A 288,358-nucleotide genomic window follows, 5' to 3' on the forward strand; every position below is an offset into this window, starting at 1 on the left:
CAAAACTGCCACCCTATCCCGTAGTTTCTAAAATGGGGTCACTTTTTTGGAGTTTCTACTCTAGGGGTGCATCAGGGGGGCTTCAAATGGGACATGGTGTAAAAAAAAACTGTCCAGCAAAATCTGCCTTCCAAAAACCGTATGGCGTTCCTTTCCTTCTGCGCCCTGCCGTGTGCCCGTACAGCAGTTTACGACCACATATGGGGTGTTTCTGTAAACTACAGAATCAGGGCCATAAATAATGAGTTTTGTTTGGCTGTTAACCCTTGCTTTGTAACTGGAAAAAAAATATTAAAATGGAAAATCTGCCAAAAAAGTGAAATTTTGAAATTGTATCTCTATTTTCCATTAAATCTTGTGCAACACCTAAAGGGTTAACAAAGTTTGTAAAATCAGTTTTGAATACCTTGAGGGGTGTAGTTTCTTAGATGGGGTCACTTTTATGGAGTTTCTACTCCAGGGGTGCATCAGGGGGGCTTCAAATGGGACATGGTGCCAAAAAAACAGTCCAGCAAAATCAGCCCTCCAAAAACCAAACGGCGCACCTTTCACTCTACGCCCCGCTGTGTGCCCGTACAGTAGTTTACGGCCACATATGGGGTGTTTCTGTAAACAGCAGAGTCAGGGCAATAAAGATACAGTCTTGTTTGGCTGTTAACCCTTGCTTTGTTAGTGGAAAAAATGGGTTAAAATGGAAAATTAGGCAATAAAATGAAATTCTCAAATTTCATCGCCATTTGCCAATAACTCCTGTGCAACACCTAAAGGGTTAACGATGTATGTAAAATCAGTTTTGAATAGCTTGAGGGGTGTAGTTTCTTAGATGGGGTCACTTTTAGGGAGTTTCTCCTCTAGGGGTGCATCAGGGGGCTTCAAATGGGACATGGTGTAAATAAACCAGTCCATAAAAATCAGCCCTCCAAAAACCATACGGCGCACCTTTCACTCTACGCCCCCGCTATGTGGCCGTACAGTAGTTTACGGCCACATATTGGGTGTTTCTGTAAACGGCAGAGTCAGGGCAATAAAGATACAGTCTTGTTTGGCTGTTAACCCTTGATTTGTTAGTGGAAAAAATGGGTTAAAATGAAAAATTAGACAAAAAAATGAAATTCTCAAATTTCCTCCCCATTTGCCAATAACTCTTGTGCAACACCTAAAGGGTTAACAACGTATGCAAAATCAGTTTTGAATACCTTGAGGGGTGTAGTTTCTTAGATGGGGTCATTTTTGGGTGGTTTCTATAATGTAAGCCTCGCAAAGTGACTTGAGACCTGAACTGGTCCCTAAAAATTGAGTTTTTGTAAATTTCTGAAAAATTTAAAGATTTGCTTCTAAACTTCTAAGCTTTATAACATCCCCAAAAAATAAAATATCATTCCCAAATCAATTCTAACAAGAAGTAGACATATGGGGAATGTAAAGTCATCACAATTTTTTGGGGTATTACTATGTATTACAGAAGTAGAGAAACTGAAACTTTGAAATTTGCAAATTTTTCCTGATTTTTTGTTAAATTAGGTATTTTTTGGTGCAAAAAAAATAATTTTTTTGACTTCATTTTACCAGTGTCATGAAGTACAATATGTGACGAAAAAACTATCTCAGAACGGCCTGGATAAGTCAAAGCGTTTTAAAGTTATCAGCACTTAAAGGGACTCTGGTCAGATCTTCAAAAAATGGCCTGGTCCTAAGGTGTAAAAAGGCTGTGTCCTTAAGGGGTTAAGGACTGGTATAGGTGTGCTATCGATAGGTGTGATATATCCTGGGCGATGAGCAGGAGCCAGGGCACTCCACCACTTCCAATTTAGTGCAAATGGGGGCCTTCATGCGCCAGTGTTTTAAGAGGAACCCCCTTATAAAAATCATAAAGGGCAAGGACCAGTTCTGGGTGGCAACATACTTAGACCCCCGGTACAAACACAAAATGGCGGACATTTTACCAGCATCACAGAGGACTGGCAAAATGCAGCATTTCCAGGCCTTGCTGCGAGAGATGCTGAATTCTGCTGTTGCGAGTGCTGGCAGAGGAATTTTCACCCACAGCAAAACTGTTTCGGGTACCAATCCTACCGCGCCTGCAAGAAGAGGGCGGTTTGAAGATGTGTTGGTCACTTCGGATATGAGATTATTCTTGCAGTCAACCCATCGACAGCCGCCCTCCGGATCCAGCCTCAGGGAACTCCTAGACTAGGGGTGGCCAACCTTACGAACACAAAGAGCCAGAAAAAAAAACTTATGACTACCAGGAGTCACAAGCTATACATCGCGCGGTTGTGATTATTTTGTTCTGTTACGGCGTTCACCGCATAGGAAATATTTTTTTATATTTTAATAGTTCACACTTTTTCGGGCATGGCGATATGTAATATGTTTATTTTTTTATTGTTTGTAAATTCTATATGTACAATTGGGAAAGGGAGCGATTTAAACTTTTAGTATTTCAGTGTTTTTTTTTACTTGTTTTTTTTTAATTTACTATTAGCCCCCTTAGGGGCTAGAATCCTTGTCGTATTCACCCTAATAGAGCTCTATTAGGGTGAATAGGATTCACACTCTCCCTGCTGCCCTGTGCATAGTACACACAGCAGCAGGGAGTGTACCATGGCAGCCAGGGCTTCAGTAGCGTCCTGGCTGCCATGGTAACAGATCAGATCCCCAGGATAACACTGCTGGAGCTCCAATCGGAACTGCCACCAATGAAGAGGGGGGAGGGGACCCTGTGGCCACTGCCACCATTGATACTAATACTTGGGGGGGGGACACTGCGCCACCAATGGTTAGAATTTACAATACTGGGGGGGGGCGCACTGCGCCACCAATGAATGTAATTAACACATTAATTCAAGTATAAGAGGCAGCGGGTGCCGGCGGCGGTATCACATACCCGGCACCCGGACTCAATAACAGGACATACGATCCGTCGAACTGCGGCAATTAACCCCTCAGGTGCGGCACCTGAGGGGTTAATTTCCACGGTTCGGCGGATCGCATGTCCTGTTATTGAGGCCAGGTGCCGGGTATGTAATACCGCTGCCTCCTATACTTGAATTAATTACATTCATTGGTGGTGCAGTGGCCACAGCCGCTCCCCTTCTCCTCCCTGCTATCTCCCCATTGGTGGCAGCAGCAGCCGCGTCACAGTGGAGAGGGAGGGACTACCTCCTTCTCCACTGTGCTAGTGAAGAGAACATGGTAGGCGCTGAGAGCGGCGCATGCCATTTTTTCTATTAGGCTGCGCAGCTGCTTCCCATCTCCACCGCAAGAGCCGCACTTGAAGCGGCAAAGAGCCCCTGGCCTAGACCGATATGTGTCTGACTACAATGGGTTAACGGCCGATGTGGACGCTCTAAAAAGCGACGAACCCCTGGACTGCTGGGTGTGCAGGCTTGACCTGTGGCCAGAGCTGGCACAATTTGCCATGGAACTCTTGACTTGCCCCTCGTTGAGTGTCCTGTCCGAAAGGACATTCAACCCAGCAGGGGAAATCGTGACCGATAAGCGCACTCGCCTAGCTCACGACAGTGTGGACTACCTCACATTTCTAAAAATCAATGAGGCATGGATCTTGGAGGAATTCAACACCTGTGATGACCACGTGTAATTGAATTTCCTCATGCCAGCCCACACATATCCGCCACCACACAGAACAAAGAATGGTCCTTGTCTTATGTATTTACAGCGGCATAAAAGGCCTTTTCTGTCAGGTGAATGCCTAATTTTTGGGGCCTGTACTGGCCTACAGTAAAATTTTTATCCAGTGACCGCCTAATGTACCTCCAGCCACATAATCACAAGTTCTTTTCTGTCAGGTGAATGCCCAAATTTTGGGGCCTGTACTGGCCTACAGTAAAATTTGTATCCAGCGACCGCCTAATGTACCTCCAGCCACATCATCACAAGTTCTTTTCTGTCAGGTGAATGCCTAATTTTTGGGGCCTGTACTGGCCTACAGTAAAATTTTTAGCCAGTGACCGCCTAATGTACCTCCAGCCACATAATCACAAGTTCTTTTCTATCAGGTGAATGCCTAATTTTTGGGGCCTGTACTCCCGTGGTCTAAAATAAAAGATTTCTAGGCTCCAGCAGGGCACATTTTTGAGAGTTTCCCTTTAAGACACATAAAAATGGCCCCTGATTAAAATACATATTTTTTGTGGCCATTTTTGCCAATGATCCCCCTCTGGTATGTCACTGTCCATGTTGTGGGACTATTTGTGCACTTCTAGTAAGTATTTGGTGGCTGAAAATATGACCTAAATGTTTTTCAGGTTTGCCTGCCATTAAAGTCAAAGGGGCCCACTGCGAACGCGCGGTTCGCGAACATTTGATTGCGAACGTGCACCGTCCCGGCCGATGTTCATCCATCACTAGTTGCATATCCCCTTTGTTGAAGGGCACTTCCGTCAGAAAGGTGGATTTAGCAAGAAAATCAGTATTCCTAGAAAACAATATTTTGCTGTGGCCCCGGTTTATAATTTTTAAAGATTCTCTAGGTAATGGTACAGTGCCAAGTGATTGGCGCAAGGCAAATGTGGTGACCATGTTCAAAAAAGGATCTAGGTCCTCCACAGGTAATGATAGACTAGTTAGTTTAACTTCGGTTGTAGGAAAAATGTTTGAAGGACTCTTAGGGACCATATACAGGAGTATGTGACTGTGAATAATATTATAAGTGATAACCAACACGGGTTTACCAAGGACAGAAGTTGTCAGATGTTTAATAGGTAAAGTATAGATTGAAAACTGTGAATGGAGCTGAGCTGTGATACCGAGCATAGCCACTATATAATATACAGGGCTGTGCTTGGTGAGCTAAGAGAAGACCCCGGCACTACTGCCTTCTTAAATAGTTGATCGGCGGGGGTCCAAGGTGTTGGGTGCCCACCAATCAGATGCTGATGACCTATCCAGAGGACAAATTACCTATTAGGCCTCTCTCACACAGGAGTCGTGTGTGAGGGCCGGATAGGATGCGGGTGCGTCGTGGGAAAATCGTGCGATTTTGCCTTTGAGTGGGGTGAGTATTGTATGCGATTGCATTGCGTTATAATTTTTTTTTCCACGTGAGTGCAATGCATTTTGCACGCGCGTGAGAAAAAACTGAATGTGGTACCCAGACCCAAACCCGGACTTCTTCACTGAAGTTTGGGTTAGGCATTCTGTAGATTAGATAGGGAAAAAAAATAGCATCTTCATACAGAATGCTAAGTAAATTAGGTATGGAGGAGTTAAAAAAATAAATAAAAAATTCACCTCATCCACTTGTTCGCGCTGCCCGGCTCGTCTTCTTTCTTTTTCTTTGATGACCTGGGAGAAAAGGACCTTTGGTGACGTCACTGCGCTCATCACAAGGTCCATCACATGGTCCATCCCCTGGAAGACGAGCCGGGCAGCGCGAACAAGTGGATGAGGTGAGTTTATTTTAATTTTATTTTTTTAATTTTATTTTTTAACCCCTCCATACCTAATTTACTTATGTTATAAGGGAAAATATAAAAATCTACAAAATACCTAACCCTAACCCAAACCCGAACTTCAGTGAAGAAGTCCGGGTTTGGGTCTGGGTACCACATTCAGTTTGTCATAAGGGAAAAAAATAAAGATCGGGTCCCCATCCCGATCGTCACCTAGCAACCATGCGTGAAAATCGCACCGCATCCGCAGTTGCTTGCGGATGCTTGCGATTTTCACGCAGCCCCATTCACTTCTATGGGGCCTGCTTTGCGTGAAAAACAATATAGAGCATGCTGCGATTTTCACGTAACTCACAAGTGATGCGTGAAAATCACCGCTCATGTACACAGCCCCATAGAAATGAATGGGTCTGGATTTAGTGCGTTCACCTCACGCATTGCACCCGCGCAGAAAACTCACCCGTGTGAAAGGGGCCTTAGGGTATCCTGTGACAGGGATTTCCATACTGACCCTGCTATAACAGTAAAGATAACTCTATGATCCTCTAGATGTACAGGATTCCCCTTGTCATAGTTACAAGTCTAAGTCTAAAAAGATAATTAGGCAGATCGCTGAACTGATTGATTACATTCCCTGCAAGCAGTCTTTTTTTTCAAACTGGATAACCCCAAGTTTCATAACCGGTCTTGCTGAAGCAATCCTTCTTTTCCTTTAATTACTTTTCTCGTCTTCCTCTGCACCCCATCTAGGTCAGCTATGATCTTATAAGGTTCCTAAAAGTGTAAAAATGTTCCATGTGCAGGTACTGATTTTTTATAAAGGCAAAACTGTTTTTCTTGTCATGTGCATCTGTGCTCCTTTAGAAGCATCTGATGATTATAATTGCTTTGGCAGCAGCTGTCTGGTATGGGTTGCTAACATTATGTTTACTGTCTAACAATGTCTCTTTTAGTGTCAATTTCAACCAATGTTTTACTATTTAATACATGTTTTTCTCTATGCCCAAGTGCATAACCTTACATGAATCCACATTAAATTTCAGTTGCCACATCTCTGCTCAGGTCTTCAGCTTTCCAAATCCCTCTATAATAATAATGTATTATCCTCTTCTGTGCTTCCCTCACGTAGCTTAGTTTCTTCTGCAAATTATACAAGGTCATTAATAAGCTTATAGAAAGGCAGAGGGTGCAATACTGGTATCCCACAAGTGACTGACTGTGATCTGCCTAACCCAATTACACACATTTTATACCAGTCCAAGTATTCTCATTGTACACTGCTCAAAAAAAAATTAAGGGAACACAAAAATAACACATCCTAGATCTGAGTTAATTAAATATTCTTCTGAAATACTTTGTTCCTTACATAGTTGAATGTGCTGACAACAAAATCACACAAAAATTTAAAACTGGAAATCAAATTTTTCAACCCATGGAGGTCTGGATTTGGAGTCACACTCAAAATGAAAGTGGAAAAACACACTACAGGCTGATCCAACTTTGATGTAATGTCCTTAAAACAAGTCAAAATGACTTAGCAGGTTCTGCTGGGGTGGTATTTTGTGCTGCGCTGTGGTATTTGGTTCTGCTGCGGTGGTATTTTGTGCTGCGCTGTGGTATTTGGTTCTGCTGGGGTGGTATTTTGTGCTGCCCTGTGGTATTTGGTTCGGCTGGGGTGGTATTTTGTGCTGCACTGTGGTATTTGGTTTGGCTGGGGTGGTATTTTGTGCTGCCCTGTGGTATTTGGTTCGGCTGGGGTGGTATTTTGTGTTGCACTGTGGTATTTGGTTCGGCTGGGATGGTATTTTGTGCTGCACTGTGGTACAGTATTGCTGGCCCTGCCTACTTGTGTTGACCGCCTTCTATTGTCAGTTTGGACCTGCCTACAACATGAGGCCTCTTTTAGGTGTTATTCCAGGGCCATTTTAAGCTTCCAATCCGCCCCTGATAGTGACACCAAACTAGGGGAAAGCCGCTCTTACTTTAAGGAAACCACCAATAATAACATCCTACATGCTCTTCGTGATTTTTAATTCACACAATAGGAAGCGTCCCCGTGACAAAATTAAGAGCCAAACGCATCTTCCCAAGAGAATGAAGCTGCACAATTACCCCACAGATGCTAAACAGGGCCGAAAAATTGCAGATGGTAAAAATGAATTTTTTAATACAAGTACAACATTCTTCCACACCTCATCAGAGAAACAGAAGTACTACAGGTGGTTTTCTCTACGCCATTTTCTCCACAAAAGGGAATCTATCACCATGTACCTGCAAATAAATCCAACTGACTGTAGATGTGAAACTGAATCCAAAGCACTTTGCCCTATCTTGATTGGTGGGTGCAATTCCGTGATATTATTTTTATTTTATTTTATGCAAATCACAGACATTTAACCCCTCAGATACCGTGACCACAGCATCTAAAGCGGCTTTCCTCTGGAATGCTGTGCATCTAGGGCCTGAACGTCTACCCCGTGCAGCGATTGGGGGTGTCATTGGTGGTATGTAAAAGCCCTGGTCTTTGTAAAGAAACCAGGGCTTTTATAGTTGTTGTTCCTATGGAGCCCTGGAGGTGCAGGCTTCGTAAGAACATAGCAAATCAGCTTTTAATTGCAATGTATTGGAGAATGGTAACTTAAAAAAGTTTTTAAAAGATTTTAAATAAGTTTAAAAAAAAATTTTAAATATAAAAATTCTAATCAACCACCTTTTCCCGCAATTATAAATAATTGTATAATAAAAATAAATAAGCAATAAAAAATTAGCATCAAAAGAAATGCAGCATCCCAAAACGCCCAAACTATTAAAATATAAACATATTTAAGTATGGTGAACACCATAACGGGGGGAAAAAATAAAAATGGCTGGTTCACCATTTTGTGACACTTCACCTCCCAAAAAAATTGAATAAAAAGTAATGAAAAAGTCATGCACACTCCAAAATGGTATCAATAAAAACTACAGATTGCCCCACAAAAAATGATCCTCCAACCAGCTCTGTAGACATAACAATAAAAAAAAAAGTTATGGGGGTCAGAATATGGTGATGAAAAGAAAAACATTTAAAAAAAAAAAAGGTTTTTAAAAAAAAATTCAGTATTAAAACAAAAGAAAAAAATTATATAAATGTGTATAACTGTAATCAGACTGACACAGAGAATGAAGGTAACTGGTCAGATTTACCCCATGGGGATCGCTGTAAAAAGAAAACCCATAAAACTATTTTGGAATTGCATTTTTTTTTTACATATTTATAATTTACATACACAGTACATATATACACATTACTTTTGTAGAAAATAGAGATGTGTGCATTGACAGTGTTGACATATAAATGAGAGTTGAGCTCTGTTTCGAAGTTGACAATTACAGGCCATCACTGACATTTATAGCACTGTTACAGGCCTTTAACAATTTTCTTTCTGCTACTTTCTATCGCCTTGCAAGTAAAACAAGACTTTCACAGTCTGCTTGTATTTGTGGCTGAGCAAAAGGTTAAATTAGGTTCACAGGAAAAGAATGATTACTTATTTATAGGTTTCATTTACTTATTTATTTGAGTAAGGAGGAAAATACAATTACTGTGTTTACTTTCCATTTCAATGGTGCATAACTATATTTCAAGTCATTGTTTTAGACATGTAATCACATCTGAAACTATTTCTGAGATCTTGAAATGATCATTAGCTTGGCACTAATGTAATCTGCAGTAAGTGATTGCCTGAAACAAAAAGATCTTCATAATAAACACTGGAGTGCCATTAAAGTCTATCCACCTGAAGGTTCTCTGCAGCTTACATTGACTCTGATATACTGAGGTTATTACCGCCTTACACTGTTTGCAGAGCACAATGACCTAGATTTATTAAAGGTCTGTTCATTTTAGCACTGTTTTCTTTTATTTATTTTACTAGAAGTAAAAGGAAGGACTAAATGTCTTCCCTTTTTTTAAAGGGAACCTGTCATCAACTTTATGCTACCCATACTAACGGCAGCATAAAGTAGAGAGAGGTGAGTTGATTTCAGCGGTCCATCATTTATAAGTTAAAAGTAAGTGGTTGCCGAGCACCAGCGTCACAATCATTGCAGACTGGGCCTGGAAAAGTCCCGGCCACCTGAGAAGAGTCATGGATATTCATGAATCCCTGCTCTCCCTGCCCACCTGCTGATGACTTCTACCTAGTTTTCGCCCTTTCTCTCTAGGAGAGAACTGCCAATCATCAGCAGATGGGGGGAGAGCAGGAGATTAGGAATAACCAGGACTCTTCTCAAGTAAATTTGGACTCTTTTCAAGGCTAGGGCTGCAATGATTATGATGCTGTTTCTCAGCAACCACTTACTTTTAGCTCATGAGAGACACACCGCTGAGATCAGCATTTCTGTCACTAACTTATGCTGCCCTCAGTGAGGTCAGCATAAAGTTGATGACAGGTTCCCTTTAAGTACGGTAATTACGATTGTATTCTCTAGAAAAATAAAATTAATTGGTACTTTTTCTTGAAAGTCTGGAGCATTCTTTTGAGAAAAAATACCTATTTATTTAACAGCAAATTATTTTCCATGGATAATTATTTTCTACTTAGGCACACAACTAGCACATGATGATGACTGTACAACACTGTTGGTCAAAGTCCATGCTAAACTAAAAAAATAAAAAAACTAGATGTGCACCTCACAAAAAAAAGAAAAAAATATCCATAATAAGAAAAACATATCTACTTTCTTCCAAAAATAGTGCCACAACTCTGCATAGGTTGTGTCTGGTATTGCAGGCCATGCCACCATAGCTCTTCTTGGCACCGCCCACTGGGCGCCAACGCAAGTATAACATGTACACAACACATAATTATATAAATATATATACAGTACAGACCAAAAGTTTGGACACACCTTCTCATTCAAAGAGTTTTCTTTATTTTCATGACTATGAAGGCATCAAAACTATGAATTAACACATGTGGAATTATATACATAACAAACAAGTGTGAAACAACTGAAAATATGTCATATTCTAGGTTCTTCAAAGTAGCCACCTTTTGCTTTGATTACTGCTTTGCATACTCTTGGCATTCTCTTGATGAGCTTCAAGAGGTAGTCCCCTGAAATGGTCTTCCAACAGTCTTGAAGGAGTTCCCAGAGATGCTTAGCACTTGTTGGCCCTTTTGCTTTCACTCTGCGGTCCAGCTCACCCCAAACCATCTCGATTGGGTTCAGATCCGGTGACTGCGGAGGCCAGGTCATCTGGCGCAGCACCCCATCACTCTTCTTCATGGTCAAATAGCCCTTACTTTCAAAGTTTTCCCAATTTTTCAGCTGACTGACTGACCTTCATTTCTTAAAGTAATGATGGCCACTCGTTTTTCTTTACTTAGCTGCTTTTTTCTTGCCATAATACCAATTCTAACAGTCTATTCAGTAGGACTATCAGCTGTGTATCCACCTGACTTCTCCTCAACGCAACTGATGGTCCCAACCCCATTTATAAGGCAAGAAATCCCACTTATTAAACCTGACAGGGCACACCTTTGAAGTGAAAACCATTTCAGGTGACTACCTCTTGAAGCTCATCAAGAGAATGCCAAGAGTGTGCAAAGCAGTAATCAAAGCAAAAGGTGGCTACTTTGAAGAACCTAGAATATGACATATTTTCAGTTGTTTCACACTTTTTTGTTATGTATATAATTCCACATGTGTTAATTCATAGTTTTGATGCCTTCAGTGTGAATCTACAATTTTCATAGTCATGAAAATAAAGAAAACTCTTTGAATGAGAAGGTGTGTCCAAACTTTTGGTCTGTACTGTAGATACAGGTTGAAACTCGAAAAATTTGAATATCGTGCAAAAGTCCATTTATTTCAGTAATGCAAATTAAAAGGAATTGCATTAATGCAGCTTAAAATTAGAATTTTGTGAAAAGGTTCAATATTCTAGGCTCAAAGTGTCACACTCTAGTCAGCTAATTAATCCAAGGCTTGAAATATCTCGCTTTGCATGTAATGAGTCTCATATGTTAGTTTCACCTTTTAAGTTGCATTAATGAAATAAATGAACTTTGCACAATATTCTAATTTTTCGAGTTTCACCTGTATATTAGGAAAAAACCGCAGCACATCCAAGTGGTGAAAAATGTGTGGTCCTTTATTCACCCATGCAATGTTTCAGTCAGCTTACTGGGACCGTTCTCAAGCAACATATACAAAGTCACATTGCATATTTATAGAGTACTAAAACATTTACATAAAAAATTACAAAATCAAAAAATCCATGACTGCATATCTAATCCATCCATAATACATGTATAAAATCGTTGTCCCCTAGTGTAATGTGTCATGATCTATATAAGATTAACTTCCACCATACATCCTATAATTTAAAAAAACTGCATAATTCATAATAGGTAATCCTGATTAATTTCTCTTCAGTTGTGCAAAATAGTGCAAACCTGGAGGGGATGGGGAAGAGAAGGGGAGGAAAGAAAAAAAACATTCACCTGTGGGACGCTCAGCATGGAAATCAGCCGGCATGCTTGCTCTGCGTGTGGGGCGGCATACTGCGCATGTCAGTACGTCTTCATCACATGACAACTCACATGATCGGATCCAGGAACACCTAGCCCATTCAGGGAAATAGATGTAGCATAGTAAATGTAAACTATAAAAGTGTATTGGCAATATCCAAAAGACAACAGAGCTGTGGAGCAGGGGAAGTGCTGCCTTCCGGCGCACTCACCCCTGTTCGGTATCGCAGTGAACCACAGGGAGGGTAGCATTTTGCGACCCCCATTGTATATCGTCACCCAACGATACAATTTTTAGTGTCTATTAAGAAGCAGCACATATATATATGTTTAAGTCTACAGGGTAGGCCATTTATATGGATACACCTTAATAAAATGGGAATGGTTGGTGATATTAACTTCCTGTTTGTGGCACATTAGTATATGTGAGGGGGGAAACTTTTCAAGATGGGTGGTGACAATGGTGGCCATTTTGAAGTCGGCCATTTTGAATCCAACTTTTGTTTTTTCAATAGGAAGAGGGTAATTTGACACATCAAACTTATTGGGAATTTCACAAGAAAAACAATGGTGTGCTTGGTTTTAACATAACTTTATTCTTTCATGAGTTATTTACAAGTTTCTCACCACTTGCAAAATGTGTTCAATGTGCTGCCCATTGTGTTGGATTGTCAATGCAACCCTCTTCTCCCACTCTTCACACACTGATAGCAACACCGCAGGAGAAATGCTAGCACAGGCTTCCAGTATCCATAGTTTCAGGTGCTGCACATCTCGTATCTGTCACGGCTGTATGTGAGCAACAAGAGCATACACAGTAAATAGAGCTACTGACCGGACCCAAACTAGGGAGGATAAAGGGTGACCCCTGTCAGACCCTCAAAGCTCTCCCTATGCTGCTAAAGCACATGCCCGGATCCAAATGGTGGAACGAGGCATGCCCGCGTACCTAAGACTGATGACCACTGTAACCCCTACAATAGTGGAAGGGGCACGGCCACCGGTGCCCTGCTCAGCATATGGAGGGAACCGTGGTCGCCTCAGATCCAGTCAGAAAATAAACAGATACACTACAATGTCTGCCCACTTAGCTGAAGGAGCTGCAGCCGCAGAGAAGACGGATCCAAAGACAGCTGGCAATATCCGGAGTACTTGCTGCAGCAGAACACAGGTCCAGTTAAATGATAGCTTACAAGTGAAGATACTCAAGCAAGAGCTACAACTCAAATAATAATCCACACTCTACAAAGGAGGAGGGGTGATTTAAAGGCAGGGAAATCAAACGCAGGAGGAACAGCTGGGAGGAAGGAAACAGAAAGTAAAAACCTCATCACAGGGGTGGAGAAACAGAGCTGTGAGAACGTCTCAAAGCTCTGGTAGTGACAGTACCCCCCCCTCTACGGGTGGACTCCGGACACCCAGGACCCACCTTCTCAGGATGAGCCCTATGAAATGCCCTGATGAGGCGAGTGGCTTTAATGTCCGACACCGGAACCCACATCCTCTCCTCAGAACCATAACCCTTCCAATGAACGAGGTACTGAAGAGAACCGCGGACAATGCGAGAGTCCACAATTCTGGAAACCTCAAACTCCAGATTGCCATCAACCAAAATCGGAGGAGGAGGCAAAGAGGAGGGTACCGTGGGCTGGACATATGGTTTTAAGAGAGATCTGTGAAATACATTATGTATCTTCCAAACCCGTGGAAGATCAAGACGGAAGGCAACAGGATTGATGACTGACAAGATTTTATAAGGCCCAATAAACTTGAGACCCAATTTCCAGGAGGGAACCTTCAGTTTAATATTTCTTGTAGACACCCACACCAGATCCTGGCGACGGTTGTTCAGAGCAAACTCAGCAAGAGGGAGAAATGAACACCAATCCTCCTGGTTCTCTGCCACAAAACAGCGCAAATATGTCTCCAGATTCTGATTGAGGCGCTCAGTCTGACCATTCGACTGCGGGTGAAAAGCAGAAGAGAAGGACAGCCGAACCCCCAGGCGAGAACAGAAAGCCTTCCAGAACCTGGACACAAACTGCGTGCCTCTATCGGAAACAATATCAGAGGGAATGCCATGCAATTTAACAATATGGTCGACAAAAGCTTGCGCCAACGTTTTAGCATTGGGTAAACCAGGGAAAGGTACGAAATGAGCCATCTTGCTAAAACGGTCCACCACCACCAGGATCACCGACTTCCCTGAGGAACGAGGAAGATCCATGATAAAGTCCATGGACAGGTGTGTCCAAGGACGGGAAGGTATGGGTAACGGGAGAAGGGAACCTGAAGGCCGTGAACGAGGGACCTTAGCGCGAGCGCACGTCTCACAAGCAGCCACAAAACCCTCCACCGACTTACGAAGAGCCGGCCACCAAAATCTCCGAGCAATGAGATCTACCGTGGCTCTACTCCCGGGGTGACCAGCAAGAACAGTATCATGATGCTCCTTGAAGAGTTTGTGACGTAGCTCAGGAGGCACAAACAACTTCCCAGAAGGACAACGGGCAGGTGCCTCAGTCTGGGCAGCCTGGACCTCGGCCTCCAAATCAGAATATAGAGCAGAAACAACTACCCCCTCCGCCAAAATGGGACCCGGGTCCTCAGAGTTTCCTCCTCCCGGAAAACAGCGAGAGAGAGCATCAGCCTTCACATTTTTGATCCCAGGGCGGAATGTAACAACAAAATTGAATCTGGAGAAGAACAGAGACCATCTGGCCTGTCTCGGATTCATACGCCTGGCCGACTCCAAGTATGCCAGATTCTTATGGTCGGTAAAAACGGTGATAGGGTGCCTGGCCCCCTCCAACCAATGGCGCCATTCCTCGAAAGCCAACTTGATGGCCAACAACTCCCTATCTCTCACATCATAGTTTTTCTCTGCCGGGAGAGTTTTTTTGAGAAAAAGGCACAGGGTCGCCATTTGGCAGGAGAAGGGCCCTGGGACAAAACCGCACCCACACCCACACCCACCTCGGAAGCATCCACCTCAACAATAAAAGGTAAGGAAACATCGGGATGCACCAAGACGGGAGCAGACGCAAAACTCTCTTTAATCTTAGAAAAAGCTGCAAGCGCCTCCTCCGACCAAGAGGAAAAATCCGCCCCCTTTTTTGTCATGTCAGTGAGGGGTTTGACAACAGAGGAATAATTCAAAATGAACTTTCTGTAATAGTTCGCAAAACCCAGAAAGCGCATCAATGCCTTCTGATTCTCAGGAAGCTCCCACTCAAGTACAGCACGGACCTTCTCCGGATCCATGCGAAAACCAGAAGCAGAGAGGAGAAAACCCAGAAATTGAATCTCCGGTACCATAAAAAGACATTTCTCCAGCTTGGCGTACAATTTATTTTCCCGCAGAATCTGCAGAACCTGAAAAAGATGATCCTGATGGGTCTGAACATCAGGGGAAAAAATCAAAATATCATCAAGATACACCAATACAAATTTCCCCATTAAATGGTAGAAAATACTATTAACAAAATTCTGAAAGACGGCCGGAGCATTCATCAGGCCGAAAGGCATAACGAGATTCTCGAAATGCCCGTTAGGGGTATTAAAGGCCGTTTTCCATTCATCCCCCTCTCTGACCCTGACCAGGTTGTACGCGCCTCTCAAATCCAATTTGGAAAAAACCTTGGCCCCAACAATTTGGTTGAAGAGGTCCGGGATCAGAGGAAGGGGATAGGGATCGCGAATCGTGATACGGTTCAGCTCCCTAAAATCTAGGCAAGGTCTCAGAGAGCCATCTTTTTTTTTAACAAAAAAAACAAAACGCGGCAAAGGTGATTTTGAGGGACGAATATGCCCCTTATTGAGACTCTCGGAGATATAGGTTCGCATTGCGATTCTTTCCGGTTGTGAGAGATTGTAGAGGCGTGCTTTTGGCAGCTTGGCGCCTGGAATGAGGTTAATGGGACAGTCAAACTCCCGGTGAGGAGGTAGCTCCTGAACACCGCTCTCGGAAAACACGTCCGAGAAATCAGAGAGAAATGATGGCACAGTTTTAGTAGACACCTCTGCAAAAGTCGCTGTGAGACAATTCTCTCTACAAAAGTCACTCCACTCATTTATTTGCCTTCCTTGCCAATCAATAGTGGGGTTATGTCTAGTGAGCCAGGGTAACCCCAAAACTAGAGGAGAAGGCAATCCGTTAAGGACAAAACAAGATATATCCTCCACATGAGTGTCACCTACAGCTAGCCGGATATTGTGAACAATGCCCTTCAGAGATCTCTGTGAGAGTGGAGCAGAGTCAATAGCAAAAACAGGTATATTCTTTTCTAATGTGCAAACCTGAAAACCATGCATGGCTACAAATTGAGTGTCAATAAGATTGACGGCCGCTCCACTATCGACAAAAATCTCACAAGAAATGACTTTGCTCTCTAGCGCCACCCTGGCAGACAGGAGAACACGGGAACTGCAGGTCAGAGGAAAAGCATCAATTCCTACATCAACTTTGCCTAAAGTAGCAGATGAAGCAGAATTTGATGATTTACCTTTTGAGGTTTTTCTCTTATTATCGCTCTTAGTACAGTTCAAGAATCTCCTAGACGGACAAACATTTGCCAAATGACCTATGCCCCCACAACAAAAACACACCATACTCTGAGGACTAAATCCTCTTTTATCAGGGGCAAGTCGACCTAGCTGCATGGGCTCCTCCTCAGAGGGGAGCGAGACAGGATGAGGCCCCTGCACACTGAATGAGTCCGCACCACTGCACCTAGACTGACAATGGCTGGACAGAGAGGTCTCGTTTCTTTCTCTTAGACGCCTGTCAAGGCGTACCGCCAATGACATGGCAGACTCTAAGGACGTTGGTCTCTCATGGAAAGCAAACGCATCTTTCAATCTCTCTGAGAGACCATGACAGAACTGACTCCGGAGTGCAGCATCATTCCAACCTGAATCAGCTGCCCATCTCCGAAATTCAGAACAATAAAGCTCCGCAGACAGTTTGTTCTGCCATAAAAAACGTAAGTTAGATTCGGCCAGAGCAACACGATCCGGGTCATCATATATCTGCCCCAGGGCCACAAAAAATCTTTCCACGGATCGAAGGGAGGGATCCCCTGATGGCAGCGAAAAAGCCCAAGTCTTTGCATTACCCCTTAGCAGGGAGATGACAATCCTCACCCTCTGCTCCTCATTACCAGAGGAGTGGGGACACAAGCAAAAATGGAGTTTGCATGCCTCTCTGAAGCGAACAAAATTCTCACTGCCCCCGGAGAACGTTTCCGGAAGTGAGACCTTTGGCTCGCAACAGACTCCATGGGCCGGAGCAGAGCCCAATGCTTGAAGCTGAGTCATAGATTGACGGAGATCCGCTACCTCCAAAGAAAGACCCTGCATGCGGTCAACCAGGCCAGAAAGCGGATCCATGTCAAAAATGACGGTTTTGGTGGATTATAATGTCACGGCTGTATGTGAGCAACAAGAGCATACACAGTAAATAGAGCTACTGACCGGACCCAAACTAGGGAGGATAAATGGTGACCCCTGTCAGACCCTCAAAGCTCTCCCTATGCTGCTAAAGCACATGCCCGGATCCAAATGGTGGAACGAGGCATGCCCGCGTACCTAAGACTGATGACCACTGTAACCCCTACAATAGTGGAAGGGGCACGGCCACCGGTGCCCTGCTCAGTATATGGAGGGAACCGTGGTCACCTCAGATCCAGTCAGAAAATAAACAGATACACTACAATGTCTGCACACTTAGCTGAAGGAGCTGCAGCAGCAGAGAAGACGGATCCAAAGACAGCTGGCAATATCCGGAGTACTTGCTGCAGCAGAACACAGGTCCAGTGAAATGATAGCTTACAAGTGAAGATACTCAAGCAAGAGCTACAACTCAAATGAGAAATATAATCCACACTCTACAAAGGAGGAGGGGTGATTTAAAGGCAGGGAAATCAAACGCAGGAGGAACAGCTGGGAGGAAGGAAACAGAAACTAAAAACCTCATCACAGGGGTGGAGAAACAGAGCTGTGAGAACGTCTCAAAGCTCTGGCAGTGACAGTATCATCTGAAGGCAATCGTCTATGCTGTGAAGATACGAGATGTGCAGCACCTGAAACTTCGGATACTGGAAGCCTGTGCTAGTATTTCTCCTGCGGTGTTGCTATCAGTGTGTGAAGAGTGGGAGAAGAGGGTTGCATTGACAATCCAACACAATGGGCAGCACATTGAACACATTTTGCAAGTGGTCAGAAACTTGTAAATAACTCATGAAAAAATAAAGTTACGTTAAAACCAAACACACCATTGTTTTTCTTGTGAAATTCCTAATAAGTTTGATGTGTCAAATGACCCTCTTCCTATTGAAAAAACAAAAGTTGGATTCAAAATGTCCGACTTCAAAATGGCCGCCATGGTCACCACCCATCTTGAAAAGTTTCCCCCCTCACATATACTAATGTGCCACAAACAGGAAGTTAATATCACCAACCATTCCCATTTTATTAAGGTGTATCCATAGAAATGGCCCACCCTGTATAGTATCTCAAGGAGAGAATAAAAAAAAGATGCGGCATTGGCCGCACCGTGTAAACAGTATTATAGACTAAGTTGCTCCGTAGTTATAATAGTTTTCTCCACATTAAGGTGTTAGGAATTACATGTCCACGGTCTGCCACAATCAATAGAGAAAGTAATTCATCCCGAGCTTCACAAGGCAAAACCTCATCCCCCCATCCAGGCGATCTAAAAAAATAGAGAAAAAAGTTAATAAAAAATCTTAACTCAGAGGCTGTACATAACAGAAAAAAGATCTGCGACAAACATATATATGGACAAATTATATAAACAACCAAGGCCTATAATCCACATTTAATCCCTTCGGTTTCAATGTTTGAAGTTTGAATATCCACTCAGATTCACGTTTTTTTTAGCAATTGCCTCCTGTACGAGGGACATGATCAATTATCATAAATTTCAAGTCACATTCATTATGTCCCTTCTCCGCAAAATGTTTGGATACTGGTAAATCTTTACGCTGTTTTCTAATTGAATAGCGATGCTGATTCATACATGTTTTAAAATCACAAGTTGTCTCCCCTATAGCTTGCAGGGACACCACAAAGCATAGACAACATAAGAAGAATCACATGTCAAATAAAATGTAATTTTATGTACAGTACGCATAATAGGATGTATAAACTCCATCCTTTTCACCATGTGACTACAGTTGACACAGTAAAGGCAAGGATAGCTGTCTAGTTTTTTGGGGGCCAAAAGTTGTTGTTGAGCACTTTTACCATACTTTTACTAGTTCTTTACCAGTCTGTCTTTCAAATTACGTGCCCTCCTATAGGACATAAGTAGTCTATTTTTAAACTCCCCAATATCTTTATGTCCACTGGCTAGAATGGGCTAGTGTTTGTTAATGATCTTGCTAATATGTGTGCTTGCCTCACTGTATGTAGAAACAAAGGGTATTCTAGAAGTATTGTCTTTATCAGCTTTGTGCAAAAGTTGATGTCTGTCCCTCTGGTGTATACCTTATATATCACCCACACGCCGAGCAAGCATGCCGGCTGATTTCCATGCTGAGCGTCCCACAGGTGAATGTTTTTTTTCCTTTCCTCCCCTTCTCCATGTTTGCACTATTTTGCACTATTTTGCACAACTGAAGAGTAATTAATCAGGATAACCTATTATAAATTATGCTGTTTTTATTATATAGGATGTATGGTGGAAGTTAATCTTATATAGATCATGACACATTACACTAGGGGACAACGATTTTATACATGTATGATGGATGGCCCCAGTAAGCGGACTGAAACGTTGCATGGGTGAATAAAGTACCACACATTTTTCACCACTTGGATGTGTTGTGGTTATTCCTATTTTATGTTTATTACTGCGGTCAAGTTTGTACTGCTGGCACTCCTTCCTTGAACTGAGAAATAAGGTGTGCTGCCCTGATTTTTGGTCTTTTTGGAGATATACCGTATACACTGAACAAAAAATATAAATGCAACACTTTCGGTTTTTCTCCCATTTTGTATGAGCTGAACTCAAAGATCTGAAACATTTTCTACATACACAAAAGACCCATTACTCTCAAATATTGTTCACAAATCTGTCTAAATCTGTGTTAGTGAGCACTTCTCCTTTGCCGAGATAATCCATCCCACCTCAGAGGTGTGGCATATCAAGGTGCTGATTACACAGCAAGAATATTGCACAGGTGTGCCTTAGACTGCCCACAATAAAAGGCCACTCTGAAATGTGCACAGTTTTGCCTTACTGGGGTGGGGGGGGGGGGTGTTCAGAAAACCAGTCAGTATCTGGTGTGGCCACCATTTGCCTCACCCATTGCAACACATCTCCGTCGCATAGAGTTGATCAGGTTGTTGATTTTGACCTGTGGAATGTTGGTCCACTCCTTTTCAATAGCTGTGCTAAGTTGCAGAATATTGGCAGGAACTGGAACACGCTGTCGTATACGCCGATCCAGAGCATCCCGAACATGCTCAATGGGTGACATGTCCGGTGAGTATACTGGCCATGCAAGAACTGGGATGTTTTCAGCTTCCAGGAATTGTGTACAGTTCCTTGCAATATGGGGCCGTGCATTATCATGCTGCATCATGAGGTGATGGTCGTGGGTGAATGGCACAACAATGGGCCTCAGGATCTCGTCACAGTATCTCTGTGCATTCAAAATGCCATCAATAAAATATGCCTGCCCATACCATTACCCCACCGCCACCATGGGCCACTCGATCCACAACGTTGATGTCAGCAAACCGCTCACCCACACGAAGCCACACGCACTGTCTGCCATCTGCCCTGAACAGTGAAAACCGGGACTTATCCGTGAATAGAAAGCCTCTCCAACGTGCCAAACGACATTGAATGTGAGCATTTGCCCACTCAAGTCGGTTACGATGAACTGCAGTCAGGTCCAGACCCCGATGAGGACGACGAGCATGCAGATGAGCTTCCCTGAGACGGTTTCTGACAGTTTGAGCATAAATTCTTTAGTTATGCAAACCTATTGTTGCTGCAGCTGTCTCAGACGATCAAGGAGGTGAACATGCTGAATGTGGAGGTCTGGGCTGGTGTGGTTACACGTGGTCTGCGGTTGTGAGGCCGGTTGGATGTACTGCCAAATTTTCAGAAACTCCTTTGGAGATGGCTTATGGTAGAAAAATCAACATTCATTGCATTGGCAACAGCTCTGGTAGACATTCCTGCAGTCAGCATGCCAATTGCACGCTCCCTCAAATGTTGCGACATCTGTGGCATTGTGCTGTGTGATCAAACTGCACATTTTAGAGTGGTCTTTTATTGTGGGCAGTCTAAGGCACACTTGTGCAATATTCATGCTGTCTAATACCTTGATATGCCACACCTGTGAGGTGGGGTGGATTATCTCGGCAAAGGAGAAGTGCTCACTAACACAGATTTAGACAGATTTGTGAACAATATTTAGGAGTAAGGGGTCTTTTGTGTATGTAAAAAATGTTTCAGATCTTTGAGTTCAGCTCATGCAAAATGGGAGCAAAATCGAAAGTGTTGCGTTTATATTTTTGTTCAGTGTATATATATATACTGTATATATATATGTATGTATATATATATATATATATATATATATATATATATATATATACAATGCTGCCCATAATTATTCATACCCCTGGCAAATTTTGACTTAAAGTTACTTTTATTCAACCAGCAAGTAATTTTTTGACGGGAAATGACATAGGTGTCTTCCAAAAGATAATAAGACGATGTACAAGAGGCATTATTGTGGGAAAAAAAAAACATTTCTCAGCTTTTATTTACATTTGAGCAAAAAATACAAGATGTTCCGCACTGTGGAAAATCTTAGAGGATGTGGTCGGAAGCCAAAAGTGACACCTGTGCTGGCCAGAAGGATAGTTAAAGAGGTGAAAAAGAATCCAAGGATCACCACCAATGCCATCCTGGTGAATCTGGGCTCTGCTGGTGGCAATGTCTCAAGGCAGACAATCCAATGGACACTGCACACTGCTGGGTTCCACTTCTCCAGATAAGGCACACAAAAGCTCGCTTGGCCTTTGCAAAAGCTCATCTGGACAAAGAAAAAGACTTCTGGTCTTCTGTGTTATGGTCAGATGAAACAAAAATGGAATTGTTTGGTCACAAAGATGTTTCCTTCATTTGGCGTAAAAAAGGAGAAGCCTTCAACCCAAAGAACACCATCCCCACTGTCATACATGGTGGTGGGAACCTAATGCTTTGGGGGTGTTTTTCAGCCAATGGACCAGGGAACCTAATCACAGTAAACAGCACCATGAAAAAAGAGCAATACATGAGGATTCTCAACGACAACATCAGGCAGTCTGCAGAGAAACTTGGCCTTGGGCACCAGTGGACATTTTAGCATGAAAATGACCCAAAACACACAGCAGAAGTGGTGAAGAAATGGTTAGCAGACAACAACATTAACGTTTTGGAGTGGCCCAGCCAGAGTCCAGACTTGAATTCAATTGAGAATCTGTGGAGGGAGCTAAAGATCAGGGTGATGGCAAGAAGACCCTCCAACCTGAAAGATTTGGAGCTCATTGCTAAAGATGAATGGGCAAAAATACCTGTGGAGACATGCAAAAAGCTGGTCTGCAATTATAGGAAGCGTTTGATTGCTGTAGTAGCCAATAAAGGCTTTTCTATTGATTATTGAGAAGGGTATGAATAATTTTGGACTGGACAATGTTTTTTTTCCACAATAATGCCTCTTGTACATCGTCTTATTATCTTTTGGGAGACACCTATGTCATTTCCCGTCAAAAAATTACTTGCTGGTTGAATAAAATTAACTTTAAATTTTGCCAGGGGTATGAATAATTATGGGCAGCACTGTATATATAATCATATACATATAGATACATATATAAAAAAAATACAAACTCTAATAAACTATTGAGCAGACTCTCAGATAACTAATCAATCCATTTAAAGAAATCGGTAACCATTAGTAAAGGATATGACTGCAGTCCATGTGCTGCCAAATGGATGAAATATAGTTCACCCTTCTGTTGCCGTTGCTGTATAAAATAGGTTAAATCTCTCTCTTATAGAAGAAAATGGAATTATGCATTTTCCTCTATGAAATTGGACAATTTGGAATAGCGGACTTATAATGACAGACCAGCATGAAGGTAAAAATTATAAATCAAAAGGCTCTCTGTAGGGAAGAAGGGAGAGAAAATAGAACTCTGTAAGCATAGTCATATTGACTTAGTTTCCAATGCAACTCACCAACAGAACAGAATCACAATACACGAGCACCATTTGGCCTTTGTCATGTTCTCTGGTACAGAACACCCACTGTGAGATAAATAAGAGCCCTGCATATGAACTTTTCTATGGTGTGATCGAGACGAGAGGCATTTCAATTTTTTCAGCAACTACTATAGTTGATTGAACAAAAGTATTTAATGAAAGCCAGAAGTAATTATATGAACAGCAGGAGTATCATACACAGCATTTCTGCATTGTATCACTAAAATCTGTGTCCTTTCTAGGGTGATATTAGATGAAATTTTACATAAAAAGCAACACAGACACCAAAAGAAGTCCTGGTACTTGTTTGTCCAACAGTCTTTTTGCCTTCCTCTGGATCAACTTGCAGGATAACAGGTTGAACTACACTCACCTAAAGAATTATTAGGAACACCATACTATTAGGAACAAGGTGTTGGACCCCCTTTTGCCTTCAGAACTGCCTTAATTCTATGTGGCATTGATTCAACAAGGTGCTGATAGCATTCTTTAGAAATGTTGGCCCATATTGATAGGATAGCATCTTGCAGTTGATGGAGATTTGATGGATGCACATTAAGGGCACGAAGCTCCCGTTCCACCACATCCCAAAGATGCTCTATTGGGTTAAGATCTGGTGACTGTGGGGGCCATTTTAGTACAGTGAACTCATTGTCATGTTCAAGAAACCAATTTGAAATGATTCGAGCTTTGTGACATGGTGCATTATCCTTCTGGAATTAACCATCAGAGGATGGATACATGTTCTCACTCTGTTTACGCCAAATTCAGACTCTACCATTTGAATGTCTCAACAGAAATCGAGACTCATCAGACCAGGCAACATTTTTCCAGTCTTCAACAGTCCAATTTTGGTGAGCTCGTGCAAATTGTAGCCTCTTTTTCCTATTTGTAGTGGAGATGAGTGGTACCCAGTGGGGTCTTCTGCTGTTGTAGCCCATCCGCCTCAAGGTTGTGCATGTTGTGGCTTCACAAATGCTTTGCTGCATACCTCGGTTGTAACGAGTGGTTATTTCAGTCAACTTTGCTCTTCTATCAGCTTGAATCAGTCGGCCCATTCTCCTCTGACCTCTAGCATCCACAAGGCATTTTCGCCCACAGGACTGCCGCATACTGGATGTTTTTCCCTTTTCACACCATTCTTTGTAAACCCTAGAAATGGTTGTGCATGAAAATCCCAGTAACTGAGCAGATTGTGAAATACTCAGACCGGCCTGTCTGGCACCAACAACCATGCCACGCTCAAAATTGCTTAAATCACCTTTCTTTCCCATTCTGACATTCAGTTTGGAGTTCAGGAGATTGTCTTGACCAGGACCACACCCCTACATGCATTGAAGCAACTGCCATGTGATTGGTTGACTAGATAATTGCATTAATGAGAAATAGAACAGGTGTTCCTAATAATTCTTTAGGTGAGTGTAGATGGACAGATGTCTTTTTTTGGCCTTAAAAACTATGTTGCTATGTTGCTAAATATAATTGTCCTACAACTGTTACCTTCGTATCCTACAACACTTTGTCAGGTTGCCCCCTTTGACCTAACCCAAACTCTTGAAAGGCTAGAGCCAGTTTATGTCATCTTTAATTGTATCCAAATACAGATATGGTTGCATTAAAGTGGTAACATGCTCTCGGGGACACCACTATAGAGTAAATTGCTGCAGTGGAATGGATATCATCACTTCTGGTCCACCAGGAACCAGAAGAAGTGGGGATGAGACTCTTGGTGTTGAAACGGATCTTTGAGCAAATGAGTGGGTGTTTTTCTTTACTACTGTTTCCTGGTGCTCATTTTTAGGGGGGTGGTCAAACAACCCCCTTTAAGGCTACTTCACATCTGCGCTTTTCACACCTGCACTGTGGTATTTGGTTCTCCTGGGGCAGTATATTGGGCTGCATTGTGATATCTTGTTCTACCGGGGCAGTATATTGGGCTGCATTGTGATATCTTGTTCTACCGGGGCAGTATTTTGTGCTGCACTGTGGTATCTGGTTCTGCTGGGGCAGTATTTTGTGCTGCACTGTGGTATCTGGTTCTACTAGGGCAGTATATTGTGCTGCACTGTGGTATCTGGTTCTGCTGGGGCAGTATATTGTGCTGCAATGTTGTATCTGGTTCTACTGGGGCAGTATATTGTGCTGCACTGTGGTATTTGGTTCTACTAGGGCAGTATATTGTGCTGCACTGGGGTATTTGGTTCTACTGTGGCAGTATATTGTGCTGCACTGTGGTATCTGGTTCTGCTGGGGCAGTATTTTGTGCTGCACTGTGGTATCTGGTTCTACTAGGGCAGTATATTGTGCTGCACTGTGGTATCTGGTTCTACTAGGCCAGTATATTGTGCTGCACTGTGGTATCTGGTTCTGCTGGGGCAGTATATTGTGCTGCAATGTTGTATCTGGTTCTGATGGGGCAGTATATTGTGCTGCACTCTGATATTTGGTTCTACTGGGGCAGTATATTGTGCTGCACTGTTTATCTGGTTCTGCTGTGGCAGTATATTATGCTGCACTGTGGTATATTGTTCTACTGGGGCAGTATATTGTGCTGCACTGTGGTATCTGGTTCTGCTGGGGCAGTATATTGTGCTGCACTGTGTATCTGGTTCTACTGGGGCGGTATATTGTGCTGCACTGTGGTATATTGTTCTACTGGGGCAGTATATTGTGCTGCACTGTGGTATCTGGTTCTGCTGGGGCAGTATATTGTGCTGCACTGTGGTATTTGGTTCTACTGGGGCGGTATATTGTGCTGCACTGTTTATCTGGTTCTACTAGGGCAGTATATTGTGCTGCACTAGGGTATTTGGTTCTACTGGGGCAGTATATTGTGCTGCACTGTGGTATCTGGTTCTGCTGGGGCAGTATTTTGTGCTGCACTGTGGTATCTGGTTCTGCTGGGGCAGTATATTGTGCTCCACTGTGGTATCTGGTTCTGCTGGGGCAGTATATTGTGCTGCAATGTTGTATCTGGTTCTACTGGGGCAGTATATTGTGCTGCACTGTGGTATTTGGTTCTACTTGGGCAGTATATTGTGCTGCACTGGGGTATTTGGTTCTACTGGGGCAGTATATTGTGCTGCACTGTGGTATCTGGTTCTGCTGGGGCAGTATTTTGTGCTGCACTGTGGTATCTGGTTCTACTAGGGCAGTATATTGTGCTGCACTGTGGTATCTGGTTCTACTAGGCCAGTATATTGTGCTGCACTGTGGTATCTGGTTCTGCTGGGGCAGTATATTGTGCTGCAATGTTGTATCTGGTTCTGATGGGGCAGTATATTGTGCTGCACTGTGATATTTGGTTCTACTGGGGCAGTATATTGTGCTGCACTGTTTATCTGGTTCTGCTGTGGCAGTATATTATGCTGCACTGTGGTATATTGTTCTACTGGGGCAGTATATTGTGCTGCACTGTGGTATCTGGTTCTGCTGGGGCAGTATATTGTGCTGCACTGTGTATCTGGTTCTACTGGGGCGGTATATTGTGCTGCACTGTGGTATATTGTTCTACTGGGGCAGTATATTGTGCTGCACTGTGGTATCTGGTTCTGCTGGGGCAGTATATTGTGCTGCACTGTGGTATTTGATTCTACTGGGGCGGTATATTGTGCTGCACTGTTTATCTGGTTCTACTAGGGCAGTATATTGTGCTGCACTGGGGTATTTGGTTCTACTGGGGCAGTATATTGTGCTGCACTGTGGTATCTGGTTCTGCTGGGGTGGTATATTGTGCTGCATTGTTTATGTGGTTCTGCTGGGGCGGTATATTGTGCTGCACTGTGGTATCTGGTTCTGCTGTGGCAGTATATTGTGCTGCACTGTGGTATTTGGTTCTGCTGGGGTGGTATGTTGTGCTGCACTGTGGTATTTGGTTCTGCTGGGGTGGTATGTTGTGCTGCACTGTGGTATTTGGTTCTGCTGGGGCGGTATATTGTGCTGCACTGTGGTATCTGGTTCTGCTGGGGTGGTATATTGTGCTACACTGTGGTATCTGGTTCTGCTGGGGTGGTATATTGTGCTGCACTGTGGTATCTGGTTCTGCTGGGGTGGTATGTTGTGCTGCACTGTGGTATTTGGTTCTGCTGGGGCGGTATATTGTGCTGCACTGTGGTATCTGGTTCTGCTGGGGTGGTATATTGTGCTACACTGTGGTATCTGGTTCTGCTGGGGTGGTATATTGTGCTGCACTGTGGTATCTGGTTCTGCTGGGGTGGTATGTTGTGCTGCACTGTGGTATTTGGTTCTGCTGGGGTGGTATGTTGTGCTGCACTACAGTATTGCTGACCCCACCTACTTCTGTTGTTCCACCTTCTGTCAATATGGACCCGTCTACATGAGTGTTTCCCAACCAGTGTGCCTCCAGCTGTTGCAAAACTACACCTCCCAGCTGGAGGCACACTGGTTGGGAAACACTGGTCTACATCATGAGGCCATTTTAAGTATTTTTTTTTTTCCAGGGCCACTTTCAGTCCGCCCATGATCATCGCAGTTCACACTATGCAGAAAAACTGGTTTGCGCGCACAGGTCCACACAGTTTATTCCCTTGTTTCTAATCAAGCAGCAAACAGCTTTTCCTAAGGCTGGGTTCACACTTGAGCGCATTTTATATGCGCGTTTAACGCGCGTTTTTGTCGCGCGTTTTTATGCGCGTTCTTTGCAATAGTAAACGCGCGTTTGACGCGCGTTTGTGTGATTGACTGCAGTGTCCTATGGCCACAAACGCGAGTCAAAACGCCCCAAAGAAGCTCAAGAACTTGTTTGAGCGTAGGGCGTTTTTCAGCGCGTTCAAACGCGCTGTAAAACGCTCAAGTGAGAACCAGGGCCATAGGGAAGCATTGGTTTTCATGTGTTGAGCGTTTTACAGCGTGTTTGAACGCGCTGTAAAACGCTCAAGTGTGAACCCAGCCTAAAGGCTCACACCACATGCTGCAATTTTCATTTCTTTGATAGAAAATAGTAGTATATTGTGCTTTAACCAATCATAAGATTCACTTCCCAGATGTCACTCTTACATAATCCCAGCAGCACGCTTTTATACTGAAAATATATTCTTTTCTTCCAAAACTATATAGACTTCAGAGTCGAACACATTCTACAAGAAGTACCTCTAATATCAAACAGAAAAAAAGCTGAAAAAAGAAAATTGCAGAAAAAATATATAAATACATAAAAGACCATACAGACCCATTACTATTCACTGTAAATGTGAAGTTTCATCAGGGGCTGCTTACCATGCATTATTCACATATGAGCATCTGGTCAGGGAGTCCTATAAGTGAGCCAAACCAGGATCAGAGCCTACACACAGATAAGGTATAATGGACAGACTTGCATCTGTTGCCCGTTTTTTGACCCGCATCAGATCCCGAGTCCCGACCCACAATCACTGATGCAAAACACTGACCAAACACTGACTGTGTGAATAAGGTCTAACAGCTAGGTGTCAAACTGTCACAACACATCACCTCCCATACCTGATACACAAGCGGTGAATGTGAACAGTGTCAGCAATCCCAGTTCACCACTTTCTAGATCTAACAGCTAAGCGATAAGTGTCAATATGCAATTCTATACATGCGCTCACTATTCTTCACTTATACGGCTAAACAGTCTGAATGAATAGAGTTTGTACCCAAATTGGGAAGCAAAGCTATTAAAACTATCCCACAATATACTATATTAACCAACCTTTTCTAGTTAACACCTTGTGAAAATCGATTTTTTTCCATTAAAAAAAAAAAAACCGACTTCATTTCAAAGTTAACATTTAACCCATTCGGGGGTCAACTTTTTTTTAGATGATACATCAAAAAACCTTCCTATTTTTTTTAATTTATTGCTTATATTTTCACACCTCCACCATTTTCTCACAATCTGAATTCCCCAAACCCAAAATTTCATACCACATGGATTACTATGGTGAACATCTTTAGAATGAACCAGCACACTTTGCTTGTCTTTCCCTAATCTAATATTTCTACAGTGTTCTCTTAATCTATAAGGGGGGTAAACTTTGTGCACTCCATTTGCAGCACATAGAACGCTGATGTACCTTTTACACTTGGTTATTGTTTTTTTATGTACTGGATAATTGTGAGAGAAAGGGAAAGATTGTCCAGGGAGTAAAGCAGATTGTGGCTAAAGCCAAATTGAGTACTATACTGAGTAAGGGAAAGAACTAGGCCAGAGATATGGAGGAGTTCCCAATAATGGGGTAGCCTCAGAGGTGTTTGTCTTTGATGAAAGACTTGATAAAATTATAGCGGTTGCAGCAGGCTCTATCTAGCGTTGGGTCTAGTCAGGGTTGTGATAAGTACCAGTTCTGCAGGACTAGGGAGACGCTGCAGCATACGTCTTTGGGGGACTGAGGTTCTGCCTATTTGATTCAGCTACTATAAACTTGTTACTTAGGAGCAGAAAGAGTGAGGGGAGTCCTTTGTAGTTCAAGACCTGGAGCTCAGTGAACATCAACCACTTGATATAACGTCAGTGGGAGGTGACAGGAGCCAAAATTTCACTGAAATCCTACATGCAGCTGTATCCTTTAACCCCTTAAGGACACAGCCTTACTTCACCTTAAGGACCAGGCCATTTTTTGAAAATCTGACCAGTGTCACTTTAAGTGGTGATAACTTTAAAACGCTTCGACTTATCCAAGCCATTCTGAGAATGTTTTTTCGTCACATATTGTACTTGACACTGGTAAAATGAAGTCCAAAAAATTATTTTTTTGCACCAAAAAAAAAACTAATTTACCAAAAATTAGGAAAAATTTGCAAATTTCAAAGTTTCAGTTTCTCTACTTCTGTAATACATAGTAATACCCCGAAAAATTGTGATGACTTTACATTCCCCATATGTCTACTTCATGTTTTAATTATTTTGGGAATGATATTTTATTTTTTGGGGATGTTACAATTTTTAGGACCAGTTCAGGTCTGAAGTCACTTTGCGAGGCTTACATAATAGAAACCACCCAAAAATGACCCCATTCTATAAACTACACCCCTCAAGGTATTCAAAACTGATTTTACAAACGTCGTTAACCCTTTAGGTGTTGCACAAGAGTTAGTGGCAAATGGGGATGAAATTTGAGAATTTCATTTTTTTGCCAAATTTTCAATTTTAACCCATTTTTTCCACTAACAAAGCAAGGGTTAACAGCCAAACAAGACTGTATCTTTATTGCCCTGACTCTGCCGTTTACAGAAACACCCGATATGTGGCCGTAAACTACTGTACGGCCACACAGCGGAGCGTAGAGTGAAATGTGCGCCGTTTGGTTTTTGGAAGGCAGATTTTGCTGGACTGGTTTTTTGACACCATGTCCCATTTGAAGCCCCCCTGATGCACCCCTAGAGTACAAACTCCATAAAAGTGACCCCATCTAAGAAACTACACTCCTTAAGGTATTCAAAACTGATTTTACAAACTTTGTTAACCCTTTAGGTGTTGCACAAGATTTAATGGAAAATAGAGATACAATTTCAAAATTTCACTTTTTTGGCAGATTTTCCATTTTAATATTTTTTTTCCAGTTACAAAGCAAGGGTTAACAGCCAAACAAAACTCAATATTTATGGCCCTGATTCTGTAGTTTACAGAAACACCCCATATGTGGTCGTAAACCGCTGTACGGGCACACGGCAGGGCCCAGAAGGAAAGGAATGCCGAACGGTTTTTGGAAGGCAGATTTTGCTGGACTGGTTTTTTGACACCATGTCCCATTTGAAGCCCCCCTGATGCACCCCTAGAGTAGAAACTCCAAAAAAGTGACCCCATTTTAGAAACTACGGGATAGGGTGGCAGTTTTGTTGGTACTAGTTTAGGGTACATATGATTTTTGGTTGCTCTATATTACACTTTTTGTGCGGCAAGGTAACAAGAAATAGCTTTTTTGGCACTTTTTTTTAAGTTTTTTTACAACATTCATCTGACAGGTTAGATCATGTGGTAATTTTATAGAGCAGGTTGCCACGGACACGGCGATACCTAATATGTATAAAAAAAAAATTATTTATGTAAGTTTTACAGAATGATTTCATTTTTAAAACAAAAAAAAGTTTTAGTGTTTCCATAGTCTAAGAGCCATAGTTTTTTCAGTTTTTGGGCGATTATCTTAAGTAGGGTCTCATTTTTTGCGGGATGAGATGATGGTTTGATTGGCACTATTTTGGGGTGCATATGATTTTTTGATCGCTTGCTATTACACTTTTTGTGACGTAAGATGACAAAAAATTGCTTTTTTTACACCGTTTTTATTTTAATTTTTTTACGGTGGTCACCTGAGGGGTTCGGTCATGTGATATTTTTATAGAGCCGGTCGATACGGACACGTCGATACCTAATATGTATACCTCTTTTTTATTTATGTATTTTATGTATAATGATTTCATTTTTCAAACAACAAAAATCATGTTTTAGTGTTTCCATAGTCTAAGAGCCATAGTTTTTTCATTTTTTGGGCGATCAACTTGGGTAGGGTATGATTTTTGCGGGATGAGATGACGGTTTGATTGTTATAATTTTGGCGTACATGCAACGTTTTTGATCACTTTTATTACCTTTTATGGGAAGTAAGGTGGGCAAAATTTCAATTTCATCATAGTTTTTTATTTTTTTATTTTTATGGCGTTCACCGTTCAGGTAAAGTAACATGACCGTTTTATAGATCAGGTCGTTACAGACGCGGCGATACCAAACATGTGTAGGGAATTTTCTTTTTTTCATTTTTAATCAGTGATAAATGTGTTTTTTGATTTTTACTTTTTTTTTTACTTTTTTTCACTTTTTTGACCCAGACCCACTTGGTTCTTGAAGATCCAGTAGGTCTGATGTCTGTACACTTTGTCTGAACAGATCTATGCCTTTAGCACAGATCTGTTCAGCACCATGGACAGCAGGATGCCTGAGACGGCGTCCTGTTGCCATGGGAACCTTCCCCGTCTGCTCAGTAGTGGCCAGAACTGCGCAGACGGGGAATGGTAAGGAGGGGGGTTGTCTGGGGGCTCTCTCCCTCTCCATCGGGGGGCTGCAAAGGCACAGCAGCCCCCCGATGGGAGAGGGAGGGAGCTCCCTGAGCTGTTAACCTTTTCTATACAGCGGTCCGTACGGACCGCGGTGTCAGCAATGTGCTGACACCCTGGTATACCCACTAGCCACCAACGATTATTCAAGGGGAGGCGATCGCGATCCCGCCTGGCGCACCGCCCCCACCGCCCGCAACACCCTCCCTGCACCTTCCACCCGGATAAAATCATTCAGGGGTGCAGGGGGGGGGGGTGAAACATATATATTTCAGGAATACTAAAGTCTCTGATCAGAAACTGCAGAAAGCGCAACAAACTGCAGGTCTGAATTGACCTGCGGTTTGTTGCGATCGCCGACATGGAGGGGATCACGGGACTTCCCCCGCGCATTTAGCCGAGGTGCCTGCTCAATGATTTGAGCAGGCACCTTGTTCCGATCACAGCCGGCCGGGCGGCAGTGATCGGAACAACACATGACGTACCGGTACGTCATGTGTCCTTAAGGACTCGGGAAACATGCCGTACCGATACGTCATGTGTCCTTAAGGGGTTAATGGACATGTCTCTTCTTGGTTAAACTGTCACACTGCAAACTTCAGCGCAATTACATAGTAACATAGTAACAGCAGTTCAGCCTGTTATCCTGCAAATTGATCCTGAGGAAGGCAAAAAAAAAAACGCTGCGAGGTGGAAGCCAATTTTCCTCATTTTAGTAGAAAATAAATTCCTGCCCGACTCCAATCAAGCAATCAGATAACTCGCTGGATCAACGACCCCTCTGTAGGTACTATAACCTGGAATATTATTACACTCCAGAAATACATCCAGGCCCCTCTTGAATTCCTTTATTGTACTCACCATCACCACCTCCTCAGGCAGAGAGTTCCATAGTCTCACTGCTCTTACCGTAAAGAATCCTCTTCTATGTTTGTGTACAACCTTTCCTCCAGACGCAGAGGATGTTCCCTTGTCACAGTTACAGTCCTGGGGATAAATAGATGATGGGATAGATCTCTGTACTGACCCCTGATCTATTTATACATAGTTATTACATCTCTCCTCAGTCATCTTTTTTCTAAAGTGAATAACTCTAATTTTGAAAAATCTTTCAGGGTACTGTAGTCCATCCATTCCAGTTATTACTTTAGTTGCCCTCCTCTGAACCCTCTCCAGCTCTGCTATGTCTGCCTTGTTCACAGGAGCCCAGAACTGTACACAGTACTCCATGTGTGGTCTGACTAGTGATTTGTAAAGTGGCAGGACTATGTTCTCATCACGGTTGCCTCTTTTAATGCAACCCATTATCTTTATTGAAATAAATGAGAGGCAGAAACCATGCAACAAACCATGCGGTCGCTGGTGAAATTTGGCACGTTATCATATGAAAAACATGTATCACCTGTGTACAAGAAAGGTGATAAGCGTATGGTCGTTCAGGGCCTTGCAGTGACTTGGTCCTTGAAGTCTATGAAGACAAAGAAGTGCAAATGAAATAAATACCCTGAACCACTTTATGTAACAAAATCACAAGGCTAAAAAAGTTCTCACCACTATTACTGTATATGTGTAGATGCGGAGTAATTTAAATGTCAGGTAGTTTCTTCATTCTAAGCGGTATAGAAGGTAGTATACAGTTCTAGTGCTTTGTGCAGGTGGTCATTGTTCTTGTGTATCCCTCCATTGGTACACAATGAGAATTGTTTGGCGAGCTCTAGCTGGACTTCTTCCTCCTCTGCTTTTCCAAACGCCCCAGGTTCAACAGTCTCCAGTCCTTGGTTCTGCCCTAAGCTGCCCTGGGGATCAAGGATAGAGACCACTTACACAGCAGCTTTGCATAAAATGTAACACATTTAACCCCTTCCCGACCTTTGACGTACTAGTACGTCATGGGAACCACTAAGTTCCCGCAGTTTGACGTAATAGTACGTCATAGTGATCGCCTCAGGCTGGGTCTCGTAGGCAACCTGTTAGTGTATGACTCAGTGTCATACACTAACAGGCAATACATTACAATACAGATGTATTGTAATGCATTGCAGAGGGGATCAGATCCCCAAAAGTGAATGTCATAAATAAAGTAAAGTAAAAAAAGTAAAAAAAAAAGTGTTTTTAATAAAATTAATAAAGTAATAAAATTAATAAAGTAAAAAAGAAAACAAAACCCACACATATTAGGTATCGCCGCGTCCGTAATGACCGGCTCTATAAATATATCACATGATCCACCCTGTCCGATAAACACCATAAAAAGAAAAAAAATTAAAACACTGTAAAAAAAAGCAATTTTTGTCACTTTACATCACAAAAAGTGCAACACCAAGTGATCAAAAAGGCGTATGCCCCCCAAAATGGTATCAATAAAACCGTCACCTCATCCCGCAAAAAATGAGCCCCTACCTAAGACAATCACCCAAAAAATAAAAAAAACTATAGCTCTCAGAACATGGAGACACTAAAACTGCATGTTATGTACCCCAAAATAGTACCAATAAAACTGGCACCTTATCCTGTAGTTTCCAAAATGTGGTCACTTTTTTGAGTTTCTACTGTAGGGGTGCATCAGGGGGGCTTCAAATCGGACATGGCATCTAAAAACCAGTTCAGCTAAATTTGCCTTCCAAAAACCATATGGCATTCCTTTCCTTCTGCGCCCTGCCGTGTGCCCGTACAGCAGTTTACGATCACATGTGGGGTGTTTCTGTAAACCGCAGAATCAGGGTAATAAATATTGAGTTTTATTTGGCTGTTAACCCTTGCTTTGCTACTGGAAAAAATGGTTTAAAATGTAAAATCTGCCAAAAAAGTTAAATTCTGAAATTTCATCTCCATTTTCCATCAATTCTTGTGGAACACCTAAAGGGTTAACAAAGTTTGTAAAATCAGTTTTGTATACCTTGAGAGGTGTAGTTTCTAAAATGGGGTCATTTTTGGGTGGTTTCTATTATGTAAGCCTCATAAAGTGACTTCAGACCTGAACTGGTCCTTAAAAAGTGGGTTTTGGAAATTTTCCAAAAAATTTCAAGATTTGCTTCCAAACATCCCCAAAAAATAAAATGTCATTTTCAAAATGATCCAAACATGAAGTAGACATATGGGGAATGTAAAGTAATTACTATTTTTGAAGGTATTACTATCTATTATAAAAGTAGAGAAATTAAAATTTTTAAATTTTAAAATTTTTCACAATTTTTGGTAAATTTTGTATTTTTTTATGAATAAAAATGATTTTTTTAACTTATTTTTACCACTGTCATGAAGTACGATCTCAAAATGGCCTGTATAAAAACAATCTCAGAATGGCTTGTATAAGTAAAAGCGTTTTAAAGTTATCACCACATAAAGTGACACATGTCAGATTTGCAAAAAATGGCCTGGGCAGGAAGGTGAAAACAGGCCCGGGGTTGAAGGGGTTAAATGGGCCTACTCATTGGCATCTTCCAAGTTTCTGCAGAGAAAAGGCAAAGACGCCACCTCTGCTAATGAAGTAAAGCTTGAACTCAGGGCTCTCAGAACACAGGGTTTGTTTTACTCACACGATAAAAGTAAAATACAGCATAAAATCATGCAGGCTCTTCCAGATACAAAGCTGCTCTACTTGCCCATCCCAGCTTTCGCTTCCTGCTTCATCAGTGGCATCACTAGTTTTGGTCACCAAGATCTTGCCACTCACTGTACAGGCACAGTGTACATTGTTATGCACACAGTTACTCATACAGCTTTTCAAAAGTTCCATAGAGTCAGTCTCAAAAAGTGAGTTGTAGACATTTTTTTATCAATTGTTATCTCTCCCTATTCCAGAACATGGAACCTAATATGCATCTAACATACACACTATAGAGTTCTTTTCTCTGGGAAACAAAGCTGGGAAACAAGTGACTGGGGGGAGGGGCAGAATTATTTTTGTTTCGTTAAAGGGAGTCTGTCACCAACCTGACCGGTTTTAAACCAATCACATAGTTCAGTGGGACACAAAGACATGACACAGATGGTACCTTTGTTTTGTTTTTCAGATCATCCAAATCACCCAAAAAGTAGTTTTTATGATATGCTAATGAGCCGTCGCAAGTGCCCAGGGGCGGAGAGTTTGCTGAAGGTGCCCAAGTTCCCCCGCCTCACTCGCGCCTAACTCTGCCCCTCAGTAAGCTCAGGCCAGCCCTGTGGCTCTGTGACATCATATTTCCCTATAGGCCATTCGTGCATCGCAGAGGCACAGAGATATGCAGTGCGCATGCGCCGATTTTATGCAAGTAACTGGCGCATGCGCACTGCATATCTCTGTGCCTCTTCCCACTGTGGGCAGAACACTGCGCATGCCCGGGCCCGGCAGCGATGCGCGAACGGCCTATAGGGATATATGATGTCACAGAGCCACAGGGCTGGCCGAAATTTACTGAGGGGCGGAGTTAGGCGCGAGTGAGGCGGGGGAACTTGGGCACTTTCAGCAAACTCTCCGCCCCTGGGCACTTGCGACGGCTCATTAGCATATCATAAAAACTTTTTGGGTGATTTGGATGATCGGAAAAACAAAACAAAGGTAACATCTGTGTCATGTCTTTGTGCCCCACTAAACAATGTGATCAGTTTAAAAACGGTCAGGTTGGTGACAGACTCCCTTTTAGGGACAAAACATTTCTGATGGAAGTATTTATAAAGTCTATTGCAGTAACCTAACCGAGATAGAAGTGAATGGCCTAATATATTGGTTGTCTCATAGTTGAAGAAGGGTTGAATGGAAGAATGTTTTCACTTACAGTTGGCTGGAGATGATAACAAGGTTGGATATGATATTTTATTTAGAGTCATATGTTATCTTTTTTTAAATTTGATCAACTTTACTATTGTTAGCCTATTTTTTTTAAATCCTGGACAACACCATTAATGGGGTGTTATCAATAGAGATTATTATTTCATGTGTGGGTTCAGATTGTATGGAAAGAAATGATTTAGACGTGGTCATTGCTAAATGTCTTTGCTTGAAACATTTTGGCATACTGCAACATACGAAACAGAGAAATAAAGACCGGTTGTCAAATTTCATATGATCATAGAAATAATATGAGAACATAGTCCAACCACTTTACAAATCACTAGTCAGACCACACATGGAGTACTGTGTACAGTTCTGGGCTCCTGTGAACAAGGCAGACATAGCAGAGCTGGAGAGGGTTCAGAGGAGGGCAACTGAAGTAATAACTGGAATGGGGGGACTACAGTACCCTGAAAGATTATCAAAATTAGGGTGATTCACTTTAGGAAAAAAAGACGACTGAGGGGAGATCTAATAACTATGTATAAATATATCAGGGGGCAGTACAGAGATCTCTCCCATCATCTATTTATCCCCAGGACTGTGACTGTGACGAGGGAACATCCTCTGCGTCTGGAGGAAAGAAGGTTTGTACACAAACATAGAAGAGGATTCTTTACGGTAAGAGCAGGGAGACTATGGAACTCTCTGCCGGAGGAGGTGGTGATGGTGAGTTTGCTAAAAGAGTTCAAGAGGGGCTTGGATGTATTTCTGGAGCATAATAATATTACAGGCTATAGCTACTAGAGAGGAGTTGTTGATCCAGTGAGTTATACGATTGCCTGATTGGAGTCGGGAAGGAATTTCTTTCCTACTAAAATGATGAAAATTGGCTTCCACCTCACAGGGGTTCTTTTTTTTTTTTTTTGCCTTCCTCTGGATCAATTTGCAGGATAACAGGCCGAACTGGATGGACAGATGTATTTTTTCAGACTTACAAACTATGTTACTATGTTACTAATGTAGATTTATTACATTGATTTCTAGCCTGACTGTAGCGCCCTATCACTTCTAAACTTTCTTCAGTACTCATTTGGTGTCATATGTATTGTACGGACATGATGGTAATGCCAGGCCCTCTGTCTTAAGTAAAGCTGGCACCTCTAATGGTGATAGCTGTGCAAATTTCATGCTTAATGTATACCTACCATCATACCATTTCATGGTTCCATGCAAATGATTTCTATAGAGAGCCATTAAACTGCAGGTGCATGTTAGTGTTTCGCTTAGTGGTTGACTGAGCACATGCCTTATTATTTCTGCCACTGGGTCTCATTTAGACACACATCCAGGCAATAACTAAATAAGAAAAGAGATTTCTTTAATGTGTTGAAAGAAATTGTAGGTACTAATACGGACGCCCAGGTTCCTTTGTTTTCCCAGCTGTGTCTTTCTATCAGGATGATTCATTACAAGTCCAATCAATGGGTTTCTGTTTGGAAAGCGAGGCTGACATCATGCAATTAGGAAGCACCCTGTGTCTATGTTTGAAACATTAAGAGGTCAGTAAGTGAATGCACATTATCCTCAAGTGCTCAGAGCAGCAAGCCGTTGTTTCTGTGGATGTGAACTACAACCTATAGCCTGGAACTAATCCTTTTTGACCTTATCTCATCTGTGGTCCTCGGTGGGTAGCCTATATCTGCATGTAAAGGATAAGAACGGTACTCATTTCCGACCTGATGTTGCTAAGCAACACATCAGTGCTACCATGTCACAACAGTATCTGCTTTATCCTTAGAAGGCGGGTTTTACTTTTGAATTATGTAAAGTTAGTTCTGCCATTGATTTTCCAGTTCATCCTTATTGATTGAGGCTTTTGCCATTATCTTGCCAGGAAATAAACAGTTACAATATTTATAACACAGAGTAGACTCTCTGTAACTGAGAACATTAGGAGCAATCATTAGTTCTTTCATGGATTGTGATGGTTTAGTTACTGTATCACTGACATATTGTAGAGATCATTAGCGAGTATAGAGAGAGCTTCATAGAGCTATTGGCTGTATTTTCTAAATTAGCTGGTAACATTTTTAATTTCTTGTTTCTCTGTATTCTTGAAAATATGCTCTGCAGAGCTCCTGCCTGCGCCCCCTCGATACGCTCTTCCAGAAGACTTGCATACCACATCGATACAGAGTCTAGTGGAGCAAGTGGGCATAGCCAGAAGTTCTCCATAGCACATAGCTGCTCCTGCCTTTAGCAGCTGGCAAGTGAACTTCAGATGTTTATTTCACATGAAAATTACATGTTATTTAGAATACTTTTTAATAAAGTTTTTCTAAAATTTAGGTACACTTTAAAGGTCTGTTTCTGTGTGGTCTTGGAGCTTCCATTTGACTCTTCTCTACATGATTTAAGATTTAATCTTTTAGTGAAACACGCTGACGGAATTAGTACATTTTCTATATCATTTAAGAGAGACTGTAAATGCCAAAGGCTTGTTTTCTATTTCAACACCACTGAATTGATCATTAACTTTTTCAAAGAACAGCAGTTGAATTTAATGGCGCCCTCTAGCATCGACACAGGTACTTGACTGTGTTAATATTGCTCTGTATGTAGTTGTAAATTGCATTTAGCTAAGCTAGTATTATATGAATTAATTACTATGTCAATATACATAGAATCTCGAATTAGAACAATAAAAAGTATCTTTTGAATCCAATAAAGGAGTTGTTTGAATTAAAAACAAGAAATACAGTATCAAACCTGCACTTGTTCCCATAGATCCACAATAAGTAATTTATACCAACAAAGGTTATATCAACTTTTATCACTTTTTTATTCATTTCATCAAGGCCAAGGTCTAGCGTGGCAGAATTTCCTGTCTATATTATGATCACTATACTTGTACCTACTCAATTCTACTGAACTGGACTTAGATTATCAAAGGTTGGGAGCATATGTTGTTCTAGAACCTGAATATATTTTTCTGCATTGATGGTGCCTTTCCAGACATGCAAGCTGCCCATGCCACACGCACTCATGCAACCCCATACCATCAGAGATGCAGGCTTCTGAACTGAGCGTTGATAACAACTTGGGTTGTCCTTGTCCTCTTTGGTCTGGATGACATGGCGTCCCAGATTTCCAAAAAGAACTTCGAATCGTGACTCGTCTGACCACAGAACAGTCTTCCATTTTGCCACACTCCATTTTAAATGATCCCTGGCCCAGTGAAAACACCTGAGCTTGTGGATCTTGCTTAGAAATGGCTTCTTCTTTGCACTGTAGAGTTTCAGCTGGCAACGGTGGATGGCACGGCGGATTGTGTTCACTGACAATGGTTTCTGGAAGTATTCCTGAGCCCATTCTGTGATTTCCTTTACAGTAGCATTCCTGTTTGTGGTGCAGTGTCGTTTAAGGGCCCGGAGATCACGGGCATCCAGTATGGTTTTACGGCCTTGACCCTTACGCACAGAGATTGTTCCAGATTCTCTGAATCTTCGGATGATGTTATGCACAGTTGATGATGATAGATGCAAAGTCTTTGCAATTTTTCACTGGGTAACACCTTTCTGATATCGCTCCACTATCTTTCTGCGCAACATTGTGGGAATTGGTGATCCTCTACCCATCTTGGCTTCTGAGAGACACTGCCACTCTGAGAAGCTCTTTTTATACCCAATCATGTTGCCAATTGACCTAATTAGTGGTAATTGGTCTTCCAGCTCTTCGTTATGCTTAAATTTACTTTTTCCAGCCTCTTATTGCTACTTGTCCCAACTTTTTGGGGATTAGTTGACACCGTGAAAATTGGAATCAACGTATTTTTCCTTTAAAATGATACATTTACTCGGATTAAACGTTTGATCTGTCATCTACGTTCTATTACAAATAAAATATTGACATTTGCCATCTCCACATCATTGCATTCAGTTTTTATTCACAATTTGTTTAGTGTCCCAACTTTTTTGGAATCCGGTTTGTAGATAGTAGACAGATATAAGATAGATAGACAGATAGATATAGATAAGATAGATAGATAATGAAAGATAGATAGATAGACAATAGATAAATGATAGCTAGATGACAGATAGATAATTGATAGGTAATAGATAGATAGGTAGAAAAATGGGCAGGAAATTGGTCTTGTAATGTTGGTCTTGGAATGTTGATTAGTTTCAGACTTTGCAAAAAGTTGCAATTTTACTTCATTAGGGGGTTGGTGTAAAATAACTGGAGCAGCATTTCCAGACAAGTGTTAGGTTTAAAGATGCCTCAAATTTAACAATGTGCGAGCGACATTTGATAGATTTGGCGCAAAATGTGCTAATGCAGAATCAAGCAAAACTGACCACAGATATTACCTTCATGATACATTCCCCCATAGACTGTACCCTCAATAAAAAAAAAATATATAAATATGCATATTCATAGAAGTAACATGTTTTCTTCTTTTGCAGGATTATCTACATAACAGCATGGGATTTTGCAGTCAAAGTAAGAAACTTTTTCCTTATTCATATTTCATAGCATATGTTGTGATCAGGTAGGCAGCAGATGTTCTGAGTTTGATATGAATCCATTTGTTGTATTTATAATGCGTCTTACTACAAAGTGACTGCAAATACTGGCGCATTTGTAATATGCTATTACATCTGAAAGAAAAATCACGTGAAATCTGGTCCACAGAAGATAAGGAGAGGCAGCTCACAAACATGTTGCCAAAATGTAGTGAAAAATGTAATCCATAAGATCCAGTGATGCAACATTTTGGCTTGACATTAGCCTTTATCAAGCATGCCTGACAAAGGCTTATGTCAAACTGAAACATTGCATCACTAGATCTTACCGATTAAAAATGTCACTGCATTCTGGCAACATAGTTGTGAGCTGCCTCTCATATCTGATGACTATAATACTTTTAAAATCACCATATAGATTTATAATATAGAAAGCCATCAAAATATGAAAATACCCATTAAAAAAGCACCCTAGCCATGTAGAAAAAACTTGTAAAAACACAGGTGGTAGTTGCACTAAAAATATTTATTGCACAAATTTATTGCAAGCATGTGCAAGAAAAGTGTGAGATATACAGAAAAGTGGCCAGCAGTGGGCACTGCTTCATTACTAACATACATAGTCACACTGCTACAGTGTTCCACGACTTTTGGGTGAAACACGTCGGATTCAGCAATTTATCTTCAAGCATTACAGAATGTGAGCTCACCCTTTTTAGGATGGAAAGTTCAAAAAGGGAACACAAGCAAGACAATAAACTATGTTACCTGGCCTCCCAAGTCCTGATGAGGAAAGCATATGATTACTGAACCAAGCTGGAAAACTAATTTTTTCCAGGTTGTTTAACCTAACTATTTTGAACTGAAAGTGAATTCCTTATAGAAGTGGGTAAAACAAAGCCCATAGCCCAAGCCCATATCCTTTACATTGTGATGCTAATGGTATGGCCAACCACTTTAGACCCCAACACTAGAGATGTCCCGAACTATTCGCCGGCGAACATAGCTTGTTCGCATTCGCCGCAGCGAATCATCATTGAACAAACTTTGACCCTGTACCTCACAGTCAGCAGACACATTCCAGCCAATCAGCAGCATACCCTCCCTCCCAGATCCTCCCACCTCCTGTCAAAAAGCAAGGACAGCATCCATCTTAGATTCATTCTGAAGCTGCAGTGTCACAAATTTGACTAAGTTGTACAGGCTATATTAATCGCATTGCGAATTCAACTTAGAGCTGGGTTCCTAATGGTTGTATTGCTAGAATATAACGAAGATTGAGAATATAGTGCCATATTCGTTATATTCGTCAATTCTAGCAATACAACCATTAGGAGCTCAGATCTAAGTTGTAATCGCAATGCGATTAATACAGGTTATATTAATTGCATTGCGAATTCAACTTAGAGCTGGGTTCCTAATGGTTGTATTGCTAGAATATAACGAAGATTGAGAATATAGTGCTATATTCGTTATATTCGTCAATTCTAGCAATACAACCATTAGGAACTCAGATCTAAGTTGTAATCGCAATGCGATTAATGCAGGTTATATTAATTGCATTGCGAATTCAACTTAGAGCTGGGTTCCTAATGGGTGTATTGCTAGAATATAACGAAGATTGAGAATATAGTGCTATATTCGTTATATTCGTCAATTCTAGCAATACAACCATTAGGAGCTCAGATCTAAGTTGTAATCGCAATGCGATTAATACAGGTTATATTAATTGCATTGCGAATTCAACTTAGAGCTGGGTTCCTAATGGTTGTATTGCTAGAATATAACGAAGATTGAGAATATAGTGCTATATTCGTTATATTCGTCAATTCTAGCAATACAACCATTAGGAACTCAGATCTAAGTTGTAATTGCAATGTGATTAATGCAGGTTATATTAATTGCATTGCGAATTCAACTTAGAGCTGGGTTCTTAATGGTTGTATTGCTAGAATATAACGAAGATTGAGAATATAGTGCTATATTCGTTATATTCGTCAATTCTAGCAATACAACCATTAGGAACTCAGATCTAAGTTGTAATCGCAATGCGATTAATACAGGTTATATTAATTGCATTGCGAATTCAACTTAGAGCTGGGTTCCTAATGGTTGTATTGCTAGAATATAACGAAGATTGAGAATATAGTGCTATATTCTTTATATTCGTCAATTCTAGCAATACAACCATTAGGAACTCAGATCTAAGTTGTAATCGCAATGCGATTAATACAGGTTATATTAATCGTATTGCGAATTCAACTTAGAGCTGGGTTCCTAATGGTTGTATTGCTAGAATATAACGAAGATTGAGAATATAGTGCTATATTCGTTATATTCGTCAATTCTAGCAATACAACCATTAGGAACTCAGATCTAAGTTGTAATCGCAATGCGATTAATGCAGGTTATATTAATTGCATTGCGAATTCAACTTAGAGCTGGGTTCCTAATGGGTGTATTGCTAGAATATAACGAAGATTGAGAATATAGTGCTATATTCGTTATATTCGTCAATTCTAGCAATACAACCATTAGGAGCTCAGATCTAAGTTGTAATCGCAATGCGATTAATACAGGTTATATTAATTGCATTGCGAATTCAACTTAGAGCTGGGTTCCTAATGGTTGTATTGCTAGAATATAACGAAGATTGAGAATATAGTGCTATATTCGTTATATTCGTCAATTCTAGCAATACAACCATTAGGAACTCAGATCTAAGTTGTAATCGCAATGCGATTAATACAGGTTATATTAATTGCATTGCGAATTCAACTTAGAGCTGGGTTCCTAATGGTTGTATTGCTAGAATATAACGAAGATTGAGAATATAGTGCTATATTCGTTATATTCGTCAATTCTAGCAATACAACCATTAGGAACTTAGCTCTAAGTTGAATTCGCAATGCGATTAATGCAGGTTATATTAATCGCATTGCGAATTCAACTTACCACACTCTGCGTCAACTACGTAATTTTCCATGGGAGTTTTCCCATGGATCCCCCTCCGGCATGCCACAGTCCAGGTGTTAGTCCCCTTGAAACAACTTTTCCATCACTATTGTGACCCGAAAGAGTCCCTGTGGGTTTTCAAAATTCACCTGTCTATTAAAGTCTATGGCGGTTCGCCCGGTTCACCCGTTCACGAACATTTGCGGAAGTTTGCGTTCGCCGTTCGCATGGTTGTTGGTGCCAGACGGGCCGGTCTGAGTATTTCACAATCTGCTCAGTTACTGGGATTTTCACGCACAACCATTTCTAGGGTTTACAAAGAATGGTGTGAAAAGGGAAAAGCATCCAGTATGCGGCAGTCCTGTGGGCAAAAATGCCTTGTGGATGCTAGAGGTCAGAGGAGAATGGGCCGACTGATTCAAGCTGATAGAAGAGAAACGTTGACTGAAATAACCACTCGTTACAACCGAGGTATGCAGCAAAGGATTTGTGAAGCCACAACACGCACAACCTTGAGGCGGATGGGCTACAACAGCAGAAGACCCCACCGGGTACCACTCATCTCCACTACAAATAGGAAAAAGAGGCTACAATTTGCACAAACTCACCAAAATTGGACTGTTGAAGACTGGAAAAATGTTGCCTGGTCTGATGAGTCTCGATTTCTGTTGAGACATTCAAATGGTAGAGTCCGAATTTGGCGTGAACAGAATGAGAACATGTATCAATCATGCCTTGTTACCACTGTGCAGGCTAGTGGTGGTGGTGTAATGGTGTGGGGGATGTTTTCTGGGCACAATTTAGGACCCTTAGTGCCAATTGGGCATCGTTTAAATGCCACGGGCTACCTGAGCATTGTTTCTGACCATGTCCATCCCTTCATGACCACCATGTACCCATCCTCTGATGGCTACTTCCAGCAGGATAATGCACCATGTCACAAAGCTCGAATCATTTCAAATTGGTTTCTTGAACATGACAATAAGTTCACTGTACTAAAATGGCCCCCACAGTCACCAGATCTCAACCCAATAGAGCATCTTTGGGATGTGGTGGAACGGGAGCTTCGTGCCCTGGATGTGCATCCCTCAAATCTCCATCAACTGCAAGATGCTATCCTATCAATATGGGCCAACATTTCTAAAGAATGCTATCAGCACCTTGTTGAATCAATGCCACGTAGAATTAAGGCAGTTCTGAAGGCAAAAGGGGGTCCAACACCGTATTAGTATGGTGTTCTTAATAATTCTTTAGGTGAGTGTATATATTAGCTTTCTAAGAATAGAAAACCTATTTTTGCAACATGGTAAGGCTATAGTACGTAGTGTATACAATCAAGAGGTGTTCCAAAAGCAGTTCTTCAAGGATTCAGCCCCACTCCTGGCGCTTCAACATGCTCATTTGCTTAAGAATAAAATGCAGATAGCTCTGGAGACGTGTAATATACAGACAAAAGAAAGGTAAAATTTTTATTAATATGATCAACCCTACCAGACAGTATGCCTGGTTTAATAGGGTTGATCATGCTGACAGAGGCTCCTTAAGTGGTCTGTTTATTATGAGCAGTACAACATATATTGCTGAACTTAGATTACAAGTAGGTATAAGAAAGTGAAGGTAAAATCATTCAGCAAATACTATAGTGTTTAATGCAAGTCATAACTGGTAAACTGGTGCCATCAATTGAGAACATCTAGGTGTAACAAAGTAGTATAGACAACAGAACACAGTTTGCAAGAAAATCCTCCAGGTTTATTCAACGCATGTAAAAGGTTTCGGCTCTACACTGATCCTTTCCCAAGTCTCAGTACTGGACTAAAATGCTGCATTAACACATGTGGTAAATAAACCAGGAGGATTTTCTTGCAAATGGATGTTTTTGTGCTGTTGCCTATACTACATGTTTGGATTGTGATTCTAGGAGGGTCCTATCTTGGTTGGTAATGTGCATAACAGTCCTTAAATATAGCTTTGGTGCATTTATGTGGACTTTGAAAAATCTAGGTGCGCTTACATTAGTAAACGTGGGCCCATATATTATAATGAGCCAATCAGTAGTTTCAACCCTTAAAAAGTGGTGATAGAGGTGAATATGTAAAAGCTGTTTAAGGATACCTCAGTAAATGTGCACGCTTATTGCATTATCGAGGAAAAGTTTTAATGTCCTTGACATGAGCCATGGAGGTGGTCTCTTCATGTGCAGCGTTCCTGGTGTTCTACACTGAAGGCTCCCCAACCCCTCCACTCTGCTCTGAGTGACATCCCAATTCTGGAGCAAGGGAATAACACTACCTGTAAGTGTAGCGCATATGCATAGTCACTGCTCTGGTAGCGGAAGTAGAGCCTCAGCGCTTGTGCGGCTACTCGGAGCAGGGGTGCAGGCGCAAGTTTGTCAGGGAGCTTCTTCAGCAGCAGGGACAACCCCTCACAGGTGAAGAACTGTTGTTGATGAAACAAATCAAGAATCAATTTGCTCATGTCTAATTATTATGTCTATGACCCAGCAAAGAATGAAGAAATCTTGATGTTCCGAATTAAGCCAGATATCATTAACCATGTCCGTGCACTTAGTGGTAGAGCAGGCAACAGTGGCACAAAACTGAAAGTGGATTTAACATGAATTATTGCCAAATTGCCAAAAAAACACCATTGTAAAACCTTGATAATTTGCATTAATTCATTGTACGGTTCTTTTCACACAGAAAATACCTGTATGTGCACAGCCCGCCAATACACATGGTTTGAGTAGCAAAAGAGGTTTCTAAAGTAACTTTGGTAACTTTGTAAACAGTAATAAAGAATGGGGAGAATGAGCTATAATTCCCTCGGTTCAAGTCACAGTGTACTTTGTGTGGATATTAAAAAGTGAAGAGAGATATAAGAGCACCATCCATAAGACATTCACATTTTAAGGCCAATTTAAAGTTTGTTTATGTGTAACGTAAAAAAGGGGATTTAGCTGTAAATATAAAAGCCTTTTATGCTGTGTTGATATAATGACTAATTTAGAATTCAGCCTGTTGTAAAACCGGATTTATAACTGGGGCAGTAATTTCATGTACTTGAACATTAAAATGCAGTGTGGACTACATGCTGATTCATTTGGTTTCATAAAAGGCATAGATTTTTGGATTTGATTGAAAACAAAATAAAATAACCAAATAAAGTTTATCAAGTTGCATCAAATAACAGCAAAATTATTCTTCACGGCTCTTTACCTCTTTGAAAAATAAGAAAAGCGTGTTAAGCAAGAGCCATTTTATATATTACAGAATCAATATGATGCTTTTTTTTCTGGATAAAGAAAAGCGAACCATCCAAAATGTAACATATTCTCACATGGTATAGTGGGGTTTAACAACCACCAAACAGATAAACAGATAAAATTCAAACAGATTGACACATTTATCCTTTTATTGTGTGATTTTTACACTTTTTTTTGTAAGTAAAAGGGCAGAGGTTTACTGCTAGCCAGTACGCAAATGTGTCCTCAACACACTATAGGACACTGATCTCATTGGGCCCCATAGTGAAAGTTATAGGGCCCCCTCTGCCGCACCCAGTTTCTTAGTTCGCGTTTGTCAAACACTCCTAGGTAATGCAGATCCCTGATGAAATTTTAATAAAAATAAAATAAAAAAGTTGCCTCCCACTTTATCCGATGTGCAGCCACTGCTTCATAAATAATGCTACTTTCACACTGGCGTTTTGGTTCCGGTTTGTGATATCTGTTCAGGGATCTCACAAGCGGTCCAAAATGGATCAGTTTTGCCCTTAATGCATTCTGAATGGATAAGGATCCACTCAGAATGCCTCAGTTTGCCTCCGTTTGGCTCCATTCCGCCTCCATTCCGCTTTGGAGGCGGACACCAAAATGCTGTGTCCGTCTGCCGAAACTGAGCCAAACGCATCCGTCCTGACACACAATGTAAGTCAATGGGGACGGATCCGTTTTCACTGACACAATATGGCACAATAGAAAACGGATCCCTACCCCATTGACTTTCAATGGTGTTCAAGACGGATCCGTTTTGGCTATGTTAAAGATAATACAAACGGATCCGTTCTGAACGGATGTATGCGGTTGTATTATCTGAACGGATGCGTTTGTGCAGATCCATGACAGATCCGCAACAAACGCGAGTGTGAAAGTAGCCTAAGGCATTCATTCTGAATAGCATACTTCTCAATGTATTGAGATAGCTGGCTTAAATATATTGCATTGGTAAATCTCCCCATACAGCTCCATGTCTGCTGCTTCCCTCAGTGTATTATAAAATTGTCTGGCTGAAGCCACCACTAGGGGGAGCTCATTGCATAGGAATTTAGACAGTTGCTATTAACTGCAATGGAACCTGTAAAAATCTCTCTGCACTGAGCTCCCTCCAGTGGTGGCTGCTTGGAAATGCAGTGTTTGCATCTTGGAAACAGAAGAAGCAATTTAGCCCCAGAACCCTTGGGCCCCATGGCAATCGTGTGGTCTTCCTACATGGAAAGTGCGACATTGCCGCACCTTCCATGTAATAGCAAAACAAGGGCAACTACCCCACATGTTGGTAATCATTGTAATGAGCCAATGAACGTTTGTTTAATCTCTATTTATACCTAAATCAATTTTCGAACATTTTCAATTTTCTCCTTTTGTTTATACTAACTATTCTTTCCTTATATCTTTTTTAAAGAGCATGATGATTTGAAGCTCAGAAGTCCAATGCATTGTGCAGCACAAATATCGTAAGTGTTATTTCTTTCTTTTTTTTCTTTTCTTTACATTTAGGGGTTTTACCTGAATGATAAGTTAGCACCTATTCACAGGACTGTTGATAAGTGTCTGTTTGGCGGGGTTCTGGCTGCTGGATTTTCCACAGTTTACAAGAATGGAATGGAGGTACTCCTGTGCTCTGCTCTCTCCCTGACCGCCCCTACATTCAAACGGTTGACACAGGACCCCCATTTTCATGATGGGTGGGGTCCGGCCATTGCACCACCACCAATCACTTATCACCTTTCCTGTGAATAGCTCATACTGTATGTTGTCATGCTGGGCCAACCCTTACATATGTAATAGGATATTATAGGAAGCATATAAGCAAGTAAAAAGTTGATCTATATCCCTCTATGTGTATCTGTTGATGATAATACAGTGATTTTTACATATATATATTTGTAAATTGGAATGTATAAACTCAAAATATTTGGTAATTTGTATGTCAGAATATTTATAGAAACACTGCATCTTCCTCATCACAACTTGGTGTTAGGCACGTCTTCAAAATGGGTCCGCATCCGTTACACAATTTTGCGTAACAGGTGCGGACCCATTCATTTTCAATGGGGCCGTAATGTGCTGTTTGCATCCACATTTGCGTTCCGCAAAAAAATAGAACATGTCCAAAAGGCATTTTCTATGAGAGTGCCAGCGATGTGCTGTGCAAAATGTGGAACGCACATTGCCGGTGTCCGTGTTTTGTGGATCTGCAAAACACATACCGACGTGTGAATAGACCCTAAGCTGTACATTCTGGACACAGCAGGGTTAAAAATAACATGCAATGTAAGTATAGATATTTTTGGACTTGTTGACCTCATTAGTGGTTCATTAACACATCTTGTTCATGTTGTGGTTTTTGGCATAATTTTCCAAAATTTTTAGAATACTGCTACGACATAAACCTTAAAGGATTTGTCTAAAGTGATGGTGAATCATCCAGATAGGTCATCAATGTCTGAATGACTAGTCTTTGACACACCACCCACCCTCACAATCAGCTGTAGGTCAGTAGCTCCTACACTGGAACTCAACATCAGAACTACACAGCTCCATCCATTGTGCAGTAGACCTACAGTGGAACAGCTGATTGGGGGGTGTGCAGGGTGTGGGACTCCTGCAGATCACAAAGTGATGGCCTAACATGAGGGTAGGCCATCACTTGTGAAGGGTTGAACAACTCCTTTAAAGGGGTTGTCCGAGATAATTACACATTTCTCCTGTGCCATAGAATACTTTAAAATAAAAAAATCATTATATATTATATATATTATACTCTTTCTCTAACTCCATTCTCTGTGCTGCCAGTTTGGTCCTCCTCCCTGAGATTGTTTACAGGCTGCGGTGATAATGTGCAGGTATACAGAACATGACTTCTTCAGCCAATCACCATCCTCACAGGTGATCACAGTGGTCCTCACAGTGGTCTTCACAGTGGTCTTCACTGAGGACAGTAATTGGCTGCAGTGGTCAAATGCCATATATCTGGAGGTCACTGCTGCATTCCTTGAGCAAACAGTGGGAGCAGGACTGGACTGGTGGACCAGAGAATTATGCCAGAGAAAGAAGTGATTTAATTTTAAAGCATTGGCATGGAGCCAATATATAATTATCTTGGAAAACCAATTTAATGGGTTGTGCCAAGTTTAGAAGTTATAAATAACTGATCACTGGGGGTCCAACCACTGGGGCCCTACCTTTCCTAAAAACAGGGATCTCGTTCCCTCGATGTGATGGAGCAGAAGGTTGGGCATGTGCCGTGCCACTCCATTTATTCTGTATGTGATTGCTGGAGTAACTATATACAATTGATGGCTGGCACTCTACTTGAATATATTTTTCTTCGGTGCTCAGTGATGGAGATTATCTCCGCAATAATATTATAAATTAATTCACGGCACTCAAATTGATGCAAATAAAGTTGAAGGTTTTTATTTGAAATGCCACCAGTGGTTATCAGTTTAATTTGGCCAACGTTTCGGTCCTCCCGGACCTTGTTCACGGCCTGTTAATTACAATAACACTAAATAAATATATGACAAAACATTAAATGAAACAGTATTAATAAACAAAATTAATAAACAGAACCACATAGAGGCAAGTATACAAGTATATATATATATATATATATATATATACACAATATTTCTGTCTGCATACAAATGTAAGGATACATATTCTGATCATGGAATAGTCACCATAAGAATAACTATAGATGTAGAAAAGCGTTGGGGTTTCATAAAAAATGATTTAAAAAAATTAAAAGATATAAAAATATGATCGAAATATATAGCCAGACTATGACCACAGTACACAGGTAGGGAAATGACCAGGCGTCCAGTAGCAGACACATGATGTCTAGATCCTTAAAAAACCTTAGGAAACAATGCGTATAAAGGCCACAGTGGGTTGGACAAACAGAGAGCCAGTGAATGTATTCATGTATCATCCTCCATGCCATGTGTCCATTGACTCAAATTCTGTTTAACTATAGAACATTTCAATATTAAGGAGTCCAGGCAGTAGAGCATTGTAGCACATACATGAAATCGAATACATTCAATGAAACGTGTAATCCCCAATATGGTGTACATACCTCAGAGTAGTCCTGACCAAAGGAGAAGTGGCGTTGTGCTAAGTGAAATGTCTGGTATACAGTCAGGTCCATAAATATTAGGACATCGACACAATTCTAACATTTTTGGCTCTAAACACCACCATAATGGATTTGAAATAAAACGAACAAGATGTGAAATAATGGATGTGGGTATACATAGTCCTCTTAAAACTGTGCCATGAAGAGATTGGCATACGGGGGGCCACATTTGCCCCCATCGCCGTACCCTTCTTCTGAATATAATAATGGTCCCCAAACATAAAAAAGTTTTTTTGTAGAACAAACTGCAATAGTCCATTGCAAAAAGCCTGTTGAACATTGGAAAGAGTAGTAGTCGCAAGCAATGCGCGCACTGCCTGTACACCCCCATCATGAGAGATGGAGGTGTACAGGCTGTTCACATCCAAAGTGACCAGAAGTGCATCAGGGGGAATTGTACCCAAAGAAAGAATGGTCTCTAAAAAATGTGATGTATCTGACAAGTAAGATTTTGTTTTACGTACTAGTGGTGTGAGTATTTTTTCTAGGTAAATAGATAATGGTGCCAGTAGTGAGTCTGTCGACGCCACTATCGGGCGTCCAGGTGGTTGTTGAAGATTCTTATGTATTTTAGGCAATACATATATGACCGGCATGATTGGGTGATCATTGTGTAAAAATGTATATGTTGCTTTGTCAATTGTGCCCGTCACTAAATGATGGTCAAGGAATAGCTCTATCTCTTTTTGTATGCCAAAAGTCGGATTATTATATGTAAGTTCATAAGTATCCGTGTCAGCCAGTTGTCTCTTGATTTCTTGTCTATAGTAAGATGTATCCATTACTACTATGGCTCCTCCCTTGTCGTCAGGTTTAATTGTAATTGTCTTGTCACATCTAAGTGACTGTAGTGCAAGGGATTCAACATTTGGGAGATTTGAGTGAGAAGGATATCGGCCCCTCTTAAAGGAGTCGATATTCGTCTGAATCTCCTTGTCGACCAAATTGATAAAGGCCTCGACCGCATGAGATGATTTGGGGGGCATGAAATTACTTTTATTTCTCAAGCCTAAATGGGCTATAGATAACGGATTAATTGTTTGGGGTAACTCAGACTCATTGACACAACCTGCATTCATAAAGTGTGCTTTTAAACGCAAAGATCTATAAAACCTATTCAGGTCCTGCATAAACGAAAAATATTGAAAGGAGTCTCTTGGACAAAATGAAAGTCCTTTTGACAAGACACTATGTTCTGCTGGTGACAGAGTCCTTGACGAAATATTAATGACTAAACTTGTACCTGGGACCTGGTCTGGATCATGGAAGGTTCTGGTATGTCGGGAGTTTCGTCCCCTCTGTATCCTTGAGGTCGTCTTCTGGTCCTGTTGCCCCGACGGGGGAAAAAACGGTATTGTCTGCGACGTGAGGACCTGTCGCTCCCAGAGGAGGAAGATGCATAGTCCCCAAATGGTTGATAGCCATGTGATTCAGATTCTTGCCATTGCCATTGCTGGAGTAAGGCGCACACCTATTTCTGGCGGTCCCATAGAGCCCATAGAGAAGGATATAAGTGGCAGGGTGCATGTTCAACTTGCTGCTTCATCAGATCAGGGGAACAGGACTATTATTCTCGGTAACAGTGGGGGTCCCAACTGTTGGACCCACAGCATTCTGTTATTTATTCCCTGTCCTGTGGGTAGGGGGATCATTTCTAAACTTGGCTCAACCCCATTAAATATGTTGTTTAAACTCTCTTTCCAGAGTGCCCAACTTAGAGGGAACACTTGTGCCAGAGGCACAGCATACAGCATAGTGTGTGCAGCCATCAAGATATGTAAATGAATAGTGCTGTGTTGCTGTAGGTGTGTATGAATATCTCGGAAATACTTCCTTAGGGCTCTTTCACACTTGCGTTATTGTCTTCCGGCATAGAGTTCCGTCGTCGGGGCTCTATGCCGGAAGAATCCTGATCAGGATTATCCTAATGCATTCTGAATGGAGAGAAATCCGTTCAGGATGCATCAGGATGTCTTCAGTTCCGGTACGGAACGTTTGTTGGCCGGAGAAAATACCGCAGCATGCTGCGCTTTTTGCTCCGGCCAAAAATCCGGAACACTTGCCGCAAGGCCGGATCCGGAATTAATGCCCATTGGAAAGCATTGATCCGGATCCGGCCTTAAGCTAAACGTCGTTTCGGCGCATTGCCAGAGCCGACATTTAGCTTTTTCTGAATGGTTACCATGGCTGCCGGGACGCTAAAGTCCTGGCAGCCATGGTAAGTGTAGTGGGGAGCGGGGGAGCAGTGTACTTACCGTCCGTGCGGCTCCCCGGGCGCTCCAGAGTGACGTCAGGGCGCCCCAAGCGCATGGATCACGTGATCGCATGGATCACGTCATCCATGCGCATGGGGCGCTCTGACGTCATTCTGGAGCGCCCGGGGAGCCGCACGGACTGTAAGTATACCGCTCCCCCGCTCCCCGCTCCTACTATGGCAACCAGGACTTTAATAGCGTCCTGGGTGCCATAGTAACACTGAAAGCATTTGGAAGACGGCTCCGTCTTCAAATGCTTTCAGTACACTTGCGTTTTTCCGGATCCGGCAGGCACCCCCGGCAACGGAAGTGCATGCCGGATCCCAACAACGCAAGTGTGAAAGAGGCCTTAGGTATTCATTTGCCTAAAACTTTATTCTTTGTGCCTAAGAGTAATCTTGGGGTTCTTAAAGATGCAATCTAAACGACTTCTGGAAGCATTTTTTTTAAATTGCATATTTATTATGACAAGACAGACATTATTACTGCTTTGGGTTAAAGGGGTTATCCGACTCTTTGTAACTGATGACCTATCTTCTGGATAGGTCATCAATATCTGATAAGTGGAGTTCAGACACCCGGGGCCCCCGTCAATTGTCTGTTTGAGAGGCTCCTGTGAGTACTGTGGCCTTCTCACTGCTTACCCTAAGCCAGAGACATCACAACTATCAGTCAGGTGGCTTAGGTGGACCGCAGCCCCATTCACTTCATCATCAGTTACAAAGAGTTAGATAACCCCTTTACTGGACCAAGTCCTGTCAGTAATTGTTTTATATGCTTTCATCCAATTAGTTAAAGGGCTTATTCAATCCTATAAAATGCCCCCTTTATGCCGGGCCCCTCACATTGGGGAGCAGCCAATGGCAGACGGGGACGAGCCTCCTTAGCATCACCCGCGATGCCATTGGCTGCTTCCTTACCCCCCCGATACCGGATGTTTTCATACAGTGCTCGTAGCTTTGACATCTACAATAAACTAGTGTTACTGTGTTTTATTTGCAAAAATATATGTAACAGTTGTCCTGCTTTTCTGATGATTTTGTCAAAGAGATAATAAGGCCTTGGCGAATTTTTCTGAGTTATCAGAAAACCAGTCAGCAAGATTATTTCCTAGAACATTGTACTTTACTGCCACAGTGCTTAAGAAGTGTCATATAATTGAGGCTTCAAACAGAGAAAAGTTTGGAAGCATGAACTGCAAGGAAGGGTTGTGTTGCCATCTGGAGGAAGAAGTTCAGAGAACGAAGACAGGCTACTTTCATATATGCGTTTTTGCATTCTGGTTTTGAGATCCAGCAGAGGATCTCAAAACCAGGCCAAAGCGGTTCCGTTTTGTCCCCATGCCTTCTGAATGGAAAGAGATCCATTCAGGATGCATCAGGATGCCTTCCTTTCACTCAGCATTCCGTTTTGTGACCGGACATGGACTCCTTCATAGTGTCATAGACTGGATAGAATTTCTAATTAGTTTTTCTTTTGAATTGTTTTGGAGTAAATTACATTTGCTGACAATATATCTTCATTTAGTTTAACAAATCAGGGTACTTTCTAAGTACCGTTTTTTCTACATTCAACTTTTGACTTTTTCCAGTCCATCATTGATATCAACAAGTTTGCACAGTTATTAACTATTGAGACATTTTGAAATCTGCAAAAAGGATGGTTAACATAATCCTAATGATAATGGAGAGACTGGTTTGTGTGGGGCCATAGTCAGATTTTTCTATTTTAAATTTTTTACAACAAAGTTCTGTTCTTTTTGGTACTGATCATGTTACAAAAGGTTGGAGTAGTTGGTTGTGGAAAAAAGAAGATAGACAGAAGATCTCTGAACTTATCTGGAGTTTGGGTCCTCTTTATATTTACCATACAAATATAATTTTGTAACCAGTAATATTAATACTATATTTACTACTACTGTGAACTTATACCCCATATGTACACCCAGTGTGAGGTCATTTGTTTCATAATTGGTCCATTTGTTCTTTTAATATCATGTGTTCATCCAGCTATGAGTAAGAGCGCTAACGACTGAAACACATAAGCAGATGTTAGCATAGACTCTCTTAACATCATTCATTAGTAATGGATTTACTTTTGTAAGAAGATAGTGCTAAACCCTTTTTTATATATTCATGTGGACGTTGTCCTAAAGCCAGCAGGACATTCTTTGCACCGTAAGATGTGGCATCTGAGATGAATCCGGTGGCCAGGATACAATGATCCCTTTTTCTGAGTTTGTGGATGTAAATACTGTACATCTGCAAACTCAAAGTTTACTCTGTATAGATGTCGGAAGCAATAACATAATTTCATTTGCCAGGAATGTAATATTATTGAACGAAAGGTATGTGGACAGAACTGTTGACTTTCTATGACGTGTTTGCAATGTAGTTTCCCTTTAAAATCATTTTAAATGTAAAAACATAAGTAAGTGGATAACGTATTTGAAATAAAAATACTGTAAATGTTTTTTCAAGAAACATAGAAACATAGAATGTGTCGGCAGATAAGAACCATTTGGCCCATCTAGTCTGCCCAATATACTGAATACTATGAATAGCCCCTGGCCCTATCTTATATGAAGGATGGCCTTATGCCTATCCCATGCATGCTTAAACTCCTTCACTGTATTTGCAGCTACCACTTCTGCAGGAAGGCTATTCCATGCATCCACTACTCTCTCAGTAAAGTAATACTTCCTGATATTACTTTTAAACCTTTGCCCCTCTAATTTAAAACTATGTCCTCTTGTAGCAGTTTTTCTTCTTTTAAATATTCTCTCCTCTTTTACCTTGTTGATTCCCTTTATGTATTTAAAAGTTTCTATCATATCCCCTCTGTCTCGTCTTTCTTCCAAGCTATACATGTTAAGGTCCTTTAATCTTTCCTGGTAAGTTTTATCCTGCAATCTATGTACCAGTTTAGTAGCTCTTCTCTGAACTCTCTCCAAACTATCAATATCCTTCTGGAGATATGGTCTCCAGTACTGAGCACAATTGTCACGGCCTATGGTGTACGCTGTGACACTGTTGCCACACTTGCGGTTGCCCGCGGCAACGTGTTGCTGTTAGAGCATGCGGTGGCAGTGTCTCGGCCTTCTGGGTGATTGCCGTGACATGGTTCCCACGCATGCTGTTGCCGGTGGTAACGTGTGGCTTAGTTTGCTTGTGTGTGCACTTCCCCTTTAAGTGGCTTTCTTACTCTGTCTGGCGTTGGAAGGGTTAACTCCCTTCCTAGTGTTTTGTGAACACTGGGTTTATGTGTTTGTGGGTGTGGCTGCTTGGGCTATTTAGTCTCTGCTGGAAGCCTGTAGCTGAGTGTTCCTCCAGGCTTGGTGTGAACCGTCACTTGTGTTTGCGTCTCTCCTCGTCCATTCCTCAGTGGTTCAGGTGCTTGTGTTGTGTGCTGGATGCATTCCTTTTGTACTGGCTGTGTGCTGGTTGGGGATGCATGCCGGCAGCGACCTGCTGTGAACCGTGTCTGAGGTGGACGCAGTGTTCAGTGCAGTTTCTCTGGGCTGTTTGGTGGCTGGTGCCCTGGTTCCGGGGGCTGGCAGCAGTCTTTTTGAGACTTGCTTGCACTGACGCTGATCCTGTCCCGTCCCCACCCTGTTGTTTTTTGGGTGTTCTGTTTAGTTCCCCTTTTTTTTTTTTTTGGGGGGGGGGGGGGCTTTGAGGGGTGGGAGTGTCACGGCCTATGGTGTACGCTGTGACACTGTTGCCACACTTGCGGTTGCGGTGGCAGTGTCTCGGCCTTCTGGGTAATTTCGCGTGACATGGTTGCCACGCATGCTGTTGCCGGTGGTAACGTGTGGCTTAGTTTGCTTGTGTGTGCACTTCCCCTTTAAGTGGCTTTCTTACTCTGTCTGGCGTTGGAAGGGTTAACTCCCTTCCTAGTGTTTTGTGAACACTGGGTTTATGTGTTTGTGGGTGTGGCTGCTTGGGCTATTTCGCCTCTGCTGGAAGCCTGTAGCTGAGTGTTCCTCCAGGCTTGGTGTGAACCGTCACTTGTGTTTGCGTCTCTCCTCGTCCATTCCTCAGTGGTTCAGGTGCTTGTGTTGTGTGCTGGATGCATTCCTTTTGTACTGGCTGTGTGCTGGATGCATGCCGGCAGCGACCTGCTGTGAACCGTGTCTGAGGTGGACGCAGTGTTCAGTGCAGTTTCTCTGGGCTGTTTGGTGGCTGGTGCCCTGGTTCCGGGGGCTGGCAGCAGTCTTTTTGAGACTTGCTTGCACTGACGCTGATCCTGTCCCCCCCCCCCCCCCTGTTGTTTTTTGGGTGTTCTGTTTAGTTCCCCTTTTTATTTTTTTTTGGGGGGGGGGCTTTGAGGGGTGGGAGTGTCACGGCCTATGGTGTACGCTGTGACACTGTTGCCACACTTGCGGTTGCGGTGGCAGTGTCTCGGCCTTCTGGGTAATTTCGCGTGACATGGTTGCCACGCAGGCTGTTGCCGGTGGTAATGTGTGGCTTAGTTTGCTTGTGTGTGCACTTCCCCTTTAAGTGGCTTTCTTACTCTGTCTGGCGTTGGAAGGGTTAACTCCCTTCCTAGTGTTTTGTGAACACTGGGTTTATGTGTTTGTGGTTGTGGCTGCTTGGGCTATTTAGTCTCTGCTGGAAGCCTGTAGCTGAGTGTTCCTCCAGGCTTGGTGTGAACCGTCACTTGTGTTTGCGTCTCTCCTCGTCCATTCCTCAGTGGTTCAGGTGCTTGTGTTGTGTGCTGGATGCATTCCTTTGGTGTACTGGCTGTGTGCTGGTTGGGGATGCATGCCGGCAGCGACCTGCTGTGAACCGTGTCTGAGGTGGACGCAGTGTTCAGTGCAGTTTCTCTGGGCTGTTTGGTGGCTGGTGCCCTGGTTTCCTGTGTGTTGCTCCAGGGGCTGGCGGCAGTCTTAGAGAGACATCCTTGCTCTGACGCTGGATCTTCTTGCTTCCCCTTGTCGGTTTCCCTGCTTCTAGGCCTTTAGAGACTCCTGTTCCTCCGTGTTGTGGATGAACAGGTCATCTCTTCCCTGCTCCTTGGTGTGGGATTACCAGGGCGACTTAGGGTCTCTAGGAATCCTGAGTATGAGTCGTCCTACCATCGGGGTCCGCTCATACGGTGAGGAGTCAGGGAGAGGATTAGGGAAGCTGTAAGAGGTGACCTGCTCCCTTATTACTCCTTTTGGCATGGCTAATTCCCTTTTTCCCTTTGACATCGCACGGTGGGGGGTTTCCCCCACTCCCCGCCGTGACAACAATACTCCAAATGAGGTCTCACTAGTGCTCTGTAGAGCGGCATGAGCACCTCCCTCTTTCTACTGGTAATGCCTCTCCCTATACACCAAAGCATTTTTTTGCATTTATCAACATTAAATTTTAGTTGCCAGATTTTTTACCATTCCTCTAATTTTCCTAAATCCTTTTCCATTTGGGGTATTCCTCCAAAAACATCAACCCTGTTACAAATCTTTGTGTCATCAGCAAAAAGACACACCTTACCATCGAGGCCTTCTGAAATTTCGCTGATAAAGATATTAAGCAATATGGGTCCCAGAACAGATCCTTGAGGTACCCCATTGGGATTTTAGATGTTCCACAATCCTCTCCTTAAGTATGGTTTCCATTAATTTCCCCACTATTGATGTCAGGCTTACTGGCCTATAGTTGCCCGATTCCTCCCTACTACCTTTCTTGTGAATGGGCACAACATTTGCTAATTTCCAATCTTCTGGGACGACTCCTGTTGCCAGTAATTGGTTAAATAAATCTGTTAATGGTTTTGCTAGTTCGCCGCTGAGCTCTTTGAATAGCTTTGGGTGTAGCCCATCAGGCCCCTGTGACTTATTTGTATTAATTCTAGACAGCTGACTTAGAACCTCTTCCTCTGTAAAGACACATGCATCAAAAGATTCATTAGTCTTCTTTCCTAACTGAGGTCCTTTTCCTTCATTTTCCTTTTTAAACAGGAAGTATTCATTGAGGCAGTCAGCTAGTTCTTTATCTTCTTCCATATACCTTCCTTCTTTTGTTTTTAATTTGTTAATTCCTTGTTTTAGTTTGCTTTTTTCATTTATGTATCTGAAGAATGTCTTATCGCCTTTTTTCACTGACTGAGCTAATTTCTCTTCTGCCTGTGCTTTAGAAGCTCTTATAACTTGTTTGTCCTCTCTCTGCCTAATCTTATAAATTTGCCTGTCATCCTCGGTTTTTTATTTTTTATAATTACTAAATGCTATTCTTTTGTTTTTAATGATTTTGGCCACTTCTGCTGAGTACCACAGTGGTCTCTTCCTTTTTTTGCTTTTACTGACAAGCCTAATGCAATTTTCTGTTGCCTTCAATAGTGCAACTTTTAAGTAGTCCCATTTCTCCTGGACTCCATTAAAACTGTTCCAATCTGATAGCGACTCGTATACCACTAATCTAATTTTAGAAAAGTCAGTTTTTCTTAAATCTAAAACTTTTTTTTTGTGGTGTGACTCAGTCACTGTACTTATAGTAAACCACACTGACTGATGATGACTAGATCCCAAGCTTTCCCCTACAGTAATATCAGATACCAAATTCTCATTTGTGAATACTAAATCTAAAATGGCCTCCTTCCGGGTTGGCTCCTCAACTACTTGCTGTAGAGATAATCCCAGTAGGGAATTTAGAATATCTATACTCCTGGCAGAACTAGCTATTTTGGTTTTCCAGTTTACATCAGGAAGATTAAAGTCTCCCATAATGATAACTTCCCCCTTCAATGTCACCAAGACCACCAAGACTGAAAGTGTCTGATTTTATTTATATATGTCATTGAAAAAGAAAAAGAAATCACATGCGCTTTAATTTACATGAAGCCAGAAGTTACCTTGTATTTCAACTCAGAAGAATGGTAGAAATTCATTATTCCCCCTACGCAGTTTTTTGGTGGATTTCCGTTTTTTTTTTCTGGTCACCATTAGCATTTTAGGCAGCTCTCTCCAATTTTATGAAAAGGGGGCATGGCAGGGTTGGTGTGTAGGTGGTGCCATTGGCTCCAGGTCATTCATCATTATTTACGGCAGATTTTTTGCTGGTAACTATGGGTGCTTGCTTAGCTCTAGTTACATGGAGCAATAATTTGTGCTGTATGTGCTTAAAAGTTACAAAGTTTCATGTATTCACATGTACAATTAATTTATGCAAATACATACGCTTTGTTCTTCATTTTTGCTGCAGACCTCCATAACGAAAATATTTTCGTTATGAAAAAAGTTATCAGCAGGGGTTTAGAAGTGGTGTGAGCTAATGTCTGACACGTTAATTCCACACTATCTGGCTGATGGTAGACAAATGATCTCTTGTACATGCATCAGTTTACTTTAACACTTGGATAAACCACTCTATGAATCAGACAAGAATTCAGTCAAAGGTCTTATTCAATCGTTCTGAGCCAAAGAGATTTCTAAAATAACCTAAATAAATATGCGCAGTGTTCTGAAAGATTTTTTCCTTCCTCCTGACCAATTTTGTTCCTGATTTGTGGGTCATTTATTTAGCAAAAAAATGTACATGTAGGATTTTATTTAGCATGACCGATCTTATTTCTACAAATTACGTATGAATAAATTAAGGCCTCAGAGCTTATTTCCTTTCTCCGTATGCTCAGCTGCTTAATGTGATCATTCCATATTCCATATGTTTTGCTGGGAATTATAACAATTCCTTTTATTATTTGTACCTCTTACCAACTAATTAAACCCTTTATTTTATAATCAAGAGCTTTTGTTAGTTTGCACTTAGCAATTTGTATAACTTAAAGGGTCAAGTTACATAGTTTCATTCTGCTCCGTGCTTTTAGGCTAACATTGCAATTGAAGCATGGTTCCTGTCATGTACAAATAAAGTATGTCCCCTGCATTTCAGTCTGCCTCCCAACTCTCTGCATGTGCTTTCTAAAAGACAAACTGTTGCCCATAGCAGCCAATCACAGCGCAACTTTCATTTTACAACAGAGTTTTTTTCAATACTGTAGACTTTTGTTTACCAGCCTGCAAAACTACAACTCCTTTCATCAGAGGCATAGCTAAAGGTTCATTGGCCCTGGTGCAAGAGTTCAGCTTGGGCCCCCCTTCCCTCAGTGCTTTGTGGCCAGGGACCGGGAAGCACATAGCCTGAGGCAAAAATTGAAACATCACCCCCCTATTCCAAATTCTTGACCTAACCCCTTCTCTCCAGCCGGAGTTGTAACTTGACCAGCATGCACTTTCTACAATACCGGTGTCTTCTTATGTGGCCTAAGGATCTTTAGGCCCCCTCAGGCTCCTGGGCCTAGTAGCGATTGCTACCTCTGCACCCCCTATAGCTACGCCCCTGCCTATCATGCTCCGATGGCTGCAGGCTATTGGAGCATGATGGAGGTTATAGTTTTGCAACAGCTGGACAGCCACCGGTTGGTAAACATAGGTCTACACTATTGTAAAGAGTACTGTAGTAACATGAAAGCTGTACTGTGATTGGTTTGTATGGGCAACAAACAGTTTGTCTTTTCGACAGCACATGCAGGGAGATGAGAAGCAGACTGAAAAGTAGGGGAGATATAAGATTCAACAGACTGTATGCAAACGGCCACCCCCAAAACAGGTGCAAAGATGTTTCCTCCATGAATGGGCACCTGGGGCAGTAGTGGGTTTTCCAAAGTTTGAAGGCATTACTAAAGTATTAGGGTGGCTATACAGTACAGACCAAAAGTTTGGACACACCTTCTCATTCAAAGAGTTTTCTTTATTTTCATGACTATGAAGGCATCAAAACTATGAATTAACACATGTGGAATTATATACATAACAAACAAGTGTGAAACAACTGAAAATATGTCATATTCTAGGTTCTTCAAAGTAGCCACCTTTTGCTTTGATTACTGCTTTGCACACTCTTGGCATTCTCTTGATGAGCTTCAAGAGGTAGTCCCCTGAAATGGTCTTCCAACAGTCTCGAAGGAGTTCCCAGAGATGCTTAGCACTTGTTGGCCCTTTTGCCTTCACTCTGCGGTCCAGCTCACCCTAAACCATCTCGATTGGGTTCAGGTCCGGTGACTGTGGAGGCCAGGTCATCTGGGGCAGCACCCCATCACTCTCCTTCATGGTCAAATAGCCCTTACTTTCAAAGTTTTCCCAATTTTTCAGCTGACTGACTGACCTTCATTTCTTAAAGTATTGATGACCACTCGTTTTTCTTTACTTAGCTGCTTTTTTCTTGCCATAATACAAATTCTAACAGTCTATTCAGTAGAACTATCAGCTGTGTATCCACCTGACTTCTCCTCAACGCAACTGATGGTCCCAACCCCATTTATAAGGCAACAAATCCCACTTATTAAACCTGACAGGGCACACCTGTGAAGTGAAAACCATTTCAGGGGACTACCTCTTGAAGCTCATCAAGAGAATGCCAAGAGTGTGCAAAGCAGTAATCAAAGCAAAAGGTGGCTACTTTGAAGAACCTATAATATGACATATTTTCACTTGTTTCACACTTGTTTGTTATGTATATAATTCCACATGTGTTAATTCATAGTTTTGATGCCTTCAGTGTGAATCTACAATTTTCATAGTCATGAAAATAAAGAAAACTCTTTGAATGAGAAGGTGTGTCCAAACTTTTGGTCTGTACTGTATATATACAGTCAGGTCCATAAATATTGGGACATCGACAAAATTCTACCATTTTTGCCTCTATACACCACCACAATGGATTTGAAATGAAACAAACAAGATGTGCTTTAACTGCAGACTGTCAGCTTTAATTTGAGGGTATTTGCATCCAAATCAGGTGAACAGTGTAGGAATTACAACAGTTTGCATATGTGCCTCCCACTTGTTAAGGGACCAAAAGTAATGGGACATAATAATAATCATAATTCAAACTTTCACTTTTTAAGACTTAGTTGCAAATCTTTTGCAGTCAATTATAGCCTGAAGTCTGGAACGCATAGACATCATCAGACGCTGGGTTTCATCCCTGGTGATGCTCTGCCAGGCCTTTACTGCAACTGTCTTCAGTTCTTGCTTGTTCTTGGGGCATTTTCCCTTCAGTTTTGTCTTCAGCAAGTGAAATGCATGCTCAATCGGATTCAGGTCAGGTGATTGACTTGGCCATCGCATAACATTCCACTTCTTTCCCTTAAAAAACTCTTTGGTTGCTTTTGCCGTATGCTTTGGGTCATTGTCCATCTGCACTGTGAAGCGCTGTCCAATGAGTTCTGAAGCATTTGGCTGAATATGAGCAGATAATATTGCCCAAACACTTCAGAATTCATCCTGCTGCTTTTGTCAGCAGTCACATCATCAATAAATACAAGAGAACCAGTTCCACTGGCAGCCATACATGCCCACGCCATGACACTACCACCACCATGCTTCACTGATGAGGTGGTATGCTTAGGATCATGAGCATAAGTTAGATGGAGTGGCTCACTGCTGATTGCGGTTGGTACGGTGCTGCAAACTCAAATTGAGGACACACTGCCTCAATCAATAGAGTAAATAATGAATTGTGGTATAAGCGAGCACTCACTCTATGGCATTAATTGAATATATTTATTATTAATAGTATCCTCCAATATTCATAAAATCATACATATAAAATCCAATGTCACATAAAATCCAATACACTATAAAATTCCTAAAATTTGGTCGGCCGACCGTAGATGTGCAAAGGACCACAATACGGGTAGATGGCAATAGCAGCAATAGATGGCAATAGCAGCAATCAATGGCAGTAGATAACAGTAGCAATGGATGTTTCAATAGCAACGTGCAATTACAACCTCAGTGCCTGATGGTGACAAAAATAGGTGCTAGATAAACAATCAGTTAATATAAGAATTGGTTGTTGAACCAAACTTGGTGCAAGTGACTTAGTGTCCCAAGAAAAAATCCTGCAGTGAATTTAACACTTCAAAATATATATAATGTTTCTTAAAAAAAGGAAAAATTGTGTCAAAGTGAGACACCTGGTAATTGATTGTACGTTGGTGAATGCTTAAATGTTTCTTTCTATATCTATTAGCGGTTGCTGTATAGGTTGGATCATCCCAGTCGGTATATCATCCACAGTGAATTATTCACATATACCACTATGCAGATAGTCTATATCTTCCTGTTTAAAAGTCCGCTTATGTAAGAAGTCTGTAGTGTCAGCCAAGCAATCGTCTATATATATATTGCAAATGGCCCTCAATGGTTTAGGAGAGATGGCTTTTAACTCCTATTAAGCTTGTTTGAAGATCCTATACCTGTAGGAGTCCAGGTGGTGGGCTGGGGACGCCACTACGCCCTTACAGTTCGCGTTGTCCGATGATCTCACCAAATCTCGCGATGTTGTAAACGAGACTTTCGTCCGGTGAGCGCAATCACTTGGATGGTGAGTCGATTCAGTTTTTGAATATTTCCATTTTTCAGATCATACGAATTTCCAATCTAGCATGGCCATGCAAAGCTTATTTCGATGGAGGTTTTATCAGAGTGTCCGATATACCATATGCGTTTCGGGGTGATTCCACATCCCTTCCTCAGTGGTCATATCCGGCACTCCCAACCTCCTCCTTTTTAAATGTTTTTGAGGTCCTCCATAAGCTGTGGTGATGTAATCCAGGATTGGATTTTAATCAGCAATTTTCGCTACAATGCGATTTTAATGCGGTTTTGTTGCGATTTTTTTTGCTGTGGATGCGTTTTTTCGTGTTACCGATCCTACTCACTGCGGCCTAACACTGTATGTAATAAAAACTTAATCCGATGTTTTGGATATCATAAAATCGATATAGCATGAAAATATTTTTACATGGCATAAAATTGATCTTTCATTAAAATAAAATCCAAATAAGTATTCAACAATATAAAATGCATACATAAAAAAATGTCAATTATAATGAAACTTCTCAGTATATAGAATTCTTTCAATAATTTTAGATTATGGGATTGGTCGGGGTAGGTAGTTCCTTTCCTTCTCCATACTCTTCTCTTCCCATCACTCTGGTAAAAGTTGATCTTGGTCTCATCTGTCCATAAGATGTTGTTCCAGAACTGTGAAGGCTTTTTTAGATGTCGTTTGGCAAAATCTAATCTGGCCTTCCTGTTTTTGAGGCTCACCAATGGTTTACATCTTGTGGTGAACCCTCTGTATTCACTCTGGTGAAGTCTTCTCTTGATTGTTGACTTTGACACATATACACCTACCTCCTGGAGAGTGTTCTTTATCTGGCCAACTGTTGTTAAGGGTGTTTTCTTCACCAGGGAAATAATTATTCGGCCATCCACCACAGTTGTTTTCCGTGGTCTTCCGGGTCTTTTGTTGTTGCTGAGCTCACCGGTGCATTCCTTCTTTTTAAGAATGGTCCAAACAGTTGTTTTGGCCGCGCCTAATGTTTTTGCTATCTCTCTGATGGGTTTGTTGTGTTTTTTCAGCCTAATGATGGCTTGCTTCACTGATAGTGACAGCGCTTTGGATGTCATCTTGAGAGGTGACAGCAATAGATTCCAAATGCAAATAGCACACTTGAAATGAACTCTGGACCTTTTATCTGCTCATTGTAATTGGGATAATGAGGGAATAACACACACCTGGCCATGGAACAGCTGAGAAGCCAAATGTCCCATTACTTTTGGTCCCTTAACAAGTGGGAGGCACATATGCAAACTGTTGTAATTCCTACACCGTTCACCTGATTTGGATGTAAATACCCTCAAATTAAAGCTGACAGTCTGCAGTTAAAGCACATCTTGTTTGTTTCATTTCAAATCCATTGTGGTGGTTGTATAGAGCCAAAAATGTTACAATTGTGTCGATGTCCCAATATTTATGGACCTGACTGTGTTTGTATATATATATATATATATATATCTATCACAGAGGAGCAGGCGACACCACCTTCTGGAATAAAAGTGGAACACTAGAAATATTCTATTGAAAAATTTATTATGAGATGTCACACATAAAAATAGGCAATATATACAATACTCAATAAAATACACTGGATAAAATAAATACTTAAAAGAATGTCACAAATGAATAACCAGACTGTAATACAGTCTCCTGGAATAAAGTCTCCTGAGATAGACTATGGCAGAGAACAATAGCAATCCACCTGTCAGTGTTTGTCAAAATGGGACTGTCTCCATGAGACTCTTACCACTCAGTAGTACCGATGCTGTAGGTATGTGGTCTACTTGCACAGAGCGGTGAAAAGGTGTAGTCGCCAAGGCACTTGACTTTGAACGCTGAACGCTGGGTAGATTGAAAAAGCGCACAGCTTAGAAGACGTGCTCAGAGTGAATAATCACACAGCGGTGGAGGATACAGTCACCGGAGCGCAGGACGCTGGACGCTGGGTAAATTACCAGTGCTCAACTCGGAGGGCTTGCTTTCGATCAGGTGATCCTATGTAAATGAATCAGATGTTCCGATCTCTGCCATAGTCTATCTCAGGAGACTTTATTCCAGGAGACTGTATTACAGTCTGGTTATTCATTTGTGACATTATTTTAAGTATTTATTTTATCCAGTGTATTTTATTGAGTATTGTATATATTGGCCATTTTTATGTGTGACATCTCATAATAAATTTTTCAATTGAATATTTCTAGTGTTCCACTTTTATTCCAGAAGGTGGTGTCGCCTGCTCCTCTGTGTTATATATATTTTATTTCTTAATTGGGTGAGTGACCCAATCAGCAGTGAACCCACCGCTATCCGTTTATCTGAAGTGTTGAGCCTCCCTACTTTGTCAGTTTTTGTATATATATATATATATATATATATATATATATATATATATATATACATATATATTGTGACACAGTGAGAGGTTTGGTCTTGGAAAAAAGGTATTTTCCTCCCAGCATGTGCTGCTGTGCTGATTTACAGCCAGGTGAGGTCAAATAACGGACCTGATTTTAAATGCCGGTCTGGGTTTTGGCAGCACCTGGCTTCCTTAAATAGGCAGCTGGGCTCAGAAGCCAGGTATTGGGATCTGGGAGCCTTGTGTCTGGATGAAGGCTTGCTACCTGTTTGGCGTTAAAACAGGTTGATGCTACTATCGGCAAGGAATCTTTGAGGCAGAATTGCCGCATGGTGTGAATTACCACCAGCACCGCAAGGTGACTTTTTGTTTGAATATGACAGCTTGTTTTGTCACTTGCCTAAAGTGTGAATAAAACACTGAACTGTTTGATCCAAAGAACTTGCCTCTATACTGCGTCCACTAATCATGTCTACCAGAGCGAGTCCCCTCAATTGGTGGAGGATGCGGGCAAGAGAAGTGAGGCTGGCGTGAATGCCGATATTTTTGGGTTCTGCATTTTTCAGGCACGTTTATATGTCGTACATTAAACCATCTGTATTACAACCGGTGCCCCACAACAAAATGGAGGCTGTTGTGAAGGGCCCTCATGGAGGCTAATATGCAGCAGCGAGAGACAAACCTGCAGCAATGCAAGGCTAATAAGCAACAGCAGAAGACTAACCAGTTGCTGCTACAACACGTGATGGCTTTGCAGACAGCAGGAGCAACCCTGAGCATCCACAATGCGCTAGTGGTGGGACCGCGCTGCTCCTCATTTAAAGGGAACGTTATCCTCTGATACAGTTATCCACGTTGTCAGACCCATGATGTCGACACTTCCAGCGTTCACTTGGAACAAACCACTATGGGTTCCTCTGCAGAGTGTCAAGAATCACACAATAGTGAGGTACCTTCGATGCATTAAAAATCCAAGATTTTATTATACTCACAAGCATTTAAAAATTGCTAGCATATCTTAAAATCAACTTTTCAACACATGTCCTACAGTACCAGGTATTAATATTGTAATCTCAGAACTGGTGAAAGGTCCTCTTTGAAGGGGTTGTGCCTAGTTTTTTACAGGTTAAGGGATAAATAGCTGATACACTGGGATTCCTACCAATCATAAGGATGAGTGTCCCGTTCCCCCGTTCTGATAGAGCGGCAGGTCGTGCATGATTTCTGCCGTTTCATTCATTCTATATGGGAGCACCGGAGATAACTGAGTACAAAGCTTCCAGTGGTCGAACCCCCAGTGATCAGCTAGTTATCTCCTATCCTGTGCTTGGCACAAATCCTTTAGCTGTGGGGGCAAGGAGAAATAAATAACTCCAGAGTGAGGATGTGACACCCAAGAGATTTGCCTGCTCTTCCAGGAGTGTCCTCTTTTTATAGAAATCTCTTGGACATTCTGGAATACTAGGCAAGTATGTGTTTCATTAATGCCTGTATTTCAGAGATGCAGCAGAATAATCTGCATACATCCTAGCTACCTGAGCATAATGCCTGACAGTGTCTTCTTGGAAACATTACAGAGCAAAGCAAATTGGGTTTGGTTAGAAAACCCAGCAGGAAACCAATGAAAACAGGATGTTCTGTAGGGATAATCTGGGCAAATAAAAACAAAATTATTATGGAACTGTAGAACCCCTTTTAGGCCAGTCAAAAAAATGTAATTAATAGTATTACAAAAGCATTAATTTAATTTGTACATTTAGCCACTGAATTCCTTGGCCACACATGAGTTAATTTAACATAACATAGTAACATAGTACATAAGGCCGAAAAAGGACATTTGTCCATCCAGTTCGGCCTGTTATCCTGCAAGTTGATCCAGAGGAAGGCAAAAAAAAACTGTGAGGTAGAAGCCAATTTTCCCCACTTTAGGGGAATAAAAAATTCCTTCCCAACTCCAATCAGGCAATCAGAATAACTCCCTGGATAAACGACCCCTCTCTAGTAGTTATAGCCTGTAATATTATTACACTCCAGAAATACATCCAGGCCCCTCTTGAATTCCTTTATTGTACTAACCATCACCACCTCCTCAGGTAGAGAGTTCCATAGTCTCACTGCTCTTACCGTAAAGAATCCTTTTCTATGTTTGTGTACAAACCTTCTTTCCTCCAGACGCAGAGGGTGTCCCCTCGTCACAGTCACAGTCCTGGGGATAAATAGATGATGGAATAGATCTCTGTACTGACCCCTGATATATTTATACATATTAATTAGATCTCCCCTCAGTCGTCTTTTTTCTAAAGTGAATAACCTTAATTTTGATAATCTTTCAGGGTACTGTAGTTGCCCCATTCCAGTTATTACTTTAGTTGCCCTCCTCTGGACCCTCTCGAGCTCTGCTATGTCTGCCTTGTTTACAGGAGCCCAGAACTGTACACAGTACTCCATGTGTGGTCTGACTAGCGATTTGTAAAGTGGTAGGACTATGTTCTTATCACGGGCATCTATGCCCCTTCTGATGCAACCCATTATCTTATTGGCCTTGGCAGCAGCTGCCTGACACTGGTTTTTGCAGCTTAGTTTGCTGTTTATAGATCCTTTTCCATGTCAGTGTTACCGAGTGTTTTATCATTTAGTATGTACGGGTGACTTGCATTATTCCATCCCATGTGCATAACTTTACATTTGACAGTGTTAAACCTCATCTGCCACTTATCTGCCCAAGCCTCCAATTTATCCAGATCCCTCTGTAGTAGTATACTGTCCTCTTCAGTGTAAATTACTTTACACAGTTTAGTGTCATCTGCAAAAATTGATACTTTACTATGCAAGCCTTCTACGAGATCATTAATAAATATATTGAAGAGAATAGGGCCCAATACTGACCCCTGAGGTACTCCACTAGTGACAGTGACCCAATCTGAGTGTGTACCGTTAATAACCACCCTCTGTTTTCTATCATTGAGACAGTTACTTACCCACATACAGATGTTTTCTCCCAATCCGAGCATTCTCATTTTATATACTAACCTTTTATGTGGTACAGTGTCAAATGCTTTGGAGAAGTCCAGATATACGACATCCATTGATTCGCCGCTGTCAAGTCTAGAACTTACCTCCTTATGCACTCATTACAATAACCGTGCAGTTTTCATCCTAACCAGTATTCGCAAAAATAACTGACTACAGCATGTAGGAGCCCTTTCTCCTTCTATGCCTATTAGTTTGGGAAAGGTGTGCTTTAATCTTCTACAAGGCTAACCTGGCTGGTGTTAAAACATTTAGCATACAGCAGGAAGTGGGATATTTTTTTAAGATTCTGTGCATTCTTTAATTATTGCATTAAAATGTTGAATGGCAAGTGTTCCTGTTTACTTACAGACAATGGAATCTAGAAAGCTGTTTGTAAAATTAATTAAGCCTTTCTCGTTCTACAGTACTTAAATGCTGTTTGATCTGTAATATCCTGCTCAGAAGCCACTTTAGGTCTTGGATTTGTTTCCTCAGGTAATTATAATTTGTCAAACACCAACAAGGATTGTGCTGCGAGTTTGAAAAAATCTACTAATTGGTCTAACTCCGATATCCTATAGTTTTAATAGAATGAAGCTAACAGTCTGACACTGGTACTAACATAATTACTGGTTACTTCTTACGATTCTTTGCACAAACCTAAAAGTCTTTTTTTCAACAGTCTGTAATACGTTCTGCTTTGTCATTTATAGAACGTTAGAAGATGACCTGAAGCTAAGCAGTGATGAAGATGACTGTATTCAGGTAACTTTATTCACCTCAATGTGACAATCAATGTTCACATAACCGTATCTGTATACAGTGGGTATATATATATATATTTATAAGAAAAAGTCGCTGCACTCCAAAATGAGATCAAAATGGTCAAGTGTGTATTGCTCTATGTCTAGTGTTTATTGCTCCATGTCATGGAGCAATAAACACTTTACCATTTGTTATCTCAGTCTGGAGTGCTCTAGCTAATTTTTTATTTTATTTAAGTGGACCTTTCTATCTGGAATTTTGTTACAGGCACCTGGCTGCTTTTTCTATTGAAATTGTTGCTGTCTTGAACTTTTGTATATATTTACTTCCCAATAATCTGATTCTGTAGGATTACTTTTCTCTGTAGCAGCCATGTTGCTATACTTCAGCTTTAAACTGGCCATATACATTAGGTGTACAATGGCCAAATCCCTAGAGTCATCTAATGTGTATGGGGGCCCCCTAAATTTACCCTGATGGCAGCCAAACTGCTACAAAAGTTATCTGGCAGTGGCTTTCTCCCCTCTCCCATCTCAGAAGACATACATACCAAACTGAACTGAGTGTGTGTTGGTATGGGGAGGTCGGGAGAAATAGCTGTTGGCCAAACATATATCTAATGTCTATGGACATCATTACTTAAAGGGGTTGTCCCACGGAAAATATTCTACAATTTTCAAACCAGTTCTTGGATCTTAATACTTTTATAATTGCATGTAATTTAACATTTTGTATAGCCACTGAGTTATTCTATATAATGTATTTGTATAGTACCACTTGCTCTTTGTTCTTTTTCTTATTTCTTTGTCCTGCTCACTGTGAAGGCCTCATATGCTCAGTTTCATCCTTCAACTGCCTCCTGAGCTGTGATAGGGAGAGCATGGACACACCTCCTGAGCTGTGATAGGACGAACATGGACACACCTCCTGAGCTGTGATAGGGAGAGCATGGACACACCTCCTGGGCTGTGATAGGGAGAGCATGGACACCTCCTGAGCTGTGATAGGGAGAGCATGGACACACCTCCTGAGCTGTGATAGGGAGAGCATGGACACACCTCCTTAGATGCAGCAGAAAAGACACTCCCATTGAGCTGCCAGCTTGATATAAATCTAGCAGATAAATGAATGGGGAGATGTCTAGACCCATGTGAGGTACAGGGCTGGTTCTAGCTTTGTTACAAAAATATTGGCATGTACTATATGATATCTGACTTTCATTTTTTACATTATTCATGGGATAAACCCTTTAATGATCTGGTCTTGAGTTATGGGATTTCATCACCTAACCTTTATGCCACAGAGAATACAGTTTGGAATTTGTACTAGGCTTTGTCATCATAATTGAGGCAGTAAGAATTATTTAATTTTCCGTAGCATTGCTACATTATTGTTACAAATTATCTACTGGTGGTCCTATTGTATAATGATAAAAGGGTTGTCTTAGACTCTGTTCCCCCAACATGCCAGTAGGCCTCCATGCATCCAGCATAGTTTGATAAGACCTGCTGTATAGGAGAGTATGATCTACATCTTCCTGTAGATGGACACAGTAAAATAATGTATACCGAATGCTATTCTTTTTGTAACAGTAGGAGTCAGTGGCTTGCATGCACCAATATATACCTACAATACCTATATAATGGAACATGACAGAGGTGTACGTCAGTGAATACTCCCGACATATATTTTATATGTGAACATAGTCTTATTATGACAACACTAAGGGTGGGTTCACACTAGTGTTAGGGATTCCGTTATGGCTTTCCATTATAACATGGTTATAACGGAAAATAACGGAATGCCCAGACAGAATGCAAAACGGAAACCTTTAAAAGGCATTCCGTTTGCTTTCCGTCCTAATAGAAGTCTATGGGAAAGCATAAAGGATCCATCTGGGTCCCATTATGCAAGACGGAAAACAAAGTCCTGTCGACAGGACTTTGTTTTTCCATCTTGCATAACGGGACCCAGACGGATCCGTTTTGATTCCCATAGATTTCTATTAGGACGGAAAGCAAACCGAATGCATTTTAAAGGCTTCCGTTTTGCATTCCGTCATAATACAAGTCTATGGGCAGAAGAACGGATCCGTCCTTCGGTTTTATGTATTCCGTTATTTTTTGTTATAACCATGTTATAACGGAAAGCCATAACGGAATCCCTAACGCTAGTGTGAACCCACCCTTATATACTGGTTCCCCTTCCAGGATTTCCACCTTTTGGGAGACTGATTATTCCCTTCTCCCTCATTCGCACTCCAGAAACGAAGAGACTATGCTTGCATATGGCTCTCTGCATTGTAGTTCATGTGAGCTGCTGAAACAGCAAAGTGTTTCACTACTCACATAAGATAAGACTATAATTAAAATAGCTGCATGCATGGCCACTTCTCCACCTCATCTTCTCTTTCTGGAGTGACACAGAGGAGTCAGGAGATCCCCATTCCCAATATGGGGATCCCAAAGATGGCCACTTAGTACACCATTATTACTTACCCATCCATTCATCCCTCTTATGATATGGAATACAGGTTCTTCTGAGAAAATTAGCATATTGTGATAAAGTTCATTATTTTCTGTAATGTACTGATAAACATTAGACTTTCATATATTTTAGATTCATTGCACACAACTGAAGTAGTTCAAGCCTTTTCTTGTTTTAATATTGATGATTTTGGCATACAGCTCATGAAAACCCAAAATTCCTATCTAAAAAAATTAGCATATCGTGAAAAGGTTCTCTAAACGAGCTATTAACCTAATCATCTGAATCAACTAATTAACTCTAAACACCTGCAAAAGATTCCTGAGGCTTTTAAAAACTCCCAGCCTGGTTCATTACTCAAAACCGCAATCATGGGTAAGACTGCCGACCTGACTGCTGTCCAGAAGGCCATCATTGACACCCTCAAGCAAGAGGGTAAGACACAGAAAGAAATTTCTGAACGAATAGGCTGTTTCCAGAGTGCTGTATCAAGACACCTCAGTGGGAAGTCTGTGGGAAGGAAAAAGTGTGGCAGAAAACGCTGCACAACGAGAAGAGGTGACCGGACCCTGAGGAAGATTGTGGAGAAGGACCAATTCCAGACCTTGGGGGACCTGCGGAAGCAGTGGACTGAGTCTGGAGTAGAAACATCCAGAGCCACCGTGTACAGGCGTGTGCAGGAAATGGGTTACAGGTGCCGCATTCCCCAGGTCAAGCCACTTTTGAACCAGAAACAGCGGCAGAAGCGCCTGACCTGGGCTACAGAGAAGCAGCACTGGACTTTTGCTCAGTGGTCCAAAGTACTTTTTTCGGATGAAAGCAAATTTTGCATGTCATTCGGAAATCAAGGTGCCAGAGTCTGGAGGAAGACTGGGGAGAGGGAAATGCCAAAATGCCTGAAGTCCAGTGTCAAGTACCCACAGTCAGTGATGGTCTGGGGTGCCATGTCAGCTGCTGGTGTTGGTCCACTGTGTTTTATCAAGGGCAGGGTCAATGCAGCTAGCTATCAGGAGATTTTGGAGCACTTCATGCTTCCATCTGCTGAAAAGCTTTATGGAGATGAAGATTTCATTTTTCAGCACGACCTGGCACCTGCTCACAGTGCCAAAACCACTGGTAAATGGTTTACTGACCATGGTATTACTGTGCTCAATTGGCCTGCCAACTCTCCTGACCTGAACCCCATAGAGAATCTGTGGGATATTGGGAAGAGAAAGTTGAGAGACGCAAGACCCAACACTCTGGATAAGCTTAAGGCCGCTATCGAAGCATCCTGGGCCTCCATAACACCTCAGCAGTGCCACAGGCTGATTGCCTCCATGCCACGCCGCATTGAAGCAGTCATTTCTGCAAAAGGATTCCCGACCAAGTATTGAGTGCATAACTGAACTTAATTATTTGAAGGTTGACTTTTTTTGTATTAAAAACACTTTTCTTTTATTGGTCGGATGAAATATGCTAATTTTTTTAGATAGGAATTTTGGGTTTTCATGAGCTGTATGCCAAAATCATCAATATTAAAACAAGAAAAGGCTTGAACTACTTCAGTTGTGTGTAATGAATCTAAAATATATGAAAGTCTAATGTTTATCAGTACATTACAGAAAATAATGAACTTTATCACAATATGCTAATTTTCTGAGAAGAACCTGTATACCTGTGAGCAGACATGGACAAGCATGTCTGTGAACAGATGGTTGAGGCCTGCACAGAATAGGCCACAGATTCTGCACCCCTGCATTAGAACCACAATATCTGGTGACTGTGAGAGATCCTCTTCATGTGCCTAGCTATATCAATGTGCCTGGAGGTGTTTATCGATTACTGATTGGGTGATCACCAATGAGATTTTAATTTGGTTGTACCCTAGTTTTTTCTAACATTGGGGATAAATAAGAACAATGGGTAGCAATTAGATCTGTAATTTACAGCTGAAAATAATGATGTAAAATGCACTAGATAATCAGTGCCATTTTCAGAAACTATGTACCATATATGCTGCACATAGATACAATGGCGCAGATTTAAAAAAATTCTGTCTGTGCACCAAAAAATGTGTCCATACGCCAAAGAATACTGTCTAGTTTACATCGCCTATAAGTTGTATTATAATTTTGGCACATTTTTGGTGTATGGAGCAGCATTTAGGCCATACCCCTTTTCCTGCAAAGCCACACCCATGTGAAGCCACGTCCCCCATCGGATGAGGCGTCAAATACTTATAAAACAGTGTAAAACGGTTAGTAAATGTGATGCAGCACCTGCATGCCAGTCTTTTCATTAGCAAACCTGCCCTAGTATGTACACTCTGAGCACTCCACATAAACACATTTTTACCAAACACTGTGCATATTAAACTATCCAGTATGCATTTTCATAGGGCATCTGTCAGCAAATTTGTACCGAAGAGACTGGCTGACCTTGGTCCCATGTTCATATGTGCCCGCATTGCTGCCAAAAATAATGTTTTAATGTATACGAGCAATTGGGGCTTTGCCCTTACACCTAGTACACCTAGAGGCTCTGCTCTCTCTGCAACTGCAACACCCTCTGCCCTTTCATTGACAGGACCAGGCAGTGAAAATTTCATCACGCCTCCTAGAGGGTCATTTGCTTATAGAAATTCATTTTCTCAGCAATGTGATCACATATGAACATGGGACCAACACAGATGCCTTCAGCTCCCAAGCGCACATGTAACAGGTCAACCAGTTTAATAGGTACAAATCTTTTGACAGATTCATTCATGTAAGGTGTCATAGCAAAAGACATATATGTATAGAACTATAAGTAGCCATATATTATAGATTTCCTCTACTTAATGTACTTGCTCCATGCTATATAGTACAATATATCAGTGTAATGGTCACATTACACATTCCATATCGCTGTATGGAGACAGTGTCTGAACGAATCAACTTCAGATTTCTGATCCGAAGCTCGATTCGCTCAACACTAGTCACATCCTATAGCCTAAATTGAGAGCTTGTTATCCTCAGTAGCTAATTTCAATTATCAAACATCAAACAGAATGTACATTTCTAGAAAACTTTCTTCCTGGCAAATCTTTCACCCACATTGAAAAAGGAGTGGGCATATAACTGGCAATTAGAAACTAGAAGAAGCACAAAGAAAGCTCAAGCAACATACAACATTAATACCAGTGAAAGTGGCAACGCCATGCAGTTTTTTATGCCCGAGGCTATATTTTGTCATCACCGCTCTTTAAGAGTGTCCCTTGGGATGTGAGGACAGATTTGTCGCCTTGATTGTTCTGTGCTTTACAGGAGGTTATATCACATTCTGTTTCAACGTGTGCAATAGCTTTGTCTTTTTTTTATAAGGTCATTGAACTCTGCCATAAGTACAATATGAAAAACAGGTTGACCTTTCAGAATGCTCATTTTTCATAGGGCTGCATTTTAGCAAAATCCCTATTATTCATTCTTCCATAAATCACCTAGGACTATTGCAGGATAAGTATTAGTCAGAGGGAAATAGAAAAAAAGAGCATCTGATTAAGTCATAGTCCATTTAGAAGACAGGAGAAGATTCCTGGCCATCTCAGCTCTGTTCACATCTCCGTTCGGCCAGATCCGGCACTCTTTTCCGTCTGGAATTCACTTGTTCACTGATCCAACGAGGATCCGGACGCTTTCCAGTGACATGCCAGCTTTCAGCAAGACAAAAACAGTTGCATGCAATGGGTTTTTGTCCAGCCATGACGGAAAATGGCTGGATCCCTGAACGGACACATGTACTGGAGATATGAACATAACCAGTATGAGACTTTACATAAAAATTATTTTAAGTAACATATTCCCTTTAAAAGAAATGTAATCTTTTAGGGTTCTGCAAGCTCTGCTATTCCTGTACAAACAATAGACACCCTGGTAGAGCCCAATAGATCCCATTTTAATTCAACCGGTCTGTAGGGTGCTGCTGCTATCAGCTGTACAACAGATCCAGCAGAACATTGTGGCATTTGTTAGAAAGTGAAGCCAGAATGCAGATGTGAATGGAGCCTTAGATGGATTTTCCAGGTCCCATTAGGTCCTGCAAAAGTGGCTTAATTACACAGAACACATGCGTAGGAGAAAGCTTATAATATACTTAGCGTTCTGAAATTGGCCTCCTGAGAACCTGGTCACATGACACTCACCTCCCGCCAATGCCAGGTTTCCTGCCTGGGCTATGGATAGGGCAACACTTCTATTGTGGATGGGGCCAGGACACTTCCTCTCTGTGGCACATATACAGATGAGGTAGATTCAGGTGTATGTGCATTGTACCAGTTTTATCCATCTCACTTGTATCTCTGGTGGTTAGGGAATGTGTCTGCCTTATGAAACCTCCTTGTATTGTGATTTGCCTGAATACGATAAATGACTGCAGTCAGTGAAGCACAGGTGAAGCCCTGTGCAAACAAATGGAAGCACAATCTAATATGCTGTTTTGAATATGCTACAACATGAGATTTTTTATTTTTTTCCTCCTGGCTTCAGTTACCTTGTTTGGAATGATGTGAAAATTTATAGCCAGGACAGTCAATCTGTATTCTGTTTGCCAAGACTGAATAAATAGTCCTTTGTGCTTGGATGTTATGAGTAGAGCATGTTCATCTGTATGGTCTGAACACAAGATCCACAGGGATTCATAAAAGTCAAAGCACTGGTATGTGCTGCTGAGAACTGCGGGATAAATGTATAAATTCAAGCTGGAAAGGAAATTGCACAGCAGTGTCAAGTAGCGAGCACCAACATGAGACATCACCCTTGCAAATGAGCAGTCATCAGTAATGAAATATTATTCCACTCTGTAATATTTCAACATAAAGAGGGGGGAAAAAGCTGCCTTAAGATCATTTATCAGCTAGACTCTATGTAATTGCAGTAATGCTAGATCAGGGTAACCCTAAAAGAAGGCTACAATCTATCCGGTATATAATTGTACACTCATCTGCAGCTGTGGATAATATGTATTTACCTTGTATATGATTTGTATTCGCTCAGCTATGATGGGATAAATGTATAAATTCAAGCTGGAAAAGAAATTGCACAGCAGTGTTATGTATAGGATAAAGCACTCATTACCAGTGATTTTGTATAATCAGCCATATTATGGCATGACTTCTGTCAACACAAAAAGATGGACAGATAAAGAAATATTTTACACTTACACACCTCACAGGGATCCAGAGATCTGCCCATTCATTGCTGCAATTGTTCTGCTAGGTCTATTTTAAGCTGGCAGCTCAGGGGCTGCAATTCCTCAGGGGTGTGTCCTTTCTGCTGCGGCAGTTGAAGGCTGGAACCGAGCATGTAGGTCGACCTCAGTGAGCTGGACAGAGAATGTAGAAAGAGAGTAAACAACGGGTGGCACTATACAGATAGATTTTAGTGAATAACTCAGTGGCTGTAATATATTTTTAATTACATTCAATTACAAAAATATTCAGATCCAGGTGCTGGATTGAAAAATGTAGAATATATTTCGTGGGACAATCCCTATGAGCCACAATATTAAATGGTTCCGTGATGACCATTGTAAGTTGAAACTATTGTAACTTGAGACTATGACTCTATGAAAAACTACTAAGAATTGGTTCTGAAGCCACCAAAATGTCATAGCAAAATAACACAAAATGAAGATTAAGGGCTCATGCACACGAACATATTTTCTTTCTGTGTCTGTTACGTTTTTTTTGCGGACCGTATGTGGAACCATTCATTTCAATGGGTCCGCAAAATGATAGAACATGTCCTATTATTGTCCGCATTAAGGATAGGACTGTTCTATTAGGTACCAGCTGTTCCGTTCCGCAAAATACGGAATGCACATGGACATCATACATATTTTTTGCGGATCAGTTTTTTACGGACTGCAAAATACATATGGTCGTGTGCATGAGCCCTAAGCCTCATGTACACGACCATGTCTAAATTGCAGTCTACAAACCATGGATCTGCAAAATACAGACACCTTCAATGTGCAATCTGTATTTCTCTCACTCCCATCACTAGAAATAACTATTCTTGTCCATTCTTGTGTGGAATTTTATGGACATACAGATGTGGACAGCACACTGATGCCATGTGTGCGCTATCTATTTTTTTGTGGACTCATAGAAACGAATCGGTCAGTTTGCAATCCGCAAAAAATGTGAATCGTAAACAGATGTAAAATGTGGTCGTGTGCATTAGGCCTAAAGACCATTAAACATTAAGCTAATACATATAAAGTGAGCTCTTACATATAAAAGTAATAAATAGGGTCCTGTAAGTACACAGGGTGCCAGAAAAATGCAATGTAGCCACATTCACCTGGCTTCCAAGGGAGCATCTCATCCTGTCATTGGAATATAGCGTACCGGACATGAAGTACTGTACTGTAGAGAGGCGCTACTAGCCAACCAATCAGTGCATGCCCCTTATTTATACCAGTGTTTTACCAGTGTCCATGCTGGTTGGCTGGATCTTGTCAACCAATCACTCATGTTGCAGGAAAGACCATTATATGTTGAAAATAATGTAGCCATTGTAACTTGAGGGACAACTTGTATATTACATGTGCATTTCATCTCAGACATTCATAGCATACCCACAAAATATGCCATACATGTCTGACTGATGCAGCTCCTACCTCTTGACCGACACCTACAGTTGCAAGAAAAAGTATGTGAACCCTTTGGAATGATATGGATTTCTGCACAAATTGGTCATAAAATGTGATCTGATCTTCATCTAAGTCACAACAATAGACAATCACAGTCTGCCTAAACTAATAACACACACAGAATTAAATGTTACCATGTTTTTATTGAACACACCATGTAAACATTCACAGTGTAGGTGGAAAAAGTATGTGAACCCTTGGATTTAAAGGGAGCCTGTCACCGGGATTTTGTGTATAGAGCTGAGAGAGATGGGCTGCTAGCAACCCATGTCCTCAGCTCTATACACAAAATCCCGGTGACAGGTTCCCTTTAATAGCTGGTTGAGCCTCCTTTGGCAGCAATAACTTCAACCAAACGTTTCCTGTAGTTGCAGATCAGATGTGCACAACGGTCAGGAGTAATTCTTGACCATTGCTCTTTACAGAACTGTTTCAGTTCAGCAATATTCTTGGGATGTCTGGTGTGAATCGCTTTCTTGAGGTCATGCCACAGCATCTCAATTAGGTTGAGGTCAGGACTCTGACTGGGCCACTCCAGAAGGCGTATTTTCTTCTGTTTAAGCCATTCTGTTGTTGATTTACTTCTATGCTTTGGGTCGTTGTCCTGTTGCAACACCCATCTTCTGTTGAGCTTCAGCTGGTGGACAGATGGCCTTAAGTTCTCCTGCAAAATTGTCTTGATAAACTTGGGAATTCATTTTTTCTTCAATGATAGCAATCCGTCAAGGCCCTGACACAGCAAAGCAGCCCCAAACCATGATGCCCCCACCACCATACTTCACAGTTGGGATGAGGTTTTGATGTTGGTGTGCTGTGCCTCTTTTTCTCCACACATAGTGTTGTGTGTTTCTTTCAAACAACTCAACTTTGGTTTCATCTGTCCACAGAATATTTTGCCAGTACTGCTGTGGAACATCCAGGTGCTCTTGTGCAAATTGTAAACTTGCAGCAATGTTTTTTTGGACAGCAGTGGCTTCCTCTGTGGTATCCTCCCATGAAATCCATTCTTGTTTAGTGTTTTACATATGGTAGATTCGCTAACAGGGATGTTAGCATATGCCAGAGACTTTTGTAAGTCTTTAGCTGACACTCTAGGATTCTTCTTCACCTTATTGAGCAGTCTGTGCTGTGCTCTTGCAGTCATCTTTACAGGACGGCCACTCCTAGGGAGAGTAGCAGCAGTGCTGAACTTTCTCCATTTATAGACAATTTATCTTACCGTAAACTGATGAACAGCAAGGCTTTTGGAGATACTTTTATAACCCTTTCCAGCTTTATGCAAGTCAACAATTCTTAATCGTAGGTCTTCTAAGAGCTCTTTTGTGCGAGGCATCATTCACATCAGGCAATTCTTCTTGTGAAAAGCAAACCCAGAACTGGTGTGTGTTTTTTATAGGGCAGGGCAGCTGTAACCAACACCTCCAATCTCATCTCATTGATTGGACTCCAGTTGGCTGACACCTCACTCCAATTAGCGCTTGGAGATGTCATTAGTCTAGGGGTTCACATACTTTTTCCACCTGCACTGTGAATGTTAACATGCTGTGTTCAATAAAAACATGGTAACATTTAATTCTTTGTGTGTTATTAGTTTAGGCAGACTGTGATTGTCTATTGTTGTGATTTAGATGAAGATCAGATCACATTTTATGACCAATTTGTGCAGAAATCCATATCATTTCAAAGGGTTCACATACTTTTTCTTGCAACTGTATCTCTGAATACAGGCTGTGCAAGGTGGGCAGGTTTACAGATACAGCTGAGCGTACTGTGTGTTGCTGTTTCCATACCTCCAAGAGAAAAAAGTTACACTTCCGGCCAGTTCATGTGGAGTTTTTTGGCCCTTATTTTGGAGCGTATCAGCCTCAAAATCTCCAAAAATTTCTCAAAACAGCCACCCATTCATTTCAATGGGAAGCAGCACTTCCACGTGAAAGAAGAAACTTGTAAAAAAAGAAGCAGCATGCCCTATCTTGAGGTAGAATCCTCACTGAATCTCCCATTGTTTGTGTCCACGTGGTTTTATGCGCAAAAACCGAGAGCTTAAGATGCAGTTTGTACTAAAGTTAAAGGGAGTCTGTCACCAGATTGTGACCTTATAGACCGCTTACATAGCGCTCTAGTATAGCAGTCTATGATTCTAATGGTACCTTTGATGTTTTCTTGTGAAGTTCCCCCAAGGCAAAAACTGACTTTTATTCATATGTAAATTAGGGCTCGCAAAGTGCCAAGGGCGGCGTTCACCTCGTTGGTGCCCAGGCTGTTCTGCCACTTTTCGTCATATCCCCGCCCCAGCCTCTTCCTCTGCCCGCCCCGCTCTTCCTTTGCGTCCTCCTTCTCTGCAGCGAGATCCCGCGCCTGCACTATCCATTGCTTGGCCGGGGCATGCGCACTGCGATGCCCATTGTGGGCACGACATCGCAGTAGCTACTGCGCATGCGCCGGCCAACGGCGAGAAACAGCGGCGAGGAGGCGGTCCAGAGACACCCACAATGAGCATCGCAGTGCGCATGCCCCGGGCACTTGCGAGCCCTAATTTACATATGAATTAAAGTCCGATTTTGCCTTGGGGGAACTTCACAAGAAAACATCAAAGGTACCATTAGAATCATAGACTGCTATGCTAGAGCGCTATGTAAGCGGTCTATAAGGTCACAATCTGGTGACAGACTCCCTTTAACACCAAAAAAACACAAAAAAAATGCTGAAAAAAACACACACATGGATTTGGTGCTGAATTTTGTAAGCAAATTTTCAAAATCCGTCATGTGAGCATACCCTTAAAGTAACAGCTCAGCTGTTTAACATAAACCCGTCCACATGTCGCAGTGTGGATATGGCAGCTGGCCAAGCGGGGTGAAGGAGGATGGGTAGGTAGTACCAAAGATAGAAATGTTTTTGTTTTTTTAATGGCTGTTACAATCCTGGGAATTAATGTATGACTAACAGAGTGACTTCTAAAATGTGAAAGACCACTGCTGCAAATAACACAGAACACTCTGTCCTGATGATAACTGTGCAGCATTTATTGGTATACCAGAAATAGATATAATAACTGTTGGCACAGGATCTGTTTTTCCAGGCTGCCACATACAGCTGACAGCTCTCAAGCTCTACTACAAATGCTTATATGTGACTTCCCTCCATATTGTGTTTTACTTTTTATTCCAGTTTCACTACTCATCAGTACCAACTATCAGAATGGCCCCTAAAATGCAGCCTGCCCCTGAGTATTAATAGTATTATACCTTGTTAGAGCTCTTTCACATTCCCGTGTTCGTTTGACATCCATGGAATATCTGTCCATGTTATAACATATCTGTGAAGAATCAGTGTTTGGTCCGTGTGTCCTTTTTTTGCCCTCCATGTGTCATCCTTATTCCATGGACACTGATAGGCTGAAAATTAATTTCCAGAGCATCTCCTACCAATGGTCAGTGAAAAACCACTGACAGAACATAAAAGAATGCCATCCGTGTTGTGTCAGTGGTTTTTCATGGACCCATAGACTTCAATGGACGTGTTTGGTCCTCATCATGGACCAAAGTATTGCATCTGCCCGTGGTTTTTCCACTGACCCACAGTAAGTGGAAAACACCTGATGTGTGAACAAACACATTAAAATCCATAGATACATCTGCTGTCCATGGAAAATGCAGATAGCACATGTCCATGAAAAACGGAAATGTGAATGAGGCCTTATCTGCACAAAAAGTCTTGTATTTTCATAAGATCTGCAGGTAAATCCCTCAATGCCTGGCTTGTCTCAGTCATGTAGCAGTCTTTGAATGAGCAGTACAGTGTATTATAGAAGCGATCGAAATATTGCCTGTCAAAGTCCAATTGTTGGGACTAATACATTTTAAAAATAAATGTTAAATACCGTTTCAGTTAAAAAAAAGTTAAAAAATACACCTTTTTCCATTAAAAAATTGCTTTTCATTGAAATAAAGTTGTAAAAATAAAGTCCCCTCCACATTTTTGGTATCGCCATGTCCGTAATGACCCACACTATACAATTATCGCATAATTTATCCCACACAGTGAACGCTGTAAAACGGAAAAAAACAATGCCAGAATAACTTTTTTTGCTTATTCACCACAAAAAAGTGTTATATACACCAATATTATACCAAATATACAAGTCATCCCACAAATATCAAGCCCTTATGCAGCTCTGTAGAAATAAAAAAAAAATAATAATGAGTCTTCGGATGCAGTGATGCAAAAACATTTCTTTTTTTATTTTTTTAAAAAAAGGGTCTTTATTGTGCAAAAGTAGTTAAATGCTAAAATATGTATTTCATATCGCTGTAATCGTACTGACCCGGAGAGTAAAGTTATCTTAATTACAAAATTTACAACATAAAAATACTATGGCGTATTGATGTTTATTTCCCATCAACTGAGTTAATAAAAGTTAATCAATGAGTTATGTGTACCCCAAAATTGTGTCATTAAAAGATACAACTTGGCCCACAAAAAACAAACTCTCTTACGGTTACATTGATGGAAATATATAAAAAAATGATAGCTATATAAATGCGATGAAAAAATTTTGCTTGGTCATTAAGACCCAAAACAGGCTGGTCACTAAGGGTCGCTAAGGGTTAAAGCTCATATCCAGTATTTTGGTTTAAGAATTTCCAATTTTCATGGCACTAGCTAGCTACATTATATATCTATATAAAGATAGATAGATAGATAGATAGATAGATAGATAGATAGACAATATATAAAAAAAACAAGGGCAGCACAGCAAAAAAGAAGCAGTTTGGCTGGGTGCCAGTGGCTGTGGGGGCGATCCACCCACCTTACTTACATAAAATGATAAATTCCACGGCACATCCAAAAAAAATTTCGTTTTATTTACCAGAGATACAGCATATCTCTGGTGAATAAAACTCAGTTTTTTTGGGATGTGATGTGGAATTTATCATTTTAGATAGATAGACAGAGAGATATGAGATAGATAGATAGATAGATAAATATGAGATAGATATGAGATAGATAGATATGAGATAGATAGATACATAGATAGATAGATAGATAGATAGATAGATAGATAGATAGATAGATACATAGACAGATAGATGGTCATGAGGTTGGTCAGTTGCTGGACAGAACTGCTCAGATTCTTTTTTTCCTGTGCCTATTTATTTCCTAGATCAAAATGTACAATCTGTTCTAGTGTTTGAATAGGAACCACATGATGAAGTTGCTGCTTTCTTTTAGAACATGAAGTAAATTTTTCTGCTCTGTTTTTTCTCAGCCAGCAACCCAGGGACAAGCCATCGGACTCCAAAATGACAGGTATCTTTTATCATTTTTATAAACCATAAATTGCTTCATGAAGCATAGAAACTGGTTTATAGTAGACTATAAGTCACAGTCAAATTGTGTGCACAGAGTGCCTTACTGACTGAAATGTTATTGGTCAGACCAAAAAGGAGCTTTCAGCCAGTTCAGGGAACTAGTTTATGCCTTCTCAGGCTGGGATTTATTGAACTGAATGTTAATAGTGGCAACCTATTTGTCATGCTTTGCTCAGGTTATGTGCGGAGGTCTGCCAGGTTAGCAGTTTTTTGTTTTTGTTTTGGAGTTGAGCTGTATCTGCCTCCCTTCAGGTGCTCTGGGTGGGGTCGTTTGTAGGAGTTTAAATCACGCCTCTTCCCAGTGTCCTGTGCGGGTTATAGCTTCTATCTTGCTCTGTTGAAGGAAGGAAGGATTTGCCATTTCTGCTCTTTGACAAGATAAGTTGGTTTTGGTTTTCTTTTGTGTGTTCTGTCTAGGCTGTTAGGGAGACGCCTGCCTCCTCCAGGTCCTGAGGAAGCAGGCTGTCTCTTTTCCCCTGTCACCATCTTAGGGATTTTAGGGACGGGGGCACGTTTATTCCCACTTTCAGGGTCTGAACATGGGCACAGTAGTCTAGGGAGAGCTGGTAGGGATTTGTAAGGAGGTGACCTTTATCCCCAGCTTCTGGCCAAGACACCTGTTTGTGGTTTTCTGTGGTATCTTGTATCCAGTCCAGCATGACACTATTACTGTTATTTTGAATATGTATGTGCTCTAGTGGATGAACTGTATATTTTAGTGATTTCACCCTCTCTGCTTTGGCTCATTGCAGGGATTATTTCCACTACTATATCCATATACCCTAATAGAGCATACTGACAGTTTCCTTTTACTTATAGCAAGCAGACATTTTTAAGGGAACCTGACACCATGGATATGCAGAGCATCCTGCAGGGGGCATGTTATAGGCAGGAGGAACTGAGCAGATTGATATATAAAGTAGTTTTATTGGAAAATATTCTGCATAACTTGTATTGTATTCATTTAAAGTGTACCTACACCATTAAACATTTTTATAAAACTGTCACAAATACATTAATTGATTTTATTGTTTTACTAGCAAAACAGGCTCCTGAAGTTTGGGCTTTTCTGAAGTTATTGTCACTGAAGCGCATACAGAGTCCGTACACTGCAGCTATATATGTTGTGTATGGATTCTGATATCTACAATATGTGTTGTAGTGAGCACAGTACTGACAGGAACACACACAGCTGCTCCTGCTTGTGACCCGGCAATGATGCCAGTTTTGGGGTTTCAGACAACCCCTGTAAAGTTCATTCAGGAAAAGATTAAGCAAAGTTGTTTCATTACCCATTCAGGGGAAGTACATAATCAATATACCACCACCAACACAGTTGGGATAGTATACAGATGTGTAAATGGTTGTCTCCTCCACATGGTTCATAAAGATTTTGGCATAAGTCAGGGCCCTGTTAAAGAGGACCTTTCACCTGTATAAACGATGTTAACTGAGTATGCTGGCATATAGAGCGGCGCCCGGGGATCTCACTGCACTTACTATTATCCCCGGGCGCCGCTCCGTTCTCCTGTTATAAGCTCCGGTACCTTTGCTTCTTAAGTTACAGCGCACAGCTCACAGCCTGGGAGGTTTTTTTCTCCCAGGCTGTGAGCTGTGGGCTGCGATTGGCCAGCGCTGCAGCCTAGGAGAAGGAGACGCCCACAGGACAAGAGAAGACCCGCCTACTATAACTTAAGAAGCAAAGGTACCGGAGCTTATAACGGGAGAACGGAGCGGCGCCCGGGGATAATAGTAAGTGCAGTGAGATCCCCGGGCGCCGCTCTATATGCCAGCATACTCAGTTAACATCGTTTATACAGGTGAAAGGTCCTCTTTAAACCCCATAGTGGTCATGCAGTGTTGCACACAGACTATATCCCTGAACACAAAGTAATTTTCATAAAGAACTATTTCCAGAAGCTGTAAAATAAAATTTGGCAACCTACAGTGTAACCAGTATTTTGCAAAGCAGTTTTCAGGGCTACAAGATCATTCTGATGTGAGATCGAGTTATATAGACTAACTACATAGTGGGATGCCAACATGGTTGTTCCTGGAATCTCAAGTCTTTGTAGATAGATGCAAAAATCTGTAGTGTCTTTAAAGGGCTTGTCTGGTTGTTTAACATTGATGACCTATCCTCAGGATACGTAATCAATATCTGGTCGTGTGGTCCAAGCCAGTGAGCTGCTTGAAGAGGCCACAGTACTACAGTGAGGTCTGTGGCCGATTCCTAGGCCAGTAATGTCACATTCATTGGTCATGTAGCATACCGAGCATTTGGAAAGTCTTCTAGCCCTTTGACTTTTTTCACATTTTGTTATGTTGAGGACTTGTACTAAAATTACCCCATAATGACAAAGTGAAAAAAGAATGTTTGAAATCTATGCTCACCACGCAACAAAAAAAAAACTTTTCATCTGCTACTGGGCAAAAACCATTTGTCCTATACTAAATCAAGTGTGTGGATTACAAATCCAAAGTCAGAATTGTTGTAATACGTCACAAAATTTTGCTGTGCATAAGTATGCCTAAATGAATTAAGCACTTGGAAAGCATTTAATAAATTTGAACAGAACGAGTTTTACTCCAACAATTACCTGATCTACATCAAAGTTTGCGTAGTAAACAGTGTATGAAAATGTAATGGAATAACAAAATTTCAAAAAGTCTCGTTTTTCAGTTTAAAAGTCTTACTTGAGCAAGGCCCAGTACTGTTAAAAGTGCTTCAGGCATCTGCTTTTGCGTTTGTGAATGGTCATATTTTCCCATTGCACAAACCAGCTGTAGTCCCCCATCATGTTGTGATTAGAGATGGCCCGAACTATCCGACGGCGAACAGTTCCCGGCGAACATAGCTTGTTCGCGTTCGCCTCTGCCGGGCGAACACATGCGATGTTCGGTCCGCCCCCTATACATCATCATTGAGCAAACTTTGACCCTGTACCTCACAGTCAGCAGACACATTCCAGCCAATCAGCAGCATACCCTCCCTCCCAGACCCTCCCACCTCCTGCACAGCATCCATTTTAGATTCATTCTGAAGCTGCAGTCTTAGTGAGAGGAGGGAGACTGTAACTGCTGCTGATTTAATTGGGAAATCGATAGCTAGGCTAGTGAATTCAGTGTCCACTCCAGTCCTGAAAGACTCATCTGATCTCTGCTGTAAGGACAGCGTCCTGACAGCACCCCAAAAAGCCCTTTTTAGGGCTGCAACATTAGTCTGCTTTTTTTTTTTCCTTTATATACATATTGCAGTTGCCTGGCCTGCCTGTGTGTGAGGAGCTGCAGGCCCACAGACTGTAGTGTGCCCACTGCCAGTGCTCACCCCTGTCATTCCGTGTGGCACAGGACTTTGCTTAAAAAAAGGCACTTAATTTTTACACTTTAATCTAAGGTTAGTTGCCTGCCAGTGTGTGTCAGGCTGACTTCCACTGACTGTAGTGTGCCCACTGCCAGTGCCCACCACTCATACCGGCTGGCACAGGACTTTGCATAAAAAAGGCATTTAATTTTTACACTTTAGTGTAATTTCAGCTGCTTGCCTGCTGCTAGTGTGTGTCAGGCCGACTTCAACTGACTGTAGTGTGCCCACTGCCAGTGCCCACCCCTGTCATCCCGTGTGGCACAGGACTTTGCTTAAAAAAAAGGCACTTCATTTTTACACTTTAATCTAAGGTTAGTTGCCTGCCAGTGTGTGTCAGGCTGACTTCCACTGACTGTAGTGTGCCCACTGCCAGTGCCCACCACTCATACCGGCTGGCACAGGACTTTGCATAAAAAAGGCATTTAATTTTTACACTTTAGTGTAATTTCAGCTGCTTGCCTGCTGCTAGTGTGTGTCAGGCCGACTTCAACTGACTGTAGTGTGCCCACTGCCAGTGCCCACCCCTGTAATCCCGTGTGGCACAGGACTTTGCTTAAAAAAAAGGCACTTCATTTTTACACTTTAATCTAAGGTTAGTTGCCTGCCAGTGTGTGTCAGGCCGACTTCAACTGACTGTAGTGTGCCCACTGCCAGTGCCCACCCCTGTCATCCCGAGTGGCACAGGACTTTGCTTAAAAAATAGGCACTTAATTTTTACACTTTAATCTAAGGTTAGTTGCCTGCCAGTGTGTGTCAGGCTGACTTCCACTGACTGTAGTGTGCCCACTGCCAGTGCCCACCACTCATACCGGCTGGCACAGGACTTTGCATAAAAAAGGCATTTAATTTTTACACTTTAGTGTAATTTCAGCTGCTTGCCTGCTGCTAGTGTGTGTCAGGCCGACTTCAACTGACTGTAGTGTGCCCACTGCCAGTGCCCACCCCTGTCATCCCGTGTGGCACAGGACTTTGCTTAAAAAAAAGGCACTTCATTTTTACACTTTAATCTAAGGTTAGTTGCCTGCCAGTGTGTGTCAGGCCGACTTCAACTGACTGTAGTGTGCCCACTGCCAGTGCCCACCCCTGTCATCCCGAGTGGCACAGGACTTTGCTTAAAAAATAGGCACTTAATTTTTACACTTTAATCTAAGGTTAGTTGCCTGCCAGTGTGTGTCAGGCTGACTTCCACTGACTGTAGTGTGCCCACTGCCAGTGCCCACCACTCATACCGGCTGGCACAGGACTTTGCTTAAAAAAGGCATTTAATTTTTACACTTTAATGTAATTTCAGCTGCTTGCCTGCTGCTAGTGTGTGTCAGGCCGACTTCAACTGACTGTAGTGTGCCCACTGCCAGTGCCCACCCCTGTCATACCGAGTGGCACAGGACTTTGCTTAAAAAATAGGCACTTAATTTTTACACTTTAATCTAAGGTTAGTTGCCTGCCAGTGTGTGTCAGGCTGACTTCCACTGACTGTAGTGTGCCCACTGCCAGTGCCCACCACTCATACCGGCTGGCACAGGACTTTGCATAAAAAAGGCATTTAATTTTTACACTTTAGTGTAATTTCAGCTGCTTGCCTGCTGCTAGTGTGTGTCAGGCCGACTTCAACTGACTGTAGTGTGCCCACTGCCAGTGCCAACCACTGATACCGGGTGGCACAGTAGCTTGCCGATAAATAAGGCATTTAATTTTTAGACAGTAGTCTAAATTCAGTTGCTTGCCTGCTGCCAGTGTGTGTCAGGCCCGCTTCCACTGACTGTAGTGTGCCCACTGCCAGTGCCAACCACTGATACCGGGTGGCACAGTAGCTTGCCGATAAATAAGGCATTTAATTTTTACACTTTAGTGTAATTTCAGTTGCTTGCCTGCTGCCAGTGTGTGTCAGGCCCGCTTCTACTGACTGTAGTGTGCCCACTGCCAGTGCCAACCACTGATACCATCTCCCCGTTCGAAAAATCTATTCAATAAATGGCACCCAGATTGGGGACGTTAGAGGGATTAAACTGATGAGAATAGTACTACAGAAAATACCACTCATATCGGGTGTGACAGTAAATTGCACGGCGCAGACGCAGTCACCGTGGATAAAAACAAAGGGGAGGGAGCCAGCGTTTTTTTAACCATCTCCCCGTTCGAAAAATCAATTCAATTGACCTTTCGGGGACCCTTGGTGTTGTACGTGGCTGGGTGGAGGAAGAAACCTTCAATGACATCACCGGGACGTGGCTAGCTTGGTATCCAACCTTGTGCAAATGGGGAGTTTGCGGTTGTGCAAATGAACTGTTTGCGGTGCATTAAAAGGGGAGTTTGGTCTGTCAATGTCTGTGATGCGGGCGTAACCCTTACACTACCTGATCGATACAACATCATACCTGATCGTATACACACACTGGATGTTTTAAAGCACGTTATTCCAAACAATTTAGGAATGTTAGTTGATTTATGCCCTTTATGGATTAAAACCCGACTCTGCGTCCACTACGTAATTTTCCATGGGAGTTTTGCCATAGATCCCCCTCCGGCATGCCACAGTCCAGGTGTTAGACCCCTTGAAACAACTTTCTCATCACTATTGTGGCCAGAAAGAGTCCCTGTGGGTTTTAAAATTCGCCTGTCTATTGAAGTCTATGGCGGTTCGCCCGGTTCGCCAGTTCGCGAACATTTGCGGAAGTTCTCGTTCGCTGTTCGCGAACTGAAAATTTTATGTTCGCGACATCACTAGTTGTGATTCCAGCGGCCTTGATACCTGTTCTTCATTGTAGAAATATCTTTATGGAACCGCTGTTCATGTTCGTCACTTACGTGTCCCAAATTGGGTGGGAAAAAGTCAAGATGGGAATGTAACAAATGCACTTTCAATGACATTCAGCAGCCAAGTTGTTCATATGCTGTAAGCATGTTGTCTACTAATTCAGCATAATTTGCAGCTCGTCTGTTCCCAAGGAAGTTCTGCACTACTAGCACAAATGCATCCCAAGCTGCAAGACACACTCGCTTTGTCAGATTCTTGCACTGATCATAAGTAGTGTATGTGCCGCATATGCAGCAGAAATCATCTGGATCGTTAACACATTTGCATTTATCCATCTTAAGTTTCAAAACTGATAGCACTATAACAGATCACTTTATCAAAATCTGTCCAGCTTGCCTTATATACTTACTGCTGACATCAGCCTGAGTGCGTCCAAACAGGTCTGGACATGTCCATTGGAATATCTCCAATATAATGCATTAATATTATAACTGAATAGGCTTTGCATGTATAACTTAACCCTTTAAGGACCTCCGCGTACATGTACGGCGAAAGTCCCGTCCCCAAGCATGGCGCCCGCTTGCACGTGCAGCGGGCGCCATAGCTGCCGGGTTTCTGCTATTTTGAATAGCAGAGACCTGCGGCACATGTATGCGATCAGCCATAAGGCCACTAGGTGGCAGCATTGTATTGGTATAGTGCAAATTAAGTGTTCAATGGTGTCTATATAGACATCAATAGGCAATCTAATGATTGGTAGTTATTGTCACTAGTGTTGATCGAGCATTCTCGGCTGAACACCAGTTCGGCTCGAGCATCTCGATGCTTGGCACATGGCGGTATTCGGACGAATACCGCATGTGCCCGAGCGCAGTGCTCAAGTCTCCTCCCCGCACGTTTGTTGGCTGCTACGCAGCCAATAAACTAGCGGGTAAGTGCTGCCCTTCACTGTAATGCCGTAGCCATGTTGGTTACTGGCATTACAGTGATTGGCTAGCCGGAACAAGTCATCGGGTGCTATATAGCACCCAATGACACGTGTTCGGCTCAGTGTTAGTCAGGGAGAGCTGTGCTGAAGAAGGGAAAATAGTGTAGGGAGTGAATTTTTTTTATTTTGTTTAAATTAAAAAACTAAAAAAAATAGTCCTTTTATGGACTATTGTGTGTGGCACCAATATCTATTTTTAGCGCATCCTACGCTAAATAGCGTGTAAAAGTTAGCCTGCTGCAGACAGTGACATTATCTGCACTACATCTCCTGTGTAACGTGTGCACATCCAAAAAATATCAGTGACATCCAGTGTACTTTTTCCGTATACGGTGTCCGCTGCGGACTTTGACATTACCTGGTGTACATCCCCTATGTAGCGTTTCCACATCCCAAATACCTGTAACATTCCCTGTAATTTTTTATTATCAGCTGATGACAGCATTGACATTATCTGCGGTATGCTGTATTTTTCGCCCTATAACACGCACTTTTTCCCCAAAAAAAGTGGGGGGGGGGATAGCAGTGCGTTTTATGGGGCAAATGCTGCATTTTTCCGAATTTTCAATGATACGCCGCGCGGGTGTATATAGCTGAGAGGGAGGAGGAGCTGGGAGCCGGCATCTGCTTTTATAATGACAGCGCGGCCCGTGCAGTGACTGTATACACAGGCCCCGCTCACTGTATATAATCTTATCTATAATTGTAGGCATTGTTAATATATAAAAGTTCAAGGTATCAGTGCCTGTATACTGTACTTACAAGCGCTCGTAGCAGAGAGGAGGGAGGAGGCAGGCCGGAGGACGGGCGCTGGCAGCGTGAGTCACCACGTCACTAAGACACTGCGCTTGTGCCGCCCACTTTATGAATGAAGCAGCGGCGTGGGCGCATGACGTATTGACTCACGCTGCCAGCGCCCGTCCTCCCGGCCTGCCTCTTCCCTCCTCTCTGCTACGAGCGCTTGTAAGTAATACAGGCGCTGATTACCCTGAACTTTTATATATTAACAATGCCTACAATTATAGATAAGATTATATACAGTCGTGGCCAAAAGTTTTGAGAATTACATAAATATTGGAAATTGGAAAAGTTGCTGCTTAAGTTTTTATAATAGCAATTTGCATATACTCCAGAATGTTATGAAGAGTGATCAGATGAATTGCATAGTCCTTCTTTGCCATGAAAATTAACTTAATCCCAAAAAAAACTTTCCACTGCATTTCATTGCTGTCATTAAAGGACCTGCTGAGATCATTTCAGTAATCGTCTTGTTAACTCAGGTGAGAATGTTGACGAGCACAAGGCTGGAGATCATTATGTCAGGCTGATTGGGTAAAATGGCAGACTTGAAATGTTAAAAGGAGGGTGATGCTTGAAATCATTGTTCTTCCATTATTAACCATCGTGACCTGCAAGGAAACGCGTGCAGCCATCATTGCGTTGCATAAAAATGGCTTCACAGGCAAGGATATTGTGGCTACTAAGATTGCACCTCAATCAACAATTTATAGGATCATCAAGAACTTCAAGGAAAGAGGTTCAATTCTTGTTAAGAAGGCTTCAGAGCATCCAAGAAAGTCCAGCAAGCGCCAGGATCGTCTCCTAAAGAGGATTCAGCTGCGGGATCGGAGTGCCACCAGTGCAGAGCTTGCTCAGGAATGGCAGCAGGCAGGTGTGAGCGCATCTGCACGCACAGTGAGGCGAAGACTTTTTGAAGATGGCCTGGTGTCAAGAAGGGCAGCAAAGAAGCCACTTCTCTCCAAAAAAAACATCAGGGACAGATTGATCTTCTGCAGAAAGTATGGGGAATGGACTGCTGAGGACTGGGGCAAAGTCATATTCTCCGATGAAGCCTCTTTCAGATTGTTTGGGACATCTGGAAAAAGGCTTGTCCGGAGAAGAAAAGGTGAGCGCTACCATCAGTCCTGTGTCATGCCAACAGTAAAGCATCCTGAGACCATTCATGTGTGAGGTTGCTTCTCATCCAAGGGAGTGGGCTCACTCACAATTTTGCCCAAAAACACAGCCATGAATAAAGAATGATACCAAAACACCCTCCAACAGCAACTTCTTCCAACAATCCAACAACAGTTTGGTGAAGAACAATGCATTTTCCAGCATGATGGAGCACCGTGCCATAAGGCAAAAGTGATAACTAAGTGGCTCGGGGACCAAAACGTTGACATTTTGAGTCCATGGCCTGGAAACTCCCCAGATCTTAATCCCATTGAGAACTTGTGGTCAATCCTCAAGAGGTGGGTGGACAAACAAAAACCCACTAATTCTGACAAACTCCAAGAAGTGATTATGAAAGAATGGGTTGCTATCAGTCAGGAATTGGCCCAGAAGTTGACTGAGAGCATGCCCAGTCGAATTGCAGGGGTCCTGAAAAAGAAGGGCCAACACTGCAAATACTGAATCTTGTGAAGTGCGTGTAATTATATTTCACTACATCACAGAAACAACTGGAACAAAGATCTAAAAGCAGTTTAGCAGCAAACTTTGTGAAAACTAATATTTGTGTCATTCTCAAAACTTTTGGCCACGACTGTACAGTGAGCGGGGCCAGTGTAGTAGAATACAGTCCACAGATCCCCCCCCCATAACAGTGTCATCCACAGATGCCCATAATAGTGCTATCCAGAGACCCCAATAAGAGCCATCCAGAGATCCCCATAACAGTGTCACCCACAGATCCCCCATAACAGTGTCACCCACAGATCCCCCATAACAGTGTCACCCACAGATCCCCCATAACAGTGTCACCCACAGATCCCCCATAACAGTGTCACCCACAGATCCCCCATAACAGTGTCACCCACAGATCCCCCATAACAGTGTCCTCAACAGATCCCCCATAATAGTGTCATCCACAGACCCCCATTAGTTCGAAACCAGCCAAAAGCACACATTTTGGTTCAATTTTCCTCCTCAAAAACCTAGGTGCGTCTTATGGGCCGGTGCGTCTTATAGGGCGAAAAATACGGTATATCCTGTGTGATGTTTCCACATCCCAAATTCCTGTGACATTCTCTATCATTTTATACTAGCCGCTGCTGACATCAGCGACATTATCTGCGGTATTTCTCCTATGTAACGTTCCACATCCCAAATACCTGTGACATTCCCTGTAATTTTATATTAGCCGCTGCTGACATTAGCTACATTAACTGCAGTATTTCTCCTGTGTAGCGTTTCCACATCCCAAATGCCTGTGACATTCCCTGTAATTTTATATTAGCCGCTGCTGAGATTAGCGACATTATTTGCGGTATTTCTCCTGTGTAACCTTTCCACATCCCAAATACCTGTGACATTCCCTGTAATTTTTTATTAGTCGCTGCTGACATCAGCGACATTATCTGTGGTATATCCCCTGTGTGACGTTTCCACATCCCAAATGCCTTTTTAAATTTTTTTGAGCATACACTTACAAATCCTATGCTACTGTACGTGTGACATACTTTCAAGCATATATAACATTTAATATGAAGAAGGCGAGCAGTAAGGTACAGGGAAGTGGCCGTGATGCTGATGGTGCACACTGAGGCCGTGGCCCCGGGCGCATTGAAACTGTGCCAGCTGCCAGAGCACAAGAAAAACAATCATCCACGATACCTAGCTTCATGTCCCAGTTTGCAGGTTGGCGCAGGACAACGCTCTCGAAGTCAGACCAGTCGACCAGGTGGTCGGTTGGATTGCAGCAGGTAATGCTTCCAGTCAGTTAAGCACCACCTTGTCTTCCACCAAGTCCAGTCTCAGTAGCCAAGAGTCTGGTCAACCCTTATCCTCCTTCCTCCCACCATGAAGAGTCTTGCCAAACAAGTGATCCCACACTCGGATATTCCGAGGAGCTCTTTTCAGCGCCATTCCTTCATTTGGGCCTCTACTCAAGCCCACTTGAAGAGGACATGAGATCTTGTGCCCTGATTCCCAAACTCTTGAGCATCCACAGTCAGAAGAAGATGACGGTGGGGAACAGCAATTAGTGTTTCACGAGGTGGATGATGATGATGAGACACAGTTGCCAATAAGTCAACGGCAATTAGTGTCTCAAGAGGTTGATGATGAGAAGGAGACACAGTTGTCAATAACTAAGGTTGTTGTTAGGTCAACAAGTCAGGAAGATGAGCAGAGTGAGGAAGTGGAAGAGGAGGTGGTGGACGAGGAAGTCACTGATCCAACCTGGGAAGGTGGCAAGCTGAGCGAGGACAGCAGTACAGAGGGGGAGGGATCCGCAGCAACAGGCTGGAAGAGGCAGTGGGGTGGCAAAAGGGAGAAGGCAGGCCACACCAAACAGGCCTGCAACTGTTCCCTGGAGCACACCATTGCCGAAATGTCCCTTGTCAAGGGGTAGGTGTTCCGCAGTCTGGCGTTTTTTTGAGGAAAGTGCAGACGATAAAAGAACTGTAATCTGCAACCTGTGCCATACAAAAAAAGCAGGGGCGTGAACACTAGCAACCTCACCACCACCAGCATGATCCGCCACATGGCATCAAAGCACCCTAATAGGTGGGCCGAATGCCTAGGTCCACAATCTGTGTCTGTGGGTCACACCACTGCCTCCTCTTCCCCTGTGTTACGTGCTGGCCAATACCCTGTCGAAGGCACAGGCCTGGATGCCTCCCGCCCTGCACCTTGACCTTCGCAAGCACCATCAGCGATCACATCCACTTTTGTGTCCCAGCACAGCATACAAATGTCCTTACCCCAGGCATCTGTACGCAAGCGCAAATACCCAGCCACCCACCCACAGACCATAGCACTAAATGCGCAACTTTCCAAATTACTAGCCCTGGAAATGTTGCCATTTAGGCTTGTGGACACTGAGGCCTTCCACAGCCTAATGTCGGCGGCCGTCCCTCTTTACACAGTCCTCAGCCACCACTATTTTTCATGGTGTGCCATGCCCGCCTTACACCAGCATGTGTCCCGTAACATCACCCATGCCCTGACCAACGCAGTTACTAGGAAAGCCCACTTAACCACTGACACATGGACAAGTGCTTTCGGCCAGGAACGCTACATTTACCTGACGGCACACTGGGTGAATGTTGTGGAGGCTGGGAGCGGGTCGTACCCTGGGATGGCACAGGTGCTACCGACGCCAAGGATTGCGGGCCCTAATTCCATCAGGGTTTCCGCCACCACCTACATTAGTGGCTGCAACCCCCACTTCTCCTCCTCCACTTCCACCTCATAATTATCCTCTTGCAGCACCAGTCAGCCATCAGTCGGTAGCTGGAAGCAGTGTAGCACTGCAGTGGGGAAGCGTCAACAGGCCGTGCTTAAGCTGATCTCCTTAGGTGACAAACAGCACACCGCTGCAGATCTGTGGCAGGGGATAATAGACCAGACTGAGCTGTGGCTCTCGCCACTCAACCTAGAACCTGGCATGGTTGTGTCTGATAATGGCCATAACTTGGTGGTGGCTTTGGAGCTCAGCAAGCTCACACACATCCCATGCCTAGCCCACGTCTTCAACTTAGTGGTCCAGCGGTTTCTCAAAACCTACCCCAATTTGCCTGAGCTACTGGTGAAGGTGCGCCGCATTTGTGCCCATTTCCGCAAGTCATTGACAGCTTCCGCCGGTCTGTCAACGCTGCAGCAGCACTTACAATTGCCAGCTCAACTCGACGTTGCACATGTTGGCCAGGCTTTGTGAGCAGCAGAGGGCAATAGTGGAATACCAGCTGAAACATGGTCGTCGCCTTTCCAGTCAGCTTCTGCTCTTCACAAGCGAGGAGTGGGCATGGATGTCTGACCTCTGTGAGGTTTTTAAAAACTTTGAGGAATCAACACAGATGGTGAGCGGTGATAACGCTATTATCAGCGTCACCATCCCACTTCTGTGTCTACTGAAACGCTCACAAGGAAGGCGGACACTTTGCATGTGGAAGAGGTGGAAATGGGGGAAGACAGTACACAGGGTGATAGCCAGACTACCCTCAGTTCATCTTCTCAGTGCGAATTGGATGATGAGGAGGAGGAGCAGGAGACGGTTGCCTCCGCTACAGAGGGTAGTACCCATAGCAGGTTTATTCCATCTGTTCAGCGTGGGTGGGCAGAAGAGGAGGAAGAGGATGAGGAGATTGAGAGCCAACCTCCTGATGACAACAGTGAAGTCTTGCCTGTTGATACTCTGGTACACATGGCTGACTTTATGTTAGGCTGCCTTTCCCATGACATACGCGTTTTACGCATTTTGTGCAACACTGATTACTGGTTGTTCACCCTTCCCGACCCCCGCTACAAAGAGAACTTCTCATCTCTCATTCCTGTGGTGGAGAGGATGAGCAAAATGGTGCAATACCAGAAGGTCCTTGTGTAAAAATTGCTCCAAAAATTTCTAGCTGACAACGCTGGCGGCAGAATACGTAGTTCCTTGGGCAACCAAGGAGGGGAGACGAGGGGAACACAAAGCAGTTCCAACAGAGGTAGGGCAACACTCTTCAAAGCCTGGGACAGTTTCATGACACCCCGCCAGCACCCTCACCCTGATGCGTGGCCTAATGTCGCAAGAAGGGAAAAAGTTTGGAAGATGGTGAAGGAGTACGTAGAAGACCGTGTCAGCATCCTTAATGATCCCTCTGTGCCTTACAACTACTGGGTGTCCAAGCTGGACACTTGGAACGAACTGGCGCTCTACGTGTCACGGCCTATGGTGTGCGCTGTGACACTGTTGCTACACTTGCGGTTGCCCGCGGCAACGTGTTGCTGTGTGTGCATGCGGTGGCAGTGTCTCGGCCTTCTGGGTGATTGCCGGGACATGGTTGCCACGCATGCTGTTGCCGGTGGTAACATGTGGATTGGTATGCTTGTGTGTGCACTTCCCCTTTAAGTGGCTTCCTTCCCTTGTCTGGTGTTGGAAGGGTTAACTCCCTTCCTAGTGTTTTGTTAACACTGGGTTTATGTTTGTGTGGGTGTGGCTGCTTGGGCTATTTAGCCTCTGCTGGATGCCTGAAGCTAAGGGGTACTCCAGCCATGGTGTATGCTGGAGCTATCCTCCTGGTCTTCATATTCCATCTGTCCAGTGAGGGCCACCCTTGTGGTCATAGATTTTAGATGTTCTTATGGTGTCTCACATTTATTGCAGCTATGGGTGTCCTGGGTTCCTGTGTGGTATGTGCTGTGTCCTTTTAATGTTGGTGTGGACACCAGCACTTGTGCACGGGTTCCAGTCAGTGTGTCTGTGGCAGGTAAGTGTGTTACTGGTTTCATTTACCTGCCATCTCCTTATAGCTGTATGTGTTCCCCTCTCCTTGCAGCCTGGCCTCAGATAGAGACTCCTGTTCCTCCATGACTGGGATGAACAGGTTGTCTCTCCCCTGCTCCTAAGTGAGGGATTACCAGGGCGACTTAGGGTTTCTAGGAATCCTGAGTATGAGTCGTCCTACCATCGGGGTCCGCTCATACAGTGAGGAGTCAGGGAGAGGATTAGGGACGCGGTAGGAGGTGACCTGCTCCCTTATTACTCCTTTTGGCCAGGCTGATCCCCTTCACCCTCTGACACTGCACGGTGGGGGGTTTCCCCCACTCCCCGCCGTGACACTACGCCTTGGAGTTGCTGGCCTGCCCTGCCGCCAGCATTTTGTCAGAGCGGGTATTTAGTGCTGCTGGGGGCATAATAACTGATAAGCACATCTGCCTGTCAACTGAAAATGCTCTTATAAAAATGAACAAGGCCTAGATTGCCCCTGACTTCTCTACTCCACCAGAGGAAAGCGGCTGAACATAAAGGCACTTTAAATGTGTTTTTTATAATGTTCCGAATACACTGTATTCCCATGCACCCCTTCCACCACAAAAAAGGGTATATTGTACAATATTCCTTTTCTCGTCCTCCTTTTCCATCATATCAACATGCTTATTAGTCTGCCCTCACTCCTAATTTTGTAGAGGGTCAGCTCACCTGCAGGCCCTCACCTACAATCTTTTAGAGGGCCAGCTCACCTGCAGGCCCTCGCATGTAATGTTTTAGAGGGTCAGCTCAACAGCAGGCCCTCACCTACAATCTTTTAGAAGGTCAGCTCACCTGCAGGCCCACGCATATAATGTTTTTGAGGGTCAGCTCACCTGCAGGCCCTCGCATATAATGTTTCACAGGGTCAGCTCACCAGCAGGCCCTTACCTACAGTCTTTTAGAGGGTCAGCTCACCAGCAGGCCCTTGCATATAATGTTTTTGAGGGTCAGCTCACCAGCAGGCCCTCAACCATAATGTTTTACAGGGTCAGCTCACCAGCAGGGCCTCACCTACAATCTTTTAGAGGGTAAGCTCACCAGCATTAATGTTTTTGAGTGTCAGCTCACCAGCAGGCCCTCAACCATAATGTTTTACAGGGTCAGCTCAGCAGCAGACCCTCGCCCATAATTTTTTCAATGGTTAGCTAAGCAGCAGGCACTCGCCCCTAATTTTTTCAATGGTCAGCTCAGCAGCAGGCACTCGCCCATAACTTTTTCGATGCTCAGATCAGCAGCAGGCACTCGCCTCTAATGTTTTAGATGGTCAGCTCAGCAGCAGGCCCTCGCCTGTAATGTTTTAGAGGGTCACCATCAGGCCCTTGCTCCTAATGTTTTTGAGGGTCACCAGCAGGCCATCAATCATAATTTTTCAAGAGTGTATGATGCCTTCCTTTATGTGTAATAAATGGTGCATTGCAGTGCCGGTTCCTTGGAATTTTTGGAAGCCCTTTCACTTAGTGCATAGGCTTTATGAGTGTAGGAGTCCCACTACCTCAACAATTGTACCATAATGTGAATGAGGCCCTCCATTATGTGATATACAGGTTGTATCGGAGTGCCTCTTCCTTGTAATTTTTGGCAGAACTTGCACTTTATATACAAGTAAATATACAGGAAAGAATGTTTCCTAACAATTTTTCCTCTAAAATCGATTTTGTGTGTATTATTGTCAGTCTGTAAAAGTGGCGTACTATTCGGACAACATCGTTTCCAGCAGTGACCTGGGAGTCCAAGAGGCATCCAGACATCCTCCGCATGCTGTTCCTGAACCATTTCAGTGGTGTTTCCATCAATTTCTGACCTTTTCCTGTGAACCAGACACCCTCCCCTCTCCCGAGCATCCCGAGGTGTTCGACCTGAGCACCCGAACACCCGAGAACTTTGGTGCTCGATCAACACTAATTGTCACCCAAGGTGACTTAACCCCTTAAGGACTCAGCCCTATTTCACCTTAAGGACTTGGCCATTTTTTGCAAATCTGACCAGTGTCACTTTAAGTGCTGATAACTTTAAAACGCTTTGACTTATCCAGGCCATTCTGAGATTGTTTTTTCGTCACATACTTCATGACACTGGTAAAATGAAGTAAAAAAAAATCATTTTTATTTATAAAAAAATACCAAATTTACCAAAAATATGTAAAAAAAATTGCAAATTTCCAAGTTTCAATTTCTCTACTTCTTTAATACATAGTAATGCCTCCAAAAATAGTTATTACTTTACATTCCCCATATGTCTACTTCATGTTTGGATCATTTTGGGAATGATATTTTATTTTTTGGGGATGTTACAAGGCTTAGAAGTTTAGAAGCAAATCTTTTTCAGAAATTTTCAAAAACCTAATTTTTAGGGACCAGTTCAGGTCTGAAGTCACTTTGCGAGGCTTACATAATAGAAACCACCTAAAAATTACCCGATTCTATAAACTACACCCTCAAGCTATTCAAAACTGATTTTTACAAACTTTGTTAACCCTTTAAGCGTTCCACAAGAATTAATGGAAAATAGAGATACAATTAAAAAATTTCACTTTTTTGGCAGATTTTCCATTTTAATAATTTTTTTCCAGTTACAAAGCAAGGGTTAACAGACAAACCAAACTCAATATTTATGGCCCTGATTCTGTAGTTTACAGAAACACCCCATATGTGGTCGTAAACCGCTGTACGGGCCCACGGCAGGGCGCAGAAGGAAAGGAATGCCATATGGTTTTTGGAAGGCAGGTTTTGCTGGACTGTTTTTTTTTACACCATGTCCCATTTGAAGCCCCCTGATGCAACCCTAGAGTAGAAACTCCATAAAAGTGACCCCATCTAAGAAACTACACCCCTCAAGGTATTCAAAACTGATTTTACAAACGTCGTTAACCCTTTAGGTGTTCCACAAGAATTAATGGAAAATAGAGATACAATTAAAAAATTTCACTTTTTTGGCAGATTTTCTATTTTAATAATTTTTTTCCAGTTACAAAGCAAGGGTTAACAGCCAAACCAAACTCAATATTTATGGCCCTGATTCTGTAGTTTACAGAAACACCCCATATGTGGTCGTAAACCGCTGTACGGGCCCACGGCAGTGCGCAGAAGGAAAGGAATGCCATACGGTTTTTGGAAGGCAGGTTTTGCTGGACTGTTTTTTTTTACACCATGTCCCATTTGAAGCCCCCTGATGCACCCCTAGAGTAGAAACTCCATAAAAGTGACCCCATCTAAGAAACTACACCCCTCAAGGTATTCAAAACAGATTTTACAAACGTCGTTAACCCTTTAGGTGTTCCACAAGAGTTATTGGCAAATGGAGATGAAATTTCAGAATTTCAATTTTTTGGCAAATTTTCCATTTTAATCCATTTTTCCCAGAAACAAAGCAAGGGTTAACAGCCAAGCAAAACTCAATATTTATGGCCCTGATTCTGTAGTTTACAGAAACACCCCATATGTGGTCGTAAACAGCTGTACGGGCACACAGCAGGGCGCAGAAGGAAAGGAATGCCATACGGTTTTTGGAAGGCAGATTTTGCTGGACTGGTTATTTTGACACCATGTCCCATTTGAAGCCCCCCTGATGCACTCCTAGAGTAGAAACTCCAAAAAAGTGGCCCCATTTTAGAAACTACGGGATAGGGTGGCAGTATTGTTGGTACTAGTTTAGGGTACATATGATTTTTGGTTGCTCTATATTTTTGCACCGTTTTTATTTTTTGTTATTTACAACATTCATCTGACAGGTTAGATCATGTGATATTTTTATAGACCAGGTTGTCACGGATGCGGCGATACCTAATATGTATACTTTTTTTTTATTTATGTGAGTTTTACACAATGATTTCATTTTTGAAACAAAAAAAAAATCATGTTTTAGTGTCTCCATATTCTGAGCGCCATAGTTTTTTCAGTTTTTGGGCGATTATCTTAGTTAGGGTCTCATTTTTTGCAGGATGAGATGATGGTTTTATTGGCACTATTTTGGGGTGTATATGACTTTTTGATCGCTTGCTATTACACTTTTTGTGATGTAAGGTGACAAAAAAATGGTTTATTTAGCACAGTTTTTATTTCTTATTTTTTACGGTGTTCATCTGAGAGGTTAGGTCATGTGATATTTTATAGAGCCAGTCAATACGAACTCGGCGATACCAAATATGTATACTTTTTTTTATTTATGTAAGTTTTACACAATAACAGCTTTTTTCAAACAAAAAAAATGATGTTTTAGTGTCTCCATATTCTGAGCCATATTTTTTTTAATTTTTTGTGCAATTGTCTCAGGTAGGGGCTCATTTTTTGCAGGATGAGGTGACGGTTAGATTGGTACTATTTTGGTGGGCAAACGCCTTTTTGATCGCTTGCTGTTGTACTTTTTGTGATGTAAGGTGACAAAAAAATGGTTTATTTAGCACAGTTTTTATTTTTTATTTTTTACGGTGTTCATCTGAGGGGTTAGGTCATGTGATATATTTATATATTTTTTTAACTTTATTTGAGGAAAATGGCGTTTTTGTTTATTTTAACTTGAAACTTTCATTTTTTGGGGGGGAAAACTTTATTTTTTCAACTTTTTTTTTCACTTTATTTTTTGTCCCACTTTGGGACATGAACTTTGGGGGTTATATTCCTTTACAATGCATTCCAATACTTCTGTATTGGAATGCATTGGCTGTATGAGTAATACAGTGTGTATTACTCATACAGCTTCCGGGGCCTGTGAGATCCAGGGGGCCTGGATCTCACAGGCTCTTCACCGGAGGCCAGCGCGATCCCTTCCTTAGACATCGCGCTGCCTTCCATGCCATCGGGTCCCCCCTACAGCTGCATGGGGACCCGATGGCACCGCCCGATCGCCACCGCAACCGCAGGTAAAGCCGCAAACCGCAGGTCTGAATTGACCTGCGGTTTGCGGCGATCGCCGATACGGGGGGGGGTCACATGACCCCCCCCCCCGGCGTTGTGACAGGATGCCCGCTGAATGATTTCAGCGGGCATCCTGTCCTGATTAACCCCCGTCGCGCTGCAATCGCGGTTTAAACCCATGACGTACCGATACGTCATGGGTCCTTAAGGACTCGGGAAACATGCCGTAAAGGTACGTCATGCGTCCCTAAGGGGTTAAAAAAAGGAAAAAATTAAGTAAAAAAAAGTTTTTGCAAATATAAAAATAAAATAGAAAAACTAAGTTTAGATAACCACCCTTTCCTTAAAATAAAAATAAACATCATGGGCATCGCCGCGTGCAAAACTGCCCATACTATTGAAATATAACAATATTAATGGCATACGGTAAATGGCGTAACGGGGGAAAAAAAAAAACAGCCAATTTGCCATTTTTTGTCACTTCAACTACCCAATAATTTTTTAATAAAAAGTAATCAAAAAGTCGCACACACTTCAAATTGGTATCACTGAAAAGAACAGATCGTCCCACAAAAACAGTTCACACAGCCCTGTACACATGACTACAAAAAGGTTAAAGAGGTCATAATATAGTTATTAAAAAAAAGAATGTTTTCCTCAAAAGTTTTCATTTTTTTCAGTATTAAAACGCAAGAAAAATTATGTGGTATCGTTGTAACCGTACTGACCTGGAGAATGAAGATAACAGGTAAATTTTACCGCATAGTGTACAGTGTACAAAAATAAAAAATAAAAAACTTTATCAGAATTGCGTTTTTTCCCAATTCTACCCCATTAAAAAAATTTCCCCCGCTTCTTACTACATGGTATGCAACCGTAAATGGTGCCAATAAAAAGTACAACTTGTCCTGCAAAAAATTAGCCCTATAAGGCTATGTGAATGGAAAAATAAAAAAGTTAGGACTATGGGAAGGCGGGGAGTGAAAAACGAAAACTCAAAAATGAAAAATCCCAGGGTCCTTAAGGGGTTAAAATCTAGAAGCAAATTCCGAGTTCATATTTAGAATCAGCGCGCTTATTTTAGTATAAATCACATGTTTTTCTTTCAGTAGCAAAATTATTGTTGCGCGGTGTGAAAAGAAAAAACAAAAATTTTGCATTGACATAAGTATTCAGACTCTTTACTCAGAACTTAGTTGAGGTACCTTAGACAGTGATTACAGCCTCCAGCTTCTTGGGCATGATGCCACAAGGTTCGCACATTTGGACTAGGGGATTTTCTGCCATTCTTCTCTGCAGATCCTCTCAAGTTCTGTCAGGTTGGATGGGGACCATCGGTGGGCAGCCATTTTCAGATCTTTTCATGGATGTTCGATTGGGTTCAAGTCAAGGCTTTGGCCACTCAAGGACATTCACAGAGTTGTCTCTAAGCCACTCCTGCATTGTCTAGCTATGTGGTTAGGGTTATTATCCTGTTGGAAGGTAAACCTTCGGCCCAGTATGAGGCCCAGAGCACTGTGGATCAGGTTTTAATGAAGAATATCTCTGTACTTTGCTCTATTAAGCTTTCTTTCAACTATGACAAGTCTGCCTGTCCCAGCCACTGAAAAATCCCCCAGCATGATGCTGTCACCAACATGCAGTGGGCAGTGCCTGGTTTCCTCAGAGCATGTTTCTTAACCTGTGTGGAGATGCTCTGTCCCAGATTTTGGACTAATATTTTACTTGTTATCACTGTTAAAATGCTACCCTCTGGATTGTAAAACACATGTTGCACACTTGAATTGCTATTCTCCCCCCCACCCAAAAAAAAAAATACCCTTGGACTGTGTGAAGATGCTTTGTCCCAAATATTGTTCTTAAAAGTAGCTGCTTTTGAGGTTCTGCAGCAGTTGCAGCTGTGCTATAAGGCAGTAACTGCAGCTAAAAGGCACTGCCAGGCAAACCCAGTTACTTCTTTCTCCCTAGCTGAAAGCGTTCCCTGCCTTTCCCTATTCTACACAATTCTTCTTCTTTCTAGCCTTTCCCTAAACTGTCACTGACACTAGAAAAGAAGCTTTATTGTGACTGTACTCTGTACCTAAAATAGTTTTATTTTTTTATATTAAAAAAGGCAGCTAATTAAATAGAATAGTAAAAGTAGGAACAAGGTATTCTTGGGGTCAGTTGTTGTGGTGAAACCTTCTGTATTGCTAATCAGGATGTCTAGAGAAGTTGTCACGGGTGAAGTTTGCAGATAGCTGGAACTTATGAATAAACGAGCGACTGGTTTGATCCCAAACTAAGGAGCTTATAGGTGAGCCCTATAAAACCCTAAGAGCTCTCCCTGACTGCTATGCACATGCAAGGGTCTTGATGGTAGACAATTGCATGCCCACGTACCTAAGTCTGTGTGACACCTGAAAACCCTATAATAGTGAGGGGACACGACCACCGGCTCCCTGCACTTAATACCGACGGACTCAGGGTCACCTAGAATCGAGCCAGCAAGGAAACACAATAAAGTAAAGGACTTATCTGAGCAAACAGCAGAAGCAGCCTCCAGCAGCGAACACTTCATCCAAGGAGTAGCTAAACCGCAAAGTGAGGCAGTATGGGAGGGAATATAAAGGAAGACGATTAGTCTAAATAAGTGACACCTGGCAGAAGGAAAGGAGATGAGAAAGTGAATCCAAAACAAAGAACATCATACAAGAGATAGAGAAGAACGTCTGCCAGACCTTCTCACAGAACTGGCGGTGACAGTACCCCTCCCTCTACGGGTGGACTCCGGACACTCAGAGCCCACCTTCTCAGGATGAGACCTATGGAAAGCCCTGATGAGACGAGTGGCCTTAATGTCCGCCACTGGGACCCACATCCTCTCCTCAGGACCATAACCCTCCCAATGAACGAGGTACTGAAAAGAACCGTGGATAAAGCGAGAATCCACAATCCTAGAGACCTGAAATTCAAGATTACCATCAACAGCAATCGGAGGAGGAGGCAAAGAGGAGGGTACAGTGGGTTGGACATAAGGTTTTAATAGGGACTTGTGAAAAACATTATGGATCTTCCAAGTCTGAGGAAGATCAAGACGGAAGGCAACGGGATTGATGACGGACAAGATCTTGTAAGGCCCAATAAACTTAGGACCCAACTTCCAGGAGGGAACCTTCAGTTTGATATTCTTTGTAGACAACCACACCAGATCACCCACATTCAGGTCCGGACCAGGCACACGTCTCCTAACCGCCACACGCTTATATCTCTCACTCATCCTCTTCAGATTACCCTGAATCTTTTGCCAAATAAATGACAAAGACGAAGAAAATCTCTCCTCATCAGGTAAACCAGAAGACCCCTCTCCAGAGAATGTCCCAAACTGCGGATGAAACCCATATGCACCAAAAAATGGTGACTTATCAGAGGACTCCTGGCGACGGTTATTTAAAGCAAACTCAGCAAGGGACAAAAAAGAATACCAATCCTCCTGATTCTCCGCCACAAAACAGCGCAGATATGTCTCCAGATTCTGATTGACGCGTTCGGTCTGACCATTCGACTGCAGGTGAAAAGCAGAAGAGAACGACAACCGAACCCCCAAGCGAGAACAGAAGGCCTTCCAGAATCTGGAAACAAATTGTGTACCCCTATCATAAACGATGTCTGAAGGAATGCCATGCAATTTAACAATATGATCAACAAACGCTTGCGCCAGCGTCTTAGCATTGGGTAACCCAGGAAAGGGAATGAAATGTGCCATTTTGCTAAAATGGTCCACTACCACCAGAATCACAGTCTTCCCCAAGGAACGAGGCAGGTCCATAATGAAGTCCATGGACAGATGCGTCCAAGGACGGGAAGGAATGAGTAACGGGAGGAGAGAACCCGATGGCCGTGAATGAGGGACCTTGGCACGAGCGCAGGTCTCGCAGGCTGCCACAAAACCCTCAACCGTCTTACGAAGAGCCGGCCACCAGAATCTCCGAGCAATGAGATCCACTGTGGCTCTACTCCCCGGGTGCCCAGCAAGGACAGTATCGTGGTACTCCTTAAAAACCTTGTGTCGTAAAGCGAGAGGCACAAACAACCTCCCAGGAGGACAAAGATCAGGAGCCTCTGCCTGGGCTGCCTGAACCTCTGCCTCCAAATCAGGATAAAGAGCAGAGACGACCACCCCTTCAGTCAAAATGGGACCCGGGTCTTCAAAGTTCCCCCCTCCCGGAAAACAACGTGACAGGGCATCCGCCTTCACATTTTTAACCCCATTAAACCTAGAAAAGAACAAAGACCATCTGGCCTGTCTCAGGTTCAGACGCTTGGCCGATTCCAAGTAGGCAAGATTCTTATGGTCGGTAAACACAGTAATAGGGTGTCTGGCTCCCTCTAACCAATGGCGCCATTCCTCAAAAGCTAATTTGATGGCCAACAACTCCCTATCTCCCACATCGTAATTTCTCTCTGCAGAGGATAGTTTCCTTGAGAAAAAGGCACACGGTCGCCATTTGGCAGGAGAGGGACCCTGAGATAAGACCGCACCCACACCCACTTCAGAAGTATCCACCTCAACAATAAAAGGTAGAGAGACATCAGGTTGTACCAAAATGGGAGTGGAAGCAAAACTCTCTTTAATACTAGAAAAGGCTTTAAGCGCATCTACCGACCACAAGGAAAAATCCACCCCCTTTATAGTCATATCAGTGAGTGGCTTAACAACAGAGGAATAATTCAAAATGAACTTTCTAATAATTGGCAAAACCCAAAAACCGCATCAGCGCCTTCTTATTCTCAGGAAGCTCCCAATCAAGCACAGCGCGGACCTTCTCAGGGTCCATCCGAAAACCAGAAGCGGATAGAAGAAAACCAAGAAATTGAATCTCCGGAACCGCAAACACACATTTTTCCAGTTTAGCGTACAATTTATTCTCCCGCAGAATCAGCAAGACCTGACATAGGTGGTCCCGATGAGTCTTGAAATCAGGAGAAAAAATCAAAATGTCATCTAGATACACCAGTACAAATTTCCCCATTAAATGATAAAAAATGCTGTTCACAAAATGTTGGAAGACGGCCGGAGCATTCATCAAACCAAAGGGCATAACCAAATTCTCGAAATGACCCTCAGGGGTATTGAGGGCCGTCTTACATTTGTCCCCTTCCCTGACCCTGACTAGGTTGTATGCCCCTCTTAAATCCAACTTAGAAAAAACTTTAGCCCCAACAATCTGGTTAAACAGGTCCGGGATCAGAGGAAGCGGATATGGGTCACGAATCGTGATACGGTTCAGCTCCCTGAAATCCAGACAAGGTCTTAAAGAAGCATCTTTTTTCTTAACAAAAAAAAACCCAGCAGCAACAGGTGACTTCGAGGGTCGGATGTGTCCCTTTCTCAGGCTCTCAGAGATATAAGTACGCATAGCGACCCTTTCAGCTTGGGAGAGATTGTATAGTCGTGATTTTGGCAGCTTGGCGCCTGGGATGAGATTAATAGGGCAGTCGTACTCCCGGTGAGGGGGCTACTCCTGGACACCAGTCTCGGAAAACACATCCGAAAATTCAGAGAGAAAAGATGGCACAGTCTTGGTAGAAACCTCTGAAAGAGATGCCGTGAAGCAATTCTCTCTGCAAAACTGACTCCAACCATTTATTTGCCTTGCTTGCCAATCAATGGTGGGGTTATGTTTAGTGAGCCAGGGTTGCCCCAACACTAGAGGAGTAGGTAATCCGCTTAAGACGAAACATGACATATCCTCAACATGAGCGTCACCCACAGTCAAACGGATATTGTGAACTATGCCCTTTAACGATCTTTGAGAAAGTGGAGCGGAATCGATAGCAAAAACAGGTATATCCTTTTCCAAAGTGCATACCTGGAAACCATGCAGTGTTGCAAATAGATTATCAATGAGATTGACAGCTGCTCCACTATCTACAAAAATCTCACAAACAATGTTCTTGCTGTCTAGCGCCACCCTGGCAGGTAGGATAAAACGGGAACTACAAGCAAACGGCAAACCTTCAATTTCCTCATCAACACCTTACCAATAGTAGCAAATAGAAAGGTTTTAGAGGTTTTTTTTGTTTTGTTTTCATTACCCTCAGAAAACTTCATGAATCTCCTAGAGGGGCAAACATTAGCTAAATGATTTATACCCCCACAACAGAAACAAACCCTCCTCTGAGAGCTGAATCCTCTACTATCAGAGGCAAGCAAACCCAGCTGCATGGCCTCCTCCTCAGAGGGCATTTAGACAGACTGAGACCCTTGCGCACTGAATGAGACAGCCCCACTGTCCTTGGGCTGAATATGACAGGAAAGAGTAGTCTCCTCTCTCTCTCTAAGACGCCTGTCAATACGAACAGCTAGAGACATGGCTGACTCTAACGACGCTGGTCTCTCATGAAAAGTGAATGCATCTTTCAATCTTTCCGAAAGACCATGGCAAAATTTACTTCGGAGTGCAGCATCATTCCAACCAGTATCAGCTGCCCATCTCCGAAATTCAGAACAATATATCTCTGCGGAGTGTTTACCCTGGCATAAAAAACGCAGTTTAGATTCAGCCAGAGCAATACGATCCGGGTCATCATATATCTGCTCCAGGGCTACAAAATATTCATCCACCGATCGGAGGGGCCGTGCCCCCACCGGCAGTGAAAAGGCCCAAGACTGAGCGTTATCCCTGAGCAGCGAGATGATGAACCCCACCCTCTGCTCCTCATCACCAGAGGAATGGGGAAGTAGGCGAAAATGGAGTTTGCAAGCCTCTCTAAAGCGAACAAAATTCTCACTACCCCCGGAGAACGTATCAGGAAGCGAGATCTTAGGCTCGGAACAAACTCTATGAACGCTAGCAGAACCGGTCACCTGAAACTGAGACACAGTTTTACGGAGATCTGCTACCTCCAGTAAAAGACCTTGCATGCGGTCAATCAAGGCTGAAACCGGATCGATGCTTAACACGGTTATTGCGGTTTATAATGTCACAGGTGAAGTTTGCAGATAGCTGGAACTTATTAATAAACGAGCGACTGGCTTGATCCCAAACTAAGGAGCTTATAGGTGAGCCCTATAAAACCCTAAGAGCTCTCCCTGACTGCTATGCACATGCAAGGGTCTCGATGGTAGACAATTGCATGCCCACGTACCTAAGTCTGTGTGACACCTGAAAACCCTATAATAGTGAGGGGACACGACCACCGGCTCCCTGCACTTAATACGGACAGAGTCAGGGTCACCTAGAATCGAGCCAGCAAGGAAACACAATAAAGTAAAGGACTTATCTGAGCAAACAGCAGAAGCAGCCTCCAGCAGTGAACACTTCATCCAGGAAGTAGTATAAACCGCAAAGTGAGGCAGTATGGGAGGGAATATAAAGGAAGACGATTAGTCTAAATAAGTGACACCTGGCAGAAGGAAAGGAGATGAGAAAGTGAAACCAAAACAAAGAACATCATACAAGAGGTAGAGAAGAACGTCTGCCAGACCTTCTCACAGAACTGGCGGTGACAGAAGTGTCTACAGTATCTTATATTTCTAAGGCACCCTGAGGGCAGATGGTCTCTCCCATTCAGTTACGAATAGTAGATTTGATAACTACTGGTCGGGGCGTCTCTAGTCATGTGTTTCATCACAATGTGCAAATGACGGGGAGATGTTGTCATAACATGCAAGTTGTGGGAAAATATGGCACGTTAACAATAGTCTCATTATTCTTAACCTTGGCAAGCTTCTTTTTCAGTCCTACCATGACTAACAAAGCAGTAAACAGCAACAACGACACACAATGGAATTTCTACCAAAATGTCTAACACAACTAAATAACAGAGTTATCAACAGTAATGTAATGCAAATGATTCAAAATATAAAATATACACAATTATTGATATACTCTCCAGCCACACATTTTCCCCTCCTGCCCGGCTCGCCAAATATGTAAGAACTTATTATATATAAATATATACTATATATAATACACCCTCTTACTGGGTCTGATTAGAAGGTTGGGTGCAATAAATGAGACATAAGAGTGAGCGTATAAAAAAAAGGTATATTGTATAGTGTGAAAAATTTAAATTATAGTTATTATTATTGATGAGTATATATGGAGTTATAGGTGAATAAAAAGAAATAAATATTACATAGACAGAGATTTATACACACAACAATAATTACAGTTTCAATCCTTGTCTCTCCTCTGCCCTTCCTCCATATGCCCCATGCATCAGTGTTTTATACCTTAAAAACTATCAACCGCTGTCATTGTTAACACCCCATATCGGTTATCCAGGTGGCTTCCCCTTATACAGAATCTTGTTCAATCAGTTATTTTAGCATTTTATGACACTTTGCCCTTATTGACACATTTTGGGTGCCTTTTGTTCACTACCAATCAGCATATGTAAGAGATACAGCATACTCCAGAACTTTTATCTGTGAGAATCAAGACAAAAGGAGCTAGATACATACTAATGAAGTATATACACCATTCAGACATATAGTCACCTGCCTGTCTCACACAAATAAATCCCTCATAATATATACAATATAATGCATATACACTGACGAGCAGAAGGGTAAAAAGGGTAACAATATTTTGAACGTTTAACTTTCAGGCTCTATATCATACCATCCACTGCAGCTTCAAATGTAAGACTACCATCATTTTATAGACAATCATCTTGGCTATCTCTTACATAAACTATTTAGCATATTCAGATTCTTGTCATATAACAGCATTGTTACTGTTTAAAGATTCTAAATTTTAATTTAATTTTAATTTTTATTATTTCGTTATTATTTTGTAAATCCACCTTTGCCTTTCAACACTACCTTCTGGGCATGATCTCGTTCAGATTCAAGCATGTCTCGACCAAAATCTGTTCCCGGGTATCTTCTACATGTTGCCAATACTTTTCGACTCACTTGTGTGCGAATACAGCTTTGTCTTCAACTCTACTCACAAGTGTTCGATTAGGTTGAGGTTTGGGGACTGTGGAGGTCAATCCAGCACCTCTACTTCATTGTCATTAAACCATTTCTTCTCCAATCTCGACGTATGCTTTGGGTTGTTGTCCTGCTGGAACACTATGTCATCCTTTTCATACCCATAGTACTCAAATGTACAAAGAAACTTGTCTTGTAGAATACCCACATATAGCTCAGCATTGAGACCACCATCGATCTTGGTCAAGTATCCAATGCCTTTGGCTGCGAAATGACCCCATATTATCAGGCTTCCTCCACCGAACTTGACAGTTCTTTTTCCCTTGGTTCTGCCAGATCCATTTGCACCCATCAGAGCCCAGTCTATTGATTTCCTTCTCATTGCTCCAAATTACCCGTTTCAAATCTTCTACTGTCCACTGTTCGTACTTTTTTTGCAAACTCGAGCCAATGCTTCTTATGATGATATTGAAATCGAGGCTTCTTCACCTGTGTAATGTGCATCGCACGGATGTCTGTTATCTCACTATTACGAAGCATATGAGCCACCTGCACTGCCATGCTTGTCATGCCAGAACTGTTAGACATTGCGATGAGCTGACTTGTTGAATCCAATATTTTGCCTGAACATCCACCTCTTGGCTTTGTAATGGATGGACAGACTTCATTTCCTATTCTTACATCTGTCATGGCACTCACATGATGCAGTTTGGCAATTTTCTTGGCCGAGATACCGCTATGGATAGGCTAGATGATTCTGTTTTTCTTTTTTTAGGAAATCTTCTTCATGGTGGCTCCTGGATTCAAACCAGTGACCTTTCACTTGGGAATAAACCTAATAACACACTGAGCTATTAGGGAATGTGAGAACAGGTTATAATTTGTAGTATACAAGAAGAAAAAGATTGTTCCACCACCAGGAGCAAAACAATAACAATGCAGTTACATGACAAGAATCTGCATAACTAATCATAAGCTAAATAGTTGCAAGTCCAATTTATGTATGAGATAGCCAAATAATTGTCTATAAAATTATGGTAGTCTCACGTTCGAAGCTGTAGTGGATGGTGAGATATGGAGCCTGAAAGTCACAAGTTTAAAACATTGTTACCCTTTTGCTCGTAAGTGTTTCTAAAACCTGTATACCTTTATCGACCCCAATCTCCCTGCTGTAGCAAGCTAACTTCCATATCACATATGCTCGATCACAAGTAGCTACAGTATGTGATATTGGTGTCTGTTACAGCTAACTAGAATCTTTCTTATTGGCACTGAAACTTCATCAGGAGAGGTAGTAGCAGGATACCGAAGTTAGCTTTCTACAGCAGGGAAATTGTGGTTGATCCTGCTGATCCTACTTTTGCATTAACCCCTCAAGTACAAGAGTACTTTAGCCCAGCTTTCCCATTGCATATGGGCTTCATTGTTCCTGCTGTAGCGGTACTTTGGTTGTTCACTCCAGCAGGGAGCATAGGGCTAAGGCAGGACTTTATTCACAACTGTCTCATTTGCTGTTGGGTTCTAACAGTATCCTGGTGTTAACCCTCTGCTCGACAGTACAGTTCCATCATTGTTCAGGGGCCGGTATGCCCTGCTGGAACAAAGTGCCACAGTGTCGTTTAATGGATCGATGATTATTTTATGAGCCAGATCCTAAGTAAATCTGACCTATGGATACACTGTGATTGGTTCATCCTGGACCCATTGCACTTTCCACTGTACAGGATGTCTAAGGGGTAATCTGGGTCCACCAGAAGGACATCCCCCAAGCATCTTTCCATACAGGGTTTCCTTTTTCACAGGGTTGCTCAATTTTTCCCACACTGGGATATCTTCTCCCTACTTTTGCTATTAAATTTAATTAGCTGCCGTTTTTATTTATAAGATTATAGGTTATGTTTAACACTGCACATCTCTATATCACCATGCACCAAAAAGATACCATCACACAAATACAGGTCTAGAACTCATGTCTAGCCTACTTGTTATTAGCAAATAATATAAATATTAATCTATGTCTAGCCTACTTGTGATTAGCAAATAATATAAATATTAATTACCTGTCTCATGATTTTTTCCATGCGTTTTACAGGGGAATAGCTCAGGCTCAAAAAGACAAAGGTGTGATAATATCTGTGTGATAATATGTTCCTGTACATGTTATAGAGCATAATAGGTATAACACACTAGGACCATAGCACCATAAGCTAAGAAATAACATTAAACAGAAAGCAAACCCCCCTTCCCAATTAAAACCCTAATTTATGGTCAAAAAGTCCATAAGCAAAGGTAAGGATCAAAAAGCCTTCTCATAACTCTCCCTGAGATATGACTGTTATACTAGAAACTGTCTATAGAAGGTACACATATTAGGAACAAATAGTGTATATGCAAGATATACATTTTATGCACTAATATTGTACATCAACATGCATCAAGAGGATACCATCATACAAATACAGGTCTAGAACTCATATCTAGCCTGCTTGTTATCAGTAATTAATATAAATATTAATTACCTGTCTCATGACTCTTTTCTTGAGGTTTACAGAGGAATAGTTCACACTGGGCATCAGACACCAGAAAAATGACAAAGGTGTGATAACATGTGTGTAATGATATTGTAACGGATCTCCTGGCACCCCGACTGGGTACCTCCGTTGATGGATGCTCCTAGTGCTTCCCGAGGGCTCCAAGCACTCCACTTGACACCGCAAGCACTGCCGACCACACGAACCGCCGCAGCTTTTTTGGGATCTCGCCGTCTTCTACCCACCCTGGACTTACGACAAAGGTTCCAGTGGGTGACCCTCTCTTCCTTCAGGAAGAAAAATAGATTCAGGAGCAACACAACATACGGCTTGTGTAGAAAAGTAGTGGAAATCATGCAACAGCTGGGCAGGAGATCACAGATCCAACGCGATCCACAAGTATACGGTAAAAATGGAAGGCCACAGCAGCATGTCCAGCAATTTCTTCTTTATTGTCTAAAACTTCACAGCATAGTGTAAAAACAATGGCAACGTTTCGGCTAAGTATAGCCTTTGTCAAGCATATGTTACAAATGAAAAACCAACATATAAATCTAAAAAACGAGTAACTCCCACAATCATAGTAATCCAATCGACAGTTAGATCGATTGACACACCTACATAAAATCTAATCACAATGAGGCTGTATCAAACTATCCAGCTGATTCAAATGGGTATATACCAGTATAGCACATTCACCTGTATGAAGTAATCGAGGGTAGACATCGGCATGGTGTCTGGCGTCCCAATGTTGAAGTTGCGCATGTCCATAAACCTCATCAGACAGTGGCCGGCTCACGTCGTTCAGCCGCGACCACATGTGACGTGACTGGATGACGCGCAGCAAAGGAGGCAGTGTGGCTACCAATAGAGTGCGTCCGCACCACCGACGTCACTAATTGGCGTGCAGGACATGTGATCGGAGAAACATCCAATACACAATCACATAGCCGGGATGTACTATATCGCGTCATGTTACTATACTAGAATTCCACCATGCCGATGTGTAGCCAGGATCCTCCAATAAGTGATCTCAATCAAATCACATTAAAATAAGTCTAGATGTAGAGCAAATTGTACTGTAATCATTGTGAAAAGTCATCATGTTATAGATCACCATATGTGAATGGGCAAATATATAGGTGTGTAGCAACTATCGTACAATTACTTAAAGTGGTCTGTTCAAGTTATTGTGATGAATCATAAAAGCATATGTTACATAACAGATGAGAGCCTAGCTGATTCCTGCCACATTGAACTCAAAATTGAGTCCAAAGGGCTGTAGGGACCTCAGCGTATAAATCCATTTGAGCTCTTTTTTTCTCAGTATTGCGTCCTTATCTCCCCCTCTACGTAAGAAACCCACACTGTCTATCACCCTAAAGCGTAGTTGGTTCACAGAGTGTCCAGCCTCGACAAAATGTTTAGCAACAGGCTTATCCATGTTTTTCTTGCGAATAGTGCTATAACGTTTAATTAATACGTTCACGGACTTCCATAGTAGTCTCTCCTACATAGGTGAGGCTACAGGGGCACTGGATGGCATATATTACGTCACGTGATCTACAGGTGTAATAACCATTTATTTTGTATTTTTTACCACTATAAGGATGAAAAAAGTGGTCCCCTTTAAGGACATTGCCACAATTACAGCAAGACAAACATGGATAAGTGCCATTCTTGCGTGAAGCAAGCAATTTTTGTACAGTCTTAGATTGGTCACCAACATCGGTTATTACCAATCTATCTTGTAGGCTAGGGTTCCTCCTGTATGCCATCATCGGGGGGGACTTAAATTCTTCTATCTCTGGCAACCCCCTTTGGAGTAATTGCCATTCCTTTCTGAGGACATGAGCGATATCACCGCTATCCCGGCCGAAGATGGAGACAAAAGGAACCCTAGCCACGGATCTAGCTTTTGTAGATTTCTGAAGTGCAGAGTCTCTATCAATCAACTTCACTTTGTGTTTAGTCCTATTAAGTAAGGTCTTCGGGTAGCCACGTTCAACAAAACGTTTACACATGGCATCCACTCTCTGTGTACACAAATGGTCATCAGAGACAATTCTTCTGACCCTTAATAGTTGACTCCAAGGAATGGAGTCAAAGATTTTATGTGGGTGATAGCTATCATGCATAAGAAGGGTATTTCTGTCAGTGGGTTTCTGATAGAGGTCCGTAGCAATTTGACCCTCCATCACATAAACCCGTACATCCAGGAACTGCAACTCACTAGTTGAAGATGTAACTGTGAATTGTAATCCTGGTACACCCGCATTCAAATGTGAGTGGAACTCATCCAACTCATTCGTTGTACCAGTCCAGATCATAAAGATGTCGTCGATGTAGCGCCACCAACATAGGACCCTCCCATAAATTGGGAATGATACACCAGCCTGTTCTCCACCTCGGCCATGAAGATGTTAGCATAAGTTGGGGCCACATTGGACCCCATGGCCACACCCCGCTGTTGCTGATAGAAGGTGTCCCCAAAGAGGAAATAACTCCACCTCAGGACCACCTCCAAGAGGCGGAGGACAAACTGGCACACCCCCGGGGAGAGTCCCATGTCGGCCAGGGCCACATCGACGACACCAAGACCATATGTATGATCAATGGATGTGTACAAGGACACGACATCAAAGCTGACCAATAAAAATTGGGCAGGCAGTTGTAACTCATGTAGCTTAGATAAAAAGTGTCCAGTCCAGTACTTGACATAGGATGGGGCGGAGGTCGCCCGGATCTGCAATAATCTGTCGAGAAAGATAGACAATGGATTGAAAACCGAGTCCCTACCGGAAACGATCGGTCGGCCCGGTGGGTCATTTAACCTCTTATGTATTTTGGGGAGTACGATCCTTCAGAGAGCGATGCAGGAACAAGCTCTTACAAGAGCTAGGGATTATACTCTGGAGAGTATAATGATTATAGCAATCCCCAGAGTGTAGTTCTCCAATTCCCCAAACATGAGCCCAGACTTCATGAAAGTTAGAACAGGACACTTTAATGAGGCTACATGCCAGCCTTTTATGCAGGTCTTCCAGCAAGGGACACTCCCCATGGGGACCTTGTGGAAGACTGAGACAGTTTTTACAAAAACCAATCACATGCAGTTACAGGCAGAAAACACACACATGTGATACAATTAATGAACACAATGGGATAACGTAATCACTCACAGGCAGAAAATACCCACCTGTGATACAATTAACCAACACAATGGGATAACTTAATCACTCACAGGCAGAAACTACCTATTTTTCCCTTAGTAGAATAATGAGCCAGGGGGGGCTAGCCCTCAGGCCTCTCCAGCAGCCCCAGTGATGGTTCAGTCCATCACAAATATGTTTCTGGCACATGCTATAGATACTAATATGTATAACACACTTTGGCCATAGCAACTTAAGAAAAAAAATCTAAAGGAAATAAACCCCCTCTTCCCCAAATCAAAAAGACTATAAGCAAAGTAAGGTGCAAAAAGGCTGATCATAACTCTCCCTGGGATATGGCTGTTATAGTAGAAACTGTCTATAGAAGATATACATATGTAATATGCGCTGATATATATCATGGTATATGTATATTATCATGCGTCAGGAAGATGCCGTCACACAAATACAGGTCTATAACTAGGTCTAGTCTGCTTGTTTTCTCATGATTCTTTTCTTGAGGTTTACAGGGGAATAGGTCACGTTGGAAGAACACACTGGGCATAACTTGCGTTTTTCTTTTCCTGTCATAGAGTTCCGTCCTAGAGGCTCTATACCGGAAAAGAACTGATCAGTTTTATCCCCATGCATCCTGAATGGAGAGCTGTTTTCAGTTCAGTCTTTTTGACTGATCAGACAAAAGATAAAACCGCAGCATGCTACGGTTTTATCTCCGGACAAAAAAACGGAAGACTTGCCTGAATGCTGGATCCGGCATTTTTTTCCATAGGAATGTATTAGTGCCGGATCCGGCATTCAAAATACCGGAATGCCGGATCCGTCCTTCCGGTCTGTGCATGCGCAAAAAAAAAGCTGAAAAAAATAAATGCCGGATCCGTTTTGCCAGATGACACCGGAAAGACGGATCCGGCATTTCAATGCATTTTTCTGACTGATCAGGCATTTTTCTGACTGATCGGTATCCTGATCAGTCTTACAAATGCCATCAGTTTGCCGGACGGCGACAGAACTGCTTGCCGGATCACTCTGCCGCAAGTGTGAAAGTAGCCTAACGTGTCTAATGCTATGTTCCTGGTACAGGCTCCTCCAGAGCTAAATTTCAAGTGTCATAGCAAAGGGGCTAAATACTTATGTCCATGCGAAATTTTAGTTTTTCCCTTTTTTAATCAATTTGCAAACTTTTCTAAAACTCACTTTTCACTTTCTCATTATGTTGGTCTAAAGTACAGGTTGATGGGAGAAAACTTGATTTTTATTTTATTTTAGCACAAGGCTGCAACCTAAAATATAAAAAAAAAGTGAAAGAAGTCTTTCTGAACACACTGTATTTGCAGCTTAATCCAATTCAAGAGAAACAGGCTTTGGCTGCAATACCAAGCACAGTCGCTATATAATGTATGGTGCTGTGCTTGGTAAGCTGTGAGGAAACTGCAGCACTCATTCGAACACTGTGGTCTCTTCAGACAGCTGGGTGTCGAGTCTCATACCTCGCTTATCAGATATTGATCACCTATCCTAAGGATAGATCATCAGTATTGAAAACCCCTTAAATGTAATAGATTGAGATGGAGACAAATCCCTTCAAGAGTTTTCCAAGAAAGTGGCAACTGGAGAGAAATATAGAGTCACTACCTGATACAATCGGTTGGCCAGATGGTTGATTCAATCTCTGGATCTTTGGCACACAGTATATAAATATTGTATTGGGTTGTTTGAAGATAAGGTACTTCAAAAGATCCAAATCCACAATGTATTTATGATTTGCCTCACTTAAAGGCAATTTTTTATTGTTGAATTGTACTAATTTTTAGCTAAAAATCATTTTCTAAATCGGTCTTTATTACAAATGTGGAACCCTTTTTTCTGTACTGGACTGAGATGCTCGAATAAAGGAATCTGAATTTTCTCTCAGCTCCGTCAGCCAGCTTATATGAGGGCTCCTTATCTCTGCTCTCTGACATTATAAACACTCATTATAGCTCAGTTCTTATCTTACTATTAAGAATGTGACTTAAATAAGTGTTTATGACCTGAGTAAATTAGAGATAAGGATTATTAGATAAACGGCACAAAGTGAAAGTAAAAAGTACGATTTACACAGCTTGAGAAACGGTTAACTCTTTGTAACAGAACGGCTCAATATTTTTAATAAAGACCAATTAAAAAAATTATTTTTAGCCTAAAATGAGTAAAATGCAATCACTAAAAAAATATCATCCGAAGGTGCATATAGACTCTAATGTATTCTTTAGGCGGTCTTAAATTTGCGATCAGAGGGCATGGGCTCGTAAATCACTGGTGTAAAGGAAAACTGGCTTAGGAATTAAGGATATTTTATTTCTTCTTTAGTCTTACTAGGATTGTTACAGTCCATTCCCTGTCAAACCATATATCTGTTTTGTGACAAGTGCAATATATGTGGTAATTACAGGATTGTTTAAATTGCCATTTCTTTTGTAAACCCTAGTCATTGCATTGTAACTGCACACAGTTGGTGACTGTCAAATCATCTCTAACTGGTTATTAAGAAAAATGCTTTTTCAGTCTTAGAGATCTAAAACATGTTGGGGCTCTATTTCCAAATCAAACCACTAAACTTTAGTAACTTGGCAATATGATAACCCTTATTCAATGTGTTCAACAATATAAGGCAATACTTATAACAAGATTATGGGTCATATCCTATGCTGGCATGGATATCTCGTGCATGGTGGCCCAATTGCAAGGTTGCCCCATTGCCTTCGGTGTTCTCTTGTATTTACAGCCGTCTGATAATCTGTAAATCATAGAGACTGTTCATATCAGATTTTTGCCCAATGTTTAATATATATATATATATATTTATTTATTTTTAAAAAAGATGCAAAAGCATAGCACACTTCCTGGCAAAATAGCCAAACGTCAATTGTGCTGGCTAAATGCCTGGGTCAGACTCAGAGCATCTCCAAACTTTCAGCTACTGTGGGTGTTCCTCATAGAGGGATGAAAGAAGGACAACCTGCGCTGCATATGCCCCGAAATGTAATTGAGAATACAAAACCAGGCAAGATTTTGGTGCAACTTCCTAGCATTGTCAATTAACAGTCAGAGGGAGGGCTGGCCAGAGAAAGGAACGGAGCTTGTGTGCAACAAGAATAAAGGCACAGCCCTTGTTACACTTTTGGCCTGATTTGCATATAAAAAAAAAAATGGATCATGAACGCAAGGATCCAGGTGAACAATACCTAATGGGGATTATGCTTTGTTTCTTAGGGAGGTCACTGGTACAGACTCCCTTGAAGTTTAAACCCCAGCCTGCTGTACCTGTGGGAGAAAAACATACTCACCTGCTTCCCAATGCTCCACTCCTTCTCCATGGCTCCCTTTACTGGTCTTCTGGTCTCCAACTGTAAAATTCCAGATGAACAGGGTCAGGTGCACCACTGCATACAATGATTGTTCTCAACAGTGATGCATCCGCAAGCAGCACATCACTGCTGGTTTACCTGCCCTTGGCGACATGTCAACATTGAAGCCAGTCATTAGCTGCAGCATCCTGTCATCCAGAAGTTTACAGACAGGAACCAGAAGACCAGTGAAGGGAATGGGACATAGTGTTGGGGAGGAGGTCAGTATGTAATTGTTTGGTTAAAATACTGGTGCATGGGGGCTGTTTGGTTTTCAAATCCCCCACTATAATTTTTGAAGATGATCCTCTTCCAAATGTATTATCTGTGTCTATTGGTCAGTGTGGAGAGTGGCTACAAAGTGTCTCTTTGTCTTTAAATCAGATAAATAATTTTTATTGTGAAGGAGTTGAGTGGTTAAAGCAGCTTAGCACATTTATTTGCCTATTTACGTATCACTTAGTCTTTTGCATAGCAGTCTTTTACCAACAGTTTTATTTTACAGAATATTATATTTATGGCAAATACAACATTGTTTATTTTAATCTCCAACTATAGCAAGATATACGTACAAACTGATAAATCTAGAAAATGTAGAATAATTCCAAGTTGTGATCTTAATGAATATAAAGTATAGCCTTAACATTAACTTGTATACCTGTACAATAATATCACATAAAAAGTTGTAATTCCAAGATTTTTATATATCCAATTACTTTGAGTAAGCCATGCATAGCGAAACTATTGACATACTGAGCAATTTTGCTGATGGTAAACTGCTCAAGCCTATGTCAGCAGAACCCTGGTGTAACACAGTTCCTACAATTCATCATGTACTATAATGATCCAAATTGCACAGAAAGTGCACACAGCATTTATTTGTCTGGCCAATGAATGCTACATTATTTATAAAAATAAAATTCAGCATTTGAGGAATTTGATAAAATGACACTTCAAGCATTTTATTTCAAGTACTTATATGGGTTACAGGTAAACTGGCTAAGCAATTACATGAGTATTAATATGTTATAATAAAAGTCTTTTACCTGAAGAGTTAAAGAAAAATAAGGAGAAAAGCGTTTGTATTTTATGAGGATCAATATTCATCTGGAATATGTGCTTCTATGCATTAAAATAGGTTGTTTTATTTGGACTACACAAAATACAGTGGGTTGGACCCTCACCTATCAGACATTGGGGGCATAGCCTAGCAATATGCCCCCAATGTCTGAGGTGAGACAACCCCTTTAATATAATGCAAGATAAAAACAACACAAGTACAGTAAACACAAAATGCAGCTTAGAAATTATCATTCCATTTATTGAAAATTAAAGATTTATTCAAAACTCAAGAATCTCACATATGTTAAAAAAGGATTTGCCCCCTAAACCTAATAACTGGTTGTCTCATCCTTGGCAGTAACAACTGCAGTTAAACATTTGTGGTAACTTGTGATGAGTCTTTCACATTCCTGTTGTTCAATTTTGGCCCACTCTTCTTTGCAGAATTGTTTTAATTTTGCCACATTGGAGGGTTTTCGAGCATGAAATGTCCATTTAAGGTCTTGCTACAGCATTTCAATAGGATTCAAGTCAGGACTTTTAAAAAAATGTTTTTATTTCTTTATTGTTTTCTAAACCAAGTATATAAAATTCCATATCATACAATTTGAGAACAGAAAATAGTTATACACAAATTAATGCAATTAACCCTTTTTAATTCCCCCCCCCCCCTTAATTCACTGCTGCGGGGTCCGACTGTACCTTAATTACTACTTTAGTTTCAGTTTCCAGTACTACCAATGACCGGGTTTTTGGAGCAAAAAGCCTACCCTTTCTAATGTCGCTCTGATTTTCTTGCTATTCTTCTATAGTGACTTTTAAAATTACCTTTATTAATCAACGTGCGGGTATAGGTATGTATATACCAACAGACAATGCTACGGTTCAAAAGAATTATATATAAGTTACTTTTGACTGGGGAGTAGCAACCCCTCAACATTCATTAGTGACACACAGATAGTCTAGATACTTGGTAGTTCGAGGAATAAAGACGTGTACTGCGGTAGGGCAGGGCAGACAGTTGCTTACCCTAAATGCCCTAACGTCTGCTCAGCCCAGGGTCGCCCCCTGATGGTGGGAGTTCCCTGTCCCCGAACCTAGGGCTAACGAATCCCTAGATTGACCCTATCCAGGGAAAAAGTATTAGATACGCAAAACCAGTTAAAAAAGGCCCATAATGCCGCAAGTGGAAGGTGTTCCAAGGATAAGAAATAACCACCTGTGCACTCGGGGCATACACTGGGATTAATATAGATATGAGGAGAGAAGAGGGGGGATTCAATTATAGGATAACACCCAATCCTCTCACAATAACAATACGTACGTTTTCATATGCCCATCCTAATACATAAACCTCGACGCGTTTCACCTGAAACGAGGCAGGTTCATCAGGAGGTAGATAGGTACTTGGACATAGTCCAGGGATGGTACAAACAAAACCTGAGACTAAAAATATGATAGTATAAGTGGGTCTATACTTAGCTATAGATGCTTGGTGGTAGAAATTACAGCCCAGGAGACTCCATAGTGAAGGGTTGTCAGAGGAGGACACGCCTGCCCCCAGGTATCTTGTGATGGGGGCTTACCTTGCCACCTGGTAGCCATTGAGCTTCTACTTCCCCGTCTTTCTGAAGCATCTATAGCTAAGTATAGACCCACTTATACTATCATATTTTTAGTCTCAGGTTTTGTTTGTACCATCCCTGGACTATGTCCAAGTACCTATCTACCTCCTGATGAACCTGCCTCGTTTCAGGTGAAACGCGTCGAGGTTTATGTATTAGGATGGGCATATGAAAACGTACGTATTGTTATTGTGAGAGGATTGGGTGTTATCCTATAATTGAATCCCCCCTCTTCTCTCCTCATATCTATATTAATCCCAGTGTATGCCCCGAGTGCACAGGTGGTTATTTCTTATCCTTGGAACACCTTCCACTTGCGGCATTATGGGCCTTTTTTAACTGGTTTTGCGTATCTAATACTTTTTCCCTGGATAGGGTCAATCTAGGGATTCGTTAGCCCTAGGTTCGGGGACAGGGAACTCCCACCATCAGGGGGCGACCCTGGGCTGAGCAGACGTTAGGGCATTTAGGGTAAGCAACTGTCTGCCCTGCCCTACCGCAGTACACGTCTTTATTCCTCGAACTACCAAGTATCTAGACTATCTGTGTGTCACTAATGAATGTTGAGGGGTTGCTACTCCCCAGTCAAAAGTAACTTATATATAATTCTTTTGAACCGTAGCATTGTCTGTTGGTATATACATACCTATACCCGCACGTTGATTAATAAAGGTAATTTTAAAAGTCACTAAATTAATAAATGAATATGTTACAAACCTAAGTGATAAGGAATCTTCTAAATAATCCAATTGATTGGTAATTTTTATTCTTCTATAGGCATCAATAGTGTCCATCCGGGCCCTCCACTCGGGGAAGTGAGGGCTTTTTTTTGTGCCCCAGCATTTAACAATCAAGGCCTTTGCGGCCATAAAACCCTCCAGAAAAACTCGTATCTGATAGGGCGTTAAATCAGTAGGGGAGAAGAGACCTAATATTGCCTGCATAAAGCGTTAGTTCAATTTGATCTTATATCTTCTATGTAGTTCCTCATAGATACTGGTCCAAAAACCACTTACTTCTGGACAATTCCATAATAAGTGACTTAGATCAGCATTTTCTGCCGAACACTTCCAACACCTGTCCCTTTTTTCCTTATATATTTTGGCGAGGAAGGCGGTGGAGTCGTATAGGCAATGTACAATCTTGAACTGAATCAATCTGTATTTCTGGGAAATCTATACTTTTTTTATATTTTGATATACTATATCCCAATCCAAGATGCTCCCATCGCCCAGTTCAGCTTCCCAGCCTCCCTCGCTTTTGAATGTTGTTATTTCCCTTAGACAGTCCCGAAGTCTGTGATATATTTGAGAAAGTGTAAGTTGTGTATCCTTAAATTTAAAAACAATATTCCAAAAAGGAATTTGCCCTAATAGTCAAGAGGCTTTTATCCTGAGTGCTCATAAATGCGTGACTAATTTGTGCATATCTGTATCTATCTAAAAAGGTGACAGTTGTGCCTTTTATTAATTCATCTAAAGGGATGATATTACCGTGTCATATTATATGGGTTAAGCGGTTAATACCATGTGAATTCTAGTATTTATTATCTACAATTGACATAAATTCTTTTAAATTATGATTGTGCCAAAGTGGAGTAAAGTGAGTGGGGCAGGATTCAAGTCAGGACTTTGACACGGCCAGTCCAACAACTTAAGTTTCTTTTGAACCATTCATAGGTGGTCTTACTTATGTGCTTCAGATCATTTTCCTTAAACGATCCCAACTGAACCTGAACTTTAGGTCGCAACCTGACAGGTGGATATTCTCCCTCAAGATTTTCTCATACAGAGCAGAATTCATGGTTCTATCAATTAAGAAAAGTTGTCATGCAGAGGCAAAGCAACCCCAGGGCAACACAATACCACCACCATGTTTACCTGTTGGTATGTTGTTCATATGGAGGATTGCAGTGTTAGCTTTACACAGATGTAACAGTTCCACCTTTGACTCATCAGTCTATAGAATATTATTGGGGGTCTTCTGCATGTTTTTTGGAAAGTTTGACAGATGCATATCTCAACATTAACTAAGTTTTCTCTGTTTGTGGATAATGGCTCTCACTGTGGTTTGCTGGTGTCCCAGAGTCTTATCAACAATTTGGTAACCCTATCCGGACTGGTAAATTTCAGTGACTTTGTTTGGCATCTGTATTTCAATCCCGTGGCATGATGTGCTGTATTTTGAGACCTTCTACTCTGTTTCACATTGTCACAGGTTTCAGTTTATGTGATGATTAGATTCAACAGGTCTATCAGTAATTGGTATGGCTAATGAAGTTGATCCTAAATGTTAAATGAATTTAGTTAACTGGTTGATTAAGTGGACATATACTTTTTTCCATATGGCTAGGTAGGGCTGAACAACATTTATCCTTTAATAAAGGAAATCAGCATTTAAAACAGCATTTTTTTGTTTACAAAGAAATAAAAATGTAAAGAAATGTCTAGTTCACTCAGTTCCCCTCCATTGTTGATAAAAAGGAAGACAAAACAACCTCCTGAAGACAATTTTCCTTTCCTTAGGTGAATGAAATCCTCCTTAACCTCAAATATGGCAATCAGAATAGATTCCTGTATCAACAATCCATCTTCAGTTATCTGGTAGCCATAATTTTTAATACAGGGTGGGTCAGGAAAAAGTAAGCCGCCTACAGTAATAGTATGACAAGATGAACGAGCAAGTGAATTGTTTCGTTTTAATCACCCACAAGTCACAAAAGATGCTGACAGTGGTCCCCATGCATCTTTGGGCATAAAGGTTATGTTGGCTGGTACTGCTTGCAGATCTTCAGCAGTGATGCTGCATACCGTGTTTGTGATGTTTTCCTTGTGTTCATCCAGGGGATGTGGATTGTTAGTGTACACCTTCTGTTTTAAATTTCCCCACAGATAAAAATCGCATGTGGAAAAGTCTGGGGAACGTGGTGGCCATAACCTCCTGCTCACAGTTTGCTCCTCTGTAAGCAGTTCATGAACTGATGCCAGTGAGTTCTGTGAGGTGCGGCATATTGCCTCATCTTGTTGGAAAAAGCAGGACATTTTTTCTTCTGGTGTCAGTTGGTTGAAAGATGTCCCGGTAAATTGCAGTATTCACAGTTGATTTGAAGAAAATTGGACCCACTATTCGTGCTCCTGACACTGCGCACCAAACGTGAAGTGGTGATTCGTGAGTTAAATGGGGATTGTCAGTGAGCCAGTACCTCTTAATCTGGGAATTTATGTGATCTGATAAATGAAACCAAGCTTCGTCCATCATGAAGTACAGCAATGGGTCCAAATGTTTACCTTTGTCAGACTCTTTCAGTTCCTGCACACACATTATTTAGTACAGTTTCAGGTTCAGAGATTTCAGTGCTCGCTGACACGTCGTTCACCCACTTGCTGAGACAGTCTTGGAGTTGATTTTTGGAGGTACTTGCAATCCGATGGAGGCCTCGGTTTCTTCATGTTTGCAAGAGAGCCAGTTTGAGGCCATTTCTGACCAGACTCTTCTTAAAATGTATCCAGGTCCCTTTTAAACTTCTTTTAAATAGTTTTCAACTAGTTAAAAATCATATTGTGTGGCTGAGAGTTATGTAGTGTTACTTTTCTTACAGTAACAAACCACTATGACTAAATAGAAACCTTCTTTCTTTTAAACATAAATGTCTATACGGACATGCTCATTCCTTGTTACTTACTACTGTGCTACTTCAATAGAAAACACACCCCATTAATCGATATATATTTAAAGGGGTTCTGCGGTTTGTTTTAACTGATGATCTATCCGACACCCGGGACCCCCGCCGATCAGCTGTTTGAGAAGGCAGCGGCGCTGCCTAGACTGGGCCATTCAAGTGAACAGAGCTTAGCCGTGCCCAGGCCAGTTGATACTAGTCGTGACGTCAATGGGCCAGCGGTAAACAGTGAGAAGATCGCGGCGCTGCTGGAGCGCCACTGCCTTCCCAAACAGCTGATCGGCGGGGGTCCCGGGTGTCGGACCCCCGCCGATCAGATGCTGATGATCTATCCAGAGGATAGATCATCAGTTAAAACAAACTGTAGAACTCCTTTAACAGGGTTTTCCAGGATAACAATATTGATGGGATCCTTATGCATGCAGGTGAATAAGAAATGTACATCCATGCCACACCAGATTTAACTGCCACATGCAAGTTATACAAAACATGATGTTTTACCCACAGTCAAAAATTATGTTTTAACCGTTTTAAAGGGATCTGGACCTTGCTGCTCTGATCCCCAGATTGTATGTACAGAACTATGTAACTATGCTTTGGGTCAGTACAGGGTAACAGAGAAAATGCAGAGGCCCAGCAGAATCCAAATACTGAGTCAATATTTCATTGCTTGCTAAATTGCTTGCATGACTATAAATAAGGCCGCTGAAAACTGGCCATTACCAACCCAGTGATCTGGATCCCGTTAAGGATCTTTAAGGTATTTGATGGATTATTTAGGGATTTAGTATGTAGGGGAATGAAACTGTTTTTTCAGCATCTGAGGGAGCAGGAAGAGATGGCGCTTCCAGATTTGTATAGTTACTACTTGGCCATTCAGGCAAAATATTTGTCATCAGTGACCAAAAATCTGCCTCACATGCTTTGGAGGTTTATGGGATCGATACTATCAGATATTATGTATTCCAGATCTTGGAGATATGTATCTTCTCTTTGGTGCTAATGAATGGAAAGCCATTACTCAACATAATTCCAGAAGGTATAGCACACCCTGAGGAAAATATGGCGGATTAAGGATAGTTTTCCTGTTACACCACTCTGGAGGAATGTACGGTACATTTTAAAGAGCTTAATAAAACAGGGGGTATACATACTGGGAAAGTAAATGTATATTGAATATTAGCCACTTAATGGAAAGGAAACTGATAGTTAATCTGAAGAACGTAAGACATGACTTGGGTCAGGGAATTTCTTCCTTTCTACACAACTGTCTCATGCACATAATGGGAAATTCCACGTGTTATAGATCTGATTATGAGAACTTTAAATGTAAAGGGACTGACATCTATATTATATCATTTTATTCTCAGACAGACATTAAAAAACTCTCCTATGAAATATTTGAGGTATGGGAAAGAAGGGTTGGACCAGTTAATGCTAGACATTTACTTGAATGTTTGTTTTATTCAAGTTAATGGGAGAGGAAGCTGCTAAATTCACTGTACCATTACTACAATGTAGACTATGTGCAGGTAAACATTGAGGAAAATGCAGTTCTCACACTAACAGTCTCTTCAAACAACTGATTAGCTGGGGCTCCTAGAGTTTGAACCCTGACAATCTGATATTGATGAGCTATGTGGAGGATAGGTCATAAGTAGGGATGAGCGAATCGACTTCGGATGAAACATCCGAAGTCAATTTGCATAAAATTTTGTTAGAATACTGTAGGGAGCAAGCGCTCCGTAGAGTATTAGAATGTATTGGCTCAGATGAGCCGAAGTTATTACTTCGCGAAGTCTCTCGAGACTTCGGGTAATAATTTTAGAAATTAATTTCTACTGTAAAAATAATTTTACCGAACTCAGCTTCGGTTCCAAGTATTCTAACGAAGTTTTATGTGATTCGCTCATCCCTAGTGATAAGTATCATAAAACCAGTGTATTCCTTTAAACCCTATAACAGAGATCTGTGCCTACAGAGCATTCTTTCATTCTGACTGATGGAGCTTGGGACTGCCTTCTATGATCCATATGCTCTAACATGGCATATTAATAGGGTTGCCTCTATGAGCAAACACTTCAAGAATATATCGCATTGCAAACAGAAATAGTACAGAATATTTTACAGATCATTCTTCTATTTGCAATGTCTGCTAAAGCCAAAGACTAATATAATTAATTAAATCCTTCATTTGGCTTTTGGATGTTATTCTGGAACATTCAGTCATGTCTTGGCACTGAAGCATAGCACATATTATGTAGGATAGACGAGACAGGGGCACCAAAAATAGCTCCTGCAAATGAAAATAATCTTCTATAACCATGTAGAGTTTGTCGCCCAAGTGCTTAACTGCTGAGGGAATCTTTTTTAATATCATGTTGTTGCAGCTTTTATGGGGGGTCTTGACACTTGTCTCACGGTTTCTTTTCTCTTTAATGGCAAATGAGCTTATTTTAACTGTAGGCGATACAGGAAGACAGTCTATAAAGCTACACTGAAAGCAGAGTAGTGAGATATCAGTCACCTATTATCGCTCTCAGGCTGATGCGTTTTTTTTTCTCCTCATCAGTCCTGCATCCTATCAGTAAGTGAAAGTCATGAATGTTTTATGTTCATGAACCTCGCAGAGAGCTCAAAGGGAAGTTCTCAGAAATTTTTCCATTGTTCTCTTCTACTACAGAGCTTGCAAGGAATTACAATGAGAATATCTTCTAGGCTAGGATAGGCAAAATGAAATTTGAACAGTCTGCGTATTGACTGTTTTATACTGATCTTCTTGAAAAGAACTGTCTAGTGATTATTTTCCTTTTTAAAATAAAGTTAGAAAAACTATTTTTTATTGCTATTAAATCATTTTGACTCTGTTTTATGCTGGATGGACTGATCAGCATGAAACAAGATACAATTTAAAGGGGTTGTGTATGATATCGATGGCCTATCGAGTTCATCAATATCAGGTCAGTGGGGTCAGACTCCCGGCACCCGCACCAATCTGATATTGATGACATATCCTAAGAAAAGATCATCAATATTATGGCACTGCACAACCCCTTTAAATGTATCACAAGACACTAGTAGGATGTCGGTGATAGCATTTAGTGCTTAATTCCAGATTTGGGGGGTAGTATCTTTCCTTGGGCAGAGCGTCTTAATCGGTGTGAGGAGACTTATAGGCCATACGTGCTCCTAGCAATGTATGGCCTATAATCTAGCAATTCTGGGAAGAAAGAGATGCAAATGAGCTCTTAACAAGCTCTGCCTCTAATGCCACCAGATGTAAGGCAGCTATCCTATAAGTCATTGTTGGACCCTTTAAATAGGCCTTGAGACATGACTCGGATATTAACCCCTTAGTGACCACCAATACGCTTTTTTAAGGCCCAACTAATGGGCCTTAGGCTGGACTGATGCCCTGTTTAAGGCGGCCCCTTCTAAGAGCTGCACAGGTCCCCTGTGCAGCGGAGAGCAGGGGCTCTGCCCTCACATGAGAGCCACGCTCCCGGTCTAACAGCCTGGACTGGCAGGAGTGACAATCCGGGCTGCTTAACCCCTAACATGCTCGCGGCATGTATGTGGTGACAGAAGGAGCATTTAAATAAAAAATATCTGTAAAAATAAAATCTCCCCCATTTTTTGTATTGCCGCATCCGTAACAACCCCCACTCAACAAATATCATGTAAATTATCCCCTACGGTAAAAAAAGCAAAAAAAAAAAAATGGCAGAATTGTTAATAACAAGCGATCAAAAAGAGTAATTTATCCCAAAATGGTACCAATGAAAACTACAAGTCGGCCCGCAAAAATCAAGCCCTCATACAACTCCATAGAAATAAAAATAAAAAGTTATAGGTCTTGGGAAGAGGAGGTGCAAAAAGATTATTTCCTGTTAAAAAATGGGGTTTATTGCACAAAAGTAGTAAAACGTTAAAAAAAACCAATATGTACTTGTTATCGCTGTAATTGTTCTGACCCAGAGAATAAAGATATTATGTTATTTATACGTAAAAATGAAGGCCGTAAAATTTATAGCGTAAAAACTCAGTGGCAGTGTTGTTTTTTCCCATGTCCCTCCCAGAAAGAGTCAATAAAAGTTCATCAGAAAGTTATGTGTACCCCAAAATTATACCATTAAAAACTACAACTTGTCCTATAAAAAACAAGCCCTAATACAGCAATATACAGTAGATGGAAAAATTAAAAAGATATAGTTCTTGGAAGGTGAAAATGAAAAAAGGAAGAAAAATGCCTGGTCACTATGGGGTTAAAAAAGCCATCACCTCATCTGCAGACAGCAGTTTTGGGGTGATTGTCCCTCATCAGTGTAGAGCAGAAAGTACGGGCTTAACTGGATGAGAGGCCTAAGTCAGAATTGGGGGGGTATTATCTCTCCTTGGGGAGAGAGCACCTTAATCAGACTAAATGGATTAAGGTGCTCTCTCCCCAATTAGAGATAATTCATGTATTTTCCCTGACCTCACCCCTCTTGCCAGACCATTAATTTGCTGGATCTATAAATGTTGAAACCTCCTTGTTCATCAAATATAGTTCCTCTACAGACAGACATCTGTACAATTGTGGTGCCCTGATGAGCCATCGGGACTACTTTTACAAAGTTGGGACTATATTTTACTGTGTATTTTGGTCCCCTGATAAACCATTGGGAATACTTTTACAAAGTTGGGACTATATTTTACCATGTATTTAGAACTATCGGTCAGCACTGTGGCTCAGTGGTTGCTGCACGCTGTGTTTTTTGTCTGGTCTCCTCTCGGCATGTTTGCCATGCTGCGGCTAGATTGCTGGCCGGTCCCCATTATAGTGAAAGGGGTCAGGCGGACTTCCGGCAGCACACATTATGGATACAGCCTGCCTGAAAAGTTTTATGCCAGTGTGAAACTGGCCTTAAACTAGTGTTATATAGTTCAGTGGCACAACATGAAGGCCCTGCCAGTAAAAGTATGGCCACACAGTCAGGTTTCTGCATGCAGTTTTGGAAGCCACAATCAGGAGTGGATCATGAAAGGAGAGAAAGTATAAAGAACACATATGACTTCTCCTCTTTTTTTTTTTATTCATTCCTGGTTTTGGCTTCCAAATATGCATGCACAAACCTGACTGTGTGGCCATACCCTAAAGCAGGGATGGTCAACCTGCGGCTCTCCAGCTGTATGCCCTGCTGTAGGCTGATAGCTGTAGGCTGTCTGGGCATTCTGGAATTGTAGTTTTGCAACGGCTGGAGGGCCACAGGTTGGGCATCCCTGTCCTAAAGCATCAGTGACAGCGCTTTTGGTGGAATTCCTCTGGGTAAATGTTGTATGTTCACTTTGAGCAGGCTTATACAGAGAGATCACTTTTGTGTTTTGACTAGTAATTTATCATATACTGTGCAGAATTTGTATCTTCTTTTACTTATATGCATTTCCAGCTTTCTTCCACCCTCCATAAAATTGGCCTAAAAGGGGAGGTCTCTGTACATTTGCTAAAATAAGAAAAGAAGCCATACTTACTCCTTTTCTCACTTGCTGCTTCCAGTGCTGGGCCCTGCCGCTGACATCATCTGTACATGTGCTAAAATAACAAAACAATCAGTACAAAGCCATTTTTTCACCTGCCACTGACATCATCTTCCTGGCTGCTGCAGTGATGTTCCATGCACACAGGTCTCCGTGCAGCCAGTCACTAGCCTCAGCCCTATATAGGATATGACTACTGAGGCCACTGATTGGCTGCAGCTGTGACCTGTGTGTATGGGATGTCACTGTGGCAGCCAGGAAAACAAACAGTGGCAGGGAACAGCCCTTAAAGGGGTTGTCTGGGTTCAGATCTGAACATGGACATACCCATAATTTCACCCAGGCAGCACCCCTGATGTTAACATCGGAGCATCTCATGCTTCGATGCGCTCCCTTGCCCTGCGCTAGATCATGCAGGGCAAGGGCTCTTTTGTTTACAATAACACACTGCCAGGCGGAAGCTTCTGCCCGGCAGCGTGTTCGGTGACGTCACTGGCTCTGATGGGCGTGCTTTAGCGCTGCCCTAGCTGTTTTACATCCTAGGGCAGCACTAAAGCCCGCCCATCAGTCATAATGTCACCGGGCTTCCTGGCAGCCCCATGGAGAGCCCGGTACGTCACCGGAACTCCGGAAAATGCCTTTGTCCTGCGCAATTTAGCACGGGGCGAAGGAGAGCATCGGAGTGTGAACTGCTCCGATGCTCAAGTGAGGGGGCTGCCTGGTTGAAAATGGAGGTATGTCCAGGTTCAGCTCTGAACCCGGACAACCCCTTTAAAGAAGCAAGGGAAAAAAATGGTGCATATCAATTCTTTTGAAAGGGGCTGGCTGAGTTTTTGTTCAATTTGGACAGCCCCTTTACTGTATGAGACAGGATGTCAACAAAATCAGAGTATAGTGCTGCAAATATGTTGGCTGGTGCTGTATAATTAACAGAAATAACTACAAAAATAAAATATTTATTTGGTCTAGATTTTATTACATACAGAATTTTTGCGTTTATTGCCACTTTAAAAGTGTATCCTGTTAAATTTTGCTGTAATCCTACACATGGGTTTCCTGTCAAATTCCACACAATCTATAATGTATAGTGTTAAATGTTTGCTTAGAGTTCTTGTGATGAATTCCAAGCATTTATATAGGCCCTGCTTTACACAAGTGGTATTCAGATACAGAATACTTTTACTGAAAGACATTCAGGAGCAGAGAACTGAAAATTATCAGATTTTTCTCTTTTTTTTTTAATAAATAGGAGTTTTGTAAAGAGCACAAAATTCACATGATGATCACAATACTGTTCCAATTATGTCTCTATATCAATTCTTTGTTTAAGAGAGTCAATAGATGGGCATGATCGCTGGATCCTTGTTTACTCTTTGAAACTGTGACATCATGTTCATTCCTTGTTAGACCGATTAACCTCTACTATAGATGGAGGTAAACGCCACAGAAAGTGAATTATTTATATAGTAATCAAATATAACAATCATTCTACGACATTGATTCAACCAATGTTGTTAACTGACCACCTTTCAACCTTACAGACAATGGCCCAGATTTACAAATCCAATAGGTGGCGCAAATTTAGACCCACTGTCTAGGCCTGCACCAGATGTATCACAGAGGATCAGGCTGGATGATAAATGTGGTGCAGGGATAGACACTTTTTTATGACTCTATATGAACTTTTGGTTGCCTTAAGGAGAAAAATACTATGCTCACCACCTTAGCTCCACCGTAATAATGGGGAGATCAGCAGACAAGATATGCAGCCGGTCTAAATTAAAAAAATGATTTATTGTATATTAATTTGGAAAAACTACACAGTACAGATGTGTATATATATATATATATATATATATATATATATATATATAGAAAAGAAAAGAAGCAGCACTCAAAGAATAGATGCGGGTGCAAGAAGTCCTCCTTATAAGACCTGTGACCAAGGTCCAAATTGTAAACATACAGCAAAAACGAAGGCAGCACTCCAAGTTGTGAAAGAAAGTGGAAGGTTTATTCACCCAACCAGCAGCAACGTTTCAGCTCTCTCTATGGAGCCTTTGTCCAGCTGGACAAAGGCTCCATAGAGAGAGCTGAAACGTTGCTGCTGGTTGGGTGAATAAACCTTCCACTTTCTTTCACAACTTGGAGTGCTGCCTTCGTTTTTGCTGTATATATATATATATATATATATATATATATATATACACTCACCTAAAGAATTATTAGGAACACCATACTAATACGGTGTTGGACCCCCTGAACTGCCTTAATTCTACGTGACATTGATTCAACAAGGTGCTGATAGCATTCTTTAGAAATGTTGGCCCATATTGATAGGATAGCATCTTCCAGTTGATGGAGATTTGAGGGATGCACATCCAGGGCACGAAGCTCCCGTTCCACCACATCCCAAAGATGCTCTATTGGGTTGAGATCTGGTGACTGTGAGGGCCATTTTAGTACAGCGAACTCATTGTCATGTTCAAGAAACCAATTTGAAATGATTCGAGCTTTGTGACATGGTGCATTATCCTGCTGGAAGTAGCCATCAGAGGATCGATACATGTTCTCATTCTGTTTACGCCAAATTCGGACTCTACCATTTGAATGTCTCAACAGAAATCGAGACTCATCAGACCAGGCAACATTTTTCCAGTCTTCAACAGTCCAATTTTGGTGAGCTCGTGCAAATTGTAGCCTCTTTTTCCTATTTGTAGTGGAGATGAGTGGTACCCGGTGGGGTCTTCTGCTATTGTAGCCCATCCGCCTCAAGGTTGTGCGTGTTGTGGCTTCACAAATGCTTTGCTGCATACCTCGGTTGTAACGAGTGGTTATTTCAGTCAACGTTGCTCTTCTATCAGCTTGAATCAGTCGGCCCATTCTCCTCTGACCTCTAGCATCCACAAGGCATTTTTGCCCACAGGACTGCCGCATACTAGATGTTTTTCCCTTTTCACACCATTCTTTTTAAACCTTAGAAATGGTTGTGCGTGAAAATCCCAGTAACTGAGCAGATTGTGAAATACTCAGACCGGCCCGTCTTGCACCAACAACCATGCCACGCTCAAAATTGCTTAAATCACCTTTTTTTCCCATTCTGACATTCAGTTTGGAGTTCAGGAGATTGTCTTAACCAGGACCACACCCCTAAATGCATTGAAGCAACTGCCATGTGATTGGTTGACTAGATAATTGCATTAATGAGAAATAGAACAGGTGTTCCTAATAATTCTTTAGGTGAGTGTATATATATATATATATTGTGAGAAGGTGGACACTGCTGGAAGGTGTGTATATCCCACTCAGATACCTTAGCTGGGTGGGATAGCTAAAATCTGGTATGCAATAGTCTCAGCAGCATGTAGGTTGCTGAGACAAGGTTGTTTTTGGTATATTCTGGGCTGGATTTTAGTTGGATTGGCAGATAGGACTGGAAGTGGGATCAGACAATCCACACCCTTCCAGGACGGGTGTTCCCTTGGTCCAGAGAGGATCACTGGTGAGGTCTGCGATAATCAGACTGGGATAAAGCACCTCCCACTGTGTCACTTAGGGACGGAGAGTGTTATCTTGGAACAGAGACCTGCAGAGGTTCTGAGTGGTCTCAGCCGGGTAGGCTGAGGGGCCACGAGACTAAGTGACAGCCCGAAGTTTGGGGGACACAGTGACGCCTGCGGAACAAGGGTCACAAGGTCAGAGTCAGGAGGACTGCTAAGCCTAAGTTCCCCAGACATATTGATCTTGCTACAGCCTGGAGGCTGTTGTACAATTGGCTGAGGAAGCTGAACCTGATACTGTGTCTGAACAGAAAAAGAGATATATCCAGCTCACCCGTAGTTGTCCTGTGATAGGTGCACGGAATGACCCAAGTAAGTCCTTATATATGCTCATAAAAAAACAGAGATCCGGTCTTTATTTCACCAAAGTAACATAAACATGTCCAGTGGCACCTTTTCCCACTCACACACGTGTGTGTTACTTTGGTGAAATAAAGACCGGACTGAAAAGATCTACACTGGTGCTGGATCTCAGTTTTTTCACTGTGTCTGAACAGTCCTGTATAGGTGAGTCAGGGAATGTGTTTGTATTAGCAAGAGCCAAGTCGGGCAAGTGTTTATTTTGTATTGTTTTGTTTGTGAAGACTGCCAAATAAATGCACCGTTTGGACATTAAATCCGTTGTCCGGAAGGAATTTTGTGATGGTGATCCCCTGTAAGAAAGACGATCTCTTACAATATATATACAGTATATATACATGGTTTTTTTTTTGGTTTTTTTTTATAGTTATTTTTACAAATTCAATGAACAGTACATAAATGCACCCCAGGTCTTTGATCTCACCTAATTATTGTGAAAATCATAGGTTACTTTTAAATTGCCGTGATTCCATCTCACTATCTGTCGTGAACAAGGAGGCATAGACAAGTGGGCTGTAGCCCTGACTTTTATGGATTTTTGAATAAAGCTTATGGATTTTATAAAGCATTAGACCTCTTTTTATATCAGTTGTCTTACTTTGAGACAGAAGTTTATGTGCAAATTTGACACAAAACAGCACATCTTAGGCTGTGCCCCTTTTCTTCAAAGCTCAGCCTCCTTTCTGATAAGGCTGACCCCCTTTTTCAAGTAAGTCAGAAAAAAGTGTAGAAACCCTAGTTAAATATATTATTACATATTTTTCCTTAAAGAAGAAATATTACCTTATGTAACATTTTTATTACTAGTCATACAGTATTTACGGTATATACCATTATGGTAGAATATGCTATTGGCACCTTAGTTTGTCACATTTTCCAAAGTTATCAATTATTCTTAGTATTTTTCAGCTATCAGTCAAAACAATTATGAAATAATTTCATCTTCTTTAAGATCAATGGTTTGTCTATTAAAATGATTTGGAGTGACATTCATACAAGCAGTATAAATCCTGCCAGCTTTTGGTGCCATGTAGACCTCTTTGAAAGCTTTCCAGATAGTCACAAAGTCGTAAAGTTTTATAGTTTAATAGATGAAACCATAAACTATTGAAATTAAAAGACTTTGGGGAAGCTGTTTCGGTGTCCTCCAACATCACAGGAGCAGTCTCCTTACGGTAATTTAATACATCAGTTTTACACATTGTACACAATTCCCCATGATACATCCTCATTAAAACTGATTAAAGTCAATGTCTTACCAGCAAATAGTTGAGTCAGCTATTGTAAGATAAAACAAGACACCGTCCTTCATGCCTCAGCAATAGCATCTATTTCTAAGAAATTGGCAAAATATATTGACTATTAGGTGAGGATATGCGGTACCGAAATACTGAGAAGTTGTCTTCAACAAGATTTTGATCAATAGAGATAATTAGTGTCGTAATTAGTGTTGGGCGAGCATGCTCTGCCAAACACCATTTTGAGTCGAGCATTGAGATGCTTTGCACATCGCAGTGTTCGGCCGAGTCTCCTCCCCGCACGTTTGTTGGCTGCTATGCAGCCAATAAACGTGCATAGCAGTATTGGCATTCACTGTAATGCCGTAGCCATGTTTGCTACTGAACAATAGAGAATTTGGGAGAGCTTAAAATATAACTTTTACTGTTAATTTATATAAAATATATAGCGCCACAAACAGATGCTTGAAATATGGCTAGAATGTATGGAACAGTCTTACCATTCAGACGCCCCCTGATAGGGATCAGCCTAGCGTGGTGGAAATAATACCGCGTCTGGGCCGAGGGTTAGATGTGGTCGTAGGTAATTCCAAAATGTAGACTGGTGCAGGGAACCGTTGTCCCTAGTGAGCCCTGATGGGGAAGGGGGCAATGCTACTGTTCCCCTGCCTATCTACACAGAGTTCCTACCCCGCAAGGGGCGGCCCTGTCCGGATACCTTACCCTAGATAAGGCGGGTATCCCTAAAAAATGCCCTAAAGGATGGTTCCCAACGTGTTACGTTTCAAGTGATAAATCATCAGGGGAAGAGATCCAAAAATGTGCAAAAGTAATCCTTAGATCAGTGGATCAATAGGATTGGAAGAAAAGGAAATTGATGGTCCTAAAGGAAGGAGGACCCCACAGATTCTTTAAAGAGGGGTGCCTCTGGGGCAGCTGATCTGATGTTATGATAACATCAGATCAGCTGCCCCAGAGGCGCCCCTCTTTAAAGAATCTGTGGGGTCCTCCTTCCCTTCCCTCCTTCGCCTTATCTAGGGTAAGGTATCCGGACAGGGCCGCCCCTTGCGGGGTAGGAACTCTGTGTAGATAGGCAGGGGAACAGTAGCATTGCCCCCTTCCCCATCAGGGCTCACTAGGGACAACGGTTCCCTGCACCAGTCTACATTTTGGAATTACCTACGACCACATCTAACCCTCGGCCCAGACGCGGTATTATTTCCACCACGCTAGGCTGATCCCTATCAGGGGGCGTCTGAATGGTAAGACTGTTCCATACATTCTAGCCATATTTCAAGCATCTGTTTGTGGCGCTATATATTTTATATAAATTAACAGTAAAAGTTATATTTTAAGCTCTCCCAAATTCTCTATTGTTCTTTAAATTGTTAGTGGGAGCGCCAATATTCTTAAATCCTAACTACCCTATATATAATTTTTCATGTTTGCTACTGGCATTACAGTGATTGGCTGGCCGGAACGCGGCATCGGGTGCTATATAGCACCCGATGACACGTGGTTCGGCTCAGTCTAAAGTCAGGGCTAGTGATGGCCTTGCGGTTCGCCTGGCGATCATTACGCGGCGAACTTTGCTCGTTTGCAATTCCTGAACATGCAAACATATGGCGATATTCGCGCCCGTCATATTCTTTTACGTTGTGAAGAACTTTGACCCATGACACATCCATCAGGTGACACATGTATGACACATCCATACAGGACAGCCAATTGAAAAGTTTCAGCCCATGGACATACCACCTACCTTATAAATAGAACTGATCTGGCCGCCATTTTACATTCAGTCTTTTGTCAGTGTAGGGAAAGGTTGCTGTGTGGAGAAGGGACAGACTGTTAGGGACAAAAACGCTATCAAATAGGTCCACAAAAGTCCTTTTAAGGACTGGGTATAGCTGTACTATTGATAGGTGTGCAGCTACACAGAGTGACAAACGCAATTAGAAAAAATAATTATAACTGGTGTGATATACCAGTAGCCCCCCCAAAAAAACTGATTGAAGCGGGGTGTTATATACCAATAATATACTTTATAGTGCATTTGGGTACTGCAGCATTTGTTTGCGGTTTTGCTGCGGCCTGCGTTCCCTTTGCTACACACAGTGACAAACGGTATTGTAAAAAATAATTATAACTGGTGTGTGCATGCAAGTACGCGAAAATTATATTGCCGATATTTCGCATTGAAAAAAATAATGAATGGAGATCGCAAATTCGAATAATACATCTGGTATGCCACTGTCCATGTTGTGGGACTATTTGTGCACTTCTAGTAATTATTTCTTGGCTGCAAATATGAGCTGAAGGTTTTTCAGGTTCGCCTGCCATTAAAATTAATGGGACCCGTCACGAACTTGCGGTTCGCGAACATTTGGTTGCGTTTGCAACCGTCCCGGCAGATGTTCATCCATCACTAGTCAGGGCGAGCTGCAGCAGAAGGGACAGATAGTGTAGGGACAGAATTTTTTTTTTTTTTTTAGGCAGGGTTTAGTGTTGAATGGTGTTAGAGACCCAAAAGTCCTTTTGAGGACTATTGTTTTATCTGGCTGCAATATATATTATTAGCGCAACCTGTGCTAAATTGCGTGCAATTGTTTGGCCGCTGCTGACAGTGACACAACCTATGCTACATCTGTTGTGTTACATTTGCGCATTCTAAATATCTGTGACATTCAGCGCAATTGATTGGCCACTGATGACAGCGACATTACCTGCGCTACATCTCCTGTATAACGTTTGCGTATCCTAAATATGTGACATTCAGCGTGATTTTTTTCGCCGCTGGTGACAGCGACATTACCTGCGCTACATCTCCTGTATAACGTATGCGCATCCTAAATATCTGTGACATTCAGTGTAATTTATTTGCGCATACACTTACAAAACCTGCGCTACTGTACGTGTGACATACTTGCAAGCATATATACAATTTAATATGCAAGTAAGGGATGGGGAAGTGGCTGTGCTGCTGATGGTGCAAGCAGAGGCCATGGCCCTGGGCGCGGTGAAACTGTGCCTGCTGCCAGAGCACAAGAAACACACTCATCCACAATACCTAGCTTCATGTCCCAGTTTGCAGGGCGGCGCAGGACACCCCTCTCGAAGTCTGACCAGTGCGACCAGGTGGTCAGTTGGATTGCAGCAGATAATGATTCCATTCGGTTAAGCACCACCCTGTCTTCCACAAAGTCCAGTCTCAGTAGCCAAGAGTCTGGTCAACAGAATACTCACCCTGACCCTCCTTCCTCCCACCATGGAGAGTCTTGGCAAACAAGTGATCCCACACTGGGATATTCCGAGGAGCTCTTTTCAGCACCATTCCTTGATTTGGGACTCTCGCCAAGCTCGCTTGAAGAGGGACATGATGAGATCTTGTGCACTGATTCCCAAACTCTTGAGCATCCACAGTCACAAGAAGATGACAGTGGGGAATGGCAATTAGTGTTTCACGAGGTGGATGATGCGTTTTTGGCAGACCGCGCATATTTCAGGTGACCACTCCAGATTCAGAGTTTCCACTCTTGCACGTATAGGTAAATCATTAGTATTCACAGGAATCCCTTTTTCTCCACTGACTCCTATGGAATACCAATAACACACTGATAGTGAAGTACTGCTATTGTCGAACGCAAGCACACCTGAAGTTATACTTACAAGCGCACAGCAGTATTCAGACACTTCAAAAGACACTATAGGAGCAACTCCATCTAGGTCCTCCTTCCCGATGTTGATCCTATAAGGGGTTCGTTACAATAGTGAGGTACCGTCTCCAATTTGTATAAAACAGGTATTTATTATACTCACAATTCCATAAAAAATATAAGCATTTCTCAAGTAAAAGCAGCAGCCTAATGCACACCCAGGGCCCACTCATCCCACTTCTGTGTCTACTGAAACACTCACTGCTCACAATGAAGGCGGACACTTTGCATGTGGAAGAGGTGGAAATGGGGGAAGACAGTACACAGGGTGATAGCCAGACTACCCTCAGTTCGTCTTCTCAGTGCAAATTGGATGATGATGAGGAGGTGGAGGAGGAGGAGGAGCAGGTTGCCTCTGCTATTGAGGGTAGTACCCATAGCTGGTTTATTCCATCTGTTCAGCGTGGATGGGCAAAGAGGAGGATGAGGATGAAGAGATTGAGAGTCATCCTCCTGATGAGGACAGCGAAGTCTTCTCTGTTGGGACTCTGGCACACATGGCTGACTTTGTTATTCTGCATTTCCCTTGACCCTCGCGTTATACGCATTTTGGCCAACACCAATTACTAGTTGTTCACCCTTCTCGACCCCCGCTACAAAGAGAACTTCTCATCTCTCATTCCTGTGGTGGAGAGGACAAGCAAAATGGTGCAATACCAGAAGGTCCTTGTGGAAGAATTGCTCCAAAAATTTCCAGCTGACAACGCTGGTGGCAGAGTACGTAGTTCCTTGGGTAACCGAGGAGGGGAGATGAGGGGAACACACAGCAATTCCAACAGAGGCAGGGCAACACTCTCCAAGGCCTGGGACAGTTTCATGACACCCCGCCAGCACCCTCACTCTGATGCGCGGCCTAGTGTCACAAGGAGGGAAAAGTTTTGGAAGATGGTGAAGGTGTACGTAGCAGACCGTATCAGTGTCCTCAATGATCCCTCTGTGCCTTACAACTATTGGGTGTCCAAGCTGGACACGTGGCACAAACTGGCGCTCAACGCCTTGGAGGTGCTGGCCTGCCCTGCGGCCAGCGTTTTGTCAGAGCGGGTATTTAGTGCTGATGGAGGCATAATAACTGATAAGCTCATCCACCTGTCGATTTAATGCTCTGGTTCTCCCATTGACTTCCATTGTGCTCTAGTGCTCTGTAGAGCACCTGAGCATCCCAAAGTGTTCTACTCGAGCACCCGAGCACTTTGGTGCTCGATCAACACTAGTCGTAACTATTGATATAAGGTGTTTTTCTTTCTTTTTTTACAAGATCTTGATTTATAGAGATGTAATTATAAATATTTTCTCCCGTCCATACTTGGTGAAAAATAAGCAGAGTCCGTCAGCGCTCTAAGTCATATAAAGACTTTCACGTGCGTAAGAAGAAACTGAAGCCTCTACCCACAGCACGGAGTTTCCAATGCACATCTGCAGTTGAGTGCGGTATAGCGCAGGTACTAGATTTGGAGAAGACTGTGGATGAAGCAGGAGGTGTCATCCATGTCAGGCTGTCAGACCTTACTCAGCTGAATGCCATGGTATCGTTTCACATGTGACAGCAATAAGAAAGCAATGCACCAAAAGTTTCTATGAAGTTGAAGCGTAAAAAAACATGTTGTGATTGTATTGGAAAACATTTGGTTCCTAAGGCTACTTTCACACTTGCGGTAGTGTGATCCGGCAAGCAGTTCCGTCGTCGGAACTGCCTGCCGGATCCGCCGATCTAGATGTGACTGAAAGCATTTGTGAGACGCATCCGGGTGCGGATCCCTCTCATAGATGTATTGCAAGAACGGATCCGTCTCTCCGCTTGTCATGCAGATCCGTCTTGTATCTTTTTTCGCATGCGCAGACCGGAAGGACGGATCCGGCATTCCGATCTTTTGAATGCCGGATCCGGCACTAATACATTCCTATGGGGAAAAATGCTGGATACGGCACTCAGGCAAGTCTTCCGTTTTTTTCGCCGGAGATAAAACCGTAGCATGCTACTGTTTTATCTTTTGCCTGATCAGTCAAAATGACTGAACTGAAGACATCCTGATGCATCCTGAACGGATTACTCTCCATTCAGAATGCATGGGGATATGCCTGATCAGTTCTTTTCCGGTATAGAGCCCCTGTGACGGAACTCTATGCCGGAAAAAAAAAAGGTGTGAAAGTACCCTTAGTTTGTAAGTTTTTCTTTTTTTCAATTCTTGAAATCACAAGCTATAGTCTAGCAGCTTTTTTCCTTTCTATTTCTCCTCTTTGGCACTATTAGTGGTGACGTTCAGAAATGCAGTAACACTGTCTCAGCAGTCTCCATCAAAGGGTCAAGCAGCTCGAGTGAAACTGACACCAGCTCCGAATCAGACTCTGAGAGTGAGAGTAGTTCCAGCGAAAGTGAGAGCAGCAAGCCATCTGCATGTACCAGCCCTGAGGTAGGTCATTCTTCAGAAACATGTGAGTAGTCTTTGCACAGCCTTTCACTGAGAATGCTTCAACCCCCAAGTGCAATGTAGCCTGTAAGTTTACATAGTGATAGCTGGTATCCTGCATGCGTGAGGATCCTGTTCCTGACGTTTGGTGGCGATGAGGTTTAGAGCTGCAGTCTCACATAACAGATTACTTTAGCTGGAGAGGAATAGAGCGTATCAATAAGATAAATGAATACACAAACATTAGTAGTAGTAGTAGTAGAAATAATACCCAACACTGATTTAGTAGTACAATAAAATGTATGATTTGAATATTTATTATAGATACTGAAGTCCTTCAATGGAAATTAATGCCGGATCCGGCTTTCCGGCAAGTGTTCAGGATTTATGGCCGGAGAGAAAACTGCAGCATGCTGCGCTATTTTCTCTGGCCAAAAAACGTAAGAGGGACTGAACTGATGCATCCTGAACGGAATGCTCTCCATTCAGAATGCTTTAGGATAAAACTGATCAGTCTTTTTCTGGTATTGAGCTCCTGTGATGGAACTCAACACCGGAAAAGAAAAACGCTAGTGTGAAAAGTACCCTTAGACGATTTGGTTAATAACTTGTTTGTAACATAGTTAGCAGCTGGGTAGATGGGAAATCTACAACATGTTGGTTGTATGAGCTACATTGCTGAGATTCCTATCTATATTTAATATGAGATTCCTATGTCTATTAAATCATTATTATCAGAGTGTTAATGGAAACCTTCCTGTGATATTCTCATGTATTCTTGCAATACACTTACTACTGACTAAAAAGGATTGCAGAAGTTATAATAATCAAAACTGGATAACCAACAACATGTGATGATGTAACATTTTAAAAATCGTCCCTTAAAGGTAACCTTTCACCATGAAAATTCAAAGTCATTTACAGGCAGCATGTGACAGAGCAGGAGGAGCTGAGCAGATCGATATATAGTTTTATAGGAGAAGATTCAGTAAAACTTGTAATTTACTCATATATACCTGTGCTCATTCTGGGCTTTGAAGTCCAGGAGGAGGTCCTATCAGTGATTGACAGCCTTCCCTCTATGACTGTGTATACAGAAATAGCTGTCAATCACTCATAGGACCGCCTCCTGGACTTCAAAGCCCAGAATGAGCACAGGTATATATGAGTAACTTACAGGCTTGATTGAATCTTTTCCCATTAAACTGTATATCAGTCTACTCAGCTCCTCCTGCTCTATGCCATACCGCCTGCAGCTCAGACATCATGTTCAATGTGGCAGGTTCCCTTTAAATTCTGATCTGGAGAGTCCTGCTGCAGAGTGGGGGCTGGGATTGGATGTTTATGCATGCTTGTTCATACAGACGGGACTACGGACAGGATGCGAGCAGAACATGGATAAGTTCCAGGAGTAGAGTAGCCTGCTTTCTATAAACAATCCTCATCAGCGGCCCCTGAGATGAGACATATTTTTAAGGCTTCTTTCACACTAGCGTTTGTTTACAGATCTGTCATGGATCTGCAAAAACGCTTCAGTTACAATAAAACAACCGCATGTATCCGTCATGAACAGATCCGGTTGTATTATGTCTTCTATAGCCATGACAGATACGTCATACCAACATAGAATGTGTCGGCAGATGAGAACCATTTGGCCCATCTAGTCTGCCCAATATAAACACCATTGAAAGTCAATAGGGGATGGAGCCGTTTTCTATTGTGTCAGAGAAAACGGATCCGTCCCCATTGACTTACACTATGTGTCAGGACGGATCCGTTTTACTCCGCACAACATTGTGGACAGAAAAACGCTGCTTGCAGCGTTATCCTGTCCGCGATGGGAGCGCAACCAAATGGAACGGAATGCATTTTGGTGCATTCCGTTTTGTTCAGTTCAGTTTTGTCCCCATTGACAATCAATGGGGACAAAACAAAAGGGTTTTTATCCGCTATTGAGATCCTACGACTAATCTCAATAGCGAAATTGAAAACGCTAATGTGAAAGTAGTCTAACAAAGACTGCTACTTTTTTATTCTGTGTATACTTTACAATCTACAAGTACTGTATGTCCTTTCATTTTCTTAGTTATTAGTTTCATTCCATGTGATTTTGAGCACAGCAGGATAAATCACAATGTGAAATAACTCATATAAAAAGGTGGGAACCATAGTCTATATATTTTAAGATATTTTCCAGATAAATATATATTTATTTAAAAAAAATCTGATTAAAAATGCAGCCATTTGTACTCAATATATTTTTCTTTACCTTTATTCCAGAAATCATTGTGAGATTGGTTACAATTACAATTTATATAATGCTTTAATCTATGAATATTTGACACAGGGAAATAATGTTTTCATGTGCTACACTTCCCAATACCATACAACATGGTTTTAAATAAAGTGTTTACATTTTTTAACAAAGCACTAGGTTTTGTGAGCTTAGAGCTGCTTTCTCCATTATGATGAATGTTTAGAGAGGTTCAGATTCTCTCTGTGGATATAAAGGTAGATTATTAGGCTCTTCATTGCCATCACTTGACTTTAAACATTTTTCTTACAGACTCAGCACACAACTGCAAACAAATGGCAGCTGGATAAGTGGTTGAACAAGGTCAATCCAAACAAGAATACCATTCTCAATCAGTCATCAAACCTAAATCATGGAGGAGTAAATCAAGGTGAACAGGGCTGTGAGAAGGTATCTCAGGCTGATCAGGCATGTCCAAGTCACAGAGATGACAGGAGACCAGTCAGAGAAGACCGGAGTGTTAAAGCACTGCGCACTGTTATAGGAAACAGAGGTGTGAAGCTTCGACCACCGCCACCTGTTGCACGTGCTGCTACAGTTGTGGTTGGCGTTCCCACTGAAAACACATCTGGAAGGACACCAGCAGTGTGCAGAAAGCTTACAAGGAGGATAGAGAGGACATCTAGTGGTGATAATCTGAACTGCCACAAGCTAGATGATCATACTCTCAGCCAAGGAATTCTTGGGAGTGAAATATCGGAACAAACTAAGTTGACTTGTTATAGCAGAGAATTGCATAGAAAAGAATCTAGAGCAACTCTGCTTGATCACAAAAGTAGGCGAACTCAAATTACTAGATCTGTCCCTAAATTCAAAAGGGACATTGGCCTCTCATTGCAACTTTCTGAACACAGCACAGAAACAGAACCAGACATACCTCCTTTTTGTAAAAATAACTCTGCTTTTACATCAGAAGGAAATCCCAGGAATAATGAGTGTGGACGTACTAATATAAACCAAGGTAGTCCTTATAGCACACAACATTTTATTAGTAGGAGGACTACAAGTGACATTGCCCCTGAGCTTGAAGAGCACTTTTATACTCTAGTTCCTTTTGGGAGGAATGAATGTTCAACAAAGGACCACAATGATATCAAGTCATTATGGGTTCAGATTGATTTAATGCTTTTGTCAAGAATTCCACACTGTGTTCCTCAGGTGAACCTCAATATGAATAACAGCTCAGAAAAGATACCAACTTCATCACAAAGTAAATGTTTACTCCAAGTAAGGGAGAACCCTTTATTGAAAATGCGACGGAAACGTAAGGTATGTTCAGTGCTGTTCCACTTACTGTATAAATGTGTGTTGCATTTCAAGTAAATGACACCCTGTTTTCTGAGATTTTCAGGCTGATGACTTATCAGTATCTGATCGGTGGGGGGACCCCCCGCTGATCATCTGTTTGAGAAAGCAGTGGCGCTTCTTTGAGCGCCACAGCCTTCTCTCCACTTTTCCTAGGTCAAGGATAGGTCATCAATAAAAAAAATCCTGGAAAAACCTTTTAAGCTAGCCATTCAAATGCAGAATCGTTCAGCTGACAGCTATTTCACCCAACAATCTCCTCTTACACACACACATGTTCAGTGTGGCCAAGCGTGTATGTGTTGTCAGTGGGGATTGAGGAGGAAGGCACCTCTCATGGCAGCTTATCTTGTGGGAGAACAAAAGGATCTGGTAAATACATTCAGTTTGCCCAATCCTTCTGTCCACCAACATCATCTGTCGTGAGAGAGCCACAAGTGCCATGAGCGCCCCATACACATTAAACATTCAGCTAATGCACTAAAGTGAATGGGGGCCTTTACACCTAGATGGTACGCAGATGCTACATAATTAAGCCTAAAATATTAGCCCATGATACTTATTTGCTTTTCAGAGAATGGGGGAGATTTACTGATAAAAAGAATCCTGGGTTAAATTGTACCCAAAATTTGATGAACATGCCGTGCACCAATATTTAGAATTATTTTACACCTCACCAGAGTTTTTATTTTTTTTAAGTGGGTGTGGCTATGTGGAGTCATAAAACGGGGTAGATCTATTAATGGTGTGCACCATTATTTTGGTTGAAAATTACCAGTGTAAAATAAGCCAACCAAGAGGTAGCACAACAAAGGGAACAGTGTCTAACATGTAGAAAGACACGTCAAATTTTTTATATATCCCACGCTACAGTGATAAACTTGGCACAGATCCTGCCAGTCTGGTCCAGATTTATGCTGTCCAACTTTAGGACAGTAATTGGCAAAGGCTACAGACAGGTGCAGATGTTAAGGAGTTGTTCAGTTTTAGCAGCAAACTGAACAATGCCGGAAAATGCCCCCCTTAAAAAATACAACTGTACTCAACTAGCAGATCCAGCGCTACTGTTCCAGAGCCAAAATAGAAGAGTCAGCGTATGGCAGCTAGGATCAATCAGCTGAATGCCTTTAACCCAAAAACGTGGGTAAAGGGTTAATCCATTGGCTATGCTGTTGTCATATCTCATTTCCCACCTGGATGCAGCAGCCAGTATTGGTGGACCTCTTTACTGGATATAGGAGAAGAAAAAAAAAAAAACGTATTCACCTTTTAAATGTACTTCCTCTCTAGTTCACTATGAGTCTGCATTGATTATAGCATGTCTATCGTTTATGTGACTGCTGCTGCACATCACTGGTTTCAGAGCTCATGTGCTGTTCATGCGTGCGTGACTGCCGAGGCCAGTGATTACTGGATCAGTCGCACATTTAAAGGCTACGTACACCTTTGAGGGCATTTTTTTATGATTGCATTTTACTGATTTTGAGCATAAAAGAATTTTTGTAATTAATATTTATTTAAAATATTTAGCAGCTTTGTCTTAAAGGATTGACTTCTGCCTAGCTGTAGGAATTGTGCTTTCACTTTCACTTTGTGCCTGCTATGTAATAACCCTTATGTCTAAATTACTAATAGCTCAAAAACTCTTAAGCCTGTATTACACAGGCCAATTGAGCAAGCGATTGTCGGGAGGGAAGCAATCCCTCCCGGCAATCGCTTGCTAGTTAGCGGGAAAAGACCGCTGCTATTACATGCAGCAATCTCCTCCACAGCATGAGGAGGAGCAATCGTTATGGCATTGCTCGCCCCTATGCTGTCTAGTGGTTTTCCGGCATGTGCTCGTTCATCGGGCACTTGGCGGTAGTTTTACACTGCAAGAGGATCGGCCACCGCTCCCATTTACTTCTATGGGCTTGACGGAAATAGCCGGACCCATAGAAAACTTTCATAGCTCCGTTATCGATATAAGTGTGGGTCCCAGCAGGTCCTAGCGATATGCCCCCATTGTCTGTCATGAGACAACCCCTTTAATGCCCTCATGGGTGTCCATAACTTTTAAGTTTTTTTGTCAATTGTATACTGCCTCCTGCTCTGTGCCCATAAAAAAAAACTCTAACTATTTATGTTAGGAGTCATTGCAATCAATGAACTGATTCATTTCATTGTGTGCAAAAACATCAAGCTAAAATATGCAAAACAGCCACCCTGAAGGTTATGTACACTTTTGGTGGCAATTTTGTATTACTGCATTTTACTCATTTTGAGCTGAAAATAACTTTTTAATTGGTTTTTATTAAAAATATTCATCCGCTGTCACAAAGGGTTAACTGTTTGTCTAGCAGTGTGAATCATACTTTCATTTTGTGCCGGTCATCTAATAAACCTCATCTCTGAATTACTAAAAGGTCACAAACACTTATTTAAGCCACATTAATCAGTAAGATACGAATTTAACTATAATGAGTGTTTATAAGGTCAGAGAGCAGAGCTGCTTGATGGAACTCAGTAAAAATACAGATTCTGCTACTAGAATCTCTAGGCTGTACAGAGAAAGGGGCTCACAATTTTTAAGCCCAATTGAAAAAATTATTTTAGCTCAAAATGAGTAAAATGCAAATGTGTACATAGCCTTTAAGTTTCAGAGCCTGATCTAAAAACACTGCCATTCTATTAAATATCATCTGTTCATTGTTAATTCAGAAGTAATCGCATAGCTGACCAGTGACCAGATCTTCAGGGGATTCAAAAGGGAGACCCTGCAATCTCAAGAACATGGGGTGTCCGAGTCATTCAAGGGGTGCCCGAGTCCTTGGAGTGGTAGTGCGCATGTCGGTCTACTGCTTCATGAGACAATGTATCCAGCTCTCTGCCAGCTCTATAGAAGTAAATGGAGCAGTGGACCTACACCCTGTGATCTGATACACTGTATATCACCTATCCTGTGAATAGGTGATAAATCATTTTCGTGGTATCACACCCTTGATCACTGTATTGTGAAAAGGTATATACTGTGTAATATACTCTGAACCTATGAAAACTATTGTAGACAAAAACTGTATGTGATACCTATGACAACCAGTCAGACTACAACTTTAATTTTCCCATTGCCGCTATGAAAATGAAAGCACTGATTTCACACTGACACTTTATTGTCAGCATTTATTTTTATAAATCTGGCTCGTTGTATTCCTATTCCTCACCATGTTAAGACCTTCTAATTTATACAGTATAAGGCCTCATGCACACGACCATGTCTGTTTTGTGGTCCGCAAATTGCAGATCCGCAAAACACGGATGGCGGCTGTGTGCGTTCCACATTTTGTGGAACGGAACCGCCGGCCCTCAATAGAGCAGTCCTATCCTTGTCCATGATACGGACAAGAATAGGACATGTTCTATTATTTTTGCGAGGCTGTGGAACGGAGATGCGGACAGCACACAGAGTGCTGTCCGCATCTTCTACGGCCCCATTGAAGTCTGTATCCGAGCCATATTTTTTGCAGTCATGTGCATGAGGCCTAAGGTGGCAGAAAACCTAATACTAATCACAGTTGAGAATTTGCTACAATTGTATCCAAGGTAAACCAAATACAACAACAGCACAAATGTCCTTCCTGTGCTAACACAACATTAGATATTTTATTAGTTTGATTGCCAAATTATACTATAATGTGTAATTGTCAGCAGGCAGTGATGATATCTAATGTCATCTGTTATATCTAGGGGCTCTCGCTCTCTCTCTCTCTTTTTTTCTGCAATAAAATCATCCTTGTCCTGACGTAAGGTTATATTTCTAGTAAGATAAGTTTGTGGCATCGGTATCTGTTGAAAAAATCTGGTGCAGATTTTGTTGCAGGAGTCATAGTGTAAATCAAGCATGTCAAACTCAAAGGCTAACATGGGCCAAAAAAAAAAATATTTAAGTTTATGTGGGCCGCATCAAAAAAAAAAATATTTTTTTACAATATAATGCAGACGGATCCGTTCTGAACGGATCCACCGTCTGCATTATATGAGCGGATCCGTCTCAGACGGATCCGCTCTGAACGCAAGTGTGAAAGTAGCCTTAGGGGCGAGAACCTGGGATCTTTCATCCCTTGTCCTATTCAGCTCTATTAGGGTGAATAGGACTTCACACTGTCCCTGCTGCTCTGTGCCTTGTGCACACAGCATCAGGGATGTTATCATGGCAACCAGGGCTTCTGTAGCGTCCTGGCTGCCATGGTAACTGATCGGAGCCCCAGGCTTACACAGCTGGGGCTCTGATCAGAAGCTGCCACTGCACCACCAATGAGGGGGAGGGGAGAGGTCCCTGTGGCCACTGCCACCAATGATTTTAATACTGGGGGGGTTGAGAGGGGCTGGCGCACTGTGCCACTAATGATTTTAATGGGATGGGGGGTTGAGGGGGGCACACTGCACCACCAATGATAAATTTCCCCTTTATACAGGAGGCTGGTACTGGCAGATCAGCAGTTAACCCCTCAGGTGCGGCACCTAAGGGGTTAACTGCCTCTGATCGCAGCTCCCTGTCAGCGGCAGGGTGCCGGCAATGCGATTCTGCTGCCGGCACCCGCCTCCTGTATTGTGTTAAAGACTGACTCTTACTATCAGGCCACACAGAGCGGCGCCCAGCGATGTCTCAGCACTCACCATTAGTTCTGTTCGCCGCTCCGTTCGCCTGCAGTGCTCCATTACTGTCTCCTCTCCTGCTCCACATGCTGCTGATTACTATCGGAGCGATGGGAGGAGACATCAGCTTCACTAGTGGGCGTTCCTTCTTCCTGGCTGTAGCGCTGTCCAATCACAGCGCAGGAAGAAGGAACGTCCACTAGTGAAGCTGATGTCTCCTCCCCATTCCTCCGATAGTAATCAGCATGTGGAGCAGGAGAGGAGACAGTAATGGAGCACTGCAGGCGAACGGAGCGGCGCCCAGGACTAATGGTGAGTGCTGAGACATCGCTGGGCGCCGCTCTGTGTGGGAAATGGGAATAGTCCTATCATTGGTGGCTCAGTGCGCCCGCCCCTCCTCCGCCCCTCTCTCCTCCGCCCCTCTCTCCTCATTGGTGGCGCAGTGCGCCCGCCCCTCCTCCCCCCCTCTCTCCTCATTGGTAGCGCAGTGCGCCCGCCCCTCCTCCCCCCCTCTCTTCTCATTGGTGGCAGCGGCAGCAGCACAGGGGGGAGGGAGGACAGCTTCCTTCTCCCCGTGCTGCTGAGAGAACATGAGCGCGCCGATAGCAGCGCTCATGTTCAGAGATACTAGACTGCCGGGCCGCAAAGATATTCATTGCGGGCCGCATGCGGCCCGCGGGCCGCATGTTTGACACCCATGGTGTAAATGATGCTACCTTACGGCTGATTTCACCCTCTATATTGTGTGGCAGTAAAGTCCCTCCTTTTCAATCTAATGATTAAGTCTTGATTACACGCCCTCAAAATATTTTACTGTGCAGCCACTCTGCATGACCGATTGGCATAACTTACACTTCATACAGCAGCTTAATGTCATACAGATGTAATACAAAACTGTATATAAAACATGGAGGCAAATGACACACTCTAACACTAACTTGGTCACTAAATAAATAATTGACACCAACAACATAGTGGAGGAAATGGCCGCTGTGCTTTATTAAGGGTCACTTAAAAATATTTTACAACCATAAGTTAAATAAATAAATAAATTTAAAAATACCATAACCAATACCAAAAGACCAATAATAAATTAACCATATAAAGACCAAGATCCACTCAGCATGAGCTGAGCGACACTACCCCTCTAATAAAGCCCAGCGACAGGTGACAAAGTGAAAAAATAAGGGAGGGGGGGACGCTGGTCGGCTCTTCAGGCGCTTCTGAGCCAGCTCTGCAGAACCTGGAAATATAAAGGGGAACAGATTCCCGCCGCTAGACTAACAACAAATCAGGGAGCTGGAAATCTCCCCCAGCAACAGGCAGCAACCAATCAGCTGCATTCTTGACACGCAGCAGCTGGAATCTTCTAGAATGCAGGTAAGATGCTTTCTGAGGTGATTTTACCTGGAATAGAAAAAGGGCGGGAAAAGAGAGACAGGTAAGAGAAACAATGACCCTAGCCAACCCCTAACTTTAAAAATACCTAAGGTGTCATTGCCCCCATGTTCCCCCCCCCCCCCCCCCCCCCAAGCTAAACGCTCTGGTGGGGTTAATTCATTATATACACTGTATATAACAACATGCTAGGAGAAATGTTCTACTTGTGCAGTTTGCAGTGCTTGTGAATGTAGAAAAACATCTATTTAGGCCTCACGCACAGGACTGTATGTATTTTGTGGTCCACAAAACACGGATGACGTTCGTGTGACATCCGTGCTGCATCCGTATTTTTGTGGACCCGTTGACTTCAATGGGTCCATGTTCTGTATTTTACAGCCTAGAATAGGACATGTTCTATCTTTTGTGGAATGAACATACAGTTGCAGAAAGCACATGGATCATCTGTGTGCTTTGCGCATCCATATGTCCATTCCGCAAAAGAATAGAACATGTCCTATGCATGTCCGTAAAATGTGGAACACGGACCCTTTGAAGTCAGTTGGTCCACACACAGACCACAAAATACATGCATATGCATGAGGCCCTTACTGTGATTCTCTAAATGGATTGTTTAGTATGTGTCTGCTGAAACTTTAACCCATTGAAGAAATATCTCTGTTGTGTAGTGTGAAAGTGAAGGATCTCAGGAGATGAAGAAGAACCCTGTGGAAAAGGAGGATAGTCTACAATTTCCAGTTGAGAGTAATTATACAGCAAACAGCCAGAGCTTAGAACTCGACAGGTATGGAATTCCCTTCCTGGTGTGATGTACAGCGATGACCACAGCCTTTTTCCCTCTATTTCTCTATATAATAAGAACTGTTGGAATTGCTGTGTGTGCTGGTGACATCTCTATGGGCACAACGTACAAGACATGTAATGATGCCATGCACCTCTGATGTTACACACAAATAGCAGATGCATGGTATAAGAAGCACAGTTAGTCTACTTTCACACTAGCGTTTTGGCTTTCCGTTTGTGAGATTCGTTCAGGGCTCTCAAAATGGATCAGTTTAGCCCCAATGCATTCTGAATGGATAAGGATCCGCTCAGAATGGATCAGTTTGCCTCCGTTCAGTCACTATTCTGCTCTGGAGGCGGACACCAAAACACTGCTTACAGCGTTTTGGTGTCCGTCTGATGAAACTGAGCCAAACGGATCCGTCCTGACACACAATGTAAGTCAATGGGGACGGATCCGTTTTCTCTGACACAATCTGGCACAATAGAAAACGTATCTGTCCCCCATTGACTTTCAATGGTGTTCAAGACGGATCTGTCTTGGCTATGTTAAAGATAATACAAACGGATCCGTTCTGAACGGATGCAGGCGGCTGTATTATCTGAACGGATCCGTCTGTGACGATGGTAGGTTAACCGTTTCTTTACTGGAGGGTTTACTCCAATTCATTATCAGGCCAATTTTTTCCATTTTAGTCATGGGTCTATATAACTACAAATATCTATTTCATTTCTTAGTCAACCTACATATAGTTGGTGGTATTATTGTGTTTCAAGATACATCAGGCATTTTTTTTCAGAATGAAACTGTTATTAGATTTTTATAAAATATTGAAGGAATAAAATGCAGAACTCATGGGAAAACTTTTTTTTAAGCTGTAAGAAAAGAATTTGAGACAGAAAAAGAATTGTGGGGGAGATCTATCAAAACTGGGGCTAAGGAACACTGCCCACAGCAACCAGTCAGATTCCACCTTCAGGGGTGCACCTAGCCTTTCTGGTTCCTGAGGCGAAAATTGAAAAAGCGCCCCCCCTCCCCCGCATACCGAATTCTCAACCTAACCCCTTTCCTCCTAATATTATGTATATCACTACAGAACATCCAGGGTAAGGCCTCATGCACACGGCCGTTGTGCGGCGGTTCCGTGCATTGGGGACCGCAATTTGCTTCAGAACAGACATATAGATGCGGGCAGCACACGGCGCGCTGCCTGCATCTTTTGTGGCCCTATTGAAGTGAATAGGTCTGCATCCGATCCACAAAAAATGTGGATCTCGTCGTGTGCATGAGGTGTATGATGTCTAATGTTGTGGTTGAAAGTCAGTCTGCTACCAGCCATTGTCATATTAAACCTGGTATCCACATTATTTTGATCATTTTATACAGCTTTGAGATGACTCTATCAAAACCAGGGAAATGTCTATCTCCGTTACCTTCTCTTCCTGATGAGCCTAAACCAAAATGCACAATTGAGGAAATTTCTTCTGTAAACAAATGTGATAGAGATATCATGTCTACCAACACTTCTTGCAACCGACATCAGCAAGAAAAGCACTCACATTCTCGACAGGTAAGTTTTATATTGTGTTCTACAATTAAAATAGAATTCTAGTTATATATTCAGACCATTAAGACTGGAGTACATTTTATGAGTGGATTTGACTACAGAGTTCTGTAGAGCCTGTAGTAACACAATGAGGTGTGATATGGCCTGAGCCAACATAGGGACAACATTCAAAAACCATGGAAAATGCTAAAAGCAATTGATGCCTCTCTTCCTAACAGAGACAGTAAATGTGAATTGCTAATATAGCATCTTGGTGTCAAAATCCTGGACCACATAAAATATTCTTTGGATAAATTGATGGTAACCACCTTAAATTTTTTAGAATACATGTTGGATCTAAAAGCAATCACTGGTGCCAGGCTTCATCCATACTGTATGCCTACGTACTCATTCTGTGATGGAGCATGGTGCAAACTGATAATAAACAATGTTACACTTACCTTCTCAGTCTGATCCAACCCTCTGGTACTACACGGTCCCCTTGCTTGAGCTGTAGCCTGTGAAAGCAGTGACGTCCCTCATATTGCTGCAACCAGTCACTGGCTTCAGCGATGCATGGCACATAAGAATGCAAGGGGGAAGAGGACGGTGCATAGTGCTGGATCGGAGAAAATTGGTAAGATAAGTGTAAGATTGTTTATCATTTTGACAGTCTCCTCTGCAAGCTAGTGAAATAAAATCATACCTTGTAGGACCCCTTTAGCTTTCATTTTGTAGGGAGGCACATAGCAGTACAGTATGGCTCCGTAGCAAACTTTTGATGTAGTATTACCTCTCTATACGAGATGAACATGTGCAAAATACCTTAGTGCTACATTTATGTATAGTTGTCTATAGATAGATATGAGGTCAAAGAGTAAAAAATTTAAATTTCATTGGCTTGTTATTCTTGAAACCTTAACGTTGATAATTGATCAGGTTTAATTGGAGCAATCTGATAACTCCAGCCTCATAATCAGTATCCATGAGAGATTGTGAACACGCAAGCCCATTTTCCACATGTAGAAGATTGATGATGTGAACAGAAACACCGGCTGTCATCATCTGTCTCCAAACCTCAGCTCAGCTTTATAAACCACATTACAGCAATTTTTTTCATGCAATGCTTTAATGGTTTTAGTCATTTCATTTTACAACTTAATCAATTCTTTCCTTTCTTGTATATTGATGTTTTTATATATGTTTATGTGTTTTATATCTCTAAATTATAAACTTTTGATCCAGTTGTGAGAATTTTGCAAATGCTCCAATCTTCCAATTTTCGATCCCGTGTTGCATTCTAGTGACATGTAGGGTTGATTCTTTTAGGCCTTGTTGGGGTGCTTTTCCCTGTGAATACCATCTCAGCAGGACATAGTACATGTAGTCATCAGTGACTGCATGGGCACAACAGTTATGTCTATGTGATCAGAAGCAGGAGTATGACTGTAATTTATTTATTTTAAAGGTAAAATAATTAGTAAGTACACTTTACAAAAACTTTACAAAAACTCCTGATATATCATATCATTGGTGTAGGTCTGAGTCCCGATCGCTAAAACAAGCGGTTGGAAGCTCTCAGAGGAGCAGTCTCCTGAAGATGGAGTTCTCTCCCTTTAAGGCTGGGTTAACACGGGCGTCGCGTTTTGGCTCAGGATGCGTCCCGGGTGCATTGCGGCAAACCCGCGCAAGTAGGTACCCAATTGCAGTCAGTTTTGACTGCGATTGCGTTCCATTGTTCAGTTTTTATCGCGCGGGTGCAATGCGTTTTGCACGCGCGTGATAAAAAACTGAATGTGGTACCCAGACCCGAACTTCTTCACTGAAGTTCAGGTTTGGGTTCGGTGTTGTGTAGATGTAATTATTTTACCTTATAACATGGTTATAAGGGAAAATAATAGCATTCTTTAATACAGAATGCTTAGTAGAAGGTCAATTGAGGGTTAAAAAAATAAATTAATTAACTCACCTCCTCCAATTGATCGCGTAGCTGCCGGTCTCCTATTCTTGCTTCAGGACCTGTCAAAGGACCTGTGGTGATGTCACTGAGCTCATCACATGGTCCATCACCACAGTGATGGACCATGTGATTGGACCATGTGATGTGACGTCACCACAGTTCCTTTAGCCGGTAGCTCATGATGAAAGAAGCAAGAAGAGATCGGCAATTACGCGATCAAGAGGAGGAGGTGAGTTAATATATATATTTATATAGCATGTATTAAGAATGCTATTATTTTCTCTTATAACCATGTTATAAGGGAAAATAATACAGTGAATAGACTGTCATCTTAGCAACCATGCGTGAAAATCGCACCGCATCCGCACTTGCTTGCGAATGCTTGCGATTTTCACGCAGCCCCATTCACTTCTATGGGGCCTGCGTTGCGTGATAAACGCATAATATAGAGCATGCTGCGATTTTCACGCAACGCACAAGTGATGCGTGAAAATCACTGTTCATATGCACAGCCTCATAGAAGTGAATGGGTCCGGATTCAGTGTGGGTGCAATGCGTTCACCTCACGCATTGCACCCACACGGAAATCTCGCCCTTGTGAACCCAGCCTAACTGTCACAGCCTTTAACTGTATGTGGGGCTGATGGCAGTTGAAGGATGGAACTGAGCATGTTTAAGCACCTCAGCCATGAAGGACAGAGACAAAAGTAAAAGTAAAACAGTAGGTGGCGCTAGATTTAAAAGAAAGTAATCAGTTGTAATTCACAATAAACATTAAATGACAACTGACAAGTAATACAGGCTACATGGACTACTGAGGCAGAACAAAAATGTGTTGCTTATAAAATAGCATGTATAATGTGTGTTTGTATGGTATTAAATTACAGCTTGTTTGCTACTTTTTTGTTAGAGATCACAACTATCAAACAATACAAGTTCTGTGTTGAATAAAGACGACTCAAATTTGAACCTTTGCTCACCTGCACAGAATGGACATACAGATCCAAGGCTAACAAAGCAGTTGCATAGCACAAGGTACAATACAATACAGCAGTTTGAGTTTCCAGGATTTTATATCAGGAAAATGTAAATAATCTCTTATCCAGAATGACAAAATGCGGGCCGTATATTGGATGGCTACCCTCCAGGTCAGACTAAGGTTCCTTGGGCCCACCAGAAGAAATTATTCTCAGGGCCCAAACCTCATATTATCAATAAAGTCTAAAATGTTTAATTTCAAAGAAATAAGCCTTAGTTGAAAGTTATTGGCTCCAAAGGCACTACCAAACGTTTTTTCTCCTGGACCTTTGGGACTTACTATGGTATCAGAGCCTGAGCCCACTGGAGGATCCTCTGGTACTCTGGTGGGTCAATCCAACACTGGCTACCCAGCAGATAAATGCTTGGCATTTTAAACTGACTTTGGAACTGTAACTTGGGAAAAAATATCCCACGAGGAGGAGGAGGAGGAACAGACACTGATGTGCAGATATCTGGGGGTATTTGTCCTTCATCAGTTCAGAGCAAGGAACTGGTTTGGTTGGGTGAAAGGTCCTTGGGTTGGTTCTGGAGGAATTAAGTTTCTCCTTGTGGAGACTGCCAAGCTGGCACAGGGAGTATTATAGGTAATGCTCATTGGGGGCAAAAAAGGAAATGTAAATAAGATTTTATCCAGGAGGACAGAGTAGTCATCCAATAGGTGGCACAAGGTCATAGCAGAGAAAATTTAAACCCCTTATGTTAAGAGAATTTTACTGGGGTCAAAAAGAACGTCCCATGTAAAAACTGCAGTTGATTGGCCTGTGTAAAAGGTCCATTAATCAGCCAAAACATCACTGATTTGTCAGCTGAAAGGATCTTTTTAGCCTGCATAAAAATGAACTGTTGTCGGTAGCACATTTGTGCACAGGGGATGTGCTCTGCTGCTGACAGCAATGTAGACAAACAGCTCCATGAATGATCCAATCATTTATACATCTCTTCATTCGGGCAATTACCTACCCTTAGTTAGCAGATACTTATTAGAAGAATATCACAAGTGGGTCACTGTTGGCCCAGCTGCTGTACCAACCCTTTATAACAGGGCCATCTACACTACATCCTGTTTCAAAACTTGCACTCACAAGACATGGGATAGACATGGAATTTTCTTTTGCTGCTTGGCAAAAAAGTGTAAAAAAATGCATTATAATATTTGTGTTTGTCTGCACAGTGTTTAGTTAATGCTACGTGATGTAGTGGAGAGACAGTTGGGGCCAGCTTTAAGAGGACCTAACTTTAGACGATGATGAAGGAAGGAATCAGCAACTCCTAATGATATACCCCTTAGCAATAGCTTGGGCTCATACACATTGCACATGGATTACTGCTAATTGCTGGGGTGTACCTGCATATGTCAGGGTTTAAATGTGCAGTTAAAATTGCAGCACAGCAATTAGTGGTAATTCAAGGGCAGTTACCATGGCTCAGGAGCGACATGTATGGGTACCCTTGTGTTATAAATTATCTATCTACAGTTGAAACCAGAAGTTTACATACACTATATAAAAAGACACATATGCATGTTTTACTCAATATCTGACATGAAATCTGAATAAACCTTTCCTGTTTTTGGTCAATTCGTATTACCATAATTATTATTATTATTTTCCAAATGTCAGAATAATGAGAGAGAGAGAATGTTTTAAGGCATTTTTAATACTTTCTGCAATGTCTAAAGTTTACATACACTAAGATTACTATGCCTTTAAACAATTCTGGACTGCCCATATGATGATGTCATGTGTTTGGAAGCTTCTGTTAGGTTTGTTGGCAACATCTGAGTTAATTGGAGACACACCTGTGGATATATTGAAATGCACACCTGATACACACTGCTTCTTTGTGTAGCATCATGGGAAAGTCTAAAGAAATCAGCCACGGTATCGGGAAGAGAATTGTGGACTTGCACAAGTCTGGCTCAACCTTGGGTGCAATTTCAAGATACCTGAAGAGGCCTTGTTCATCTGTATAAACAATTATATACAAGTACAAACAAGATGGGAATGTCCTGTCCAGCCATCATACCACTCAGGAAGGAGACTGGTTCTGTGTCCCAGAGATGAACGTGCTTTGGTCCGACATGTGCATATCAACCCAAGAACAAAAGCAAAAGACCTTGTGAAGATGATGGCAGAAGCTGGTAAGATTGTCCCAATATCCACAGAGAAACGAGTACTGTATCAACATGGGCTGAAAGACCACTCTCCTAGGAAGAAGCCATTACTCCAAAAGAAACATAAAAAAAGCCAGATTAATGTTTGCAAAAGCACACAGCAACAAAGATCTACATTTTTGGAGACATGTCCTGTGGTCTGACGAAACTAAAATTAAACTTTTTGGCCATAATGACTATCGTTACATTTGGAGAAAAAAGGGAGAAGCTTCGAAGCCTAAGAACACCATCCCAACTGTGAAACACAGGGGTGGCAGCATCAAGTTGTGGGGTTGTTTTACTGCAGGAGGGACTGGTGCACTTCACAAAATAGATGGCATCATGAGGAAAGAAGATTATGTCGAAATACTGAAGCAACATCTCAAGACATCAGCCAGGAAGTTTAAACTTGTGCGGAAATGGGTCTTCCAAATGGACAATGACCCGAAGCATACTGCCAAACTGGTTACAAAGTGGCTTAAGGATAACAAAGTCAATGTTTTGGACTGGCCATCACAAAGCCCTGATCTCAATCCTATTGAAAATTTATGGGCAAAGCTGAAAAGGCAAGTGCGAGCAAGGCAACCAACAAATATGGCTCAGTTACACCAGTTTTGTCAGGAGGAATGGGCCCAAATTCTGACCAACTATTGTAAGCTTGTGGAAGGATATCCAAAATGTTTGACCCAAGTCATATAGTTTAAGGGCAATGGTACTAAATATTAATGTAATGTATCTAAACTTTTGACTTTGCAGAAAGTAATAAAAATGCCTTAAAACATTCTCTCTCTCTCTTATTATTCTGGCATTTGGCAAATAATAATAATTATGGTAATCCTAATTGACCAAAACAGGAAAGGTTTATTCTGATTTCATGTCAGATATTGAGAAAAACATGCATATGTGTCTTTTTATATAGTGTATGTAAACTTCTGGTTTCAACTGTATGATAAATGATGATAATTATATGAATTTGATTTTATGAAGGTTATAAGCAGGACGAAACACCCCTGCAAATATCAATTTCATAAAAGAATACTTTTGAGCATTCTCATTCTCGTTTCATAGAGTTCGCAATGCAGATTACTTTATGCAGGAAGCTAAGCGAATGAAGCATAAAGCAGATGCCATGGTAAGTACACTCTCCTCCCAGATACAGTATGCAAAATTAATTTTGTCCTGGTATTTTATGGGCATGAAGTTATCATCAGCACAAACCACCAAAGAGAATTATAAAACCTATTACAAGCATGACTGGCTTTGTTAAATTATGGAATACTTGTTTCATTGAGTGTTTTTGTCAAACAATTACTCTGAAAACAAGTGATTATGCCGGCTGACTGTAAGGGCCTTAGTAAAGTTATAGTTATATTATTTTACAAGCAAGTGAAACTTTTATGATGTAGTCTTGGAAGGATCAGATGGAATTCAATATGTATAAAAAAAAAAATATTACTCCCAAGGTCACATTCTGATCTCATATGGTAATTTATCTCATCTGAAGAGAGTCTGTCACTAGGACAGACCCTGGAAATTAAGGTCATTTAACATGGACCAATGTTTCAGGCAATTATTGGGAATGAAACAAGCGTTCCCGATAATTGCCTGATTGTCAGCGGAAATAAGGGCTTGGTTTGTAATTGTTACAATTGTTCTAGCGATTCCTTATCCCTATAGGAAATCATTGATCATTATTTATACAGGCTGATTAGTGGCACAGAAGCAATCATTTTAGGTGCTGTCTGAAGGACATGATCATCGACGAACAAGTGTTTGCTCATTCATCTGGTGATCGTTGGCTCCTTTTACACAGGGCAGTTATTGGGAATGAACGTTTCTACAAACACTCATCCCCAATAATTAGCTTGATTATCAGTCCATGTAAGAAGGCCATTTGGTTGTCCAAGATGACCTAATAATGCTGAACTAGCTTGTAAAGTACTGTACATGCACCAACATCTGAGCTTCTGACTGACCAAGAGGATACTTTGGGAGGTGTGTTATATAGCAGTCTCATTTTTGCGCCTGGTCAATACTTTGGGTCTTCATTTTTTTATTGCAGTCATTGACGTAGATTTTTTAGTGCATGTTACAGATTAAAATTGATTTCCTTCTATTTATAGTAAATCAAATCATTATACTCACTATATACTGGCGGATGGGGGGGTGGGATCAGCCAATGGCAAGCATCATTCGCAAGGCTTGTCCCTGTCACTGCCTGCCATTGGCGGATTTCTCCCCCCCCCCCACTTCCCCCGATGCCGGATATTTTCATCCACACGACAGAGAGATGCAGCGGCGGCTGTGCTGGCTTCAGAAGCCACACGGATGCTGGGGAGCCAGGTAAGTGCATTATGTGTGAGGGGCCCGGACATATGGTGGGACATTTCAGGGGTCGGATAGCACTTTTAACACCCTATAAGCTTGAAACCTCCAAAGTCCAGTCCCTACTATTCTGTTACCTTGGACCTTTTTCTAGCTTCAGAGAGCAACAGTTCTTGTCATACCTGAACTACCTCAAAAGATCTGAGAACTGGAGCTCACCATTGTCTTATTTACTAAGCCAAGTGTGTGAGCTCCCAGGTTCTCTGCTCTTGAAGTAGTATATGTCCCTTATACCTCTACTGTTTGACAGGGTTTAACTTCAAAAGACTAGAAGCAATGGAAAGGCAACACTATTGATCATTACAAATGCTGTGATGGGAGGGGGGGGGGGGCTGATGTTAATAGTAAATCACTGTCATTTGTGACCCATTGTCAAAGCTTTAAATAAAATATCAAAATCTGTTTTGGGGTATACTAGCCAGATATGCCTGTTATATAATAAAAGGGTCAGGGCGTGACAGACTGCTAACAGTTTATCTCTACCATATGGTCTTCACTATACCAGCTCATCAAACATGTTTTTATTGTTTCATTTGCACCAGATGTATAAAAGTTAATTGTTGTTTCATTAGATCTGCTTAAGGCATCTAGATGCCATGTTAGAAAATTAGCCCGACTGTTCCATTCCATGTGACATAAGAAACAACCGCATTCAATTTATTTTCAGTTGTCAGTGTCATAAAACTGATTCCCTGCTTATATCATTATGTGCCCATCTGGATGAACATGGAAAACACACTGTTAGGTCTCATGCACCCGGCCGTGGCCATATTGCGGCCCGTGAACAGTGGGTCCGCAATATGTGGGCATCGGCAGTGTGCTCCCCACATCACGGATGCGGGTCCATTCACTTGAATGGGTTAGCAATCTAGAGCTGCGGTGCAGAACGGAGGCACAGAACCCCACTGAAGCATTATGGAGTGCTTCCGTGGTGTTTATGTCTGTGCCTCTGCACCGCAAAAAAATAGAACATGTTCTATTTTTTTGCGGTGCGGACGGATCACGGCCCCATTCAAGTTAAATGGGTCTCGATCCGTTCCGGCCGCCGCACGGACGTTGCCCGTGCTCTGGGACCATTAATTGCGGTCCCCAATGCACGGAACGGCCGTGTGCATGAGGCCTTACTGTGAATGGAAATGACTTACATCTCTAGATGGGATAGAGTGCAAAAATGCAAACACCATTGGACAGTCCACTCATACATGGAAATCACTACAACATGTTATATGGTTTACAAAAAAATGACTATAAGAGCAAGTAACGGTGCGTTAGCATTTTGTCTGCAATAATAAAGATTTGTCGCCATCTAGTGGATAAATTATTATTTACAACATAGCTGCAAGGTGCATTTTTATTTTTACTCTTTTCTCCGATGCAGTGCAGCTGTGGTACACTTTTTTCTAGACAAAATAATAGTGGATCTTTGTGTTGATAGACACCTGTCATTATACTCACTTAAAAATCCTTAAAGCCTCCAGTAAAGCCCCAATTCAACACTGTGTAAATAAGGTATCGGCTCCAAGACCGTAGCTATAGGGGGTGCAGAGGTAGCAGTCGCTATGAGGGGGCCCAAAAACCCTTGGACCACATAAGAAGACACTGGTATTAAAGAAAGTGCATGCTGGTCAAGTTACACCTCTGGCTGGAGGGAAGAGGTTAGGTCAAGAATTTGGTATGGGGAAGGGGGGGGGGGGTGTTGCCGTTTCAATTTTTGCCTCAGGCAGCAGGAAGGCTATGTGCTTCCCTGCCCCTTGCCACACAGCACTGAGGGAAGGGGTCCTAAGCTGAACTCTTGTACCAGGGACCATGAGCCTTTAGCTACGCCCCTGTTCATTCTCTTTTGTTGAATTGTGTACATAGGTCTATAAAGGGGTTGTCCGGTTTCTGTAGGAATAGACTCAGTCTACAAAGAGAGTTGTAATTCAAATCTATGAGTCTTGGAAAAAAACAATAACATGAAAATGCAGTGTGTGAACTTGTGCTGTTTCATAAAATAAGGTTATAACAGAAGTAACATATGGTAAGGGCAGAGGTCCTTGTCTCCTTGTATGAATGGAACAGTGGTTGAGCATGTGGACTGCCACACCATTAAACACTGTGGGACTGCCAATGAGAAGCTGAATACAACAATTGGTAATTTTTTGCACTGCTGTAGAGATCTAATATACAGTATAAAGTTGAGTGTGTGTGTGTGTGTGTGTCCGCTAAAGAAATCCGCACCGTCGGATTTGCAATCACGAAATTTGGCACACAGGTACATCAGGTGTCCGGGAAAGTTTTAGACCAGGTCTCAGCTCTCTAGGATTTACCGTTATTGAGATATTCCCAAAAAATGCATTAGCCAATAGAAGCCTGGTCACATGACCCTTATCAGCCAATAGAAGATTGCATGCCCCTAGTCTCCACACACACAGTTTTACACCAGGTTTCCATAACAACCTAGCAATTTTTCTTCACTGCTGTAGGTCAGCTTTAAAGGGGCAGGGCGCTGTGGATGACACTGTTAAAGGAGCGGAGCACTGTTAAGGTCACAGTTAAGGGGGCAGGTAGGGTGGCCATTTAGGCCACTCTCAAAAGACGGACTTAAAAATTCCACCCCCAGGTCCCACCAAGCCACGCCCCGACCAGGTTAGACCAGACACCCTCCTACTCCACAGCCGACAGGGATTGAAAAAATGAGGGTGAAAATCAACTTCTGTCAGCTGCAGGTGTGGGAGGGAGGGTGACTTTCTACCTGCAGCTCACGCTCAGACAGCACAGTGCTGCTGTCTGAGAGTGAGCTGTTCAAAAAGACATCCCTGTGTCCGTCCAGGCCCTGCGCCAGACGGAGAACAGGGAGTCTGAAAGCCGGACTGTCCTGCCTAAAACTGGACTTCTTGCCACCCTAGGGGCAGGCTGCTGTGGAGGTCACAGTTAAGGGGACGGTCCACTATGGAGGTCAGTGTTAAGGGGTAGATTACTGTAGAGGCCACTGTTAAGGGGTGGGTGTTTTCGAAATCACTGTTAAGGAGATGGGGCACTGTGTAGGTCACTAATAAAGGGGCAGCCCGCTGTGGAGGACACTGTTAAAGGGGTGGGCCGCTGTGGAGGTCACTGTTAAGAGGGCAGGGAACGGTTTGAATTGAATGAGCATTTATGAGTGGTCAGAAGAGCAGAAATAAGGACTACAGGAATACAGACCGTGCAGTCAGATGTGCTGTCTGATGGATTTCACATTTTTGTTCCAGAATTGCATTAAAAATGGTCTTCTACAGGTATGGTCCTCGGTCCTCATAAAGCAGATGGCCACTATGCATAGTATATGATGGAAGTGAAATTCTATTACAGAAAATCTTATGGAGAGGTTTCACTGCATCACTGCCATTTCCATTTGAAATAGACAGTAATTTTTTTTATATGCAGGATCCAGCCTTTTTTGGTCCAAAAACCTGTTGAAAAGCTTCTACAGTTCATAAGTGTACATTAGAAATATATCCCAGCATCACATATTCCGCCTTATATGCAGCACAATTGCACCTTTTTCTTTCAAAAATCTGTTGCATCGCTTCACAGTTTAGACATATGCAGTAAGAGTATTTTAGTACTTAAACAGAATCATAATAGCTTAAAGTTTTGTCACACACACGTCCAATTGCTTCTAGTGTTTTTTTGTTTTTTACAAAAAAAAGTTGTAATTGTTTTACCATTTATAAGAACACAAATAAGTGTGCTTTAGTGCATCAGTAGCAGTGTATAGCTTGGTTGCAGCCAGGGGACATCCCATTGTGCCTTTTACGGTTTCCAAGAACCTGTTGCAATTTCTCTACTGTTTAATAGTGCGCAAATAAGCACATTTTAGTGCATCAATAGCAGTGTATATCATTTGGTCGAACTCATGGGACATCCAATAGTGCTATTTTTTGTTTCCCAAAAATCAGTTGCATTTTTTCAGTTGATAAGTGCACAAGTAAGCATATTTTAGTGGATGAATAGTGGATATTTTTGTCGCAACATCTACTTGTGCCTTTTTCTGTTTCTCAAAATCCTGTTGCATTTTTCTACCATTTCTAAGTGTGCAATAATTGTGCATGCATATTTTAGTGTGTCAACAAAGCAGTGTAATACAGTAGCATTTTTAACCTGGAAGTGGACCCTTTTTAAAAATTCACTTTTATTAGTTTTACTTTAAAAAGCATAAGTATAGACACCCTCTGATAACAGGGTCCACTTCCAGGTTAAAACTCACGTATACGGACACTTAGATTAATTGCATATATAATTCTATAATAGATTTTCTTAATACAGTAGCATACATTTTTGTCCCACTCAATGGATGTCCAATTTTTCCTGTATTATTTTCCCAAAAACCTTTATCAGTGAGCATTGTAATAATCGTCTTTTAATGCATCAACAACAGTGTACTATATATTTTGGACGCATCTATTGTGCACCCCCCCCCCCCCCCCAAAAATTTTTATATGTGAGCATTGCAATAATTGTATTATATTTCAGAACAAGCCACTGTTTCTTCCTATAGTACTGTGTGTGTGTGTGTGTGTGTGTGTGTATAAACATGGGCAGGCATCTGCTCCCGTTAAAGTATAGTTTTTGGACCACTTGCTGATACCAAACCAGTGTTTTTCTACGATTCCACTGTGTGTGTTTAAACACCGGCAGGCATTTGCCCCCAATAAAGGACACATTTCTGAATGATTTTTAATTTTAAAAAGCATAAATCAGACTGTAAAATATGTTTTTAAATAGACTGTTTGTTAACACCATAAAGCATGAGTTTAGCCATAGCTGTATATGTTACTGCTATTATGACATTATTGAAGATTCATTCACACATCAGTGTTTTGGTCAATGATTTCCATCAGTGATTGTGAGCCTAAGGGCTCATGCACATGACCGTGTCAATTTTTTGCGGTCCGCAAATTGCGGATCCGCAAAAAACGGATGCCGTCTGTGTGCCTCCCGCAATTTGCGGAACGGAACAGGAGGCCCATTTTAGAAATGCCTATTCTTGTCCGCAAAACGGACAAGAATAGGACATGCCTCATAATTTTTGCGGGGCCATGGAACGGAGCACTCTGTGTGCTGTCCGCATCTTTTGCGGACCATTGAAATGAATGGTTCCGTATACGGACCGTGTACGGAATCAACATACGGCCCGTATACGGAATGCAAAGAACGTTGGTGTGCCCTAAACCAGGAGTGGAGGCTACACAGACATAAAGTCTAACGGAAAGATCTGCATCTGTTTTGTGTTTAGAGCTGCACCTGGTTTTTGGCTCACAATCACTGATAGAAACCACTGACCGAAAGACTGACATGTGAATGAGGCATTACCATTGCTGTCGTTGTGTTAAAGAACTTTAAAGGAAAAAGACAGAGAAAGAGAAAACATAAAAAAAAAGAGAGAGACAAAACAAGAAAATATGAGTCCTAGGAGACCTCGGAGTGTCATACACCAATTTTAAGGCCAATTGGAGCAATTTTGATTTGGTTAGAATAACTTCATGCCGAAATAAAATTTTCTGACCAATTTGTTAAAATCTGACCCAAAATGAATTTCAAGAAATTCACTCATCTCAAATGTCCCCTAGCAGGTAGACAATAAAAAGTAAAACAAGTTTTAAAAATATTTAAAATTAAAATAAATAAATCATTTTGCCCATTAAAATGCTCTATTGTGTCCTAAAAAAAAAAAAAAGTATACATAAAGTATCGCTGTGACTGTAATAACGTGAACTATGAAAACTATATACGGTAAGTAGATGTCCCTAGAGTTGTCCCTAAGCCACTCATGTTGTCTTGGATGTGTGTTTAGGGTCACTGTCTTGTTGAAAGGTAAACTGCCCATTCTGAGGTCCAGAGCACTCTGGATCAGGTCTTCATTAATAATATCTCTGTACTTTTATCCATTAAGCTTTCCCTCCAATCTGAGCAGTCTCCTTGTCCCATCTGCTGAAAAACTCCCCACAGCATGATGCTGCCACCGCCATGCTTCACTGTAGGTATAGTGTTGGGCAGTGCCTGGTTTCTTCTAGACATGAGGCTTAGAATTGAGGCGAAAAAGTTTTCTCTTGGTTTCATCAGACAAGAGAATCTTGTTTCTCACAGTCTGCGAGTCCTTCAGGTGATTTTTTTGTTGTTGCAAATTTTCATGTCATTTACTGAGAATAGGCTACTTTCTGGACATTCTGCCATAAAGCCCAGATTGGAGGAATACTAAAGGGATGGTTGACCTTCTGTAATTTTCTCCTATCTGCACATGGGATCTTTAGAGTCCAGCCAGAGTAACCATTGGGTTCTTTGTAGTCTTTCTTAACATGGCCCCTTTCCCCTGATTACTTAGTTTGGACGGGTGGCCAGCTCTAGGAAGAGTCCTGGCTATTCCAAACTTCTTCCATTTAAGAATTATGGAGGCCACTATGCTCTTGGAAGCTTTCAGTAGAGCAGAATTTTTTAGTACCCTTCTCCAGATCTGTGCCTCCACAAGATCATGTCTCTGGGCTCTACATGAAGTTCTTTCGTCCTCATTGCTTGGTTTTTAATGCATTGTCAGCTGTGAGACCTTATATAGACAGGGGTGTATCTTTCCAAATCATGTCCAATCAACTGAAGTTACCCTAGGTGGACTCCAGTCAAGGTGTAAGAACATCTCAAAGATGATCAAGAGAAATGGGAGGCCCCCGGAGCTAAAGAGTCATAGCAAAGGGTCTGAAAAAATAATTATGTCCATGTAAAATTTTATTTTTGCCTTTTTTATTAAATTTGCAACCATTTCTAAAATTCTTCTTTCACTTTCTCATTAAGGAGGATTGAGTGCAGATTGTTGGCAGAAAACATGGTTTTTTATATTAGCACAAAGCTACAACTTAAAATATGAAAAAAGTGTAAGGGGCTGAAGACTTTCCAAAAGCACTATACATTCACATTTCACCTTCTTATATATGTAACATTGCTACTTACGCATTTCACAATTATTTTTACTAGGTGGACAAATTTGAAAAAGCGCTGAACTATACAGAAGCAGCCCTGGCTTTTATTGAATGTGGAAATGCTATGGAACATGGACCAGTGGAATCTAAGTCTCCCTATACAATGTACTCAGAGACAGTAGAACTTATAAGGTAATGTCTCATTGTCTAGGGATTTGGGGAAATATTTCAGGTTAAAATCATCATAAACATGGATGTACTAATACTGTTCATTGTCAGCCAGCTGTACAACTGGAATGCAAGTAATATAATCTCATTACAAAAAATATGCTAGAACAAAAATATACAGCATTACACTGCCAACACTACTTGTTATCCAACCATTTGTTGGTTGATGCATAATTCTAAAACCATGAGTGGTTTGTGCCAATACCCTTTATTTAATATTACATTTTCTTTAATGCTCAGAACTCATTCAATGTGACAAACATGCAGTATTGTTGGAATTCCAGAAGGAAGCAGGCTTTTTTTTGACAAATATATTGTACATAGATGTTGATCAGTCCAAATTCTTGGCCCTCTACAGATCACAAATAAAAAGAGGCTGTAGCCGTGCATATGCTTTATATGGCATTGCAGCTCAAACCCTTGCCTCTGTGCCCTATTCACAGGAAACCGCTGGGTTCCGATCACTAGAAGAGGGGGCTTGTGTTGCCCAGTTTAAATGGAGTGGCAGGCATGCATGTGTGCTGCTGCTCCATTCAGTTGGAGGAAAATGGGCACCCAATCTAGTGATCCTCTTCAGACACACATGCACACTGCTGCACCATTCAAAAAAGATAACACGGGGGCCCCCAGCAGTCAGACCACAGTCGATCAGACATTTCCCCCCAATCAAGTAGATAGGAGATAAGTTGTAATAAAACAACTCCTTTAACACCTCAAGGAGGCTGTCACGGATGGTGTACAGGAAACAAGACAATGCAAAATAGTCTATGACTCACTGGATCCCCAACTAAGGAACAAAAGGGAGACCCCTGCATGAGACCTGGCACACTCTCCCTGACTGCTCAGCCTATGCGAACACCCCAAAGGTGGATGGTCGCATATCCACGTATCTCAACTATCTAACGCCTGAAGACCCTACAATAGTGAGGGGACACGACCACCGGCTCCCTACACCAGACACGGAGGGAGTCAGGGTCTCCTAAGATCCAGCAAACAGAAAATCACAAATAAATATACAGCACTTATCTTGCAGAAGACTAGGATATAGGAACAGCATGCACACACACTCCAGGAAGTTGTATAAGCCGCACACTACTGCATTATGGGGAGGAATTTAAAGGGAAGCAATCAGTCCAACTGCATGACAGCTGAGAGAGGCTAACGAGATGAGGAACTGAAACCAAAACAAAGAAAACTCAAGGAGGAGGTTCTGAAAGGCTTCTGTCAGAGCTTCTCAGCTGTCTGGTTGTGACAGTACCCCTCCCTCTACGAGTGGACTCCGGACACTCAGAGCCCACCTTCTCAGGATGGGACCTATGGAAAGCCCTGATGAGACAAGTGGCCTTAATGTCCGTCACTGGGACCCACATCGTCTCCTCAGGACCATAACCCTCCCAATGAACGAGGTACTGGAGAGAACCGCGGACAAGACGAGAATCCACAATCCTAGAGACCTGAAATTCAAGATTCCCATCAACCATAATCGGAGGAGGAGGCAAAGGCGAGGGTACAATGGGTTGAACATAAGGTTTCAATAAGGACTTATGAAAAACATTATGGATCTTCCAAGTCTGAGGAAGATCAAGACGGTAGGCAACAGGATTGATGACAGACAGGATCTTGTAAGGCCCAATAAACCTAGGACCCAACTTCCAGGAGGGAACCTTCAATTTGATATTCTTGGTAGACAACCACACCAGATCACCAACATTCAGGTCCGGACCAGGCACACGTCTCTTATCTGCCACACGCTTATATCTCTCACTCATGCTCTTTAGATTATCCTGAATCTTTTGCCAAATAGATGACAAAGACGAGGAGAATCTGTCCTCATCAGGTAAACCAGAAGACCCCTCTCCCGAGAAAGTCCCAAACTGCGGATGAAACCCATATGCACCAAAAAATGGTGACTTATCAGAGGACTCCTGACGACGGTTATTTAAAGCAAACTCAGCAAGGGACAAAAAAGAACACCAATCCTCCTGATTCTCCGCCACAAAACAGCGCAGATATATCTCCAGATTCTGATTGACGCGCTCCGTCTGGCCATTCGACTGCGGGTGGAAAGCAGAAGAGAATGACAACCGAACCCCCAAGCGAGAACAGAAAGCCTTCTAGAATCTGGAAACAAACTGCGTGCCCCTATCAGAGACTATGTCTGAAGGAATACCATGCAATTTGACAATGTGGTCAATGAATGCCTGCGCCAGCGTCTTAGCATTGGGCAAACCCGGAAAAGGGATGAAATGCACCATTTTGCTAAAACGGTCCACCACCACCAGAATCACAGTCTTCCCCGAGGAACGAGGCAGGTCCGTTATGAAGTCCATGGACAGATGTGTCCAAGGACGGGAAGGAATGGGTAAGGGAAGGAGAGGACCTGATGGCCGTGAATGAGGGACTTTGGCACGAGCGCAAGTCTCGCAGGCTGCCACAAAACCCTCAACCGACTTACGAAGCGCAGGCCACCAGAATCTCCGAGCAATGAGATCCAGTGTGGCTCTTGCCCCCGGGTGCCCAGCAAGGACCGTATCGTGGTGTTCCTTAAAAATCTTGTGTCTCAAAGCGAGAGGCACAAACAACCTCCCAGGAGGACAAAGATCAGGAGCCTCTGACTGGGCTGCCTGCACCTCTGCCTCCAATTCAGGAAAAAGAGCAGAGACCACCACACCTTCAGCCAAAATGGGACCCGGGTCTTCAAAATTCCCACCTCCCGGAAAACAACGTGACAGGGCATCTGCCTTCACATTCTTAACCCCAGGGCGGAACGTAACAACAAAATCAAACCTTGAAAAGAACAAAGACCATCTGGCCTGTCTCGGGTTCAGACGCTTGGCTGACTCCAAGTAGGCCAGATTTTTATGGTCAGTAAACACGGTAATAGGGTGTCTGGCTCCCTCTAGCCAATGGCGCCATTCCTCAAAAGCCAACTTGATGGCCAACAATTCCCTATCTCCCACATCGTAATTTCTCTCTGCGGAGGAGAGTTTCTTCGAGAAAAAGGCACACGGTCGCCATTTGGCAGGAGAGGAACCCTGAGACAAGACCACACCCACACCTACCTCAGAAGCATCAACCTCAACTATGAAGGGTAAAGAAATATCAGGTTGTACCAGGATGGGAGCGGAAGCAAAACTCTCCTTGATATTAGAAAAAGCCTTACGCGCCTCTACCGACCAGGAAGAAAAATCTACCCCCTTTCTGGTCATATCAGTGAGTGGTTTAACAACAGAGGAATAATTCAAAATAAACTTCCTGTAATAATTGGCAAAGCCCAAAAAACACATCAGCGCCTTCTGATTCTCAGGAAGCTCCCACTCAAGCACAGCGCGGACCTTCTCGGGGTCCATGCGAAAACCAGAAGCGGAGAGAAGAAACCCCAGAAATTGAATTTCTGGAACCGCAAACACACATTTTTCCAGTTTCGCGTATAATTTATTCTCCCGCAGGATGAGCAAGACCTGACGTAAGTGTTCCTTATGAGTTTTGAAATCAGGAGAAAAAATCAAAATGTCATCCAAATACACTAATACAAATTTTCCCATTAAATGATAAGAAATGCTGTTCACGAAATGCTGAAAAACGGCTGGGGCATTCATCAAACCAAAAGGCATAACCAAATTCTCAAAATGGCCCTCAGGGGTATTGAAGGCCGTCTTCCATTCGTCTCCTTCTCTGACCCTGACCAGGTTGTATGCCCCTCTTAGGTCTAATTTGGAAAAGACTTTAGCCCCAACAACCTGGTTAAACAGGTCCGGGATCAGAGGAAGCGGATAAGGGTCACGAATAGTGATACTGTTCAGCTCCCTGAAATCCAGACAAGGTCTTAACCACCTCCGGACCGCCTAACGCAGGATCGCGTTCCGGAGGTGGCAGCCCTGCGCAGAGTCACGCATATATGCGTCATCTCGCGATGGGCGAGATTTCCTGTTAACGCGCGCACACAGGCGCGCGCGCTCACAGGAACGGAAGGTAAGAGAGTTGATCTCCAGCCTGCCAGCCGCGATCGTTCGCTGGCAGGCTGGAGATGTGCTTTTTTTAACCCCTAACAGGTATATTAGACGCTGTTTTGATAACAGCGTCTAATATACCTGCTACCTGGTCCTCTGGTGGTCCCATTTGTTTGGATCGACCACCAGAGGACACAGGTAGCTCAGTAAAGTCCCACCAAGCACCACTACACTACACTACACCCCCCCCCCCGTCACTTATTAACCCCTTATTAGCCCCTGATCACCCCTGATCACCCCTGATCACCCCATATAGACTCCCTGATCACCCCCCTGTCATTGATCACCCCCCTGTCATTGATTACCCCCCTGTAAAGCTCCATTCAGATGTCCGCATGATTTTTACGGATCCACTGATAGATGGATCGGATCCGCAAAACGCATCCGGACGTCTGAATGAAGCCTTACAGGGGCGTGATCAATGACTGTGGTGATCACCCCATATAGACTCCCTGATCACCCCCCTGTAAAGCTCCATTCAGATGTCCGCATGATTTTTACGGATGCACTGATAGATGGATCGGATCCGCAAAACGCATCCGGACGTCTGAATGAAGCCTTACAGGGGCATGATCAATGACTGTGGTGATCACCCCATATAGACTCCCTGATCACCCCCCTGTAAAGCTCCATTCAGATGTCCGCATGATTTTTACGGATGCACTGATAGATGGATCCGATCCGCAAAACGCATCCGGACGTCTGAATGAAGCCTTACAGGGGCATGATCAATGACTGTGGTGATCACCCCATATAGACTCCCTGATCACCCCCCTGTCATTGATCACCCCCCTGTAAAGCTCCATTCAGATGTCCGCATGATTTTTACGGATGCACTGATAGATGGATCCGATCCGCAAAACGCATCCGGACGTCTGAATGAAGCCTTACAGGGGCATGATCAATGACTGTGGTGATCACCCCATATAGACTCCCTGATCACCCCCCTGTCATTGATCACCCCCCTGTAAAGCTCCATTCAGATGTCCGCATGATTTTTACGGATGCACTGATAGATGGATCCGATCCGCAAAACGCATCCGGACGTCTGAATGAAGCCTTACAGGGGCATGATCAATGACTGTGGTGATCACCCCATATAGACTCCCTGATCACCCCCCTGTCATTGATCACCCCCCTGTAAAGCTCCATTCAGATGTCCGCATGATTTTTACGGATGCACTGATAGATGGATCCGATCCGCAAAACGCATCCGGACGTCTGAATGAAGCCTTACAGGGGCATGATCAATGACTGTGGTGATCACCCCATATAGACTCCCTGATCACCCCCCTGTCATTGATTACCCCCCTGTAAAGCTCCATTCAGATGTCCGCATGATTTTTACGGATGCACTGATAGATGGATCGGATCCGCAAAACGCATCCGGACGTCTGAATGAAGCCTTACAGGGGAGTGATCAATGACTGTGGTGATCACCCCATATAGACTCCCTGATCACCCCCCTGTCATTGATTACCCCCCTGTAAAGCTCCATTCAGATGTCCGCATGATTTTTTACGGATGCACTGATAGATGGATCGGATCCGCAAAACGCATCCGGACGTCTGAATGAAGCCTTACAGGGGCGTGATCAATGACTGTGGTGATCACCCCATATAGACTCCCTGATCAACCCCCCTGTCATTGATCAACCCCCCTGTCATTGATCAACCCCCCTGTCATTGATCACCCCCCCTGTCATTGATCACCCCCCCTGTCATTGATCACCCCCCTGTCATTGATCACCCCCCTGTCATTGATCACCCCTCTGTAAGGCTCCATTCAGATATTTTTTTGGCCCAAGTTAGCAGAATTTTATTTTTTTTTTCTTACAAAGTCTCATATTCCACTAACTTGTGTCAAAAAATAAAATCTCACATGAACTCACCATACCCCTCACGGAATCCAAATGCGTAAAATTTTTTAGACATTTATATTCCAGACTTCTTCTCACGCTTTAGGGCCCCTAGAATGCCAGGGCAGTATAAATACCCCACATGTGACCCCATTTCGGAAAGAAGACACCCCCAGGTATTCCGTGAGGGGCATATTGAGTCCATGAAAGATTGAAATTTTTGTCCCAAGTTAGCGGAACGGGAGACTTTGTGAGAAAAAAATTAAAAATATCAATTTCCGCTAACTTGTGCCAAAAAAAAAAAAATTTCTATGAACTCGCCATGCCCCTCATTGAATACCTTGGGGTGTCTTCTTTCCAAAATGGGGTCACATGTGGGGTATTTATACTGCTCTGGCATTCTAGGGGCCCCAAAGCGTGAGAAGAAGTCTGGTATCCAAATGTCTAAAAATGCCCTCCTAAAAGGAATTTGGGCACCTTTGCGCATCTAGGCTGCAAAAAAGTGTCACACATCTGGTATCGCCGTACTCAGGAGAAGTTGGGGAATGTGTTTTGGGGTGTCATTTTACATATACCCATGCTGGGTGAGAGAAATATCTTGGTCAAATGCCAACTTTGTATAAAAAAATGGGAAAAGTTGTCTTTTGCCAAGATATTTCTCTCACCCAGCATGGGTATATGTAAAATGACACCCCAAAACACATTCCCCAACTTCTCCTGAATACGGCGATACCACATGTGTGACACTTTTTTGCAGCCTAGGTGGGCAAAGGGGCCCATATTCCAAAGAGCACCTTTAGGATTTCACAGGTCATTTACCTACTTACCACACATTAGGGCCCCTGGAAAATGCCAGGGCAGTATAACTACCCCACAAGTGACCCCATTTTGGAAAGAAGACACCCCAAGGTATTCCGTGAGGGGCATGGCGAGTTCCTAGAATTTTTTATTTTTTGTCACAAGTTAGTGGAAAATGCTTATTTTTTTTTTTTTTTTTTTTTCATACAAAGTCTCATATTCCACTAACTTGTGACAAAAAATAAAAAGTTCCATGAACTCACTATGCCCATCAGCGAATACCTTGGGGTCTCTTCTTTCCAAAATGGGGTCACTTGTGGGGTAGTTATACTGCCCTGGCATTCTAGGGGCCCAAATGTGTGGTAAGGAGTTTGAAATCAAATTCTGTAAAAAATGACCTGTGAAATCCGAAAGGTGCTCTTTTGAATATGGGCCCCTTTGCCCACCTAGGCTGCAAAAAAGTGTCACACATCTGGTATCTCCGTAATCGGGAGAAGTTGGGGAATGTGTTTTGGGGTGTCATTTTACATATACCCATGCTGGGTGAGAGAAATATCTTGGCAAAAGACAACTTTTCCCATTTTTTTATACAAAGTTGGCATTTGACCAAGATATTTATCTCACCCAGCATGGGTATATGTAAAAAGACACCCCAAAACACATTCCTCAACTTCTCCTGAATACAGAGATACCAGATGTGTGACACTTTTTTGCAGCCTAGGTGGGCAAAGGGGCCCACATTCCAAAGAGCACCTTTCGGATTTCACAGGTCATTTACCTACTTACCACACATTTGGGCCCCTAGAATGCCAGGGCAGTATAACTACCCCACAAGTGACCCCATTTTGGAAAGAAGAGACCCCAAGGTATTCGCTGATGGGCATAGTGAGTTCATGGAAGTTTTTATTTTTTGTCACAAGTTTGTGGAATATGAGACTTTGTATGAAAAAAAAAATAAAAAAAAAAATCATCATTTTCCACTAACTTGTGACAAAAAATAAAAAATTCTAGGAACTCGCCATGCCCCTCACGGAATACCTTGGGGTGTCTTCTTTCCAAAATGGGGTCACTTGTGGGGTAGTTATACTGCCCTGGTATTCTAGGGGCCCAAATGTGTGGTAAGGAGTTTGAAATTTAAATTCAGGAAAAAATGAGGAGTGAAATCCGAAAGGTGCTCTTTGGAATATGGGCCCCTTTGCCCACCTAGGCTGCAAAAAAGTGTCACACATCTGGTATCCCCGTACTCAGGAGAAGTTGAGGAATGTGTTTTGGGGTGTCTTTTTACATATACCCATGCTGGGTGAGATAAATATCTTGGTCAAATGACAACTTTGTATAAAAAATGGGAAAAGTTGTCTTTTGCCAAGATATTTCTCTCACCCAGCATGGGTATATATAAAATGACACCCCAAAACACATTCCCCACCTTCTCCTGAGTACGGAGATACCAGATGTGTGACACTTTTTTGCAGCCTAGGTGGGCAAAGGGGCCCATATTCCAAAGAGCACCTTTCGGATTTCACAGGTCATTTTTTACAGAATTTGATTTCAAACTCCTTACCACACATTTGGGCCCCTAGAATGCCAGGGCAGTATAACTACCCCACAAGTGACCCCATTTTGGAAAGAAGAGACCCCAAGGTATTCGCTGATGGGCATAGTGAGTTCATAGAACTTTTTATTTTTTGTCACAAGTTAGTGGAATATGAGACTTTGTAAGAAAAAAAAAAAAAAAATCATAATTTTCCGCTAACTTGTGACAAAAAATAAAAAGTTCTATGAACTCACTATGCCCATCAGCGAATACCTTAGGGTGTGTACTTTCAGAAATGGGGTCATTTGTGGGGTGTTTGTACTGTCTGGGCATTGTAGAACCTCAGGAAACATGACAGGTGCTCAGAAAGTCAGAGCTGCTTCAAAAAGCGGAAATTCACATTTTTGTACCATAGTTTGTAAACGCTATAACTTTTACCCAAACCATTTTTTTTTTACCCAAACATTTTTTTTTTATCAAAGACATGTAGAACTATAAATTTAGAGCAAAATTTCTATATGGATGTCGTTTTTTTTGCAAAATTTTACAACTGAAAGTGAAAAATGTCATTTTTTTGCAAAAAAATCGTTAAATTTCGATTAATAACAAAAAAAGTAAAAATGTCAGCAGCAATGAAATACCACCAAATGAAAGCTCTATTAGTGAGAAGAAAAGGAGGTAAAATTCATTTGGGTGGTAAGTTGCATGACCGAGCAATAAACGGTGAAAGTAGTGTAGGTCAGAAGTGTAAAAAGTGGCCTGGTCTTTCAGGGTGTTTAAGCACTGGGGGCTGAAGTGGTTAAAGAACCATCTTTTTTCTTAACAAAGAAAAAACCAGCGGCAACAGGTGACTTCGAGGGTCGTATGTGTCCTTTTCTCAGACTCTCAGAGATATAAGTACGCATAGCGACCCTCTCAGGTTGGGAAAGATTGTATAAACGAGATTTAGGCAGTTTGGCACCTGGGATGAGATTAATAGGGCAATCGTACTCCCTGTGCGGGGGCAAATCCTGAACTCCACTCTCAGAGAAGACATCTGAAAATTCAGAGAGGAAAGGTGGTACAATCTTAGTAGAAACCTCAGAAACAGATGTCGTGAGGCAATTCTCTCTGCAAAAGTCACTCCAACCATTTATTTGCCTCGCTTGCCAATCAATGGTGGGGTTATGTTTAGTGAGCCAGGGTAGCCCCAACACTAGAGGAGTAGGCAAACCGCTAAGGACGAAACATGACACATCCTCAACATGAGTATCACTCACAATTAAACGGATATTGTGAACTATGCCCTTTAATGATCTCTGAGAAAGTGGAGCGGAATCAATAGCAAAAACAGGAATATCCTTTCCCAAAGTGCATACCTGTAAAGTTATTGCAAATTGACTATCAATGAGATTGACAGCTGCTCCACTATCCACAAAAATCTCACAAAAAATGCTCTTGCTCTCTAGTGCCACCCTAGCAGGCAGGACAAAACGGGAACTACAAGCAAACGGAAAACCTTCAATTTCCGCCTCAACCCTGCCAATAGTAACAGACGGAACATTTTTAAAAGATTTTTTCCTTATTGTTTCTTTATTACTCCCAGAAAACTGCCTGAATCTCCTAGAGGGACAAACATTTGCCAAATAATTTATACCTCCACAACAAAAACAAACCCTGCCATGCGGGCTGAATCTTCTATTGTCAGAGGCAATCAACCCCAGCTGCATGGGCTCCTGCTCAGAAGGGGCTGACAGCGACTGAGACCCCTGCGCACAGAATGAGACCGCTGCACTGTCCCGGGACTGAGTATGACAGGAAGGAGAGATCTCTCCTCTCTCTCTAAGACGCCTGTCAATACGAACGGCCTGAGACATAGCAGAGTCCAAGGAGATAGGCCTCTCATGAAAGGCGAATGCATCTTTCAATCCCTCTGAAAGACCATGGCAAAATTGACTTCAGAGTGCAGCATCATTCCAACCAGTATCAGCTGCCCATCTCCGAAATTCTGAGCAGTATATCTCTGCGGATTTTTTACCCTGGCATAACAGACGTAGTCTAGACTCAGCCAGAGCAATACGATCCGGATCATTATATATCTGACCCAGGGCTAAAAAGAATTCATCCACTGAACAGAGGGGCCGTGCCCCCTCCGGCAGCGAAAAGGCCCAGGACTGAGCGTTACCCCTGAGCAGCGATATAATGATCCCCACCCTCCGTTCCTCATCACCAGAGGAATGGGGAAGAAGGCGAAAATGGAGTTTGCAAGCCTCTCTAAAACGCACAAAATTCTCACTACCCCCGGAGAACGTATCCAGAAGCGAGATCTTAGGCTCAGAACAAACTCCATGAACGCAAGCTGAACCGGTCACTTGAAACTGAGAAAAAGTCTTACGGAGATCAGCTACCTCCAATAAAAGACCCTGGAAGCGTTCAGCCAAAAGTGAAACCGGATCCATGCTTAAGACGGTTTTGGCGGCTTATAATGTCACGGATGGTGTACAGGAAACAAGACAATGCAAAATAGTCTATGACTCACTGGATCCACAACTAAGGAACAAAAGGGAGACCCCTGCATGAGACCTGGCACACTCTCCCTGACTGCTCAGCCTATGCGAACACCCCAAAGGTGGATGGTCGCATATCCACGTACCTCAACTATCTAACGCCTGAAGACCCTACAATAGTGAGGGGACACGACCACCGGCTCCCTACACTAGACACGGAGGGAGTCAGGGTCTCCTAAGATCCAGCAAACAGAAAATCACAAATAAATATACAGCACTTATCTTGCAGAAGACTGGGATATAGGAACAGCATGCACACACACTCCAGGAAGTTGTATAAGCCGCACACTACTGCATTATGGGGAGGAATTTAAAGGGAAGAAATCAGTCCAACTGCATGACAGCTGAGAGAGGCTAACGAGATGAGGAACTGAAACCAAAACAAAGAAAACTCAAGGAGGAGGTTCTGAAAGGCTTCTGTCAGAGCTTCTCAGCTGTCTGGTTGTGACAGAGGCGTGAGCTTTTCTGCAAGAAGATCCCCAGGACAGTCGCCAGAAGAGTCACAAATTAGTGTCAGTAGCCCTGATACAGCAAAAAGCAGTCTGCAAAGCACAGGCACTGGCCGTGTGAATCCCGTATTACTGTGCCGACCCATACTATCCGCAAAATACAGCAAAATATAGGACATGTCCTATCTTTTGGGGTGCAGAAGCACGGACCTGAAAGCTCACAAAAGCGCATCTGAGTATTTCCATGGGCTTTGCAGTATTTTTTGGATTGCAGACCCATTCAAGTCGATGGGTCTGTATCCGCAATGCTAAGTTTACACAACCAGTGCCCCTGTATTGTGGTCCGCAATTTGCGGTCTGCAATACGGGCACCACGGCCATACGGTCTTGTAAATGAGCCCTAAGGCTGAGATCTAGATAATAATTTGTTTTACTAGTCAACTGTAATTGCATAAGCATACAAATAAGAGTGATGAAGGATAATCCTTAATCAGCAGGCAATACAATCAAGGCTGGGGCTCTTTGTCTTTTAAATTAGATGCCAGGCCTGATGCCATCAGCAGGCAATATTTGACTGGCAATGCAGTGTAGCCAGTTAGACCAACCTATAAGAAAAACTCTAATAAGGTGTACAAAATACACTGGGGTCTAGTATAATATACTGAAACCAACAATAGAGACCAATAACCCCATTGAAAAATGAGAGAGCACTCATATAAAATATATGTAGTTTATTGGAATGAAAAATAATAAATACACAATAACACGAAGGCACAAGGTAAAGGGGAATGGGACGCCCCGTGTGGCGGGACCGTGAACCCCCACCCTCACATATACCCGACTAACAAGGAAGAAGTGTCAAAAAACACTAAGTGTAAAACCGCATATTAATGGGAAAACTGTAGGTTTGCCCAGAATAACATATATAAGCATATGTATTGCACACATGTGAGAGATCAGTAGGGTCACACATAACGGACTTGCCCACCCCTAGTAACTATGGTGGCCATCACGTAGAATACAGGCAGCCAAATAACATAATAACTGAATACAGGTGAAACAAGAGTTGTATGTGTAAGCAAATGACACTAAAATAACATACTAGACATGTATAAAGCAAGACATAAATTACCCATGATATGCGGGAACACAGGGTGTATGACCAGAGCTGCACCTCGACGCGCGTTTCGACGCGGGTTATTGGTCTCTCTTCTATTGTTGGTTTCAATGCAGTGCAGCCAGCCAGGGAGAGAAGAAGAGTCATGGCTGGACCACAGCCCATATTGGGACTGATGAAGGAAGTGTCCGGTTGCCTCACAACTGGACACAGACATCGGCAGGAGCCACAGCCTCTCTCTGTGGCATTGGAATCAGGCAAGCTAACTAACAGATGTGAAATGTACAGAACCCATATTACATCTTCTGCCTGTGTCTGTATCTGGCCTGCTACTACTATTAGGAACATTATTTATTGAATTACTAGGTCACCTGCAGCGAAGGCCAGATCCCTGTATAGGGCTTATAGGGTGAAAACCAGGGGATCATCAGGATAATGTCCTTAGGACTAGACCAAAGTCAGTGGGTTAGTTGGTACAGTGGGTTACAAGCGCTTTACCTATGATTCTTTTTCATTTGTTTGACTTTTGTCTCCATTTTCATCCATAAGAACTATTATTGTAACTGATGATAAGTTTTTTTTTATACATATTGTATTATCCATAAACAGTACTGCTTGTTTTACTGAGATAATCTTACTGGAAAAGCTATTCCTTTTTTATATATTTTGTCGGTGCATATTTTATGTATTTATTGTTTTTTTTAAAGGTATGCCTTGAGGCTGAACTCACATTTGAGTCACAGTACGACTTCTCAGGACAAGAAAATTACAGCTCTATGGTTTGTAGCTTAACAATAACCTTCATTTATTTTTCCCATTATTTCTCTTTTACTTATGAATTGCAATACATAATATTGCATTGTAGTCCTTTATTTTATCTAATTCAGTGTAAATAACAGTCCAGTCCAACATTAGATTAGATTAAGGAGCAGATTTCTAGGTCTAATGAATAGAATACAATCCTAAATGGTCACTAACTTTGCATAAATCAATAGTACAAGCAACCACAAGCAACTTTGTAATATCAGTGACAAATGTCTAATTCTCATGTTATCAACTGTTTACCTCACCCCTTTTGCTATTTGCCTTTTACTTAGTAACATGCCTTAACCCTGTCCTAGACAGGAGCAGCTCCACAAGAGGATCATATTACAAGCAAGCCTATGGAGAGGGGAAGGGGAGGAGTGAGTAGGAGCACAGTGAAACACACACAGACAAGCAGACTGCTAAAGCAACAGGGGCTAAGATATAAACTTCCTAAGAGCTTTATTCACAACCATACAGGTCAGCTCTGCTCTGTAATGTCCTTCATGATCTTGGGCCTGCTTCTGAGTGAGTGTGAGAACGTTGGGAAGCAGATTCTCCTCTACTTTCTGAGTGCAGTGGATGGCAGCTAGTCCCCACCCAGAACTGCAATCTACACATACATCATGCATAGAGGAAAACTGCTAAAAATGACAGACACAGGTCATATAGTGACCAGAAATATTCCTCTTGTACACAAGTGGTACTATTGATTAGTGCAAAATTTGTTGAAAACTCAGTGACCTTTTAAGATATCAATACACATTAGGTACACACTGGATAGCTGATGGCAGAATGCTTGTTCCATTGACAGCTATCGCTCTTAATCCCCTCCTGTAAACCTGTATGCCTAGCTATTTATATCAATGGGAAAAGGGGAGTAAGCTGCTGCCAGACACCTGTAGTCATGCTATCCTCTGAATAGTACAAAGCATCCAATGAACCCCATCCTTGTTTCTCCAAACAGCATACATAGGGATAATAAAGATGCCCCAACTTAGGCACCATATATTATGGCAAATGCCATTTTGAGACCCCCCCACATAGCACAAATATGCCATAAATGTCATTCTGAATGAGGCTTTAGGCTGTATATGCTTGTTGAGCAAACATGTTTAGGCTGGCCATACACATGAAATAACTATTGCCCGAATGCTTGGCAGAGCATATATATGTAGTGACTGGGGAGAGGGAAGACAGCTGGGAGTTGGACTCCCCTCCCGATCTGATATCGATATCCTAGCCTGAGGTTAGGTCATCGGTATTTACCCACTGCACAACCCCTATAAGTTCTGCTAATACAAACTATTTCAGTTGTTCATTCAGGACATCTTCTGTCCTTCATGTGAAAAGGAGAGGAACATAAAACTAAATTATATTTTAATGTCTGCCTTCATAGTCTATAAACATTCTACTGATGTAGAAGTTATAAATCATTTTACTGCTGGTATACCTTCATCCATCACATTTATATTATAAACAGAATGGTTGTATGTTCAGTGCGATATAAGTTATGGATTTTACTGGCATATTTATGTACCTTCTCTGCTTATAGCTATCGTTGTCTGGCTCTTCTGTACTGGAGAATGTTTCGCCTCAAAAGGGACCATGCAGTGAAGTATTCTAAAGCTCTTATTGATTATTTTAAGGTAAGAAGTTGACTAATATTCTAAATTGTATGAGAATATCTGTTCAAGAGTAGAAAAGCCCATGTTATCATGCAGATTTTTTGCTGTTTTTGCTATTTTTGTGGCATGAAACATCAGCAGTTTTGCAAAACAAGTGAAAAAAATTAAACCACAGCACCAGCATGTGTGAACTCATTAAGTTTTCACCAACGCCAGTCGTATCAGCACATGTGAACGCATCCTTAATAAGTTTTCACCAACGGCAGTCTTATCAGCATGTGTGAACGCATCCTTAAGGGCTGTTTCACACGAGCGAGTCCATTGCGGGAATCACGCTCCATGTGTGAGTGTGATCCTCCGCTCTGGACTTGCAAAAGCGCACGGCATAATCATGATTTATAATGCTATGTGCCTCAGCATGGCCTTTTTTCCACAGAATCATAGTGACATAAAGCTGTCAGTATGATTCTGTAGAAATAAGGATCACACTCGCACACGGAGCGTGATTCCAGCAATGGACTCGCTCGTGTGAAACAGCCCTAATAAGTTTTTACCAATGGCAGTCGTATCAGACAATTCAATCAAGAAACATTCTTATTGTTGTAAAGCAGGGACTCTTATGGTACCTCACGTAGATAATATAATGTGTATGGAACAGGTCTTCTCAGGCATATGCTCTATGGGGTCAATAAGATTGGCCATGTTTGATTTTAAGTGTTCCTGAGATAAGCAGAGCCCTTTCAGTAGGATTAGACATGAACCAAACATACATATTAGTGGGAGAAGCAGAAATGTTATATGATAAATTATTAATTACCAAAGAGAGTTATGTCTGAAGAGGAGAAATAAGGTGTTGGATCTTAATAAATATGTTTAAGATATTTTGGTGTGGAGATTTACGTGATCACTGTATCAACAATGACATTTTCTCACAGTTCACACAAAGCTGGAGCTTGCAATGCATCATGCCACTGCCACTAATGCCTGAGGGTCAGTTCCGTATACTCACTTTCCACACAGTAGAAATGTTTACTTTTTTACGTAATTTTTTTTTTAAGGCGCACTGGCACCACATAATTTTGCTGGATTACTGCATCAATACTGCCATTTTCTCACAGTCCAGGCAAAGCTGCAATGCATCATGCCATTGCCAATAATGCTGAGGGTCAGTTTCCGTGTACTCACTTTCCACACATTTGAAATTACAGACAGACATTTTGTCAAAGTCTAGGTCAATAGACCTCTCCTTGCTACCGGTGTCCTATCTTGCCACTCTTGCTATCTGTCTGTCTGCCTACCCACCATCACGTTGTGTATGGCTGCTGCTGCGGCCTGCATTATGCCACTAATGCCACTTTCTATCCATCACGTTGTGTATGGCTGCTGCTGTGGCCTGCATCATGCTACTAATGCCACTTTCTATCCATCACGTTGTGTATGGCTGCTGCTGTGGCCTGCATCATGCCACTTTTTTTTTTAAATAGCTTTTATTTAACACTTTTGCATTAAGTACAACAATCCCAAAGGGAAAAGGAACAATTCACATAGACACATTCACCAACATAAGCGATTCCGGTAATGATCAAGTGTACATGTACTTCCTGACAGCAGAAGAGATAAAGAATAACTTTAGTGACTGGTGATCTCTGTCGCCACATGACTGACACCGGAGCCCACTCATCGGGCAATCACACACTCATTCACACGCTTGGGCAGTTCAGTCCCCACTCCTAACACTCCCTCATGTCGTGCCCTCAGCCTGAACCCATAGGCCCCAAATTTTGTCAAATCGATCCGGTATCCCCCTTGCTGCATATGTCAGCTTGTACATCTGAAGGTCTTTATTTATAAGCTGCGACCACTGGTCCACAGTTGGGCATTTAGGTGGTTTCCATTTCAGAAGGATGTTCTTCCTCCCATAGAACATCAATAGTCGAAGCAGTTTTCTACCATATTTAGTCGGAGTAGCTTCGGAGACCAGTCCCAACAAACATACCATAGGATCACAAATCCCTGGGAGCCCCAACTTCGCGTTGATGAAACTGTATATCCCCTTCCAATATACTTGTAATACCGGGCACAGCCAAACCATGTGAAAAAAGGAGCCCCTAGCCTCCCCACACCTCCCACAAGCCGGATCCGGTATTTGCCGCATGTATTAAAGACGCAACAGAGTCAAATATACCCTATGCATCCATTTGGCTTGAACGAGCTGATCGCGGGTGCTTATAACAGACGTCCTCCACCCCGAGCGCCACTCCTCTAGATGAGAGTCTTCCAACTCAGGGATATCCGCCGACCATCTAACGAAGGATCGCCGAATAGGAGACTCCTGCTGCATCTTTACAATTTCTACATAAAAGGAAGAGATTGGTTTATACGGATGCACCCTCCTGGCTACCGATTCCAGAGGGCCACAATCCAAGTTCAATGACAAGGATTTGAACTGCGTTTCACAAGCATGTCTCAGCTGGAGGTAGCGGTAAAAGCTCGCCCGGGGCAGCAGGAACTCAGTCCGCAAGCTCTCAAAGGAGCGGAAAAAAAACTCATGATACAGTTGTGTCAGATACTTAATCCCTTTTCGGGGCCAAAACTCGAAGTCTGAAAGGTTCAAGAGTTCGGGAAGCCGTGTATTGCGCCACAGGGGGGGTATATGGAGACCAGGTTTCCCCCGTAGGCTCTTCAACATGTGTCTCCACAAACCGTACCCATGCCTCAATCACCGTCACCATGGCTTCCGTATACCTTCTGGCTCCCAGAGCCCCACCCCCCTATACACCAGGTTCGTCAGCGCTTTATAGGACCCCACCAGCGCCGCCACAAGCACTACCGCCGGGTTTTTGGCATCCGCCCATACATCAAACGGGTTGCTACATAATAAACTTACATGTCCGGTAGTTGCAACCCCCCTTGTGCATACAAAGCCTTCAGTGTTTTCCTGGCCAACCTTGGGGTCTGATGGTGCCATAGGAAAAGAGACATACTTCAGTCTAAGGAGTCGAAATGTGACTTAGGGATCTTTACAGGGGCCGCTCTGTACACATACAATAGTTTGGGTAACAATACCATCTTTATGATATTGATTCTGCCCACAAGGGTTAAAGGGAGGTTTTCCCAAGCTTCCAACTTGCGCGTGACATACTCCATTTTAGGTCTCAAATTCAACTGGCAAAACTGCCTCGGGTCCCTATGGATATGAATCCCCAGATAAAGGAAACTGTCCACCACCCTCAGGGGTGACACCGGGGAAATATTTATGTCCTCTTCTATATCTATCCTACATAGACTGGATTTGACCCAATTTACCTGGAGTCCCGAGTACCTACCATATCCATTTACAATATCTAGCAGAGCTTCTAAGGATGGGCCAGCATCAGCCAAGTACACTAACAAGTCATCTGCGTACAGTGACACTTTCTCCTGCACCCCCGCTATCGTCCACCCCTCTATCAGAGAGCTGTTATTGATCAGCTGGGTAAGGGGTTCCATTATAAGGGCAAATAATGACGGTGAGAGAGGACACCCCTGTCTGGTGCCCCTATACAGCCTGAAGGAACGGGAAAGAGATCCATTCACTCTGATACGTGCCGTAGGCGCCTGATATAACAATTGGACCCACTTGACAAAAGATTGAGGAAATTGAAGGCAGTACATCGTTTCCCAAATGAAATGCCACTCTACAGAGTCGAAGGCCTTCTCATTATCAAGAGATGCCAGGACCCTCGAGCCAGCGTTGTCATGTCTGACCTGCAAATTTGTAAATAACCTCCTGAGGTTTATGTCGGTTGTCCTTCCAGGCATAAAGCCCGATTGGTCCGGGTCAATAATGGATAAGACTACCACACTCAGGCGCCTAGCTAGAATTTTGGCTAAGATTTTAGCGTCCGCATTCAGAAGGGATATCGGCCTATACAACGCACATTGGTCCGGAGGCTTCCCAGCCTTGTGAATCACTACGATGGTGGCCTCTCCAAAGGATGGCGGCAACCCACCGGATTCATAAGCATAGTTAAAAAGCTGAAGCAAACGTGCACAGTGAAGATCAATATCCAACCTGTACCACTCTACCGGGAAGCCGTCCGGACCAGGTGATTTCCCCGCCGACATACTCTCAATCGCAGCCTTGATCTCCCCTTCATCTATAGGCCCCTCTAAAAACGTCTTATCTGCCCTGGCCAAAGGTGTCAGAGGGATAGACTGAAGGTAGGATCGCATCTCTTCCGGGGATGAACTAGTTTTTGAACTATACAAATCAGTATAGAATTGAGCAAATTGTTCACATATATCCCCAGGGTGAAATACCTTTGAGCCATCCCCACAAGTAATGTGAGGAACTACAGTCTGTGGCGCTTCCGTTCTAGCAAGAAACGCCAGCGCACTCCCGTTTTTATCGCCGTCTGAAAACCCCAGGCGTCTTTGAAACAGAAGCCTCTTTTGAGTATATTCTGTCAAGTGTAAACTAAGGTTCCTCTGCGCTTCATCCCATACTCTACGGTTCTCTTCGCTAGGATCCTGCGTATAATTATATTTTTTCTCCACAACTTCCTTTTCCAACTTAACTCTAGTAGCGCCTAACTCTTTCCTATGCGAGGCTATCGCGGGAACCAAGGTGACACGCAATACCACTTTAAAAGTCTCCCACTCCACTAACGGGTTGGCTGAACCCTCATTATTTTCCCAGTATTCCTTTATGCCTTGTTGTGCAGCTTAGGCCACTGGTAAAACCTCTAGCCATTTGCTATTAAGTCTCCATATTCTTTCCGCAGGAGCAAGTGGCTGCCTTAGGGTTACCATTACGGGGGCATGGTCAGAGATGCCTCTCGGTAAATATTCTGCCACCGCTAGACAGGGTAGCAAGTCTTTACTAAGAAACACTAAGTCAATTCAGAAAGTGCAGCATAGGAGGCAGAGTAGCAGGAATACTGACATTCCCCAGGATGTAGGTACCTCCAACCAGGAACTCAACGCGTCGCTATGGGTTCCACTGGGGTGAAGCCGATCCACGACCTGGTCAAGGACTGCATTGTAATCTCCGAACACAATCAGTGGCGCGGCGGGCATCGTCGCTACTCGTTTCATAATCTCGTCCAATATCTCCCTCTGGAAGGGGGGGGGGGACATAAACCCCCACTATGAGGTAGTCGATGCCTCTAATTGCAGCATAGAGAATTACAAAACGCCCCAGCATATCAGTCTGGACCAAGTAAGACCGGAATGAAGGGACTTTGCCACCAGAATTGACACACCTCTTGCCCTGGTATTATACACAGCATGATATGCCGCCAAAAGTTTCTGCCCCTGCAGATGTGTCTACCAGTACATCGGGATTATGGTTCTTCAGGTAATTAAAGACAAGGGACCGTTTAATTTTGTCATTAAGTCCCCTGACATTTCAGGAGACAAACCGACAGACCGTCATCATGGCGGTAGGGCATCGCTATAACTCAAGAGGACACTGGACCACCCAAGCCATGCACACACACATCCATACCAAACATTCAGTACAAAAGTGGAAACTTCCCAACTTGCCTTACTCACCAAGCCAAACCCCCCTCCCTGCCCAGATGACCCCAACATATCCGAGCCTAGATACTCAAACTGCAGTAGTACAACTAGTAAATAGTAAGACGGGAGAGACCCGTTCTAAACGCTGCAACCCTCGGTGAAAATTAAACTAAACCCAGGGAGCAGAACAGTCTTGTCAAACACAGCTCCTCTCTATACCACGGCCATCTTTAAGCATATACCAAGACCCCCCAGCCCACAAGTCTCAATATACTCAGCCCCTCCGGTCGAGCCATTCAGATGCTTCCTCTGGAGTGGAGAAGAATTTCACTGAATCTCCGTCTTGCACCCTGAGTCGTGCTGGGTACATCATAGCATAGGCGAATCCTTTCTCTCGCAGCCGGGCCCTCACTGCAGTGAATTGCCTTTGCTGTTTCTGGACCTCCGAAGAAAAGTCCGGGTAGAAGGATATCCGGGTATTATCAAAGTCAATGTCCTTCAGGCAGCGGGCCGCCGCAACCACTGCATCACGGTCCCTATAGTTCAGGACTTTAAAAATGAAAGGTCGTGGTGGGGCCCCAGGAGGTAAAGGTCTGGTGGGTATCCTGTGGGCCCGCTCCACCGCAAAATTCGCCGAAAGACTGATGGGATCAAGAACTTGTTTGATAAGGTGCTCCGCAAATTCTTCCGGGGATTGGCCCTCCGCTTTTTCAGGTAGCCCCATAATGCAGATATTGTTCCTTATGTTACGTTTTCGGCGTCCTCCACTTTCGCCATCAGTGTCTTAACTTGATTTTGGAGAGTACGGACCGCAGAATCTCAACGCTGTGTCCTGTCCTCTACCTCTCCCAACCTCCTCTCCACCTCAGTGGTCCTTTCTCGTATCTTGTCAATGTCGTGTCTGAGGCGGGTAAGGTCTGCCTGGACATGATCAATTTTGACCGTAAGCGCCGTCTGGCAAGTTGTGATGGCCGCCATAATTGTAGAGAGATCCACCGCCGCTTGTTCAGTGGGGGTACCATCCCCTTGATTCTCCGTCTGGCTCATATTATCAATCATCAATTTAGGCTAAATAGTAGGCCCAGGGGTGCCCATTTTGCGGCCCATAAAGCGTTTGAAAGTTCACGTATGATAAAGGTAACAGCCCCTCAGGGGTCACTTGTGATGTAAAGTGTTAGAGGGAACAGTTCCACCCTATGAGCAGGTGCAGTACCAAGGAGTGTCTAGGGGACGTCAGCAGGAACTAGTACAGTGCAATCCAGTGATAACCCTCTCTCTGGGTGCGCCAGCCACTTCCCTTGCGGCCTATAGCTGATAAGTGCACTCCCCACAAAATCTAGAGGTAACTCTATCCAAGCAGGAAAGAAGACTGTACCTCAGTGATGGCCCGGATCTGTGTTACTCCAGACTACTTTTCACCCCTTGCTGCTGCTCAGGAGGGGGGGGGGGGGGGGGGGGGGGGGGGGTTCAAAAGCCACCACCGGAGTGTTGTCCCTTGATGTGCAGGCAGAGGAAGGAGGAGCAATGCAGCGTGACAGGCGCTGCGGTCGAAATGGCTCCAGCACTGTGAAGCACACGTGGGTCCCGGAGGCAGCGGCACTGCAGGCGGGTAACCGGGAGCCGTACGCACCTTCCACTCCAAGCTCTGTCGGCTCTCTGTGCTCGGGGAAGGTAATAGCAGGGTTCCGTTCCCCTTCCCCGCACTCACCTCAGAGGATCTAAAGTCCGGGGTATTGGGGTGGTAATATGGCCGTTCCCGCGGTAGTATGAGGGCCTTCACACCGGCAAGCTGGCAAAGCCCCAGAATCGGGTAGGCAGGCAATTGTCATTCAGGCGGGTCACCGGGTGTCTCAGGGGGTCTCCAGGTAAAACACACGGGGTCAGGAGTCGCCGATGGCCAGGATAATTCCAGGATGCCGCTGGAGCTGGAGTAACATGCGACCTCACGCCATGACGGTCAGGCCACGCCCCCCTGCATCATGCCACTAATGCCACTTGCTAACCATCACGTTCCCTCAAGTCACTTTTTTTTATTTATCTCATAACACCGTGTGCCGATCAGGGACAATTTTTGGAAGCTTTGGAATATGAAAAACCATGAGACGTGCCAGTGCAGTGTCTTTTTTTAAACAGATTGTATGTTATCGCCATCAAACATGCATTTACCCATGCCTATGTATGTCAGTGTCACTCAGACATCATTTGCTAATGCTGTCATTGCATGCCAGAGCTTGGGGAAGGGGGAGGGGAAAAAATGATAAAAAATAAACGAGAAAAGAGATAACACGTTTTCCTTAAAATTAGTCCTAGGAGGCTAGAGGGGCTTATGTACCAACTTTCAGGGCAATTGGAGCAACTTTGGTTTGGCCCGACTGGTTCGCTCATCTCTAATCAGTACTGCATGTGACTGAACAATGTGCTGCCAAAAACTGATGTTTTTATGCCTGCATAACAGATGCAACATGTGTACATAGGGCAGTAATCTGGAATGAGCGTTCCAAAGTGCAATTGTTCATTGCTCTTTGTAAATGGCCCCTTATATAGGTCTCCAGAATTATAATAGAGCTGTTATTAAAGGGGTTGTCCAACCTATTTAAAAAATACCCTAAAGCCCCTAAATGTGTTATAATAAATTCTGCTGTTTATTCATTTGTGGTTTCAGTTGCTAATTGCTGTGTCAGTTGAGGTTCCTGGTACAGTGCATGAACTGCCTCTAGTTTCTTATGTCATTGAAAGGGTTGTCTGACTTGTTTCAACCCCCAAACAATGTGAGGTAAAACCTGCCAAAATTAAAATGAAATTGAAAAACCTAAAATTATAATAAAAATAACGTTTAAACATTTTAATTTCATCCAGTGTATGCAAAATGCATGCCAAAATTAAAAAGAAAATTCAATTCCTCCATTTGAATTTTCTTTTCCAACATCCAAAGTCGATTCGCATAAAACTTCGTTCTAATACTGTACAGAGCAGGAGCTCCGTACAATATTCGACTGTATTGGCTCTAATGAGCCAAAGTAATTACTTTGCGAAGTCTCACGAGACTTCGCATAATAACTTCAGAAATTGATTTGTACTGTAAAAAAACATTTCCCGAACTCGGGTTCGGTTCCAAGGTACCACCGAACCCGAGTTAGGGAAATGTTTTTTTACAGTATAAATTAATTTCTGAAGTAATAACTTCGGCTGATCAGAGCCAATACATTCTAATACTGTACGGAGCTCCTGCTCTGTACAGTATTAGAACAAAGTTTTATGCGAATCGACTTCGCCTGTTTCATCCGAAGTCGATTCGCTCATCCCTAGTCAAAATCATAAATCAAATGAAAACACCAAGTAGAAGCGAAAATGGTAGATTGAGATTTCAATTTCATGTCTTGCAGACATTTTCCCTGCCAAAAGTAAAATGAAAAAGAAAGCCCATTTGAATTTACATTGTAACGTTGTACTAACATTCAGATTTATTTAAAAGAGCAGCGGTGGGCGTGATGCAGCATGCAAAATGTTGTTTACTTCCTGACTGAACAGACAGTGACTCTGTATGTCCACTAGAGGGCGCTGTGCTTCTCCTCATTTCCAACAGCTAACACAGGATCAAGGTTATCATTCCAATAGATGGCGCTGTGACAGTGAAATCTTAGTACTGTGCCGAATGCATAGGATAAGACTATGAGTCTAATAGATGGTGCCCTCTTTTTGAGGAGTGAATTATACTAGGATTATGATTATATCATCAAATCTGCTGCCCTGTTAACCCCCTAGATGCTGTGGTGCCTAATCACCTGCAGCATCTATGGGGTTAATCCGCTCTGCGATACTTGAGTGAGGACGTGGTGGATGTTGCTCCACAACAGTGCCAAGAAGCTTAAAAAGTCGCAATTTATGGTAAACATATGTCATGCACCATAATCAGTGACTTTTTTACATCACTATAGTGGCATAAAATGATTAGTAAATGTCCTCCATTGTGTCTGTTTGACCAAAAATCAGGGGGAGTGACTTGCAGAAACGCGGAGCATCCTTGGCATCACTGTACCGATTGGTGGGAGAGTTCAGACCCCCATGATCAGTATTGATGGCCTACAATATCGCTCAGCAACCTTTGGCCAGCTATGGTGTAGCTATTTCCTATTCTTGTTCATGTTGCAGATAAGGACAGGCATTGTTACAATGGATCCGCAAAAAAAAATAATACAATACGGATATCACACAGACGTCATCCGTATTTTTTGTGGATCCGTGTTTTGCAGACTGTAAAATACATACATTTGTATGTATTTTGTGGTCCGCAAAAAATGGATCTGCAAAAAATACCGATGGGTCCCCCAAAAAAACGGAAGTTACTCCGTGTGCATTCTGTTTCCATATGTCAGTTCCAGAAAAAAATAGTACTATGTCCTATTATTGGCCTGCATTACGGACAAGGATAGGACTGTTCTATTAGGGGCCAGCTGTTCCATTCAGCAAAATACAGAATGCACACGGACGACATCCATATTTTTTGCGAATCCGTTTTTTGCGGACCGCAAAATATATACGGTCTTGTGCATGAGCCTATAGGGTTACGATTAATAATAGGGTCTGTATTACGGTTACCGTTATTATTAGGGTTGGTATTACAGTTAGAAGAAGAAGAAAATCCCTTTATTGTCCCTCAGTGGGAAAATTTTGGTATAACTGCAGCAATCACATTCACAACAGGAGCAAAATTAAAAATTAAAGAGTAAAATACAAGAAAAACATAAAACAGAATTTACTTTAAAAATTCACTACTGGGTTTCTGGGAACAGTGGTGGGTATAAATCCTAACTGCTGCTGGGAGGAAGGAGCTCCGATAACGTGCACCTAGGATGCAGCAGTCTGTCACTGAAGGAGCTCTCCAGCTCCACAACAGCTTCGTGCATGGGGTGGGAGACATTGTCTAACATAGATGTTAATTTTGCTAGAGTTCTTCTGTCACCCACCTCCTGCACTGGATCAAAGGGACAACCTAGGACAGAGCTGGCCTTCTTAATGAGCTTATCTAATCTCTTGCTCTCAGTCACAGATAAGCTGCTCCTCCAACAAACCACACCATAGAATATGGCTGATGCCACAGTCAAGGAAGGTCTTTAGGAGCATCCCCTGCACTCCAAAGGACCTCAGTCTCCTCAACAGATAGAGTCTTCTCTGACCTTTTTTGAAAAGAGCATCAGTGTTATGGCTCCAGTCCAGTTTGTTGTTCAGGTGAACACCCAGGTACTTCTAAGAGTCCACCACCTTAATGTCCGTTCCCTTTATGTTCACCGGAACCAAAGCAGAGGGCCTGTGTCTGCGGAAATCCACCACCAGCTCCTTGGTTTTGCCCACGTTGATTTGGAGCTGGTTCCGCTGACACCAGTCCACAAAATCCTGTGTCCCCTGGCTGTACTCTGAGTTGTCCTCACCTGTGATAACAGACATCCCAACCTGCAAAAACTCATTTCAGGGAGGTTTTCTTTTTTTTTCCTTTCACAAACTTTTTATTACATTTTCCAAACATATGCAGTATGCACTTTGCTCTATGGTGGGGAGGACTGGGCTCATTACCCTGCCCCAAATTATCATATTTATGTATATGATTAACCTACGCCCTATTTCCCGAATCCTTAAGGACTCAGGGCGTACCGGTACGTCCTAAGTTTAAATCAAGATTGCGGAGCTGCAGGGGTTAATCCGAACAGGATGCCGGCTGAAATCATTCAGCCGGCATCCTGTCACAACGCCAGGGGGGGTCATGTGACCCCCCCGTATCGGCGATCACCGCAAACCGCAGGTCAATTCAGACCTGTGGTTTGCTGCGCTTTCTGCAGTTTCTGATCCCCGCGGTCCCTGACCGCGGGGATCAGAAACTTTAGTGTGCCTAAAATATCGATTTTGCACCCCCCCTGCACCCCTGCATGATTTTTTGCCAGCGGGTGGTGCAGGGGGGGGGGGGGGTTGTGGGCGGTGCGGGATCGCGATCCCCCGCCCGCCTCCTCTTGAAAATTCGTTGGTGGCCAGTGGTTATACCAGAGTGTCAGCACATTGCTAACACTCTGGTATAAACGGCTGACATCTGTGCAGATGTCAGCCGTTTAACCCTTTCCATACCGCTGTCAGTACGGACCGCTATATGGAAAAAGTTAACAGTAAGAGGGAGCTCCCTCCCTCTCCCATCGGGGGGCTGCTGTGCCTTTGCAGCCCCCCGATGGAGAGGGAGAGAGCCCCCAGACAGCCCCCCTCCTTACCCTTCCCCGTCTTCGAAGTTGTGGCCACAACTGAGCAGACGGGGAAGGTTCCCATGGCAACAGGACGCCTTCTCAGGCATCCTGCTGTCCACGGTGCTGAAAAGATCTGTGCTAAAGGCATAGATCTGTTCAGACAAAGTGTAAGTAAAATACAGTACAAAACACTATATAGTGTACTGTACTGTATTATGCAGACATCAGACCCACTGGATCTTCAAGAACCAAGTGGGTATGGGTCAAAAAAAATGTGAAAACAATGTAAAATTCAAAAAAACTGATTTATGACTGATTACAAATGAAAAGAATAAAATTCCTTACACATGTTTGATATCGCCGCGTCCATAATGACCTGATCTATAAAACGGTCATGTTACTTTCCCCGCACGGTGAACGCCATAAAAATAAATAAATAAAAACTATTAGTAAATTGAAATTTTGCCCACCTTACTTCCCAAAAAAAGTGATCAAAAAAGTCGCATGTACGCCAAAATAGTACCAATCAAACCAGCATCTCATCCCGCAAAAATCATACCCTACCCAAGATAATCGTCCAAAAACTGAAAAAAACTATGGCTCTTAGACTATGGAAACACTAAAACATGATTCTTTTTGTTTCAAAAATGAAATTATTGTGTAAAACTTAAATAAATGAAAAAAAGTATACATATTAGGTATCGCCGCGTCCGTATCGACCGGCTCTATAAAAATATCACATGACTTAACCCCTCAGGTGACCACCGTAAAAAAATAAAAATGGTGTAAAAAAAAGCCATTTTTTGTCATCTTACGTCACAAAAAGTATAATAGCAAGCGATCAAAAAGTCATATGCACCCCAAAATAGTGCCAATCAAACCGTCATCTCATACCGCAAAAAATGAGACCCTACTTAAGATAATCGCCCAAAAACTGAAAAAACTATGGCTCTTAGACTATGGAGACACTAAAACATTTATTTATTTTTTTAATGAAATCATTGTGTAAAACTTACATAAATAAAAAAAATTGTATACATATTAGGTATCGCCGCGTCCGTGACAACCTGCTCTATAAAATTACCACATGATCTAACCTGTCATATGAATGTTGTAAATAACAAAAGAAAAACGTGCCAAAAAAGCTATTTCTTGTTACCTTGCCGCACAAAAAAGTGTAATATAGAGCAACCAAAAATCATATGTACCCTAAACTAGTACCAACAAAACTGTCACCCTATCCCGTAGTTTCTAAAATGGGGTCACTTTTTTGGAGTTTCTACTCTAGGGGTGCATCAGGGGGGCTTCAAATGGGACATGGTGTCAAAAAACCAGTCCAGCAAAATCTGCCTTCCAAAAACCGTATGGCATTCCTTTCCTTCTGCGCCCTGCCGTGTGCCTGTACAGCAGTTTACGACCACATATGGGGTGTTTCTGTAAACTAAAGAATCAGGGCCATAAATAATGAGTTTTGTTTGGCTGTTAACCCTTGCTTTGTAACTGGAAAAAAAAAATTTAATGGAAAACCTGCCAAAAATGTGAAATTTTTAAATCTTATCTGTATTTTCCATTAAATCTTGTGCAACACCTAAAGGGTTAACCAAGTTTGTAAAATCAGTTTTGAATACCTTGAGGGGTGTAGTTTCTTAGATGGGGTCACTTTTATGGAGTTTATACTCTAGGGGTGCATCAGGGGGGCTTCAAATGGGACATGGTGTCAAAAAACCAGTCCAGCAAAATCTGGCTTCCAAAAACCATATGGCACACCTTTCCCTCTACGCCCTACTGTGTGCCCGTACAATAGTTTGCGGCCACATATGGAGTGTTTCTGTAAACGGCAGAGTCAGGGCAATAAAAATACAGTCTTGTTTGACTGTTAACCCTTGCTTTGTTAGTGGAAAAAATGGGTTAAAATGGAAAATTTGGCAAAATGGGACATGGTGTCAAAAAAAACAGTCCAGCAAAATCTGCCTTCCAAAAACCGTATGGCATTCCTTTCCTTCTGCGCCCTGCCGTGTGCCCGTACAGCAGTTTACGACCACATATGGGGTGTTTCTGTAAACTAAAGAATCAGGGCCATAAATAATGAGTTTTGTTTGGCTGTTAACCCTTGCTTTGTAACTGGAAAAAAAAATTTTTAATGGAAAATCTGCCAAAAAAGTGAAATTTTGAAATTGTATCTCTATTTTCCATTAAATCTTGTGCAACACCTAAAGGGTTAACCAAGTTTGTAAAATCAGTTTTGAATACCTTGAGGGGTGTAGTTTCTTAGATGGGGTCACTTTTATGGAGTTTATACTCTAGGGGTGCATCAGGGGGGCTTCAAATGGGACATGGTGTCAAAAAAACAGTCCAGCAAAATCTGGCTTCCAAAAACCATACGGCACACCTTTCCCTCTACGCCCTACTGTGTGCCCGTACAGTAGTTTACGGCCACATATGGGGTGTTTCTGTAAACAGCAGAGTCAGGGCAATAAAGATACAGTCTTGTTTGGCTGTTAACCCTTGCTTTGTTAGTGGAAAAAATGGGTTAAAATGGAAAATTAGTTAAAAAAATTACATTCTCAAATTTCATCCCCATTTGCCAATAACTCTTGTGCAACACCTAAAGGGTTAACGAAGTTTGTAAAATCAGTTTTGAATACCTTGAGGGGTGTAGTTTATAGAATGGGGTCATTTTTGGGCGGTTTCTATTATGTAAGCCTCGCAAAGTGACTTCAGACCTGTAGTGGTCCCTAAAAATTGGGTTTTTGTAAATTTCTGAAAAATTTCAAGATTTGCTTCTAAACTTCTAAGCCTTGTAACATCCCCAAAAAATAAAATCTCATTCCCAAAATAATTCAAACATGAACTAGACATATGGGGAATGTAAAGTCATCACAATTTTTTGGGGTATTACTATGTATTACAGAAGTAGAGAAACTGAAACTTTGAAATTTGCAAATTTTTCCAAATCTTTGGTAAATTAGGTATTTTTTTATGCAAAAAAATTTATTTTTTTGACTTCATTTTACCAGTGTCATGAAGTACAATATGTGACGAAAAAACAATCTCAGAATGGCCTGGATAAGTCAAAGTGTTTTAAAGTTATCAGCACTTAAAGTGACACTGGTCAGATTTGCAAAAAATGGCCAAGTCCTTAAGGTGAAATAGGGCTGAGTCCTTAAGGGGTTAAAGGGATTCTGTCACCATCTATAAGCCCTGTGAGCTAAACATATGCTCATGTCCAGGGTAGCATTCTGATTTCTAAGGTGGCCTTATAAAAGCTATTTGTGGCTTTATTCTGCGGAAAAACAGGTTTTACTAACCTGTCAATCATTGAATTAAGGTGCCCAAGCAGGGGAGGTCTGTGGATGCATGGTGCCCGGCCGCACGCATCGCCGTTCATGCCCAGCGCCGCCTTCTACTCATCAGTGCCGCCTCTCCCTCCCCCTCCTCCCGCTTTGAGATCCCGCGTGTGCGCACAGGCTCAGCCTGATGCGCCGTTGCGGACTGCTGGCATCGGCTTCTTCTTGCACTGTGCGCACGCGCCGAGAAGGGGACACTGCTACAGGTTGCCGGAAAGGTTTACTGCGAGTAAACTAGAGATGGGAAGTTCGGATCTTTCACATGAATCGGTTCATTTGAATCAGTTCATTCAAATGAACCGATTCATGAATCGAATCTTCGGTTCATTCGCTGAGCTGACAAGAAGCAAGTGAACCGAAGCATAGGTTGCGCAATGCGCATGCGCGGATGCTTCGATTCACTTGCTGACTCGCTGAGTCGGCTCTTGGTCTGAGTCAGGAAGTTTATTCTTTAAAACCCTGTGTGTAATTATCTACCCCACTGTAGGAAAAAAACAAGCATCCAGGGGGTGTGAATTTAACACTGGGGTAAATAATATAATTAAAATGGAGGGTTAAATGTGTAAATGTATTTAAAAAAAATACATCTCTCTCAATAGTTATATAGCTACTGAATGAGACAGAAGAAGGGATGCCTTTAACATATATCTCCTTGAGAAGCCAATTTGACCCTAAAGGGTTAATTCAACCTGTAATCTAAACTCTGTCCTGTCACTTCTCTTATCTCTCTGCTCTGCTATCAGTAAACCTTTCCGGGATATATTGTCTCACATGTGGGCGTCAGGGAGCTGCTATCTAATAGCGGGAGACTCCCTGAATGTCCGGGAGACTTGAGATCCCTGTGATAAGGCTAACTATCAGAGAGCTTCTGTAGGTGGCAGCCCCGGGAGTTGATGGAGTCTGCAGTGTAGAGGGTGAAGAGGAACTGTGCCAGCATAGTTCCCTGTGGTGCCCCCGTACTGCAGATCAGCTTGTCAGAGACACAACCCTGAGATTTAACAAACTGTTAGGAGTCTGGATTAGATTTAGGGTCATTATTAAGGTTAGAATTAATATTAGGGTCAGTATTAGGGTTACTCTCATAATTAGGGTTAGTATTACAGTAAGGAGTCAGTATTGGGGTTATGGATAGTATTATGGTTTAGCTCTGTATTCGGATTAGGGTTATTTATTAGTTAGGGTTAGTATTAGGGTAAGGGGTCAATATTACAGTTTGGATTATTATTAGGGCCTGGGGTCAGTTTTTCGGGGACATGAACAGAAAAGGGAAGGACGGTCTCAACTAACCTGTCCCAGAGGGGTCCCATGATGATCATGCAGGTCTGCCCTGGTGTAATGTCGCAGGAGGCACGATGACAACATTTACGTCACAGAGAAGCGCCCGGAATGGAGGGACAGGGAACCAATAGTTCCCTTATTCCGCCGAAGCTGCTGGATGCTCAATTGTATTTGCGTCCAGTGTACGCAGATAGAATTGAGTGCAGGGGCTCCAGAAACCAGGTGAATTCACCTGATGCCTGGGGCCAGTGTTGCACTGGGGTGCCTAGGGCCCACGATAAGAACTGATTCTGGGGCCCACCCTATAGCTACATGGAAATATTAGGGTACATCATGTCACACGGGACATAAACGCTGTAGATTTGCTGCACACAAGTATAAGGTGGCAGGTCCACAGCGTTTGCGTGCCAGCAAAGTAGATACGATTTTAAGGAGTCTCAGCCACATGTTATAAACAAAATTCACTGCACAAATTGCACCGTGGTGCGGATTTTAATTCAGTGGCATGATTTGGTGTGGATTTTACTGCTGCAGATTTACAAAATGACGGACCCTCCCCTGTTCTTCAGGACTTCACACACATGAATACTGCACCACACAGAACTGTATGGTGCACTGCCATATATCAATATCGTAGGCTGGGGATCAGCAACCTCCGGAGCTCCAACTTTTCTGAAACTACATGTTACGGCTGTGTCTCGGTCTTGTTGTTGTGGGCCGTGACACATTTGCCGTGCATGCTGGTTCCCAGGGGCATTGTGTTTTGCAGCATCTGTGTGCTTTCCTGCTTTCTCCTGGTTCCTTCTCTGTCTGGTGCGTGTGGGGTTAACTACCTGGCTGGGTGTGGTCACTAGGTTCTTATATTGCCTGTGGCTGGTAGCCTGGAGTGCAGTTGTCCTCCAGCCTCTGTTGGTGGTGGAGCTACGCTCCTGTCCTGGGTGTTCCATCTGCCCAGTCCTTGAGGGCCACCTAGTGAGACATACCGTCACTAAAATGTGTTAAAATCATAAAAGATCATATACTTACCGCCTTATCTTCTTCTGTTATCAGTGTTGCCGCTTTGTCATCACCTCCAGTCCATGTTTACAGACTGCATAGTCAAATGCGATATACAGCATTGCAGCCTGAAAACACAAACAGGAGGTGAGGACCAGGGTAGAGGTGCTGGAAATGGTGTGGGATTATGTGGTAAGTATACAGTCTTTTATTATTTTATAAATTTGTGAAATCCCACGCTTACTAATGATATTAAGACAGCTGTCCCAGTCATACAGCAAAAGGGACAAGTGACTTGCAGAAAAAAGGGAGAGCCTATTTGTCTTTCTTAGTGGCTGGTGTAAAAACTGCAATATTTTTAAAATTGTCTATGTGGATAGCAACATTTGTGATTAATAATGCTAATAAAAAAGAAATATTGTTGCATATAGAAGAATTTCATCCCATTGTCTCACTTCGCCAGCTAAATCAGAAGCTTGTCAATGGCACCGTAACCTTTATTTTAAATATATTTGTTAGTGAAGTATGTGATATACTAATAGTATAACTCCACTTTTCAGAATTCATCTAAAGGACCACGAGTACCATCACCATGGAGTGGCAATGGAAAGTAAGTGTAAATAGAAAAAGCATATTAAAGTATCCCTCTTCTTACTAAAGTTATTACTGGGGTATTTCTAGCATTGTTCCCATGCAATACAAGCAAGAGAACTGGACAGAAAGGAGGAAAATTATACTTCCCTGGTGAAATCTCTGACATGATTATTTAATCTTAGGCTAACCACAGACAATGAAGAACTACAGTGTATTTTTGCCAACATCATTTGCTACTATAATATTCAGTCGCAAAGCTATCGGGAAAGCAGAGGAAGCGACTGCTTCGGGGCCCGAGCTCAGTAGGGGTCCGGGAGAAGTAGCAGGGGTGTGGCCAGCAGGGCCATATTTCTAATAATTTTATGTTTTTTCTTTTATTTTATATTTCCCCTGTCTGAGGGGAAATGGGAGCTGTAACGGTGCGGAGCGGCAGGGGCTAAGCCCCTGTTATTCGGTGCGAAGAATGCCGGGAAGACAGCGCATACACCTGCTCCTGCTGACCGGGCGTTGGGCGTGGCCTGAGAGGCAGGGTTGACTGAGAGGACAGGAGCGGAATATTTATATTCTGTCACGTCTGCGGTGTCAGTTATAAGACTCCTGACATGTGCTGTGGGGGAGCAGAGCCGCTGCACGCTGCTGATATGTCGCGTCAACATAATTACGGTACGTGTCCCAGTCAGGACGCTCATACCGTCAGCTTTGGCAGTTGGTCTTCTGAAGAGGACTCGTGGAAGTGTTTCGCCTCATCCCCGCCCATTAATATAGGACACACCCCCAACCTGCTTTATTTGAATCCCAAATAGTGTATAAAACCCCTTTCCTCTCACACAACAAATGAGTACAGAGCCCCTCGATATATATAGACCAGAGCCCCTCCATATATACAGCCCCCTCCATATATACAGACCAGAGCCCCTCCATATATACAGCCCCCTCCATATATACAGATGAGAGCCCTTCCATATATACAGCCCCCTCCATAAATACAGACCAGAGCCCCTCCATATATACAGCCCCCTCCATAAATACAGAGCCCCTTCATATATACAGCCCCGTCCATAAATATAGAGCCCCTCCATATATACAGCCCCCTCCTCGAATGCAGACCAGAGTCTGTCCATAAATACAGAGCCCCTCCATAAATACAGACCTCAGACCAGAGCCCCTCCATATATACAGACTCCAGACATAAATACAGACCCCAGACCAGAGCCTCTCCATATATACAGACCCCCTACATAAATACAGAGACCCTCCATATATGCAGACCCACTACATAAATACAGACTTTAGACCAGAAACCCTCCATATGTACAGACGCCCTACATAAATACCAGAGACCCTCCTTATAAAAAGACTCTACATAAATACAGACCAGAGTCCCTCCATATATACAGACCTCAGACCAGAGCCCCTAGACAGCCAAGAAGCTGGAGCAACCATGAGCAGCAGCGCTGGAGCAACCTCTGCGCAACGCTGCAGCCTGCCAGCCAGCTAATGCTGCCAACCTCCTGCTTAGGACTCGCTGCCAGGCGGACCAAAAATGGTGAGTCTGTGCCCGCTGCCTTGTATTTGTCCACCACCCTGTACCAGCTGCTCTACTCTGTGTAAGTTTCTGTGGGGATTTGAACGCACAACTGTCTACATTAAAGGCAAGAACCTTAACCACTGGGCTATAAGAGCTGGGCTACACACTGGATTGACTTCTGTCTACCTGTGGATCAAAGTGAGTTATGGGGGTACTCTTATTGTAGCACCTCCCATAGCTATCTTGTTTTGTTTATATTTTGTCCATTTTCGGTGGCATGTATGTTGGAGACGTATAGTCACTAGGGGTGACTGATATCTATTATATATTTGAACTCATGTGGACTTCTCCTGACCTTATGTAGTTTTACCATGTGATTTGTGCTGCTATCGTTCCGCCACCTTTTGTCACATTGGGATCCAACTGTTATTGAGGATTATTATCATTTTCATGTTTTGTAATATTTTATAGATCTATTTTGAATAAAGATGTTATTTAATATTTAGTAATGGTGTGGTGGTGTGGAGCTTTTTATAAATGTCACCTAATAGGACTCCCTTTGTAAACTGTTTAGGGGATATTGTATGGGGCAAGGAGTTACGCTTGTGACAAGGTTTGAAATGTGACATTTCTTATTAACGATCACACAAGGACTAAATTAGTATGTGAAATCGTTATTTCAATGGAAGCATGATGAACACCTGAACCAACACCTAAACAGCAATGAGAGTAAAAGTTACTAGAAGATTTAAATGTATTTTAACAGTTTACCTCAACTCTTCATGATAATAATATAATTATTTGTGAACTAAGCCTGGTAATGCTAGACTTTTGCTTCCTATGCCATTCTGTGATAAACACTGTGATCTATGTTAGCATGATAAAATCACACTTTTCACAAAATGGAGACACAATACATTCTATCATCATGAACTAGAATGAGTTCCAAGCATTGTTATATTTAATGCTGTCCTGTAACTGTAGCTAAATAAAATGTTTTATTTGTGCACAGCAGATTTTTCGCTTCTGCCTGGAATAGACAGGCTCTACTTAGCTATCCCTGTCACTGGATCTCTACCAACTATCCCTGTCACTGGTTCTGTACTCAACCATCCCCTTCACTGGTTCTCTTCCCAAGTATGCCTTCATTGGTTCTCAACACAACTATCCCTGACACTGGTTCTCTACTCATTATAAGGGATCATGTACTTGCGGTGGGGTTGGCAATGACCAGGGCCGGCGTCATAACCCGGCATCCCCGGGCAAGTGCCGGGGCCCAATGCTCCTGGGGGGGCCCACTGAGCTGCTATGAGCACTTCCATCAATACAGATGGGAGCTCTCACTGCTGTCCTTTCACATACGCAGTACCCCTCTGGTGGGCCCTCTGAGCTGCAGAGACTCAGGACACGCCCCCTCTACACAGGACACGCCCCCTCTACACAGGACACGCTGCCTGAGGAGACTGGAGAGAGACCGCACGGCTGGAGCTGGAGCAGAGAAGTGTGAACACAGTCTGTGAGTGAGTCTGCACTGTGACTGTCTCTTCTCTGTGGGACAGAAGGAAAGGGGGGGGGGGGGACACTGCTGCTTCATTCTATTTAGTTGTGTTACTGTTTCATTAAGCTGATTGTCTCCATGACACCTGCCCCCCCCCCCCCATATCCTGTCCTATATCACCCTCATGTAGCCCCTGCTGTCTCCTTTCCTCCCTCATGTATCCAGGGCTCCTGTTTCACCCTCCTATCTCATATTGCTGCCCTGCACAGACCTCCTGCCACTACTTGTATGAATCCCCCTCAGAGCCCCATTCAACCTACTTGCTGTGTCCACCCCTCCTGTCCATCCAGGGCCCCGGGCCCCTGTCTCACTCCTCTGCCTCTCATTATGGTGGCATCTGAACCGCATTCACCATAAGGACCTTCTAACATCACAGGGTCATGTGACTGTGCCCCCCACCCCGTACTGTGCCCCTTTATACCCTGCATTGTGCCCTCCTACCACACCCTGTGCAGTGCCCATAGTCATTCCCTGTACTATGCCCTCTTATACCGTTTTATCCGGTCACTGTATGGCGGTGTTATCACTATATGGCGGTGTTATCACTATATGGCGGTGTTATCACTATATGGCGGTGGTATCCAATAACTGGATGGCCATAACTGTATCCCTTTCTGCCCACACCACTTTTTTTAGACCTGGCATGAGCGGGAAAAGATACAGATTGCGGTGTTAAGGACCTTTGCGCCACATCTGTGTCAGAAATACGCCTAATATAGACGTATTTCTATATAATAAATGACCCCCTAATCGTATGATTATTCGGGGGGTGGGGTTAATATCTTTATAGTATATAGATTCTAGTGTATTATACTGCGCCCTGTATTTTCCAGTAGAAAATGATCCTTGGGAAGCACAGTCCTCATCCCTGACCACCTGGACCAGGTAGCGCTCTGTCAGTACATGGCGGCCTCCCCTCTCCGCCACGCTGCTCCGCTGTGTACTGGGGCTTATTCTGACACTAGGGCTGGGTTCACATCACATTTTTGCCATCCATTTAATGCATACTGAAAATGTATGCATTGACAGATGCCTCAGACTGATGCCGTACAGTGGCGTCCGTTCACCATACAGTTCCATGGTAAAAAAACATATACGTTAACGTATGCATTTTTTACTTGACTCTGCAGGATACAAAAACGTGGAGTGCTGCACATGTGTATACATCAAACCGATAGGAAAAACGTAATGTGAACACACATTGGGGGGGAGGGGGGCGTACTAAATTTCGCTGTGGGGCCCAGTCAGTTCTAGCTCCATCACTGCACATCTCCTTCTCTCCTCCAGGCCTGGCTCACTGCTGCAGCGGGCCGGAGGAGAGAAGGAGCGCAGGGAGCTGCGGTTAGTGAATGACAGGACCACCAGCTCCCCTGCAATGATAGGTATGTGAGGGGGCCACTGGGGGGTCATTCATCACACTGTGAGGGTCCCTTACACAGTATAATGACTCCCAGTGCCCCCCATTTAGTATAATGATCCCCATTGACCCTCCATTTAGCATAATGACCACCAGATCCCCCATTAAATATAATAACCCCTCGTGCCCCCTCCATACAGTATAACCCCCAGTGTGGGGGCGACTGGGGGTCATTATTCTGAATGGAGGGTCACTGTGGGGTCATTATACTGTGAGGGCCCTTTACATAGTATAATGACCCCCAGTGTCCCCCATTTAGTATAATGATCACCAATGACCCTCCATTCAGTATAATGACCCCCAGAGCCCCCTCCATACAGTATTCCCCCCGTGTGGGGGCTACTGGGGGTCATTCAGGGCCGGCTCCAGGTTCATGTGGGGAGCTGGGAGCTGCGGTTAGTGAATGACAGGACCACCAGCTCCCCTGCAATGATAGGTATGTGAGGGGGCCACTGGGGGGTCATTCATCACACTGTGAGGGTCCCTTACACAGTATAATGACTCCCAGTGCCCCCCATTTAGTATAATGATCCCCATTGACCCTCCATTTAGCATAATGACCACCAGATCCCCCATTAAATATAATAACCCCTCGTGCCCCCTCCATACAGTATAACCCCCAGTGTGGGGGCGACTGGGGGTCATTATTCTGAATGGAGGGTCACTGTGGGGTCATTATACTGTGAGGGCCCTTTACATAGTATAATGACCCCCAGTGTCCCCCATTTAGTATAATGATCACCAATGACCCTCCATTCAGTATAATGACCCCCAGAGCCCCCTCCATACAGTATTCCCCCCGTGTGGGGGCTACTGGGGGTCATTCAGGGCCGGCTCTAGGTTCATGTGGGGAGCTGGGAGCTGCGGTTAGTGAATGACAGGACCACCAGCTCCCCTGCAATGATAGGTATGTGAGGGGACCACTGGGGGGTCATTCATCACACTGTGAGGGTCCCTTACACAGTATAATGACTCCCAGTGCCCCCCATTTAGTATAATGATCCCCATTGACCCTCCATTTAGCATAATGACCACCAGAGCCCCCATTAAATATAATAACCCCACGTGCCCCCTCCATACAGTATAACCCCCAGTGTGGGGGCGACTGGGGGTCATTATTCTGAATGGAGGGCCACTATGGGGTCATTATACTGTGAGGGCCCTTTACATAGTATAATGACCCCCAGTGTCCCCCATTTAGTAATGATCACCAATGACCCTCCATTCAGTATAAATACCCCCAGAGCCCCCTCCATACAGTATTCCCCCAGTGTGGGGGCTACTGGGGGTCATTATTCTAAATGGGGGCGACTGGGGGTTATTATTCTGAATGCAGGGCCACAGGTTGTCATTATACAGTGGGGGGGGGGAATTGGGGGTTCATTATACTGTGTGAAGGGCCACTAGTAGTCATTATACTGTATAGGGGCCACTGGGGGTCATTATACCGTGTAGGAGCCACAGGGGGACATGTCAATGTAAAAAAATGCCTCATGGGGGCCCACTGGGATTTATCGCCCAAGGGCCCACATGAACCTGGAGCCGGCCCTGGCAATGACAGATTCTCAGACTCTGAGGGGTTAAAAGCAGCACTTTATTTTCTCCTTAGCACAGCACAATTCATGGCATCCAAGTTAACAGTCACTTGGGTGAATCCACTACACATAAAGCATAACATCATACAAGAAAATAAACACCTTCTCGTCTGGGCTCTAACTAATACAGAGAAACGTCACTCTCACCTAAGCTTTTAGCCTTTAGCCAGTCAGATAGCTGCCAGACTCTGACCCTGACTGAGGTTCTAAGGCCTGTATTTATTCCCAGTAATGATCCCAGTAGCTACAACTGGGATCTATTCAGGCTGGGGGAATCGCCGTACTTGAGCAAGAGTGTGGACTGGTAGGTCCCACTAAGAAACCTACCTACCAGTCCAAAAATACCCAGCCTAGAAAAAAGGCTTAAATAACCTGTCTCAGCAAATTATGCTTTACTGAGACAACATAGCTTTCTGGATTCTCTTATTTCACCAAGCTGAGGACTCTGGGTGAAATATACACCCCTTTCGGCACTTTACCATACAATTTGTTACACTATATATATCTTATTTGCTAAACTATACTTGTTACTAGCTTTTTACTCAGCTACCACTGTCAATGGTTTTCTACTCAACTACCCCATTACTGTTTCTCTATCAAACTATAATGTGTCACTTGGTTCTTTTTTTTTCTTCTCCAAGCAACTACCTGTATTTGTCACTGGTTCTCTACCCAACTATCCGTGTTACTGTTTCTCTACCAAACTACACTGCCTTGAAAAAGTATTCATGCCCCTTGAACTTTTCCACATTTTTTCATGTTACACCCACAAACTTAAATTTATTTCATTGCGATTTTGTGTGATAGACCAACACAAAGTAGCAAGTGTGTGTAAAGTGAAAAGAAAATAATGCATGGTTTTCAAAATTTTTAATAAATTAAAATATGAAAAGTGTGGCATGCACAAGGAACACACCAGACAGGTCAGGGATAAAGTTGTGGAGATGATTAAAACAGGATTAGGTTATAAAAAAATATCCCAAGCTCTGAACATCTCTCAGAGCACTGTTCTATCCATCATCCGAGAATGGAAGCAGTATGGAACAACTACAAAGCTACCAAGACATGGCTGTCCGCCTAAACTGACAGCCCAGGCAAGGAGAGCACTAATTAGAGAAGCAGCCGAGAGGCCCTTGGTCACTCTGGAGGAGCTGCAGAGATCCACAGCTCAGGAGGGAGAATCTGTCCACAGGATAACTATTAGTCATGTACTCTATGGAAGAGTGGCAAGAAGAAAGCCATTTTTGAAAGCAAGCTATAAGAAGTCCCATTTGCAGTTTGTTACAAGCCATGGAAGGTACACAGATTACATTAGGAAGAAGGTGCTCTGTCAGATGGTGAGTTGAACTTTTTGGCATAAATCCAAAATGCTATGTTTGGCGGAAAACTCAGCACATCACCCTGAACACATCATCTCCACAGTGAAACATAGTGGTGGCTGGCAGCATTATGCTGTGGGTAAGCTTTTCTTCAGCAGGGACAAGGAAGCTTGTCAGAGTTGATTGGAAGATGGATGGATGTAAATACGGGGCAATTCTGGAGGAAAACCTGGTAGAGGCTGCACAAAACTTGAGACTGAGGCAGAGGTTCACCTTCCAGCAGAACAACAACCCTAAACATACAGCCAGAGCTACAATAGAATGGTTTAGATCAAAGCATATTCATGTGTTAGAATAGCCCTGTCAAAGTCCAGACCTAAATCTCATTGAGAATCTGTGACAAAACTTGAAAATTGCTGTTACAGACGCTCTCTGTCCAATCTGACTGAGATTGAGCTATTTTTCAAAGGAGAATGGGCAAAAATTTCAGCCTCTAGATGTGTAAAGCTGGTAGAAACATACCCTAAGAGACTTGCAGCTGTAATTGCAGCGAAAGGTGGTTTTACAAATTATTGACTCAGGTGACTGAATATAAATGCACGCCACCATGTATCATTTTCTTTTCACTTTACACATACTTGCTACTTTCTGTAGGTCTATCACATAAAATCCCAACAATATACATTTAGAAGTACAAATACACGTTTGTAGATGTAATGTGCACAAATGTGGAAAAGTTCAAGAGGTATGAATACTTTTTCAAGGCACTGTATCCTTGTCACTGGATCTCTGTCTATTGATCCCTTTCATTGGTTCTGTACCCAACTACCCCTGTCACTGGTTATCTACCCAAAAATCCTTGTCAATGGTTCTCTACCCAACTATCCCTATCACTGATTCTGTACCCAATTATCCTTGTCACTGTTCCCCTACCCAAATTTCCCTGTCACTGTTTCTCTACCAGCTATCCCTGTTATTGGTTCTTTAACCAAGTATATATTTCATTCGTTGTCTACTCTACTATACATATCACCCGGTCTTTGCCCAACTATCCATGTCACTAGTTTTCTATTCAACGATACCTGCAATTGGCTGTCTATCAACGATTCCACTGCTTCTATACACATTTATCCTTGCATTGGTTCTTTGCCATATTATCCCTATTGCTTGCTCTCTACTGAACTACCCTGTAACTGATTTTATACCCAACTATCCCTGTCACTAACTCTCTACCCTAGTATCCCTATTACTTGTTTTCCATTCAACTATCCATGCTATTAGCACTCTACCCAAGTATCCCTGCATCTGTTTTTTTGTCCATCTGTCCCCATTATTAGTTCTCTACCCAGCTATCCTTGTCACTTGCTCTCTATCATCCCTGGCACTGGTTCTCTACCCAACTATTCCCGTCAGTAACAATCTACCCTGGTATCCCGGTCTTCTGACCATCTATCTCCGTTATTAGTTCTCTTCCCAGCTACCCTTGTCACTTGCTCTCTATCACTGTCACTGGTATCTTAAATGTCAGGGAAAATGCAGATTGATATAGTAAACTTAAAAGAAGTGCAGCACCACCTTAAAAAGGTTAAAATAGATCACCTGGCCCAGAAGACACTCTTGCATTCTAATAGAATTAAGAGATTTACAGACTCTTATGTCTAATATTTATGGACTCTATAATGAGTCTTTTCCACAGGACTTATGTATAGCAAATGTGGTGCCAGTTTTCAGAAAGGGGTCAAAAAGTGAGCCTTGAACTATAGGTCTGTAAGTTTTACCTCTATTGAGGGTAAATATTCTGGAGTATATCAGTGAAATTAAGTGCATAAGTCAGTATCACCATGAGTTTATGAGGTCTTGTCAAACTAAGGCCTCATGCACACGACCGTATTTTTTCACGGTCCGCAAAACGGGGTTCCGTTGGTCCGTGAGCCGTGACCGTTTTTTCGTCCGTGGGTCTTCCTTGATTTTTGGAGGATCCACGGACATGAAAAATGAAAAAAAAATCTAAGTCAAGTTTGCCATTGAAATGATAGGAAAAAACGGACACGGATTACGGACGCGGATGACAATCTTGTGTGCATCCGTGATTTTTCACGGACCCATTGACTTGAATGGGTCCGCGAACCGTTGACCGTGAAAAAAATAGGACAGGTCATATTTTTTTCACGGCCAGGAAACACGGCTCACGGATGCGGCTGCCAAACGGTGCATTTCCCGATTTTTCCACGGACCCATTGAAAGTCAATGGGTCCGCGAAAAAAAAAGGAAAACGGCACAACAGCCACGGATGCACACAACGGTCGTGTGCATGAGGCCTAATTTGATCAGTATCTATGAGAAGTTCTAGATAGGCTGAGTGAGTAGTTGGATGTTGTATATCTCTCTTTTTGCAAAGCATTTGATGCTATGCTACATAAAAGGTAAGTACATAAAATGAGAATGCTTAGAGTGGGAGAAAATGTGTGTATGAGGGTAAGTAATTGGCTCAGTGATAGAGGGTGGTTATTAACGGTACACACTCAGATTTTGTCACTGTCACTACTGGGGTACCATAGGGGTCAAGAAAGGAATTCCGGCACTGGATAAATTTGTCGTTGCATCGTCTTTATTCTCTGTTTCACATTATAGGTTACATGTAATGGACATCACCTCCCACCACCTCCGGTTAGGTTGACATGTTTCGAACTACAATGTTCTTAATCATAACCTCCAGGTTATGATTAAGAACATTGTAGTTCGAAACATGTCAACCTAACCGGAGGTGGTGGGAGGTGATGTCCATTAAATGTAACCTATAATGTGAAACGGGGAATAAAGACGACGCAATGACAAATTTATCCAGTGACGGAATTCCTTTCTTGACCTTTACATATATGGAGAGCTAGCCTTGGCTTGTCTCGTGCACGGAGGATATTTGGTGAGCTGGACTTATTTTCTTATATAACATAGGGGTCAGTATTGGGCCCTGTACTGTTTAATATATTTAGAAATTATCTTGTAGAAATTGCACAGTAAAATATAAATTTTTGCTGATGATATTAAGCTATATAAGGTAATTAACACAACAGGACAAATTATAATGCATTATAATTGTATGTATTATGTAGGACCACAGGAACTTCCTCACCAATGTCCCCCACTCCATCTCCAGTGAGCTCTCAAGGAAGTATCTCCAGTTCTGGTGCCACCAGCTCTAGTTCTTCTATTATAAGCATTCCCCAGCGAATTCACCAGATGGCAGCCAACCATGTCAGTATTACAAACAGTATCCTGCACAGCTATGACTACTGGGAAATTGCTGATAATCTTGCCAAAGAAAACACAGGTACATATTCACAACTCACGTGTCTTTTATCTCTTTCAATAAAATAAATACAGTCTGCATGTTGAACATGTTTAAGACACTCACGAAAAACTTATGGCCTCAAGTCCTCAAGCAACCTGCAAGAACTTTCTGTGCAACCCCTGACAGAAGAGGCAATCTCAATGAGACTACGTTACATAGTTGCATAGTTAGTATGGTTGTCCGAGTTATGAAAAAAAAAAATATAGCACTGAAAATCTGATGGGCCACAATATATAACTAAGGCTACTTTCACACTAGCGTTTTTCTTTTCCGGCGCTGAGTTCCGTCCTAGGGGCTCAAATCCGGAAAAGAACTGATCAGTTTTATCCCCATGCATTCTGAATGGAGAGAAATACGTTTAGGATGCATCAGGATGTCTTCAGTTCAGTCTTTTTGACTGATCAGGCTTTTCAGAAAACCGTAGCATGTTGTATTTTTACCTCCGGCCAAAAATCCGGAACACTTTGACTGAATGCCGGATCCGGCCTTTTTCCCATTGACTTGCATTAACGCCGGATCCGGCGCCGTGTGTTCCATCAAAACGGATCTGGCTTTTGCATGTTAAACCCGAAAAATGTGAGAAAAAAAAGTTAAAGTCCATAAATGGCGGATCCGTTTTTTCCAATGCATTTTTTCATTGTGATCAAAATTCTGATCAGGATTCAAATGTAATCAGTTTTCACACGTTTTTCCTGATCCTTCGGGCAGTTCCGTTGACGGAATTGAACGCCGGATTCAAACAACGCTAGTGTGAAAGTAGCCTAAGCTAAGCAAGTTTTATGCAAAAAATATATATATATATTTCCTCATTTCCCTGGTTCTTTTCTGGCTCTTTGTTTACATGCAATAACAACAATCTCTGCCCCTCCCTCTGCTCTGCTAAGGGAGTGGATACAAGAGCTGCCCTGAGTGACATGTCTGCCTGCTGGGAGAATCAGCAGCATGCTGTATGTGTAGGACTACAAGTCACAGCTGCATAATGACACTGCTAAGGGGGTGGCTACAAGAGCTGCCCTGAGTGCTGGGAGAATCAACAGCAACTTGTAAGTGTAGAACTACAAGTTCCAGCTGTATAATGACACTGCTAAGGGAGTGGCTACAAGAGCTGCCCTGAGTGCTGGGAGAATCAGCAGCATGTTGTATGTGTAGGACTACAAGTCCCAGCTGTACAATGACACTGCTAAGGGAGTGGATACAAGAGCTGCCCTGAGTACTGGGAGAATCAACAGCAACTTGTAAGTGTAGAACTACAAGTCCCAGCTGTATAATGACACTGCTAAGGGAGTGGATACAAGAGCTGCCCTGAGTGACATGTCTGCCTGCTGGGAGAATCAGCAGCATCTTGTATGTGTAGAACTACAAGTCCCAGCTGTATAATGACACTGCTAAGGGAGTGGATACAAGAGCTGCCCTGAGTGCTGGGAGAATCAACAGCAACCTGTAAGTGTAGAACTACAAGTCCCACCTGTATAATGACACTGCTAATACACACAGGATCTTCCCCCTACCTTCTTGTGCATTGCTCTCTCTAGTCTGTCAGCTCCTGTGCCCAGAATTGTCACATCTGCAGCCAGCCAGTCTGTGCAACTGAAGGGGTTAAGAATCCTAGGACAGAGCAGACGGCAGTGAAGGGGGGGCATGGCCAGCACAGTGACGTTTGTTTACAGGCTTGTAAACAAACTTTATCAGAGCAGGGAGATAAGCTGACATCACAGGTCATGTGACCCTCAGTGAAATCTGATAAACCAGGAACTGCAGATAAAGTGAGTTAATTGGAAAGCTGTTACATTTGCCTAGTTAGGAACATAGAAAGAACAAAAAAATAACTCGGACAACCCCTTTAATCATTGCATAATAAATATTGTCGCTTACGGTCTTCTTGTGTTCACCCAGGGGAAAAAACCCACGCAGACCTAATTCCTCACAGCTTAGTATTTGAAACAATTGTGTCTAGTGTGGGCAGCACCAATTTTTCTACTCACAAACTGCTGTAATAAATCACTGTAGGCAACATGTGCAGTCAAGGCTGTTTAGCTCATAGAGGACTCCTTGGACTGGATAAAATTCTGGCAGCCTGATCTAATATGTATGGGGCCTTCAGAGTTTTCAGTGACTAGATAAAAACTCAAAGGTTTACATTCAGCAACAAGAGGAATTGAAGACAAAGTATCTTTAGATACAAAACTTACATAGAAGTGAAATGTACTTAACCTTGTATTCTAAAATAATGGAGAATACTTGAAAATATAAAACGTAAATTTCAGTTTATGTGGCTAAATGGACACAGAAAAAAAATATCACAAAAAAATCTGATGGCAGACCTTGTTGAATCACTTACTTAAATTAACCAGGCCATTTTCAGTATTGAGCATCTCCAGTGAAAACCAAGTGCTGGTGTCTACTCAATATGGAGTACATGCTAGCGAGTCCTCATATTCAGGAGCTTCTGGCTTGTACAGTCTATTGAGTGGACTCCAGCACTCGGTTCTTGCTTCTGCTGTTCAATATAGATTTTAGCAAAATGACTGGTTCAATTAAAGTAAGTGACCCAGCGTTTTGTTCAGGATCTCGGCACCAGTTCATGCCGCAGACCCTAATGCTTGAAAAATGGAAGGTAATGAAAAAAAACTCAGACAATGTTGACTTTATTTTCACAGAGTTCTTCAATGAGCTTGATTCATTAGTGGGACCGATAACACTGCATAGTTCAATGGAGCACTTGGTCCAATATACCCGACAAGGACTTTCCTGGATACGACATAGTTCACGTCATGTTGTGTAGTGGATTTTTACCACTGAACAGCTACTTTTCCAGGTATTAAGCTTAAGAACAGCTCCACCACTTTCAGCACTACTTTGCAATTCTGTAAATCACTCATCAGCATTGGACAGATTTTTTTTATATATATATATATATATATATATATATATTCACTAAATAGACACACTGCAAGCTAAATATGGGAACAGCAAGAACCTAAAATTCCCCATTTCTGCCTTCAATGGCAATAGGATGGCCTATTTTAATGGCTGACAATATCAAAGGTACAGCAAATCTCTGTAAAGTTGTCAAAACCCAGTGAGAAGACCCAGAAGATTACTACTAAATTTAGTTTGGGTTTATACAAGGGAACACAGTCTATGAGACTATATGTTATATGCACACTAAACATCTGCTAGGCAGCAAGAACTTTGCCAGATGGAATCCCAAGGTTACAGTTCCCTGCATTATAGCTTACAGTAAAAAACAAATGACTGGCCGGGAAACCAGACATGCAGCACAAACAGAACAAGACAAGCAGAATTTGCAACAAGCACAGGAATGCACTTTAGCAGTCTTTATATACTTTAAATTTTTTGTATAGAGGGTAATAAAAAAAACACTACTTCCTTTCTGCCAGTTGGCTATGCTCATGCGGTCTACACAGACCAAACAGCAGTGCATGGACTACACCAGGGCTACCATCAGAAATTTCTGGTTTTCATACAGAAAAATGATCAGAAACTTCTCACACATCTATCAGCTTTTAAGAGAATGACCCTAGAGTGGTTGATTTAGGCCTCAGCTACACTGAGACTTTTTGTAGTACTACTGATTGATTTTGACTATTGGATTACAGCTGCAGTCCACGAGATTCCATACAACTAAATGTATCTTTTTCTTCAGCTGTACACATTGCAAATATATGTATTTTTTCCATATTTTTGAATAATGAAAGTCTGATCTTTTTTTTTAATCAATAAAGTATTCCTTTAAACATACTATACTTGTCATGTGAAGTTGGGCTGAGCAGTGTCAGAGAGAGGGCAGACTGTGAACCCCTATGGGGACAGGGACTGATCTGAGAGAAAACATTCAACATTCACTATATCACCATGTTATGTTGACAGCAGACAAAGCATCATTCCTATTCTTTGCACACATCTTTATTACTATGTATGGCTACACACTATGTATAGTATTAAACATTATATTCTGCAATGCTGATGAAAAGATCGACAGTGAATTGGTAAGGCTTGACCTCTGTATATTATCATAGTAAACATATGTAGCACACTTTCTAGCATACTTTGTAACATAACCGAATATAACAGGACAGACTGCGCCTTAATTATCATATGAAAAAGCACTTTTATATTTAAAGAGAAAGATTTATGTTCATCTGTGAAAATACTTTTTTTAAATATGATATTAAAAATAAAAATAAAATCTGTTATCAAAGCTTTTCTGTGAATTTGTCTTTCCTGCATATCGTATGTATTTTCGGACTATAAGACCTGAAAGTGGGGGGAAGATGTCAGTACGTCTTATAGTGTGAATATAGCACATGATCACATGTGTACATCTCAGGCCGCACTGTGTGGCATACGGACAGCAGCCTGCGATGTACAAATGCAATGTTCTAGCATGGGATGTGCACTAACCTGGCTGTTCTCCCATCCCCTGTGTGGCTGAGCCATGACAGTCCCCTCCTGTACCCTGTGTGGGAACAGCGTGTGGATGGTTGTGTTTCTACTGGAGCGAGGGGGTGGTGGGTGCAGGCTTTCAGTCCACATAACACGCGTGCGTCTTCATGTGACTGCCTGGCCAGGAGTGTGCAGGTACTAATTTAAGGTACCCTATTTATGTATAAAAGCCTAATAATGTGTAATCCTCAGATTCCACCCCTCCCATGAAGATGTGTCAGCAGTGTGTCCCCATAAATATGAAGTTCTTTTATTATTTTGTTGCAGAAAAATACTGTAATCTCCTGCTGCATACATTGTTGAAATATTATTCAGTTTTTTATTAAACATTTTAGCACACCACTTGGTTCAAAATATTTTTTTCTTACTTTACACCTCTAAAAACCTAGGTGCGTCTTATGGTCCGGTGCGTGTTATAGTAAAATAAATACGGTAGTTTAGGTGTCCAGTCACCAGCTTAAAAATTATTAGCAAGTCAGCATCTATAAGCGATGCGCATATGCACTAGTTGTTTTGCACATGTAGGTCGCCCTTAAAGGGACTGTCCCGCTAACTAAAGTCAAGTAGAAATAACTATGACCACATGTATAATACATTTTATTACAAATTGCTTTATAGTACAGTATTGTAAAAAAATAAAAAACTACTTTTCCATGTGGCCACAGGATTTGTTATTCTAGGCTGTGCCCCCCCCCCCCCACACTCCCCACCGCCATGCTGCTCTCCCAGCATAGCACTTCTTTCACTCATGTGACCTCTTTTAAAATCAGTGCACGCCCACAGAACTCATACTACAGAGCTATGCATGGGCCAGGCAGAATCTGTGAATTAGTTACCACCTAATGAAAGTGCCTCCAACATCACCACTGGCATCGAATTTCCAAAACACAATTTTGACCGAAGACAGTGGTCTGAAAATAACTTTGAAAAGATACATTTTCAAAAATAGAACTTCATTATTGACTGCAATCTTTATATTGAAGTATGGGAAAGGTTCACATCACTGTTTCGTTATTCGTTCTTATGATCTGTCAGAGGAACAAAAAAAAAATGGATCCATTATGCTCAGTTATGCTCATTTTGAATCAAGGAATTTTCTCCCGTCTAAAATAACGGACCTCCGACGGGAATGGCTTAAACGGATGCAAAATTTCCAGATTATCGATCACGTCCCCCAACCACGCAGAGGAGGCGATCGAGTCAAACGTATAAAAAAAACTTGAGGCTTTCTGGATCCAGACACTGGAGCCTACGGGTCTTAATTGAGAGTATAAACTGAGTAGCTTTCTGTGATTTATTGTTTTTTGTATATAAATATCATGTTTTATTTATTATTTTTCTGCAGAAATCATGAATATCATACAATGTGAACCATGAAAATGAATATGGAGACTATATGTCATTACGATATGCTCTTTCATTAGTTTGTGTACGTTAGTAACATGATGATGTCACTGAGTATCTGGCGGGTATTGTGCGGATGAAAATATAATTATATAAATGACAGGAATATATTGGCAAAAGTCTCAGCTTTTAATATCTGCTTGTATGACTAGCTAGTATAGTCAGTGGCATATCCGTTTGGTGCATTTTTTTTCTGTGATTTATATCATTATATTTTCATCCTCACAATGCTCCGTTTTGTGTAGGATGCCTTTGTGGTGCATGTGGACCCCTGTATGTAGAGGGGGTATCTCACAGGGCCTGAACCTCTGTAGGCCTGAATTCAATATTGGTGCACCAAATGGCGGTATTTAAAATCTCAGAATGTAACCCAAATGTATTAAGGGTGTATCTCACAATGACATCTGCATCAAAGGCTGCCAACTAAATTTTTTGTGCCCAAATGAGTGTTAGTTTAAAAACTGAATTTGACAGCAGTATATAAGCCTGTAATTTCACACGTGCTGATGCTGCAAGGCCTGAAAATAGTGTTTTTTTGTCAAATAAGTGCGTTTTTTCAAACCCCAGAAAATGATGGGTGTATTTCTAGCTTAAATTGCACACTGAATAATGTTGTAGATTGCCAAGTCTTTTTTTGCTAGCAGAATATGAAAGCTGCATATATTTAACTTGAATTTAAGGCTACTTTCACACTTGCGTTCGGGGTTCCGCTTGTGAGCTCCGTTTGAAGGCTCTCACAAGCGGCCCTGAACGCATCCGTCCAGCCCCAATGCATTCTGAGTGGATGCGGATACGCTCAGAATGCATCAGGATGGCTCCGCTTGGCCTCCGTTCCGCTCAGCAGGCGGACATCCGAATGCAGCTTGCAGCGTTCGGGTGTCCGTCTGGCCCTGCGGAGACAAACGGATCCGTCCAGACTTACAATGTAAGTCAATGGGGACGGATCCGTTTGAAGTTGACACAATATGGTGCAATTTCAAACGGATCCGTCCCCCATTGACTTTCAATGTAAAGTCTGGACGGATCCGTCTGAATAACTTTCACACTTAGAATTTTCTCTGAACTATAATGCAGACGGATCCGTTCTGAACGAATCCCAACGTCTGCATTATAGGAGCGGATCTGTCTGTGCAGACACCAGACGGATCCGCTCTGAACGCAAGTGTGAAAGTAGCCTAACACTTGCAGATCTGGCAAATACTGTTTTTTGAAGAAAAAAAATGTGTGTTTTTCAAACCCCAGAAAATTATGGGTGTATTTCTAGCTTAAATTGCACACTGACTAATACAGATGTTGTAGATTGCACAAAAAGTCTTTTTTTTTGCTAACAGAATAGGAATGCTGTATATATTAAACTTGAATTTAACACTTGCAGATCTGGCAAATTCTGTTTTTTGAGAAAAAAAAGTGTGTTTTTCAAACCCCAGAAAATGATGGGTGTATTTCTAGCTTAAATTGCACACTGACTAATACAGATGTTGTAGATTGCCCAAAAAGTCTTTTTTTTGCTAACAGAATATGAATGCTGTATATATTAAACTTGAATTTAACACTTGCAGATCTGGCAAATTCTGTTTTTTGAAAAAAAAAAAGTGGGTTTTTCAAACCCCAGAAAATTATGGGTGTATTTCTAGCTTAAATTGCACACTGACTAATACAGATGTTGTAGATTGCCCAAAAAGTCTTTTTTTGCTAACAGAATATGAATGCTGTATATATTAAACTTGAATTTGACACTTGCAAATCTGGCAAATACAGTTTTTTGGAGAAAAAAAATGTGTTTTTTCAAACCCCAGAAAATGATGGGTGTATTTCTAGCTTAAATTACACACTGACTAATCCAGATGTTGTAGTTTGCCCCCAAAAAATGGTGATTTGCAATGTCCCAAAAGCTCAGATGCAGTGCTGGTGCACTGAGCGTGCATAAAATGGCCGCCGCCACTGCCATCCACCTAACTAACAGAATTCTAAAAGTTAGTATTTTTTGGTCAGCTCAGGGCAGGGTAAAACGATAGTGCCCTGCACCCACACATCTATTTGTCTGTAGATCGCTGAGTTAGATTCTCTCCTATTCTCTCCCTGAAATCACAAGTCCAGCAGCATCCTCTCCCTACACTTGTAACAGCAGAGTGACGTGCAGCGCTATGTGACTCAAGCTTATATAGAGGCTGGGTCACATGCTGCTCTGGCCAATCACAGCCATGCCATTAGTAGGCATGGCTGTGATGGCCTCTTGGGGCAAGTAGTATGACCCTTGTTGATTGGCTGCTGTGCAGCCTTTCAAAAAGCGCCAAGAAAGCGCCGAACACCGAACCCGAACTTTTACGAAAATGTTCAGGTTCGGGTCCGGGGTCCAAAAATCCTAAAGTTCGTTACCCTCAACCCTAGTACCCTAGTAAGTACCATACACGTATCTCACAAACACATTGGTCAACTGTAACCACAAAGTGGCCAACCACTTTAAGCTTATGAACAGATTCACCACTTTCAGCACTATTTTACAATTCTGTATATCATTAATCAGCATTGGACACAGATGATACAGAATATATATACAGTTGCAAGAAAAAGTATGTGAACCCTTTGGAATTATATGGATTTCTGCACAAATTGGTCATAAAATGTGATCTGATCTTCATCTAAGTCACAACAACAGACAATCACAGTCTGCTTAAACTAATAACACACAAATAATTAAATGTTACCATGTTTTTATTGAACACACCATGTAAACATTCACAGTGCAGGTGGAAAAAGTATGTGAACCCCTAGACTAATGACATCTCCAAGAGCTAATTGGAGTGAGGTGTCAGCCATCTAGAGTCCAATCAATGAGATGATATTGGAGGTGTTGATTACAGCTGCCCTGCCCTATAGAAAACCCACACCAGTTCTGGGTTTGCTTTTCACAAGAAGCATTGCTTGATGTGAATGATGCCTCGCACAAAAGAGCTCTCAGAAGACCTACGATTAAGAATTGTTGACTTTAACTATGAATCTCTATTGGCAAAAGTAGGTAAAGACATAGAAGAGTTCCATAAACATGATACTTCATGGGTAGGAAGGATTGCGGCTTTTAAAATGTTCATACTTCCTCGCTTTTTGTATATATTCCGCACGGTCCCAATTTTGCTGCCAAAAAGGTTCTTCAGAAAGGTGCAACAAATACTCTCCAAATACATTTGGAGAAATAAGAGGCCGAGAATAGCAAGTAGTATAATTCAGAGACCCCGGGCAATGGGTGGTCTGGCGGTCCCAGACATGGAACGATATTATATTGCCACGTTAGTGTCCATGCTTAGGAGTTGGTACAAAGAAAAGGTCGAGATTCCCTGGGTTCAAGTGGAGCAAGCGCAAGCAGCACCATTTACCTTACCAGACTTAGTGTATCTACCTTTTTGGGCTATTCAGACCCCTAAAAACCTAAATCCAGTAATTTTGGCATCGGTGATGGCATGGAAACAGTTCCATAATATGAGTGAAGAGGGGTACAAGCCAAAATTATCTTCAATTCCATTCTCTCTGATCAGAGCATTACTCCCACATGCGGATCTTTCAGATTGGAATACAGAGGTCAAAAGTAATATAGAATGGCTTTTTGAAAATGGGGTGATGAAATCTTTCCAAACTTTGCAGAACCAACTGCTGATACCCAAGTCAGATTTCTTTAAATACTTACAAATTCGGCATTTGATACAATCACTAATTCCATCAAAGGTGACATGTAGTCAAGAAGGGATGTTGTACCTCTCTGGAGAATCCAAAGGAATCAAAAAGTTGTATGAAGCATTACTCCAACCAACTCAGTTTAGGAAGTCCCACCCTATGCGTAAATGGGAAAGCTCCCTGAACATCACTATAGCAGAAAATGAATGGCAAAAAACAATAAAATTGATCCACTCCCACTTACATTGCTCTAGCCATGTGGAATTGGCTTTAAAAACTATCCTACAATGGTATTACAAGCCTGAAAGATTATGCCACATGTATGTAGGGGTGTCAGGAGATTGTTGGAGGGGATGTGGAGGGAGGGGTACACTTCTTCATATTCTTTGGAAATGTCCTATGATCTCTAAGTACTGGGAAGAATGTGAGGAACTGCTGAACAAGCTGCTTCAAGGGAGGCTTAAGTGGACACCACAACTTGCCCTGCTTCTAATTGGAGTGACACATCTTCCGGTGGAAGATAGAAAATTGGTAGGTGTTATATGTGTTCTAGCAAAACTAATGATACTGCAAAGATGGAAATCCCAGGAAACACCTAGGTTAAAAGATTTGATATTAGCTATTAATACCACTGTTGCTTATGAGAAAATCATAGCTTTAGGGAATGGTTCCTTCCAAAAATTTTCAAAACAGTGGCAGTTGTGGGAAACTTCTAGTTATTGTGTCAAGGGATAGAAGCAGATAGGTCAAAGTTGATTGAAAATGCGCCCTCAACAAGTGGGGATATGTAGTTGTGCATAGGATTACCAATAAATGTACCTTTCAAGTAAAAGAGCATTACCATTAGTTAAAACAAACAAGATGACTCTGCAAATGTTATTTGGAGAGGTGGTTTTTCAATTCAATGGATAAGGATGAAAACACATATGTACAAGGCTTTTTGGTGAAGTATCAATTATTACATAGCGGATATTGGCACCAAACGTGGATGATGTCTAAAATATGCATGCTTTAAGTGTAAAACTGTTATGTTTATACAGTTAGTTGTTGTTTTTAATGACTCGACTGATGGAGAGCAGATTGTACTGCGACTTTATTGTAATGTGTTTTACTTTAAAAATACCAATAAAAACGATTGAAACAAAAAAAAGAATTGTTGACTTGCATAAAGCTGGAAAGAGTTATAAAAGTATCTCCAAAAGCCTTGCTGTTCATCAGTCCATGGTAAGACAAATTGTCTATAAATGGAGAAAGTTCAGCACTGCTGCTACTCTCCCTAGGAGTGGCCGTCCTGTAAAGATGACTGCAAGAGCACAGCGCAGACTGCTCAATGAGGTGAAGAAGAATCCTAGAGTGTCAGCTAAACACTTACAAAAGTCTCTGGCATATGCTAACATCCCTGTTAGCGAATCTACGATACGTAAAACACTAAACAAGAATGGATTTCATGGGAGGATACCACAGAGGAAGTCACTGCTGTCCAAAAAAAACATTGCTGCTTGTTTACAGTTTGCACAAGAGCACCTGGATGTTCCACAGCAGTACTGGCAAAATATTCTGTGGACAGATGAAACCAAAGTTGAGTTGTTTGGAAGAAACACACAACACTGTGTGGAGAAAAAGAAGCACAGCACACCAACATCAAAGCCTCATCCCAACTGTGAAGTATGGTGGTGGGGGCATCATGTTTTGGGCTGCTTTGCTGCGTCAGGGCCTGGACGGATTGCTATCATCGAAGGAAAAATGAATTCCCAAGTTTATTAAGACATTTTGCAGGAGAACTTGAGGCCATCTGTCCACCAGCTGAAGCTCTACAGAAGATGGGTGTTGCAACAGGACAACGACCCAAAGCATAGAAGTAAATCAACAACAGAATGGCTTAAACAAAAGAAAATACGCCTTCTGGAGTGGCCCAGTCAGAGTCCTGACCTCAACCCGATTGAGATGCTGTGGCATGACCTCAAGAAAGAGATTCACACCAGACATCCTAAGCATATTGCTGAACTGAAGCAGTTCTGTAAAGAAGAATGGTCAAGAATTACTCCTGACCGTTGTGCACGTTTGATCTGCAACTACAGGAAACGTTTGGTTGAAGTTATTGCTGCCAAAGGAGGTTCAACCAGTTATTAAATCCAAGGGTTCACATACTTTTTCCACCTGCACTTTGAATGTTTACATGGTGTGTTTAATAAAAACATGGTAACATTTAATTATTTGTGTGTTATTAGTTTAAGCAGACTGTGATTGTCTATTGTTGTGACTTAGATGAAGATCAAATCACATTTTATGACCAATTTTTGCAGAAATCCATATCATTCCAAAGGGTTCACATATTTTTTCTTGCAACTGTATGTATATATATATATATATATATATATATATATATAAATATATATATATGTACAGTACAGACCAAACGTTTGGACACACCTTCTCATTCAAAGAGTTTTCTTTATTTTCATGACTATGAAAATTGTAGATTCACACTGAAGGCATCAAAACTATGAATTAACACATGTGGAATTATATACATAACAAACAAGTGTGAACAACTGAAAATATGTCATATTCTAGGTTCTTCAAAGTAGCCACCTTTTGCTTTGATTACTGCTTTGCACACTCTTGGCATTCTCTTGATGAGCTTCAAGAGGTAGTCCCCTGAAATGGGTTTCACTTCACAGGTCTGCCCTGTCAGGTTTAATAAGTGGGATTTCTTGCTTTATAAATGGGGTTGGGACCATCAGTGGCGTTGAGGAGAAGTCAGGTGGATACACAGCTGATAGTCCTACTGAATAGACTGTTAGAATTTGTATTATGGCAAGAAAAAAGCAGCTAAGTAAAGAAAAACGAGTGGCAATCATTACTTTAAGAAATGAAGGTCAGTCAGTCAGCCGAAAAATTGGGAAAACTTTGAAAGTAAGGGCTATTTGACCATGAAGGAGAGTGATGGGGTGCTGCGCCAGATGACCTGGCCTCCACAGTCACCGGACCTGAACCCAATCGAGATGGTTTGGGGTGAGCTGGACCGCAGAGTGAAGGCAAAAGGGCCAACAAGTGCTAAGCATCTCTGGGAACTCCTTCAAGACTGTTGGAAGACCATTTCAGGGGACTACCTCTTGAAGCTCATCAAGAGAATGCCAAGAGTGTGCAAAGCAGTAATCAAAGCAAAAGGTGGCTACTTTGAAGAACCTAGAATATGACATATTTTCAGTTGTTTCACACTTGTTTGTTATGTATATAATTCCACATGTGTTAATTCATAGTTTTGATGCCTTCATAGTCATGAAAATAAAGAAAACTCTGAATGAGAAGGTGTGTCCAAACTTTTGATCTGTACTGTATATATTTATACAGTAAATATATACAGTGACATGTAAACGTTTTGGCACCCCTGGTCAAAATTACTGTTACTGTGAACAGTTAAGCAAGTTGAAGATCTCTAAAATGATCTCTAAAAGGCATAAAGTGAAAGATGTAACACACTTCAACATTTTAAGCAACAACAGTGTATTGTTAAGGTTTTGTACAATTTTGGAGTATGGAAAGGAGTACCTTGCAAAAGACCTGAAATGGCCTGTTAGGATTAAGGCCTGTTCACAATCAGTGGTGTACACACACTCCATGGGGCCCCGGTACGAAACTGATCCATGGGCCCCCCCCCCCCCCCCCCCCCGTCTCGGGAGGGGCATTTCCCCGGGCAATAGGAGATTATGGGGCCCCTGTGTCCCCACCCACCCTCAAACCACACCCACACACAGCCCCACTCATAAATCGCACCCGTACATCCAGTGACGTCTCCTTCGATGTAGATGTTCTCTGTCCTCGTCTCCTTTCAGACCAGACCACCATTTTTACACCGTTTTTAATCTCTGCAGTTTGACCAAAAAAAATCTTAGTTTACTACTTTTCCATCATCCTACCATCTTCTGGACAAAACATCCTACTACCCCAATACTGTGCCCTGTGGTCCCCAATAGTGCCCCCAATATCGTGCCAGTATCAAGTGCCAACCGCCCCATGTGCCAGTATCAAGTGCCAACCGCACCGTGTGCCAGTATCAAGTGCCAACCGCCCCCCCTCATTTTCCAGTATCAAGTGCCAACTCCCCCCCCTCATTTTCCAGGATCAAGTGCCAACCTTCCCCCCCCCCCATTTTCCAGTATCAAGTGGCAACCTTCCCCCCCCTCATTTTCCAGTATCAAGTGCCGACGTCCCCCCCCCTCATTTTCCAGTATCAAGTGCCAACTCCCCCCCCTCATTTTCCAGTATCAAGTGCCAACCTCCCCCCCCCATTTTCCAGTATCAAGTGCCGACCTTCCCCCCCTCATTTTCCAGTATCAAGTGCCAACCTTCTCCCTCCCCCCTCATTTTCCAATATCAAGTGCCAACCTTCCCCCCCCATTTTCCAGTATCAAGTACCAACCTCCCCCCCCCCTCATTTTCCAGTATCAAGTGCCAACCTTCCTCCTCGCCCCCCCCTCATTTTCCAGTATCAAGTGCCAACTCCCCCACCTAATTTTCCAGTATCAAGTGCCAACCTTCCCCCCCCCCATTTTCCAGTATCAAGTGCCAACCTTTCCCCCCCTCCCTTTTCCAGTATCAAGTGCCAACCTTCCCCCCTCATTTTCCAGTATCAAGTGCCAACCTCCCCCTCCCCGCCATCATTTTCCAGTATCAAGTGCCAACCTTCTCCCTTCCCCCCCTCATTTTCCAGTATCAAGTGCCAACCTTCCCCCCCATTTTCCAGTATCAAGTACCAACCTTCCCCCCCTCATTTTCCAGTATCAAGTGCCAACCTTCCCCCTCCCCCCCATTTTTCCAGTATCAAGTGCCAACTCCCCCCCCTAATTTTCCAGTATCAAGTGCCAACCTTTCCCCCCCATTTTCCAGTATCAAGTGCCAACCTTTCCCCCCCTCCATTTTCCAGTATCAAGTGCCAACCTTCCCCCCCCCTCATTTTCCAGTATCAAGTGCCAACCTTCCCCCTCCCTGCCATCATTTTCCAGTATCAAGTGCCAACCTTCCCCCTCCCCCCCTCATTTTTCAGTATCAAGTGCCAACCCCCCCCCCATTTTCCAGTATCAAGTGCCAACCTTCCCCCCCTCATTTTCCAGTATCAAGTGCCAACCTTCCCCCCCTCATTTTCCAGTATCAAGTGCCAACCTTCCACCCCCCCCCCCCCAATTTTCCAGTATCAAGTGCCAACCTCCCCCCCCATTTTCCAGTATCAAGTACCAACCTTCCCCCCCCTCATTTTCCAGTATCAAGTGCCAACCTTCCCCCCCCCCCATTTTCCAGTATCAAGTGCCAACCTTTCCCCCCCCCATTTTCTAGTATCAAGTGCCAACCTTTCCCCCCTCCATTTTCCAGTATCAAGTGCCAACCTCCCCCCCCCTCATTTTCCAGTATCAAGTGCCAACCTTCCCCCTCCCCGCCATCATTTTCCAGTATCAAGTGCCAACCTTCCCCCTCCCCCCCTCATTTTTCAGTATCAAATGCCACCCCCCCCCCCCATTTTCCAGTATCAAGTGCCAACCTTCCCCCCCTCATTTTCCAGTATCAAGTGCCAACCTTCCCCCCCTCATTTTCCAGTATCAAGTGCCAACCTTCCCCCTCCCCCCCTCAGTCTCCAGTATCAAGTGCCAACCTTCCCCCTCCCCCCCCCAATTTTCCAGTATCAAGTGCCAACCTCCCCCCCCATTTTCCAGTATCAAGTGCCAACCTTTCCCCCCCTCCATTTTCCAGTATCAAGTGCCAACCTCCCCCCCCCCTCATTTTTCAGTATCAAGTGCCAACCTTCCCCCTCCCCGCCATCATTTTCCAGTATCAAGTGCCAACCTTCCCCCTCCCCCCCTCATTTTTCAGTATCAAGTGCCACCCCCCCCCCCCCATTTTCCAGTAAGTGCCAACCTTCCCCCCCTCATTTTCCAGTATCAAGTACCAACCTCCCCCCCCCCTCATTTTCCAGTATCAAGTGCCAACCTTCCTCCTCGCCCCCCCCTCATTTTCCAGTATCAAGTGCCAACTCCCCCACCTAATTTTCCAGTATCAAGTGCCAACCTTCCCCCCCCCCATTTTCCAGTATCAAGTGCCAACCTTTCCCCCCCTCCCTTTTCCAGTATCAAGTGCCAACCTTCCCCCCTCATTTTCCAGTATCAAGTGCCAACCTTCCCCCTCCCCGCCATCATTTTCCAGTATCAAGTGCCAACCTTCTCCCTTCCCCCCCTCATTTTCCAGTATCAAGTGCCAACCTTCCCCCCCATTTTCCAGTATCAAGTACCAACCTTCCCCCCCTCATTTTCCAGTATCAAGTGCCAACCTTCCCCCTCCCCCCCATTTTTCCAGTATCAAGTGCCAACCCCCCCCCCTAATTTTCCAGTATCAAGTGCCAACCTTTCCCCCCCATTTTCCAGTATCAAGTGCCAACCTTTCCCCCCCTCCATTTTCCAGTATCAAGTGCCAACCTCCCCCCCCCCTCATTTTCCAGTATCAAGTGCCAACCTTCCCCCTCCCTGCCATCATTTTCCAGTATCAAGTGCCAACCTTCCCCCTCCCCCCCTCATTTTTCAGTATCAAGTGCCAACCCCCCCCCCATTTTCCAGTATCAAGTGCCAACCTTCCCCCCCTCATTTTCCAGTATCAAGTGCCAACCTTCCCCCCCTCATTTTCCAGTATCAAGTGCCAACCTTCCACCTCCCCCCCCCCAATTTTCCAGTATCAAGTGCCAACCTCCCCCCCATTTTCCAGTATCAAGTACCAACCTTCCCCCCCCTCATTTTCCAGTATCAAGTGCCAACCTTCCCCCCCCCCCATTTTCCAGTATCAAGTGCCAACCTTTCCCCCCCCCATTTTCTAGTATCAAGTGCCAACCTTTCCCCCCTCCATTTTCCAGTATCAAGTGCCAACCTCCCCCCCCTCATTTTCCAGTATCAAGTGCCAACCTTCCCCCTCCCCGCCATCATTTTCCAGTATCAAGTGCCAACCTTCCCCCTCCCCCCCTCATTTTTCAGTATCAAATGCCAACCCCCCCCCCCATTTTCCAGTATCAAGTGCCAACCTTCCCCCCCTCATTTTCCAGTATCAAGTGCCAACCTTCCCCCCCTCATTTTCCAGTATCAAGTGCCAACCTTCCCCCTCCCCCCCTCAGTCTCCAGTATCAAGTGCCAACCTTCCCCCTCCCCCCCCCAATTTTCCAGTATCAAGTGCCAACCTCCCCCCCCATTTTCCAGTATCAAGTGCCAACCTTTCCCCCCCTCCATTTTCCAGTATCAAGTGCCAACCTCCCCCCCCCCTCATTTTTCAGTATCAAGTGCCAACCTTCCCCCTCCCCGCCATCATTTTCCAGTATCAAGTGCCAACCTTCCCCCTCCCCCCCTCATTTTTCAGTATCAAGTGCCAACCCCCCCCCCCCATTTTCCAGTAAGTGCCAACCTTCCCCCCCTCATTTTCCAGTATCAAGTGCCAACCTTTCCCCCCTCATTTTCCAGTATCAAGTGCCAACCTTCCCCCTCCCCGCCATCATTTTCCAGTATCAAGTGCCAACCTTCCCCCTCCCCCCCTCATTTTTCAGTATCAAATGCCAACCTCCCCCCCCATTTTCCAGTATCAAGTGCCAACCTTCCCCCCCTCATTTTCCAGTATCAAGTGCCAACCTTCCCCCCCTCATTTTCCAGTATCAAGTGCCAACCTTCCCCCTCCCCCCCCTCAGTCTCCAGTATCAAGTGCCAACCTTCCCCCTCCCCCCCAATTTTCCAGTATCAAGTGCCAACCTCCCCCCCATTTTCCAGTATCAAGTACCAACCTTCCCCCCCTCATTTTCCAGTATCAAGTGCCAACCTTCACCCTCCCCCCCTCATTTTCCAGTATCAAGTGCCAACCTTCCCCCCCCCCTCATTTTCCAGTATCAAGTGCTAACCTCCCCCCCCCCATTTTCCAGTATCAAGTGCCAACCTCCCCCCCCCCTCATTTTCCAGTATCAAGTGCCAACCTCCCCCCCCCCATTTTCCAGTATCAAGTGCCAACCTCCCTCCCCCAATTTTCTAGTATCAAGTGCCAACCTTCCCCCCCCCCCCCCCCCCCTCCTCCTCATTTTTCAGTATCAAGTGCCTCCTCATGTCCCAGTAAAGTCCAGTATTAAAAAAAAAAAATAAACCCTTATACTTACCTCCTTAGCAGCGATGCAGGCCTCTTCTGGCCTGTGTCCCGCGCTGTACAGCTCAGGCGGCACGATGACGTCATCACGCCGCCTGCACCGCTCTGATAGGCTGCCGGCACAAGGCCCGCAGCCTATCAGAGGAACAGGGAAGGGAGACGCCTCCCTCCCCTGCCCGGCCGCAGCACAGCAATCTGTATCGCTGTCCTGAGGACGGCGATACAGACCACTATGGAGATCAGCGCTTCCACAATGGAAGCGTTCATCTCCCTGTCACCTGCCGCCACCGCGGGCCCACACCTGAGTCTGAGTGGCTACTGCAGGGGCCAGGGGTCCACAGGCGGCCGGGCCCCCTGGAGTGCCGGGCCCGGTCGCAACTGCGACCCCTGTATGTACGCCACTGTTCACAATCATCATTAGTTAGGAAAAGCCAGGAGATGCAAATTTCAAAGCTTTATAAATACCCATACTTCTCTAACCTAAAAAAAACAGCAGCCATGGGTTCTTCCAAGCAGCAGTGCATGTGAGACGGCCCAGGAGTTTACCAGAACTGGAAGACTTTTGCAAGGAAGGATGGATAAAAATCCCTCAAACAAGAATTGAAAGATTCTTGGCTGGCTACAAAAAGTGTTTACAAGCCTAGATACTTGCCAAAAGGGGTACTATTAGGTAGTAACCATGCAGGGTGTTAAAAAAATTGATTCCGGCCCTTTTCCTTTTTTGTTATTTTGAAAATATAAAAGATGAAAATAAAAAATATTTTTTGCTTAAACTGCAAAGGGAATGTGAGTTATCCGAGTCTGGAAATGCCCCGCATATGCCCGGGCCCCTCACTCTGATTCTCCTTACCTGGCTCCCCGTGTTGCTCCTGGACCCCGCACGGCCACCGCTGCTTCTCCCCGTCTGCCGATGAAAACATCCGGTGTTGGGGGGGGGGGGGGGGGGAGGGGGAATGTCAGCCAATGGCGGGCAGTGATGGCATGAGCCTTCCTAGTGTCACCCGCGATGCTAGGGAGGCCCCCCCCCCCCCCCCCCCCCCCCCACGATGGATATTTTCATCTGCGAATGGGAAGAAGCAGCAGCGTGGCCTTGCGGGGACCAGGAGCGACGCAGGGAGCAAGGTAAGTAGAATCAGTGTGAGGGGCCCAGGCATTTGGTCGTGCATTTCTAGGCTCGGATAACCCCCTTTATCGTTAACCTTTTGGAGATCAGTTTACAGTAATTTGTAATTTAGACCAGAGGTGCTCCAACTTTTGCATGCCACTGTATATATTTATAGTGTGCATTCTGGACACACACAGAGTATGAACCTGAATTTATCTATTACACCATCAGTAAGATACATTTACAGTGTCTGTATTGTTTCAATGGCGATATTATGACCTGTTGTACTGACTAACAATGTCAAATTTAAAAGAAAAGGTTTACTATTGCATTTGGTTTGGGTTTAGACAATGGAACAGAGTCTATGGAATTATATGTCATGTACACTAAACATCTGCTAGGCAGCAAGGACTTTACCAGAGGGAATCCCAAGGTCACAGGTTCCTGCATTATAGCTTACAGTAAAACAACAGATAAAACAGGGAAACCAGACATGCAGCACAATAAATTGAGAAAAGTAGAGATTGCAACAAGCACAGGGATACATTTTGGCAGTCTACATATATTTAGATTTTAGTATAGACCAGTGGTGGGCAAACTTTTTTGTCAACTGAGCCAAATATCGCCAAAACCACGATTGAAATTTCTTTTGAGAGCCACATTTTTAAAACCTAAAATATATAGGAAGGAAGCGCATGCTAAAGTGAATGGGTCCATGATGCGGGCTGCACACGGCCGTGTGCAGCCCGCATCATTGACTCATTCACTTCAATGGGTCCAGGATCCGGGATATGACTGCTACAGAGTGCTTCCGTGGTGCTTCTGGCTGTGCCTCCGCACCGCAAAAAAGTAGCGCATGCTGAAGTGAATGGGTCCATGATGCGGGCTGCACACGGCCGTGTGCAGCCCGCATCATGGACCCATTCACTTCAATGGGTCCAGGATCCGGGATATGAGTGCTACAGAGCGCAAAAAAGTAGTGCATGCGCTGTTCAGCTTCTTTGGATGATGCACTGCTAAGCATCTGTGGATGACCCACTGTAAAGCTTCTGTGGATGATGCACTGTTATGGGGGATCTGTGGATGATGCACTGTTATGTGGGGGATCTGTGGATGACGCTGTTATGTGGGGGATCTGTGGATGACGCTGTTATGTGGGGGATCTGTGGATGACGCTGTTATGTGGGGGATTTGTGGATGATGCTGTTATGTGGGGGATCTGTGGATGACGCTGTTATGTGGGGGATATATGGATGACGCTGTTATGTGGGGGATCTGTGGAGGACACTGTTATGGGGGATCTGTGGAGGACACTGTTATGGGGGATCTGTGGAGGACACTTATGGGGGACCCGTGGATGACGCTGTTATGGGGTGGATCTGTGGACGGCACTGTTATAGGCAGGGGATGTGTGCTATGACACATAGGGCCATGAGGGGGGCCAGCATAAGACACACATATAGCATCTTATGCTGGTCCCTCCTCAGGGCCCTATGTGTCCCCTCATGTGTCCTAAACTGCGCACATAACTGGCTTTGTGTGTAAAGTATTTTACTACTGTCTGAAACAATCTCTCTTCTATTAATAAAATGGCCAGCCTCTGTACTCACTTTCACTATGAATGCACGGTAGCGAGCGGGCCGGCCGGTGTTCTGCCACTTTTCTATACACAGACAAAAGTCTATACCCGGAAGTGATGTAGCTGCACCGGAAGTCGCTCGCTGCAGTGCATTCATAGTGAAAGTGAGTACAGAGGCTGGCCATTTCATCAATAGGAGAGAGCTTGTTTCAGAGTTCAGACAGTAGTAAAATACTTTACACACAAAGCCAGTTATGTGCACGGGGCCCCTTCATATATAATAGCAGCATTTTCGGGTCGGCCGAATCGCATTTGGCGATTATCGCGATTTGATTATTTCGCACCAAAGAGCCGCATAGAAGGGTCTAAAGAGCCGCTTGTGGCTCGCGAGCCGCACTTTGCCGACCACTGGTATAGACCTTTGTATAGAGGTTTATAATATAACACTGCCTTCTTTTTGCCAGTTGGCTATGCTCATGCAGGCTACATAGACCCAACAGCAGTGCATGAATTACATCAGGGCTTCCATCAGAAATTTCTGGGTTCCATACAGAAAAATGATCAGGGATAACTCGCGCATCTACCAGCTTTTAAGAGAATGACCCTAGAGTGGTTGATATAGGCTTGGTCTACACATAGACTTTTTGTAGTACTACTGATTGATTTTAACCATTGAGTGACAGCTGCAGTCCACGAGATTCTATACAACTAAATGTATCTTTTTCTTCAGCTGTACACATTGCAAATATACACAGTTGAAGAAAATTATTATGACCATTTTGTACTTTCAACATTGGCAGCACATAGTGCAAGAAGGAAGTCACGTGTCGTGACCTAGTTTGGTGGGTATATACGGTGTGTGATAGGCTGTCTGCATACAGACTTGCAAAAAATGATAATTATTGGCTTTCGGGCTAGGTTGGCATTATTTCTGAAACATTGCTGTTATGTATCTTGAGTGGACACATGGCATCATTGCAAATAAGTGACATGAAAACTGTGGAGCACCACATGCCATTGATGTGAGAGATGAATGTCGGCTATGAAGGTGTGCAAGTGTGGACTGACCTCTGCAAACAAAGTTGAATTGGCAGAAAAAGCTTCAATTTTTGCAGCAGTATGGGAATTGCCCCTCCCCCACTGATTGGCAAAGGGTTTCCTTCTTCGATGAGTCACATTTTCGGCTTTATCGAACGGATGGACGTTGTCATGTCAGGTGATAAACTTCATAGAACAAACACCCTGCAGCCATTGCTGGAAGAACACAAGCTGGTAGTAGCAGTGTTATGGTCTTGGGAATTGTTTTGTGGCATTCTCTGGGCCCGCTCATCCATGTAGAAGACACTGTCAACTGATTTGGGTATGACTCCATCCTTGCAGATCATGTACAACCATACATGCTGATTGTCTTCCCTAGGGCGGATGGGATCTTCCAGCAAGACAATGCCACATGTCACATGGTTAGAAATGTCCGACACTGGTTGGAACAGCATAACAAAGACTTCCAAGTACTGCCCTGGACCCCTAATTTCCCAGACTTGAACTCACTTGAGCATCTGTGGGACCACCTTGATCGTCGTGTTCACTTTATGGATCCTCCCTCATGCACCCTCCAGCAGCTGAAGTCAGAATGGCTCCAGATACCTGTGACAACCTACCAGGCCCTTATTGGGTCACACCCAGCCCATCTAGCTGTTGTACCTGCTGCACACAGCAGTTACTGGTTGTTATAATAATGTTACTTGACTGTGTATTTCTTTCCATAATTTTGATTAATGAAAGTCTTATCTTTGTATCAATAAAATATTCCTTTAAACATACTGTAAAGACAGTTGTCATGTTAAGTCGGGCTGGGCAGCGTCATAGATAGGGAAGATTTTGAACCCCTATGGGGACAGGGACTGATCCGATAGAAAACATTCACTATATCACCATGTTCTATTGACAGCAGACAAAGCATCATTCATAATCTTTGCACATATTTTTTTTACTATATAGAGCTATATATTATCTATAGTATTAAACATTATATTCTCCAATGCTAATTAAAATATCAACAGCAAATTCTTACTACTTTGACCTCTGTATATTATAATAGTAAACATATGTAGCACACTTTCTAGCATACTGTGTAACGGAACAGAATATCACAAAAAATGGGTCTTAATTATCACATGAAAAACACTTTTATATTTAAAATGAAATTGATGTTCATCTGTGGCAAATAAAAAAAAATCTGATAAAATCAAAATCAAACGTATAAACAAAATTTGTCTTTCTTTCGTATTGTATGAATTTTTGTCATATTTCTATTAAGGCTACTTTCACACTTGCAGCAGAGTGATCCGACAAGCAGTTCCGTCGCCGACACTGCCTGCCATAACAGGCAATCTGAATGCACACGGACAGCATTTGTAGACGGATCTGGATCCGTCTCACAAATGCATTGCAAGAACGGATCCGTCTCTTCGTTTTTCATACGGACAAACGGATCCGTTAAAATTTTTCACATTTTTACGGACGTATCCAGCATTCCGGTATTTTTAATGCGGCACTAATACATTTCAATGTAAATTAATACCAGATCCGGCATACCGGCAACTGATCCGGAATTTTGGACGGAGAGAATACTCTGCGGTAATGCTGCGGTATTTCCTCCGTCCAAAATGCCGTTCAGTGACTGAACTGAAGACATCCCGAATGGATTTCTTTCCATTCAGAATGCATGGGGATGAAACTGATTAGTTATTTTCCGGTATTGAGCCCCTAGGATGGAACTCAGTGCCGGAAAAGAAAAACGCTAGTGTGAAAGTACCCTTAGTCTAGCCATTGCAAATTAAAGCAGATTGCCAGCATAAAAATGATTAGCAAGTCAGCACCTATAAGTGATGAGTGCATGCATTAGCTGTTTGGCACACATGGGTGGCCCTTAAAGGGGTTGTCCCACTAACTTCTTGTGCCCATGTGACCTGCTGATCTAATTCTCACTGTGCCTCTGTGAGAATCAGTACGCACCTGCAGAACTCATAGTACAGAGCTATGCGTGGACCAGCTGGAAAGAGACACATCTGCGAATGCGAAACCACATAACGAAAGTGCCGCCAACGTTACTGCGGTCATCAAATTTCAAAAACACTAATTTTGAAATTGGACAGTGGTATGAAAATAACATTTGAGAAATCAATTTTCAAAAATAGAAGTACATCACTGATTGCAATCATTTAGCAAGATCTTTAGATTGAACTATGGGCCAGATTTATTTCATATGCTATGCAGCATATGTATTAATAGATGCATACCTCTATATGAGGTTTGCAAATTCTGAACTGTCTTTGGGGGCAATTTTTTTATTAATGCATTGTATTACTTTTGAGCTAAAAATCTTTTTTTCAATAGGCATTTATTAAAAATGTTGAACCCTTTTCTCTGTACAGCCTTGAGATTCTCAAGTAGCTTGCTGTCTGTTTTCACTATGTTCCATCAGGCAGCTCAGCAGCCCTTATCTCTGACCTCCTAAACACTCATTATAGCTCAATTCTTATCTTATTAATAAGAATGTGGCTTAAATAAGTGTTTAAGACCTTTTAGTAATTTAGTGAGAAGAGTTATTAGATGACGGCACAAAGTAAAAGTGTGATTCACACAGCTAGAAAAACAGTTAACCTTTTGTGACAGGCTGAATATTTTTAATAAAGACCAATTGAAAAATATATTTTTAGCCCACAATGAGTAATATGCAATCTTAAAAAAAAAAAAATTGCTTCTGAAGGTGTACATAGCCTTTAAAGGGACACTGACAGGCCCAATTAGCATATTTAGGCATATATATGTCAGTACAGGTCTTATAAAGTCTATTAAAATCATCTAAGTATCCCCCCTGTCCACCTTATAAATACCGAAATATTAAGTTTTATAACCTGCTTGTCCGGTCACCAATCTGCCCAAGGGGCGGCGTTTCATCTGAAAATGCGCCAAGCCAGCCGCTCCTAACTGCCGTCTGAAGCCCCGCCCAGCTCATCAATATTCACTTCGCTGGGCGGCGGCTACAACTCTCCCGACTCAAGTGCCCGGCGCATGCGCATAAAGCAGGGGCTGCAGCGCTCTGTACGCAGGCGCGATGTGACCCCGGCCGGGCGCATGCGCTGAAGATTGGACGGAGGACGTGCCCAGAGGATCGAATGGGCTGTGCGCAGAATCTTGAGTCTGGAGAGTTGTAGCCGCCGCCCAGCGAAGTGAATATTGATGAGCTGGGCGGGGCTGCAGACGGCAGTTGGGAGCGGCTGGCTGGGCGCATTTTCAGATGAAACGCCGCCCCTTGGGCAGATTGGTGACCGGACAAGCAGGTTATAAAACTTAATATTTCGGTATTTATAAGGTGGACAGGGGGTTACTTAGATGATTTTAATAGACTTTATAAGACCTGTACTGACATATATATGCCTAAATATGCTAATTGGGCCTGTCAGTGTCCCTTTAACCTCTTCAGGGTTGTGTGCCTTATTTCACCTTAAGGACCAGGTCATTTTTTGCAAATCTGACCAGTGTCACTTTATGTGGTGATAACTTTAAAACGCTTTTACTTAGCCAGGCCATTCTGAGATAGTTTTTTCATCACATATTGTACTTCATGACACTGGTAAAATTGAGTCCAAAAAATTCATTTTTATTTATAAAAAAATACCAAATTTACCCAATTTTTTAAAAAAATTAGCAAATTTCTAACTTTCAATTTCTCTACTTCTACAATACATAGTAATAACTCCAAAAATTGTTATTAATTTACATACCCCATATGTCTACTTCATGTTTGGATCATTTGGGGAATGCCATTTTATTTTTTGGGGACGTTACAAGGCTTAGAAGTTTAGATGCAAATCTACTTCCACTTTTTAGGGACCAGTTCAGGTCTGAAGTCACTTTGTGAGGCTTACATAATAGAAACCACACAAAAGTGACGCCATCCTAGAAACTACACCCGTCAAGGTATTCAAAACTGATTTTACAAAAATCACTAACCCTTTAGGTGGCAAATGGAGATGAAATTTCAGAATTTCAATTTTTTGCCAAATTTTCCATTTTAATCATTTTTTTCCACTAACAAAGCAAGGGTTAACAGCCAAACAAAACTCTATATTTATTGCCCTGACTCTGCGGTTTACAGAAACACCCGATATGTGGTCGTACACCACTGTATGTCAGGGCATAGAGGGAAAGGAGCGCCGTGTGGTTTTTGGAAGGCAGATTTTGCTGGACTGGTTTATTTACACCATGTCCCATTTGAAGCCCCCCTGATGCACCCCTACAGTAGAAACACCCTAAAAGTGACCCCATCTAAGAAACTACACCCCTCAAGGTATTCAAAACTGATTTTACAAGCTTTATTAACCCTTTAGGTGTTCCATAAGATTTAATGGAAAATGGAGATAAAATTTCAGAATTTCACTTTTTTGGAAGATTTTCCATTTTAATAATTTTTTTCCAGTAACAAAGCAAGGATTAACAGCCAAACAAAACGCAATATTTATTGCCCTGATTCTGTAGTTTGCAGAAATGCCCCATATGTGGTCGTAAACTCCTGTACGGACACACAGTGGGGCGTAGAGGGAAAGTAGCGCCGTGTGGTTTTTGGAAGGCAGATTTCGCTGGACTGGTTTATTTACACCATGTCCCATTTGAAGCCCCCTGATGCACACCTAGAGTAGAAACTCCAAAAAGTGACCCCATTTTTGACCCTACGGACCGCGGCATGGAAGAGGTTAAAACGGCTGACATCTGCACAGATGTCAGTCGTTTGAATCAGAGTGTCAGCAATGAGCTGACACTCTGATTCAACCGCTCGGCCATCCTGAAAATAAACTGCTGCACGCCTCCCGCAATCCTCTCCCCCGCAGGCACGAAAACACAGAGGGCTGCAGTAAGGGGGGGGTGGTTAACTTTCAAAAATATGGGCACTTTGAGGTTTCTGATCCCTGCGTGTCAATTAGAGAGGATTTTAGAGGTCAGTTTGTTGTAGTACCTGGACATATAGTATAATGTGTTGGCTGTTTTTTTTTTTTTTTTTTAAACCAAATTTTATTCATTTAGTTTGATGAACATCAGTTGCGGATACAATATACATACATCCAATGTTTACAATATCATTTTGAATAGGTACATTGACAGATGGCGCAATGAAATATCAATCAGAGGATGTTGCATCACAGTAACATAGTAAAATAGTACATAAGGCCGAAAAAAGACATTTGTCCATCCAGTTCGGCCTGTTATCCTGCAAGTTGATCCAGAGGAGGCAAAAAACCCTGTGAGGTAGAAGCCAATTTTCTCCACTTTAGGGGATTAAAAAATTCCTTCCCGACTCCAATCATGGAATCAGAATAACTCCCTGGATCAACGACCCCTCTCTAGTAGCTATAGCCTGTAATATTATTAAGCTCCAGAAATACGTCCAGGCCCCTCTTGAATTCCTTTATTGTACTCACCATCACCACCTCCTCAGGCAGAAAGTTCCATAGTCTCACTACTCTTACCGTAAAGAATCCTCTTCTATGTTTGTGTACAAACCTTCTTTCCTCCAGACGCAGAGGATGTCCCCTCGTCACAGTCACAGTCCTGGGGATAAATAGCTGATGGGATAGATCTCTGTACTGACCCCTGATATATTTATACATATTAATTAGATCTCCCCTCAGTCGTCTTTTTTCTAAAGTGAATAACCCTAATTTTGATAATCTTTCAGGGTACTGTAGTTGCCCCATTCCAGTTATTACTTTAGTTGCCCTCCTCTGAACCCTCTCCAGCTCTGCTATGTCTGCCTTGTTTACAGGAGCCCAGAACTGTACACAGTACTCCATGTGTGGTCTGACTAGCGATTTGTAAAGTGGCAGGACTATGTTCATATCACGGGAATCTATGCCCCTTCTGATGCAACCCATTATCTTGTTGGCCTTGGCAGCAGCTGCCTGACACTGGTTTTTGCTGCTTAGTTTGCTGTTTATTAAAATTCCTAGATCCTTTTCCATGTCAGTGTTACCGAGTGTTTTACCATTTAGTATGTACGGGTGACTTGCATTTTTCCTTCCCATGTGCATAACTTTACATTTATCAGTGTTAAACCTCATCCGCCACTTATCTGCCCAAGCCTCCAATCTATCCAGATCCCTCTGTAGTAGTATACTGTCCTCTTCCGTGTTAATTACTTTACACAGTTTAGTGTCATCTACGAAAATTTATACTTTACTATGCAAGCCTTCTACAAGATCATTAATAAATATATTGAAGAGAATACGGCCCAATACTGACCCCTGAGGTACTCCACTAGTGACAGTGACCCAATCTGAGTGTGTACCGTTAATAACCACCCTCTGTTTTCTATCACTCAGCCAGTTACTTACCCACATACAGATGTTTTCTCGCAGTCCGAGCATTCTCATTTTATATCCTAACCTTTTATGTGGTACAGTGTCAAATGCTTTGGAGAAGTCCAGATATACGACATCCATTCATTCGCCGCTGTCAAGTCTAGAACTTACTTCCTCATAGAAACTGATTAAATTAGTCTGACATGACCGATCCCTCACGAAGCCATGCTGATATGGCGTTATTTGCTTATTTCCGTTGAGATGCTCTAATATAGCATCTCTCAGAAAACCTTCAAACAGTTTACCCACAACAGATGTTAAACTTACCGGCCTATAGTTTCCAGGCTCTGTTTTTGGCCCCTTTTTGAATATTGGCACCACATATGCCACGCGCCAATCCTGTGGGACATTCCCTGTCAGTATAGAGTCCGCAAATATCAGAAATAAGGGTCTGGCTATGACATTACTTAATTCCTTTAGGATACGGGGGTGTATGTCATCCGGTCCTGGTGATTTGTCTATTTTAATCTTTTTAAGTCGCTGATGTACTTCTTCCTGGGTCAGACAGGACACTTTTAATGGGGAATTTATTTTTGCATTCTGCATGTCATCTGACAATTTATTTTCCTCAGTGAATACATTGGAGAAAAAAATATTTAACAGCTTTGCTTTCTCCTCGTTGCTCTCTGCGACTCCCCCCTCATTACTCTTTAAAGGGCCAACACCTTCAGATTTATACTTTTTAACATTTATATAATTGAAGAACATTTTAGGGTTAGTTTTACTCTCTTTGGCAATTAATCTCTCGGTCTCTAGTTTGGCCGCTTTTATTTGTTTTTTACATGTTCTATTTTTTTCCTTATAGTTTTTCAGTGCTTCCGTGCTACCCTCCTGTTTTAGTATTTTATATGCTTTCTTTTTGTCATTTATTGCTTTCTTTACAGTTCTATTTATCCACATTGGTTTCTTTTTGTTCCTTAACCTTTTATTCCCATACGGTATGTACCTCTCACAATGAGATTTTAGGATGTTTTTAAAGATATCCCATTTTGTGTCTGTATTTGTGAGGACTTTGTCCCAGTTAGTTTGGCCTATGGCCTCTCTTAGTTGGCTAAATTTAGCTTTTTTGAAGTTTGGTATTTTTGTTCCTCCCTGTAGAAACGCTCTTTTGAATGATAATTGGAAGGTTATTACTTTATGGTCACTATTTCCCAGGTGTCCCCCAACCTGCACGTCTGTTGTTCTGTCAGGTCTATTGGTTAATACTAAGTCCAGTATGGCCGTCCCTCTAGTCGGGTCCTGAACCAGTTGGGAGAGGTAATTGTCTTTGGTTATTGCCATGAACCTGTTTCCCTTATGAGATATACAAGTTTCAGTTTCCCAGTCTATATCTGGGTAGTTGAAGTCCCCCATAATAACCACCTCATTATGATTTGCCGCCTCGTCTATCTTGTTTAGTAGTAGATTTTCTGTCGACTCTGGTATATTAGGTGGTTTATAGTAAACTCCTATTAGTAATTTATTGTTGTTTTTAGCTCCATGTATCTCTACCCACAGTGACTCCACACGTTCATGTCCCTCATGACATAGTCCCTCCACACGTTCATGTCCCTCATCCCTTAGTGACAAACTAAAGTTAATGTAACTGACATAGTGGCTGTAACATATTCAAAATCCCTCCCCTCCCCCCTCCCCTAGCCTCAAGAAGATCAAATTATTATCCATCACGAACGCTCTTCTGATTCCCCAAGATTCCTCAGCAACTGACACTGAACTAGGGTCATTAGAGGTCCTACTGTTCCAGCTTACCCAAGGAACCCTTCATCTGTTCCAGTAAATACCAGGACGTTTGCTTTAAAGGTTCCATAAGCAATTTGATTTCAACGGGTTCTAAAACGTTAATGATGAATCCCTTCCATCTGGTCATTAACTTTTGCAGTGCCTTTTCTGTACCCTGCTCTGCCAAATAAAGCTCTCTGTGCAAGCACCATTTTACTTGTATGATAATCTCCCCAAGAGAGGGGGTTGTCTGGAGTAGCCAGTTCTTGAGTGTACACCTTTTTGCCGCTAGGATACATATATGTGTAACCTGCGTTACCTTCGGGACAAAAGTGAAATAAAATTAACCCTGTAGTTAATGTGATCGTGACGTGCATTACGTTTTTTAGCCACTCTTTGAAGGTCACCCAAAACTCCATTATTTTAGGACAATTCCACAATCCGTGGAATAAGTTGGAATTCTCCAGTTTACATTTTGGGCAATGTGTTATTTTGTTTGCCTGAACAGTCGATTGTGTCTTATAAAACCCATATATGGCCCTGTGTTGACTGTTTTAAGGCTGGAGCTACACGGTGATAACCAAGGATCGCAGTGTAGCAATAGAAATAAAGGGGTCGAAGCATGACTCACAAGTTTGACACGAACTTAAACCCAGAGTTGCAAGACATCCAGCAGGGTTCAGGCGCACATTGTGGTGCGACTTCGTCCCGATCACACCAGATCTAAAATTGTGGGTGTGGCGTGGGCAGTGAAGTTTTAGGTGTAGAAAATGGTCTAAATGTAAGACAGTGCCTCCTCATAACTTCGGCAGTACCAATGCCAGCGCGGGGGCTTATTAAGACCGGCATCTAAAACGCCTGTATTAATAAATGTGCCCCATAATCTCCACAGCCAGGAACACTGGAGCACAGGCACTGAAGCATTTTCCATAATAACCTTTCCTCAGAATGCAGTGTAGGCAGACAACTGGGGACTTCAGACCGGCTCTGGATGTTCTGCTGCTTCTATGCTTCGAGCTGTGGCTCTGCTCTTCCCTCTGTGATCCCCTCTTCATATGGAATAGAATAAGACAGCTGCTGCTATTTATACCCAGTACTGCGCTCTGATTGGTGGAAACCCAAGTCTTCTTTATGATATCACAAGCAGCATGGCTATCACCTCAGGGTTGGTTCTGTTTAGTTCTTCTGGGTGTTGCTGCATTCTTATTAGTGAAAATCAGTGTCAGCTTTATTACATCACAGTCGGCATGACTAATACCTCATATAAAAAAAATATATAACATGTGGCTATTCTACTTACTTTATCTAAATGGCCAGAAGAGCCTCCCCATTATTAGTGGAAAGCCATGTTAGATTTATTACATCACAATCACAAGACATTCGTTTTTTTTCCTAATCGGCCTTACATTAATGGGGGTTGTCTGAGATAACAAAGAAGGGTTAAACATCAAATAATGTTATTATTTAACAAATGTAATTTAAAGGGGTTTTCCGGGACTTAGGCTACATGCACACAACAGTGAAAAACGTTTTCAGAACCATTGCCGGTTATGGGTCTATTCACATGGCCATTTTTTAACGGCCAGTTAACAGCGACCGTCCTATTTTTGCACGTTTTCATAGTCAGACGGACCCCATTGAAATCAATGGGACCGTTTTTAATGGCTGCTTAGACAGGAGTGTGCCTGTCTAACGGGTACACTAGTAGAAAATGGTCATTCAATGTTAAAAACAAACAAACAAAAAGCCTCATTTGCAAGCGCAGAGACACTCCCTGCTCACAGGACCTGACGCTTCCAGTGTCTTGACGTCCTTTCAAGCTACATTGTGTGTGTGAATATCCCTTTTAATGGATGCAGCAGGCCCTCCGATACGTCATCACACTGGGAGCGCGTCCTGTCCTGCCCATTCAGTGAGGAGTGAGTATCACCTTGCGTTCAAGTGGATGAGGTATTTTTTATTATTTTATTAATGTCGGCACTGCAGGTATGTGGGGGAAGGCGAGGGCACAACTGGGGTCCATTTTATATGTAAGGGGGCACAAATACATATAAATATATATGCATATATATGGTGGCACAACTGGGGGCTATTATAACTAAAGGGGGCAAAAAGAGGGCACTATGGGGACATAATATATATATATATATATATATATATATACAGGCCTTTTATTCTGGCGGAACCTATTCCGCCACCTATTTTCTGCCGACTCGCCCCGCCCCCTTTTAGTTACTGCAGGGCTGTTTCTTGGGGCGGGCGGGCCGGGGCGCTGTCAGAAGGGGGGCGCCGGCAGGGCACAGCAGGAGATGAGCGCTGCGCTTCCATTGTGGAAGCGCTCACTCATCTCCAAAGTCATCTCATCTGTATCACCGTCCTCAGGACGGCAATACAAATGTCTGCAATGCGGCAGGGCAGGGAGAGGTGTGTCCCCTCCCTGTTCCTCTGATAGGCTGCCATCACCAGGCCGGCAGCCTATCAGAGGCCGGTGCAGGCGGCGCGATGACGTCATCGCGCTGCCTGAGCCGGCGAGGGACACAGGCCGGAAGAGGCCTGCATCGCATCCTGGAGGAGGTAAGTATAAGTTTATTTATTTATTTTTTTATATGTAAAAATGACAATCCTGGCACATAAGGGGGGCTGCTGGGCTGGCACAAACATAAGGGGGGCTGCTGGGCTGGCACAGACATAAGGGGGGCTGCTGGGCTGGCACAGACATAAGGGGGGCTGCTGGCACATAAGGGGGGATACTGGCTACTGGCACATAATGGGGGCTGCTGGCACATAAGGGGGGCTACTGGCACATAAGGGGGGCTTCTGGCACAGACATAAGGGGGGCTGCTGGCACAGACATAAGGGGGGCTGCTGGGCTGGCACAGACATAAGGGGGGCTTCTGGCACAGACAGGGGGGCTGCTGGCACAGACATAAGGGGGGCTACTGGCTAATAAGGGGGGCTACTAGCACATAAGGGATAAGGGGGGCTACTGGCACATGATAGGAGGCTACTGGCACTTGATAGGGGGGCTACTGGCACATGATAGGGGGCACTCAGGCTACTGGCACATGATGGTGGGGGGGGCTCTTATTACTGGCACATGATTGGGGGGCATCTATAGGGGCACATCTTACTGGCACATGATATGGGGGCACATCTTACTAGTACATGATTGGGGGCATCTATTGGGGCACTTATTACTGGCACATTATTGGGTGGCACTATAGGGACATATACAGAGGCTAAAAAGAAGGGGTATTTTATATGGGGGCTCTGTATAGGGGCATTTTATACTGGGAGGGAAGGAAGGGGCCAGGCCAGGCTGCGCTGCCCATGTGTGGACTAGGGCGGCGGCGGCCGCGGGCACTGGCAGCCTGGCTGTCACGACCGTCAGTGGCAATTTTACTTGCATCCCTGTTCTCTAAAGGGGCGGTTTTAGGGGGCGGTCCTAGGTGTGGGTAGGGGCGTGGCCAGGGAGGGGGGGTGAGTTCCACCACCTTTTCTCTGAGAAAAAAGCCCTGTATATATATATATACAGTGCCTTGCAAAAGTATTCACCCCCCCTTGACTTTTCTTGTATTTTGGTGCCTCACAACCTGGCATTAACATGGATTGTTTGAGGATTTGCATGATTTAATTTGCAGAACATGTCCACAACTTTGAAGATGTTTGTTTTTTTATTGTAAAGCAAACAACAAATAGGACAAAATAACAGAAAAAGTCAATGTGCATAACTATTCACCCCCCTAAAGTCAATACTTTGTAGAGCCACCTTTTGCGGCAATCACAGCTCTAAGTCGCTTTGGATAAGTCTCTATGAGCTTGCCACATCTTACCACTGGGATTTTTTCCCATTCCTCCTTGGAAAACTGCTCCAGCTCCTTAAAGTTGGATGGTTTGCCCTTGTGAACAGCAATCTTTAAGTCTGACAACAGATTTTCTATTGGATTGATATCTGGGCTTTGACTAGGCCATTCCAACACATTTACATGTTTCCCCTTAAACCACTCAAGTGTTGCTTTAGCAGTGTGTTTGGGGTCATTGTCCTGCTGGAAGGTGGACCTCCATCCTAGCCTCAAATCACACACAGGTTTTGATTAAGAATATCCCTGTATTTAGCACTATCCATCTTTCCCTCAAGTCTGACCAGTTTCCCAGTCCCAGCTGCTGAAAAACATCCCCACAGCATGATGCTGCCACCACCATGTTTCACTGTGGGGATGGTGTTCTTTGGGTGATGTGATGTGTTGGGTTTTCGCCAAACATAGCATTTTCTTTGATGGCCGAAAAAGTGCAATTTTATTCTCATCAGACAAGAGGTGCTCTTACATCCATACATTTTGGGAGTTTCTCACGTGCCTTTACACAAACTCACAACGTGCCTTTTCTCGCCCAATTCCTTGGGGGACACAGGAAACCTTGGGTATAGCTCAGCTCCCTAGGAGGCGTGACACTAAGTGAAAGACTGTTAAGCCCCTCCTCCAGCAGCTATACCCTCAGCCTGGAGAGAGAGAGACTACCAGTTTTTTGCTTAGTGTCAAGGAGGCAAGACACTCTCTGCTCTGCAGAGCTGTCTTTGCTAAAGATTTTATTTTATTTTTTTCTTTTATATTATTTTCTGTTTTACTTTTTTCAACAGGGACAACAGAGTCGCAATAGACCTCTCTGTTTTCCCGGGGTTGAGCTGCGCCAGTGCCGGCTATCCGCACTGCTGCCTCCCCCACCGAAGAAAAGGAGGACCAGGGCAGCCCAGCTCCCCTGCATCCCGCCAGCACAAGGGTCGCCCGCCTGCAAGCCCCTCTCCAGCTTCCTGCCACTTCGGTGCCAGTGGCTGAAGGGGCGTCCCTGCTGGATGGACAGAGGGTGAAAACGTCAAAATGGTGAGGTGGCTGTTCCAGCCCGTTCCTACACCCCCCCCCCCCCCAAGGGGGCGGATTTCTCTCTGCTGTCCCCTCTGTCTGGCCTTCATTGTCTCTCTATTTGCAATAACGCCCTGACGGCTTCCCCCCTTTGTGTGTGGGGGAGAGCTGAGCAGTGCCGGCTGAACGGGGTCGCAGGGGGAGGGTTAATGGTGCGAGGATTACCTCAGGTGCGGCGGCCGTGTGGGCGCCGCCTTTGTTATTCGTCGGGCAGTAGCTGCCGCTGTGTTCAGCTGCCGGCTGACATCCCTTGTTCCGGCTACCAGTGTCTCGTTCGCCTCCGTTTATGAAGGAGGCGGACTGGGGGCACAATATTCTTGCGGGACTTCGGCGGCATATTTTTGAATCGCACGCGCGAAAGTTTCAGAGGGGGCGGAGCTTCGTTCCGCTTCTCCTGTGCATGTTAGACTACAGTCGGGGGGCGGACGTCTTTTCTTCCCGCTCCTCGCTAGCCCCGCCTCCTCTTCGTGCCTGCTTGCTCTCAGGACGGTTCGTTACCTCAGGTGTTGCTGCTGCTGTTGCCGTCTGTTCCCGCTGTGATCTGGTAGGACTGTTGACCCCTTCTAGCACAGCAGCCCCCTGGCCTGGACGTTTTATATTACTTCCAGCCAACATGTCTGACCCCTCAGCGCCTGCTGGATGACCCCTCAGCGCCTGCTGGACCTTGGTATCATACCTGCACCGCATGTAAGGCGCCCCTTCCTCAAGGGCAGCCTGACCCGCATTGCCCGGCTTGCCAAGCCTCATTACAGGGTCCGCCATCTGTTGTGTCACCCCCTGGCCTCTTGGATCCCCCTGACTGGGCTAGATCCCTTTCCTAGGCTGTGGTCAGTCTCACTAGCGTTGTGGGCCGCGTTGCAGATGCATTGCCCTTATCGCAGCCGGATAATTCCCCTGCTGGGCCCTCCGGGTCCGCTATCTTAGCCGACCCGTCTGAGTCCCTCTCTCCAGGCGACGCCTCCAGAGCCCGTCAACCCCAGAAGCGGTCCAGGGCGGAGCGCCTATCATCTTAGGATGCTTCAGTGTCACCCCCAAGGGTGCGTTCTCAGTCGGGCCCTTCCTCCTTACAGGATATGCCCTCAGAAGGGGAACTAGTTGATTCAGATTGGGATATGGACTCGGCCTTGCCTTCTAAACTGGCTTCTGCCGTGGGCCATCTTATTAACAATATTCGTGATACCTTTAAGATTCACGATGATCCTCCTAATTCTGAAAAAAACAGTGTTTCCTTTTTTCGCCAAAAGCAGGCGTCTGCGGTTTTTCCCCTCCCCTCCTGATGCCCGTTTTACCCCGCCTAAGAAGTTGGATATCTGTTATCCGTTTCCGGCGGATTGCATTGCAAACTGGGCGTCACCACCTAAAGTCGACCCCCCTGTGGCCCGTTTGTCCAAAAGCACGGCTATTCCCGTAGCAGATGGCTCCTCCTTACAATCCACTGAGGATCGCCGTATGGAGGCCATTACCAAAGGTATCTTTGCAGCCTCCGGTTCCGCCCTCAGGCCGGTCTTTGCTTCCGCTTGGGCTGGAAAAGCGGTTTCAGAGTGGGCGTCCCAGCTGGATCAGGAGCTTGAGTCCGACGTCCCTATTCAGGACCTCCGTGCTCTAGCCCAACTTATCGTTCAAGCCGGCAAATTCGTCTGCGAGGCATCCCTGGATGCGGGGGCTCTCATAGCCCGTTCGTCTGCCCTGGCCGTTTCGGCTAGGAGGGAGCTTTGGTTGAAGGTTTGGACGGCGGACTCCACGTCAAAGCGGTCTCTTACCGGCCTTCCCTTCGCTGGTTCTCGATTGTTCGGGACCCGCTTGGATGAAATCATCTCCGAAGCCACGGGGGGGAAGAGTACTCATCTTCCCCAATCTAGGACTAGGAGCACCACTCGAGGCCGTCCCAGCTTTTCTCGCTTTAGGTCTTCCCGCAGGGCTCCCGCACCTCGCACCACTTCAGGTCCATCCCCTAACCCTGTCCAAGACAGACGTAAGAAGCCTTTTTTTCGGACCCAGCCCTCCTGGCGCAAGTCACAGCCTGCTCGCCCTCCCGCGACCAAGCAGAACCCTACCTGAAGGTGCGCCCTCACCCACCCGGGTGCCTGGGCTCTCGAGGTTGTGTCTTCCGGGTACAAACTCGAGTTTGCGTCCCTCCCCCCAGTTCGGTTCTTTCGCTTCCGGGTTCCCCAAGGGGCGGCCGATTTCTTTACTGCCATTCGCACCCTTCTGGACAAAGGGGTCATCGCTCCGGTTCCTATGGAAGACAGATTCAGGGGGTTCTATTCGAACCTTTTTGTGGTCCCCAAAAAGGAAGGCTCGGTGCGTCCCATTTTGGATCTCAAACGGTTAAACCGTTTTCTCCGTCTTCAGCGGTTCCGGATGGAGTCTCTCAGGTCGGTGGTGGCCTCTCTGGAAAAAGGGGAGTTCCTGGCCTCTATCGACATCCAGGACGCCTACCTTCATATTCCGATCGCTCGGTGTCATCAGTGCTTTCTGCGCTTTGCAGTGTGGTCCGACCACGACCAGTTCGTTGCTCTCCCCTTCGGGCTGGCGACGGCCCCTCGCGTTTCCACGAAGGTCCTTGCCCCTGTCCTCGCCTTACTTCGTTCCAGGGGAGTTTTTCTTCTTCCATATTTGGATGATCTCCTTATCAAGGCACCCTCTCTTTCACTGACATCCGCCAGTGTGGACCTCTCGCTACAAACCTTACGCCGGTTCGGTTGGATTATCAATCTTCCCAAGTCCTCACTTGTTCCATCCAGGCAACTGATCTTTCTGGGGATGCTTCTGGATACAGAAGCAGCGGAGGTTCGGCTTCCGTCGGAAAAGCGCCAGCTCCTTCATCGGTCGGTTCGGAGCCTTCTTATCCACTGCCATCCTTCCTTCCGGTTCAGCATGCGGGTCTTGGGACAGATGGTGTCCTGTTTCAAAGCAATCCCCTACGCGCAGTATCACTCCCGCACCTTTCAGACTGCTATTCTGTCCGCCTGGGACAAGTCCCAGGAGAGTCTGGATCGGCATTTTCCCCTTCCCCCCCAGGTTCGCTCCTCTCTCCTCTGGTGGTTGCGGACCCCTCTCCAAGGGAAGTCCTTTCTGCCGATAATTTGGTTGGTGATTACCACCGATGCCAGTCTGCTGGGTTGGGGGGGGGGGTGTTTCCTCCGCGGTCCGTCCAAGACACTTGGTCTCCATCGGAGTCCAAACTGCCGATCAACATTCTAGAGCTGAGGGCGGTTCTCCTCTCACTCCGGCATTGGACTTCGCTGCTTCAGGGTCATCCTGTTCGTGTCCAATCGGACAATGCCACGGCTGTGGCATACATAAATCATCAGGGGGGCACTCGCAGCGCGGCGGCGATGAGGGAGGTGTCTCTAATCCTTCGCTGGGCGGAAGTTCATGTTGCAGCCCTTTCGGCCATTTACATTCCGGGGGTGGACAATTGGGCGGCGGACTTCCTCAGCCGGACGACGATCGACCCGGGCGAGTGGTCTCTGCACCCCGATGTGTTCGAGTCTCTTTGCCTCCGTTGGGGTCGTCCGGACGTGGATCTCATGGCCTCCAGATTCAACCACAAGCTTCCCACCTTCATGGCCAGAGCCAAGGATCCGGAGGCTTACGGCGCGGACGCGCTAGTCCTTCCCTGGACGGAGTTCTCTCTCCTCTACGTCTTTCCGCCCCTGCCTCTTCTTCCACGAGTCCTTCGGAAGATCACGGCGGAAGGCACGCCTGTGATCCTAATAGCCCCGGATTGGCCTCGTCGTCCTTGGTACGCCGACCTTATGCTGCTCCTGGCAGATGCTCCCTTGCCTCTGCCTCTAAGAGAAGATCTCCTCTCTCAAGGGCCGATCTTCCACCAGCATTTAGGGTCGCTACGTTTAGCGGCGTGGCTATTGAAACCGCAGTTCTGACGCGGCGGGGGTTTTCTGCTGATGTGGTCCGTACCATGATTCGTGCGCGTAAACCGGCATCGTCCAGGATTTATTACCGAACCTGGCGGGCCTATTTGAAATTCTGCGAGACCTTAGATGTTCATCCCCTTCGGTTTTCTCTCCCCACGGTCTTATCCTTCTTGCAGTCTGGTCTGGACTTGGGTTTGGGTCTCAGTACCCTGAAGGGTCAGATCTCAGCGCTTTCGATCCTCTTCCAGCGCCCTCTGGCTCCGCTCGGTCCAGTTAAGACCTTTCTTCAGGGGGTTGCTCACTATGCTCCCCCGTATCGCGCTCCCGTTCCATCTTGGGATCTTAATGTTGTGCTGACGGCTCTCCAATCTTCTCCCTTCGAGCCTCTGCAAAGGGTTTCCCTTCGTTTGTTGTCTTGCAAAGTTTTTTTCCTCGTTGCCATCACGTCTCTTCGGCGTGTGTCTGAATTGGCGGCACTTTCTGCGCGGAACCCCTCTTGGTCTTCCACCAGGATAAGGTGGTTCCGGATTTCCTTCCAAAGGTGGTGTCCGCTTTTCACCTGAATGAAGACATTGTCCTTCCTTCTCTGTGCCCGTCCCCGTCTCATCCTCGGGAACGGGAGCTTCACCGTCTGGATGTTGTTAGGGCCCTGAGGATCTACTTGGATGTGAATAGACCCTTTCGGCGCTTGGATTCTCTATTTGTGGTTCCGGAGGGTCCGCGCAGGGGGCTGGCGGCATCTAAAGTGGTTATTCCCCCGCTTCATCAAGATGGCTATTGCTGAGGCTTACCGTGCTAAGGGCAGGGAGCCGCCCTTTGGTGTTACCGCTCATTCTACCAGAGCGGTCGGGGCTTCCTGGGCTCAGCGAAATCGAGCTTCGGCTGCACAATTGTGTAAGGCGGCCACCTGGTCTTCTTTGCACACTTTCACCAAGTTCGACAGGGTGAACACTTATACATCGGCGGATGCTGCTTTGGGCCGCTTGGTCTTGCAGGCGGCGGTGCCTTAATGTCTACGGTGCTTTAATTCATCTTGGGTTGTGGTCCCTCCCTCTTTTTGGACTGCTTTTGAACGTCCCAAGGTTTCCTGTGTCCCCCAAGGAATTGGGCGAGAAAACGAGATTTTTGTATAACTTACCAGTAAAATCTCTTTCTCGCTCTTCCTTGGGGGACACAGCACCCACCCATTGTTTTGGTTGCCCTGACGGGTGTTTTGACTTGTTGGTTTTATTTTGGTTGATCCTTGCCTTTGTTTTAACTACTTGGGCACATAACTGGTAGTCTCTCTCTCCAGGCTGAGGGTATAGCTGCTGGAGGAGGGGCTTAACAGTCTTTCACTTAGTGTCACGCCTCCTAGGGAGCTGAGCTATACCCAAGGTTTCCTGTGTCCCCCAAGGAAGATCAAGAAAGAGATTTTACTGGTAAGTTATACAAAAATCTCGTTTTTGTTTTTTTGCTGAAAGTAATGGCTTTCCTCTGGCCACTCTGCCATAAAGCCCAACTCTATGGAGCATACGGCTTATTGTCGTCCTATGTACAGATGCTCCAGGGTTAACTTAGGTCTCTGTGCTGCCTCTCTGATAAATGCCCTCCTTGCCCGGTCCGTGAGTTTTGGTTGGCAGCCGCCTCTTGGCAGGTTTGCTGTTGTATACAAAAAGTGATAAGCAGGTGGCTCACTCTGATTTGTCACGATAGGTGCACAGATTCAAAGAAACACCCCCTTGGTTCTAATGGATATAGTAAAAGTTGGATAGAACCGGCACTCAAACAATTCGGAATACACGTGGGAATCAAATAAAATTATTTATTAAACAATCAACGTGTGTCCTGTGTGCACCAGGGTAAAATTCATAAAATGACATAAAACGTATATATAGCTTATGTGTAAGCCAGAGAGATGGGTATCTCTAATGTATCAAGTTCTGACTGCCAACCGCAGCAGGCTGCATCCGTGTCCCTCCTATTAGGTAGGGCTATTGGATCACAGTCGTCTGCGAAGCAAACAGAAGCCGATAGATATTGCACTTCAAATAAATTCAATAATGATTATCTGATACAGATGTATTCAACACTTCATAGTCTCATATGAAGCCACACAGTCCTAAATGCGTAGCAATTGAGGTCTTATAACATCATCTGAAATATTGAATGGTCTAGGATGAAATATTATTTTAGATGAGATCAGATTGTCCATCATCTATAGCGGTATCGGGGTCTCAGTATGTTAGATGTACAAAGTCAATTGTCCAGCACGTTTGTAATCACAGTGCTGATACCGCTTTTCTTGTATCGGTTCGGTATATTTCCACTTGTATTTAATATTACTCACTGCGTCCTCTGTGGGCTCACTCACTCAGGTCTGCGGGAGGACTTTTGCCGTGGCGTCCCACGCTTCAGCCTTTCTCCGCTACGCTTGTCTCGGGTCCGGTCTTTGCTTGGATCCCGTCTCAACTCTCGTGAGAGATCTGGATTGCCTACTGCGCTTGCGTGAGTCTTCCAACACTTCGTTTGTCTTTCGTGGGTAAGTGGATATCGTCTCCGTCCTTTAGTACATGGCCATGTACCGCTGATATAATGTTTCACAGGTAATACGTCCAGACGCGTTTCGAGATACCTTATCTCTTCCTCAGTGGGTATGACCTGTGAATGTTAGTCTCGTATCTTATATACTCTCTTCTCAATTGGCTAATTGAGTACACCTGTTTCGAAGTTTCTATGGGAGAATGGACACTTTGCTTTTCATTAACCTATTCTTTGCCATGTAGTGTTTCTATTTCAAAAGTCCTCTTTCAAAGAAGGTTATAATACTTCCAGATATCTTAGGATAAATATATATGCACATATAACAGCCATATATTCGAATATTTAAAATAGATAAATAATTACACAAGTTTATTACACAGATTAAAAACATAAAAATATAAAAATAATAGTGTGTCGATCCCGACATATACCATTAATATTGTAAAATATATTGCCAGACATTTGACTTCCTATAATACAGGGAGATATCTTTCTATCAGTCTTCTAAACTAAAGAACAGTCTACATGTTGCAATATATGAATACCAGGTCTCTAATTTTGAGGTGTAACTATCCACAGTTATCTCATAAGAGATCTGTTACATGTCAGTGCTATGGGTTTGTATCGTTCACTATCCTCTTGAGGGCTGATTACCTCAATCTAAAACTGCTGTGACAGCCTTAACAATTTTCTTTCCTATATATTTCTTTTGCCGAGGTTTGCTGTTGTGCCATGTTCTTTCCATTTGGTTATGATAGATTTGTTGGTGCTCCTGGGGATCAAAGATTTGGATATTTTTTCATAACCTAAACCTGACTTTTACTTCTCAACAACATTGTCCCTTACTTGTTTGGAGAGTTCCTTGGTCTTCATGGCAGTGTTTGGTTAGTGATGCCTCTTGCTTAGGTGTTGCAGCCTCTGGGTCCTTTCAAAAAAGGTGTGTATATGTAATGACAGATCATGTGACATTTAGATTGCACACAGGTGGACATCATTTGATTAATTATGTGAATTCTGAAGGTAATTAGTTGCACCAGAGCTTTTTATGGGCTTCCTAACAAAGGGGGTGAATACATAAGCACATGGCAATTTTCTGTTTTCTATTTCTAAACAATAGTTTTATTTATATATTTTTCTCATTTCACTTCACCAACTTAGACAATTGTGTTCTGATCCATCACATAAAATTCAGATTAACAAAACATTGAACTTAAGGCTCTAATGTAACAAAATATGAAAAAAGTCAAGGGGGGTGAATACTTTTGCAAGGCACTGTGTATATATGTATATATATATATATATATATATACATACATACATACCTGTTGTGCTACAACCAGCTAATCCCACAAAAAATAATCTGCACACAGCTCCATTGATGGAAAAAAATAGAAAATCATGGTTCCCAGAATAGGGCAATACAAAAAAAAAAAAAAGTAAAACATTTAGATAATGCAAAAATAGTAAAACATTAAAATATATATAAATATGTGGTATCACTGTAATTGTTCTGACCTACATAATAAAGTTAAAGGGGTTATCCCATGATTAATGTCACAAAATGAAAATCATACATAATCTAGTGCATGAAAATCTCTTTCTAACAAAGCTAGAACCAGCCCTGTACCTCACATGGATCCAGAGTTATTCCTATTCATTACTCTGCTAGATTTATATAAAGCCGGCAGCACAAGGGGGGTGTCCTTTCTCAGGGGGCATGTCTTTCTTCAGTAACTCTCTTCCTATCACAGCTCATGAGTTAGTTGAAGGATGAAACTGAGCATGTGGGGCCTTTTGTCTCGATCAGTGTGGGGGGGGGGGGAGAAACTCCACACTGAACACAGGAGCGAAGGGGAACAGTAACTGGGCCTGTAAACTAGGGAAGAAACAGGTCACCTCCCAGACAACCCTAATCTGGGCCCTGACTACCTATCAATATGAATAGACCTTGAAGGTAGGCATATTCATAAGCAGGATACCTAGGCCCTGATTTCCCTATAAGAGCCTGGAATAAGTATAGGGCCAGGGACAACCCATTCCTCCCCAGATGGACGAATGGAAGTCTCTGTCTCAGGCCCAGATAAAACAACAGGGAATATAACAAATACAAATAAATGTGACACTTAACTTCTGTAGAGATGTAAGAACAGGAACACCAGAGAGGATCTCATACCAGCTCAGCCAAACCCAAATGAAGCTATCAACCGCATAGTCAGAAGAGTGGGGTGAGACTATAATGGGTAGAAGTGATGACCACTGAGCAACAGCTGAGAAAAGGGAAGTGGTCATTAACCCTATCAACACTGAATCAAGAGAAATCAAGGAGGCCGTTAGAGTCCTCCACGCTGAGCCAATCTCCTTGATCTCTTGACATCAGTCACCTGAGAGACCGTGACAGTACCCCCCCTTGTACGAGTGACCTCTGGGCACCCAGGACCGACCTTATCAGGATGAGCTCTGTGAAAGGCCTTCACCAGACGATTTGCATTAACATCGGCCACTGGAACCCACATCCTCTCCTCTGGTCCGTAACCCTTCCAGTGGACAAGATACTGGAGGGATCTACGGAGAACTCGGAAGTCCACAATCCTGCTGATTTGAAAATCTAAATTACCGTCCACCATGACAGGAGCGGGAGGCAAGGAGGATGGCTCAACAGGTTCGACACATTTCTTCAACGACTTATGAAATACATTATGAATTTTCAAAGCTGAGGAGGTTCAAGATGGAAGGCTACAGGGTTAACAATGTCAGTGATCTTATATGGGCCCAACTTCCAAGAAGGTACCTTAAGCTTAATGTTGCTTATACCTGTTGCCCATCTTTTTCAGGTTATTTTGAATTTTCCACCAAATCGAAGACAAAGAAAAGGAAAATCATTCCTCCTCAGGAATACCGGAAGTTTGAGAACCAGAAAATGTGCCAAACTGTGGATGGAATCCATATGCTCCAAAAAACAGCGACTTATCAGTGGACTCCTGTCTTCGGTTATTAATGGCAAACTCAGTTAACAACAAGAATACCACTCCTCCTGGTTCTCCGAAACAAAACATCTCAAGCTCAAGGTCTCCAGATTCTGATTGGTGCGCTCCGTCTGTCCGTTCGACTAAGGATAGAAAGCCGAAGAAAAGGACAATTGTACCCCCAGTGGAGTACAGAACGCTTTCCAGAATCAACACCACATCAGAGGGAATGCCATGTAGTTTCACGATGTTATCGACAAACACCTGTGCAAGAGTCTTGGTATTAGGTAGAGCAGGCAATGCTATAAAATGCGCCATTTTGCTAAACCGATCAACTACCCCGTACAAGATCTGCATGAGATGGATCTACTCCCAGGGTGTCCAGCCAAGACAGTACAGTGATGTTCCTCAAATACCTTATGACGTAAGTCTGAAGGAACAAACAATTTCCCTGGAGGACAAGAGTCCAGAGCATCCTCTTGGGCCTCCAACACCTTAGCCTCAAGATCAGGATATAGAGCAGATATGACTACCCCTTCGGACAAAATAGGACTAGGATTTTTAGAATCACTCCCCACAGGAAAGCTTCGCGACAAAGCATCAGCCTTGACGTTCTTAACCCCAGGGCGGTAGGTGACAATGAAGTTAAATCTGGTGAAAAACAGCGACCATCTGGCCTGCCTTGGATTCAGTCGTTTAGCCGACTCAAGGTAAGCCAGATTTTTGTGATCAGTAATTACCGTAATAGGATGAATTGCTCCTTCCAACCAATGGCGCCATTCTTCAAAAGCGAACTTAATGGCCAGCAATTCCCTATTACCCAAGTCATAATTTCTGTCAGCAGTTGAACGTTTTTTTTAGAGAAAAAAGCACATGGGCGCCATTTACTAGGTGAAGGACCTTGCGACAAAACTGCTCCCACCCCTACCTCGGATGCGTCAACCTCTGCAATGAATGGCTGAGACACGTCCGGTTGCACCAGAATAAGGGGTGAAGAAAAACTTTCCTTCACAGCAGAAAAGGCTTGTAATGCCACCTCAGACCAAACAGAGAAATCAACCCCCTTCCTAGTCATGTCTGTTAAAGGTTTAACCACAGTTGAATAGTTCAAGATGAATTTACGGTAGTAGTTGGTGAATCCCAAAAACCGCATAAGGGCTTTCAGATTTTCGGGTCGATCCCATTTCAACACCGCACAGACTTTCTCGGGATCCATACGAAAACCTGAGGGTGAGAGCAGGTAACCCAGGAATTACACTTCCTGAACAGCAAAAACACATTTTTCCATCTTCGCATAAAATGTATTTACTCTTAGGATCTGTAATATCTGTCTCACATGATCCTGATGAGTCTCCATGTCTGGAGAATAAATTAGTATGTCATCCAGATATATAAGAACAAATCTCCCCACCAGATGATGAAAGATGTTATTGATAAAGTGTTGAAAAACCGCTGGAGCCTTGTTTAACCCAAAGGGCAAGACCAGGTTTTCAAAATGACCCTCAGGGGTATTAAATGTGGTCTTCCACTCATCCCCCTCCCTGATCTTTACTAGATTATATGCACCCCTCAGATCCAATTTAGAGAACACCTTGGCACCGACAATCTGACTAAACAAATCCGGAATCAAAGGAAGGGGGTAAGGATCACGGACGGAAATACGGTTGAGCTCACGGAAGTCCAGACATGGTCTAAGGGTACCATCTTTTTCTTTTACAAAGAACAACCCAGCAGCCACTGGGGATTTGGATGGTCTGATATGACCCTTCGCCAAGTTCTCGGTGATATACTCTCACATAGCTTTTCTTTCGGGCTCCGAAAGATTATACAACCGAGATTTGGGCAGTTTAGCTCCAGGAATAAGATTAACAGGACAATCATGCTCCCGACTCCTGGTTACCAGTCTCGGAAAACACATCAGAAAATTCAGAAATGAACGAGGGTACAGTTTTAGTGGTGACCACAGAGAAAGACGCATTAAGACAGTTGTTCATGCAAAAATCATTCCAATCGAGAATCTGTCTCGCTTGCCAGTCGATGGTAGGGTTATGTTTGCTTGACCATGGTAAGCCCAAAACTATCGGAGCAGAAGGACCCTCCAACACATAACAGGAGATAGATTCCTGATAGAAATCACCCACTCTTAAATGGATGTCATTTACCACCTGTGACAGGCATTTTGGGGTAAGAGGTGCAGAATCAATTGCAAAGACAGAAATGCTTCTCTCTAGTGCACTAGTAGTCAACCCATGAATACGAACAAACTGTCTATCAATCGTGTTAACCCCAGCCCCACTGTCGATAAATACCTCGATTTCCACAGTTTTGGACTCTAGCGCCACCTCGGCAGACAGGAGAAATCGGGTACTACCAGTAAATGACAAAAGTAAGTTTTCTTGCTGCCCACCCACACCATCAATAGTTATTTGGGGATTAAGCGTTGTTTTTTTTTTATGTTTACACCTTGTTGCTGAATGTACGGACAAATATTCACAAAATGTCCCTTCTTTCCACAACAAAAACAGACTACTTTCTTATGACCAGAGCTCTTACCAGCAGTCCCAGGAGTAGCTCCGCCCCAACTGCATAGGCTCCTCACAAGGCGTAACCACAGGTGTCTCTCTACCATAAGTGTCAAAGGAAGCCACCACCTTATTTGACAGTACGTCCTAAGGACCCTTAGATCTCCCCCTCAGGTGTCTATCCAAACATACAGTAAGGGACATGGCTGTTTCCAATGACTCAGGTTTTTCATGAAAGGCCAATGCGTCCTGCAGCCTATCAGATAGACCCTGACAGAACTGGCTACGGAGAGCAGAATCATTCCACTTCCCATCTCCTAAATTCAGAGAAATAGATTTCCTGCCGTAAACCACGTAACTTGGACAAAGCCTGAGAGATCCGATCCAGGTCATCATAAATAAGACCCAAGGCTCTAAAACATTCATCTATCGACTGCAGGGACGGTGATCCGGTCGGCAGAGAAAAAGCCCAAGACTGTGGATCATCCTTAAGCAAAGAAATGATCATACCCACACGTTGACTCTCAGCCAATCTCCTTGATCTCCTGACATCAGTCACCTGAGGGACCGTGACACCTTCTCAGTGAGCCAGACAAAGAAATAAGAAAAATAACAAACAGCAGGTGGCGCTATACAGATAGATTTTATTTTATAATAACTCAGTGGCTATGCTAAATGTTTACTTACATGCAATTACAAATGTATTCAGATGCCAGTGCTGGTTTGAAAACTGTAGAATATTTTTTGTGGAACGACTCATTTAACACTTTAATTATACCACACTGTGAATGCTGAAAAAACAAAAACCCCAAAAATGTATTTCTGTTTGTATCATCCTCCCTACAAAAAATAAATTGACAGAAAAATAATACAGTTATTGTGAGAATGTGTGAAGATGAAAAAAATTATAATAATAAAAATTGCCATGTCTTTAAGGCGCAAAATAGACAGGTCATCATGGGGTTAAATATTTTAAGAGGCCACAAGATGGCACTATGTGAACACAGTTGCAAATCCAGTGTTCCTGATCTCCAGGAATTGTAAATGTAATCAGCAGTCTGTGGGCATTAACTGTGCCAGCTTTTCTGTTGTTTTATTCCCCAATTTGTAGAACGCAGACTATCACATACACAGCATTAAATGGGTGTATAGCTGACAAAACTTGTGAGATGCAAATCACGTAAGAAATTTTTTGTGTTACAAAATGGTAAAATCGAGCTTGCAATCTCCATCAGAAATGTCATCAGTATTAAAGTTCTAGAAACCCCCTTTAAAGTATGCTTACATAACAGTAGACAACCTAGCATGTCAAGTATGTATTTAGAACAAAATATTTGCACAAACAAACTAAATATATACCGTATATGAAAAAACAGCCAAATACTGCATTTTGTAAAGCACATTGAGAGTCACTACATTTAAAAAAAATGGTATATGTGGACATAGGTGACCAGAAAAAAAGCCAATATGAAAATTGTATAGCAATAAACTCGTATACGTACTTAAGATATTGATCAAATATAAAGGTTACGCTGGTCATATGGACTTTCCCCCAGTTGACATTTCACGTAACCTTTGAATATACAGTAGATAAGAAATGTGCCACACAAAAGATCCCATTGATAAATGATCCGTGTATCCTGGGGATGACGGCTAATGCTGTACATCTTCGGACTAATATGAATGAGGGTCTACAGTGCACTGGTAAATCATCACTGCAGCCCTCAGGATGGGTGCTTTGTCATATTCCATCTGCAGCAGAGACCTCACACCACTAATATTAACATTTCCATGGCAACCAGAATTCTAAGACTCGTTATTAGGTGCAGTCTAAACAGCTATAATTTTGTTGGTACCACCCCCCCCCCCCCCCCCCCCACTCTGTGAATAAAAGCCGAGGCATCACTGGCCGGCACAGCCGTGTGCAATATCTGCCATTTTCAGTGTCATTATGACAAGCACTGCCAATAATATAAAGAAATATTATGCGGATCAGATCAAGACTTATTTTTATATTTTGTCACCTGGAAACATGTGATTATTTCCATAAACTGTGTCATGTCCCACAAAACAAGCAGCTTTCTCTTCTACAGTGCTTGGGTACGATCACGCAGTATAGCTGTGTCACAGTTGTAGATAAAGGGGTTTTCTGAGATCTTTTTACTGATGGCCTATCCTCTGGATAGGTCAATAGCATTTGATCGGTGGGGGTCCGACACCTGGGACCCCTGACGATCAGCTGTTTGAGAAGGTACAGGTGCTATAGCAGTAGCACTGCGGCCCTCTCACGGCCCGCATTGTTTAGTCAGTCTTCATTGTTAATGGCTGAGAAGCACCCGCAAAACTACGTAGCCATTAACAAAGAAGGCCAACTAAACAATGGGGTCCTAATTAGTTCATTGGAGCCTGGAGCCAACTGTGGCGCATATAGCAAGGCTCAACTTCTGCACGACTGTGCCATGTGGTCATAAAGTATAATTTGGCAGATTTATTCATGTAATTTTGCTAGTATCTTATCTCTTTTTCCACTCGTTATAAAATGCTGTGAACACTGGGGGAAAAACGCTAAAGTTGCAAATTCTGATTTAAAACAAAAAGGGGTTGTATAAAAATTGTGACTTTTTAGAGCCTATAAAACTAGCATATGGGGCTTGATAAATTCTCCCCTAGAGTAGGCCCAAACTCTACCCCAGGTGCCTCTGCTTTTTCTCATGTATGAATCCGAGAACACACATGACACAATTTGCGGTCCGCAGCATGGGCAAGACCGGCACACAGTCGTGTGCATGAGACCTTATGCTGAGTTTCTGCATCAAAATCCACATTTGATGTAAGCATGGGAAAAAGACCTTGATCGAAAGTTTTCTAATGAGCAATGGCAGGCAGCCTTCAGAATAGCCACCTCTTCTTTTAGATGTGTGACACACCAAGAGGCCATTTTTAAAACTAGCCTAAGATGGTATTTTACCCCGAATAGACTAAATCTGATGTTTCCCTCTGCCACTCCGGAATGCTGGAGATTATGTGGACATAGGGGGTCCCTCCTCCATATTTTATGGTCTTGCCCTAAGGTTTCCCTTTTATGGAATAGTGTGCAGCACCTACTGGCCACCCTTATGCCTACACTCCCCCCTCTATCGCCCGAACTGGCACTTTTATTCATCGGAATAGACACCATAGATAGTAGCTGTAGGACTGTATTGGCTCATATACTTATGGCAACCAAATTAACGATCACCAAGCATTGGAAGGACCCTAATACCCCTCCCCTAAAGGAGGTGATTTCTCTAGTAAATTCCACCTGTATGCACGAAAAAATGTCTCATACTAGCACTCTGTCCCTAATAAAATTCCAGCCCGCATGGTCAGTTTGGATTTCCAGTCAGTGGTATGTGTGTTAACAAATTCCCGAGGATTGTCCCAGAGTACCCACAGATCATAGGCCCTCTTTGAGGTCAGTGTCGGTTTCGAGCTGCGATTCCGGTTAGTGGGACACCTTATAGCCTTGTGTTCAGACTGTTAATTCTGTTCTATGTTCATTGTCACCTATATTTTTGTGTTTCTTTTACTTTACTTTATTTTCTTCGGAATCTCACTCCTTCAATGACCCCTTGGCTGGGGTGATATGCTCTTCTGCGGTGTAATTGACGCCTGTATGGTTACTTGAGCGATGGCTGATAATAATTTGGCTATTGTATAACTATTGTTTAGACGCTATTGCGCCCTGTATGTGATATTGTAACTTTACTTTTTGGAGATAATCAATAAAAACTTTGTGATTAAAAAAAAAAATCCACATTTGGATTTTGTCACAGACTTTGAGGCCGATTTGCCCTGGATTTCACCCTGTGCTTATACATTTAAAATCTGACATGATGTGGATTTCAAAATCCGCACCACAGGTCAATTCCCACATTGAAAATTTCCTCAACATGTAGATTTTGATAATCCCATCTACATATAGCTGGTTCTGTATTACACTGTGGATTTTCTGCATGAAAATCCATGCAGAAAATGCTTGCGTAATATGCACCTTTTTTTTTGCCGCGCCAAGAACGCAGCATAGCCACTCGTTTGTCAGCTGATCTGCGTCTTGGTCAAATCTGTTTTTATTGCTATATAAAAGTTCAGCATACATATAATCAGTGTAGGTCAAATACAGTCATCATAAATCAAATGACAGATTACATATGTTCACATTAACATATTCTAGATAATTTTAAGCTTCCAGGTTATCAACCCCACAATACAGGTAGGTGAACCAATGCAATCATGCAAACCATACTTGCTATTCACTAGGTGAAAACCTAGGTGCTTGTAGAACATGAAAATAAGAAAATAAGAAAGAAGAAAGAAAAAAGAAAATAAGAAAATAAAAGACAACATAAAAAACCCTATAATAACAATAAACACATAATAACAATAATAGACCTGTCCTCTGTGACTTTCCCGATTTCACATCTATTCGTCACCTATCTGGTTAAAGAAGGTATACAATGGACTAGGCTAACATAGTATATCTTGTCAAGCATATATTTGCTGATCCCTCAGGATGTCCAACCTTTTAATTGCGCCCCCAATATGTTCCAGCTCACTCGACATTTCTGTTTTTATCTGAGTTGACCCTCTCCCTCTCTTTTATATATTTTATCCATGGTTCCCATACTCGCAAGTATCTTTCCCTATTATGGTATGTCCATCCCACTAATTCCTCCATTCTGCATATGTCTGCCATTTTTTCATGCCACATCTTTAGTGACGGTGGCTCTTTATCCCTCCATTTTACCGGGACCAGTAACTTAGCTGCCGCTATCATGTGTGTGGGTAGGTTCGTTCTGCCCGGTCTGAAGTCACTCGTAGGTAGCCAGAGCAGTACCAATTTCGGCGTAAGCTTCAGGTTCACTGAGCAAATCTGATTAATCGCTTTTTCAATATCGTCCCAGAATTTCCTCAACCTCGGGCAGAACCACCAGATATGTGACAGCGATCCTCTACTTTCCTCACACCTCCAACAAAGATCATCTAGCCCTAATCCCACTTGAAATAGCCATTCAGGTGTTCTGTACCATCTCGTGAGTATTTTCAGGGAATTTTCTTGGGTCAAGATGCATTTAGAGAAACCATGTGAGTGAGTCAATACATATCTTTTATCCGAATCCTCAAGTACACAATCTAACTCCTTCTCCCAAGCTGCTACATAGGAAGGAAAGCCATCTCCCCTATCTCTCATCAGTTGTGCATATATAAGCGAAATGCATTTCGGGGGAATCCTGGGTAGTAATGTATATGTTTCCAACCAGGTAGGTTCCTCTAGTGGAACAAATTTAGACTTTTTAAATCTAGTACATGTGTTTTCAAAGTCCTGTACTTGGAGGAAATCCCACTTTATATTATTTCTTCCACTAAGGGACATATAGCACTCTTGCTGGCCAGTATTTTTCACCAAATCACCTACTACTACCCCCAGTAATGACTTCCAAATGGGCCTGGTCTCCACACGAGATGTGTTCAAGATCTGGGGTAACATTCTGAGAGGTGTCAGGGGTGACAACTTCCCTCTCCCCATACTAAGTACTTTCGTCTTGTTACATGCTAAGACAGTTCCTTGGGTGATGACACTAAGTATAGCTTTTTTATCTGGCTTTTTAGAAGGGAACCACAACATATAGTCCGTAAAACAACCTAGAAGAGCAAGTTCCATATCTATATGCATGGATGAGGGTCCAGGTCTCGTCAAAGCAACCCACCTCTCCAGATGAATGGCCTGTACATATAATTCAATCTCTGGAAGTGATATACCTCCTTGTTTCCTTCTTCTAGTTAATAGTTCAAAGGGTAGTCTAGCTTTTTTATTTGCCCAAATATATCTCCCAATCGTCCCTCTAATCTTGGCAATGAAATTGGCTGGTAAGTGCAGAGGCAGTGATCTAAGGGTATATAACAGCTGGGGTAATACATAGGCCATAACTACATTCTTCCTACCTAACCAGGACAAGAACGGTATGGAGCTTTTGGATAGGAAGGCTTCAATCTTTTTCAGCAGAGGAGGGAAGTTTAGCCTGAACAGCAGACCTGGGTCCCTAGATATATTAATACCTAGATACTTAATAGAGGTCGGGGGCCATTTAAATGGTGTCAAACCTTTAAGCCTAGCTTGTTGTGTGCTAGAGAGAGATATCCCTAGTGCTTCGGATTTGTCCAGGTTGATCTTAAAATTGGACAGTGATCCAAACTGTTGGAAGATATTTAGAACTTCAGGCATAGCCTTTAGTGGATCAGTCAGTATAAGGAGCAAATCATCAGCAAATGCTGCCATTTTATGAGTATATGAACCTAATTGCAATCCCTGAATAACCGGACTTTGCCTAAATTTAAGGAGTAGAGTCTCCAGGGTAAGAATAAAGAGTGTAGGAGACAATGGGCATCCCTGTCGCGTGCCATTGCATATCGAGAAGGCGTCCGACAGAGTCCCGTTTACCATAATTCGCGCTGATGGAGAAGAGTAAAGTGAGAATATGGCATTAATAAACTGATCTGGGAAACTAAATGCTTCTAATGTGCTACGCATGTATAGCCAGCTGACTCTGTCAAACGCCTTCTCCGCGTCCGTTCCCAGTAGTACTAACGGGGTCTTATTCTTTTTGGCATAACAGACACTATGAACTACCCTGCTAACATTATGTCTCCCCTCCCTTCCTGGTACAAAACCCACTTGTTCTTCCCCCACAAGCTCAGGCAACAGCTTAGAGATCCTTGCACTAAGCAATTTAGCCCACCACTTTAAATCTGTGTTGAGCAGGGAAATTGGCCTGTAGCTTCCACAAGCTTCCTGGTCCTTTCCTTCTTTATGAATTACAGTAATATGCGCTGCCTGAGCCTGAGGGGGAAGAGTCCCCCCTTGGAGCAGTGAATTACATAGGCAGACAAAGTGAGGGACAAGTATATCTCTAAATTTTTTGTAATAAGCGATGGGAAACCCATCTGGGCCAGGGCTTTTCCCCAGTGGTATGGTATCCAAAACTCGCTTCACCTCCTCTGCTGTAAAGGGCCTAAGCAAATCTAAACCATTCTCCTTTGATATGGAAGGGATCTTGATGGATTTAAGGAATTCCTTAGTCTGTGAGGCCACGTCAGGGCCTGTACCCCCGTCACCCAGGTTATACAGAGACTCATAGAACTTGCGGAATTCCCCAGCAATAGCAGGTGTGCTTGTAAATCTGTTTCCCTCTGAGGATTTAATCACTGAGATGAAGGATTTATCCCTCTGGTGTTTTAAGAGAGCAGACATCAATTTGGTACTTTTATTACCATGTAGGTAATGTTTAAAACGTAGAACCTGTAAAATTTTGGCTGATCTAACGTTAAGAAGGTCCTTCACTTTCTTACGTAGGGAGGTAAGGGAAATATACACCTCATTAGACTGCGATTTTTTATGAAGGCTTTCAAGTGTTGATATTTGCAGCAATAAGGAGTTCAACTCTTTTAGTCTCTGTCTCTTTAACCTGGTACCTAAACTGATGAGCTCACCCCTGATTACCTCTTTGTGGGCCTCCCACAAAATGGAACTAGAAACCTGACCTGAGTCATTATTCAAAAAATAGTCTTTTAACTTTTGGGAAATTAACTGTTCATTTTGAGCATCATCTATGAGCGTGGTGTTCAATCGCCAGGTCCAGGATCTACGAGGGAGGTCAGCAAACTTCACCTTCACGCACACCGGGGCATGGTCAGAGATGACTGCATTACCTATTCTGGCTTCCGTAACTACTGGAAGCGCATGATTAGATAGAAATATATAATCCAATCTCTGGTACGAATCATGTACTCTAGAATGAAATGTATAGTCCTTCTCCTCTGGGTGTAATAACCTCCAGACATCTGATACACCTAGGTCTGATAGTGTAAGGTGAAGTTTGCGGAGTTTTTTAACCGACGAGCTCCTGGACTTAGATGTGGTGTCTTTCAAAGGATCAAAAATCATATTCAAATCCCCTCCCATGATCAGCAAACCCTCAGCAAAAGGCCTCAGGGTCTCAAGCGTCCTCAAGATCCACCTTATTTGATTAGTATTGGGAGCGTACAGGTTCGCCATTGTAATGGTTAAATTAAGAATTTTACCTTTTACTAAGAGGTACCTGCCCTCCGGGTCTGCAATTTTCGCTGACATTTTAAATGGGATATTTTTCCCCACACCAATCGATACTCCCCTTGAGGCAGACGAGTGGGACGCATGAAACCATAAGGGAAAGTGCTTATTAGTCATATTAGGGATATGCATATGTCTGAAATGGGTCTCTTGTATAAAGGCTATATCAACTTGTTCCTTCTTTAAAGTGTGATACAATTGGCTCCTCTTCTGAGGAATATTAGCGCCATTAGCATTGAGGGAGTATACCTTCACTTCAGCCATATTCAAGTATTTTATCTCTCAAGGGACTAGTGAAATTATATAAGTCAGGTAAGACAGGATACATGAAAAAACCAATAAAAATAAAGATAAGAGTAACTATGAACATAACTAATGGGCTGCAGGGCCCAATGGCGTCTCTAGACGCTATAACGCACACTCTGACCTTATAATTAAGGCCGGCGGGGGGAAACATGTGTGGAGAAACTACCAGAGCTCATCTCCATCCGCCCGGTCTATCAGATCATAATGTGAAACCCCTTCTCACTTTTTAAAACTGCACACAAGTAAAGGGGAAAAACATATATGTGAAAGACGAATCCCCCACTGGAGTAGGCACCTCTACTACTCCTATAAGGAAGCATATCCATGTGAAAGCAACAAACTGTGGAAATGCTAGGGTGAGAACATTATTAAAATGAACCATTCTTGTAGAATCAAAGTCTCACTCCTCAGGTGATCCTCTTCTTTGGCGATCGACTTTTACCAGCTGATTGCCAGTGCCCATTCTGGAGAAGCTGAGGCAGGTCTGGCGGGAACGATGCCGGCAGCCATGATGGAATTTCCAGAGGCTCCATCTTCAGTGCGTCCCACATCCTTGGCAAATCTTCTGGTGTTCGCACCGTGAACTGTCGGCCCTCGATAGTGGTTGTTAAGCCAAAGGGAAAGAGCCATTTCAACGGGAGTTTCCTCTCCCTCAGCACATTAGTGAGCGGGCGTAAGGCTCTCCTTTTAGCCAATGTGCTAGCCGCCAAGTCCTGGAACAACAGGATCTTATTTTCCTCTAATAAAAGGTCACCCGCTTCTCTAGCAGCTTTGAGCAAAGCAGCAGTGTCCAAGTAATTCAATAAGGCACACACTACATCCCTCGGTGGTTCTGTAGCTGGCGGTTTTGGCCTCAGGGCCCTATGCGCCCGTTCAATGACAATGGCGTCCGCCCTTTCTTTGCCTATGAGCTTTTCAAACAGATGTCGCACTGTGGGTGTTATCTCCTCAGTGGAGACTGACTCCGGTATGCCTCTCAGGCGAATATTCTTACGCCGGCCCCTGTTCTCTTGGTCCTCTAGATACAGGAATGCATTATTTACCTGTTTGCAGACCGAGGCAAGTTGGCTTTGCAATCCAACACTATGCTGCGACATAAGGGAGTGCGAATCCTCCAGGGCTTCTACTCTGTGTCCCATATGTAGGACCTCCGTTTTAATGTCCGACAATTCTTTCAGGACTGGTGTCAGAGCTTTATCTAGTGACTGTGCCAGTGACTGTTGTAGGAAAGCTCTAGTTATGGGCAAGGCGTCTCTCTCACCTTGAAGCTCAGATCCGGCTTCTGAGGACTCTCCATCAGAATCGTCTTCCCGCGTCTCCACTGTTGGTGTATTTCGCGCTGCCTTCCCTCGCTCCGGCTGAGAGGAGACTCTCTTACTGAGGTACTTATTCATGTCGCTTTGCGAACTCTTCAATTTCGGGGTGCTATCCACCTCCCCTCTTCTATCTCTGCTAGTTTTCCCCATAATCTCTCGTCGGGAAGCTGTGATTTAGGCTAAAAGACCGGGCTTATGGCGAGGAGCTCAGACGCACACGTCCTCCACCATGCTCAGTTGGCTCCGCCCCCTGATCTGCGTCTTAAGGCCGTTTTTCTCTCATCATGTTTGCGTTCAGGAAAAATCGCAGCATGTTCTATATTGTGCGTTTTTCAAGTAGCCCTGGGTCCTTTGTGTGAAAAACAGAAGGCATCCGGATGCAACGCGTTCTTTACTGATGGTGGCTAGGAGAGGTAGAGTGTTATTCAGTTTTTCTTCACACAAGTGAAAAACACATAATATCCGGACTGGAAAAAAAAGCCGACACTGAACACAACCGCAGAAGTAACTGCTTGAAATTGTCTGCAAAAGCATCCGTTTTTCCCTGAATAGATCCTGTCACAATCCGTATCGCTGGTGTGAAATAAGCCTCAGGGCTCATGCACACGGCTGTTCCGTGCATATTCCGCAGACAGATCCAGACCCATACAACTTCAATGGGTCTGTGATCCGTCCACACCACAAAAAATAGAACATGTTCTATTTTTTTGCGGTGCGTAGGCATAGAGAGAAACCCCATAGAAGCGCTCCGTAGTGCTTCTGTGGGGTTTCATGCCACCGTTCCGCACATTCAAGTGAATGGGTCTACATCCGTGATGCGGGGTGCACATGGCTGGCGCCCGCATATTGCGTAACCGCTGTTTGTGGGCCACAATACCGGCACGGCCTTGTGCATGAGCCCTTAATGGGGTTATCCAACCCCTATAATGATCCTCCCGATTCCGTGGCCCCTCATATACATTATACTTACCTGCTCCCCAACACCTGCGTCGCTCCGGATCCCTGCATCTCTGTGATGCTAGGGAGGCTCATCCCTGGGGAGATGCAGCGATTTGGAGCGACGCGGGTGCCAGGGAGCAGGCATAATGTATACGAGGGGCCCAGGCATTGGGAGGGTCATTACAGGGGTTGTATCATTACTGGCAGCACAGTGTAATCAGGGATGTGCTGCCAGTAATGAATAGAGCTGAATGACTGCGGTAGTAGTAATCATTACTCCCACATTTACTTGCATTCGCCTCTGTAAAAACATCAACTTTTCCCTTTTTTTCCCCTGCGGCCCTCAACATAAAAATGACGGTGCACCCCTGCTCTGCCGCCACAGACCATGCACACAAGGCAGCGCAGAGTAAGCTCTCTGTGCGTTTTGTCCTTTTTAAATAAAGCTTTGTGAAGAGACTGGCGGGGAGGGAGAGCAGGCGCAGACAGAAGGCGGGAGAGACAGCAGCAGCACGGGGGAGGGGAGAGTTGACACACAGGAAGCGTTGCAGGGGGACACCGCTCTCGGGACCGTCCACTTGGAGACTGCCAGTGACATCCGCGCTGTCTCACACGCAGTCAGTAGCGACTGAGGCGCTGCCGCCAGCTGAGGAGGAGGGCAGTCATTCCGGGAATGCTGGGCTTAGCCTGGGAGACAGGTGAGCGCTGCCTGCAGGTAGGGAACATGTGTATGGCTCCCCCTGACACTGCGGGAGGTGGCCTGGGATGACCCGCTCTCAGCACTGTGTACACCCCCGGCGGGCGGACCCCCCCTCTGTAGCTCCTCCCCCTGTGGCCGCTGCAGGGCTTCACCATAACAATGACAAGTGCAGAGCTGTCACTGCATGGAGTGTGGTCAGGGCAGTGGAGGGCCTGCCCTCTGCATGTGCCACCCTGCCGTTCTGTGCCTGCTCACCCACCATTGTGACTTCACCTTAGGGGATCATTTGGCTCTGATGCCAAGGCTTGCCTGCCCTACATCTCTTTTGTTAATTTTTTATTTTTTTTGTAGAAGGGCAGTATTTTTTTCATTTATTTTTCTCACTTATATAGCGTGCTTTATTCCGCAGCACTTTACAGACATTGGCATTACATTGTCCCCAATGGGGCTCACAATCTAAGGTCCTATCAGTATGTCTTTGGAGTGTGGGAGGAAACCCACGCAAACATGGGGTGAACATGCGAACTCTGACCCCAATGCTTCAAGGTAGCAGTGCTAACCACTGAGCTTTCTTGGGAGGAGGAGTCCAGACCTGTTTGTGCATTTCACTACTACTACATCATCTACAAAGGACCCCCCCATGCATCCCATGTCCAACTCTTCAGAGCTTCAAACAAGGGTCAGGGTCCTAGAGATGGTACCCCTCCCTATCTCCTCCAATACAGAGCGACAAACAAGAGGTCAGGGTCCTAGAGATTGGTACCCCTGCCCATCTCCTCCAATACAGAGCGGCAAACAAGGGTCAGGGTCCTAGAGATGGTACCCCTGCCTATCTCCTCCAATACAGAGCGACAAACAAGAGGTCAGGGTCCTAGAGATTGGTACCCCTGCCCATCTCCTCCAATACAGAGCGGCAAACAAGAGGTCAGGGTCCTAGAGATTGGTACCCCTGCCTATCTCCTCCAATACAGAGCGGCAAACAAGAGGTCAGGGTCCTAGAGATTGGTACCCCTGCCCATCTCCTCCAATACAGAGCGACAAACAAGAGGTCAGGGTCCTAGAGATTGGTACCCCTGCCCATCTCCTCCAATACAGAGCGGCAAACAAGAGGTCAGGGTCCTAGAGATTGGTACCCCTGCCTATCTCCTCCAATACAGAGCGGCAAACAAGAGGTCAGGGTCCTAGAGATTGGTACCCCTGCCCATCTCCTCCAATACAGAGCGGCAAACAAGAGGTCAGGGTCCTAGAGATTGGTACCCCTGCCCATCTCCTCCAATACAGAGTGGCAAACAAGGGGTCAGGGTCCTAGAGACATTTGGCTTATCACGAACTTGCTATAATCATTGTCCTAAGATGGTAGCCCCCACCTATCACACTGGTATGGCATATGAGAGACTTGCATTATCAGGGCCCTAGAGAATACATTTGTATACCAGGGTCCTAGAGTTGGTAACCCAACCAGTCAGACGTTTCTGGCATATCCTGTGGATTTGCTATAATTGCTGTAGATGGGAGTATCCCACTTAAGGACTATACTAGATAGAACTGGTACTGTCTTGTGGCTAGTGCAGGACTCTAAAGAGCGAGACTGCCGGTCATGTGCCTGACCTTCATGCTTGGACTAGGCGTTACACAGTAACAGTAGGGCCTAGATTTCCTTCTTTAAAGAGGTTATGCAGGGTGTAGATATTTATGGCCTATCCTTAGGGTAGGTCATCCACTCGGTGGGGGTCCGATATCACGCACCCCCACCGATCAGTTGCTCTTAGCATCTACTGGAAATAACATTGTAGATGGAGCCGGAAGCAAACAGCTTCTAGTGAATGGCAGTGGACAGAACTTTTTTCCGTCCACTGCAGTATTTCCAGCACTATTAGTGCCAGCCAAACCTTGCCAGCAATTACTGCCAACCACATAGTGCACCATTAAAGGGTTATTCTCATCTCAGACCTTGATGGCATTTCGCAAGGATTTGGCATCCTTGTCAGAAACGTGCAAGTTCTGCCTGGGCCTATCTGCAGAACGGGGACCCAAAGTGAAGGAGAATGCACCGCACATGCACAGCACACTCTCCATTCATTGCTATGAGAGTTCCAAAAAAAAAGGCAAGTGAGCTGGAAGCCGTAGGTGCCTTCCTGAATTAGCCGTGTCGCCGTCCTCAGGACAATGATAGTTGAATACTGCAGTAAGGTCTGCAGTATATTGTGCTGCAGTGTGGTATTTGGTTCTGCTGGGGTGGTATATTGTGCTGCACTGTGGTATCTGGTTCTACTAGGGCAGTATATTGTGCTGCACTGTGGTCTTTGGTTCTGCTGGGGTGGTATATTGTGCTGCACTGTGGTATCTGGTTCTACTAGGGCAGTATATTGTGCTGTACTGTGGTATCTGGTTGTGCTGGGCGGTATATGGTGCTGCAGTGTGGTATTTGGTTCTGCTGGGGTGGTATATTGTGCTGCACTGTGGTCTTTGGTTCTGCTGGGGCGGTATATTGTGCTGCACTGTGGTCTTTGGTTCTGCTGGGGCGGTATATTGTGCTGCACTTTGGTTATGCTGGGGTGGTATATTGTGCTGCACTGTGGTGTGTGGTTCTGCTGGGGCAGTATATTGTGCTGCACTGTGGTCTTTGGTTCTGCTGGGGCGGTATATTGTGCTGCACTGTGGTCTTTGGTTCTGCTGGGGCGGTATATTGTGCTGCACTGTGGTCTTTGGTTATGCTGGGGTGGTATATTGTGATGCACTGTGGTATTTGGTTCTGCTGGGGCGGTATATTCTGCTGCAATGTGGGATTTGTTTCTGCTGGGGCAGTATATTGTGCTGCACTGTGGTATCTGGTTCGGCTGCGGCAGTATATTGTGCTGCACTGTTGTATTTGGTTCTGCTGGGGCAGTATATTGTGCTGCAATGTTGTATTTGGTTCTGCTGGGGCAGCATTTTGTGCTGCACTGTGGTATTGCTGGCCCCTGCCTACTTCTGTTGCCCCTGCCTTCTGTTAATTTGGACCTTGAACTTTTAGGACTTTTCTGGGACTGCCCCTACTTCCATCCGCTGTATAGTTTCTGCTGTGAGCAGCTTCCAGAAAACAGCTGATCGGTGGCAATGCCCGATGTAAGACCACCACCGATCTGATATTGATGACCTATCCCAAGAACAGGTCATCAGTATCTAAGTACTGAAAAAATAATAATTGTGGTTGGTGTGAACATTGACCTGTGAAGGGATGCTGATGACTTGTACCAGCACATGTCGGTGGCCTGCCCTCCGCTACACATGGTCCTACTGGTCAATAGTTCAGTTCCTTCTATAGGAGAGGAAGAAGAGTATGGAGCGAAGAATGGAGGCCACATGTGTTCCTATATGTCGCTGTAGATGAACTAGATGTAATTGCCGCTCTCTGTTTCAGTGGTGGGCAGTTGGCAGCATGGAGAGGCTCCTCCAGCAATCCCGGTCTTCCCTCATTATGTGCATTTCCCCGCCACAAGCTGTACTGCCCTGTGTTCAGTGCAGGGCATCCACACAGGGCCTTCACTCCCTACACGAGGACCTTTTCACTGGTTAAGGTCTGGTTTGGTTTTTATTTAGTGAGCATGATCAGCACGGTCAGGCTGGATTCACCTATAGCAGATCAACGCATTTTTTTGGTGGTGTTTTTCAGATATTTTATTATTTAGTCTATTGGAAAATCTATATTCATTGTTTTGTTTCTTGCTTCTGTAACACAACATGCGTTGCTGAATGCCATGTAATATCACCAGTAGGGATGAGCGAATCGACTTCGGATGAAACATCCAAAGTCGATTCGCATAAAACTTTGTTTCAATACTCCACGGAGTGAGTGCTCCGTACAGTTTTAGAATGTATTGGCTCAGATGAGCCGAAGTCATTACTTCGCGAAGTCTTGCGAGACTTCACATAATAACTTCCGAAATAGATTTCTACTATAAAAAAACATTTCCCGAACTCGAGTTCGGTTCCAAGGTACCAATACATTCTTATACTGTATGGAGCACTCGCTCCGTACAGTATTGAAACAAAGTTTTATGCGAATCGACTTCGGATGTTTCATCCGAAGTCTATTTGCTCATCCCTCATCAGTGGTACAATATCGGATCAGTATTTGGAAACCACAGCGGCCAAATATTACATTTGTGTAAATGAGATTAAAAGGTCATAAAGCTACAGCATATCGATAAGATCTACCATCACAGTATGATCAGTGTGGGTCTGACCACTGAGACAACCAGAAGTACACGGAATAATATTACAGCAGATTATTGGGAAGCAAGCGTTCCTTCCAGACAACCTCCTGCTAGTGGAGGAGACCGGTGGATTTACATGCAGCGATCTCCTCCAGAGTATGGGGAGGAGTGATCGCTAAGGCCATCGCTCTTCCCCATACTACCGCGTTGTTTGCCGGCAGCAGATCACATTTACACAGCACCATCTGCTGTCTGGAAAATAGGATTTTTGTGTGCGCACAAACAAACAAACAAATAAATTACCCGTTGAAAGAGCGCTTTTGCTTGTTCACCAGGTAATCAGCGGTACATTTACACCGCCAGATCATCGCTAGCGAGCGTTACTATGAACACTTGTTAGCGATGATCTAAGCGATTCTCGGCCCGTATAAAGGGCCTTTTAGGACTGTATTACACCAACGGATTATCTGACCAATATCTGTCCAATCAGACGGATAGTTGGTCTGTATGACAAAACATCTGTGTGTGTGTAAACGGCCATCTGATGAATGATTTCTCAGAAAATCTGTCAGATTATCTGTTGGTGTAATACAGTCCTTAGAATTATGTGGTTACGGCACTTGTCTAGGTGGGGGATCCTCATCTGACTCCATTCATTTGGATGAGACTGTTTTGCAGTCCTGCACAGTGGGTGTCACTGAAGCATCGGGGCCACAGCACTCACTCTTTCATTCTCAGTCAGGATCCTGGTATGACAAGTAAGTAAGTGTTCCTTCCTGACAATCTGCTGATCGCTAGTGGAGGCGACTGGTGGATTTACATGCAGTGATCTCCTCCAGAGTATGGGGAAGAGTGATCGCTAATGCCATCGCTCTTCCCCATACTGTTCACAATTTGCCACTGGGAAGCAATGTTTTGTGCTGCACAAAAGATCCAATTACCCAATGAACGAGCGTTTTGCTTGTTCCTCTGGTAATCGGCGGTGCATTTACACTGCAAGATCATTGCTAACGAGCGTTACTAGCGCAACTGATCCGTTTGATTGGCAGCCCGTGTAAAGATCACTTAAGGTAATGTCTGTTTGGGCTTGTTCACACGGCCGTTGTGTGCTCGTGGCCGTATTGCTGCCCACATACGGTAGGTCCGCAATACACGGGCACCGGCGTGTGTGCACTCCGCATCACGGATACGGACCCATTCACTTGAATGGGTCCGGAAGCACGGATCGCAACCCCATGGAAGCACTACGGAGTGATTCCGTGGTGTTTCTGGCTGTTCCTCCGCACCGCAAAAAAATAGAACATGTTCTATATTTGTTTTGCGGTGCGGACTGATCACGGACCTATTCAAGTTGAATGGGTCTGGATCCATGCCTGTGCATTGGAGACCGCAAATTACGGTCCCCAATGCACACAACGGTCGCGTGAACAAGCCCTTAGGCTGTGTCTAGATGGATGCTTTTTGTGATGTGACCTTTCATTCTTAACCTGTGAGCCACATTTATCCCCCAGCTTGCGGTTTAGTGGTTATTGCAGTGATCCATCTGGGGGTATTCATGTACCCCTCTGTACTACTCAGCCAGCCGTCTCTAAGCACTTATTCCTAAACCACCACGTGGGAATATGCATCAGATCACCTTACAGGTGTACTCACCGGGGGCTGGTTCTGGCACAGAGATGTTTGCAGCCCATTAAAGTAGCTTGAATAGGTCTGACTGCAGTTCACTGTACAGCTGTGGGCACCCGTCGTGCAGAGAAATTAGAAGGGGTGCAGTGCTAAACCAGTCCTGCGGTCCCTTCATTTTTTGGGGTCACAGTGAGCTTGCAGTAGTTGCCCCCCCCCCCCCCCCCCCCCACTGATGACGATAATGAGCTCAGTTTATAAAACTAGACTAATAATTACATTTTTGGCGGTCCCAGGAGCAGGAACCCTGCGATCAGTCATTATAAGACAAACCTTCTAACAGAAGAAGGTCTAACGCAGGAATAGCTAAATTCTGCAGGTCACGTGTAGGGTTGGACGATATCAAAAATATTCCCACGATAACGATATTAAGAAATTTATCGCGATAACGATATATATCGCGATAAATGCCCATTTAGAAGAAAAAAACACTTGGGGCCACAAGGGGACATTATACTGTATGGCGCGGCCACAAGGAGACGTTACACTGTATGGGGGCAGCCACAAGGACACGTTACACTGTATGGGGGCGGCCACAAGGAGACGTTACACTGTATGGGGGCGGCCACAAGGAGACGTTACACTGTATGGGGGCGGCCACAAGGAGACGTTACACTGTATGGGGGCGGCCACAAGGAGACGTTACACTGTATGGGGGCGGCCACAAGGAGACGTTACACTGTATGGGGGCGGCCACAAGGAGACGTTACACTGTATGGGGGCGGCCAGGCAGCCACAAGAAGACGTTAATTGTTATACTTTTATATGTCATTTTTCACCATTTCGGGTATCTGTAACTAGTCAATTGACTTCTAGTAACAACAAAAACATTACAGGGTTAATTCAGCCCCCCAGCCTCTGATCAGCCCCCCAGCCTCTCCCTCTGGTAACTCAACCCCCTTCCCCTAGTATTAATCATTGGTGGCAGTGGCCACAGGGTCCCCCTCCCCCCCCCCATCATTGGTGACAGTGGGCAGTTCTGATCGGAGTCCCAGCAGTGTAATGCTGGGGCTCCGATCGGTTACCATGGCAGCCAGGACGCTACTGAAGTCCTGGCTGCCATGGTATGTTAGTGAGCAGCATTATACTCACGTGCGCCGTGGCCGCCGGTCGCTCCTTCTTCTATCTGTGCGGCGCATTGCTAATGCTTATAGCATTAGCAATGCGCCGCACAGACCTATGAGAAGAAGGAGCGCCCGGCGACCACTGCGCACGTGAGTATAATGCTGCTCACTAACATGCTGCTCACTGCCCACTAACATGCAGAGACTGAAGAACATTCCCGGCACCCGACCTCTGAGAGGACGCTGTGATCCGTGCAATTAACCTTTCAGGGGCCACACCTGAGGGGTTAATTGCGCGGATCACAGCGTCCTCTCAGAGGTCGGGTGCCGGGAATGCGAGTCACAGAATTCCTTCCCCCACGCCGAACTGCTAAGAGCGCCGCCGCAAGCGGCCAGCAGGTATCGACAGTGGTATCGGGGACATTTGCACGAGTACAAGTACTCTGCAAATGTCCAGTATCGGTTCATGCTGGGGCGGGTGGCCGTGGACGCAGATTTAGAAGCGGTCAGCGCACATGACCGCTTCTATGATCTCACGAAATACCGCGGTAATTAGGAAACAGCGATATCGCCATATTGCCGTTTTTTTAAATACCACGGTATATCGTGATACCGGTATATCGCCCAACCCTAGCCACGTGTGATTCACTGAAAAATTCTGCAGATTTTATTTTGCAAGGTTCAAACTGAAATGTTCTTGCAGTTGCTATTGTAGACTGTATGTCCTGTTCAGGTTGGTATTCCAGATATCTCATTGTGAGTTTTATTTCAGTATGTGATTTCAGTGCACGTATCAGAATATCAATGACGCTATAAACAGTTTTATTTCTATTCATTCGACAGGACCTGCACAATGCGTAGAGGAGGGTGGAGGAATCGTACGGAAAGCAGTGATGGCTGGGGTGCCACCGTATGTCATATTCTCTTATATATTGGGAGCTTGCCTCCCGTTAAGAATATGGGTTGTGACTACTTCAGAATCAGTTCCAATTTCTCTGTGTTCCACTTGTATTCCAGGGGTACATGGCGGCTAAGGTACAGAAACTAGATGAGCAGTTTCGACTAGATGCCCCACTGCAGCAACAGACAGACGGAACAGCCACCAACATCTTTAATGGGGTTTCAATCTATGTGAATGGTTATACAGGTATGTGTATTGTGTTTGTCAATGATGTTTAAATACCTGATATAATTCAGTTATGCGATATGTGAATCTTGTATTATTAAAAGGGTTATCCAAGAGTCTGACAGACCTCCCAGTGTGGCCGACCCGTGGTGAAGATCATACTTACCTGGGTTCGGTGTGGCAGCTCTTCCTCTCTCTGCCGTGCTCAGATTAATAACTGTCGATAGAGTGACACATGACAATCACAGGCTGCAGAAGTGCCTTGCTCCCTTTGTGGCCTGTGATTGGCTGCAGTGGTCACAAGTCCCCCTGTCGACGATGTTGATCTCAGTGCAGCAGGGAGTGGAAGAGCTGGCCCAGGAGCGTTAAACACCGAAGCCAGTGTCGAGGATCAGATAAGTAGGATCTCCGGCACGGGTCGGCCACTCTGGGAGGTCTGTCTGACTCTTGGGTAAAGTAAAGGCCCCATACACATTAGACTGTTTGTCAGTTCAAAAGACAACAATCTAATGTGTATGGGAAGCCCCCGACTCTCTCTTCATGTTTATGATCTATTTTTTTTTTGTTCTCCTGGGAGATAAGTCTCTGACAGAAGTGCCTGGCATCAGCTTTCTCTTCTCTCTCCATTGAAAACACATACACGCTCGTGCATGTCTATGAGTGGGTAGGGAGAGGTAGCTCTCAAATATTGAAGGTGTATACGACCCTTAAAACCATTGCTCCTCGAAGGACTTTTGCCTTGATACATGTAAGGATTATTCTCGGGTTATATAGACTTGCCCACCTGGATACTGTTGATGTTCCTGAGTCACTGCTGATGTCACATGGTTTTCTTTTGGCAGAGAAAGCTGGAGGGGATGCAGAAAATACTGTTTTGTCATTTTTAAGTCTCTTTGGTTTGTGCAGGTGCACCTAATTTATGAAATGGCGCAAAGTAAAAATGAATTTGATGCAAGTGCCATGTGGTTTACGCGTGTATCATTGAAAGTACACCAGTGGGTTGCCTGGTGTGGGGATGCGACATTTTAAAAAGTTGTACATCATAATTGAAACATAAGTGTTCTAATATCTAATCCTGACCAACTTTTCACTCCACTTTTAAAAGTGGCAAAATTTCAGTAAAAGTCACAAAAATGCACAAAACCACAAAACAAGCCTAGCAGATTTTATAAATGTCCCCCATGGTCTTTGTCTTCTGTGCATATTCCTATCACTAATGGCTGTTACCATTATATCATTGTTAGGCCTCATGCACACGACCCTTGTTTTGGTCCACATCTGAGCCGCAGTTTTTGCGGCTCGGATGCGTACCCATTCACTTTAATGGGGCCGCATAAGATGCGGACAGCACTCCATGTGCTGTCCGCATCCGTTGCTCCGTTCCTTGGTCTGCAAAAAAAATTATAACCTGTCCTATTCTTGTCCATTTTGCGGACAAGAAAAGGCAGTTATATCAATGGCTGTCCATGCTGTTCCGAAAATTGCGGAACGCACACGGACGCCATCCGTGTTTCCCCCCCATTCCATTGGGGGACACAGACCATGGGTATAGCTTAGGCCATTACTAGGAGGAGACACTATGCAAATAAGAAAAATCAGCACCTCCTCCACTGGCTATACCCCCATGCTCCAACAGGAAGACCTCAGTTTTAGCTTAGTGTCGGATAAGGAAGTGACACTCCTGCTCCTGCAGGGTTGTCCCTGTAATTTTTCTCTTCTCCTGTTTGTTTTTCTCTCTCAGTGGAGCGAGCGCCGGGGATGAATGGACGTCCCCGGCTACCTCCCCTTCCCCCCAGAAGATAAGTGGAACCGGGCTCGACCTGCAGCTCCGGAGGCCTACCAGATCCGGGGTCACCTACTCCTGCCCTCTATCCAGTGAACTGCCACTCCTTGTGCCAGGTGACTGAAGAGGTGACCCCGCTGGTCCGGAACAGAGGGTGAAGACTGCAGGACTCAGATAAGTACATTGGCTCTCCTGCAATCTCCCCCTTCCCCCGTACTAGGTGTGTGACGCGGTGCTTTAGGGTTTTCCTTTTTGGGGCTGTGATTCTTCGCAGCGCCTTGCTGCTGTGCCTTTTCCCGTTTGCGCGGAGGGCTTTTTAACCCCCTCATTCTTGGCGGTGGATGCCATTTTCAGAGCCGGGATCTGCCTTTTTTTATATTTCCCGCGATCTGTGACGTGACTGGGGGGTGGAGCTTATCGCGTCTGCTCTGTCGCTTCCGCTTTGCCTCAGCGCTGCTCCACGCTTGGCTGCTCCGCCAGCTCCTCACAGGTCACGGTAGGACTGTAGCGTTCTGCAAAGCTTGGAGACCCTGACTCTGGGATTGTCGCCATCATGCCTAAACCTGGGGCCCCCCAAAAATCTAAGGCGGCAACTCAGGTCCCTCTGGGATCCTGTAAGGTATGCCACCTGCCACTATCGGTTACTGGATCCTGTGACTCTTACTTGCCTCAGAACAGGATTCATCCTCCTCCTCCCCCTCCTCCAATCCAGCCCAGTCCCTCCACCGCCCCTTCAGAGCCCTCCTGGGCCTCTGCCATATCTAGGGCGGCCGCGGACTTGGCCCAAGTCTTGCCCGCGGCCATGGCCTTTCTGAAACGCATGGCGGCCACGGATCCTGTGGTTAGCACTGCTCCACCTCCCGGTGCCCCCCCACAGAGGACGCACGACCGTTAAGAGGCAGCGTACGCAGCAGCCTCCTCGGATGACTCTGCTTCCCCCCCTCGCCTGGAAGTGTGTTCAGCCACTCCCCCTCGCAGGGACTACAGGTCTGAAGGGGAAAGGTCCGGCTCGGACGAGGACACTGAGCCAGAACCCTCGCCTAAGCTCTCAACCATGGTGGCAGACCTGGTCACGGCGGTAGCCAGGAATTTCCCCTTTTCCACTCCAGAAAACTGGAGGCAGTCACATTCCCCATTCATGGCGAATTCGCCAAGGTCCTTTCCAAGGCTTGGGAGCGCCCTAATCACAGTTTTTCTGCCACAAGGCGCATGGATACTCTTTATCCTTTTCCGGCAGATAATGTGCAGCAGTGGTCTTCTCCTCCTAAGGCCGACCCACCGGTGGCCAGATTGGCTAAGAATACGGCAATACCTGTCCTGGACGGGTCCTCCCTACAGGACTCCGCTGACAGGCGTTTGGACTCTCTCTTTCCAAAGCCATCTTCACTCTGGCGGGCACAGGTCTGCCTCGGCCTGGGTAGCCAGGGCGCTTTCGGTGTGGTTGCAACGCCATCATTAGGACCTCGCGGAGCAGGATGCATCTGCGGACACCCTGAACTTCGTCCTCCAGATGTCCCAGGTGACAACATTCCTCTGTGAGGCCTCATTGGACGTCAGCACTCTCTTTGCGCGGATTTCGGCTCTCTCGGTCACGCAGCGCAGGGAGGTCTGGTTGAAGGTCTGGGACGCCGACGCTTCCTCCAAGCGCTCCCTCACTAACCTCCCCTTTGCGGGCTCCAGGCTCTTTGGTGCTAAGCTGGATGATCTATTAAAACCTCTTCATCCTCCTCTGATATTTCTTCAGATAGTGATGAGGATAGTAACAACTCTGACTCCGATGGCGATTTTAAAAATTATCTATTTTCATCTGACGATATAAACGATCTATTGAAAGCGGTCAGGGATACCATGGAAATGAAGGAAGAAAAAGTACATAGGTCCGCCCAGGATAGAATGTTTTCAGTATTAGAAACTAAGAAGAAAAGGGTATTTCCGGTACACAAAAATCTGCAGTCTCTTATCCTGAGGGAGTGGAAAAATCCTGACAGGAAGGTTTTCCTACCCCGAACAATTAGGAAAAGGCTTCCTTTTGACGAAGAAGAATTGTCCCCGTTCTTGAGTTGTCCTAAAATTGATGTTTCACTCTCCAAACTAGCTAAAGGTTCTTCTTTGCCATTCGAAGATACAGGATCATTGCGTGATCCTATGGACAAAAAAGTGGATGCTAATCTTAAAAGAACCTGGGATGCGGTCGCGGCTTTATTTAAACCCAATATCGCGGCCACGTCCGTTGCTAGGTCCCTAAAAAGTTGGTTGGAACAACTAGATGTACTCTTATAATCCAATACTCCATATGAAAACTTTGCAGACTCCTTCCCTCTTTTATTAAAGGCCGTAGATTTTTTGTCAGACACAACAGCGGATTCTGTCAGGCTGGCCGCAAGAGCTACGGCTTTAGCCAATAACTCTAGAAGGGCACTTTGGCTAAAAGCTTGGTCCGGAGACACAGGTTCCAAAGCAAAACTATGTAACATCCCGTTTTATGGTAATCTTCTCTTTGGTTAGGACCTAGATAAAATTCTAGAGAAAGCTTCTGATTCCAAAAAGAACTTCCCGGGGGGAAGACTGGGAAAATTTGTGGATTGCTGGGAAAAATACTCATGCAGCCACTGGTTACTAAATACCCTCCACAAAGGATACAGTATTCCCTTTGTCAAAAGTCCCCCCTCTTTATTTGTTCAGACTCCAGTTCAGAGCTCGGAACATTTCCAGCTTTGCATGGAACAAGAAATCGAACTGCTAGTTCAGATGAACGTCTTGGTTCCGGTACCAACGAACCAAGTCGGTCTGGGCTGTTATTCCAGGGTGTTCTTAGTAAAAAAAACAAACGGGAAAATGCGTCTCATCATAAATATGAAAGCCCTGAACAGGTCCATAAAGTACGAAAAATTCCGGATGGAATCTATAAGAACCACGGTCAAAGTTCTACAAGAAGGGGTGTTTCTAGCATCCATAGATTTAAAAGATGCGTATTTTCACGTACCCATTCATCCAGGGTCACAAGCGTTCTTGAGAATAGCGGTATGGGTCCAAGGGCATCTAAAACATTTCCAGTTTCAAGCTCTACCCTTTGGGATAACGACGGCCCCCAGGCTTTTTACAAAAATTATGCTAGAGGCAATAACCCCTCTGAGGAGGGAAAAAATAATGATAGTCCCATACCTGGACGACCTTTTAATAGTGGGGGACTCCCAGAAAGACCTAGAGATCAATCTATCCAAAACGATAGACAGACTGGAGGAACTGGGTTGGATTTTAAATCGGGAAAAGTCCCACTTAGTTCCCACACAAAGAATAGTTTTTTTGGGAATTCTCATAGACTCGGTGAGCCAAAAATGCTTTTTACCAGCAGAAAAGATCACAAAGATCCAATCCCAAGTAAAACAATTCAGGCAACAAAGATCCCACACCATAAGACAAACGATGGCCCTGATAGGATCCTTTACAGCTTGTATCCCGGCAGTGAAGTGGGCGCAAATACATTCCCGTCCTCTTCAGACGTTCATGTTAAAAATATGGAACCGAAGACAAGATTCTCTAGACAGTCTAATAACAATTCCGGATCCCATTCGGTCCTCACTAAAATGGTGGGAATCAAATTTAAATTTACAGAGGGGAGTTCCTTGGATAGTGGGAGATCAGTTAATGCTCCCCACGGATGCCAGTCTATGGGGCTGGGGAGCACATCTCCGAATCAGTGTCAGCCCAAGGGGAGTGGTCACAATCCCAGAAGAGGTACTCATCAAACCACCGGGAACTTCTGGGGGTGTGGGAGGCTCTGAGTTACTTCTCAGAAGAATTAAAGAGGTCCAACGTACAAATAAGGTCCGACAACAAGACGGTGGTTGCATATATAAACCACCAGGGAGGAACAAAAAGCAAACAACTTCAAGTCCTAGCCAACAAGATTTTCTTGTGGGCGGAGGAGAATCTCCTCTCCCTATCAGCGATTTTTCTAAAAGGGACGCAAAACATCCAAGCGGATTTCCTCAGCCGCAGGAAATTAGATCCGGGGGAGTGGAGTTTAAAAGAGGAAATT

The 288,358-nt window shown here is 43.3% G+C and overlaps 2 protein-coding genes across 2 annotated transcripts in view; both read left to right on the top strand.

The window, feature by feature from the left end:
- The first annotated feature begins 41,484 nt into the window (after nt 1-41,484).
- Nucleotides 41,485-220,961, top strand: AFF3 (AF4/FMR2 family member 3). Its single transcript, XM_040425090.1, has 16 exons — nt 41,485-41,517; nt 49,178-49,229; nt 71,649-71,700; nt 86,135-86,175; nt 146,465-146,624; nt 149,188-150,204; nt 156,942-157,057; nt 158,444-158,627; nt 161,474-161,598; nt 164,825-164,888; nt 173,123-173,259; nt 186,315-186,386; nt 187,967-188,060; nt 205,947-205,996; nt 216,508-216,725; nt 219,404-220,961. The coding sequence occupies exons 1-16, from the start codon at nt 41,499-41,501 to the stop codon at nt 219,526-219,528; spliced, it is 2,526 nt and encodes an 841-aa protein (XP_040281024.1). The 5' UTR covers nt 41,485-41,498; the 3' UTR covers nt 219,529-220,961.
- Nucleotides 220,962-274,264: 53,303 nt separating this feature from the next.
- The window catches only part of LOC120995715 (DNA repair protein REV1-like), a 45,195-nt gene continuing 31,101 nt past the window's right edge, over nt 274,265-288,358 (top strand). Inside the window, exons 1-3 of the mRNA XM_040425093.1 lie at nt 274,265-274,465; nt 282,254-282,320; nt 282,428-282,557. Coding sequence (XP_040281027.1) covers nt 282,264-282,320; nt 282,428-282,557 — 187 coding nt within the window. The 5' untranslated portion in view covers nt 274,265-274,465; nt 282,254-282,263. The remainder of the gene's footprint in view (nt 274,466-282,253; nt 282,321-282,427; nt 282,558-288,358) is intronic.

Source organism: Bufo bufo, chromosome 3 (assembly GCF_905171765.1).
Source record: "Bufo bufo chromosome 3, aBufBuf1.1, whole genome shotgun sequence".
NCBI lineage: Eukaryota > Metazoa > Chordata > Amphibia > Anura > Bufonidae > Bufo > Bufo bufo.

Excerpts from the sequence above, each read along its gene's own strand:
- AFF3 (XM_040425090.1), top strand. Across the intron at positions 164,889-173,122 it reads AGCATAAAGCAGATGCCATG|GTGGACAAATTTGAAAAAGC; the intron begins GTAAGTACACTC and ends TATTTTTACTAG. Across the intron at positions 216,726-219,403 it reads TCTTGCCAAAGAAAACACAG|AGTTCTTCAATGAGCTTGAT; the intron begins GTACATATTCAC and ends TTATTTTCACAG.